Raw genomic sequence first — 225,357 nt, forward strand, 5'->3', positions numbered from 1 at the left:
ATGGTATGAATTTATTTGCAATCCATCATGACTTTTAGAAGTATCATCCGCTTCCCCTACCTCTAATTCCACGCCTCTGGTCCATTTCCTGTCCAGATGAAAAATCCTGGACAAGCATCCCTATATCAACATACCTGTTAAATATTGATTAAACCCATTAAAGGGTTTGGAGGAGTCGAAAATTTGCTCTGACAAGGTGTTGTTTCACCAAAACTATGGCACCGAGCAATTGCATTCGAGAAGTAACATTCATGCCAATAATAGTTATCAAAACTCTCCAATTACTTTCGGATAAACTCTTATCTTTATCATCTTAGAGTGATCCTTACCACATTTCAGAAAAAATCTATTCAATCATTCTGAAAAAAAAATGCAGATTTTGTATAAATTATCTTCTATTTTATTCTTAAATGTGTTGGGACTTCGGTGCTTGTGCCCTTTTAAAAGACTCTAAATGCCATAATTCCGATGCTCACACCATATTATTAGAAAACAACTATTCGGTGACTTGGACGGATAAAGCGTGTAGTATGTCAGATAGCAATATTTTTATGCAAACAGTCAAAAGAGCTAACTAACTATCAACCCGACATTTTTCTGCCTCTTTGGAATGGCTGGAAAGTAGTGAATAGGAAGTGTTTGTCTATATGATACACACGCAATGCTCTATGTCTTAAGTGTTTAAAGGGCCAATCTCGATTATATTTTGGATAATAAAACTGCATATACTTCAAGGCCCAGCAACTAACTCAATATACGTTATACGTTTTCAAACAACTTAAATCCGTCAGTCTTCATCTGGAAATGGAGACCGGTGTCCCAAGCTGCATTATACAGTGTCTTCATAATACTAGACTTTTATTTCATAAAAATAATATGTAGCTGAAATTTATTATATATTGCACTATAATGTATTATGATAGCTGAAATATATCAGGATAAGATTCATGGATGTCTGGAACAATTTTTGGTTGTTATTATTACACGCTTTGGTCGGTAGTCGCGAAAATGCTTAATTCTATCAGCTTGGAAATGATATAATCGTGTTTCCCGTCCCCAACAACGACATATTACACATGTATGTTGCTATTAGATCAATCGTTTGTGAATTGAGTTGAAAACTGTCCAAAATGAGTCGGATGACCAACAAAGCCTATAAAATGATATATTACACGTGTCATTTCGCCAACAATGTTTGTAAAGATCAATTTCAGACCATTTTTTGTCGCCATCTTGGATTTGCGGGTCCCCTGGAGTTAGCCCGTAGATTTCAGAGGTAGCAAACTACAAATATGTTCACTAAGGATCCCTTCTGTCAGAAACCATCGCCAAATCTTGTTCCCCGAGAAATGGTCACGGATCTGGGGGTGACCCGACTAGCAGTCATTTTTTGAAAAACACGTAATCTCCATATTTAAATTATATAGAAATTTTGTGACATACACAAACATTTTTCAAAAATTTTATGTGTAGTTAAAATGGTTTAGTGGGGATCATTCAGCTGGTGGGTTTAGCATTTTCTACGTGACTTCTGTTCCTGAAATCCAACTTTACTCCCTCTTGTTATTAATATGGATGGGTGCCGTGTTAGAGGCGGGGTATGCTTATGCGTAACATAGCTATGAATCTATGTTGTGTCTGTATTTGTTCAGAAGAATTTACAGCAGGTTAATCTTTTAAATTAAATTAAAGCAAAAAGTATTTGTGTTTTACATACAATAGGGATATAACTACATGTATACTACTAGTCATAAGCCAGTTAACATATACTAAGTATAAATAAATATTAGTTATCGGCCTCTTTTCACAGCACTGTAACGTAACGTCGAAAATCAACATAGCTTTTGGAAAGTACCACTAATACATGATTTTTAAAATGAGTATAATGCTTTGCCTCGAGCACGGCAATGCGATTACGGTTCAGATACACATGTAATTAATATATATTTCTTCAGATAATAAACCGTTGACAATATTTGAATTGGGATATTTCACATAGTCACATTATTGCACAGTGTCGTTCACCCAATTCTGTTCATTTTGCACACAGTTTTGAGGGCTCGCATATTTTTCCCCAGATTCATCAATGTTTTGTGGAATCAGAATCATTTAAAGCAAAAACAATATGATGTCATCTCAAGAATTTGGTTGAACCTGAACTCATCGATTAAACGACCATTGAGAAGTAAAAAATCGTTTCAAATCAACAATGATGCCGAATGGTGTCGCCAATGCTACAGCTGACGTTTATACAGCTTCTAACGCCAAGACAAATAAATCCACAATAAATCAATGTACTATGGAATGCCAAACTCTCAAAAATAACGTAGACTACGCAAAAGGAATCGAGGAACTTGTTTTTGTGTCACATGGGCATTCAGTGGACAACACGACTAGTATTAATGCTAGCCATGAAAAACCTTTATCCGAAGGACAAGATAACTTGGGTTATATCGATGATACTTCAAATGGTGATATTTCACAAAGTACTGAAAGGTATGGATCCAATTCCGTAATCTTGTCAGAGGAAGCTCAAGTGAATATAGAAGTCGGAACGTAAGTATACATTTATAGTATCATATTATTTCTGTAAAGATAGATATGACCAAACGGTTACTAAAATGTCTATCGAAAGGCAAGTGACGCATTCCGATGAGGTTTTGGTGATCTGTGGAGAAGGGGGTGGCTAATCCACACAACATTTTCACCCATTCCACACGACAAATTTTATGTACCCCTTTTCATCCACCCACCGCAACATCCATTCACAATAATAAATAAAATACTGGAACCGCGCATAAATATATAGTAATTAGTGCGATATCCGAAGTCGTGCTGTCGTTTTCTGCAGAAACACCTGACCCCGCTTCTGCTATTTTTTGGAAGGTTCACATTTAGCAATTTTGGTTTTATTTGTGTAATTGATGTTCATGTTGAAGTACTAGTATCACTAACGAAAAATATATTTATTTAATTCAGTAGTAAAGTACCGGATATTGGAAGGGGTTTGACGGTCATAGTAACAATCTGCAACTGTATACTAATCGCTATGGCTACTGGTTATGTATTTGCATTAGGAGTCCTGTTGGTTGGCATTATAGATGAATTCCAAGCCACTAGAACAGAAGCTTCGCCTATTTTATCGGTTTTTGGTGCAATTATTTTTGGAGGAGGTAGGTATTTAAGTTTTAACAAAACTTTCTAAAACACACCTGTCACATCTCCTGGTAGGAGTTAGTGAAGACGGGAAACAGATTAGGGTTGCTTTTGTTACGGGTAACAGTAAAATATGAATTTTGGTTCTGAATCCTAATAATCCAGTGTCGATAGTTTAACCGATTGTTTATTGTTTTATTCTTTGCCTTACAGGAGGTGTGATTGGACCTTTGATGAACAGATTTAATGGAGGGACCTTATGTGTTATCGGTTCTGTATTAGCATCTATTGGTTTAATCATCACTTTTTTCGCACCCTCACTATATGTTCTCGTATTTAGCATCGGCGTAATGGCAGGTAACTATTAAAAGCCCATTACATTACTTCTTAATGCACCTAGAAATCTCTTATGTGGAATATAGCAAAAGACATAATGAAATGAAATGAGGTTTAACGTCCGACTAATGAAGACGGGCATACGCCATACATTGTGCTATGAGGGAAATTTTGCCCGGACAGCGGCACTACTCTTATATCGAATTCCAACTGCCAAGGGATCTTTTACGTGCACGTCAATGTATACACGGATCCTCGGTTTTCCGTCCCATCCGAAAGCCTAGACAGCTGTCTTTGTCAGGCCCAGTTCTGCACCACTGACAAGGGAAAACCACTTCGGAAAATCCCGATGAACTTTCTCGGTCATTGCAGGGATCGAACACGCGACCTCCGAGCCAGCGTCCAACCCACTTAGCCACGATGGCTCCGTAAGATGTTAAAATGCACACCTTTTTACTTTGGATTTTTCATACGATATTCAAGTGTAAACAGCCTTAATCATTAATTATAATCATGGTTTTATGTGACAGTCATAATATACTTTCGATCAGTAACAGAAACATCATAACATTCTTGGGTGGTTTGGTTAATCGTTGGAGCCAGCCACGACCAGAATATAATAATAATGACGAGCACATTGTGCAGTGACGATTCTTTTTAGTTTATACCCGGACACAACACATACGTGTGTGACATACATCATGTATAAGTTAGATTTTGTGTATTTGTAGGCGCGGGGCTAGCTGTTCCATTGATTCTAGCATTCACAACAACAGGGGATCTATATGATAAACATAAGGACACTATGGTAACCGTTGTCAGCATCTGTCCAGCTGTAGGAGCTCTAATCTTCCCCTATATGACCTCCAAGCTTGTAGATATATACGACTGGAGGGGCGTGATGCTTATTTACGGGGCTTTGGTACTAAACTTTGTTCCTATCGGATATATCAATGCTATTGTTAAACGCAGAATGAACGGAACACTTGGGCCGAGTGTAAAGACGAATTGGAAGGACATACTGGATTGCACTATTTTCAAAAATCCTCTGTACCTTGTTATTGTATACTGTGTGCTCTTTGTTAATACCCTCTTGCCAATTTTGAATCTTTTCTTTGTTGATATGATGAGGGGGAAGGGTTTTGATGTAGATACCGGGTCCTTTATGTTGTCTGTTAACGGTTTTGCCAATATGGCAGGGCGAATACTTATAACGTTTCTAACACCCTTTTTAAAATGCGCACGAGTGGGTCAATGGTGCGTGTACTTGGCCCTGGTGGGATTGCTTTTATGCCTGTATGTCTTTGTTTCTACCCATACACAATTATTAGTCGTTAGTATCATGTATGGTTTATTCTGGGGGATGGCCATAGTTTCGTATCCCGCCATGTTATTAGAGCTGTCAGGACCAAAGAGATACACAACGGCCATGGGATATTGTAATCTGATTGGCGGGGCGGGTGGACTGATAGGCGGTCCAGTTGCAGGTTAGTGTAACTAAATTAATTTTAATCGTAACGCCAATTATCCTACTCAGTCACAAAATTTCTAGCTTTCTTAGAAACGCAATTCCGCTGCAAGGTCCTCAATACTATAACAAACAATACACTTTTGGAAATCTTATAACACCAAGAACACAAATTCAGAGAGTTCCAAGCAAAATGTTTGCAATAACTCGATTTAGGGTCAGATGAAAATTGTGATAATTGTCAAGTAAATGCAATATTAAATATTAATTGTGAAGTTGAAATAAAATTAAATATTGGCGAAATACATTTTCCTTGGAACTCTCTGGATTTGTGTTCGTAAAGTGTTATAAGCTTTCCAAAAATGTATAGATTGTTTAGTAGGGAGCTCCTTGTAGCAACACTTCACGCTAGATATTTTGGCTGCAGGCCTAATACATTCCTTTGACGCAATGCGTGAAGGTGCTATGTTCTCTCAGCGTAATTAGATGATCTGCTCTATCATCTGATTTGTATCTGAAAATATTTTTCTAATCACTAGCAAAATCAATACTTTTGTTGTGTAGTATGGAATTATTTTTTCAGCATAATCTTCTTATGATTAGAAGTAAAGCTTATTTATCACGTCTCCAAATCTGTCTACCGCATTCTCTCAATTACCGGATAGAATCAGCACATGAATCTGTATAATGATGAACCTTGAAACACTGCATGGTCCGACATATTACACGTACCGAGCAAACGAAGCGCGATTCGTCTTTCTTACCGCTAATATATCTTTATTGTTTTGTTTATATATATATATATATATATATATATATTTCAGGTCTCATAAAAGATATAACGGGAAATTATGATTTGTTATTTTTTGGGGGAGCATGTGTTGCTGGAGCAGGTAGTTTCATGCTGGGTTTTATGTATATAAAGATACATTGCCTGTCAAAAGACTAGAAGACAGTCCATAACACAGCCTGTCCGGACGAATTCACCTGCACACAATCATAAAGTGGCGGAATTCCTTTTGATTTTAAATTTGAAAAAGAGTCGATTTGTTGATTTAATTAAACGTTATGTGTCACTTCGCTTGTGTTAGTATCTTTATTATTTTGTAATAAACAAAAGTACCATGGAATGAAATGAAATGGGGTCTAACATACTTTCTTTCTGCTCTGATTGGGCTAATGGAGATGGCCTGTGAGTACGCATTGAGTCGGTATGGATTGAAGAGATCCTGGCAATATTTTGTTTCACAGTTAGTGAAAAGTAGTGATAATTGCTACATTATGCATTCAATAACAATGCCGTGGTGGTTTATAATCATCATTTATTCACTACTATTGGGATAAAACGAATTTCATATATTATGACAAAAAGATAAAACGCCAACCTTAAAGTTCCGTGCGTGCGAAACTTAAGCTGTCTGTTTACAGTCAGCTTATCTTGAGAACATTCACGATTGGTATCATGTCGTGATGTCGTGGTGTCGCCCTCCATAAGGAGACAACCCGAAAACCCGACAACCCGACATCACGAAATTTTAACCCAACACCACGACAAACCGTCAACTCGACAATACGACATGACGACATTTTAATCCGACAATCCATTTTCACCCGACACCACGACATTGTCTTTCCTACACTAGGATCTGGAAGAGTTGTTATATTACTTCTAAGTTCGAGAATTATGACGCGTAATTATTTCGATTCCATTTTTCATATAATGGAATTGAAATGTTTATTTTGTCTTTGTGTGTATGAAAGACATACAATGGATTAGAGTCGTATAATATAAGAAGACCTAGACAATTTGCTCAATATGGCGGCCATTCAGTGTAGAGATCTATTCTCCAAGTAGATAGTTCTAGGTGTGCAGAATGATTTCCAAGGATGAATGTACAAGGCCCCGTCTAACAAATGGGCAAATGGAAATGAAATGGGGTTTAACGTCCTGCTGTTATGCTCCGAACTGGGCTAATAAAAACGGGCATACGCCATACAGTGTGCTATGAGGGAAATTTTGCCCGGACAGTGGCACTACTCTTATATCGAATTCCAACTGTCAAGGGATCTTTTACGTGCACGCAAATGTGTACACGTACACGAGACCTCGGTTTTTCGTCCCATCCGAACGACCTGCACAATTGACAAAGGGGAACCAAGCCGGAAAATCTAGATGAACTTTCTCGGCCAATGCACGGATCGAACACCCAACCTCCAGGCTAGCGAGCCAACATCTTACCCACTTATCCACTGTGACACCCCCCTCCCCCTCCCGCATGGGCAAATGCTAACAGCCATTTAGGAAACTATGGGATGTCATCAGCTAACGAAAAGTACGATCTAGTGGCTACATACCAAAAACTAGGCACTTTCATACTAGCCCATAGGACGACAGTCACAATTGCTTCACTAAACAGGGACCCCAAGTACAGTTTGTGCATCAAATCTAAATATTCATAACTTTTAGAAAAATTAAAACTAAGATTTTATAAAAAAAAAGGATTAAAAATAAGATTTCATAATAAACAGAAACAAATAAAACTAAAATTTCATAACACAAAAAAATGAATTAAATCTGGTGTTCACATTCTTTATTACTGGATATAGAAATGCTATTCGAGATAAAGCATAGCATAATTTAGGAAAGAAGTGTGTAGGAATAAATTTCAGAAATTAAAAATTATTTATTTCATTTGCTGATGCAAGATATAATCATATGTGACGATCACCCGAGCTGTGAGACGTTCATTTAATTGAGAAAATTAAATGTATGAAAATAGGCTGTATAACCACACGTGTTATTGAGACGACAAATATCGCAGAAATCCATTGGTAGATGTTGAACACCGTAAGTCTTTCATGATCATTTTCTTTACCTTTTCTCTTATAAAAGAAAATATCCATTACATAAATTTGGTGCAAAAATATATTCACCGTAGCTTCATTTTTTTTTCAATTTGCAGACGTGTGCAGTATAATTTATAAAAAGACGTTCATTGTTTCACTTACTTTCTTTTGTTCTTTAAGATTCTTCAAAGATTATAAATACGATTTTCAAAGATCACAATCACTATGCCTATACAATTACCAGATACAAGAAACAATGTTGAGACTAATCAAGGTATAGTTGGCAACTCAGACAGGGCTATTAATAGTGGTGGAATTGTAAACGATTTTTGTAGATTGTATAGTTATTGAATCAGATGAAGACATGTATCAAACATCGCTTACCAGTTCCTCTACCCAAATCCCGAATGGTGCGCCAGCCCGCCCTTGTGAGGAGATTAAGCATGCTGAATCAGCTGAAAAGGTCTCTTGGTTGTGTAACAGAGACGTTGCTAATGGTGGCAACACTAATAAACAGACTGACTCTGTATTTACGGACAATGAAACCGGTATTATAAATGATAATGATCATTCGTATCCACTGGGAAACATTCTTGGTGCAACAACAAGTTCACAAGAAGAATCGACTTCCCTTTCATCTGATAAAGATTGTCTTCCCAGCACTCCTGATGTCAATGCTTTATACAAAGTTGATACCTCAGACCATCTGAACAGAGGCAATGGCCATTCACTAATCCTTTATGACAATGATGCAACGAATAAGGAACCCGACACACCACCAGACAAAGTAACAACATATTCAGCCAAAAACGACACTGCAAAGGAACCTACCTCTAATTACATTTCAAAGGAAGTTCACGACAATTTAGGATATCTTCCAGATTCTGCCAACGGCAAATATATTCCAGGCCGACACAAAAGAGAAAAAGATACGGAGAATGGCATGGAGGATGAAATGGAACCGAGACCAGGTGAAGTCATAGAAGATAGCAACAGACATAAAAATGTAGAGATTGACACCGAAGAGTAAGTAACCTTTATGGAAGGCTTTAGTAATATTAGTAAGATAAGCACAGTCGATACCAAATCCAATTGATCAGTAAGTTCAACGAAATTAAGCAAACAGAAACAGTAGTAATTGTATAGTTGTTTAGATGGGACGAAAAAAGGGGGTCACGTATACATATTGACGTGCCCGTAAAAGTTCCCTTGGCAATAGGCATTATATATAAGAGTAGCCGTAATGCCGCTGTCCGGGCGAACTTTCCTCATAGCACACTATATGGCGGAAGCCCGTTTTCATTACTTCAGTCGGAGTAGAAAAGTAAATATTGAATGGAATTTTGGACTGATATTCCTATTAGAGATTCAACTTTCACAAATGATTCTTTTTGCTTAAAATGCGCCTCTGGACTTTAATCAATTTAACGTTATTATATTTTCAGTAGTGGACCAAAGATAGGAAAGACCCTAAAAATTGTATTAAGCATCTGCAACTGTTTAATGATCACGATAGCGATAGGTTTATTGTATGCATTGCCTGTCCTGCTTATTGGTATCTTAGATGAGTTCCAGGCCTCCAGATCAGAGGCTTCACCAATATTTTCTGTGTTTACAGCCATTCTATTTGGTGGAGGTAGGTTTGGGGTAATAATTACATCTTTATAATAGTATTTTAACACCAACAAGCGGTTGTCATGCAAGGTGCGCTCACATTTTGTAAGAGATGGACAGAGAACAACCTTAAATAAAACAGATTTTTCATACACTGTTAGAAAAAATCTGGTAAATTTACCTGAAATAACTGGTAACAAAAGTTGCCAGTAAATTTCCTGTAAATAAACAGTCAACTGTAATATACTATTCAAAAAAAGTAGGGGATATTTGATTTTGGGGGCATAATACTAAAATATGCAAATGACTACGAAAAAAGTCACTATAGAACCTAACAGAAGAAACATTTCCAGTTACATGTGACGCCCAAACGCACCAATAGCTACCGCATGGAATGCAGGTGATGCTTGGGATCATCATGGGGGTCCAACCCAAGATTTGCACGACTCTGACTTTGAATGTTACAGTCATTGTGGCATTGAATTCCAGGGTGGAAACATCAGTTTAATTGTTTTAGTGACCAGTAAACAAATTTTGATATGCGTCGGCTTACCCAAAATGAAAGGTTACGTGCCCTTGGCATGCTACAGATCGGCAAAACACAGGCGGTTGTGGCGCGGACGATGAATGTTTCTCAGTCTGTCATAAGCAGGCTATGGTCCAGATACCGTGATACACAATCTGTACAGGACAGACCACGCTCAGGTCGACCAAGGGCGACAACTCAAGCCCAGGATCGATTTATCCGTACCTTGGCCTTGAGAAATCGTGTCATCACAGCAAATCAGATCAGCGCTCGTCTTCAAACAGACACTGGTGTGAGAGTGAGTGGCCAGACGATTCGGAATCGACTGCATAGGGGTCACCTTCGCGCCCGACGTCCTCGCGTGATCCCTTGTTTGAGAGATCATCACATTCAGGCAAGACGTCGTTGGTGTAGGGATCGTCAACACTGGGATAATCGACGCTGGAGCAATGTGATGTTTTCAGATGAGTCAAGGTTCACTGTTGATTTTTTGGACAGACGTAGGAGGGTGTGGCGTCGTCGAAACGAGCGCTTCCAAGACGTTAACGTCATCAGACATGATCGATTTGGGGGTGGTTCTGTTATGGTGTGGGGAGGCATCACTGTTGCTGGAAGAACGGCTTTACATGTTGTTGCAGGGCGTGTTACAGGCCAGTACTACCGGGACAACATCTTGGCAGTCCATGTTGTGCCGTTCGCACGACGTCATGGCCGCCGTTTCATCTTCCAGGATGACAACGCAAGATGTCACAGGGCCAGGATCGTTACAGGTTACCTCCAACAACAGAACACCACCACATTACCTTGGCCAGCACTGAGTCCCGACCTCTCCCCCATCGAGCATGTCTGGGACATGCTTGGACAGAGGTTACGTCAACGTCAACAACGTCCTGCCAATGTCCAAGAACTTGCTGCTGCGTTGCAACAGAAATGGGACAATCTGGACCAAAATGACCTTAGACGTCTCATTAGGAGTATGCCACGTCGGATCAATGCTTGTTTGGCAAACAGAGGAGGATTTACCCGTTACTGACTTGGTTGTGATGCTGTGGTAACTTTGCTGTTTGACCCCGGGTATCATTTTACCCTTATAATGGTCAGTCTGTGCCTTACTTAGTCTAACGATCATTTGGAATAAATCGATGAATGTGAACATCATTTCATTTTGTCATTTGTTTCTTCGTCAGTTTCATTAGGTGACTTTAATAACACTTAAAAATCAAATATCCCCTACTTTTTTTGAATAGTATATTACAGAGTTTCTTGAATATGACTTTGTGTGTAACTTTACCTGAAAACAGTAAATGGAAAATAACTATGAGTTTGTTTGTTTTAACTTCGGTTTGTAAATTCATCGCATCACAGTAAATGGATGATTACAGTAAGTCTGTCTTTTGACTTCCAAATGTAAATTTAACTAAAAGCGGTAAATGAAAAATAACAGACAAATTTTAAAAAAAACCCACAATGACTGTAACTTGCGTTTTTTTTTTTTTAGTTAAACATGCATTATGCAAGAGCAAAATCGGATTATTGCAAGTCTTAATTTAGGCTTCAGTTGTTATAGAAATTATAAATTAGATCTTTATTTAAACAACAAGCCCAAAATCAACTCTGTAAGCCCACGGATGGCTCGGCTACAGCTCGGATTTAAATAGGATTTCACTTATTAATTAATTCAAATATGGCGCATTCTGATCAGAATACGTCAGTTAGATCGAGGCTAAATGATAGAGTGTACTTAGCGAGGCCGCTGTAGAGCGTTTCCGCATGCCATTGAAAACTTTACTTGATAATCGAGATATGTAGGTGGAGTTAACGCCTGTCAATCAAACGATCGGCCTAGGTGAAGGCACATTTCACTACCATTTCTAGTCAAATATTACAACGATGATAACTATGTTCAGAATAAAGTAATTTAACTGAAATTTTCAATATATTCTTCTTTCATCATCTACTTTTGAACTGTTACAGCAAGAATGGCCAATTATCTATAAAAATCTCCCATAATGTATCTTTAAACAACAATTTCACCGTAATCATATTATTTTAAACAGAAAGAGAAATAAAACCTGAACTTGATAAGAGGCATTTAACATTCCGCATGTTGTAGCGTACCGAAAACATAAGACGAGAGCAAATTGTCACACAGGTATACTCTCTACTTGCAGGCATTGAAGCTCTGCTATACTGACAGTTCAGCTAACAGTGTAACAATAGCCAATCGCTTTAATTAACCGTCTTCAAACGAGCTTGATTACGAGATTTATATGTTTATGAACATACTTAAAATCTGATTAACGTACGATGAATAACAATACACGTTATAGATCGTATAAATAATGGAAATTATATATACATGACATGCAATATACAAAATTTCACAAAATATGATTGTCCATATTATGGTTAACGAATTGAAATGAATACTATAAGAAGAAAATTATTAGGAATGGTTCGTTGCTAGGGAATACTAAAATAAAATAAGAGACAATAGATTTACCGATTACGCTAACTACCCATAAGTAAATTTTACAAAATAATATGAATAAACGTAAATCTGTAAAATTACCGTCTCGCTTTGCTATTTTCAGTTCAATATTGAAATATTGCATATGTAAGCATGTATTTTTCCGGATTTTAAAGTGCCTTTGATTTCATCAAAGTTTATTGTAAAAAAGAATGAAATTTCCTTTTGGTAAATATTCCGAACATTTTATGGTAAAAACAATAATTTAACTGCTGTAATTTTACTTATATTATAAGTTCTATTTCTAACCTGAAAGTAAATTTACAAAATAATGTGATTAAACGTAAAATCTGTGAAATTACATGCTAAGAGACAATAAATTTATCGAATACGATAACTACCAATAAGTTAATTTACAAAATACTGTGACTAATCGTAAATCTGTAAAAATTTTACCGCATTTTGAATGTGCCTTTGATTTCATCAAAGTTTATTGTAAAAAAGAATGAAACTTGGTAAATATACACCATTTTGGTAAATATTCCGAACATTTTAAGGTAAAAAGAAATACTTTAACTGCTGTCATTTTACGTATATTTCGAACCTAAAAGTAAATTTACAAAATAATGTGAATAAACGTAAGATCTGTAAAATTACATGCTTGCTTATTTATTTTCAGTTCAATTTGGAAATATTATATGTAAGAATGTATTTTTACGGATTTTGAATGTGTCTTTGATTTTATCACCGTTTATTGTAAAAAAAAGCCACGAAACGCGGTAAACATACACGAAGCTCCGTAAAAATACACCAGACTTGGTAAAAGTACAATATTGTGGAAAATATACCGACAATTAAGATACAAAGACTCTTGTACTACTGTAATTTTACATAAATTTCAAACAGTGTACAATTGGGGACCATAATCCAGAAAGCTACATTCAGATATGCGTGAATACCGACAGGAACCGAGATCTTTGGCATATAAACATATATTTTAAGTTTCATCAAAATCGGATCAAAATTGTTAGAGGATCCACAACCCTGCTATTACATATTTTTACAATATGTGCGTCTACGTAGAGCGGCTATTTTGTCCGACAGTATCGCTTCGATGTTCACGAAATTAGAACTCAACCATCACCATGGTTTAACGATGATATAATTAAACGTTTTTTTAAATCGTATAAAAATTGTTAGCTGTAGATGGTCCACAAATGATTTTTCATACAATCAGGGGTTATATATCCAGGACATTATACGGTCCTATATGCGCAAATATTGAAAGGAAAGCAGATCTTTAGGATATAAACATGTGTCTTAACTTTCATGCACGATCGGATCAAAATTGTGACCTCTAGAGGTCAAACAACCGCGATATTCCATATTTTAAAACTTTTTGCGTATAATGAGCAGCCATTTTGTCGGGCAGTTTCGGTCCGATTTTCAAGAAATTCGAACGCTACTTTGATTATGGTGTAACGGTGATATAATCTATGTAGGTACGGTCCGATACATGCCAGTGTCGAAAGGAACCGAGAGCTTTGTGAGATAAACCTATTTTTCAAGTTTCTTCAAAATCGGATAAAAATTGTAACCTGTAGACTGGACTTCCGGACAGAGGCCTGGGGCGTGGTGACCCGTGATTTTGCATGAGGAACAAGATCCCGTCCGGGCCCTCACAAAACAATATTTACATGTGTGTGCTGTGGAGGGCGAAAGGAAGGGAGGGGGAGGTTCCCTCCCTTGCCGCCGAGTAATATTGAGCTATGAGGAACATGTTAAGAGTCGATTTGTATCATATCTGACCCACGGTATATGTTTGACACTGGTTGAGCATTATGCTTATGATTATAAAAATTTATATTTGGCCAATTAGGTGATCTCCGTTGTATACCTTACCCTTTGTTTTCTATGTAGAATGGGGGCCACGGTGGCTCAGTGAGTAGGATGTTGACTTACTAACCTGGAGGTCCCGTGTTCGATCCCTGCATTGGCCGAGAAAATTCTTCGGGATTTTCCAGCGTGGTTCCCCCTTGTCAGTGATGGGACGATACACCGAGGTCCCGCGTACACATGGCGTGCACGTAAAACAAAACCCCTTGACAATTGTAATTCGAAATAAGAATAGGCCAAAGCGCCGCTGTCCGGATAAATTTTGCGTCAAAGAACACTGCATGGCGTATACCCGTCCTCATTAGCCCAGTAGGAGCAAAACAGTGGGACGTTCAACAGCATTTCATTTCATTTCATTTCATTTCACTGTACATGTACATGTAAATGAATATTTTTCAATTTCAGGAGGTGGTGTTGGCCCATTAATGAACCGATTTAATGGGGGAGCCTTATGTATGTTTGGGGCCATTTTAGCCTCTGCTGGTTGTGTTATCAGTTTCTTCGTACAATCAGTACTGGTTTTAATATTAAGTGTTGGGGTCATGGCAGGTAGAGTATTTTATCAATTGCTTTGAGTCATTTTCGTTCAATCTGATCGTGCCATTTTGATTTTGCGATATCGGTCAAAATTATAGTCTCGATCCACCATAACCTCCTAGTCTTCAACGTATTATTCCTCTGAATGTTAGAGATTAAAACAGTTAAAGATTATTTTAAAGAAGATGGTCCATCAAGTTCAAGTCCTTTTCCTTGATGCCTCCGCCAAGAAGATGCACTAAGTTAAATATTACGTCCATTCCGTCATTGGCGGAATAAGAACTAGATGTCAAAAATATTTACTAAACGCATCGCTATTTAAGGCCTAATTGTATTGAGGACTTCACTATCGCTTTCTTGACAGGGACACCTATAGTATTTTACCCCTAAAAATGGGTCAAGGTATCTGTCACCATTATCTTCCTTTTGTAAGAATACACAAACGGGTGGACTCACAACTCTAAATCCGACTGTGCATGTAGGCTTGCAGGTAGAACCTGTTTGGCTGGTTCTAAACAAAGCCATGTGACGGACTAGGAAAACATGTCTTTAATTAATCCACAAAGGTTTCGTTATGGGCTTTTCAGGTATTGGGCTTACCGTACCATTTTTTCTACCTTTTACATCTGCAGGAGGTAATATGTTCGGTAAACTAACCTGTTTGGCTGGTTCTAAACAAGGCCATGTGACGGACTAGGAAAACATGTCTTTAATTAATCCACAAAGGTTTCGTTTTGGGCTTTTCAGGTATTGGGCTTACTGTACCATTTCTTCTACCTTTTACATCTGCAGGAGGTAATATGTACGGTAAACATCGACTTACCATGATAACTGTAACATCTATTTGTCCTGGTATAGGAGGAGTTATTTTTCCCATCATGACAAGTAAGCTAGTTGACATATACAGCTGGAGGGGCGTGATTCTCATCTACGGTGGTTTGTTGCTGAACTGTTTTCCAGTAGGATATCTTAATTACATTGTTAAGCGTCGATTTTGTAACAAACTAGAACAAACGGCTAATTTAAAGGAGATGTTTAACTGTTCTCTGTTTCGGAAACCATTGTACCTTGTGCTAGTATTCTGCGTGTTTCTGATGAATACTCTTCTACCGACTGTTAATGTTTTCTTTGTGGATATGGTGAGAGGAAAGGGTTTTGATGTAGAAACGGGCTCTTTTCTGCTGTCCATTAATGGTTTCTCGAACGTCGCCGGAAGAATCATCATTATGTTCCTTACGCCATTTTTAAAATGTGCTCGAGTTGGACAGTGGTCTCTGTATTTAAGTATAGTATCGGCAACAGTGTCAGTCTTCGTTATCGCTTCGACCTATTCGGAACTAATGGTGACAACTATTGTGTATGGTTTATTCTGGGGTATGGCCATAGTTTCGTATCCTGTCATGTTATTAGAACTCTCTGGACCAAAGAGATACACGAATGCTATTGGTTATTGTAATTTGATTGGTGGGATTGGTGGAATAATAGGTGGTCCTACAGCAGGCTGGGTTTTTTTTCATTTGAAACCCGTTCGCGTAATCTATTTTGACGGCTATGTTTATGTTTTATTCCGGCGAGAGGGCCAGAAGGGTAACAATCTGTTTTTGCCCGTTTTTATAAGGTTGTGGGGATTTTTTCAGAATTTTCATACCGACTTTTCTACACTGAATATGTCGAATTGCGTGCCCAAAAAATGCCCCAACATTCCACAGTTATCGCATGGCGACGAGAAAAAGGTAGGAGTCGGGAAGATAAACGATCAAGTTTTAAGTATTCTGAACCACTGTTGCATGCTTATCTAAGCCCACTCGTAAAATGCTCATCATCGCACTACCTAGCCAAAACATGCATCTAAAGAACAACTAACAACAAGTTTGAACATTCTACCTCAATTGGAAGCAGACTTACTACTGTATTCCAAATGGTCGGACGGACAGACAGACAAAAGAACAGACAGATTGGCGAACCCTTTTTAATAGTTCCCTTATTTCTACAAAAGACGGGTGGACAAAACCCATTGTTTTAAAGTACACATGTACACTCATTCCGATAGTATTTCATATATTTCAAGTACATGCACTTAAAATTGTTTTTAATTCGTGTATATTTACATGTTGAATCGTCGGACTCCATAGTTCATTGTCGTGTTTGTTAATCATTTATTGCAGGTCTCATCAAAGATATCACAGGAACCTATGACGCGGTATTTTTGGGTACAACTGGACTTGGTATAACCGGAAGTGCTATGTTGGGTGCCATGTACGTCAGAGGAGTTTGTAAGAAGAGAGAAAAACGGCGATAATCCTGAACAATCTGTTTTTTAGCATAAAATTACCGTTTAAAGATACATTAGTTAAGAGTTCAATAGAGAGTTGGCCATTATTGCTATAATAATTCACAAATAGATGACGAAAAAAGAAAATATTGAAAATTTCAGTCAAAATACTTTTATTCTGAACGAAAATGTCACTCTTGGAAGTTTGGATTAGAAATAGGCATCAACTGTCTCCGCACCGTCTCCAAGAATTGCCGATCGTTTGATTGACAGACGGTAACTCCACCCACAAATTCTCGATTATCAAGTAACATTGTCAATGGCTACGGTACGCTCGATTGGCAGGCCTTTCATCGAGTCCCCAGTAGTGACGCCAGTAATTAACGGTATACGTAAGCTTGGTCATCCATTTATTGATTTAATTATTAAATGGACGACTGTTTAAATCCAAGCTGTATCTAAGACATCTGAGAGTCTACATAGTTGATTTTGAGCTTGCCATGTAAATAAAGGTCTAATTAATAATTTCTATAACATCTGAAACCTAAAGAAATACTTGCAATGGGCAGAGATTTGGCTCTTAACTAATGTATCTTTAAATGTATAATTATTAATTAATAATATCGCAATTAGAAAAGTCAAATATATAATCATTAACAAATAAATTATTTATTATTTAGATGTAGACAAATTCTGTTAACAACACAGATCCAGAACACAGTTTCCATGGGTCTATTTCTTGTAGAACACAATATTACTTGGACATCGGCCCTACTACAGCTCACATTGTTTCAAATTTCAACAACCAGTGATGCGTTCCCCAACACTTGAAAGGAATGTACACTGACATGCTTTTTAGGAGGTCTATGGTTTGTGAGTGAGGGTAATGTTAATCTAGTCAGGAGATCTTCATCGCAAAGTATACCAGTCACAGCTATGCCTGAGGATAACCCTTTAAATAATCAACATTTATTCTGAAACGTATACTACACGGGATATATACAAATATCACAACAGCTAATTTATTTATTGTTTTATTTAAAAATGACGACAATGAACATTCATATTAATTAATGTGGGCGTAAACAAATTTAACAGGAAAATAAAAGAATTTAGCCTGTATCGCGTTTCAACAAAGAACCCCCAAAACATAAATAAATAGACAACTACTCTTTATACTCTAATGTTTAATCCCTCTTCAGTTCTATTCCACAGAGAATACCGTGCTGTAAAACATTTACGATGTTTTTTGAATTTGCAATAAAATTGGGTGATATCATCGGTATTTGAGACCGATTCTGAATTTCCATATGGAAAGCTGATCTGTAAAGTGGTCACAAGAAACCATGAACGGATGGGGTGACGAGTAAGTACAACTAGATTGGAATGTAAAACGATATCTCGATGATTATCGGCAAAAAAAGAAAAGGTAAACAATCCAACAGCGAGGCTGATATCCGCCGCCGAAATCCCGAAATAAACAGATGACAGATATTAATTAACTGCACATTTATCTTTTTCAAACGTATCGTGCAATCAAACTGAATATCAACTATACACGAAGTTTCACCACTCTCCATCAGTTAAAATCAAAGTTATCTTGTCCCAAAGCATCGACCTATTGAAATTGCTTAGCTCTGCGTAGCTTTAGCGGTAAATGTAATCACTGAAATCAGTCAAAACATTCACCAAATGAACATATACGTCCAGCTTAAACATTCTACCTCAAAGCAGAGTTGTTATGTTCTAAAGTCTTGATCAATCACATTGCTTACCGCTCCTTTGCCTAATGAGAGAATTTTCATCATCGAACTTAGTCAAGATAATGATAAAATGAATCTATACTGTGAGTTTCATCGCTCTCATGCAATTAGACCCGGAGTTATACGTGTTCCAAAGTCTCAACCACTCAAATTGCTTATCTCTGCTTAGAATTAGTGGTAAATTGCCTGATCAAACTCTGTCGAGGCGTTCAGCTAATAGAAATGAAATGGGTTTAACGTCCTACTGTTCTGCTCCGAACTAGGCTAATGAAGACGGTTCACCTAATATACAAGTTGAACATTCTATGAGAGTTCTTGTGTTCAAAAGTCTTGGCCAATCAGATCGAAGTCTCTGGTTTGTCTAAGCAGAAAATGCTTAGCATCGAACTATCACTCAATTAGAATCAAAGTTGCCGAGCCTCAAAACTCGATCAATCAAATTGCTTATTGCCATGCTTACCCAGAGCCGAAAATGCCCATTATCGAACTTAGTCAAGGTATTGATTTGATAGAACTATACATGAAGTTTCATCACTCTCACTTAATTATAACCAAAGTTATCGTGTCCTAAAGCATCAACCAATGAAATTCTTTTCTCTGATTACCGTAAGCAGACAATGCTCATCTTTAAACTCCTTCACGACATTCACCTAATAAACGCCCACACTACGTGTGAACATTCTAGCACAATTAGAAGGAGAGTTATTGTGTTCCAAAGTCTCGACCAAGCAAATTGCTTATCGCCCTGCTTACCCTAAGCAGAAAATGATCATTATCGAACTAGGTCATGGTATTTATGTAATGAAACTATACACCAAGTTTCATCACTCACTTAATTAGAACTAAAGTTATCGTGTTCCAAAGCATCAATCAATCAAATTGCTTATCTCTGCTTACCCTAAGCAGAAAATACTCATCTTCGAACTTCATCAAGGCAGTGGCCTATTAAACACCTACACCAAGTTTGAACATTCTAGCTTAATTAGAAGGAGAGTTATTGTGTCGCAAAAAGTGTGACGGACAGACAGTCAGACAGACAGGCAGACAAACAGACCCATTTTAGTAGTCCCCTGCTTTCTTCGAAAGGTGGGGTACAAAAACATATTTTCAAGGAAATGACATATTGTCAATTACTATAGAATTAGACTATATATACAAATTGGCAAAATGAAACAAGAAATGTAATCGGTTTATTTTAAGTCATACTTAAAGGACAATATTGGTGCCAGTCATTATCACATGTGATAGAGCTGGTTAAACACCTTCCAAATATAATTTTAACACAGAGGTCATTGCTACGATAGCTAAGTAATACAGGTTTCCTTAATCGGAAGTGACGAACGCCAAAGGAAAACACGAGTCATCCCTCTATATAACTGACTGATGTGACAGATACACGGCAATTTCTGCTCAATAATAATTCCTTCGAAGATCAAAAGTTGTTATATGGGACTGTAACAGGATACCTGACAATTCAATAAAGTAATTGAATGTCATTAGATAAGAGAACACGAGAAAAATAGAAATAGTCCGTACATTCCCTTGTTTTTATTCATTCTATACCTTATAAAAACACGGTAATGCACGGACTTTTTCTTTCGTGTTCTTTTATCTAGTGGCAGTCAATTATTTTTGTGAATTGTCAGATATTCTCTCACAGTCTCACACAACAACTTTTGATCTTGGAAGTTATTATTATTGAGCAGCAATTCGCCCATGTATCTGTTATCACTCGTCACTTCAATCAGTTATATAGAGGGATGACTCGTATTTTCCTTTGGCGTTCGTCACTTCCGATTCAGGAAACTTGTATTACTCAGCTATCGTAGCAATTATCTCTGTGTTAGTATATTTTGTTCAGAGTTTGCTAGAGAACGATTTTCTGGACTAGAAAACGCGTTTGCGGTCGTCCAATTTCCAAAATTTTCCGGGGAAAGACCCCTGGACCACCACCCTAAAAAGTTCACTGCCCCTCCGCAGCCAGCTAGCAGGCTACGGGATTGTTATGTTGGTATCTAATTTAATACGTTATCCTACCATCTTTAGCATGTTTATTTTCGTTCTAATTGTTCAATTCGTTCTTTTAGTTTCCTGTTCTCTTCTTCCAATCTCTGGGCATCTGCTAGTTGTGCCCGCAACTTCTTATTCTCTTCTTTGAAGCGTCTAAGTTTTTCTATTTCCTCTTTCAATTCATGATTTTCTGTCTTAGTATGATTAAGATCGACCTTAAGTCGGATATTTTCTGCTTCAAGTTTGCCGATTTCCCTCTCCAGGTCATCCATAGTCTGTTTCTTTTGACTCGTCAATCCCATCTCCGTCAGTTCATCTGTTAAGTGAAGAAATTAAGCATTCAAAAATCATTGCAAGCAAAGAAAATATATATTACCAGTAAAATCATCGACTACACAAATTAAAGACCCTTCGTTTAGAAACCTTCTTAAAACATTTAGAAAATAAAGATCAGTCCCGAAGATTGATCCTTTCAACCCTCGTCGACGCAGCTGAAGATTAAAGATAAAATTTTCCTGAATAAACAAACCAAAGGGCCCATGTATATATACAAATATTCTAATCTTGTTTGGATTAATGCTTAAAAGAGTACCTGATGAAATCTTTTGGAACGAAAACCCCTCAGGTGAAACGGCATCATCACCGATTTTACCAGATTTTATAGCATCTTCCAAGACACGCCTCAGTTCCTCTTCATTTGATTTACCACCTAATGATATCACATGAAATGATACCTCAACACACCCTTTGCTGTAAACAAATGGAACATACCTTTACTTTGGGAACAAAATGAATGAAACAAAAAAAAAACCCCTCTTACAATCTGTGGTCTGATTTAGAGACAAGCTCATTCTTTATTTAAAAAGATGGGATGGACCACAGACCATATTCGACAGCATGTCTGTTTCCATGAAAAACTTGAATTGCATAATATTTTCATTTTACTACATTTTGAATAATGCTTTAATTTAATAATGCTTTTATGGTTGGGATGAACGTGGGCGCAAATTATTATTTCTGTCCGAATCGTACTTAAAATCCTGTAAATTTATTGTTCAAGCTTCTGCGTCACACTCCCTTGAAATAATTGGATACTGATTGGCAGGCGGTCGTTGTTTAGTGATAACATAAAATCACACACGATAGATATACATGAAAGTTTGATTTAGCGTCAATTACAAATATTTCATCACCTGTCACTGCTTCCGGGCTCTTTAAGATCATTAACCAATGACGTCAATGCCATTAACGATGGATAAATTGCCATACTGGCTCATGCAAATCAAACGACCAACAATCAACAATGGGTACGATAACGAAATGAGTTACTCACGTCAAGTCCCTGACACCGACAATTTGTTCGCCTGGAATTGTTTGGTATAACTTCTCTATGTTCTCTTCAAAGCGTTTAACACACTCTTTATACTCCGGACTCTTCTGATTTTTAATAAAATGGTGTTTCTGATTAGAAAACTTAATCTTTCCTTCATAGAACTCTGGAAATTAAAAGTACAGAAAATGTTTAAGTTTAGGGGTTTATCATTTCATAAAAAAATTGACTAACGATCTATATATTATATCTTTATGAATATACCAGAGACTTTTCATTTTAGGAACCGGTTAGCCGAGTATAGCTGGGCCCAAATAACATTTAGAGTGTTTTTTTTCATCTTCAATTAATGGACTTGTAACATTAAATATCAAGTTCCTTAGAGGACGCGAGGAATATTTTATATCAGCCTAATTTATTTAATGGAATGAAACATTCTTTAGACACTGGCGTCCTGACAACATGTCTTAATGGTAGAACTCAACAATAAAAAAAATCAATACATAAATGTGCTCAATCGCTAAATGCCACTCAAGGATTATACATCAATGTGATAATATATCTTTAAGAATACTGATGAAACCTACCGCACCCAGGTTCTAATTTCTTCATGGCAGAAAAATAGCCATTTTCTTCTAAGCAAATCAAAAACTGCTTATAAACAGATAATGTGCATCTTAAGATAACAAATATCAAAACTTCAGCACAGGCCCTTCTTCCACGGCTGTGTAGGGCAGATTTGAGTGTGCCTACGTCATCTTTGCTAATGACGTGTCTCAAAAGCAGGGATTTCAATAAGTGCTTGGGATCTAGATCCTCCCTAAGGAAATCCAAATGTTGTTGAATTCTATTGTAACACTCTTTAGGCATAACTCCAGTGTGTGGCTGAGAGCCGAATTGGTCCACAACAGCTTCGATTTCCTCTTCATCGTCAAAGCCTAAAATGGAAAATATGAACAGGTACAGACACATTTTGGGGGTGTAACAAAGCACTGCAAAGTGTCCTGTTAGCATGGCATATGTGACCACGTTATTTCTGATCTATGTGATTTATTAAACATAGACAATTCAACAAATATTTACATTAAAGAGAGAGATCCGATCAGTTCTAAATCATAGCTTACTCTGCATTTGACATAAAGTTCTACAAAATATATAATATTGCTTCTAAGTTGAAATCTAAAACAATAATTAGTTTTTATAGAGTTTGGTCAGTGACCAGTTGTTAACCCCTCCATTGTTTAACTTCAATGAATAGTCTATAGCTGACGTAATAGCTATTGGCTGTTATGATTTAAATCTTGAATATTTAACATAAAATATTATTAACTTTAAAATTGAAATCCTTCAAACTGAATTCATTTAAACTCTCGGGACAATAACTATTATATTTCTTCAAAAAATTATGTGTGTGCTATTAAAAGGCGACTAGCCAAGGATGAAATGTTATATGATGCTAATGACATGTTAATTTATTATAAACCCTTATTGTTTATAAAACATTTATATATAGAAAGTAGCTGCCAATATGGCCTGTCTCGTGAACATGCCGATTCTATGATTAATCTATTAATTGTTTTATTTACCATTGTTTTATTCATTAGTCTTTTAGGTTTATCCGATTAGTAGGTACTAGTCGGTTATCCGCGGTCCTGTAAGTGTTTGTACATAATAATTGTTATAAGTTTCCAGTATTAAAGATTTGAAGAACCATTCCACACTCTTGTAATATCCGATGGACCTCTCGGTCACACATGCAATGTTTGTTTCTTTTTAATGTCCAGTCCGTTGAGATGAAGTGGAGAAAACAACCAGCAAATAAAACTGAACGGAATGTCGATATGCCAAATTGTGAAAACAATGGCTCAATTATCTCGTCTGAAAGTTTGAAATCTCAATATTGAGCGACTCGAAAATGATCACCAGATTTGCTTGCGCTACTAAAATGTTCAAAAGTAAGAATAACTTGATAATCGTGACGATCGCTTACTCTCAAAAAATGCCATAGATTATAATGAGATGTGTATCAAGGCATTTGTTATGCGTGAATAAAAACTAAAAGTTTGTATTTCTTTGGGAAAAATTCTAATTGCCTTTCAGGTAGTTCCATAGAACTGGGGAAAAGCTTCTATTATATAAGAGACTGTCACACAGAATTTACCTGCGACGACTACTTTATATCTATTGTATTGATTTTTTACTTCAGTTTAAAAACTTTATTAACGATAGCGAATAAGATAATGGCACATTACCTTGTTGGTGAATACTAGTATATATCCGTCTTTCCACTTTTCTGATCTCCTCTTGCAGATTAGATATTTTTTGTTTTAAAGTGAGATTTTCAGACTTTAACCTTTTATTTTCATCATTTTCTTTATTCAATTCAATCGAACGTTTCTTGATAGGTTCTGTCGGTTTAGGAACGACTTGCTCCGTATTCGCAGCATTCACTTCTTCCCTGATCGGCATCTCGAAAATCTTTGATTTTACTTCCTTTCTGCCGTCGTTCGTGCCTAATTTTGGTGGATTGCTCTCAACTTTAGATTCATGCTTTGATTCAAACGGCCCCTGACTTGCCTTGTCTTGCAATATCTTTATTGACGGGCTTAAACCTCCTTGGTTTAGGTTGTAACCAGGTGTTAAATCAGACATGGTTACAGCTTCTTGCTGCATTTTTAAAATGTTCTGCTGTATAACGTCACTCTTTGAAATTTCTTAATCAGTGATCTAAACGTAAAGAAAATAAGTAAAAAAAAAGCCAAAAAAAACAAAAAAACCCCCAAAAAACAAGCCAACAGTGAGGCTGATGTCCCCCGACGAAATCCCAAAATAAATAGATGAAACATTAATTAATCGCGCATTGATTTTTTTTTCAAAAGTATCGAGCAATCAAACTATACACTCTCTATCCTATAGAATCAAGATTATCTTGTCCCAAAGCATCGACCAATGAAATTGATTAGCTCTGCTTAGCTTCAGCTTGAAATGTTAATCATTGAACTCGGTCAAGACATTCACCTAATGAACATCTACATCAAGTTTAAACATTGTACCTCAATTAAAAGCAGAGTTGTGTTCCAAAGTCTTGATCTATCAAATTGCTTATCGCTCCTTAGCCTAAGCAGAAAATTCTCACCATCGAACTTAGTCAAGGTAATGATATAATGAATCTATATTCGGGGTTTCATGGCTCTCACTTCAAAGTTATCGTGCCCCAAAGCATCAACCAATCAGATTGCTTATCTCTGCTTACTGTAAGCAGACAATGTTCATCATCGAACTCCATCAAGGCATTATTCACCCAATGAACGCCTACACCAAGTTTGAACATTCTACCCCAAAAAGAAGGAGCGTTACTGTGTTCCAAAGTCTCGACCAATCAAATTGATTATCGCTCTGCTTACCCTGCTCATTGTCGAACTTAGTCAAGGTATTGATATAATGAAACTATACATCAAGTTTCATCACTCTCACTTAATTAGAACTAAAGTTATCATGTGCCAAAGCATCAACCAATCAAATTGCTTATCTCTACTTACCCTAAGCTGAGAATGCTCATCTTCGAACTTAGTCAAGGTATTGATGTAATGAAACTATACACCACGTTTCATCACTCTCACTTAATTAGAACTAAAGTTATCGTGTCCCAAAGCATTAACCAATCGCTTATCGCTGCTTACCCTAAGCAGAAAATGGTTATCTTCGTCCTCCATCAAGGCATTGACCTAATAAACACCTAATTGAACATTCTAGCTCAATTAGAAGGAGAGTTATTGTGACGGACAGACAGACAGACAGACGGACGAACCCATTTTAATAGTCCCCTGCTTTCTTCGATAGGCGGGGGACACAAAAAAAACAAACCAAAAAAAAAACAACCCAACAAAGGCCCTGAACATTCTATCAAACTACCCGAATTACGTCAGTAAAGTATCTGGGTCACATCTGCAGTTAATCAGAAGATGCTTAGGCCGCGGTTAATTAATTGTCAGTTTCTCATGACCTGAGTTTGTGAAATATACATGCTACATGCGGTAATTATTAATTATTGAGATGATTTTTTTTTAGTTTAAAGTAGCTTAGTCTCTAACTCAATATCATCCAAAGTCATACACGTTGAAAATACGAATTATTTGTCAATTCAAATCAACATTGATGTTGTGATCTTATCAGGAAAAGACAGGCTTCTGATATCCAATATTTAAGACAAAATAAACATTTTACCATTGGTACACGAATCGTCTACCATAGTGCGTTTTAGCGTCATTTGCAACAAGTGACCAGAAAGAACGAGGCTAGACATATTCAACTGGAGAACCTGCTCAATAGACTCGAATAACCAGACGCTAGAAATTGCTATAGGGTTGAGACACAGGCCGTATTTCGCTGCACATAACTGATTTGAAATTAAGAGTCAAAACGGAAACAATTGAATGTAAATCAGTTTATATACAATCAGATTACATTATTATATGCGTTGCGACCCATTTGGGACAATTCCTAGGTCCCAAATATTAGCGATTTAGCTCCTTTAATGCTGTTTCTATTTCAGCAATAACTAATGTCAGTTACTTGGTCGTTGGAAACCCAACCCAACGGTAACCAGTGTCCGCGATTTCTTCACATTTATTAAATATTTATAGATTAAAATATCCGTTGCACAGTTTCCGGGCACATCGGAAGACTTGATCATAATAAATCAGTTTAAAATATTAGTGATATGCTTCTACCTTCCCAACTTTGACAGGTTACGAAATGACCTGTTCCAAACTGATTAATGATTTGTTCTGACATAAATAATTAAAAGCATACACTTGGAATTTTAAATACAAAATAAGTTAGATTATTTAACAAGTCAGTCAAAGAATTTACTACACACGTGGTCGTTTCTCTAGAGCCGTGAGCGAAGATAGTACCAATGTCATGGAAATAGCCCGTATGTTAATTATCGTCAACTTTGAACACATCTTCAGCAAGAGGCATCATGATAATATAAATACTTTTATTATTTTGTCTATCTTAATCAAACTGTTTACATTTATTTGTATCTCTGTGTCCTTTTGAGACTGTTTATATAGTGTTGTTAATAAAATACCGTGAAGGGCGTGAAGCAGTGTCAACCGGTCGGTATCTCATGATCGAGGCTATCGCATGGCGCCAGTTCTAGGACCGTTGCTAGTCAGTAAATGAAATAATTTAGCAGGAATCAAAAGACATTTATATCTTTCTGTGAATTTTATTACCAATGACAAGTGCCTTATAGAGTATATATGTGGTCTTTGGTGAATGTTGTAGCTAGCATTCCTTGGTATGGATGACAGATATGATACGGCTTTATCACTTCCGTTTTGCGGATGGACTCACATTCACATTCTAGCCTACTTTTAAGTACTTTACTTATCACCTACGGTGTGATGTTCAGCGATAAATAGTGGATTTTAATGCGTCAATTCATTGTTCATATTTAAAGGCAAACAAATATAGTTTTAAAGGACAAATTTTGGACCTCACTAAATTTGACCAAATAATTATGGAAGTGCGTAATTATTACGGAGGAAAACAGACATGCGGGTGGGTCATGAGAAACAAACAATTAATTAACCGCGGCCCCACCGACCTTATAATACATACGCTTGCTTTGTGAACGCTAGAATTATCTAAAGATAGCCACACAAATCCTGGAAATACGCACAAACAGCAGCTAGCAGCCTATCCGAAAGTAAAACTTGGATGTTGATCTTTTATACCTCCAAGAAATCTGATTGACACGGTGAAAAATAGGCTAGCATGCGCCATTGCAGTAACGGATAGAGAGCGAAGCGATATAAATATCCGTTACTAAAGTAACTAGTTGAAGCCTAGGTGACAATCCGCTGTGCGATACGGGTTTTTACACGCACGGGTCGTAGGGTTTCGTATGCAGACCTTCCGCAAAAAAAACGAGATTAAACATCCGTCGCCGAAGGTGGAGGATGGGGGTGTGAGGGGATCATAAGTGCAGATGTCTAGCACTAGAGCCATTCTTCATCTAAATCCGACAATGACGAGAAAGTATTTTCATAATATCATTGTAATCCAATCAAAATGCTCTAGCTACAACTAATATTTCGTGGTTAAGCTACGCCCGCTTCCACATTGTGTGATGTCGCCAACAAGACGCCTTTGCAATAATTTAAACTATATATAAAAGGGACAGACACCAAAGGCTCAACATTTATCTCTGGAAATATTTCCCCATACTACTCCTATCACAGAAATTATCTGCGCGATAAATATGATGTTTGTTTGATCATGCTTATTATGATCATGCAAATATCTAACCTTATAGCAAAGACCTATGATTTGTCTACCCAGATGGGTTCACTTTTCTACATATAAAATCTTAAAATCAAACAAACATATACTTGCCACATTCAACGGTGGTTCTGACACCAGCATAGATCTATTAATCGCAAAACGACCGATATAACTATCAAAATATTTAATATCGTGACCAGGAAAAAGATGGCGTTTACTGAAAAGGGTATTTCCCTTCCTATTTTAAGCGTGTCGAGGCAGCCAATAGGACAGCTTTTAGCCTTCACCTTGAAAATTTTCAAGGGAAATAATTTAAACAACTGGATACAGACCACAAATGCGCTTTGACTACGAAATGAAATGCCTGAAAATATTTATAAATGCCAAGGGGGTGTACTAACCTTAAATTTTCCGCTCCGCCCACCACATACACCCTAATTGACGAAATAAATAATTATGTGGTAAACAACGTGAAAAGGTGTATACTGGATGTGGGCGTGGCCTGCCTATATTTTCGTACGTCGTACAATCGCCATGCTTGTTTTAAAAATTGAAAACAAGTATGGCGATTATGTACGGCGGTAATTTTTTTTTATTTAATTATTTCTGTAGTTTTGTAATCGGAGTTCAGCTTTAATTTAGTAACAGTGCTGATTTATCTACTCGTTCACTACATTTGGCGTCATTCATGGTAAATTGTTTTATATATAATTTACTGTGATATTTTGCTGATCATAATATATTGTTTATCAGCGTTTATGAGAGATAGTGTTAAATAGAGGATATAGTTCTCTTTCGTTTGCTATTTGTCGTGGTCGAAATTTGTATTAAATTATTTATTTCATATATAAAAACCACACAGTTTGCTTGCAATACCAGCGGTTGCCAGGCAGGATACGCCCACATTTTGCAAGAGATGGATAGAGAACAAGCTAAAAACAAACGTGATTTTTTGTACATTCAGGGGCAATTATCCAGAAAGTTATTTCCTGAAATGTGCAAATATCAAAAGGGACAGAGATCTTTGGGATATAAAGATATGTTTTAAGTTTCATCAAAATCTGATAAAAATTGTGACCTCTAGAGGGTCCACAACCATCGTATTACACACTTCTACACAATTTGCGTACAAAGAGCGGCCATTTTGTCGGGCAGTTTCATTTCGATTTTTCCGAAATACTAATTCAACCTTCATTATAGTGGAATGGTGATGTATTTAAAACGGTTTTAAAAATCGGACCTCTAGAGAATCCGCAAGCAAAAAATGCAATTTTTTGAACAATCATGGGCCATAATGCAGGAAGTTAAAGGGACAATAACACTCTTGCTGCCTTGACAGCCCCAGAAAATAAATAATAGTCTTATTCTAAGTATTAGATGTTTAAGTGTCCTACCTGTTGTGTAAATTATCCATTACATCCTATTTTACTTGTCCAGAGGGTTCGAAAATATTTTTAAATCCAAGTCACATTTGAAAAGGTTTACGTTAGGCTTTTCAAATCATTTAGTTGAATTTTTCCAATTTTTTAAATTATGTGTGTTAAGATGAAATTTGTATCATCAATTAATTGGAATATTGTAAAATAGTACAATTTGTTGACCAGAATAAAGATTGGGACATATTATTCAGTTACAACAAGAGTGATATTGAGCCTTTAAGTTCGGGTATCAGCGATTTTCAAAAGGAACCAAGATCTTAGTGTGTAATGGTGATATATTCACACGTTTTTTTTTTAAATCGGATAAAAATTGTGACCTCTACAGGGACTACAAGCTAAAAACGTGATTTTTTTGTTCAATCAAGGGTCATAATTCAGGAAGTTACGATCCGATATGCACGAAAATCGAAATTAACCAATATCTTTGGGTTATAAACATGTTTTTCAAGTTCCATCGAACTCGGATCAAATGTGTGCCCTCTAGAGGGTGCACAACACTGATTTACCAGATGTTTACACTAAGAGGGGCGGTCATTTTGTCCGGCAGTTTTGGCCCGATTTTCACGAAATTCAAACTCAACAAACATTACGGTGTAACGGTGATACATTCGAACGGTTTTTTTTTAAAATCGAATAATAATTGTGACCTCTAGAGGGACCACAAGCTAAAAACGCGATTTTGCATACAATCAGAGGCCATAATTCAGGAAGTTACGATCCGATATGCGCGAATATTGAAAGGGACCGAGATCGTTGGGTTATAAACATGCATTTCAAGTTTCATCAAAATCAGAAGAAAATTGTGACCTCCAGAGAGTCCACAGCCCTGTAACACAATATTTTGACACTATTTGCGAACAAGGGGCGGCCATTTTGTCCGTCAGTTTCGGTCCGATTTTTACGAAATTCGAACTCAACCATCCTTAGGGTTGTAACGATTTTTTAAATCGGATAAAAATTGTGACCTCTATGGGGTCCACAAGCTAAACGAGATTTTTCGTACAATCAGGGGTCATAATTCAGGAAGTTATGGTCCGATATGCGCGACTATCGAAAGGAACCGAGGTTTGTGGGTTATAAACATACGTTTCAAGTTTAAACCAAATTGGATAAAAAATGTGACCTCTACAGTGTTCACAAGCTAAAAACGCGATTTTTCGTACAATCAGGGGCCATAATCCAATAAGTTACAGTCCGATACATGCCAATATCAAAAGGAATCGAGATCTTAGCGTGATAAACCTATATTTCAAGTTTCATTGAAATCGGATAAAAAATGTGATCTATAAAATGTGGGCGTATAATAAAACAGGGTATTATTTATTGATATTCTGAATATATTGAGAGCGCACATCGCTAGGTCCTTAGAATTGTATTACTACGCCAACCCTATGTATATGTTCGGTAGCGTTCAACGTCATTGAGATTTTACGCTTTTTGATTGTCTGAATGTTCACATCGAGTGTAGCATAGTGGAAACTAGTAATACATTTCTTTAATTCTGATTTATATAAAACTATTTTTGTCATCGGTGTTGAATTGACGGTTAATAAATATCAAAGGAACTTTGATCCGTCAATTAATTGATTCAATTAAATTGTTTCAATTAATTCGCGGTCAATGTCCTCCATACACGTTCAGTTTCTTCGTCAATTAATTGATATCAATTACTTGAATTAATTGACCAAAAAATTGAACGTGTATGGGCCGCTTAAGGAACATTAGCAGTGGGAGGTTGGACAGGCGATCCTATACTCCTCGTTAAGCTGGGAATCGAAATCATGCCACTCAAGGCCCCACCCATCCCACATCTGCAGGCATCTAATCTTGGAAATTAGGTTTTACGTCAAACTTTTCTGCACGAAAACGGCTAAAGAAGGCATACGTCATTCAGTGTGCCTTGAAGGAATTTTTCCCTGATAGCGGTGCTACGTTTTACTCGAGGGAAGTGGGGTGGGGTGACTGTCCACCTCTCGTAAACAGATTTTTAATGTTGATTAAATAAATCATTTGACGAATACACTCAAACAGGTAATCTGGCGTGTCTCGTAAAAAAGTCACTCCGGCGGCCATACACGTTAATATTGAACACACTGGTGATTAGCATATGGTCTGTTAATTCATAAATTCGATGTTATATGTGCCACGGTAGATAACAACAAGCGGTTGCCATGCAAGATACACCCACACTTTACAATAGATGGACTGAGAACTGGGGAATTGGGGCCCGCCGCTCAATTTCAAATGTTTCTTGAGGCTCCACAAAACTTTGTACATATCTCGCTTTTTTTCGCAAAAGCATGGGGGCATAACAGAAGGTCCGAAGCGCACCTAACTCAAACTCATAAGATATTTTAGCATCTTAGAGTGATGGGGAGATAACGTTTTGAAAAACTGACTATTAATGGCGCTTTCTAGAGATGACCCTAAGCACCAAACCTCTAGAGAATGAATGCTTCGCTTACTAAATTCTAGACTGAACAAGCGGTTGCCCTGCAAGATATGTCCACATTTTGGATGAGATGGGCAGAGATCAAGCTAATAATATCGATTTTTCATACAATCATGGGCCATAATCCAGGATACTACGGTCCGACATGCGTCAATATCGCAAGGAACCGAGATCTTTGGGATATAAACATATTTCAATCGTCGTCTAAATTGTGACCTGTAGAATGTCCACGAACATACGTCCAGATAGACAGGGACGACGGCGTAATACGTCCAGATAAAAATGTAGGCGTATAAATAGCCCCCAATACCACGTGATTATATTTAATTTCTTTATGGGCCCCGAGCCTGCCATGCCCACAGATTCCTTCTCAGCTCATCCATGCAATGTTATGATAATATATCGAGTTTGTAATACCATAAAAGGTCAATGCTATTGGATTCCTGCGGCAAGATGAGGATGGTTTCAGCGGTCGCAGTGAACCGAAAATTTATATCCATTTGCATCGACCCACATAGTATTCAAAATAATTACTAGTTGACATTTTATTCGAAAGATATCAAACGAATATTTGACTACAATTTCGAATATATCTTTTTATATTCTTTTGATAACCATTGAGTAAAATTCAGAATAATACCTTCGTTAATTGTCTTTTTAGCCCACATTTCTCTGATCTATTTTACTATAACTAAAGCATTGACGCATTTATTCAAAATAGATTTTCTCTTGTGAAACATAAATGTTTATGTTTTAACTGGTTTTTAGTAATTATAATTCCGTCACTAACAATAAATACGAAAGGGCTACGCATTTTTCATGCAAATTAAAAATAATTTTCAATCATTGAGCGAATATGATAGTTACGTGGGCAAGCTTCTAGCAAATAGCAATATCATAGAGAAAACAAAAATAAACGACACGCATAATTAGTCTCTAAAATGTATAATTACACAATCCAATCAGGGTTGCTAGTGTTCACTTTACATGAAAAATGTGCTAAATATCTATTGTAAACCTACACGCCTCTGACGAGGACTGGAACTGCCTTTGCGTGGTTCATAGAATGCTTAGCTAAGCTTCTATTTATAGTTATTGAGGGTATTGGTGTTGCGCACACCACACATCGATATCTATTGTAAACCTACACGCCTCTGACGAGGACTGGAACTGCCTTTGCGTGGTTCATAGAATGCTTAGCTAAGCTTCTATTTATAGTTATTGAGGGTATTGGTGTTGCGCACACCACACATCGATGCATAAGCCATAGAGGATATTTGTCGTTTTAGAGTGAATAACATATTTTATTTCATCGAGAAGCAAGAAAACTAAAACGTTTTCTTGCTTAGATATGAAATAAAATATGTTATTCACGACAAAACGACAAATGTTCTATTTATTTTATGATTTTACAATCATTTTCGGTAAAAACAACATGGACTACTGCTAGCCAGTGGAATAACACTTTTATTTCACTGATAAAACGCGGTATTCCACTACTGATCATAAAATAAAATTGTATATACTGCTTCTTTAATAAAGGATTGCACTATTTTGATATATAGCTATAACACTATCAAACACTGTCTGTATGTTGCTGGTATCTGTAGCCGTAGTAAAATGGCTGTACATCTCTTTGTTATCTGTAATGCTTTGCTTAAACTTCCATTGTACAAATATCGAGGCTTCTTTATACTCATTTGTGCCTAAAAAATAAACCATGTGGTATTTATTATATGTATTCTTTATTTTTAGTTAATGGTACACTATCCCAAACTAAGACTAAAAGGAAAGAAAGAAATCAGCCTCAACAACATAATATTTCGGAGGTTTTCGGACTAACATACAGTAGTTTCATACGCCTACATTTCAGTGTCGGCGAGAAAGGGTTTAACGTCCACTCAACACAAACTAGGTCATTTCAGGACTAACACATGGTTCAATCTTAATTTCAATAATTCGCTTGAGCGTATGGCTCTTAAGCAGTGGGAGGAAACCGGAGAAAACCCACGAGGTTGGGCAGGCGACCCTACTCCTTATCACGTACAGCTGCTGGGGAATGGAAACCACGCCAGTTGAGCCAATGACAGACCTTATGATACAACGCATACGCGCTAACCATTCGGCTATAAACCCCCTCCCCACCCTGGCTCGTAAACGCGACGTTCTTTTCCGGAGATATTGGCTACAGTTTTTATCTATGGATATTCAACATTCCGCGACAATCCGTTAAGGAGTTATGTCACCTTTGCTGAAAACATTGTAAACTCGAAGGAGGATTTTTTTTTTCAAATTTGATGTGAAGTATTTGGAACATGAGAGGACATACCATATCGATATTCAAGATTCTGAGACGTTCCGTTAAAGAGTTAACTCCCATTTTATGTATAAGAGGCTACATATTTTAATCGTTTTTTAAAATTTAATTTGGTAACAAGGAGAACGCTACCATTATATTATATAGCCTTCCGCAATCCTACGTTCCGGAACAGAAAACATTTGACAATGCGATACTCCGATAGAGAGAGAAAGAGAGAAATGGGGTTTTACGTCTACTCGACACAAACTAGGTCATTTCGGGACTAACATGTGGTTTAATTTTATTTCAATAATTTGCTTGTGCGTAGGATATATTGAGCTATGTGGAACATGTTAAAGAGTCGATTTGGATCATATCTGACCCACGGTATATGTTTGACACTGGTTGAGCATTATAATAAAATCTATAAAATCTATAAAAATCTATATTCGGGCAATTAGGTGATCTCCGTTGTATACCTTACCCTTTACTTTCTATAATGAGTATGGCTCAGTGAGTAGGATGTTGACTTACTAACCTGGAGGTCCCGTGTTCGATCCCTGCATTGGCCGAGAAAATTCATCGAGATTTTCCAGCGTGGTTCCCCCTTGTCAGTGATGTAGGGCGAATGGGACGATACACCGAGGTCCCGCGTACACATTGGCGTGTACGTAAAAAAAAACCCCTTGACAGCTGGAATTTGAAATAAGAATAGGCCAAAGCGCCGCTGTCCGGGTAAATTTTGCGTCAAAGGACACTGCATGGCGTATACCCGTCTTCATTAGCCCAGTAGGAGCAAAACAGTGGGACGTTAAACACCATTTCATTTAATTTCATTTCACTGTACATGTACAATAAATGAATATTTTTCAATTTCAGGAGGCGTTGTTGGCCCATTAATGAACCGATTTAATGGGGGAGCTTTATGTATGTTTGGGGCCATTTTAGCCTCTGCTGGTTGTGTTATCAGTTTCTTCGCACAATCAGTACTGGTTTTAATATTAAGTGTTGGGGTCATGGCAGGTAGAGTATTTTATCAATTGCTTTGAGTCATTTTCGTTCAATCTGATCGTGCCATTTTGATTTTGCGATCCACCATAACCTCCTAGTCTTCAACGTATTATTCCTCTGAATGTTAGAGATTAAAACAGTTAAAGATTATTTTAAAGAAGATGGTCCATCAAGTTCAAGTCCTTTTCCTTAATGCCTCCGCCAAGAAGATGCACTAAGTTAAATATTACGTCCATTCCGTCATTGGCGGAATAAGAACTAGATGTCAAACATATTTACTAAACGCATCGCTATTTAAGGCCTAATTGTATTGAGGACTTCACTATCGCTTTCTTGTCCGGGACACCTAGTAGTTAGGGAGGCTGTACAGCCATTTTTTTTGCCTGTGCGTGGGCGCATGCGCGTGCATGGATGTGCGTGCACGTGACCTTGCACGTGCATGACCCCGTGACCTTGCAGGTGCGTGACCTTGCACTGAATGACCCCGTGACCTAATTCGTCATGACCTTGCACTGAGTGACCCCTTGCACGTGCAGTGACCTAGTTTGAGAAAGAGAGGGCGCGCGCGCGCGGGAAGAGAGAGAGAGAGAGAGAGAGAGAGCAGAAGGGAGAAGAGAGAAGGAGAAGAAGAAGGAGGGGAAGGAAGACCAAAAGAAGGGGAGACAACTCTTTTACATTGATTAAGTTGGCCCTGAAAAGGGCCGTTGGCCTCACTAGAACGTGAGGGTGCGACGCACTTTATGTCGGTTGCGTCTGATGGTCTCCACTAATTCGGGAGGGGGTCTTTTCCTGGGAGGTGTTTTTAATACCTCGTCAGGTAAGACAAAGATATCGTCAGGGGTAATCACGGCCAGAGTATTCCCTCTGAGATACAAGAGCGTATCTACGTTGAGGTTTTCCTCGAGGCGAATGATGGGATCGCCGTCAGCCATTCTGATACTGAGAGAGGGATGGTCCGTCGTTTTATTACCGTTAGGACGAATCCATTTGAGGGTATGACGTCACAGACGAGTCCATGCATGGAGCGACGTCACAGCGCTTAGCATAACGTGATGCAACGTGATACATCGTAGATTGTACGTTGGAGACTAAATATAGACGTGATGTAACGTTATACAACGCATGTGCAACGTTATATCACGTGGGGTGTATGATATCGAACGTTTGATGACGTCACGGCATATGGGGGATAAAAGGGAGAGACGCGATAGGTTTGAACACTTTCACGCTATCATCGAGCCGCGCAAGATGAGTTTTTCATTACGACCCGTCGATAGAAGATACAGTAGATTGTTCCGAACCGAATCGTTATGTGTGGACATAGACTTTTTGGAGAATTGGTCCCACGTTCCGACCATAGATGTACCACAGCAATTACACGACACCTTTGAGGCCATCATTGAGGAAATTCGTCGAACCTTGGACGCTAGAGAAAGTGACTATGTTAGAATCGCCATCAGTCACCCAGGACTCAAATCACCTATCTGGTTACCGTTTCGTGAGCATCGTTTGTTAAAAGCCGAAGACCTTTTACAGAAAGTGGCTGCCGTATTACAGAGTAATGAAGAATTTCGACTGGATCAGCGCATGTCTATGAATATATGTCACGTGACCCTTCCGGATGGCAGAGGTAGCGGAACAAACGTGAAGAAGAGACACAGTGCTAATTTCGACGAGTATTTGAAGAAAAAGAGATGCCTCGTCACCATCAAGAATGCCGACGAATTATGTTTTCAGCGAGCTATTGTCGTCGCTCGTCACTATGCCAACAAACAGGACACGCCTGAATGGGAAAGAGAAAGGAAGAGATTAGTCAACAACACAGGACCCCGAACATGGCAGACGAAGAAAACGGAAGCTCTCATCGAGGCCGTGGGTGGAACCAGGGAAGCTTGTACGGGGATGGAAACGTGGGAACTGTATGCCAAGTATTTGGGCCAACAAGGATACCAACTCAACGTTTTCTCTCAAGTCATCTTTGGTAAGGCGATCTATCGCGGAACAAAATACGTCAACGGAACACCAAAACATCTGAACCTGTATTTACACAGCAGACATTATGACGTCATTACCTCCATGCCCGCCTTTGTGGAAAGGTCGTATTTTTGTGAGACCTGTCAGGTGGGATACAGTAGTGCCGAGAAACATTCGTGTCACGTCATGTGCCAAGGTTGTAAGAAAGTGGGTCCACCCTGTCCACCCGATCCCAATACAAAGGCGTGTTACCGATGTCATCGTGTGTTTATGAGCCGGCAGTGTTTCGACAACCATCTCGCTACCCGTTCCAGAGCCAAGTGCAGTATATGTCACCGGTGGAAGAAATGTGAAAAATGTCAAAAGGAGTGGGACGTCATCAAAGCCAAGCGAAATTTGGAAGAACATCGATGCGGAGAATACCAGTGCTCCATCTGCCGAGAGTGGCACACGGCCGCAAAACAGTTTTGCTACATTCAACCGCTGAAATCACCCATCGACATGAATGAAGACAGAAAGACCCAAATCGACAAACAGCAGAAAGCAACGCTGACCCGCTTTGTCTTCTTTGACTTTGAATGCCAGCAAGATTCCGGTGAGCACATACCCAACTTATGTGTCCTGCAAACCTGTTGTCACTTTTGCCTCGATAATCAAGAACCCTGCGAGCACTGCGACATGTACTGGAATCACCAACGAGAAATTGTGTTTAAAGGTCAAGACACGCTGGACGATGTGGGAAAATGGTTTTTGCAACTCGCTGCTCACGGTACGGTGTTAGATGGTCGGAAACATGACAGTCACGAATCGAGTCCCGTGATCGCCGTGGCGCACAATTTCAAAGGTTACGACGGACTGCTGATTTTACAGACGCTGCACAAACATTCCGTGGCGCAACCCGAAGTAATTATGAACGGGGGTAAAGCGATGACGATCACTGTCGGTACGGTAAAATTCATCGATTCCCTCAACTTTTTACCGATGGCTTTACGGGACATGCCCAAGACTTTTGGCCTGCAAGAACTCAAGAAAGGTTACTTCCCTCACCACTTTAACAGACCGGAGAATGAAGATTACGTGGGCGCCTATCCTCCCGACACCGATTACGATCCAGATGGTATGAGTGTATCGGAACGAGAGAAGTTTCACGAGTGGTACGAACAACACAGTCACGACGTCTTTGATTTTCGTCAGGAAATTTTGGCTTACTGCCGCAGCGATGTAGATGTCTTGCGCCGATGTTGTGGTGTATTTCGCGAGATATTCCTCATGGACACGGGCATCGATCCCTTCGAAAAAAGCCTGACCCTGGCCTCTGCCTGCAGTCGCGTACTACGCACACACTACCTGAAGAAAGACACCCTCGTCGTCATTCCTCGAGCCCTGATGCAAGAACCGAAACCGGGTCAAGACTGGCATCGCTTCCAGCCTCGACAACAGTCCAACAAAGCCCTTCGTTGGTTGGAATGGGAACAACATCGACAGACCATGGCCGCTTTCCGAAACCAGACCCCACTACCCAACATTCGACACGCCCGCAACGGTAGTGAATGCCGAGTCGGCCCTTACAGTTTGGATGGTATGGACACGACCACCGGTACAGTGTACGAATTTCACGGGTGTGCCTTTCACGGTTGTCCCAAATGTTTTCCGGGCCCCGTCCAAGACGTTCAACACAAACATCCCTACGACCCCTCTCGTAGTATGAGAGACTTGTACCAGAAGACCCAAGAACGTCACCGCCGACTCCAGGAACAGTACGGTATGCAGACCATCCGTGTCATGTGGGAGTGTGGGATGGAGGAAGAACGACGCCAAGATCCCGAGATGAACGAATTTCTGAGCGGATTGGAAGATCAGCAATGGCCGGCCCCCGAACCTTTGTTGCCTCGTAACGCTTTCTTCGGCGGGAGAACCAATGCCATTCAACTGATGGTCAACGAGTCGGCCGAAGACATGCGCTACATCGACGTGGTGTCTCTCTACCCCTACATTTGCAAGTACGGTACGTTTCCCATCAAGGAACCCACGATCGTCACACAACCCGATCAAGACCAGTGGCAGCAGTACGAAGGGTTGATCCAGTGTTCGGTTTTGCCGCCTCGTGGCCTGTACCACCCGGTGCTTCCTTTTCGACGCAAACAGAAATTGGTGTTTGCCTTGTGTCGAAGCTGCGTCGACGAACACATGCAACAAGGAGAGATTGCCGAATACCAATCTTGTGATCACACCGAGGAACAGCGAGCCTGGGTGGGTACGTTTGTCACCCTAGAACTGAAGAAAGCGGTGGCCCTGGGATACCAAGTATTGAAAGTGTACGAAGTCTGGCACTGGAATGAATTCAGCACCTACGATCCCGAGGCCAAGACAGGAGGTTTATTTACTGGGTACATCAATCACTACCTAAAGAAGAAGATGGAAAGTAGCGGTTATCCCGACACTTGTCACACCGAAGAAGATAAGACCCGCTTCGTGAACGACGTGTACGACACCGAAGGTATTCGCCTGGATCCCGCCTCCATAAAACCCAACAAAGGTATGCGGGCGTTTAGTAAGCTCCAATTGAACACAGCGTGGGGGAAATTCGGACAGAGAGACAACTTTCCCAAGACCGAATACATCACGGAGCCCAGCGACTATTTCGAGAAAATGTTGGACGTGACCCAGACCGTGCGAGATGTCCAGTTGGTCAACGACAATATGGTATTGGTGGAAACACTGAAAAAAGATGAACACGTCGCACCCTGTCCCATCACCAACGTAGTGATCGCGGCCTTTGTCACCGCCCAGGCCCGCTTGAAACTCTATTCCGTCTTGGAAAAGTTGGGAGAACGTGTTTGTTATTTTGACACGGACAGCGTCATCTACCAATATCACTCCACCTCATGGAATCCCCCGGAAGGTTCGAGTTTGGGTCAATGGAAGAACGAGTTGCCCGAGAATGTTACCATTCGGGAATTTGTCAGCGGAGGGCCAAAGAATTACGCGTACAGGCAAAGTGATGGAAAAACTGTCTGCAAAGTCCGGGGATTCACCCTGAATTATCGTGCCTCCCAACAACTCAATTACAACATCATGAAAGAGAATGTACGGCACGTCAATCAAAACGAACCGCTTGTCATCGCCAATCCGTTCAAGATTTTCAGATCACGTGACCGACGTCTCTGGACACGCCCCGAGAACAAAAGATATAAAATCGTGTACGACAAACGTTTTGTTCAATTTAACGACGATGGCCAACCGATCAACACTTACCCCTATGGATACTGACTTTCGTGTGTCAGGGCGATGGCGACCAAACAGGGAAGATGACGAACCGGCGGAAAATACAGATTTGATCGAGAAACTAAGACGACGATGGCTCAACTTTCGGGTCTGCAACTGTTACTTACCCATCATAGAGGAAAAGCAACGCGAGGAGTGTATCGGCTGCAAGTACGAGCATCCCAGTCAGAGATACCATTCGTGTCTGGGATTGGGCGTGTGTTCCATAACGGGCGTACCCTCACATCCCGTCGACGATTACAATCACTACCTCTGGGTGGACGAGCCGAAACCAGAAGACATCGATAGCGTGCTCGGCAGTATGATGGACGATCCACGGGACCGAGTCAAGAAGTGGGAGGATGAACAACGATGGCGAGAAGACGTCGACGAAGCCTTGAAAAAGTTTTGGCGTGTGGTTCCGGGATTTAAGACGGTGTTGATCAAACGCAAAGACGAGTTTCTCGAACCCAAAGACAAAGAGAATCCCATACGACGGTGGATAGACGAGTTACCGGAGAAAAAGAAACGATGGTCCCTGGATCAAATGGATATCAACGTCATGTCCGGCAAGCTGGGAGAAGGTTGGGAATGTATTGGCAGACATCTAGGAATCAGAGAAGCGCGGATCAGTCAAGCCAAGATGAGTCATCCTAACAACGCGCGCATGCAGATTTTCACCGTCTTTAATCAGTGGCGACAAAAACACGGTAATCGAGCCGACCTGGTGACGTTGTTGGAGGCCTGTCACGTGAGTGAAGCCGTCATCGATTGGGAAGAAGTGCAAAAGTACGTGGAAAGCCTGGAAATCATAGACTAGACACGAACCAATAGAAACAAAGGAAAAGAAAGAACCAATCAAAAGAGAGTGACGTCACGGCCAAGACTATAAGAAGCGAAGTGTCAGAATCAAATTTCATTCTGCTCTCGATGGCTAGTCAAACTTGTTTCTCTTGTAACAATGTCGGACACTGGTATAGAGACTGCCCTACTCGTTCCCAACAACAGCAACGAAAACCAAGACAAGACAGACCAACTTATGGCTCCTATGGAAGTTGTTACCTCTGTGGAGAACCAGGACACTGGGCACCCCAGTGTGGAAAACGAGCCGAAGCCCAAAAAGCGAAGAGTGACGAAGAAAGAAAAGACACTGTCAAAAGAAAGTGTTACGGAGTCAAGAGACCCACCGACGACAATCACAAGTGCCTCAACTGTGGACAGCTCGGCCACGGCCTGCTCGAGTGCCAAGAAGAAATCCAAACAGAAAACAACTTCGAAGCCGTCACCAGTCGCATGTTCGACAACAACATCGATGTGCCCAGAGACAACACCCGCAGTCAGCGATACTGGTACTGGTGTGGAGAAGCGTTCGAACTCTACAGACGCTACAAAGAGAAAAAGAAAACAGCCGACGAAGCTTTCCAGTCCACCAGTTATTTCCCCGACTACCAGTGAAACCAGTGAAACCAGTGAAACCCCGAAGCCGACCGTTCTCTTGTTGGCGGAGAAGGAAACAGACAGTTTTTCCCGAGCACTTATCCAATATGCGGGTCCGAGAGATATGACCGAAGTCTTGTCCTATCCCCCCTGTTTCGATATGAGCGAATGGGTACCCGTCGTCGTCACGTTTGCCGAATTGGAAGACTGGCACCCACACGATTCGATGCAGAAGTTTTTGGGACATGTGTATTGGATTCCTCGCGTCCTTCGAAACGTACCCTGGCTGCGACAAGAGATCCTGAAGAGACAACGTGATAACTAACATTTTTTCTTTTCCTTTGTACTATAGGCCATGTTTTTTGTATTTGTATTGAATGCCATGCTATGTTTGTATTTTTTGTAAAATAAATTCTGTTCTTGTTTCACTCCATGTCTGTTGTTCTGTGGTGGGCGCGAAGGTATAAAAGGCAGGGGAAAAAGGTAGGGGGGAAACAGTGCAAGATGGATGTGGCGTTCAAACACCCCTTTACCATGTTAGTCAGCGGTCCAACGGGTGTTGGAAAGACGGTCTTTGTACAGAAATTTCTCCAAGCGTCCCTGTTCGACATCCCTCCCCAGCGCATCGTGTGGGCCTATGGGGAATGGCAAGGGAGTTACGATCGCTTTCCTTACACTTACGTCAAAGGTTTGACAGACATTGACGACGTGATGGAGCAAGTCAAGGGTCCACAAGTCTTGGTCGTGGACGATTTGATGGGAGAAGACACGGAGATATTGCAAAAGTGGTTCACGAAAAAGAGTCATCACCACGACACGAGTGTCATTTACATTGTGCAAAACTTGTTCGACAAGCAACAGCGTACCATCAGCCTGAATGCCCATTATTTGGTCTTGTTCAAGAATCCCCGAGACGCCTCACAAATTGGCGTGTTGGCCCGTCAGATGTACCCCTCCCACTCCAAGTATATGCAGGAAGCTTATGCCGATGCGACGAGTACCCCTCGCAGTTACTTACTCATTGATTTGAAACCCGATACGCCCGAAGCTTTGCGTTTGAGATCCAACATTTTACCCCAAGAGGAACCACCCATCGCCTACGTTCAAAAGGTATAAAAGGGGGACCTGTCACTCGACTTGATTCTGTTAGTCACGATGGCTCGTACGAAGAATACGCAGCGGAAACATCCGCCTCCGACCCTTCCCAGAGCGACGTTCCCGACCCTGGCACCGGACCTTCGTGATCCCACGGTACGAAGGCAGACTCGTCCGAGAATGAGGGCACCCACAAGACAATGGCTGCCCTCGTTGACACCACCTGGGAGCCCCATGTCTCCCTTACCGGCCACGCCACCACGTCTCACCTTACCGGTCACACCTCCACGCCACACAAGATCCCCTTCTCGGTCTCCCTCGCCGATCATTCGTCGACCCCGAAGAGAAAAGAAGAGTTCTATGAAAGGATTGAAGTCCTTTATTCGCAAGTTACAACATCTGACTCCCGATATGGCTTATGGACAGTTGGTCAAGAATACGGGTAGGGCACGTCTTGGATTGTTGCAGTGGTTCAAGTTGGCGGCCAACCATTTGTTGAATGGTAACATTCAACCACTGCATGCCCAGCACAAGAAATGGGTGGAACGAAATCGACAAGTGTTGAGCCAACTGACCGAGAGAAACATGCCGACGACCGAAAAACTCTCTCTGATCATGAAACCTGGAGGACGTGGGTTCTTCGGGGGTGTGTTGATTCGTATCTTGCTGCGATGGAAGGAAAGACTGCAAGAGGAAAGAAACAAGAAACGAAATAAATTCGTTCGACGGAACGTTCAGCGCGGAAGGGGTCTGAGTCCCGAGGAGTTGAAACAATATCAAGCATTGCTTCGCAAATTGACTAATCCACGAACATCACCCGTCGTCAAACAGCGACTTCTCAATCAACAAGGTGGTGCCATCGGTGCATTGCTCGCTATGGCCCTCCCAGCTTTAGCCCCTTTGGTATCTAAACTATTGGGATGACAACATGGTGGTAAACATCCCTTCATAAGAAGGGGCGAAAGAGCGAACGCTATGTTTGCCGAGTTATCTAGATTATTTGGGGGATAAGGGAAAAGGTATAAAAAGGGAACCGGTGAACGGCCCCGAGCTCAGTCATGGACACACTGCGGTACCTGTTGAACACTGCACCCAAAGACCGACCACTTCTGCTCGAGGCTCAACCCATCGTCGACGGTGTGTGTGAGTGTATTGGAAACCTGATTCGCGGCAACGTTCCTGTGACCAAGAACGTGGCCAAACGTTTGAAAAAGGACGCCCCCTTGTTACGACGTTTGGGCACGTCTAAAACACCTTGGAAGACCCGTCGGCGACTTCTGAAGCAACAAAAAGGGGGATTTTTCAAGCGGTTGGCCCGGTCCTTTCCGAAAGATGAAATTCGCCAAGAAAATGAAACTGGTGCCCTTCGACGGTCCCACCGACGTCAAACCCATCGAAGTCAGACAAGTGGAACCCGCATACGATCGAGATCCACTGGAACAGGTCGTCGAAAATGTTTACCAAGACATGCAACACGTGCTAAACGATCCCACACTAACCGACGAAAATAAAATGCAACGATACGGACAATTGTTACAACGTTTTCAAACGATGCAAAGGAAAAGAAAGCAGGTCATTCCCTTGTCGGACGAGAACATACCCGAACAAAACGAAGAAGAAGCAACCGTGGTCTCGGAGGCCCCCATCCTGGAGTCGGTCCCCCGGGTCTTTCAACATCGAGCTCGCCTTTTGTTGAAACACCTGAAGGAGAAAACACCTTGGTCGTGGAACGAGAACTTGGAATTGGTTCGGAATGGCGTACCCGTACCCGGCACCAATGCCATCGACATCGTGAACGATTTGGTTCGTCGGCGAAAGAATACTCAGGCTCCACTGGGATGGTTTGGCGTGATGCAAAGTTTGAAAGTCACGAACGTACCGCGCGAAGCCATTGGCAATCAAGAACGATGGAACGTGTTGTCCACGCCACCCACACGGACTCCCGTTCCGCCGCGACGCCCGAGAAAGAAGAAAATCTCCAGTACCGATACCCCGACTACGAGTACACCTACTGGGCGAGTCAGATCTACATCTACCAAGCGAGCCCGATGGCTCCCCTTGCAAAAACTATAAATAGCCTGATCACATGGAACCCGACAGAAACATGGAACGAAAGCTGAAGAAAGTCTATTACGACCCGAAACACCCGGCCGCTTTTGGTGGAGCCCTGGGTCTCCACAAAGCTACCGGTGTGCCCTTGGACAAAGTCAAAACATGGTTGAAACAACAAAGGCCGTACACCTTGCACAAACCACTGAAAAAGAAATTTTCTCGGACTCCCACCGTGGTGGCCGGCATAGATCATCAGTGGCAAGCCGATTTGAGCGATATGTCGGCCTTGGCCAAACAGAATGAGGGATACAGGTACTTGTTGTGTGTCATCGACGTGTTTTCCAAGTACGCTTGGGTGTTGCCCCTCAAAAACAAGACGGGAGATAGTTTGGTGGACGCCTTTCGTCGCATCTTTCAAAGTCGACAACCCCAGCGACTTCAGACGGACAAAGGCACCGAATTCCTCAATCGAAAAATGCAAGCTTACCTGAAAAAGAAAAAAATTCATTTTTTCGTGACACACAACGTCGAAACCAAGGCCAGTGTGGTGGAACGATTTCAGCGGACACTGAAAGAGCGCATGTGGCGATACTTTACTCATCGACAAACACAACGGTACATTGACGTGTTAGATGAATTGGTTCGGGCTTACAACGCCAGACGACATCGGACCATCGGTATGGCACCCCAAGACGTTCGTCCCGAACACGAATGGATGTTGACAACACCTCCACGCCCCCGCAAAAAGAAAAAGAGAGCCATGGACGTCGGTACGACCGTACGTTTGGCTTTACCGAAACACGGTGCCTTCGACAAAGGTTACTGGCCGAACTGGACTCTGGAAACGTTTAACGTCGCACCCAACGTTGGTCCCGGTTACAAGCTGTTGGACGAAAGAGGCGAACCCATACAAGGTACCTTCTATCCCGAAGAATTGCAAGCGGTTCAAGTCAACGACGACGAGATCTTTCCCATCGAAAGAGTACTCGAAAGAAAAAAAGACAAAGTGTTGGTGAAATGGTTGGGTTATCCGGCGAGTTTTAATTCGTGGATCGACAGGACCAGTCTCCAAAACGTATAAATAGGAGTGAGAGACGCTCACTTCAGTCAACATGCAAGACGAAATCACGTCCACATCCGCGACCTCCCACAATTGGTCACTCTTGGGAAAACGTGTGCCCCAAGCGGAAATCGTCTTTTTCTGTCAAGTGATTTTAGTGTACGTCGTGGCAGGTGTTTCCTTGTCCCAATTGGCTTTCAAACCCGACGGATCACAGACCACGTTGTGGACGGCCTTGCTCTCCAGTACCCTGGGTTACCTGTTACCTTCTCCGACCTTGAAAACCAAACACAATGAACAACGATCGACCCTTTTACCTCACGCTCCCTAGTGACAGTTCCATGTCGTGGTATCCCGACAACACCGTGTCCACGTATCAAACACACCTGGATCCGCCCCTTCTCGTCGATCATCGGGAATGGGAAGTGGGACTGTCCATGATCACGTTACCTGACCAATGGAACAACATCGATCACCGACACAATACGATCGGCTTACGCGTTCATTCTTGGTCGCCCTTGAGCGAAGAACCCGAAGTAAAGGTATGCCGGGAACACCACAGCATCGATCCCTCGTATTGTTTCAAGGGTGTCCAGGGTGGCGAGGCCAAGGGATCGATCGAAATGGAAACACACATCAAGAGTGACAACTACGAGTCGCTCAAACATATCCTGGATGTCCTGAACACTAGACTGGATGATTTGTGGAATCTGGCTCCCATCTACAATCATTTGGCCAATCAACCCGTCCGCTTGGATCCCAACAACAAGGAAATGACCGACCACGAGAAGAAACAGCAGAGCGATTACGAAACTCGAGAGATAATGCGTCAAGGGGCCGTGCAAAGAGGTTCCTTCGTTTCTTTCAAGAAAGACCACACCAACGATAAAGTGTATCTGAAAATCAATCACGTGCAGACGCTTTTCTACTTGGACGTATTGCCGAGAATCGAAGTTCGTCTGCGGGGACCCATCGTGTCCATGTTGGGATGGTCGGGAAACGAAATGGTGATTCCCCTGCAGTCCATAATAATGACCGGCGACGATGGCCAAAGTCTCCTGCCTTACTACGCTCACCACACCCCAAATCTTCAAATCCATTACGATCTGTTTTACGTGTACACGGACATTATTGCACCTCAGATTGTGGGCAACATGCAGGCTCCCCTGTTGGACGTGATTCCCAGTCGACGATTGTATCATCGTCCCGCCAGGATTCAATACTTACCACTGAAGTACAGTCGACTAAACTCCATTGGTCTCTATATAAGGAACGGAACGGGAAACGCCGTGCCATTTCTCGACGGTAAGGTGGTGGTCCAACTTCATTTCCGTCGCCGACGATGATTCAAGTGTACAAAAGTGGAGTGCTCAGACAGCGAGGGGCCGGACTGGTAGTGTACAGAGGGGGAATTCTGCGACAACGGGGTGCCGGGCGATGGTCGGGATTGTTGAATGCCGTCAAATCCGTGGGAAAGACTCTGTGGTCGGCCGGCAAAGCGGCCGTGAAAAAGAATGTGGCCCAAGTGTTACCCAAAGTGGGACAGAGCGTGCTCGACGCCGTCAGCGGTCGGGAAAAATGGAACTGGAAGAAAGTCGCTCAGGACACGCTTCGGCCCGCGGTGTCCAACACGATGTCCGACACACTCAAGAACGTGGTCGCCCACCTGGAACCTATAAAAGACCCCTCGCCATCCCCGTCCACTTCACATCGTCCAAAGAGGAAGAAGAAGACACAGGTCACTTCTCACAAACGACGCAAATTAGATATCTTCGATCATGGCTACGCAGGTAATGCGCAATGATTCCTGTCCCTGTGCGCGAGACGAATTGCAGAATTTGTTCAGCGTACCCGACACGCAGACGGCCATACACAAAGTGACCAATATCAGAAAGTATCCGTTGACACCCGACTTGAACCACGACGGACCCATCGAATTTCATATTTCCAATCACACCAAAGATTACATGGATTTGGCCAACATGACGCTGCACCTGGCCCTGAAGGTGACCAAGAACGACGGGAGTGACCTGGATGCGGACAGTCAAGTCGCACCCGTTAACAACCTGTTTCATTCGTTGTTCAAAGACGTCAAATTACGCTTGGGAACAGCTGCCGAAACCTTGGTCACCACTTCTCTGCCAAACTATGCCTACCGGGCTTACTTGGAGAATTTGTTGAGTTTCGGTAAGGGAGCCAAGAACGATCACCTGTCGAAACAAGTCATGTGGGAAAAAGACACAGCCGGTCAGTTCGATTCCACGAGATCCGTCGCCACCACGGTGGACGGTGTACGACAGGCGCCGAGTAACAAAGGATTGGAACAACGTCAGAAAGCCATCGCTGGCAGTCGCACCTTTGAACTGCAGTCACGTCTACACTTGGACATGTGTCTACAAGATCGGTATCTGCTTAGCGGTGTGGACGTGCGATTGAAATTGGAAAAACAATCCCCGAAATTTTTTCTGATGTACGGCGAAGGCAACGATGCAGAAGACTACAAAGTCGAATTCACCAAAGCCTACCTGAATATCCCGTTCGTCACACTGAATCCCAGTACCCGGACACGCATCGAACAGCAACTTCTATCGTCCAATGCCAAGTATCCGGTGAATCGCGTGGTGGTCCGAGACATGGTCATTCCCGACAACCGCACTCATCACATCCTAGGTAATCTGTTCGACAAGGAAATCTTGCCGAAGAGACTGATCGTGGGGTTGGTGCGCAATACGGCCTATGACGGAAGAAAAAACAGAAATCCGTTCCATTTCGAACACAATCAATTGGAAAATATCAAGCTGACCAAGCACGGGGAAATCGTGAGCGAATACGACGTGAACTTTCCCCAGCGACAAGCCATCGCACCCTACCTGGATTTGATGAAAAGGGTGGCCGTCTTAAACACCAGAGAAGACCTGGACCTCCCTTTCCACGACTATATTAATGGGTACAACCTGTATTGTTTTGATTTGACCAACGACCACGGAGCCGACGGTAACTACTTTCATGTGAAAGAGACAGGTGCACTGAATTTGGAACTCAAGTTCGGTGCGGCCCCGACAAATCACCTCAGTCTTGTTCTGTTTGCCGAATACGACAATGTCTTGGAAATCGACCACTTACGGAAAATCATCACCGATTGGTGAGGCTCTCTCCAACCGACAACTGACACGAGCTTTAAAAAAACATCTCCCCGCTCCCATTTTCGGAGGCGTGTGGGCTCGTAATCACCTGGATATACTGCACCCGACCTCGTACCCCAAAGCCTACGTCATCAACACGGACGACGAAGACCAACCGGGCAAACATTGGACCGTGTTTGTGTGTGAAGGGCCAAATCACGTCACCTTCTTTGATTCCTATGGTAGCCCCCCTGATATCTATGGAGACGCCTTTCGACGTTTCGTTCAAGATCAACGACTCGACTACCAACCCAGATGGATTCAAGGACTCGACAGTGTCGTGTGCGGACATTATTGCTTGTATTTTCTGTGTCATCGATTTCACGTTCCTTCCCCATATCCCCTTTCCGTTTTCGGTCGCGTGTATCGTGTAAACGATATACTCGTCGAACAATGGGCTAGGGATCATTTTCCCAACTTGCAACAGGAACAGAAGAAGGGTCAACGATGTCGATGCTTTTTTGCTCTGTAAATATGTTTTTTTGTAAGTTTGATTTGTCATGATAAAAAGTTTTGTTCAATAAAATGTCGACAACATATCACGTGTCTGTTTTTTTCGTGACGTCATGGTTTTTTGTGACGTCATGCTATTCTGATTGGTGAAAAATGGTATCGTCCCAACACCTTAGACTCGTCCCCTCCCGAGCTATAAATAGGAGTGTCAAAGCCAGAGATGTCATTAGCAAAATGGATCGAATTTCAAACGATCATCGCTTTTGTAAGACTTGTGGGGGGTATTACCCCATGTTTAGGGGTAATCGGCCGGATGTCGATTACCTTGTCTGCTACTGGTGTGGCGTAGATGTTTCCAATACCTATCATAAGAGGTCGAAACATCATCTCAAATGCCAGAAGCGGCCAAGGTATTTGGCGGAAAAGCCGAAGTGTTCCTGTTAAGGAACCCTCACGTTCTAGTGAGGCCAACGGCCCTTTTCAGGGCCAACTTAATCAATGTAAAAGAGTTGTCTCCCCTTCTTTTGGTCTTCCTTCCCCTCCTTCTTCTTCTCCTTCTCTCTTCTTCTTCTCCCTTCTGCTCTCTCTCTCTCTCTCTCTCTCTCTCTCTTCCCGCGCGCGCGCGCCCTCTCTTTCTCAAACTAGGTCACTGCACGTGCAAGGGGTCACTCAGTGCAAGGTCATGACGAATTAGGTCACGGGGTCATTCAGTGCAAGGTCACGCACCTGCAAGGTCACGTGCACGCACATCCATGCACGCGCATGCGCCCACGCACGCGCAAAAAAAATGGCTGTACAGCCTCCCTAACTACTCACCTAGTATTTTACCCCTAAAAATGGGTCAAGGTATCTGTCGTCATTATCTTCCTTTTGTAAGAATACACAAACGGGTGGACTCACAACTCTAAATCCGACTGTGCATGTAGGCTTGCGGGTAGAACCTGTTTGGCTGGTTCTAAACAAAGCCATGTGACGGACTAGGAAAACATGTCTTTAATTAATCCACAAAGGTTTCGTTTTGGGCTTTTCAGGTATTGGGCTTACCGTACCATTTTTTCTACCTTTTACATCTGCAGGAGGTAATATGTTCGGTAAACTAACCTGTTTGGCTGGTTCTAAACAAGGCCATGTGACGGACTAGGAAAACATGTCTTTAATTAATCCACAAAGGTTTCGTTTTGGGCTTTTCAGGTATTGGGCTTACTGTACCATTTCTTCTACCTTTTACATCTGCAGGAGGTAATATGTACGGTAAACATCGACTTACCATGATAACTGTAACATCTATTTGTCCTGGTATAGGAGGAGTTATTTTTCCCATCATGACAAGTAAGCTAGTTGACATATACAGCTGGAGGGGCGTGATTCTCATCTACGGTGGTTTGTTGCTGAACTGTTTTCCAGTAGGATATCTTAATTACATTGTTAAGCGTCGATTTTGTAACAAACTAGAACAAACGGCTAATTTGAAGGAGATGTTTAACTGTTCTCTGTTTCGGAAGCCATTGTACCTTGTGCTAGTATTCTGCGTGTTTCTGATGAATACTCTTCTACCGACTGTAAATGTTTTCTTTGTGGATATGGTGAGAGGAAAGGGTTTTGATGTAGAAACGGGCTCTTTTCTGCTGTCCATTAATGGTTTCTCGAACGTCGCCGGAAGAATCATCATTATGTTCCTTACGCCATTTTTAAAATGTGCTCGAGTTGGACAGTGGTCTCTGTATTTAAGTATAGTATCGGCAACAGTGTCAGTCTTCGTTATCGCTTCGACCTATTCGGAACTAATGGTGACAACTATTGTGTATGGTTTATTCTGGGGTATGGCCATAGTTTCGTATCCTGTCATGTTATTAGAACTCTCTGGACCAAAGAGATACACGAATGCTATTGGTTATTGTAATTTGATTGGTAGGATTGGTGGATTAATAGGTGGTCCTACAGCAGGCTGGGTTTTTTTTCATTTGAAACCCGTTCGCGTAATCTATTTTGACGGCTATGTTTATGTTTTATTCTGCGAGAGGGCCAGAAGGGTAACAATCTGTTTTTGCCCGTTTTTATAAGGTTGTGGGGATTTTTTCAGAATTTTCATACCTACTTTTCTACACTGAATATGTCGAATTGCGTGCCCAAAAAATGCCCCAACATTCTACAGTTATCGCATGGCGACGAGAAAAAGGTAGGAGTCGGGAAGATAAACGATCAAGTTTTAAGTATTCTGAACCACTGTTGCATGCTTATCTAAGCCCACTCGTAAAATGCTCATCATCGCACTACCTAGCCAAAACATGCATCTAAAGAACAACTAACAACAAGTTTGAACATTCTACCTCAATTGGAAGCAGACTTACTGTATTCCAAATGGTCGGACGGACAGACAGACAAAAGAACAGACAGATTGGCGAACCCTTTTTAATAGTTCCCTTATTTCTACAAAAGACGGGTGGACAAAACCTATTGTTTTAAAGTACACATGTACACTCATTCCGACAGTATTTCATATATTTCAAGTACATGCACTTAAAATTGTTTTTAATTCGTGTATATTTACATGTTGAATCGTCGGACTCCATAGTTCATTGTCGTGTTTGTTAATCATTTATTGCAGGTCTCATCAAAGATATCACAGGAACCTATGACGCGGTATTTTTGGGTACAACTGGACTTGGTATAACCGGAAGTGCTATGTTGGGTGCCATGTACGTCAGATGAGTTTGTAAGAAAAGAAGAGAGAAAAACGGCGATAATCCTGAACAATCTGTTTTTTAGCATAAAATCACCGTTTAAAGATACATTAGTTAAGAGTTCAATAGAGAGTTGGCCATTATTGCTATAATAATTCACAAATAGATGACGAAAAAAGAAAATATTGAAAATTTCAGTCAAAATACTTTTATTCTGAACGAAATTGTCACTCTTGGAAGTTTGGATTAGAAATAGGCATCAACTGTCTCCGCACCGTCTCCAAGAATTGACGATCGTTTGATTGACAGACGGTAACTCCACCCACAAATTCTCGATTACCAAGTAACATTCTCAATGGCTACGGTACGCTCGATTGGCAGACCTTTCATCGAGTCTCCAGTAGTGACGCCAGTAATTAACGGTATACGTAAGCTTGGTCATCCATTTATTGATTTAATTATTAAATGGACAACTGTTTAAATCCAAGCTGTATCTAAGTCATCTGAGGGTCTACATAGTTGATTTTGAGCTTGCCATGTAAATAAAGGTCTAATTAATAATTTCTATAACATCTGAAACCTAAAGAAATACTTGCAATGGGCAGAGATTTAGCTCTTAACTAATATATCTTTAAATGTATATATCGCAATTAGAAAAGTCAAATATATAATGATTAACAAATAAATTATTTATTATTTAGATGTAGACAAATTCTGTTGACAACACAGATCCAGAACACAGTTTCCATGGGTCTATTTCTTGTAGAACACAATATTACTTGGACATCGGCCCTACTACAGCTCACATTGTTTCAAATTTCAACAACCAGTGATGCGTTCCCCAACACTTGAAAGGAATGTACACTGACATGCTTTTTAGGAGGACTATGGTTTGTGAGTGAGGGTAATGTTAATCTAGTCAGGAGATCTTCATCGCAAAGTATACCAGTCACAGCTATGCCTGAGGATAACCCTTTAAATAATCAACATTTATTCTGAAACGTATACTACACGGGATATATACAAATATCACAACAGCTAATTTATTTATTGTTTTATTTAAAAATGACGACAATGAACATTCATATTAATTAATGTGGGCGTAAACAAATTTAACAGGAAAATAAAAGAATTTGGCCTGTATCGCGTTTAAACAAAGAACCCCCAAAACATAAATAAATAGACAACTACTCTTTATACTCTAATGTTTAATCCCTCTTCAGTTCTATTCCACAGAGAATACCGTGCTGTAAAACATTTACGATGTTTATTGAATTTGCAATAAAATTGGGTGATATCATCGGTATTTGAGACCGATTCTGAATTTCCCTAATATCATCCAATGAACAAACTCTGTAAATCTGAAAAAAAATCATTAGGAAAGCTGACCTGTAAAGTGGTCACAAGAAACCATGAACGGATGGGGTGACGAGTATGTACAACTAGATTGGAATGAGAAACGATATCTCGATGATTATCGGCAAAAAAAGAAAAGGTAAACAATCCAACAGCGAGGCTGATATCCGCCGCCGAAATCCCGAAATAAACAGATGACAGATATTAATTAACTGCACGTTTATCTTTTTCAAAAGTATCGTGCAATCAAACTGAATATCAACTATACACGAAGTTTCACCACTCTCTATCAGTTAAAATCAAAGTTATCTTGTCCCAAAGCATCGACCTATTGAAATTGCTTAGCTCTGCTTAGCTTTAGCGGTAAATGTAATCACTGAAATCAGTCAAAACATTCACCAAATGAACATATACGTCCAGCTTAAACATTCTACCTCAAAGCAGAGTTGTTATGTTCTAAAGTCTTGATCAATCACATTGCTTACCGCTCCTTTGCCTAAGGAGAGAATTTTCATCATCGAACTTAGTCAAGATAATGATAAAATGAATCTATACTCTGAGTTTCATCCCTCTCATGCAATTAGACCCGGAGTTATACGTGTTCCAAAGTCTCAACCACTCAAATTGCTTATCTCTGCTTAGAATTAGTGGTAAATTGCCTGATCGAACTCTGTCGAGGTGTTCAGCTAATAGAAATGAAATGGGTTTAACGTCCTACTGTTCTGCTCCGAACTAGGCTAATGAAGACGGTTCACCTAATATTACAAGTTGAACATTCTATGAGAGTTCTTGTGTTCGAAAGTCTTGGCCAATCAGATCAAAACTCGATCAATCAAATTGCTTATTGCCATGCTTATTGCCGAAAATGCCCATTATCGAACTTAGTCAAGGTATTGATTTGATAGAACTATACATGAAGTTTCATCACTCTCACTTAATTATAACCAAAGTTATCGTGTCCTAAAGCATCAACCAATGAAATTCTTTTCTCTGATTCTCGTAAGCAGACAATGCTCATCTTTAAACTCCTTCACGACATTCACCTAATAAACGCCCACACTACGTGTGAACATTCTAGCACAATTAGAAGGAGAGTTATTGTGTTCCAAAGTCTCGACCAAGCCAATTGCTTATCGCCCTGCTTACCCTAAGCAGAAAATGATCATTATCGAACTAGGTCATGGTATTGATGTAATGAAACTATACACCAAGTTTCATCACTCACTTAATTAGAACTAAAGTTATCGTGTTCCAAAGCATCAATCAATCAAATTGCTTATCTCTGCTTACCCTAAGCAGAAAATACTCATCTTCGAACTTCATCAAGGCAGTGGCCTATTAAACACCTACACAGAGTTTGAACATTCTAGCTTAATTAGAAGGAGAGTTATTGTGTCGCAAAAAGTGTGACGGACAGACAGTCAGGCAGACAAACAGACCCATTTTAGTAGTCCCCTGCTTTCTTCGAAAGGTGGGGTACAAAAACATATTTTCATGGAAATGACATATTGTCAATTACTATAGAATTAGACTATATATACAAATTGGCAAAGTGAAACAAGAAATGTAATCGGTTTATTTTAAGACATACTTCAAGGACAATATTGGTGCCAGTCATTATCACATGTGATAGAGCTGGTTAAACACCTTCCAAATATAATTTTAACACAGAGGTCATTGCTACGATAGCTAAGTAATACAGGTTTCCTTAATCGGAAGTGACGAACGCCAAAGGAAAACACGAGTCATCCCTCTATATAACTGACTGATGTGACAGATACACGGCAATTTCTGCTCACTAATAATTCCTTCGAAGATCAAAAGTTGTTATATGGGACTGTAACAGGATACCTGACAATTCAATAAAGTAATTGAATGCCATTAGATAAGAGAACACGAGAAAAATAGAAATAGTCCGTACATTCCCTTGTTTATATTCATTCTATACCTTATAAAAACACGGTAATGCACGGACTTTTTATTTCGTGTTCTCTTATCTAGTGGCAGTCAATTATTTTTGTGAATTGTCAGATATCCTCTCAGTCTCACACAACAACTTTTGATCTTGGAAGGAATTATTATTGAGCAGCAATTCGCCCATGTATCTGTTATCACTCGTCACTTCAATCAGTTATATAGAGGGATGACTCGTATTTTCCTTTGGCGTTCGTCACTTCCGATTCAGGAAACCTGTATTACTCAGCTATAGTAGCAATGATCTCTGTGTTAGTATATTTTGTTCAGAGTTTGCTAGAGAACGATTTTCTGGACTAGAAAACGCGTTTGCGGTCGTCCAATTTCCAAAATTTTCCGGGGGAAGACCCCTGGACCACCACTCTAAAAAGTTCACTGCCCCTCCGCAGCCAGCTAGCAGGCTACGGGATTGTTATGTTGGTATCTAATTTAATACGTTATCCTATCATCTTTAGCATGTTTATTTTCGTTCTAATTGTTCAATTCGTTCTTTTAGTTTCCTGTTCTCTTCTTCCAATCTCTGGGCATCTGCTAGTTGTGCCCGCAACTTCTTATTCTCTTCTTTGAAGCGTCTAAGTTTTTCTATTTCCTCTTTCAAATCATGATTTTCTGTCTTGGTATGATTAAGATCGACCTTAAGTCGGATATTTTCTGCTTCAAGTTTGCCGATTTCCCTCTCCAGGTCATCCATAGTCTGTTTCTTTTGACTCGTCAATCCCATCTCCGTCAGTTCATCTGTTAAGTGAAGAAATTAAGCATTTAAAAATCATTGCAAGCAAAGAAAATATATATTACCAGTAAAATCATCGACTATACAAATTAAAGACTCTTCGTCTAGAAACCTTGTTAAAACATTTAGAAAATAAAGATCAGTCCCGAAGATTGATCCTTTCAACCATCGTCGACGCAGCTGAAGATTAAAGATAAAATTTTCCCGAATAAACAAACCAAAGGGCACATGTATATATACAAATATTCTAATCTTGTTTGGATTAATGCTTAAAAGAGTACCTGATGAAATCTTTTGGAACGAAAACCCCTCAGGTGAAACGGCATTATCACCGATTTTACCAGATTTTATAGCATCTTCCAAGACACGCCTCAGTTCCTCTTCATTTGATTTACCACCTAATGATATCAAATGAAATGATACCTCAACACACCCTTTGCTGTAAACAAATGGAACATACCTTTACTTTGGGAACAAAATGAATGAAACAAAAAAAAACCTCTTACAATCTGTGGTCTGATTTAGAGACAAGCTCATTCTTTATTTAAAAAGATGGGATGGACCACAGACCATATTCGACAGCATGTCTGTTTCCATGAAAAACTTGAATTGCATAATATTTTCATTTTACTACATTTTGAATAATGCTTTAATTTAATAATGCTTTTATGGTTGGGATGAACGTGGGCGCAAATTATTATTTCTGTCCGAATCGTACTTAAAATCCTGTAAATTTATTGTTCAAGCTTCTGCGTCACACTCCCTTGAAATAATTGGATACTGATTGGCAGGCGGTCGTTGTTTAGTGATAACATTTGATTTACCACCTAATGATATCACATGAAATGATACCTCAACACACCCTTTGCTGTAAACAAATGGAACATACCTTTACTTTGGGAACAAAATGAATGAAAAAAAAAAAAACCTCTTACAATCTGTGGTCTGACTTAGAGACAAGCTCATTCTTTATTTAAAAAGATGGGATGGACCACAGACCATATTCGACAGCATGTCTGTTTCCATGAAAAACTTGAATTGCATAATATTTTCATTTTACTACATTTTGAATAATGCTTTAATTTAATAATGCTTTTATGGTTGGGATGAACGTGGGCGCAAATTATTATTTCTGTCCGAATCGTACTTAAAATCCTGTAAATTTATTGTTCAAGCTTCTGCGTCACACTCCCTTGAAATAATTGGATACTGATTGGCAGGCGGTCGTTGTTTAGTGATAACATAAAATCACACACGATAGATATACATGAAAGTTTGATTTAGCGTCAATTACAAATATTTCATCACCTGTCACTGCTTCCGGGCTCTTTAAGATCATTAACCAATGACGTCAATGCCATTAACGATGGATAAATTGCCATACTGGCTCATGCAAATCAAACGACCAACAATCAACAATGGGTACGATAACGAAATGAGTTACTCACGTCAAGTCCCTGACACCGACAATTTGTTCGCCTGGAATTGTTTGGTATAACTTCTCTATATTCTCTTCAAAGCGTTTAACACACTCTTTATACTCCGGACTCTTCTGATTTTTAATAAAATGGTGTTTCTGATTAGAAAACTTAATCTTTCCTTCATAGAACTCTGGAAATTAAAAGTACAGAAAATGTTTAAGTTTAGGGGTTTATCATTTCAATAAAAAAATTGACTAACGATCAATATATTATATCTTTATGAATATACCAGAGACTTTTCATTTTAGGAACCGGTTAGCCGAGTATAGCTGGGCCCAAATAACATTTAGAGTGTTTTTTTCATCTTCAATTAATGGATTTGTAACATTAAATATCAAGTTTCTTAGAGGACGCGAGGAATATTTTATATCAGCCTAATTTATTTAATGGAATGAAACATTCTTTAGACACTGGCGTAGTGACAACATGTCTTAATGGTAGAACTCAACAATAAAAAAAATCAATACATAAATGTGCTCAATCGCTAAATGCCACTCAAGGATTATACATCAATGTGATAATATATCTTTAAGAATACTGAAGAAACCTACCGCATCCAGGTTCTAATTTCTTCATGGCAGAAAAATAGCCATTTTCTTCTAAGCAAATCAAAAACTGCTTATAAACAGATAATGTGCATCTTAAGATAACAAATATCAAAACTTCAGCACAGGCCCTTCTTCCACGGCTGTGTAGGGCAGATTTGAGTGTGCCTACGTCATCTTTGCTAATGACGTGTCTCAAAAGCAGGGATTTCAATAAGTGCTTGGGATCTAGATCCTCCCTAAGGAAATCCAAATGTTGTTGAATTCTATTGTAACACTCTTTAGGCATGATTCCAGTGTGTGGCTGAGAGCCGAATTGGTCCACAACAGCTTCGATTTCCTCTTCATCGTCAAAGCCTAAAATGGAAAATATGAACAGGTACTATATAAAATACTTATCTGAAATTAAACCTGAAATCTGAAATGTAACATCCGACAGACACATTTTGGGGGTGTAACAAAGCACTGCAAAGTGTCCTGTTAGCATGGCATATGTGACCACGTTATTTCTGATCTATGTGATTTATTAAACATAGACAATTCAACAAATATTTACATTAAAGAGAGAGATCCGATCAGTTCTAAATCATAGCTTACTCTGCATTTGACATAAAGTTCTACAAAATATATAATATTGCTTCTAAGTTGAAATCTAAAACAATAATTAGTTTTTATAGAGTTTGGTCAGTGACCAGTTGTTAGTCCCCTCCATTGTTTAACTTCAATGAATAGTCTATAGCTGACGTAATAGCTATTGGCTGTTATGATTTAAATCTTGAATATTTAACATAAAATATTATTAACTTTAAAATTGAAATCCTTCAAACTGAATTCATTTAAACTCTCGGGACAATAACTATAATATTTCTTCAAAAAATTATGTGTGTGCTATTAAAAGGCGACTAGCCAAGGATGAAATGTTATATGATGCTAATGACATGTTAATTTATTATAAACCCTTACTGTTTATAAAACATTTATATATAGAAAGTAGCTGCCAATATGGCCTGTCTCGTGAACATGCCGATTCTATGATTAATCTATTAATTGTTTTATTTACCATTGTTTTATTCATTAGTCTTTTAGGTTTATCCGATTAGTAGGTACTAGTCGGTTATACGCGGTCCTGTAAGTGTTTGTACATAATAATTGTTATAAGTTTCCAGTATTAAAGATTTGAAGAACCATTCCACACTCTTGTTTTTTTTAATGTCTAGTCCGTTGAGATGAAGTGGAGAAAACAACCAGCAAATAAAACTGAACGGAATGTCGATATGCCAAATTGTGAAGACAATGGCTCAATTATCTTGTCTGAAAGTTTGAAATCTCAATATTGAGCGACTCGAAAATGATCACCAGATTTGCTTGCGCTACTAAAATGTTCAAAAGTAAGAATAACTTGATAATCGTGACGATCGCTTACTCTCAAAAAATGCCATAGATTATAATGAGATGTGTATCAAGGCATTTGTTATGCGTGAATAAAAACTAAAAGTTTGTATTTCTTTGGGAAAAATTCTAATTGCCTTTCAGGTAGTTCCATAGAACTGGGGAAAAGCTTCTATTATATAAGAGACTGTCACACAGAATTTACCTGCGACGACTACTTTATATCTATTGTATTGATTTTTTACTTCAGTTTAAAAACTTTATTAACGATAGCGAATAAGATAATGGCACATTACCTTGTTGGTGAATACTATTATATATCCGCCTTTCCACTTTTCTGATCTCCTCTTGCAGATTAGATATTTCTTGTTTTAAAATGAGATTTTCAGACTTTAACCTTTTATATTCATCATTTTCTTTATTCAAATCAATCGAACGTTCCTTGATAGGTTCTGTCGGTTTAGGAACGACTTGCTCCGTATTCGTAGCATTCACTTCTTCCCTGATCGGCATCTCGAAAATCTTTGATTTTACTTCCTTTCTGCCGTCGTTCGTGCCTAATTTTGGTGGATTGCTCTCAACTTTAGATTCATGCTTTGATTCAAACGGCCCCTGACTTGCCTTGTCTTGCAATATCTTTATTGACGGGCTTAAACCTCCTTGGTTTAGGTTGTAACCAGGTGTTAAATCAGACATGGTTACAGCTTCTTGCTGCATTTTCAAAATGTTCTGCTGTATAACGTCACTCTTTGAAATTTCTTAATCAGTGATCTAAACGTAAAGAAAATAAGTAAAAAAAAGCCAAAAAAAACAAAAAAGCCCCAAAAAACAAGCCAACAGTGAGGCTGATGTCCCCCGACGAAATCCCAAAATAAATAGATGAAACATTAATTAATCGCACATTGATTTTTTTTCAAAAGTATCGAGCAATCAAACTATACACTCTCTATCCTATAGAATCAAGATTATCTTGTCCCAAAGCATTGACCGATGAAATTGATTAGCTCTGCTTAGCTTCAGCTTGAAATGTTAATCATTGAACTCAGTCAAGACATTCACCTAATGAACATCTACATCAAGTTTAAACATTGTACCTCAATTAAAAGCAGAGTTGTGTTCCAAAGTCTTGATCTACCAAATTGCTTATCGCTCCTTAGCCTAATCAGAAAATTCTCACCATCGAACTTAGTCAAGGTAATGATATGATGAATCTATATTCGGAGTTTCATGGCTCTCACTTCAAAGTTATCGTGCCCCAAAGCATCAACCAATCAGATTGCTTATCTCTGCTTACTGTAAGCAGACAATGTTCATCATCGAACTCCATCAAGGCATTCACCCAATGAACGCCTACACCAAGTTTGAACATTCTACCCCAAAAAGAAGGAGCGTTACTGTGTTCCAAAGTCTCGACCAATCAAATTGATTATCGCTCTGCTTACCCTGATCAGAAAATGCTCATTGTCGAACTTAGTCAAGGTATTGATATAATGAAACTATACATCAAGTTTCATCACTCTCACTTAATTAGAACTAAAGTTATCATGTCCCAAAGCATCAACCAATCAAATTGCTTATCTCTACTTACCCTAAGCCGAGAATGCTCATCTTCGAACTTAGTCAAGGTATTGATGTAATGAAACTATACACCACGTTTCATCACTCTCACTTAATTAGAACTAAAGTTATCGTGTCCCAAAGCATAAACCAATCGCTTATCGCTGCTAATAAACACCTAATTGAACATTCTAGCTCAATTAGAAGGAGACTTATTGTGACGGACAGACAGACAGACAGACAGACGGACGAACCCATTTTAATAGTCCCCTGCTTTCTTCGATAGGCGGGGGACACAAAAAAAACAAACCAAAAAAAACCAACTCAACAAAGGCCCTGAACATTCTATCAAACTACCCGAATTACGTCAGTAAAGTATCTGGGTCACATCTGCAGTTAATCAGAAGATGCTTAGGCCGCGGTTAATTAATTGTCAGTTTCTCATGACCTGAGTTTGTGAAATATACATGCTACATGCGGTAATTATTAATTATTGAGATGATTTTTTTTTTTAGTTTAAAGTAGCTAAGTCTCTAACTCAATATCATCCAAAGTCATACACGTTGAAAATACGAATTATTTGTCAATTCAAATCAACATTGATGTGGTGATCTTATCAGGAAAAGACAGGCTTCTGATATCCAATATTTAAGACAAAATAAACATTTTACCATTGGTACACGAATCGTCTACCATAGTGCGTTTTAGCGTCATTTGCAACAAGTGACCAGAAAGAACGAGGCTAGACATATTCAACTGGAAAACCTGCTCAATAGACTCGAATAACCAGACGCTAGAAATTGCTATAGGGTTGAGACACAGGCCGTATTTCGCTGCACATAACTGATTTGAAATTAAGAGTCAAAACGGAAACAATTGAATGTAAATCAGTTTATATACAATCAGATTACATTATTATATGCGTTGCGACCCATTTGGGACAATTCCTAGGTCCCAAATATTAGCGATTTAGCTCCTTTAATGCTGTTTCTATTTCAGCAATAACTAATGTCAGTTACTTGGTCGTTGGAAACCCAACCCAACGGTAACCAGTGTCCGCGATTTCTTCACATTTATTAAATATTTATAGATTAAAATATCCGTTGCACAGTATCCGGGCACATCGGAAGACTTGATCATAATAAATCAGTTTAAAATATTAGTGATATGCTTCTACCTTCCCAACTTTGACAGGTTACGAAATGACCTGTTCCAAACTGGTTAATGATTTGTTCTGACATAAATAATTAAAAGCATACACTTGGAATTTTAAATACAAAATAAGTTAGATTATTTAACAAGTCAGTCAAAGAATTTACTACACACGTGGTCGTTTCTCTATAGCTGTGAGCGAAGATAGTACCAATGCCATGGAAATAGCCCGTATGTTAATTATCGTCAACTTTGAACACATCTTCAGCAAGAGGCATCATGATAATATAAATACTTTTATTATTTTGTCTATCTTAATCAAACTGTTTACATTTATTTGTATCTCTGTGTCCTTTTGAGACTGTTTATATAGTGTTTTTAATAAAATACCGTGAAGGGCGTGAAGCAGTGTCAACCAGTCGGTATCTCATGATCGAGGCTATCGCATGGCGCCAGTTCTAGGACCGTTGCTAGTCAGTAAATGAATCAAAAGACATTTATATCTTTCTGTGAATTTGATTACCAATGACAAGTGACTTATAGAGTATATATGTGGTCTTTGGTGAATGTTGTAGCTGGCATTCCTTGGTATGGATGACAGATATGATACGGCTTTATCACTTCCGTTTTGCGGATGGACTCATTCACATTCTAGCCTACTTTTAAGTACTTTACTTATCACCTACGGTGTGATGTTCAGCGATAAATAGTGGATTTTAATGCGTCAATTCATTGTTCATATTTAAAGGCAAACAAATATAGTTTTAAAGGACAAATTTTGGACCTCACTAAATTTGACCAAATAATTATGGAAGTGCGTAATTATTACGGAGGAAAACAGACATGCGGTTGGGTCATGAGAAACAAACAATTAATTAACCGCGGCCCCACCGACCTTATAATACATACGCTTGCTTTGTGAACGCTAGAATTATCTAAAGATAGCCACACAAATCCTGGAAATACGCACAAACAGCAGCTAGCAGCCTATCCGAAAGTAAAACTTGGATGTTGATCTTTTATACCTCCAAGAAATCTGATTGACACGGTGAAAAATAGGCTAGCATGCGCCATTGCAGTAACGGATAGAGAGCGAAGCGATATAAATATCCGTTACTAAAGTAACTAGTTGAAGCCTAGGTGACAATCCGCTGTGCGGTACGGGTTTTTACACGCACGGGTCGTAGGGTTTCGTATGCAGACCTTCCGCAAAAAAAACGAGATTAAACATCCGTCGCCGAAGGTGGAGGATGGGGGTGTGAGGGGATCATAAGTGCAGATGTCTAGCACTAGGGCCATTCTTCATCTAAATCCGACAATGACGAGAAAGTATTTTCATAATATCATTGTAATCCAATCAAAATGCTCTAGCTACTACTAATATTTCGTGGTTAAGCTACGCCCGCTTCCACATTGTGTGATGTCGCCAACAAGACGCCTTTGCAATAATTTAAACTATATATAAAAGGGACAGACACCAAAGGCTCAACATTTATCTCTGGAAATATTTCCCCATACTACTCCTATCACAGAAATTATCTGCGCGATAAATATGATGTTTGTTTGATCATGCTTATTATTATGATCATGCAAATATCTAACCATATATAGCATAGACCTATGATTTGTCTACCCAGATGGGTTCACTTTTCTACATATACAATCTTAAAATCAAACAAACATATACTTGCCACATTCAACGGTGGTTCTGACACCAGCATAGATCTATTAATCGCAAAACGACCGATATAACTATCAAAATATTTAATATCGTGACCAGGAAAAAGATGGCGTTTACTGAAAAGGGTATTTCCCTTCCTATTTTTAGCGTTTCGAGGTAGCCAATAGGACAGCTTTACGTATTCATGATTGACAGCTTTTAGCCTTCACCTTGAAAATTTTCAAGGGAAATAATTTAAACAACTGGATACAGACCACAAATGCGCTTTGACTACGAAATGAAATGCCTGAAAATATTTATAAATGTCAAGGGGGTGTACCAACCTTAAATTTTCCGCCCCGCCCACCACATACACCCTAATTGACGAAATAAATAATTATGTGGTAAACCACGTGAAAAGGTGTATACTGGATGTGGGCGTGGCCTGCCTATATTTTCGTACGTCGTACAATCGCCATGCTTGTTTTAAAAATTGAAAACAAGTATGGCGATTATGTACGGCGGTAATTTTTTTTTATTTAATTATTTCTGTAGTTTTGTAATCGGAGTTCAGCTTTAATTTAGTAACAGTGCTGATTTATCTACTCGTTCACTACATTTGGCGTCATTCATGGTAAATTGTTTTATATAAAATTTACTGTGATATTTTGCTGATCATAATATATTGTTTATCAGCGTTTATGAGAGATAGTGTTAAATAGAGGATATAGTTCTCTTTCGTTTGCTATTTGTCGTGGTCGAAATTCGTATTAAATTATTTATTTCATATATAAAAACCACACAGTTTGCTTGCAATACCAGCGGTTGCCAGGCAGGATACGCCCACATTTTGCAAGAGATGGATAGAGAACAATCTAAAAACAAACGTGATTTTTTGTACTTTCAGGGGCAATAATCCAGAAAGTTATTTCCTGAAATGTGCAAATATCAAAAGGGACAGAGATCTTTGGGATATAAAGGTATGTTTTAAGTTTCATCAAAATCTGATAAAAATTGTGACCTCTAGAGGGTCCACAACCATCGTATTACACACTTCTACACAATTTGCGTACAAAGAGCGGCCATTTTGTCGGGCAGTTTCATTTTGGTTTTTTCCGAAATACTAATTCAACCTTCATTATAGTGGAATGGTGATGTATTTAAAACGGTTTTAAAAATCGGACCTCTAGAGAATCCGCAAGCTAAAAATGCAATTTTTTGAACAATCATGGGCCATAATGCAGGAAGTTAAAGGGACAATAACACTCTTGCTGCCTTGACAGTATTAGATGTTTAAGTGTCCTACCTGTTGTGTAAATTATCCATTACATCCTATTTTACTTGTCCAGAGGGTTCGAAAATATTTTTAAATCCAAGTCACATTTGAAAAGGTTTACGTTAGGCTTTTCAAATCATTTAGTGTTAAGATGAAATTTGTTGACCAGAATAAAGATTGGGACATATTATTCAGTTACAACAAGAGTGATATTGAGCCTTTAAGTTCGGGTATCAGCGATTTTCGAAAGGAACCAAGATCCTAATGTGTAATGGTGATATATTCACACGTTTTTTTTAAATCGGATAAAAATTGTGACCTCTACAGGGACTACAAGCTAAAAACGTGATTTTTTTGTTCAATCAAGGGTCATAATTCAGGAAGTTACGATCCGATATGCACGAAAATCGAAATTAACCAATATCTTTGGGTTATAAACATGTTTTTCAAGTTTCATCGAAATCGGATCAAATGTGTGCCCTCTAGAGGGTGCACAACACTGATTTACCAGATGTTTACACTAAGAGGGGCGGTCATTTTGTCCGGCAGTTTTGGCCCGATTTTCACGAAATTCAAACTCAACAAACATTACGGTGTAACGGTGATACATTCGAACGTTTTTTTTTTAAATCGAATAATAATTGTGACCTCTAGAGGGACCACAAGCTAAAAACGCGATTTTGCGTACAATCAGAGGCCATAATTCAGGAAGTTACGATCCGATATGCGCGAATATTGAAAGGGACCGAGATCGTTGGGTTATAAACATGCATTTCAAGTTTCATCAAAATCAGAAGAAAATTGTGACCTCCAGAGAGTCCACAGCCCTGTAACACAATATTTTGACACTATTTGCGAACAAGGGGCGGCCATTTTGTCCGTCAGTTTCGGTCCGATTTTTACGAAATTCGAACTCAACCATCCTTAGGGTTGTAACGATTTTTTAAATCGGATAAAAAATTGTGACCTCTATGGGGTCCACAAGCTAAACGAGATTTTTCGTACAATCAGGGGTCATAATTCAGGAAGTTATGGTCCGATATGCGCGACTATCGAAAGGAACCGAGGTTTGTGGGTTATAAACATACGTTTCAAGTTTAAACCAAATTGGATAAAAAATGTGACCTCTACAGTGTTCACAAGCTAAAAACGCGATTTTTCGTACAATCAGGGGCCATAATCCAATAAGTTACAGTCCGATACATGCCAATATCAAAAGGAATCGAGATCTTAGCGTGATAAACCTATATTTCAAGTTTCATTGAAATCGGATAAAAAATGTGATCTATAAAATGTGGGCGTATAATAAAACAGGGTATTATTTATTGATATTCTGAATATACTGAGAGCGCACATCGCTAGGTCCTTAGAATTGTATTACTACGCCAACCCTATGTATATGTTCGGCAGTGTTCAACGTCATTGAGATTTTACGCTTTTTGATTGTCTGAATGTTCACATCGAGTGTAGCATAGTGGAAACTAGTAATACATTTCTTTAATTCTGATTTATATTGAAGTTCAAGATAGTTTATTTTGTCTATAAAAACTATTTTTGTCATCGGTGTTGAATTGACGGTTAATAAATATCAAAGGAACTTTGATCCGTCAATTAATTGATTCAATTAAATTGTTTCAATTAATTCGCGGTCAATGTCCTCCATACACGTTCAGTTTCTTCGTCAATTAATTGATATCAATTACTTGAATTAATTGACCAAAAAATTGAACGTGTATGGGCCGCTTAAGGAACATTAGCAGTGGGAGGTTGGACAGGCGATCCTATACTCCTCGTTAAGCTGGGAATCGAAATCATGCCACTCAAGGCCCCACCCATCCCACATCTGCAGGCATCTAATCTTGGAAATTAGGTTTTACGTCAAACTTTTCTGCACGAAAACGGCTAATGAAGGCATACGTCATTCAGTGTGCCTTGAAGGAATTTTTCCCTGATAGCGGTGCTACGTTTTACTCGAGGGAAGTGGGGTGGGGTGACTGTCCACCTCTCGTAAACAGATTTTTAATGTTGATTAAATAAATCATTTGACGAATAAACTCAAACAGGTAATCTGGCGTGTCTCGTAAAAAAGTCACTCCGGCGGCCATACACGTTAATATTGAACACACTGGTGATTAGCATATGGTCTGTTAATTCATAAATTCGATGTTATATGTGCCACGGTTGATAACAACAAGCGGTTGCCATGCAAGATACACCCACACTTTACAATAGATGGACTGAGAACTGGGGAATTGGGGCCCGCCGCTCAATTTCAAATGTTTCTTGAGGCTCCACAAAACTTTGTACATATCTCGCTTTTTTTTCGCAAAAGCATGGGGGCATAACAGAAGGTCCGAAGCGCACCTAACTCAAACTCATAAGATATTTTAGCATCTTAGAGTGATGGGGAGATAACGTTTTGAAAAACTGACTATTAATGGCGCTTTCTAGAGATGACCCTAAGCACCAAACCTCTAGAGAATGAATGCTTCGCTTACTACATTCTAGACTGAACAAGCGGTTGCCCTGCAAGATATGTCCACATTTTGGATGAGATGGGCAGAGATCAAGCTAATAATATCGATTTTTCATACAATCATGGGCCATAATCCAGGATACTACGGTCCGACATGCGTCAATATCGCAAGGAACCGAGATCTTTGGGATATAAACATATTTCAATCGTCGTCTAAATTGTGACCTGTAGAATGTCCACGAACATACGTCCAGATAGACAGGGACGACGGCGTAATACGTCCAGATAAAAATGTAGGCGTATAAATAGCCCCCAATACCACGTGATTATATTTAATTTCTTTATGGGCCCCGAGCCTGCCATGTCCACAGATTCCTTCTCAGCTCATCCATGCAATGTTATGATAATATATCGAGTTTGTAATACCATAAAAGGTCAATGCTATTGGATTCCTGCGGCAAGATGAGGATGGTTTCAGCGGTCGCAGTGAACCGAAAATTTATATCCATTTGCATCGACCCACATAGTATTCAAAATAATTACTAGTTGACATTTTATTCGAAAGATATCAAACGAATATTTGACTACAATTTCGAATATATCTTTTTATATTCTTTTGATAACCATTGAGTAAAATTCAGAATAATACCTTCGTTAATTGTCTTTTTAGCCCACATTTCTCTGATCTATTTTACTATAACTAAAGCATTGACGCATTTATTCAAAATAGATTTTCTCTTGTGAAACATAAATGTTTATGTTTTAACTGGTTTTTAGTAATTATAATTCCGTCACTAACAATAAATACGAAAGGGCCACGCATTTTTCATGCAAATTAAAAATAATTTTCAATCATTGAGCGAATATGATAGTTACGTGGGCAAGCTTCTAGCAAATAGCAATATCATAGAGAAAACAAAAATAAACGACACGCATAATTGGTCTCTAAAATGTATAATTACACAATCCAATCAGGGTTGCTACTGTCTGAGTCTTGGTAAATTTTAAACGGATTTCTTCGTTTATGAACAAACTACTTAACTTTGGTTATTATAAACTTACCTGTGTGTTTGTAATGAACTCCCGTTCGATAAAATCCATTGCACAACTAATTATCACAACGATGAAAACAAGTTCTCTCTTGAAAAATTGAAATATCACAAACTTTTCCCAGAGAAAAATACCAATATGGAAGATGGTTTCGTATTAGGGGTGACAACATAGGAAATTCAAGTACAATTACGACAAGAATCCATGACCACTCGGACCAAAGACCACTCGGTTCAAGACCAGTCGGACCAACTGATAGACCACTCAGCCCAAACAAATAGACTACTCGGACCATACAAAAAGACTATTCGGACCCAACAGAAAGACGACTCGGACCAATAATAAAATGTTGTTTTAATAAATTGATAATTGCGTTTGTTTTAATATAATTACGCGAACCAATAATAAAGTGTTATTTTAATAAATTGATAATTGTGTTTATTTTAATATGACTACTCGAACCAATAATAAAGTGTTATTTGAATAAATTGATAATTGTGTGTGTTTTAATATGACTACTCGAACTAATAATAACGTGTTGTTTGAATAAATTGATAATTGTATTCCAAATCGCAAAATATCGAGAACCACACTTGTAGTCACGTTTAAAAAGGGGCATATAAACGTCCGGTCTTCGTATTATTATGTGCTGTTTATATTAACGCATCAAGGGCGGATAACTTGAAAACGTGTCTCCACCCCCCCCCCCCATATATAGTAACCCAGGGGTTAGTGGGGTAGAACGGAATGAAACCACTGGGGATACCGCGAATGTGGAAAAAGTAAAATTAGGCTATCAGACAAGAACAGTATACCCGTATATGTAGAAACTGTCAAAAGTCTGGACATACCGAGTCTCATTGCAAGAGTAAAAAAAAATTAGATTGATATTTTTTTTTGGCACCATTATTAATTAATTTTAAAACTAATCGTTGATTTATTTTCCGTACACAAAATTGAACCAAACAACTCTAAATATAAGAATTCCGTATAAGAATTATTTGCTTCTTTGTATTGTGATTTAATAATAAATAAATAGCATATTGTCTAGCCTTATAATATAATTTAATTGGTCCGACTGGTCTTGTTTTGGTCCGACTGGTCTTAGTCCGAGTAGTCTTTGGTCCGAGTGGTCTGGATACCTACGACAATTGGCATTGAGTTTGAGCGTTCGCACACATAACTACCCGCATTCCTGTATTTAGTTACCGTCTTTTACATTCTAGTAAAATCTCTGCAAATTTTATAGCTTTACTTTTTGAAATATTTTGTTTTAATTATTTGATTAGCGACTCGGATGGGATTATTTACTTTTGAACACGCATGCCGCACAAACACAACTATACATTCGTTTTACGGGCTTTATCACACTTCGGTCAAAACTGTCGAATCGAGAATTAATGTTCCGCTTCTTACGGGGTCATACGGGCTTAGTAGCATTATATACCCACCCGGGCACCCAATACGGCAATAGACACGCTGAGGGCTGCCGCAACACGCTTAAAGATGTTACTGAAGCGGTTATTATTCGATCGAAAGAATGCGTATAAAATTAAAAATACACTCAGAGAATTCGGAGGTAAGCTTCATGATCCTTGTTAAATTATTTATAACATAAAGAAGATAGGATATTTATAGTTTATTCATGACTTTATTTTTACGAGTATCCGTGCAATCAGTGATATTTTAATTGTGAAGAAAATTTGATAGACTGGCGATCAATGGTTTCCATATAAATCTCCTATGTAATTGCCTTCAATTGATATTTTTCGTCGCCCAAACCCATATACGATCAAAATGATCGCGCTGTCAAACTATCTTTCAATGTTAACCAACCCCCGCAACAGGTATATTGGATTCGACCAATACGTCACGAAGACATTGTTGACATCGACTCTGTCGAAATTACAAGTAAATTTTCAAATTTTTCAAGAGAGAAATTGTTCTCATCGTTGTGATAATTAGTTGTGCAATGGATTTTATCGAACGGGAGTTCATTACAAACACACAGGTAAGTTTATAATAACCAAAGTTAAGTAGTTTGTTCATAATCGAAGAAATCCGTTTAAAATTTACGATGGTTCACACAGTAGTGTTCACTTTACATGAAAAATGTGCTAGATATCTATTGTAAACCTACACGCCTCTGACGAAGACTGGAACTGCCTTTGCGTGGTTCATAGAATGCTTCGTTCGTTCGTTTGTTTCTGGAGTTTTACGTCCACTTCCACCTAAGGTGATATCGTAGACAATATAGAATGCTTAGCTAAGCTTCTATTTATAGTTATTGAGGGTATTGGTCTTGCGCACACCACACATCGATGCATAACCCAATTGTATATACTGCTTCTTTAATAAAGGATTGCACTGTTTTGGCTACACTTAAGTATAATAGCTATAACACTATCAAACACTGTCTGTATGTTGCTGGTATCTGTAGCCGTAGTAAAATGGCTGTACATCTCTTTGTTATCTGTAATGCTTTGCTTAAACTTCCATTGAACAAATATCGAGGCTTCTTTATACTCATTTGTGCCTAAAAAATAAACCATGTGGTATTTATTATATGTATTCTTTATTTTTAGTTAATGGTACACTATCCCAAACTAAGTCTAAAAGGAAAGAAAGAAATCAGCCTCAACAACATAATATTTCGGAGGTTTTCGGACTAACATGCAGTAGTTTCATACGCCTACATTTCAGTGTCGGCGAGAAAGGGTTTAACGTCCACTCAACACAAACTAGGTCATTTCAGGACTAACACATGGTTCAATCTTAATTTCAATAATTCGCTTGAGCGTATGGGTCTTAAGCAGTGGGAGAAAACCGGAGAAAACCCACGAGGTTGGGCAGGCGACCCTACTCCTTATCACGTACAGCTGCTGGGGAATGGAAACCACGCCAGTTGAACCAATGACAGACCTTATGATACAACGCATACGCGCTAATCATTCGGCTATTAACCCCCTCCCCACCCTGGCTCGTAAACGCGACGTTCTTTTCCGGAGATATTGGCTACAGTTTTTATCTGTGGATATTCAACATTCCGCGACAATCCGTTAAGGAGTTATGTCCCCTTTGCTGAAAACATTGTAAACTCGAAGGAGGATTTTTTTTTTCAAATTTGATGTGAAGTATTTGGAACATGAGAGGACATACCATATGGATATTCAAGATTCTGAGCCGTTCCGTTAAAGAGTTAACTCCCATTTTATGTATAGAGACTACATATTTTAATCGTTTTTTAAAAATTAATTTGGTAACAAGAAGAGCCTACCATTATATAGCCTTCAACAATCCTACGTTCCGGAACAGAAAACAATGCGATACTCCGATAGAGAGAGAAAGAGAGAAATGGGGTTTAACGTCTACTCGACACAAACTAGGTCATTTCGGGACTAACATATGGTTTAATTTTATTTCAATAATTTGCTTGTGTGTAGGGGTCTTTAGCAGTGGGGGGAAACCGGAGGACCCGGAGAAAACCCACGAGGAAGGACAGGCGACCCTTCTCCTTGTCACGTACAACCGGGGATTCGAAACCACCCCAGTTGACTCAATGACAGGCCTTATGATACAGCGCGCACGTGCTAACCATTCGGCCACCCAACCCCCCTACTCCGATAGAGGCTACTTGAATGGATTTTTTCTTCTATTTTGGCGAGAAGCATTGGGATCATGACAGTATGAACCCCGTCGATGGTCAGCATTTCTCAACCTTCTGTTTTTACTAAACCTCCCTTTTCCGAGAACCTTGGCAGCACGATACAGTCTACAGTTTAAATGGATTTCGTTTAAAATTTGGCAAAAGCTCAAAAGTGCAAGATGATTAATCTGTAGTGTCCGTAACCATGGGTTGTATCTTACGGTAAATTTACAATACAAATGTGATCTTAAGTAACATTATACTTTCCAATGTGCAATTTTAAAATCTAAAAGCTTCTTTATCCATGATTCGAATTTGAAGTTGATTTTTTTCACTTTTTAAAGGTTACGACAATACATTTATTGTTATTCTGTTGTAGTGTCCGTAACCATACAGTGATTAAAAAGCTTCACGAAAGTGTATTTGAAACAGGCAAAAAGCTGCTGAAGCTAAAAAAAAGTATCAATTTTAATGACCAAAATATAGAACTATTGGTACTTAGAATTGCAAGGCACTGCAAGAAAATTTATTTTTTCACCCCCTGAGTGATGAGACACTTTGGTCACGAATACTGTGTTTTAGTTAAAATCAAGTGAGTGGATTCCGTTACGGTTCGATATGAGCGAATATCTTTGGGATATAAACATGCATATCAAATTTCATCAAAATTGGATAAAAACTGGGGCATCTGGAGTGTCCACAAGCTAGGGGCCATAATCCATGACGTTACTGTCCGAAAGGAACCGCGATCTTTTCGGGATAAACCTATTATTTCAAGTTTCGTCAAAATCGGATAAAATGTGTGACCTGGAGAGTGTCCTCAAATAAGTTGTAGACTGACGTCCGGACAAGCAGGGGCGAGGACAATATACGTCCAAATGAAAATGTGGGCGTATAAAGATCACAATATTAGAATATTGAAAAAAATAATTTAGATCTATTCAATTTGCAGAAGTGGGACAATCCATAATGCAAAGCCCATAGTGATAGGCTTAAATGATTCGTGGGTGAAACAGACGAAAGAAAGCAAACCAAGAATTGCACAATTTACCCTTGTATTCGGGAAAACAGCATCTTAACGGCACGTGTTGTATTTTCTGCTTGAAAAGATCAGTTTTATTTAAGAAGAGGATTGATGTTGTATTACTGAACACTCGATGACTGACAACCTTCTTAAACAGGGCCAGGGATTCCAAGAGTTCATTCTGAAAACAGATTAATTAAATCGACGTCATTTCATATTACTATTATTATTTCATGCATATTTATAGTGCGCCCTTTCATATAACGTGTTCAGTTGTTTCTGGAAAGCGTGACCATCTTGAAAATGACCTCGATTTTGGATTATCGAATGGCGAATGGACTTTTCTAAAAGACTAGTTTCTAAAGAGAATTTGTGCAAATTTTGTTACTTGTATTCACCTTTGAAACATTTGACAGATACTGTTATCTGCTGCACGAAATTTGGATTGTTATTCAATTTACCTTCTTGAAATAACATGTTATTTAGAACATGCCTCTAAATGCGTATTTTTACGTTCGCATTGTTTTCAATATTCCTCATTGGTGATAACAACAATTCTACTGATCATAGAGGTTCAATTGGTCATAGTTTAGATTACATTTTAGCAATTACGTACTATAGAAATGTAGCTAAAAGCCTTTACCTGTTCGCCAATTATACCATCATCGTCCCGTTGTTGATCATAACGACTTATATCTACTGTATAGATCAGAGCTGATACGTTATCGAAATAGTGAATCCATTTTCTGGGATCTGATCTTTGACCCCCGACATCTACCATTCTGCAAATCAGACAATGAATAAGGTCATAGCGTGAGAGCTTATAGGAGTCTTTGTCTTTTTTAGTCATTTGAAGAACATATGATTAAGTTAAAAAAAAAAAAAAATTCAAATTTACATGTACATGATCTTGATTAGAAAAAATTTAAATATACCTAAAAACAGAAACGGAGTTTAAAATCCACCCAACATAAAGCTGTAATTTCCGATTTGATATATCTTGCTTTTCAAAGTCCCAAAATAAGTAGACGACACAATTTAATTAATTTTACATTTATTTTTTTTGAAAAAGTATCGAACAATCTAACCGAGTATCTATACTTAGTCCCCGATAAAAAAGCTCTACACTAAGTTTCAACACTCTCCGTTAGAAATGAAAGCATTGTTCCAAAGCATCGACCAATGAATTTGCTTAGCTCTGCTTAGCTTTAGCAGCAGCTGTTAATCATTCACATATTATAGGCCAAGACATTCACCTAATGAACATCTGCAACAAGTTTTAAGATTCTACCTCAATTAAAAACAGGGTTGTTATATTCCAAAGTTTTCGCCAACCAAATTGTTTATCGCTCCTTAGTCTAAGCAGAAAGTTCTCAACCAATCAAATTACTTATCTACGTCACCTAATAGATCCCTACACCAAGTTTGACCATTTTACCTCAATTAGATAGAGAATTATTGTGTTCCAAAGCCTATACACTAAGATTCCCTTCTCTCACTCAATTAGAATCAAAGTTATCTTTTTTTAAACAATGTTTTTATTCGGGTTATCTGAATGGGATTAGGGAACAGACTTGGCCTATGTAAAACCCTTCTCCCTAAAGTTATCGAGCTCCAAAGTCTCGACCAATCAAATTGCTTTTCGCTCTGCTTACCTTGAGCAGAAAATGCTCATTATCGAAATTAGTCTATGGTATTGAAATTAAATGAAACTATACACCAAATTTCATTGCTCTCGCATAATTGGAGCCAAAGTTAATCTCCGCTTAGCCTAAGCAGAAGATGCTCATCTTCGAACTCCATCAAGGTATTCACCTTATAAACACCTGCACGTTCTAGCTCAATTAGGAGAGTTGGTGTGTCAAAAAAGGTGTGACGGGCGGCCTTAAAAAAATGTTCTGGTTAAATTGCAACAAGTAGTAGTATTTCAAGGAATTGGATGGATGAAGAAACATAAATACAAACTAGAGATCAGTGAAAGCTTTATAGTAAAATATGTCTGAACTAAACAAAACAAGAGATAAAAAAGTCAATGATGAATATGACGATTATTATTTTCATACAAAAAAAAAGAAAGAAACACAGATAAGCGAATATTTAATGAATTAAGTGAATAGAAGACATTTCTATAAACGACATTTAAAATAGATCCCTTCTTGTATTGTCAGCACATAACATATCTTCGTTTCGTTGCGAATTTTCCAGAAGTTCTAATTTTTGTAACAGAATAAAAAATACGCGGGAAATAAACGAATCCCGATCATTAAGTCGCATTATCCCTATTTTTGGGAGTTCGCTCTTTTTGGAGAATCACCGGGGCTGTGGTCTTCAACAGCGTAAAGACAGGAAAGTACATGTTAGACAGACAATCCTTCTCAAAATCCTTAAAGAGCACAATACACCCCCCCCCCCTCTCCCACCTTCTCTCCCTCCCCCATAGATAAGCACTTGAAATGTGTAGATAACTTAAATATTCATATGTACCTGAATTCCAAACCTTTAAATTTGAAGGACGTTTCGTGTAAACCACTGTTATCAATCCTTGCTCTGAGTATGTCTTGAGTAGATGGTACATACCCGGGATCTAATAATCTATCTACCCCATCTAGCAAACTGAAAGTAGAGATAACATAGCCTGATTGGTAATACCCTATCTACTAATGTAACAAACTGAACTACCATGCATAATATCGAAAGTAGGGGTTGTGCGCTGACCCGAACATATTATTATTTTAGTGTCCATAAACAATCCCACCAAAACGTGTGCCAACAATATTATAAGCCCAGGTCAATCTGATTCAAATTAGATTACAACTTCGTTTGGTTTTATTGTCTTTTATCACCCAATAATACATTCTACAGTAGATATCGCGTGTGTGAAAAATTTCCTTAGGAGATATCGCTTTACATGAATTTGATTGGTAAGTTAAAAAGGAGCTCCTTTTTTTATTTTTTTTATTAAAAGTTAAATCTATAGCAAAGAATTATATTTATTTATCTGTACATGTAAGACAGGATTGGGTGATAAATAAAATCTCCTACTCGTAGGAGATTCTCTATATATCAGGGAAATAAAAACTGTAAATATCAGGGAAATAAAAAATGTAATTCATTCTGTTTACTCACTACTTAGCTGAACTCTGTAAATTATATTCCCATCGCCGTACCATACATTGATGGAAAGCCGCAGATGCAAGGAACTGTTTGATAGTATGTCGCCTTGCTACCAAGTATTCACCAGTACCTGATGGTATTTCTGACAACTCCTCGTAAAGATTCTACAATAGATATATGAAATAAGCTTTTTATTATCCACTATACATCGATCTCGTAACTGCCAAGGGTTCTTTTACTTTTACGTCAATGTGTACACGGGACCCCGGGTTTTTTTTGCCGGAAAATCGCGATGAACTTCCTCGGCCAAGACACATGGCGTATAAATGTGGGCATATAAAAATAGTTAGGTGGATTAACAGTTGACAGAATTAATAATGCTAGAGAATCCATCATTAAAACTTACATGATACTCAGCTCCTGTTTGTATATTTAGTTGGTCTATAGTTTGTAACAATGTCTTTAATATATCGATCAGATTCTGTCTTAATACACTTCTATACGCTAGTCTTTCTGTCTCCATAAAATCCCGATCATGGATAAGTCTGAAAAAAATAAATAGTAGCCTTACCTTTTTTTATTGTGTGCTTACATATCATAAAATTACCATGTGTGCAAGAGTCGTGGATCTGGACCCAAGCTTGTATGTACAAGGAGTAGTATAGTTGATCAAACCCCAAGGTGTGGATCAAAATGTGCGGCACATTATGTAGTGTAAAATGTACAAAGTAAGTGGGTAAAAAACCCCCACCGGGGTTAAAGTACAACAGTCGAATACAAGACTAGAATAAATATTTATTTGTTGTTCTCCTCCCCTGGGTCGGTTTTAAATAGTAAGCATGCCCTGCCAAATATACTACAGGTCTACAGCCCCACTTTAACCAAGATCTTAGAAACTGAAGCCATTGGATAGATCTACTCTTCAATGTCTGCTTCACTATCTGTTACTGTTAGAATCCACAGCATTTGGTTGATTTGAGACCCGGCACCGCGACACACACTCCCATACGAATTTTTGGGAAATTTACTGTCATTATTACTGACCTTATTTGTCTAGCTAATGTGCTTTTACCAGATTCCGGTCGACCTGCAATGAGAAAATGTAGGCTATGCATATGGGTGTGGTGTTTGAAGATAGATAATAAATCACCTTCTTTAATGAATTCGAGGTATCATGAACAAACATCTGTTTGTATGAGATAACAAAGAGATCTTAGCACATAGATCAAAGGAAACGAGTAGCATTTAACGTTAACGACTCGTCAACACGTTGATTGCAAACATTTTACTTTGGCCTTTTATGATCACGTGTGAAATGCGTTTGAGAAGAATTAGTCCGGATAACGGTTTTCCGCCTCCTTTAAATTCCACCCGCTAAATATAAGATTCTATTATTTTTGTTCGGATTCTTCTTCTTCATCCTCCTCTTCTACTTATTATTAGTCTACTTCTTCTTATTATTATTATTCCACTATTGTTGCTATGACCTTGCCTTTACTAGTGGTTTTATTGATTATACAATAACAAGTTGTCTTATGGTATAATTATTATGATTAATGACCACCGTCAGTATATAGACGTCTATGGTGGCCCATGGTCGCAATAGCGTTTTTGGGGTTATTTTTTGTATTTCATTTAAAATCATAAAAAATAAAAGTAAAAAAAGAGAAACATTTTTTTTTCTTTTGTTTTACAAAATAAAAAAAAAATCTTTTTAAAATTTAAGAAAAAAAAAAAATCTTTTTAAATTAAAAAGAAAAAAAAAATCTTTTTGAATTAAAAAAAAAAAAAAATCTTTTTAAATTAGAAAGAAAAAAAAATCTTTTTAAAATAAAAAAAATCTATATAAAAAAAATTGATAAAATATTTAAGATTAAAAAAATCTATAAAAAAAATAACATTTTAATTAAAAAAAAAAATAAGTGAAATAGAAAAAATCAAAAAAAGAATTCTGCACGTGGTCCATCGTCGTAATAGTGTCTTGATTATCCAGACTCAGTATAAAATCGGCCTACGACAGCTATCATTCGACTCGAGTGACCAGAAATACCTCGTGGCCCATTGTTGCTATAGTGTCTCGATTATCCTATGTGGCATAACTCGAGCGACAAGAAACGAGTTTGTAGTTATCTCCCCTTCCGAAAGGAAAAGGGTAAACTGACATCAACACGTGAAACACAATTTTTCCACCCATGACGTCTATGGACTTGGATATATGTATTTATACATATGCAAGTCAATAGAAATGTATAATTAATAGACTATAGAAGCCTAGCGTCATTTAGACTAGTTTATCCAGACTAACTAGAACTAGGCCTACATACATAATGACGTTTGAAGTCATTGACTTTAATGACACCATTCGGCCTACTACTAGTGCGCAAGGCCTATTCTCCCCTCAAAAGGCTTATGTAATGTTTTTAAAACACTTGGTCTCCCTGAGGTCGAATTTCAAAAGTAGTTAACAACTTTGAAACTAATCCTCGAAGTATAGGCCTACTACTACTAAGTAGCCGGGGGGGGGGGCGAATGGTTAGCACGTGCGCGCTGTATCATAAAGCCTGTCATATCATAAAGCCAGTCATTGAGTCAACTGGCGTGATTTCGAATCCTCGGTTGTACGTGACAAGGAGTAGGGTGACCTGTCAAACATCGTGGGTCTGTCGTTCAGATTATCCTGTGTGGGATCTATGAAGAACGTATGGTATAGACTCGAGCGACAAGAAACCAGTCTCTATAGTTACCTCACATCAAGGCACAAGTATTTTAACTAAAATCTATTAAAATTAAATTTTAAGTTACAATCGATCTTCGTGAAACGCATAAATTTAAAATTTCACTTTGATTTTAAAATCTATGTTAGTGATTTTAGCTTCAGTTTTTGTGAAACCCCTGCTCTCCCTGAGGTCATCGCTGGTCCCCCGCTACGACCACAGGAACGGGTAAGAGGTGCGAAAGTGCGATGGCGGACAACATCAATTTCTAAGACAAAATAGAGCATGATAGCCCACGTGGACTTCGTCTGGGGCCTGTTTTACTAAGATAAAATTCAAATTTTAGTATTTGATTGGATAATAGATAATATTAGATTTATTTTAGTGCTTAGCTAATCAAAATTGAAGTATCTACAATTATGTTGACGTGAGATAACTACAGACTCGTTTCTTGTCGTTCGAGTTTATACGTTCTTCACAGATCCCACACATAATAATCGAGATACTACTGCAACAATGGGCCACAAAATGTTTCTGGTCGCTCTAGTCTAATGATAGCTGTATACTGGGTCTGGATACTCAAGACACTATTGCGACGATGGGCCACGTCGGGAATTATTTTTTATCTTTTCTTTTTCAATTTGTTTTTTTTTTCATTTAATTTTTTTTTTAATATTATTTCTTTTTTATTTTTTTTAAAATATATTTTATTATTTTTTTTTATATATATAGATTTTTTTTTCATTTTAAAAAGATTTTTTTTTAAAAATTTTTTAAAAAGATTTTTTTTTTTTAAATTTTTTAGAAAGAGTTTTTTTTTAAATTTTAAAAGATTATTTTTTTTTTATTTTGTAAAAAAAAGAAAAATGTTTCTTTTTTTTTTTTTGTACTAATATTTTTATTATTTTAAATGAAATACCAAAAATAACCCAAAAAACGCTATTGCGACCATGGGCCACCATAGACGTCACCAGTGTAGGCCTAATATATAATTGTCACTTTGTCAACCATCGATTTTCTAACATATATTAAATATGATCATGAATATATTGATTAACCAGACCACCATATGCATAACTTGAACTTCTTACACAGGCACATAAGAATTTTACATTTAACCTCACTTTGGATGACCCGTCTTCATTAGCCCAGGTTAGAAGCAGAACAGTAGGACGTTAAACTCCATTTCATTTCATTTCTCTTTGGATGACATAGGCGCGTGATGCCTACTAGAAGGCGCATGCAGCTAGAGAAACAACTTAAAATCAAAAACTGATTCAGCAATGAATATTTACGTACGTTTCTGCATTGTTCTACACTCGTGGGGCTTACTATATGATTCATGTGACAAGCAGCTAAAACTTTATTTTTTTACTTATTTATTTACTCAACACTTACTCGCCGTTTTGACCTCAACCAAGTTTGTAACATTCTCTTAGCTTTTAATTTATCAAATGAAGTGAACCTAACACCAATGTCACTCCAGTCTCTCCTCAATCTCAGCTCATGGAAGTTTTCTCATTTTCTAACAACGGCTACAGTACCTTTATCACCTAGGGGTGGTTATTTTATCGCCTAATATCATTATTCAAGATTAAAGGAGCCAAATTTCTTTTCTTTGGCACCTAGAAATGGACCCAAATGGGTCGCAAAGCATATAATAATGTAATATACATGTATATAAGCTGATTTACGTTCAATCAGTTATGTTCGGCAAAATACGAGAAGAGTCCAAATTAAATGACGGTCTTTGGCGTCTGGTTATTCCAGTCTACACCGGTAGTATTCTCATATGGGATATATTTAGCCTCATTCATTGAGTCCCTTCATAACAAATGGGCCCGAAAGCATTCTGGCACCCGATTCGTGTGCTAATTTTAAAATTTTCATTTTGTCTAATATAATGGATATCAGAAACCCATCTTTCACGGTAAGATAACAACATCAATGTTGATTTAAACTGACCAATAACTGCTATTTGCAATGTCGAGGAGTGTGGATAATATTTAGTTAGAGACTTGGGGTTTAACGTCCACTCGATACAAACTAGGTGATTTCGGAACTAACATATGGTTCAATTTTATTACACCAACTCGCTTGCGCGTAGGGGTCTTTAACAGTGGGGGAAACCGGAGAGCCCGGAGAAAACCCACGAGGTTGGATAGGCGCCCCTACTGCTTGCCGGCCACCCAACCCCCCTTCAAGAGTTATACCAAACACACAAAATATGAGATTTCATGGGGTCAATTCTTCAAAAACAAGTCAAAATATTATCGAAGCAGGATAAGAGGAAGTCATGTTTGAATTTGTTTCGGGTAACACTAATGATGTCTACAGACCGTTTCTTGTAATCTTATCCACAGTTGGAGGCAGACCACCATTTTTTTTTTTTCTTGAAAAATGTTTATTCACAAATTTTAAATACAATATCATATACAATACATATATGCTTTAGAATGTATTCATATATACATTAATATACACCATTATGAAATTGTTAAAATGGATTGAAAAGTGCGTATGTACATTTGAAATAAAAACTTGTTTAATAAGAAAGGATGGCTTAATGAACTTGGAAATAACTTCAATGTTAATTCTGGGCTCTTTGCCCAGCTCCAACTTTCCCAAATTTTTTGTTGGGCTGAATGCTTTTCACTACAGAAACAAATGGTCATGCCTTTGCACCAAAATTTGTATGAGGTTGACCACCAAAATTTTGAGATACACAAACTTGAAGAAGCATACTAAAAACACGTAACTATTTGCCGTACATATCACCGTAACCAACCTGATAACCCTGTGATCCGTCCGCCTCTAAATCATGAATATTTACCAAAACCTGGCAGAAAATGTTAATTCAACCCCTCTTCGTTCATTTTAGATTAAAAAATCAACAAAAATAGGCATGCAAAAGAAGAGAAAAGAGACAGGAGAGAGAATTGCTACAAATAGACGAAATAGTGGTCTGCATCCAGTTGAATGAAAATCAAGCTGTAATTGTCTCCCCTTTTGCATAACACTTCCGGGATGCTCGATTGTCAGTTTCCGGAATGTTCCGAATTAACAGAACTACAATTGAGTGCTGCGGAATTCAGTCCTGTCACAGTTCTGTCAGTCCCGACAACGAAGGTGGTGTGTGAGTAAAATCGTGACGTAATTAAACACAACGAACACCTTTCAAATGTCATGGTTGGTTGAGATATTATCTTATGCATTCGACGCATGTGCGCGAAATCCCCCTTCCACCCGATTGCAACTATTTTGGGGATTGAGAGAATTCAATTCCGGAACGTTCAATCGAATATCCCATTTATTTGATGTCAAAAGTTCGAAAAAGAGTTACACAAGTGATACATTACGTCATAAATATTTACCCCAACACTACTTTTGATCTCACCCAATGGCAGATTTAAAGTAGCGTAACGCTTCAACTCGCAAGATGAACCCTGAATAATGACAATTTTATTTAAAGGCAGGCATTCACTATGGAATCTGTAGGGTAAAGTGTGAAATTAACACTGATGGTTTAATTTACGAATCCACGTCTTCTCACTGGATCATATTGCGTGTTATGCTAGATTAATTGCCGTTTCCACATGTGCATACATAGTGTGAAACACTAATGCTAGGATTCTGCGAGTGTATATATCCGTCAGGCGTATACACTGCTCCCATGCGTACGTCACGAAGTTTAGCGTGAGTATCAAGTTTAATACAATAAAATATATCCGGGAAAGTCCCTTTAATTTAACTTACCAAGGAGTAATAACTTCACGCTTTTAGTTTCCTTAAGTTTTTCGTGAAGGAGAAATTGATCTATTGATTCGGATTTCTTCTTATTGATTACTGGAATGTTTACCACTGAATTAGCACTGGCACCCGCCCCCATTCTTACACCAAACAGGGTACTTAATCTTCGATTAATTAAATAATGTTATCTGAAATCAAAATAGAATAATAACGAACAAAGATTGAGACAAGTTCTGTGGGCTAGTAATTGATATACATTCACTCTGGATCTATTATGTAGAGAGTATGACAAACATAATCTTCATCCACGATTGACCAACGGGGAAATGCTGGATTACAAAACAGACCTGTTGGGCAGTCCGGTCATGATCTTCACCGTGTGATGAGCGAAAGGATTTCGAAAAGGAACCATTCTTGATATCGAAAAACATAGGCACAACGGGATAACACCAATAAACGTTTTACACCCATACGTACGCACACGGCGGTTAAGTGGAGGCTATATTGTATTTCTTGCAGTCAGTTAAGGCTTGAAATGGGACTACTGCTTTCGTCAATCCTTTCTGCATTTCTTCCAATCACCGACCTGTTTGGGTCACATTTATCAAGCGACGATTGTTACCCACTCCGAAGTCCATGATAATGTTTCGATTGTGGGACAGCTTCCTTATAAGTCCTAATAGTATTATCAACACATCAATGTCTAGGGAACCTTACGCTTGTTTTTTCATTCATGTGATAACAGTGATTCCAAATCAAAGTATCTAGGCCCTCCCCAGGGCCAAGCGGCCAGGACACGGATTGGCAGCAGTCCCGTTTCAGGGTATCCAAACCTTTTCCCTCTCTTCGTGTTCCTGACGCCCGTTGCAGAGTTGCCTCCGCGGTAATTTGTAATATAGTGTTAATTGATGTCAATCGCCAAGCAACTCGTTTATTGCTATAATCGAAAAATTGAAAGGTGTCTTATATTACAAAAATGTATCGAATGCTTTCAATCGGATGTGTGTGAAATTGTATAAAGTAACTCTGGCTTCATATACATGCTAGTTCACAATCGTCATTTCATGCGTTCTTTAAATAATCAAAGAATAAGGCGCTGGCCCACAAGCTTTGAGACGGGTTCTTACAGATGAACCCCTCTGGCCGTTTCTGTTCGTTCCTATTTATAAGCTGCACTATCAAATATACCGCTCTACCCAACCTTTGTTCTAAGGCTATTTTGGCATATTCACCATCTATTTTCACCGTAATAATCAATTAAACACAACCCCAATTTTAAACAGGGAGTATTTAGCCCCTTATTGTACTTAAAGTCTAAAATGTTCTTGAGGTTTACTCCCGTAATGCCCCCCCCCACCCTAATCAAACGGTGTTAGGGCGGAGAGGTGTGAAAACTTCAGTAAAGAAAGGATTAAGACCTATCATTATTATTACTTTTCAACATTAACACCAAATATAAGATCTTACCCTCTGTTAATTGTTATTAGGTTTTTTTTTTATGTTTCTGTTTTTTTTAATCAAAATAATTAAGGATACCCAATTATTTAATACAAAATACTACTAACCTTTTAGACTTTTTATTTCAAACAAATATATTCTGGATACACTATTTTAGTGGTAATCAATGTTTCTCTGTGACATCCTACAATTGTTTGAATCGTTCATAAAACATGTTCACAACAATCTAAATTTTAAAATAAATCATTTTCTTTTTTCTTGCGTGTGATTAAAAGCATACGGGTATATTCCTCAGTTCATAATTGGAAAATACAACAGTTATTGGTAACGGTATCCCAATAAAGGCTGCAGCATTACACCGAAACATCAACTGGAAAACCCTGTGCTAGGATAGAGTAATAATCGGCTACAGATTAAAACTATTGTTTATCCAATGAATGGTACTTCCATTACCGGGATTCCAAATCACAGAAAAAGGTTTTACGTTGTTATTTTCGAAGGTGTGTCTGCTTCGTGCTTCTTCAACATCCGTTGATCCCTTGGAGTTACTTCACAATAAGGATGGTCTCATTAGCAACACACAATGGTTGTACTTCTCGCATTCTATATCCGGTTGTCGATATCTTTACAGTAAATATAAGCTATTTATGATTAAGAAACGATCTGAAAGATTATAAATTCTCAGTCCGCTGATATTCCAACAAAAGTATATTTTAACCCGAAAATCTCTTTCCAAAAGGATTTCTGAAGTGAAAAGAAACAATAACAACATCCACTGGCATAATAGATTCGTGAAATTATTCTGTCATTTTTTTTACTTTATTTGCTCATTAGGTGTCTTGCTGTGTGGATGTAATCGATAATGTCGCTATTATCTATGGACATGGAAATAAACGGAAAGCTTAGTCTATAGAGTATTGACAGGATAATAATAGAAAGAGAAGTCAGATAATTATTATGATTTTCCCCTATATTTGTGCTAGTTGATTAATACGTTATAATAAAAAGTCAACCATTGACGTCTTTTTTTTTATATAAGTCATCTTTACATTGGTAGTGCAAAACTAATTGGATTGTTGGTAACCGCTCTATATTCGGATCATTGAGGTGTTATAGTTTATCTTGTAGAAGTTTTAATTATTATTTTATTTTGGTTATATATATTTGGAGTAGAAATTGACTAATTTCCGAAGTGATATCTCACTAATCTTTCAGTTCTTTTAACTGTCATGTGCTAAAACGTTAACCAAGGAGATGGCAAATACTTAGGTAGTAACAACGCGGATATAGGTGTTCACAGAATGTGCTTGGCTTTCTCCCCAATATTGTCTGAACAAATATCCCTTTTATAAGTTTTGAAGTTACTCCTGTTCTAGCCTGTGAGTGTGAATACAACAAATAATTAAAAGCGGTCCAACCGAAATCACACTCTATGGCCAACTTGAATTCCATACAGACGGCAACCAGTCATTTAGAGTGTCGCAGGTGCATTCACCGGACAGTCAGGCAGCATCCGAAATCCCGAGCCGAGGTCGATTTTTTATTGCGATTTATTTCGTGACGGTCTCAGTGCGACAGAATAATTCAGGCAGCGACGATAATCCCAACATGAAGTCAACTAGGGCTCAACTTCCAAAAAAATCGGGCTACTAACAGGAAAGAAATTACTAATGCCGAAAATTTTGCGGAGGGCCAGACTCTCTTTTTTTCGTGCAATTCAGTTTGCCCGATTATTTTTCACGATGCCCGAAAAAAAATATTTTTGGGGGAAGCCAGTCTTCTACGCCTGTTTATGAAGTTATCGAAAACAATAAAACCCTAAAAATTGAAAGAATTTCACTGAAATATTACGTTAATAGAATTTTTTGATATTGATTGGTATGGTATCCCAATCCGGCAAGGTTTTACTGTTGATTTCAATTTTGCAATAATACGAAGTTTTATATAAACAAGTCGATATACAGCTAATTTCAGAGGAATTCTATTGCAGTGGCCCAATTGTGTGTTTTCTTCAACTAAACTTGCAATTATGGTAACGTAAATACTTCTGATGAGTTCAGTGGGTGCTAAAATATAGATTTCGACACTTATATCAGTCTTCTACCGTGAAGCTGAAATAGCTCAAATCACAGAGGTGGCCATTTTGAATCCAAAATGATGGCCGAAAATAATGGCAGATCACGTGTGTCCCACTGTTATTCGAAAGAAAACATAAACATCTATACCAATGTGCCAATGTTTATGCTTTTGAAAAAAAAAAGAGATTGATTCTGTGTAAATATCGAGCTAATTGACCTGACTATATACCTATCGTTATTGTGACCTTTAGTTAGTTTTTGACACTCGATTGTTTAAGTTCTATTTATCGGATGTTTCGTCGCTACAGATAACGCTGTAGAAATCTGTAGTTTCACTATAATCGCGGTACCGAAATAATATATTGGTTGGTTAGATTTACTGAGCCAGGATATAAACGTATAATATAGATGTTCATTGTAAATGCTCATTAAAAAGCTCTGGGTAAATCTGGTAACAGACGGAAAAACTGTAAAAACCGACAAACCCACGCCTCAAAAGTCTGACAGTCAGCTAGAACCGCAGATTTTTGTGTCGGTTTATGCATAATTATTATGTAATATACAGTCGGTCACTTTTTTCAATACTTTGGGCGCTATTGACAACAAATCGTTCTTGTCGGTGATTAGTAGGACGAACTGATTCGAACTGATATTTGTCATCAACAAAGAATAGTACGGCTTGTGTTCTTTCGTCAAAATTTATTCAAACTCTATGCGGTGGTAGGGACTGTTCGTTGAAGACTAGTTGTTTCTTTCTTTTCATTTGTTTTCAAGTAGATATTGCTGACATAGTCCCATTTTCAATGGATTGCTAGTTTTCTGTGTAATTATATATTGACCATGATTCGAACATACTGTGTCTCGTTCGAAGATTATTTTGTTATTGTTTCTCTTTTATCTAAATTATCACTGGAGGAAATGAGGATATTGGTATTAGATTTATTATCATCTAATTAGATTACTGTACTTCATAAAAACACAATAGTTTATAAGCCTACTTATATAGCTTTGAGTTATTAACTCCCACTGGCACTAAGATTATACGTTCGATTTCATGCGAGATAAGTGGAATATTGACTGGATAATCTACCCTCCAGCTATAACAGAAAGATCAAAAAGTCATTAAGGTCGGGATTTATTTACAGGGAATAATTATAGTGACGTCATTGGAGTTTAATTTGATTGTGCATTTTATGGCACCTGACCACAAATTAATAATGACAAACAATAAACATTTTTTTTCACGAGGATCCATATAAAATGATGGTGGTTAGGAGAAATTAAAATGAATAAACAGATAAGGCTGATACTAGTAAATGCTGTCATAGCCTTCCTTCAATAGTTGGTCGACATCAAACTTATTTCAAACAAGTCCTAAAGTTATAAAGAAAATTAACGACATCTCATTGAGCTATACCATACAAGTTTAGTTTAATAATTTGCCGTAGATTTGACCGCACCACACGAGGCTTATCCAATACTTAATCTTATTGAGGAATAATCTAACCTACTGTTTGGTAACCCTTCCTCATGCATGATGTCCATATATAAATTCAAATTCGCCGGAAATTACTGGGTTATTTTTCAGGAATTTCGATTTCTGTTCATTTCTGGTAGCATGATGCCTCTTTTTTCCACAATATTACCTTCATCACTGAACTTCTATTTGACTTTCTTTTGAAAACGAAAACAAATTATTGTTTCGCCTATCTAAATTAAGACAGTCCAATATGTACTAGAAAAGCAGGTGTATCTATTTTAAATGGTTCCGTCAAAATTTGTTACCAAACTTACTGAGATTGCTCAAATGAAGCTTAAATCTCCAAGCCATTAGCAGTATCGCATTGATCGATGGCTTGCTGTCTCCAAACTTTCTGTGCTGAATTGTTTTCACATTTGTGCGAAACAGTATACGGATTCGGATACCAATTCAAAAGCATAGCTAACATAGTTGTACTTCTGTATTTCCAATGATAATCCATCAATTTAACCCTTGTACAATATCAAGATTGCATTAAATGGATATAAATTATTCAAAGTTTCGTGGTTGGATGGGGTGCGCCTGCCCCCCCCCCACACACACACATAGCAAATTCTATCTAAGCGATTGACGAGATGGAATAAGTTATTCAACTGAGCATCTTCATAAATACTATAGCCTATATTGCGATCGAAAGGTTTTCGCCAAAGATATTAACTGTGAAACAAAAAGTCGCGGAAGGCTGAGTATCAAGAGGGCCCGTTTTCGCATGACCCTAATGCCCCCCCCCCTCCAAATTTTAATAAGATCTGTTAAAAACGATAGTTTCTATCGCGTACACAAGGTTTTCGGAAAGGGGCGGGTAACTCTGGAACGGAAGGTCTCCGACTCTTGAATATTGATAGAGTTCGTCCTCTAATGACCCCAAGGCTTTCCACTACATTTGAAAAAGATCCGTCAAAAACTGTAACCTCTAACGCTTTCACAAGCAAATTGTTGACGGATGGACAGGCAGGGTCGACGACTATGCCTAAACTATGCGTGCGCGTATAAAAATGATACTCTTATGATGTATATCTTTTTAAGTACGAAATGCATTTAAAATCATAATTACTGTTCCCGCGGCATATATATGGAAATCATTATCTGTTTGTAAAATTGGCTAGCACGTGCGCATAAAAACTAATCAGTTCTTTGATTGATATGTATATAAAACGTTGCCTTGGCGACGTACAGATTAATGGTGTTAACACTGTTAATAGGCTATTCTGTTCCGCGGCGTTAGTTTGCTTCAATCAGGTCTCGGCTAATTAAATCCTTGTAGAACACCTGGTACCTCAGTTTGTAGAACTATCACCATTTTCACAGTAGCAGAAATCTTCGGCATTGTGCTCATTTCATTTTTAGAAAAAGAGCAGAACGAGACGACACATAAATGGCTGATGTCGGTTTTCAATCCAAATTCTCCTCGGTGAATAGATGAAGCGTTTTCTAAGTACAAACAAATATGAGTCTCTACCAGAAACCCTTTGAAAGATTGTCATTGCTACACATTTTCTGCAACCTCAACTTTATGAACACATACAAAAAGATAGCCACACAGCAGCTTCTCCGAATGGAAAACTTGGATGTTGGCCAAATGCCTTGAAGAAGTCTGACCGCTATCGTGTTCACAACAGGGGCGGATCCAGGAATTTCTGCAGGAGGGGGGGGGGGTGCTTGGTTCCCGAGACAATGTATCTTTGGGGGCCTCCGCGGCCTTGAAATATTTTGAAAAATACATGGTTTCTATCGTCATTTTAGCGTATATACAAGTAATACGATGACATTATGATGTAAAGCATTAATTGTGATATCGCATATGTCTATATCACTTTGAATGCCCACCCCATCCCACCATCTGATGATAAAGGATAAAGCACAGTACACACGACTATGACATTTTTCTCACAAAAAAACGCTCACAGTTTGAAAGAAACAGTCAGAGAACAACTAAAAAAGTTTCATCAAAATCGGATAAAAATTATGACCTCTAGAGGGTCCACAACCTTGGTATTACACACTTTTTTACTATTTGCGTACATTTTCTTAGAACAGATAAAAATTGTGGGCGTATAAAGATTTTTCAAAGTGATCAATGGCCATCACTCTGGCAGTAATTATCGGAAATCATTGAAAATGGCTGGGCTTCTTCGTCTCACATCATTAAACATTGTGTATAAATCTAAAGGCAATTGGATATTAACTTTAACCTCTAGAACGTCCACAGGACATTTCAAAGTGATCAAGGGACATAACTTTGGCAGTAATAATCGGGTATCGTTGAAAATCAATAGGATTCTTCGTCTCATGACCTTAAACAATGTGCATAAATTTAAAGTCAATCGGATATTAACTTTAGCCTCTAGAACTTCCACCCGGACGGACGGACGGGGGCGACGACAATATACAACCACATTTCAATGTGGGCGTATAAAAAAGATACGTTAAAAACTATAACCTCTATCGCGTTCACAAGGTTTTCGGCAAGAAAGGGGGAGGGGGTAACTCCGGAATGTGAAGAAGTACCCTATATAACAGAAGCTTCGAGTCAAAACATTTCCTTGTCTGCGATATCACCTCGGTGGAAGCGGGCGTAAAGTACAACTAACTCACACACTCAAAACATTTAGTCCTTTGGAAATGATCCCCAAAGCAGCTTACGGGGGTTACGTAACTCTTTTGGTGTGCTCGCTCCCAGTTCTTCATTCATGCACCTGATAAATGCAATTATTTGACACCGTTTGTAAACGTTTTCCCGAGGTGATTACAACGTCCCAATAACTTGCAAGATTATATCACTCGCCGGAAAACAACCGAAAAATCGAAACGTTTAGCTCGAAGTCACTGCTCACACGTCTGGGGTATAGACAGACAGATCTATCCGGATACAAAGTGATTGACAGACAAGACGCTCATCTCAAACTAGACGTCGATATTTCTTTGAAAACGTACCACAGAGCTTCAGGCAATTGATTGGGACTCGGAAATAATTAACAGTTTTCTTCCCTAAAATATATCTTGGATTTTTCCTTTAATGAATTACGTATCGATTGTGTTTAAAAAGGTATGGCCCAATGAAAATATATTTATTTTAATCAAATGTATGTGGATGACACCATGGCGATGCAACGGAATGCAAGAGAGGGGTGCATTTGACTATATTTAAAGATACATTGTCCCGAAAGTATTTATCGGGTGGTTATTTGTATAGACACTCAATCTTACTTAAAAATACTGGATTACCCGAAAAACACCCATGGGGCAAGCACTGGGCAAAACTGTTGGGGTATCACCCGACTGTTGTCTGCCACCTTATTGTGTGCTGCCTTGACTGAGGGAGCGGCTGTTATTTCTTGATCAAATGGTTAGGCGGTTTTGGGAACATTGAGGGGTGTCAAGTACCGAAAACTCTGCAATTAAACGGCGGAAAAAGAAGTTGACAGAAAATAATTAAGAATTTACTTAGGCCTCAATATGTATGGTAAATGTACAGTAAGTAATGATATATACATTTTGAAAAATGGACCCTCCCACAATGAAGCTAGGGTGATAGACGTTTATAGCTATAGGTATCTTCGGTGAATACAAAGTTTTCAGAGGGAATTGAAGCAAATTTCTGATACATTGATTAGTTTGAATATGTTTTTAGTCCAAATATATCATCAAATCGCACAGTTTGTACGCTTGGGAGGTATCTTTAAAAACATATTCCAATATTATAAGTCACTCGATAAATGCTGCTCAAGGATTATATTATTATAAAGACATCTATTATATCAAAATTATATATAGCAACCCTCGTTCATTACGCTTTTACTTAGATAGAGTTTCCTGTAAAAGTTTAACAAAGGCGTTAATGCCTTTAACAATCTTTTCTTCTGGTTCGGCACTAATGGACAGACGTACATAATTACTGAACGACCGGGTAGGAGAAGTGCTGAAAAATAGAAAAAAAAATTGTAAAGAGGCTCTACCGCCGACTACTTTCGATCTGGTTTAATTTTAATTGAATTGATGTTCTTTTATCGTTCATATTAAAGTATGTACATTTGACGTCAATCCAACGACTCATTACTATGGTATACCAACTATGGTATATCAAAATCGGATCAAAATTGTGACCTCTAGGAGGTCCACAATCTTGATATACCAGATGTTTACACTATTTGCGTACAAGGGGCGGCCATTTTGTCCAAAGTTTTAGTCCGATTTTCACGACATTCGAACTCAACCATCATCAGGGTGTAACGGTGATATACTAAAACGGTTGTTTAAATCGGATAAAAATTGTGGCCTCTAGAGGGACCACAAGCTAAAAACGCGATTTTTCGTACCGTCAGGGGCCATAATTCAGGACGTCATGATCCGATATGCGCGAATATCAACAGCGAACAAGATATCTAGGTTATAAACATGCATTTCAAGTTTCATCAAAATCGGATCAAAATTGTGACCTCTAGAGTGTCCACAAGCTAAAAACGTGATTTTTCGTACACTCAGGGGCCATAATCCATGAAGTTATGGTCCGATACATGCCAATATCGACAGGAACCGCGATAGACCTATATTTCAAGTTTCGTCAAAATCGGATAAAAATTGTGGACGGACGGTGGGACAGGGGCGACGACAATATGTTCACCTGAAAATGTGGGCGTATAAAAATAGATAACGTAAATAGAATATGTTGACAATTTCAGTCAAATTGCTCCACTCTGAACCGAGATATTGGCTTTTAAATTTTAAGCCTAGCCTCGATCATAGTCGATAAAAACATAGTCTGGATTATCCATTTTTGGATTTAATCACCAGTGAGCGTTGAGAAGCAGATCGGATTCAAATACAGTGACAATCCGACACATTTATAAGATGGCATCGAGAGTTGATTATCGTTTGTATAAATTAATTAATGTCTAATTAATAGTTTATATAACATTTCGGGCCTAAAGAAAGACCTGCAGTGCAATAGGCATATTTAGCTCTTGCATAATGTACGTTTAATATAAGAGTCTAATTTAAAATTGATACAGATCAAAGTGCTTTCTATGTGTAATAAATATTCTTGGATAATAAATGTAGATATGTCAACTGCCCTGACATATAATCCAGTCCAGATATATGGCGATGGGAATCGACCATTACTTTTTTGGGAATTTTATGATCAAAAGAATGCCCATAAAGATTTCGTACTTCAGTATCGCAGTTTATAATATTTAAGGTGTCAATTGGTAATTGAGGAAATCGTGTTGGTTAAAATAAACAACTATGCAAGGCATTGACACTTTCACCTCTACGGGTAGTTGTGTGTTTTAATAAGACATAATAACCTCTCATACATTTTTACTGACAATTTTAAAAATTACATGTTATTGTATTTATCTATTAATCATGTAGACGCGTATTTAACGGATTACTTTAGATAGATCAGTTTCCGAATTCACTCGAAAGGCACCCCCACCCCACCCCAAGTTGCTATAACAATTGCCATATAAATCGATAAGCTGTAAAATTTGTTTATGTTTAATTAGTTTCGATAGCATATTCTAACTCCCTGGGAACGATTCGAAATTATAGAAACAAATTGTGGATTTTATCGCGTGCTTACATTTATTCTGGTAAATTTGAATTAGATAGTCAACTCCACCAAAATGAACATTCAAACGCCAATGCCTTTCTGTGAAGTGAGATTCGCTTTATTTAATGGTGTTTTATAAGATTGCTACCTTCTGGAATTAGAGAAAGAAATAGAGAGGGGGGGGGGGGAACCCACAAGGTTAGGCAGGCAACCATGCTCTATGTCAATTGTCAATGTCACATACAAGCTTGGATTTGAAATTACCAGTCAATCGATGACGTGTAAGACCGATTAGATTTAAAGAGTCACTTACCATGCACCTGGTATGAAATAGACACCGTAATTGTTAACTGCGTCTTCCATTAAATCAGAACTATCAATTTCACTTGGTAATTCAATCCAAATAAAGAATCCGCCCTGGAAATTAATTTCTGAAGTTAAAATGTCTGTGAGAGAAAACCGGACAACTAAATATCATTTGGAAATTCATTTGAATAAATCAAATACATTGTATGTTATAGCGGAAATAAGTGATCCTGTAAGAAAACATGTTTCGGTAGCATAATAATATTCGGGCATGCATCAAACATCGCAACATTGGAAGATATATGAAAATAAATCATTGAATTATTTTACGGGATTCCACTCTCAGGGTCGATTATACAGTCCTACATCTTAACAAAGCCCAGCTTAACCGGAGCGGGGGCGGGGACCTGGGCCTGACTAGAATCGGAGGGTCCCTAAAGTGACGAAAAGATCATTTCATATCCTTTGAATGGCACGCATGCGTCACACAGTTAAACGGTCTGTAATACCAGAATAATCACAGAGAAGGTTGAGGGATTGCAGACTCACCCAGTCTCCGCCCATCGCGCCGCTAGAAGCCTAGACCGATCACCGAATGGAACTCACAGAGAAGTTTGTGGGATAGCTCAGTCTCCGTCCTCGCGCCGCTAGATCGATTACCGTAAAATTTTCATCTGGAATTTGAATTTTTTCTCTTTTTGCCATGAACCACGGGGGATCCCTAAACCGCGGGGCTTGGCCTGGACCACTCAGTCCCATGCCTCAACTGGGCTTTGCATGTTAACTGGAAATAACCACTATCAGACTTATCCCGTTCCGCCTGTAGCATGGGTTACGAAAACGTGCACAAACGGTCCGGAAATTGCCGGAATATATTGGTGACTGTCCACTTAAGTTTCGAGTGTCAGGTCTTGGGATCCTGGTCGAGTGAAGAAATTCATGCAGTGTAAACTGGCTCAGCAAGACCATTAATTATAATCGAGACACACAGGGTAAATCTTACACTAAGTATTGGAATCAAAAGTAACATGTTAAACAAATAACTAGCTGTGTTACCCGGCATTGCAGAGGTAGAGTTTATCCCCACTTTGTAACGCAATAATCATTTAAAATTACCAATTCCATCATTAGAAACTGCACCAAATACAACATAATAGCACCGGTCATTATGAAGTTATTTTAAACTCGCTGTCTTTCTGTTGATAACTTCCGGACAAAATTGTCAATAATCATAAATTGTCAATTTCATACTTAAATACTTCACCAAATTCAAAATACATAGCATCACTGAATTCCTTGTAATAAACTGATTATTATGCAGTCATCTAATTTTGGTTTCCTATAGCGAAGTTAGTTTAACGAGGTTATCGGTAAAAGAGTTAACATGTGAATGATCACAAATCCACCCATAATCCCAAATAAACAAAGTCTATTACTTCAGAAGGGGACAATTTAATGTTTGGGATTTTCTTCAACGTGTCACAAACTATCTTCATTCTCCTCTGAAAAAAAAAGGTCAAAATATTAATAACCCGAGAAAATTGTTTTTCTCTGCGTGCCAGGTTAATACGGAGTATAAACAAAATCTTACGGTATGTGCAATGCTATACAGAAAGTTTACAGATGGTTTTGTAAGCACAAGCTTCTAAGCAAAAACCATTGGATGAGGGTTGGCAATGATAGTTTGCCTTGTCCATGGAGTACACCAGTACAAACGATACAAGTGTAAGGTATATAATGAGTAACGTTTCGGCTTGGCTTCCGTAGTCTTTATCAAGCAATTGCAAAATATATAAAATGCGATACAATTAATCAAAACGATGGATGCTACTTAAACATGAATTTTTGCAAGGGCTAAATCTGCATATTGTAAGTCTTTCTTTAGGCCTGAAATGTTATCTAATTTATTAGACATTAATTAACTTATCCAGACCATAATCAGCTCTCGATCCCATCGACAATTTAACGTAAAAGTGGATAATGGAGACTTGTTTTATTATCAAACCTAAAGTTTATAATGACGTTTGAGACTTGCCTAATATTGAATCGCTAATATCTTGGCTCAGAGTGAAGCAATTTGACTGAAATTTTCAGCATATTCTGTCTTCATTATCTATTTTTTAATTATTGCAATTTATAGCGAGAATTGTCAGCTCTTTATCTAATTTTACCTAATGCCCCTTTAAGGCATCTATTAGACTAAAACGTGAGCGTTTTAATAATAAAGGGATATTACCCCGTATATCTTCTTGAGAGATTCTATGTGAGGTTGAAGTAGGTTAAGTTTCAATATTGAACTAGCTATTAATGAACCGAAATGATTAAAACTTCCTCCGCTGTATGCTACAAAACTGAAAACAAAAGTAGAAAGTATGACACACTAGTATTCATATTATAACTATGCAGATGTTATCCCAAGTGGTGAAATTCACCAAACTTAAATGTTTACATTGAATTGCGTTGTGTGATATAGTGTGTAAACTTCGATAGCCATAGATTACTTTTAGGATCCACTACCACTACATTTAAACCCCTAAAAGTAAACCCTGGTCCCCTTACCTTCCTATATACGTCGGGAAATAGGCCTACAAATATTATCTATGCTTAAAGATACCTTCCCGTGTACAAACTGGGTGATTTGAGAAAATATTTTGACTATAAACATATAAACATATTCTATCACAATTTTGCTTCAAATCCTTCTCCGAATATTGTATTCGCAAGGGAATACACCTGCTTTAAAAATCTATTAAAATAAGTCATGTTTGTGTCACGTGACTTGGCTGACGCAGTACCTAACAACGGGTGCGAAGCCGGGAGAGAATTCATTGCATATACAAGACGATGTTGTCTTTAGTCGCTGTTCATTTATCATAAATATCGAAGCCTAATTAAATTCTCGGATTATCCACTGCCCACGTCTTTTTCCGCTGTTTTTTTAATCCCAGAAACTGTTGTACGTTTAAGCTCACCATCAAGTTTATCAATATAGGCCTATACATCAAGCACGCACAAAGCCTAAGAGATCAGACAATCTTCGCCTGCAACCTTCGACGTCACTCGACGTTGCGGGTCGCCGGTTAGGGAAACCCTTACATTTTTCGCCTGTATGCACTCCAAGTGCGTTTTTCGGGGAATCCAGTATTTTTCTAGTAATATTGGATGTTTCTACATTCCATTTTTTACCAAAATTGACATACTTTTATTGGAAATAACCACCCGATAAACATTTTCTTGTGGGAGAGTATCTTTAAAGATGCACTACGTTAGGGCCAAATCTGTCTATTGCAGATCTTTTTTCTGACATCATTATTGAGACAGTTATTCACATAACAAGCCAAGAATCAACCCTCTAAAACATCGGATGGCCAAGATTTAAATAGATTTGAACTGCAGCGAGATTTAAAAATTTAACGATAAAATGGATAATCGAGGCTTATTCTCGGTTGTTAAGTAAAATTGCTACGTTAAAGATACATTATGGGAGATTTTTATAGAGAGTTGGCCATTCTTGCTATAACAGTTCAAAAGTAGATGATGAAAGAAGAATATATTGAAAAATTCAGTCAAATTACTTTATTCTGAACATAGTTATCATCGTTGTAATATTTGCCTAGAAATGGTAGCGAATTGTGTCTTCACCTTCGCTGATCGTTTGACTGACAGGCGTTAACTCCACCTACATATCTCGATTATCAAGTAAAGTTTTCTTCTAAGTTTTCGATCTAACTGACGTATTTTCATCAGGTTAACCCTTATTTGATTTAATCAATTAGTGAAATCCTATTTAAATCCGAGCTGTAGCCGAGCCATCCATGGGTCTACAGAGTTGATTTTGGTCTTGTTGTTTAAATAAAGATCTAATTTATAATTTCTATAACATCTGAAGCCTAAATTAAGACTTGCAATAATCAGATTTAGCTCTTGCATAATGCATGTTTAATAAACAATTTATGCTACATCTTCAAACAGTAATTACAAATAAAATTTTCAATATATTCATTATCTATTTTTGAACTATTATCTAAATCTTACATAATGCATCTTTAAGAAAATAATTCGTTTGTTTTTCATGATAAAGAATGGGGGTTGAAATTTGCAAGTTTTGTCATTAAAATGGTAATAATTCGACGTGACCTACTGAGTTGAATTTAAAAAATATGTACGACCTCTCTCTGCGTGACCCTTTAATATCGTGGCCACATAATGTTATCAGTCATACCTTTTAACCAGTCTTTGCACTATAACATCAGGACCTTCTATCCACCCGAGTCTAAAACAGGGCGCTAATATTTTAGAAAATGTACCATTCGAGACTACACTACCACAATAATTATGATCTGACCTAGAAAATACAAACATTTGTAAATTGGCATAGAGGAACCTGTACAGGACAATGCTGTTGTTTTTTTGTCGTAGTATATCTACTATAAATATCTGTATATTAAGTGAACCCTTTTTAAAATAAACACGCCAACAATGAGGCTGATGTCACCCGCCGAAATCCCAAAAAAAATAGATGACACATATTAATTAATAGCACATCTATTTTTTTCAAAAGTATCAAACAATCAAACTATACACCAAGTTTCATCACTCTCTATCAAATAGAATCAAGATTATCTTGTCCCAAAGCATCGACCAATGAAATCGATTGGCTCTGCTTAGGTTCAGCTCGAAACGTTGATCATCGAACTCAATCAAGACATTCACCTAATGAACATCTACATCAAGTTGAAACATTCTACCTCAATTAAAAGCAGAGTTATGTTCCAAAGTCTTGGCCAATCAAATTGCTTATCGCTCCTTAGCCTAAGCAGAAACTTCTCACCATCGAACTTAGTCAAGGTAATGATATAATGAATCTATATTCGGAGTTTCATCGCTCTCACGTCATTTTAACTAAAGTTATCGTGCCCCAAAGAATCAACCAATCAGATTGTTTATCTCTGCTTACCGTAAGCATACAATGTTCATCATCGAACTCCATCAAGAATCAACCAATCAGATTGCTTATCGCTGCTTACCGTAAGCAGACAATGTTCATCATCGAACAGCCATCAAGGCATTCACCTAATGAAGGCCTACACCAAGTTTGAACATTCTACATCAATTAGAATGAGAGTTATTGTGTTCCAACGTCTCGACCAAACGAACTCTACCAAGGTATTGACCTAATAAACACCTACACCAAGTTTGAACATTCTAGTTCAATTATAAGGAGAGTTATTTTGTTCCAAAGTCTCGGCCAATCAAATTGCTTATCGCTCTACTTAGCCCGAGCAGAAATTCTCATTATCGAACTTAGTCAAGGTATTGATGTAATGAAATTATACACCAAGTTTCATCACTCTCACTTAATTAGAACTAAAGTTATCGTGTCCCAAAGCATCAACCAATCAAATTGCTTATCTCTACTTACTCTAAGCAGAAAATGCTCATCTTCGAACTCCATCAAGGCATTGACCTAATAAACACCTACACCAAGTTTGAACATTCTAGAGAGTTATTGTGTCCCAAAAAGTGTGACGGACAGACAGACGAACGGACAGTCAGGCGGGGGGCAATAAAATTAAAGTACGTCTTATTTGATTGAGCATTCACTTATCAAATAACTTGTCATTGGGGTGGTGGGGTAGTGTGGGCATTGATTTTTAAACAATCGGAAAACACATTTTTAGGTAACGTCCTTCATATAGTTAATAGACTGAAACCGACTTGCGACATTCGTAATTTTAGGATATTTTGTAATGTGAACTGAATAGACGTAATTAAGATAGTTCTCTCACCAGATCAATATTAGGTCACCACAGACTCATATTGCGAAGAATGGTCGCCAATCCCCATCTCTAAACACGTAGGTTAATGATAGTAATGATGCACTGCATATCCTGCGGATCCGTGTATTTAGACCAAACCTCATTTAAACAGGCTCGTAGCTAGCGGAGTGGGTGGGGTGGGGCGTTCCACTGCACGCAGTACGAAGCCAATGACCAAAGTGCCCAGGGGCCGGTTGCTCAAAACTAAGTTATTTTAACGATCCGTTAGAGTTTAACGGATCGTTATCTTGGTAACTTGTCGTTTGTTAACGGTCCGTTAAATTTCTGTTGCTGGAAAGTCAATTTCATTATCCGTTAGCTAACGGATTCATTAAAGTTAATCCAAGAGAATACTGTTTGTTCATTGGCTGAATTTTAAATTTTTGAATTCAATGTACATGTATTACAATTTCATAGAAGTTAGTATTAACAAGAAACTGAAGACAGTGAGACAACTAACTGTGCAGTCTGTTCACAAAACTTGATTAAAGACAAAAAGATAACTAGAATTTACTACAGAAAACACCATAGAATACTTTATTTTTTCCTTTAGAAATTTTAGCATAAATCTGTAGGAAAAATTATGGGATTTGCACTACAGAATTATGGGGCTATTATTTCCTACAGGCCACCAAAATTCTGTAAAATAGTATAGAATTTCATCCTATAGAAAATGGAATAGGCCCGCATCGCCCAACCCTCTAGAATGTTCTATAGAAAATTACATAGGCACAATGTAATCTATGACTTTTTGCTACAGCCAACTAATGCCATCATTAAACAGATAACGGAGACCAACACCTCCGTTAAATATAACGCCAAGTTAACTACACGTTAAAGTTAACGGGACTTCCAGCAACAACCTTTCTCTCCGTTAAAGTTAATGATCCGTTAACTCCATGTTAACGGATCGTTAAAAGATAACAGAGCTTTGAGCAACCGGCCCCATATCAGTATGGACGCCCCATAAAGTCGAGTGTCACTTGGTTTTATGGGCGCCTCGCCAATCATGTTGTTATAGGCGCCTCATAATGAATCACACGATTAACACAATAACTTGATTCATGTGGCGCCCTTAACGGCGTCATCTGTGTGGTACCTTTTCCCGAAGGGGCGCCCGTAAGGAACATGTCATGATTGGTGGGGCGCCTTATGATGACAATTGTCGGGCCGCACATAAAGCATAATGCCGAGTGAGATTGGTTGGGCGCCCACGACTCGATCAATGGGGTACCCAAAATGGCATGATTGGTGGGGTGCCCCATCCCGGAGGGGCGCCAATAATGCCGAGATCGCTGGGCCGCCCACGACGAAATCTACCATAAGAAAGCCATCTGGTGCCGTTCGCCATGGACGGTCAAGTATAGGTACATGGGCGCCCCATAAGCTCATGGGGACCCCAACTTTTTGGGCTAGCTACGGGTTTGTTTAAATGGACCCGAAGTTTTGAAATTTGGCGCTGTGTTGAGATTGTGAAACTTCACATTAATACTTTACTATGATAAATTAAGAACAGCATGATTAATTTCTCTAGAGAGATGATTGGAACCACGGTGGGCTTAGAATGTAAATCGACATTAATAAGCTGGATAATCAGTGCCAAGAATCCCACCTGATATATTGTGATTTTTAAAAATAAGTATGACCGTGATACTATGAACCAGGAACACGCGTCGATTTTAGATGAATATTTTTACATTTGTTTTCCATTTTACACTTTCTTTTCCCCGAAGAATCATAAATAGGGCTAGATGTAGAAAACTTCATTGTACAGGTGGCAAGAGTATCGTCTACCCCTTCCCCACTCTCCAAATTCCCCCCAAATATACCAAGGTCAACAGTTATTGTTAAACTTACGGGTTATCATAAGCTATCAATCTTTTAGGTGGATGTGGTGTATTATAGCATAGTAAATTATAAACATCTTCAGCTATGATCAACACTTTATGTTTTCTAGCACACTCTACTAAAGCACGACATCTTTCTATACATACAAAAAAAAATAAACACCTAACATTGGTCATGTGTAACTATGGAGGTTCAGAACAAAAGATACTACGATTGGGTAAACATTTTAACAAATACATATTATAACAATTAGATGGAAATTAGCGTTAACCAAAAATATACCAACCATCCGCTTTGTTTTCTGCAGCATCCGAGAAATGGATATTAAGGGTTATATATAACTTAGCAAAATAATAAATTAGTACATTATGGTGAATATGATAATTAAATAAATATGATATATTACCTTATAATCATGATATATAAATGGTACCAGGTGAATATGATAGGTATGAATTTATATGACATAAGTTTGGTATATTACCTACATTGTTAAAGTAACTAAGTCTCTAATTCAATATATCATTCAAATTCTTCGACATTGAAAACACGAATTATTTATCAATTTAAATCAACCCTGATGTTGTGATCTTACCGGGAAAAGATGAGCTTCTGATATCCAATATTAAGGCAAAATAAACATTTTAGCATTGGTACACGAATCGTGTATCATAATGCGTTTCAGCGCCATTTGTAACAAGTGACTCGAAGAACGAGGCTAGACATATAGTATTCCTCCACAAGTCACGTCAAACGGTGACCCTATATTCTTATCTGGAGAGCATGCGCAATAGATACTATCGTTGTAGACAGGAATAACCAGGCGCTAGATTGCCATTCGATTGAGATTTGTGGCGTATTTCGCCGAACATAACTGATTAGAAATTACAGTAAAACAGAACCGATTAAATGTAAATCAGTTTATATTCATTCATATTATTATATGCGTTGCGACCCATTTGTGTCAATTTGTAGGTCCCAAATATTAGCGATTTTGCTCCTATAAGCCAATTACATAGATTTATATTAAAAACCATTGCACGGATACTCGTGAAAATAAAGTCATATATAAACTAAAAGATTCCTAAGCATTTTACTATCTGAACTATCGTAAGATTTAAACGGATTTCTTCGATTATGAACAAACTACTTAACTTTAGTTACTGTAAACTTACTTAGGCCTTTTACTGGTTGAACCATGGTGAATTTTAAACGGATTTCTTCGATTATGAACAAACTACTTAACTTTGGTTATTGTAAACTTACCTGTGTGTTTGAAATTACCCCCCCCCCCCCCCGTTAAATAAGATCCATTGCAGAATTATATATTTCAACGAATAAAAAAGTTTTCTCTTGAAAAATTTGACGTATTTTTGACCGAGTTCAAGACGACATGACTTTGGTCACGTGTTGGACGAAACTACTGGATCTGTTGCAGGGGTGGTTTTACTTTGAAAGAGATTTTGACAACTACGTGTTCCAATCAAAACAATACGCGATCATTTCGATCGTTTGTTCTTGGACAACGAGGACTATCAACTGAAGACAATTACTAGTTTCCGAGTGCATAGTCAATTTGATACAATTCTTTCAATCCAATAATAACCGTTCAATAACATCTATAAGTGTGTTGCGGAAGCCCTGAAAGTGCCTTTTTGGGTAGGGTTATAATGCTAAAGAAAGCTGTAAGATCTCGTAAGAAGCGCACCACCATTTCTAGACAAATCGGCCCCGTTTGTCGCGACGCAGGAGCGCCATCACGTAGTGATCTCTAAAACTATTATGGCCACTTCCGCCTTCATTTCTATCGGGTTTGGGGCTCAACTTGACTGAATGAAAAATCTAACATACCTTTCGACTTTGTGGAAGAACAATCTATAATTCTACTGATCTTTTTTTTGAAAATCTTATCGGATTCCTGAGAACAGATGTAGGCCTATTTTCTTCATGATCATCATCAAAACATTGAAGAATCCATTATGTCGTAAATTTTATGTTAATTAGATTGCCATTACTTAGATTTTCCCTTTTCTCACTGTTTTATTGTCGATTTGGGATGATACGAATATTTAGTATATATTAAAGACGTCTCTATTCATTTGACCTCATTTGACGTTTAAACCTATATAATGTACATGAATTTTAGGTACTATTTTTTTTGCGGATGAATACAGCTGTTCTGTAATGCTTAATATTGATCTGTAACATTAAGAGTTAAGTGGAATTATCTCCCTTTCATGATTAATAATAATGTTCTCATGAGCCGTTTTTTTTTCGGCATGAAGCCTTAGTGCATAAGGTACTTATATGTGTATCTCCCCTGTTGGGAGCTATGTATACTATTATATTTTCTTACTTGACTGTCATTTGGGTTTTCTCTCTTTGTTTTTGCTCTGTACCATGTCCCCTGTGGACCCTTGATTGGTAATAAAGCTATTATTATTATTATTTATTATTATTGTATTCTTTTGTAGACTGTGAAAATTTTGGATCCATGTGTCGACGCTTTAAATCACATGGATCCATTAAACCTTCTAACTGTTTAATTTCATTTTTTTCATTGAAGATTCTTATATTACAAATCTTTCCTTACCCTAGAAACGTAATCACTGGATTCGACATGGTGCAATAATTGATTGTTCATAATGTAAATATATTCTTTATCATCAACTATCTTCTAATGTGTTGTAAATAATACTTAAATCACATCATAACCCAATAATTGTAAATACCCGGTACTATAGTTAAATTTTATCATGTTATATCATATTAAAGATATTCATGGGTAAAATATAAGGCCCGTAAAACGAATGTCATTCATTATGTGACGCATTTGTATTCAAAAGAAAATTCATCCATCTCTAATCAAAAATATGATTAAAACAAAATATTTCAAAAGGTAAAGCTATAAACTTTGCAGAGATTTTACTAGAATGTAAAGGATGATAACAAAATATGTAGCACCATGGATCGACTGTCAGCCGTGGGGAGCGGACGACGCACTAAAAGCGGTGGCCACATCCGGCATTTAACCCATGCATGGTTTCTTACTACATACTTTGGAACTATGGGCGGGACTTATCGACTGGCCTACTGCATTGTACACCTGAAGCACGTGGTTTATGTAAACGAATGTAAAGTTTGCGAAATGTCGACTTCTTCCACTCCGGTAAAAGCTAGCGATATATAATATGTGCTAGTGGGTAATATTGCATACAGTCTTTGCCATTGTAAACTGTCTTTACAGTTTCAATCTGTTTATCTATTAAAACAAGAATAGATACTCCTAAATTTGTCTTCGCGAACAAAACCCCTTCTGTGAAATTATCTTTCATGGGCGCCGCCGTATTGAATAATTAGTGGACTATTTCGTGATTCCGCTCTGATCGGTTTGACATCTTTCATACACACAACGGCAAAATAAACATATTTAATTTCATTCAATATGAAAATAGAAGAGAAATAAATACATCTAAAAACTTCTAAAAGCATACTCAGTGTTTTCGACTAACATAGTCGATGTAGGAATTGGTTTAGGGCCTGTTCTCAGCAGGCGGAGCTAGCTATAGACAGGCAGCCTAAGTTTGGGATGCCATAATGCCTGTCATTGAGTCAACTGGCGTGGTTTCGAATCCCCGGTTGTACGTGACAAGGAGTAGGGTCGCCTGTCCAACCTCGTGGGTTTTCTCCGGGACCTTCGGTTTTCTCCCACTGCTAAAGACCCCTACACGCAAGCGAATTATTTAAATACAATTAAACCATATGTTGGTCCCGAAATGACCTAGTTTGTGTTGAGGGGACGTTAAACCCATCTTTCTTTTATTTATTTGTGTTATATGCTTGATAACGACTTGTGAAATCTTGTTGAAACGTTGCAGTAAATAAACCATAGTGATTGTTATCCATAAATAGTGTGTTATTTGATTATGTTCCAATTAATAAATGCCATTTAAAGAATATGGTAATACCTATTAAATGTGACATAAAAGTACTGTATAAAGCCTGGTATAAAATATAGTACATTACCTGGTGAATATGATATACCAGTAGGGTTGTGATATACAGGTATGGTATATATAAATGACCAGAAGAGTTGATCTTCCGGTATAACAGCGGGTTTATGTTGAGTTAATAATCTATCTAATTCTTCTACGTCCATACCCTCACTATCTAGTTTTACTATAATTAAAGGTAGGTTATCAGGCAACGAAACATACGCCAACAGCAGCCAAATCGTCCGTGCAGTCGTCAAGGGTTGTCGCATATTCTTTTGTAGCTAATGGGTGCATTTACAAGACACTGATATCAATTTCAAACAGATCAGACGCTAACTATTGTCGTCGGAGCGTTCACAAGGTTCAAAAGTGATACAAGGGTCATAACTTTAGAAGTTATATACGGAAATTGTTGAATTTTTATAGGCTTCTTCGTTTTACTAATCAAAATCATGCATATAAATTTCATATAGATCGAATAATAACTTTAGTCGTTAGAGCGTTCACAGGGGGTTCAACAAAGTGAAGCAAGGGCTATAACTCTAGAATTAATAAACGGAAATTGCTGAAATTCAATAGGTTTCTTCGTTTTACTAATTTAAATAATGCACAAAATTTAAAACATATCAGATGATAACTTTAGTCGTTATAGAGTGTTTAAATGGTTCAACGAAGTCAAAAAAGGGCCAGAAATCTAGAAGCAATAAACGCAAATTCGTGACATTCAATATGCTTCTTTGTTTTACTAATTCAAATAAGGCCTATAAATTTCATACAGATCCGATGATAATTTTAGTCGTTAGAGCGTTTACAAGGTTAAACAAGGTGTAACAAGGGCCATAACTACGAAAATGTTGAAATGCTATAGGCTTCTTCGTTTTATAATTTAAATAATGCAGATGAATTTAATACAGATCGAATGATAACTCTTGTTGATAGAGGGTTTACAGGGTTCAACAAAGTGAAACATAGGCCATAACTCAAAAAGATATTTACAGAAATTGCTGAAATTCAATAGCGTTTTACTAATTCAAATAAAGCATATGAATTTAATACAACAAGTGAACCTAGGACAGGGGTGTACATAACGATTTTGTTTGGGGGGTGTTTAGCGCAAATGCGACCGACTGATGCCCATACCCCTAGTACGAGTGACACAGTCAGGAACCGAGCACCACAGGTGCGAGTTTTGTAGGGGCCATGTGAAGTAGCGGATCTAGATAGCGGTAGGGGGGGGGGGGGTCCAAATCTAGGGCGCGACCTCAGCCACAATCCCACCCCACAATGAATGTCAACAAAATACTGGCTATAACATTAAGCGTCCCGGTAGAACATAGATGGTATTGTATAATTATATAGTTGTTTGCCGATCGTTGTCTCGCTGGAAAGCAGTTTTATTTAAGTTGACATAAAGTTTATGTCATATATGATTGTGCTTATAACACTGAGCAACCTGAGAAAATTTTGAAAAATTGAGTCAATATCTTAGCATTTGAGGTCATTGCTGGGAGAAATTCTTGTGGACGAGGGGGTCAGAAATGTGAGTTAATTAGACAAAATCTCGAGATCTACCCCCTGTCAATTCCGCCTGTTTTGCAAGAGTTGAGAGAACTTTTGTATAGTCTGACGCCCCACGACCCACACACCAGTGCCAGTGGTACTACTAACAAAACTAGGCAGTTCAGTATAACCGTGAATATGATAGTGCTGAGACAGTATAAGACAACAGAGGAGTGGAAGAATGATGTTATAATGGAATCGAGCGCCGCAGGTTCGAAAAAATTTGAGATGTGTAACCGAGCTTTTAATTTTTGGGACTGGGCTTGACAATTTTAGTCAATGTCATGGCAAATGGATCCAAATTCTCGTTAACGAGAGGATAAGAAATGGGACAGAATCTTGAGGCCTATCTGTCAATGTCGCCTGTTTTGTGAGAGTAGAACTAACAATTCTACAGTCTTTTGACCCACGCACTAGTGGTACTACTAACTGGGCGATTCACTGTAACTGTGAATATGATAGTGATGAGATAGTAAAAGCCAGAGAAGGAGTTGAAGAATGATGGCATAATGGAATTGAGCGCCGATATGTAACTGAGCTTTTAATTTTTGAGGACTGGGCCTGAGGGCACTTTACCTCAATGGGGCGCTTACTTGGTCTCTGAAATGCCCTGGACTTTGGGGAGAGATTTTGCAGAATTCTGATGGTCAGAAAACACCCCATTAATTCATTTAGTCTGCGACCGACTGCGGTGAGCACTTTTTTTTGAGACCGACTATTTTTTTGCCATGGGGTGAAAAACATTTTTTTTTCAAACATGATAAGTCGACAAGGTTATTTTATACTAAAGTTTTGCGTGAGTAGAGTGACGTGTGCAGTGAGCATTTATTTTGATACCGACTGCTCATATCTTACGACCGACTGCACTGATTTTGCGACCGACTAGTATTTGGGATCTATTCTGGTATTATTTGTTTACCTCATTAATTTATTAAGACGGCGATGCATAATTTTGAGACCGACTGCAGTGACTGCACTTATTTTGAGATCGACTATTTTTCTCCCTGGGGGAAATTTTGTTCTTAGACCTACATACTCACAACAGAATAAGAGTGAAACACATTAAGTTGACAAGGTTATTTTATACTAAAGTTTTGCGTGAGTAGCGAGACGTGTGCAGTCAGCACTTATTTTGATACCGACTGCTCTTATTTTGCGACCGACTGCACTGATTTTGCGACCGACTGCACTGATTTTGCGACCGACTATTTTTTTTCCTGGGGTGGTGGTACACCCCCCACCCCACCCCACATTTACGCCCCTGACCTAGGACCATAACTCTTGAAGTTATTTACGGAAATTACCGAAATTCAATAGGTTTCTGTGCTTTACTAATTAAAATAATGCATATAAATTTCATACATATCGGACGATAAATGTTGTCTATAGAGCGTTCACAATGTTCTACAAAGTAAAACAAGAAAACAAGGACGATAACTCTAGAGGTAGTTAGCGGAGATTAAATAGGATTCTTCGTCTCATTAATATAAACAACATTATATAAATTTAAAATGATCAGATAATAAATGTAGTCTGATCACAGGAAATTGTTGACGACGAACGGATGGACCGACAAGCGGACGGAGGCGACGGCAATATACGACCACATTTCAACGTGGGCGTATAAAAATAAACAGAATTTCTTAATGTTAATTGACGTTTTAATTGGCACAACCACCGTCAAGACTGGTCACCTTATTTCTATATCATATATCTTGTAAAGCATGCATTGTTTTGTTTTGGGAGACAAGCGTCATGACATAATCTGAATTTGGTCAACTTTGACTTGTAACTTTCATTTAGGCAAGATTATTCACTAGAAATAAAGTTATTGGTCTTCAAACAGTGTGATGGGAGGGACGGGAGGGGGGCATGGTGGAAGGACGGAGGGGACCAATTTAATAGGCGCCCACTTTCGCAAAACACAGGGGGATAATAATTCAAATACCCAATTATACATTTAAATATACCTGGTATTAAATTCATCTTCAGATCCTGTGATAACATTTTATGCATGATAAAATAGGTAGGATCTTCTATAAAACATGTGGTTCCATGACCAAATAGTAGTGTCGCCATAAGATGCGCTCCCTGTGTAGCTCCTGCTGTTAAGATTATTTTATCCCTAAAACAAATATATTCATTGATAAATGCTTTATTATTTTATAGTAAAATAAAACATAAAATTGCTTACCACAGTTCCCTACATAAAGCATAAAATTCTACCCTAATCACCTTTCTGGGTAGTAAGCAATGGATCTTAATCATCTGATTATAGCCTGCTGCTACTGTTTGATGTTTGAAATAGCCGATTGAAAAAGAAACGAATCCGCCATTATGACATAAATCAATTTTTATTTTTGGCTAAATTAGTACTAAATTATGGGATACAATCACTGGTTTTATTCTAAAAGCACGACGTTTCGACAAGTATCCTCTTATCGTTATCAAGCACAATGACATTTAGTAAACTTGAGGTCAATATATATACATAAAACTAGTGATTGTATCCCATAAGAACTGTGTTCTGTTAATGTGTTTACCGTTCGCTAAATTAGTACTAGTGCATGACTACTCTGTGTGGCTGACAAGAAAGGTGTGTCTAGTCTTTTGGGAGGGAGTCAAAACCGAGGTCTATTCGTGCAAATATTGCCGTGAACGTATAAGTTGTTTATATCAATGAGACCAAGAATCCTATTTAATCTCCGTTAACTACTTCTAGAGTTATCGTCCTTGTTTCACTTTGTAGGACATTGTGAACCCTTTATAAACATTTATCGTCTGATATGTATAAAATTTATATGCATTATTTTAATTAGTTAAACACAGAATGTTAGAAATTGAACAAGACTAGGAGAAAACGCCACTGTCTAGTCCAAATTCTCCTACTCACGCGGCCCACATTCAAGTATTGTGTTGAAGAGACGTTAAGCCCATTCTGTAACATTATTCAAGATAAGTGTACCCAGTTCAGTCACACGGCCACCACGGTGACGCGATTTAATTCAGTACCCGGTTTGGCTTAATTCTATTAAGTAACATTTTGTATATTATATTTCTACCACTTAGATGTCAAATGCTAAGGTCGCTTTAATGAAACTGAAAAGAGATAAGGTACCGAGCGGAAAGCGGGCCCCAAGAATAATCGAGAACCTATTCCGGTTCCAGTCAAATTTGCGGCATCCTGTACTATATGATACGAGGGCTATCTGTGAAAGACCTGTATAAAGTCGATGGTTTCCATTTATTTTTTTCTACATAGTTCCCTTCCAGGTGTACACACTTTTGCCGACGATGTTGCAAGGCCTTGATGCCATTCAGGAAGAACTTTTCTTCAGCCACCCTAAAAAAACAGTTCACAGCTGACATGACCATTTCATTACTAGGAAAATGACGACCGGCTATTTTCCCTTTTCATTTTTGGAAAATAAGTCTCACTCATGGTTACAAATCTGTCCAAAAACTTATCAGGATCTGCTTCCAAATGGCTTTAATGGTCATGTGGCGTCAGGAATCTGACACGTTTCTGATCCACAGTAAAGAGCTTTTGGCACCTATCGTACAGAAACTTTTGTCATTCCTAACTCTGTGGCGATAATGTGCTCAACCCTCTCATGAGATATGCCTACAACATTGTTAAACATACATCATGCAAAAGCTAAATCTGCCTATTGCAGGTCTTTCTTTGGACTTGAAATGTTATAATATAGACATTTATTAACATGAAAAGACCTTATTCAACTCTCGATGCCATCTTATGTGTCGGATTTTCACTGGATTTGAATCCGATTTGCTGCTCAACGCTCATTAATGATTTAATCCAAAAATGGATAATCGAAACTATGTTTTTTTATCCTACCGACTTTAGTAATTATGATTGAGACTAGGCCTGAAATTCAAACCTAACTTAATAACGTTTGAGACTAGACTAATATTGAATCCCTTATATCTTGGTTCAGAGTGGAGCAATTTGACTGAAATTTTTAGCATATTCCCTTTACATTATCTAGTTTTTAACTGTTATAGCTCGTCATGTCATGCACCCGGGTAGTGTTTTCTTGAATTGTTGCTGCTGATGGCTTTCCATGACGCGTGTCATCGTCAAGGCTCTCTCTGCCATGCTTAAATTCCGCAGCCCACTTCTTTAATGTGGAAAAGGAAGGGGCACCATCCCCTAAAGTGGAGACAGTGTTGGCATTTATCTGTGTTGGGGTAGTTCTTTCAGTTGCAGGTACTTGCTGACTGCCCTATAGCCAGTTTTTGTCCATTTCTTGTGATTTCAATGGGAAGGTTTACAAGATGGTCTGGTACGAAGACAATAATAACACTACAGTTGCAGTTCTTATGCCTATGATTCATTCAATGATTGTACTTGTTGGTGACAAAAGTTTGTTTCAACCAAATTGATCTATCCTTTTCAGGCTTAGAACTTTTCAGTCAGGCCTTGTACTACAGTAGTCAAAAAGTTAAAGGGTAACCCAGGCTGAATTTTCGCCCCAAAGCACTGGAAACTTACGCATCGACGGGGTCCTCGTGGCCATATTGTTCCGTTAAGAAGCTGGCTAGTACGCGTCTTACTTCTTCGTCACCCTGTTCGGGTCCATAGGCAAATGTTCGTGATGTATTTAGCTCAGACTCCTATAAAAAATAATTACAGAAATAAATAAGGCAATGCAGAGGATAAGTACCCATTAAAACATAGAGGCTTTCTAAAAGATCGAGAAACCCGCACCTAATTAAATACCCTTGATAGTTTTGTATATGCTCGACCACCACACCACCATCAATGAAAGCAATTATACATTTACCAGACCACCGGTATAAATCTGTCATACGAATAAAAGATAACAAAACAGAATACAGAACTAAAATTGCCGATGGGGTGGGCTTTGATACGGGTTTTATCTATCAGTTTACGAAACAGTACGTTTAACGATTAAGTATTATTGGCGTCCGCCTGTCAACATAAATTGAGAACTTACTAACAAGTGTGTTGTAGCTTTTTTTAGAATCTCTTGACAAGGTTTTAAAGTATCGACACCAGGAATGCCCTCCATTAAGGAAATACAGCCACTGGCTAGCCCCTTATCACGATTTACTTTAAATCTCTCTACGACATCCATGTTGGTTCCTGCTGATAACATGAAAAAAATATTTAATACAACCTGACCACCGGTTAATTTTCTATCTTTACCTAATTTCTGGTCAGTTAGAACCGCTACCATGCATATTAGTTTTAAAAAATTTGTATGCTGAAGTGAAAAAAAAAGGATCTGGGGCGGATTTTCGAGCCAAAAACAAACACGCTACAAGTTTTGAAGTAGACATAAATTGTCATATATCCAACATTTACAGATACGAAAATTCAGGTCATTTCTTAAGTAGCTGAACAATATACTATTTATAGCTTAGATAATACACTTGTACAACTAACCTACCCATTTCTTGACACGTATAATTGTAATAAACACTGGTAAAGTATACGTTTTATCATGATGACTTGCAAAACTTAATGCATATATCTTATCATAATGATGAATTGGATGCATCAAATGCAAATTTCAACATATTCAAATATGTAACGAACCTCATTCAATAATTTCTTGTGACATGCCCTCCCTTGGCCTTAAAACCTATAAGTTGGTATGTAACATGACTGCAGCCCAGTTCAAATGATAAACTAATTCGCCCCTCGGGCCATATCCTTGATATATACTTAAATCATTCATTATATTTTAGGCCAATAAGGTTATGTACATGAAAACCTAGTCTAGCATGGAGTGGGAAAGGGAGAACTAGAAAGGAAATTCGTCGGCTCATTCCATTTGTTAAGGCGCCTTTTGATAAAGCTACTTGATCACCTCTGGGATGGTGGCAATCAGGTGCCGACTGATACGCGTTGCCATCCTCGTTCCAATCTAGATAAGAAACCTTATCTCTCAGCCCTTCGTGTTTCGAGATAAGAGATGATACTATAGTATAGTTTACATGGCAAAATCCCGAAGCGAATCAGATCGAACATCAAACAACAAAACTGTCAATTTGTTCTTCAAAACAACGATTGAATATTGCCATTTATTACATTTCTGCCACATTCAACTACAATTAAGCACATAATCTAACCTGACACAGGCACAAATCATCTGTTTTGAATCGATGCGATAATTCCTGGCTTTTCTAGTAAGATTGGTAGAATTTTTGCTCTTTAAATTAGTAGCATTTTATCAATAATATTTATATCTTTGGCTAATTATCAGATTCACACATTGTATAGAAGTCATATTATCGCATATGCACTTAAATAAAAATGAGTGAATGCTTGACATAATATAAAAAGATTTATAAAAACTAAACATAGCTGATTCCGTGGAAACCAGAATCTCATGTTTAACGCGTGATTGGAAATTTACTAATTGCATCACTGTAACCATCCAATCAAATTCATTATTTGCAGAATTTTAAGCCATGACGTAAGCAAATCTGTTAAAAAGCCCAAACCGGCCAATTAAGATTAGATATCATTGGGTTAGACTTTTACAGGAGTTGGGGTTGAGAGAAAGATGTTAATTTTAAGTATGCCAATGTCATCTATTATGCATTGTAACCGTATGTATCCAGCTTGACATAAAAATGTAGAATTGAACTGTTGCATTGTATTGAAGTATACTGTCTGTTCCATGAGATACTACGACTCTAAAATTCCTCGTCATGTCTCCAGTTTTTATTTCAAACTGCCAAAACTTGGTGACATACCAGCAATTATCACCTCGTTGCTCTTCGTCAAGCCTTAACGCCTAGAAGTTTGATAAAATTCCACTACTCTTGTAAATTTCACATATTTCGACATCGTTTCATTTTCAGAAAATAAACATTACGAGTGCGTCTGCGTAAATTGGGAGACTTGCATTTCGCGTAAAGGGTAGACAGGGATCTCTAAATCGGGTACATTCGGTTAGAAATAGGAAAATTCGCCCGTTTGTTTTGCGGCAGTAATACTTATTAAGAAGCTTGCGTTAAATACTATTGTTTTTTGATTGGATTAATATTATGTTCTGTTTCCACTTGCTTATTCCGCAGAAACTGCTCATTAAGCCACTTGGGTTTTGAGAGCTAAGTCTGGAAATGTGGCATTTTTTATAAACACTTTATTAGTTTTCCAAAGTACAATGGTTCTGAAGTGATCAGCTGTAAATAAATATTAAAAATATATTTATCTAAATTATCTCCATTTGGAGATACAGTTTGTAGCGTATAAACTAAATAATAATTATCCGATTGGCACAGAATCAACGGCATAGTATACACAATAATTATTGATACAAAATATTATTTTATCTCAATTTAGCTGATAGCCCACGTAAATAAGCAAAGCAAGGGGCGGGAACCGATTTGAAGGCTTCGTGATAAATTAGGTTACATATACAATTAGTTTGTCATCACTCCAGCCTAAATTCAAGTTTAAAATTTTCGAGAGTTCTCAAGGCAAAGTCTTATGCAAAGGAATAACTATGCAACCCGCGATGACTTGCGCATATTCTGGATCAAGTTATTTCCATCACGTGCCAGTTCGGGATAAAATCTGTATGTAGTTTATATCAATAACTTGCGTTCTGGATGGTGTGAGGAATTAGTCAATGAAACAGTCTGTCAACGGCAGGTTTTTGGCGTGAGGTGCACGGAACTGCGGGTAACCCACTAGAAACATCAACGCTGATTGTTCAGATTAATTATTTAAACTTTAGATATTCCGGCTTGGATTCAATCAGATAATAGTAATGTGAGATAAATTTCAATATATTCATTTTGCATTATCTATTTTTGAGGTTTTATAGCAGGAACGGACAGCTCTTTATCTAAATCTTACATAATGTACATGACATGTACTTACAACAAATTTCAGTGGGGTGAAAGCTTAATCTGTTTCATTTAAATCTTTTATAACAGTCAGTAATTTTTAGAATAATAATTTATACATGTATTATTTTTGTGAATGATAGTTATGTTTAAGTTATATAACATTTTTGAAAATTTTTCACAAGTTGATTTCCTTTATTTTGTTAATGTAGAATGGTAATGAACTGCTTTTTTCATTTTCTTTGTTTTATTTGTTTCGTTTGAATTTGATTTATCTGTTTAGTTTTTGATTGTTTAATTTTTGTTAATGAAGTTGATTCTTTTAAACTTCGTTTTTATTTTTGAACTCTACTTGGTGTAGGTGTTCATCAGGTAATACCTCGACTGAGTTCAATATAGAGATTAGCCGGTTGATTTGTTGGATATAAACCTTTGAATAATAGCGCCTAACAGGCAGCTGTGTTTAATTATGTTCTCCTGATTTTGATTGTTTCTGTGTGTTTGAAGTATATGTTTGTGATATGCGCTTAGAAACACTTCACGTGTAATGAAGCGCTATATAAATCGAACAATAATAATATCAAAACGCTGCAGCCCTCGGGTCCAATTAAATATTCAAGTCAGTTGGACAAACAACTGTGGTCTTGGACCCCTTAAAAAATAAAATTCATATTCTACTGGGCCGAAACAACTTCCTTAACATCCAAGTTGGCCTAAACGACTTAAAGCCAAAACAACGCCTCCATCCGTCTTCGACTATTCCAGTTACATGTAACGAGGTCAAACATGGCTGATGTTCAGTAGCGCGATGTAAACAAACTACGATTTCTCAAGAGAGAGATGTTATATAGCTTGATTTGAAATTGGTTCCCTTGTGTAAGAACGTAATGGGATGCAATTCCAGGTATGCCACTAAGTTTTAGCCGTTTTAATTAAAAAGCTTGATTTGAAATTGGTTCCCTTGTGTAAGAAAGTAATGGAAGGCAATTCCAGGCAAATACCTATCCAGGTTGTGATATGATAAATATTCATGGACACGTGACATGCTTTGAGAGTATATTCACAGATGAAGAACTTATCGCCCCAACAGAACCACTGAGCTGCATGTGCAACACGCAATAGCGCCATACACGTGGGAGAGGTTCATTGTCAAATTTGACACTTCAAAGAAGGGTTGATGGAAACTGCCGCGTGCTCGTTTACAATATCCATGTTTGCTTTCCTATCGTTTCTTGCATAAGATTTACTGTTTAGCGTATCTTTGCTTTAGTGTGTTACGTTTAATTTGCAATGAGACGTCTTCAACATGATGAACGTCTACGTGCTATCGGCATGCTTCAAATGGGTTCTACACGGCGAGCAGTAGCCAACGTGCTTAATGTGTTGTGCCTCCATTAACTCCCCAGCACGTGGCAAACAGGCGTCAATGGTGTAGGCAGCGTAGAAATTGGGGTAATCGTCGATGGGCGCGTGCGATGTTCTCAGATGAGTCCAGATTTACTCTGGATTTCACCGAGGCGTGTAAAATTTAATGAGCGTCATGCTAACGTTAACGTCAGACAGCATGACAGATTCGGGCGTGGGTCTGTTATGGTGTGGGGAGGAATCACTATGACTGGCAGAACGGACTTGCATATTGTACAAGGAAGGATCACTGGTGTGTACTACCGTGACCACATCCTGGCACCGATATTTCTTCCCTTTGCTCAACGTGCATGTCGACGTTTCATCTTTCAAGATGATAATGCGTCAACCGACAACACTGCAAGAATTGGCCGTGGCACTGCAAGAGGAGTGGGTCAGATTGCCCCAAATCGTGATTGGACGGTTGATTAGGAGCATGCCACGACGAATTGCTGAATGTCTGAGGATGGGTGGAGCAATTTCATTATTAACAAAAATCAAAAACGTCCATTTTCACTTTTGACACTGTACTTTGCGAGTGAAATGGGGCCGTCAGATAAGCAGCCCATATGAACTGTTTATGTTCATGTGTACGCAATTGACCTGTTATTAACATACACTGGTTACCTCTAATAAAACAGCAGTACATTTCCGCAGTTTTGTATTGTTTCTGAATATCCCCTACTTTTTTTGAAGAGTATATAATATGAAGGCAGGGCTAAATATACTATGTCCTGAACTAAAGCCAATCAAGATACGGGATATAAAACCACAAGTAGGATGTTGTGCATGGCTAATGCACTATAATTATGAATGTCCGTATCAATTTTAATAAAAACACCGTCGTAATGTCGCGTAAAAATGTCGTATTTTCGGGATTTTGCAGCGTGGCTTCTCCCTGTCGGTAGTGCAAGACAAAGGGCCTGGCAAAGAACAGTGTCTAGATGTCTATAGATGGTACAAAAAAAACAAAACAAGCTCCTGTGAAACCATTGGCGTGCACATAACAGAAACCTTCATAGTTGAAATTCGATGAAGAAATGCCATGCACGGACCATTGAAAATTTTGGTCATATCACAGTGCATAGCGTATGCGCCTGTCTTCAATAGTTCGATCAGTGCAGAAAAGTAGGGAAATGAAATGAAATGGGGTTTAACGTCCCACTGTTCTGCTCCGGGAGCCACGGTGGCTAAGTGAGTAAGACGCTGGCTTGCTAGCCTCTTGGTCGTGGGTTCTCTCCCGGGGCTCGCCGAGAAAGTTCATCGAGATTATTTAGCAGGGGTACAGGAAGGAGGGCCTGACAAGGACAGCTGTCTAGTCGTTCGGATGGGACGAAAAACCGAGGTACCGTGTATACATGGGCATGCACGTAAAAGATCCATTGGCAGTTAGAATTCGATATAAGAGTAGGCCGTGGCGCCGCTATCCAGGCAAAATTTCCCTCATACTGTATGGCGTAAGCCCGTCTTCATTAGCCCAGTCGGAGCAGAACAGTTCAACTCCATTTCGCTTCAATTTGTTCAGCTCCGACTGGGCTAATGAAGACGGACATACCCTATACATGAGTGTACTATGAGGGAAACCTTTACGTGCAATTAGAGCGGGTGCCCAGGGGGTTAACCTAGCTGAAAAGTGTACCAATGTTCTCCTATAAGGTATCAATGTATGTATATCTGGTATCATCAGAATGTAAGTCTGCCGGGTTTCTGGTGGTGGGTGTGGGATTCCCCGCCCAAAATGACATGCCCCCAACTAGTCTAGATTAGTTCAAAAGTGTACCACATGAACATCGTGGTGTCTGGGGGGTTGGGATGGCCTAGTGGTCTAGAGTGTCACGCTTCGACCTCTAGCTGGCCGGTCACCTCTGGCTTGCGGTTGTGGTTTCGATCCCTGGTGTGAGCGTATGTGGCTTGGAGATAGGGGCGCCTTCTCAACCTCGTGGGTTTACTCCGGTTTCCTCCCACAGGAAAGACCCCTGCGCGTGCGCTAAGATAATGAAAATAAAAAAAAAAGACAACTTGTCTGCGATATCACCTTCGGTGGAAGCGGACGTTAAAAACTAACAACAACAACAACATCGTGGTGTCGAGTTAAAATGTCAGGTTGTCGCCTTATGAAGGGCGACACCACGACATCACATACCATCACATACCATCAGTCACCATGATATATAGCTGCTACCTTGACATGGTGAAGCTGGTCACCAGGATGAAGATATAATTTGCCTCTCAAAATATGGAATAAGTGAAATTTAAAAAAAAAAGGAAGAAAATATCAAGCTACAGAAACTGCGATATATGTATATAACTGGCGGTAGTTTTTTCTTTGATGTGCATACAAGTTATATCTCATATCAACCTGTCATGACGTCACCATAGATTGATATATTCGGTTCATATCAACCTCTAAATCAGCCTCTGGTGACATTGATGAAATATTACAAAGAACACAGAAATCACTTTTTTTATTTTTATTCTCTTGACAATTACAAATGTTTATGGTACATTCAGTACCGAAGCAGGTGTACTTATCGGTATATTTGGATCGGACACTTAATTTCGTATTTTTTGCATCAGTTGCATTGCTGGAACTCAACCCTCTTTCATGTAGCAAATCACTTTTGTTCTTGTGTATACTCTGACACCTGAAAGATATGCACACAGAAATTATGGGTTACAAAAGCTCATAAAAAATACCAGAAGAAAAATTCAACTTACCCTCGATAATTCGATATGTACAAAATAACTATAGTCAGATAACTGAAAGTTCAGCGCTATAGAAAACGATTATTATTTATTTAATTTATAGGCTTATAAAAATATCTTAAGGAAACTTTCAACTTACCCTCAACACTTCGATTATCCATGTCTAAAATATCTTTCAGAATTTTCTTTTCGCCCACATGTAGAATTATTTCTCCACACACTCCAAACAAGGCTTGAAAGTATTTATAGCCCAACACTCCCTTCGTTAAGAATTTTTGGGGACGGTCCCCTTAACACAGCCCGTCAAATTCTAAGAACATACTAAAAACCTTTCAGGTTCACAGTCAGAAAAATCGCAACACATTGCCTTCTGATCCAAACTTTCTTCAGCTTTTTGACTAGCAACTATAGTAGATCCTCGTCGGAATTTGCATTTATCTATTTCACATTCAATCTGTTGGCTAAAAGGGGTCTTCGTCTGATAGTGATAATATATTACTATCCATTTTATTTTTGCTTTCAATTCATATGAAGCTTTTCTCCAAAATGGCGAGAAGGTATAGTTTAAAAAAAAAAACTGCACGAACATTCGGTAATTTTCATTATTTAGCGAAAGTTATCAAAACATTATCGAATCATCGTTGACTTCAAATGGAAGAATTCTTTTAGTTTAATGACGCGATTAAAACTATGACGTTATAATATGTCGGATATAAACCTTTCCCCCTTCGGAATGATATGATTGAGGACATTTAATGGGTTTCACCCGCGTCTTCTCTATCATATCAACCTCGGATAGGTTAATATCCTATACATATCAGACGTGTTAAAGCATAATTCAGCGGAGATGGCAACAAATCTGCGAATAAATCATGCGTGATCGACTTGGTAAGTAGTTCTGAATTGTCAAAAATGATAAATGCATATTTTGGACATAAATAAGACAAAAAATAAAATATTTTTAAAACAAATTCGATGGCCTACACAAATTGTATTCTCGGTATATTTATAAATAAAACTCAGGATTAAACAATGAGGACCAGGTGTCGATTCAATATATTGCGCGATTCTTAAACAGCGCAAAAGATAAATGCTATTTTTGCAAATGCAATGAGCTTTACTGATTTTCAGGTGAGCGGGTGCTCCCATTGTTTTGCTACATTTGCATAATTTTTCATCGAGTAATCATCACATATCAACAATGCCAGGCGTCCAAAATGTAAAATATTTACCGTTAAATTGGTACAGTTTCCAGCTCTCGTGTGATGTCTAGCACACTGAACACTACGCTGTGAAACAGATTGGTAATGTAGGTCAATAACAAGAGTTATCACCCGTTGACCAAAATGGCGATGCCCTTGGTAAACGTGTTGAGAAGAAATTTTAAAACATTTTGCACATTTGGTAATTCATTGTATCTTTGTACATGTCCGTCAGTGTGGTAACTGGCATAGCGATGAATAGAAGCGGACAATTTTGCAGTGTTCAGCTCCGTGATTATGATTGATTGAGTGATTGTCTGCCTATTATTGGTTAGAGATCCGCCAATTTCCATAATAATAGGCTAATATTCGAAATTAAAAACACGAAAAAGAATTCAATATTGGTCCATTTCAATCAATATTGATGTTGCTATCTTGTCGTGAAAATATGGGATTCTAATATCCAAATTTAAGACATAATGAACATTTTAAAATCAGTGGTAGGAAGGCTAGCCAACACGAGTTGTGTATAGGGTGACCACCTTGCTTGATCATATTGCGGGACATTTCAGAAAAAATATATGTTATGTTACTCAAAAACCCTCTTATTTTCTGCGACTCCATGGGCGACGGAACAGCTCACCCCGAACGTCGTGAGCGTGAGATAGCGATGTGTGTGGGGGGGGGGGGGGGAAATTTGAAAACTAGAAGCCCAGAAACGCCATTCCAAGCAATCTGAGAACAAGAAATATGGTACTGAAATACTCTGATTTTTTAGTGATTACTTGTGATTTTCTCCTGAATGCATAACATCAAAAGATAGTTTAATGAGTTTATGAGGGTAGGGTACTTCTTGTTCGACTTCATGCCTTCTAATAATCTGCGATTTCTTAATTAATTTTGTGAAACGCCTGGCACAAATATTTAAAGTTTGATTTAATTTGAATTTCACATATCTAATAATTTTTAATGATGCCTGGTTTAGTTCTGTCATCTCTGCAATGATTTTTCTTCAGTGAAAATATGCGCTCAACATAAGCATTGCAAACTGGCATGGAAAGACCAAAGGGAAGTATAATTTGATTAAATTTGCTGGTGTAGCGGACGACACATTAATTGAAGAATTAATCACCTTTATCATGGACCTGTCCATGCTTTCATCCATTTCTCGTCCACGTTTAAGAGATCAGAAGCAATGTCATTCCTAAATCAAGTCTGTTTCTGTAAACTGGTTTTCGGGACGCGGGACTTGGAAGCATTCTGCAGGACGGGTGGTCACCCTGAACTCAGAATGTGTAGCCCAATAATAGTAAATACTGTAGGCTACTGTAGAATGGACTAAGAAGGAGGCACAAAAATCTTTTTTAATAACTTGAATAAAAATCACTTTATATACATTCATATTACATAGTTCAATTTTTATACTCCCACAATGAAATGTGGTCGAATATTGTCATTGCCCCCGTCCGTCTATCCGTCCTGTTGGTCTGGCATCCACATTGCTTGTGTCTTGTGGACGCTCTAGAGGCTAAAGTTAATATCTGATTGACTTTAAACTTATACACAGTGTTTAATGTCATGAGACGAAGATGCCTATTGGTTTTCAGCGATTTCGGATAATAACTGCCAGACTTTAAATTTATACGCAGTGGTTGAGGTCATGAGACGAAGAATCCTATTGATTTTCAATGATTTCCAATAATTACTGCCAAAGTTATGGCTCTTGATCACTTTGAAAAATCTTGTGAAGCTCTAGAGGCTTATGTTATCATCCGATTGACTTCAGATTGATACACAAAGCTTAAGGTCATGAAACGAACAAATAATGAAGGATATTGAACAGCTAAATCCATGATATTAAATATTTCATATACTAAACGTTAGCATGGGGCAGAAATTTATAAAAACCAAACAAATTCTAATGATTTTAGTGTATTATAAATGTTTCATTACTGAAAAAGTAAAAATATGCGACAACTCTTGTTGACTGCCCAGACGATTTAGCTGCTGTGGGCATATATGTTTCGTTGCCTGGCAACCTATCTTTGTTTATTTTAAGGTTCCAAAATTTATGTTTTATGCATTTCAGAATTCAGAAGACAATCGTCACAGTTTGTTAAGGCAGCAGGCAATTCGCGTCTATATTCATCTACGTCATCTCAACCCACACAAACAGGTAAATGAACAGTGTGTAATTCTAAGCAAACTCTCTGCCTGGTATGGAATTACACAAAGCACATATAAAATGAAGTGGGGTTTAACTATAAGATCATATTCCTGAAGCAATGGTCTGAGAAATCCCTCTCTGCCCATTGCTGGATTGTGTGTATTAAATCTATCCCAAGTACAGCAACATGACAGCCCTTCGCTTAATCTGGGGTCTTCCCTAAAACTTTGGTCAGTGATTTAAGGTATTAAAAACAGTGAAAGTATTCTTTGTCTCCATACAGTATTGTTTACATTGTATTCAGGTTGATAGCCTCTGGAGACATGTAAACATATTTGGTCCAATTTGGAGCCTAGTTTAAAATGTAACGATATTATTACGCAGTTAGCTATTGGTTGTTAATCGGACTATTGACCAGTCATAATTTGGAACAGATATTTGCTTCCAAAAAAGCAGTGTTTAGTGGGATTAGCTCTAATCAAATGAAACACTGCGAGGAGTATGCTATAAGATAGCCTACCTCTTCTCTCTACCTGCGTGTCTCCAGGGCGACAAGCATGTGTAATACATTGTAATTTAAAATTTAATGTCGAAATTGGCAAAAAACAACAATTGATTAATTTAAATGATAATTTTTGTAGTGATGCTAAAGTTGTGTCGCTACACTGGCTGGTTTTATTTAATTAATCATAATAGTAAAACATTTGTAGGCCTACATGTAATTATCTTTAAAACGTTACAGGCATTAATAGACAAAATGAGTTTGCAGTGTCAAACTATAACATCAAATCATAGCTAAAAAAACAAGCTAATCAGATTTATCTCAACATATTTAACTATGTTTATATACATTACTTTTCTGCCCTGACCAGACTAATGAAGATGGACATATGCCATGCAGTGGTACCAGGTGACAATTTTACCCGGTCAGTGGTGTTTCTGACCAATCTTCATCAAATTACAGGGCTCTTTTACATGCACACCAACGTCACAAGTAGCCTACATAGTGAATTTTGTTTTTTTCATTCCATCTGATTAACTACTTTTCCTCGCCTGCACCATTGACAAGGGGAAGCCAGGCTGGAAAATCCTGAGGGATTAAATCTGGGACCTCTCGAGCCAGAGCAAGACTCAATGAGGCACTCTGGCTCTAAGTCTGTGTAAAATGATGTAATGTACATTGTACAAGTGTTTAATGCGGCAAGGCTCGGCGCCTTGATTGTTATTAATGATAGTTTTGTGTCTTAGAGATAAAGTGTAATGCTCTTTTCCCTAAAATTTTGACATAATGGCATCAATCTATCTTAAGATGATTTTCAGTAGAAATATAGTCTAGTTATTTGGGTGGCTGGATGGTTAAACGCGTGCATGTTACATCATAAGGTCTCAGGTGTGGTTTCGATTCACTGCTTGTACGTGACAAGGAGCAGTGGTCGCCTGTCTAACCACCTCATGGGTTTTCGTCGATTTCCTCCCATGGCAAAAGATCTATACGTGAAAGAGAATTATTGAAATCAATTGGATCATATGTTAGCCCCAAAATAAAGTGGACATTAAACCCCATTTCTCTCTCCATTAATATAGGATTACAAATAACAAAAGCGATTATTTTTTCCCTGTGTATACGAGGTACAATTTTCAATTTTTGGACAGACAAATCACTTTTCGATAATGTTTGTCGACTTTGCCAAGAGTTCAACTCTGCAATAACCTACAAATGCTATTGCTTGCTGAACGGCCCTTTGTACCTCAACCATCCTCCCCCAAAAACCTGAAAGTATATTGTAACAGCACTGCACATTTTTATCCAGGCAGAATAGAAGGTGATTGTTTGTCAACGATATATATTCACTGGAATATATTTATGATTTTTCCTTTAACTGTACTTGATTTGTTTTGTGTAATTTCAGTTAATGAAACAGACTTGGATGATTCGGTTCAGAATGTCAAGGTTTTACGACATGATGATTACTTTAATATAAAACATTTAGTGACAATTAAAGAGTTGTTTTCTGCTAATGTGCACCTGGGACATAAGTCTGGATGTCGCAATCCGTTTATGGCTCCATACATTTATGGTAATAGATTAGGACTGGATATCATCGACTTGGAACAAACAAAGACATTACTACAAGATGCCTTGAATTTTACAGCACACATAGCCTATCGTGGTGGCATAATTCTGTTTATTAGTCGTAATCGTCAAACACTTCCTCTGGTGGAAGAAACTGCAAGGGAATGCGGAGAATATGCCCACTGTCGGTATTGGAAGGGAGGAACTTTTACAAATGTCACTTCCCAATTTACACGATTACCTGAATTGTGTATTTTTATAAATTGTTTGAATAGTGTATTTGACACTCATATAGCTGTGATTGATTCAGCCAAGTTAATGATACCTTCGGTAGGAGTTGTCGATACAAACTGTGACCCCAGGTTAATTAGTTATCCTGTACCCGGCAATGATGACACACCAGTTGCTGTGGACTATTATTGTAGACTGTTCAAGGCAGCCATTATGGCTGGTAAACAAAAACGTTTTGAAGATGGACATGCATAATACTGTATAATATTTATAAATGTTCTTTTGTGTATTTCTTGAATAAAACGTAGGAGTAAAAGATTTTGAAGTTGCAGTCCAAGTTTTTACAGGGTCTCTGAATTTGTTGAAGTCTGCAAATCAAATATCAAGATGTAAATAATTAGATCATTTTACATAATTATGTAGAGTTCCTGTTTGGAAATGATCGCCAAAATAGTTTCTAGAGGTTACATTATGTTGAATTCTTAATCAACAACTATACATATCCATTAACTTTTAGTAATTAGTAATTGAATTATGATACTATTGTGGCTGGTTCAGAGTTATATTTATCAGAATTTTCAAACATCAAACCATATCAAAGTAAAATTAAGTACAAAATTGTTTGTATACTATCACACAAGTTATCTAGTTGAGTCCACATTTAGTTCTGTTCTTCAGATGAAATAGAAGCATGTGAACAGGCTAAGGGTGTGCTCCCCTCTTTTCTATTGACAATATCTTTTTATATGCCCACATTTTCATATATATTGTCGTGGACACACTACAGGTCACAATTTTTATCCGATTTTGGCGAAACTTGAAATATAGGTCTATCTCCCAAAGATCTCAGTTCCTTTCGAAATTGGCATGTATTGGACTGTAACTACATGGATTACGGCCCCTGATTGTAAGAAAAAATCACATTTTTAGCTTGTGGACACTCTAGGACACAATATTCATCCAATTTTGATTAAACTTGAAATGTATGCTTATACCAAAAGATCTTGATTCTTTTCAATAATCGTGCATCTTCCTGGATTGTGGCCCCTGATAATACGAAAAATCACGTTTTTAGCTTGTGGTCCCACTAGAGGACACAATTTTTATGCGATTTAAAAAAAACATTTGAATATATCACCGTAACACCATTATTTCGTGAAAATCAGACCGAAACTGTCAGACAAAATGGGCGCTCCTCATACACAAATAGTGTAAAGGTATGGTATATCAAGGTTGTGGACCCTCTAGCAGTCACAATTTTGATCTGATTTTGATGAAACTTTATATTTACATCACAAAGGTCTTGGCTCCTTTCGATAATCGCGCATGTCGAAACGTGACTTCCAGGATTATGTCCACTGATTGTTAAAAAAAATCATGTTGTATTCAATTTTAAAAAAACATTTAAATATATCACCGTTACACCTCAATAAAGGTTGAGTTTGAATTTCGTAAAAATCCGATCGTAACTGATGGACAAAATGGCCGCTCCTTGTATGCAAATAGTCTAAAAGTATGTAATACCAAGGTTGTAGACTCTCTAGAAGTCACAGTTTTTATTCGGTTTTGATGAAACGTGAAATGTATGTTTATAACCCAAAGATCTTGGTTCCTTTCTATATTTGTGCATATAAAACTGTAACTTCCTGGATTATGGCCCCTGATGGTACGAAATATCATATTTTTTTAGCTTGTGGAATGTTGATCCTCTAGACGTCACAATTTTATCCGATTTTAAAAAAAAGTTTAAATATATCACCATTCCACCATCGGGAAAATCGAAAGGAAACTGCCCAACAAAATGGTTGCTCCTTGTACTCAAATTGTGTAAAACTTTGTTATACAAAGGTCGTGAATCCTCAGGTAGTCACAATTTTTATCTTATTTTGACAAAACTTTTTATATCCCAAAGATCTCAGTCCCTTTCGATATTTGAGCATTTCAGACCATAACTTCCTAGATTATAGCCCTTGATTGTACAAAAAAATCGCTTTTTATTTTTTGGCTTATTCTATTTATCTGCCTTTATGGGCCTTGTAATACACTTTCTCTAACTGTAGTGGAATTCATGGGGTTTGGGAGATTTTAAAGAAGACTCAAAAAGACTCGGAAGGTGAACTGATCATTTGTAATATTGAAATGATGCAATTATTTTAAGAAATATTTAGGACGGAGGCCCTGACAAGGACAGCTGTCTAGTCCTTCGGCTGATACGAAAAACCGAGGTCCTGTGTATACATTGGAATGCACGTAAAAGATCCCTTAGCAGTTGGAATTCGATATAAGAGTAGGCGATAGTGCCGCTGCCCGGGCAAAATTTGTCTCATAGCACACTATATGGCGTATGCCCGTCTTCATTAGCCCAGCATGGGAGCAGAACAGTAGGAAGTTAAACCCCATTTCATTAAGAAATATTTTTCGCAACCCTCTACTGGGTGGGTCATTTTCAAATACAAATGGGAATCCATATCATGTTTCAAGGAAATTTGTCTTTTATTTATATACTTGTTTTATTTATGTACTTTTTGTAAAAAACCAGTGCCAATATATTAATACAATAAGCATACCCTTTATTATATAAAAACTTGAAAAGTATATTTGTATTTATCATGAGTCAAAGCGCTAGAATAAATTTATTGAACCTACTCAGCTTGACTATCTTGCTACTCACAGAAATAAGAATATCACAAACTGTTTGTTGTGGACTTAGTCACTGTGGTCTGGAAATTAGATAACTCTTGTCAGGGAAACTCCACCACTACAAATGTCTGGCAATTACATAGCTCTGGCAGGGGTACCCCACCACTAGAAATGTTTTGTCAGTGTCTTGTGATGCCTGAAGATGTACAGTACACTGCTGTACGATTTTCATGTGGTACACTTTTGAGCTAATCTAGCCTAGTTGGGGGCATGGCATTTTGGGCGTGGAATACCATACCTACTACCAGATAGCCGGCAGACTTATATTCTAATGATACCAGATATACATGCATTGATACCATATAGGAGAAAATTGGTACTCTTTTCAGCTAGGTTGACTCCCGCTCCACCAAAACCGATGAAGATTATGACAATCATATATAAATGCTGACTGTAAATAATTTCATTAATTAATATTTAGATATGTATTTTCAAAAGAAAAAATCAAACTCAAAAACACATAACCCACATCTTTTGGGTAACATAACTTTATCAATTAATCATATCCATGATACTGAACCTTAGAGAATTAATATACAGTGACAATGAAAACGCACCCCTTTTATATAGATATTCAAAAATCCCTCAACAGCTGTACAAAAACTGACAAAGTTGAAATCAGATAGGTTGCCAGACAACGAAACATACGCCCGCAGCAGCTAAGTCATCCGAGCAGTCAACAAGAGTTGTCAATATTTTTTCTATTGTCGGTAATGAAACATTTATAATACACTAAAATCTAATTAACAACTCATTAAGTAATTATCAGAAAATCATTAGAATTTCTTTGGCTTTTAGTTCTGCCCCATGCTAATGTTTAGTATACAAAACATTTAATATCATGGATTTAGCTGTTCCAGTACTTGTTGGTCACAAGACCTTAAACTCTGTGTATCAATCCAAAGTCAATCAGATGATAACTTTGGTCTCTAGAGCATCCACAAGATTTTTCAAAGTGATAAAAGGCCATAACCCTGGCAGTGATTATCGGAAATTGTTGAAAATCAATAGAGCTCTTCGTCTCATGACCTTAAACACTGTGTATAAATATTAACTTTAGCCTCTAGAGTGTCCACAAGATTTTTCAAAGTGATCAAGGGCCATAACTATGGCGGTAATTATCAGAAATCACAGAAAATCAATAGGTTTCTTCATCTCATGACCCTCAACACTGTGTATAAATTTAAAATCAATCGGATATAAACTTTAGCCTCTAGAGCGTCCACAGACCGACAAACCGCCCGATGGATGGGGGCGTATAAAACGCTGTTTTTTCCATCATCATTCAGGTTCAAAGATGATTGTAAATCTTGTTTGAAAGCTACACTTTAATCTTGCAATTCAGAATGTAACATCATTAGACCACGATGACAGCATGTGAGAAAGAGGTTTTAATGTTTGCATTAACATTCCAAAATCGTCTGTGTAGATGTCACCACTCTCTAATTCAATCAGTAACAATAACTGATTTGTTTTATTTGTGCCACTTTCAGATTCTTCAAATTGCTGTTATAGATCAACCTTAGTAAAGATCTGTGTTAAAATTACATTTGGAATGTGGTTACCCAATTATATCACATACCAACATTGTCCTTTATGTCTTGTCAGAACTTTCAGTCAAATCAGTGGTGCATTTTCATAGCGTGGCAGTTATCATGTCTTTTGTTCAATGTCTATATTAGTTGCGGAAGCCTATTGTATAAACCTATTTACATTACAAATTTTAAGCGTGAAGTGTCAAATATAAGCATGCCATACAGAGTACATGTACATGCCAATTTGGCACACTGAAGTGCACGGTTCCAGACACGGCATGGTTAAATTTTCGTAGTGTATTGTAAACGCTATCTAGTCTAAGCATGGTTTCAGTACAGATTACTGCACATGCGGCAAATGAACCCTGACTTTTTTCCCAAGCGAACTTTGACAGTCATGTCAAAATGGCTGCTCAAACTAAATCAACCGCCATAATTGTTTTCATGCAGGTAATCTGCATAGGGACTGAAATTAACTTTTCTGTGAAGAGTTCCACATTTGGCGTACCTGGCACGGTGCCGAGACTGGTTATTTTAAGAGTAATATAAACGGGTCAATTTCGTCAAATATATCGCAGCCTGGTACTGTGCTGAGAATGACATGCTTATTGTGGCCAAGTGTCAACGGGCCTTATGCGTCACAGTTTGGCTTGTTACTTTGGTTCAGTTCCATGAATATGTGTAACTCTCATCTTTTACAGTATGTATCTATTTGGTTCCATGTTTTCATGTGGAACCAATTTTATAACAGCCATATTGTATTCTATATATCATATACCTACCATTTTACCATATTATGTCTACCATGAAGAGGCTTTTGTGACACTAAACAAAAACAAGGTATCCACTGTAGGGTATGCTATCATAATTTAAGTAAGATAATCATGGTGTTATTGTCAGATGTTGGCAAAACTAACACTTTGCATAATTGACAATAACTTAAGAAATACATCTGAAAAATTACACTGCCTTTCTCTTATTGCAACGCACAAATGAAAAAGATTTTGGGAGACATAAAATCTATATTCTTTGATTTGGAATAATAGAGTGGTTTCAATTATTGTTTTAAAACCAGATTTCCTTCCATTTAAAGGGAACAATTTGGGGGAGAGGGTCAGAAAATTACATCCCCTAGTGCCAAATTGTGATTTACTCAATTTGACATTAATGTAGTTGTGGTGTATGGGGATGAAGGTTAGTCTTTTAAGTTTATTTAAAATGTTCAAGTCTTGGAGGAATAAGGACATACTTGGTGGTTTCTCCACCTTTACTTCTAACATATGCAAACAGTTCTTCAGCACTTCGTGGACGACTGATAACAAGATACCGTTCTTCACCAGTTCCATAACTTTTGCTTTTAAGCTGAAATTTCCGACAAGCATTGTGAATAACTTTTCGTTCATCATTAGAAAAGTCAGACGCAAAAGCCATATCGGTATCTTCATATGAAAAATAGTAATCCTTCACAATTTTATACATCACTGATTCAAATTTTTTCATAGAAGAATTTGAATCAAGTGCACCTAGTCCTGATCGATGAATAACTTGTTTCACTAATACTGGATCCTCGCGACCTTGTTCATTTTTACCAATTCCTTTACCAGTCCACCCCATTTTACGCATTAGTTTGCTACCAATGTTTGAATCAGTGAGCTTTTTACCGTGTTCAGATTCCTCTATAATGTCATCTTTATTTTCACCCATGAGAGAATCTTTCGACATCCGGTCATTACCACAATCCGTCTGACCTTTGAATCGTATTGTCCAAGAAATGTCACGGAGTTTCTCAAGGGCTTGCCGAGAAGCTTCCTGTTCAGCTTGCTTTGATAAATTGGCCACACCTTCGGCAACAGGAAAGTATTTAATTGACAATGTACACCTTATGTTCCCCTCTTCCGTGATTCTGTTCTCGTAGACAAGGGGAAACTTTTGAAAATCACACGTTTGACGCAAACAAGAGGCAGGAAAGTCAAAGCTGTCTGGTCCAAGTTCCCTTAAATAAAATGGCTTAAGATTTCGAAAGATTTTTTTCAAATGGCCAAAATCCCTTTGCACTGGTACTAAATTTATAGGACAGATTTCTTTAGAATTTTTCGGCGAGGCAGGTACATGAAGTGAATTATTACTGGCAGGTTTTGTTCCGGTAACTTCAGGTTTGCCACTTCCTGATGCTATAGAATCATCGGAAGAAACAAAGGTTAATCCATCTGGATGAGTTCCAGATAGTTTTATATTAGGTTTTAAAAGTTTTTCATGTGCATCTGCATGTGCATTTGTTCGTGCCAATTTTTTGTTTTTACCATGACCCTTTCCTACCAAAATGTTGTCCAAATAAACACAGCTTTCGAATCCATCAGAACAAACCTCTGTTTCTGATTTTACAACAAATTTACATTTTTGGGCTGCCTCATAAATTTGACTGATTACATTCATGTCTGGTTTATTCAATAGTTTTCTTAAATTATCTGGTATATTTGTAAACTTTTTTTCTAATTCATCTTTGGCTATACGACCCTCCATTTTATCATACAGAGAATGATATTCATCCCCATCTTTTCCAAACTTTTCTGCCACTTCATTGTTACCTTCCTCACTCTTTTTGGAATAATCTAAACTCTGATAGTTCTCTCCAGCTTTTACAAAGTTTATCATACCTTTATTAACATTTTTCTCCGACTTGCCAGCCCCTGATCCAGTTTGTTTTATCTTTGATTCAGGTCCTCCTGTCTCTGAAGATTTAACAAATGGTATTTCGTACTTGGACTTTAATCGATCTTTTTGGTCTGTGATAACCCCTGATAAGGGTAATCTTAAAGTTTTTAAGAGTACCATAACTTCATCAGGATAACGACAGCCATAAATTTCATTGTTTATGAAGCAGCGAGACAAGCAAATTAAACGGTCTAATGTATAGGAATTAACATGCGCTGCCAGGAAACTTCGGCGGATATTCCACTCTGCCCCACTTTCATATTCATCACGTAGATAATCAATGTCAACAGTTTCTGATGTTTTAATCTCAACTTGATTGATGTTGTCGATTTTTTTCTTCTTAACAGGTGGCGCTTCATCAGTAGTGTCGGTCTCTGTTTTTTTCTTCTTTTTAGAACTTTGTCCTTCATTGCTCACTTTAGAAGAAGGTGGTTCTGGATCAACTTTAATTTCTTTTATTTCATCAGGATGCAGCCACATACCCTCTGGGACAGATGCTATAACTTTCTCTGTTGAATTAGGACCAGCAGCCCAATAACCAAAATCGTCATTCGTTATCGCATCTGTTTTATTTGTCTTTGTCTTCGGCATATTGATATTTAACTCAATAATCAAAGATAGTTGTCAGCTTGTTATAAAAGGGTCCTGTTGATTTTGTATCGTAGATAAAGTTATTTTAATACATAAAACTGTTTGGCCTTGTTCTTGCCGGTAGTGTATGAAAGTACAAGTACAAGTTCAGAAGTTGTGTGGAGAAAGTTTATTGCCGTTGGCACACAATCGTCTGGACACATGAAGTTCGTTGTTGCCAGTCTCTCATCACAGCTCAGTTCTGTTGACGATTTAATGCCAGCCAAATCCATGCATAATGAAATAAATATTCGCAAAAACCAACTACACAAAGTTTTTTGTTGAGACAGCTACTCGAATGAGTTTGTGGCGTTTTTGGGTTGTTTTTTTTTTTGCGACTTATCAAAATTCAGCTCCTCGATAGGGTCTTTAGAATTCGATATTTTAACTCCAGAAGACTGCAACCGTTCTATTATTAGGAAAACACACCCATATTCCGATGGGAATTATATCATATGTGTAATCACTTCAAAACGTGTTCATAATTTATCATTGAAAGCATTCAGCGGCTGAAAAACAAGAGTTCTGGAAAAGACGTCCATGCTGGTTTTCAAAATTTTGCACCGTAACGGGGCGATGAAACGAAATAGTGAAATAAGGATCGCTTATGAAACGAAACGATAATACACAGATTGGGAATTCAAATCACACCAGAAATACAACTACCGCCAATCGCCATGGTATTCCAATCGTTTGGGCATATGGGACCGATGGGCCACCCCTTGCCATGGTATTCCAATCGTTTGGGCATATGGGACCGATGGGCCACCCCTTGCCCTTGTATCAGACATGTGAATGGCAAAATCGAATCTACAGGCCTTCATTAATCATTCATTTAACCTTGACGGCTTGACCAACCTGGCCTAGAATACATTGCCCCAAGTGCTATCAACACATTGTCTCACAGCCTCACAGTAGCCTACACATTTAACCATATTAAAAGGTTTTTTTTAAAAATATTTTGCAATATTTTTCATGTCCCAAAGTAATTAAGTGTCATCAGAGAGAGATAAGAGAAATTGGTTTAAGTCCACTTGACACAATTAAACTTGGTCATTTCGAAACTAACACATGGCTCAATTTTATTTCAACAATTCGCTTGTGCGTAGGGGCCTTTAACAGTGGGAGGAAACCAGAGGACCCGGAGAAAACCCATGAGGTTGGACAGGCGACCCTACTCCTTGTCACTTATGAAAAAGTCCTATAGAAAAAGTACAGGTTTCTATAGAATTAGAAGTTTGTGTGATTCTATAGAATGCTATTTTTTTTAGGTGACTATAGATTCAAAATCATGTACTATAGTTTTGTGTAGGATTGGTAGATGAATATTTTCCAAGTGTAATTTCCTATAGAAATCTATAGAATACTGTAAGAAACTATTGGAAAAAAAAATAAACCTACAGATTCATTGGTGCTGCTATAGTTTTCTATAGAACTAACTTGTATCCTCGAGTCAGTTGAGTAATCCTTCAGTCTTCTATAGCCTTTGTGCTAAAAACTATAGTTTGCTATAGAACTAACTTGTCAGCTGTGATTCCTATAGATTTGGTGGTAAAAACTATAGTTTTCTATAGAACTATTATTGTCTCAAGTCAGTAGTATATTCCTATAGTTGTCTATGACATTCTGTTGAAAACTAAGAATTTATATGTATACTGTACTTAAACCATTTTAACAAATAGCCTACTATAGTTTCCTACATAATATTGTAGAAACAATGTTCTATACTACAGATTTCATAAATTGGCGATGTCTTTTATTCATACTATAGTTTACAATAGAATTTAGTGATGCACTTGTGTAAATTATGTAAACGTTTCCAACATAATTTTCCTGGATGCAGTTTTCCTTAATTTATTGTGATACCAAATGACAAACTAAAATAACCTTACCACGAAAAATAAAATATAAAGTATAAAATAGTGTATAATATGAATGAAATAGTGATACATGTTGACACTCAAAGGAATTCCCCACCCCACCCTCCAAAAAATGCCAGTAAATGTAGATGTTCACAACAAAAATATCAGATAATAAATTATTCTTCAGATAAGTCAATGAAATAAAGACACAGTTTATTTGAACACAGTCTGACTGTTAGGTGATCCTGCTAGTTAGATTTTAATGACTACAGCAGATTCTGTACTCAGATTCTGTCAACCGTGCATACCTGTCGACAAACTATAATTAACAGCCAATGTACTCTCTTGAAATCTGTTTGGCCATTGGCTGAATTTAAAATTCAAAAATTCAGTGTATAACAACTTAATATGTTAGTATTAACAAGAAACTGAAGAGAATGGTGGTCTTTTTTCACAGATTCGATTAAAGATAGAAAGATAAGTATACTTTATTACTTTCTTAACAATAATATTAAATTACTTTAATTAGATAAGATTTATGTGATTTTGTTATTTATTTAACTTTATTACCTATTCTTTTCCCTATATTTCAGTTTTACCAAGAAAAGAACTTTTCATGGTTCCGGCTGGTGAATCATCAACATAATTCAGATTAATCCATGAGAGAAAAAATAAGCTTATCACTTTAGAATAATCCACGAGAGAAAAATAAGCTTATCAATTTAGAAGAAGTCATGGGCCAACTATATTTATTCCCAAAATAAGATTTAATAAAAAAAAAAGTTTATAGAATTCTATAGTACCCATTCCTACATAAAACTATGGCCCAATTTCCAAACTACAGAATACTACTTACTACAGTATTCATTCCTATACATAACTGTAGAATTTCCTACAGAAAGTGCAATAAAAAAACCTATAGAATACTACAGTATTTTCCTATAGAAATTTTTCCATAAATCAGTAGGAAAAAATATAGGATGTGCACTACAGAAACTGTAGAATATTTGGAGCCGTTATTTCCTACAGGCCCCCAAAATTCTGTAGAATACTATAGAATTTTATCCTATAGAAAATGGGACACGCCCCCCAAAAAACTCTATAGATTTTCTATAGAATCCTACACTGGTATTCTGTAGGACTTTTTGCTAAGGGATGTACAACCGAGGAATCGAAACCACGCCAGTTGATTCAATGACAGACCTTATGATACAGTGCGCATGTGCTAAGCATTCGGCCATCCATCCTCCCCTAAGTGTCATCAAGATGTGCTTCATATCAATTCACCAGTAGTAGTTATCTAGGCTTTACACTAAAAATCAAATGCCACAGTTCGACTGACTGTACTATATACTGTTAATAAAGCTAAATATATATTTAAATGCTGTGCAGGGAACCGATGGACCACCTGCAGGTCAGTTCCTATTGGCATGGTCCATATATATAGGTCCTGGTCATATTTTTTATGAAAATTGTCAAATTTGTAATCTGGAGTTCTATAATACTAAGAAATAGAAAGAGAACAACAGACAGGGGAATGTTTGCCGAAATAATGCGATAGGCTGTGTAGTTTTTATGAACAAATTGGTACATAGGACCCACAAAGTTTGACAGGCGACCCTACTTGTCACGTATAAGTGGGGAATCGAAACACGCTACTTCACTCAATGACAGATCTTATAGATCTAACGTGCATGTTTGAACCATTTGCACACCTCTCCCCCTTAGCCTCCCTGCCCCTGACTGCATTGATATTATCAAGAATGGTGATAAAAATTGTGGCTTTGAAGTAAATTTGTTCATAAGCGCCAAAAAGCACACATCTGTGCATTCATCGAGACAATAGTTGAAGATACCGACACTGTAACACGCTCAAATATAGTAGCCATGCTTCCCGAACCAATAAAAATAAATACCACAAAAAGACAAGGAAATATTCTTCCATTGATGACTATGATACTGAATAGGCTGGATATTATAATCTTACTTCAACGAAAATGTGCCAAATTTATATTTTTTATTTATTCTTTTAAACATACATTATGCAAGAGCTAAATCTGTCTATTGCAGGTCTTTCTTTAGGCCTGAAATGTTATCTAAATTATTAATTAGACATTAATTAACCTATCCAGACCATAATCAACTCTAGATGGCATCGCTAGGCTGCGATCTTTAGTGGATTGTGAGCCCATTTACTGCATAACTTTCCTTCACAATTTAACAATTAAATGGATAATCGAGACTATGCTGTTTATCGTACTGACTTTAGTAATGATGATCAAAGCTAGGCGGAAATTCAATCGCTTTGTTCTCGGTTCATAGTAGATCAATTTGAATTTAATTTTCAGCAAATTGCCTTTACATTATCTAGTTTTTAACTATTATAGTGAGAACTGCCAACTCGTTATCGAATCTCCCATAATGTATCTTTTAATTAAATTAAGTGAAAGCTCTTGAATGTTTGTATATCTTATTGTAACCACAGAATGGTCAATTGGTCCTCATGAGGTGGTCCGACCAAGAAACCGACTGCATTGCGACGTCCGAAGAAATCTACCATAAGAAAGCCAACTGGAGATTGTAGGAAATCTTCCAGTTCAAATTCATGATGGGGATTGATTCACGCCCGTATTAGGCGTAATAATCTTCAAAATTCAAACAAGTCGCACTCTAACCTGATTCCGAACTTTCTGTTTTTCTCATAAATTATTATAGGTACCCGAAAGTCGTATTTCTTCCTTCAAATTTTTATAATGTTCAGATCAAAATATCATAATACGCCACGCCAATATCGCAAATTCAGCCTCAAAATTGAAATTTTCCGTCATTTTATTCCTCTGATGCAAACCCTATTTTCCAAAATTTCCTGGGGAGGGGGAGCACCCTTGAACCTTCTCCAAAGGGAGGCACATCGACAGTGCCGTTTGCTGTGAACCATCAAGTGTAGGCAAGCACTTGCCCCCCCCCCCAACATTTTTGGGCTAGCTACAGGCTTGTACAGGTGATGTCACATCACAGAGCATCCATCATTGGCTCTACAGCACATGCATTGTTTACATAAGACATTGTTGCATTAACTGGTCCGGGCAGAATGGTGCCTTTTACTCTTATATACACATTGACACTAAATAAGAAATATTTTTTATCTATATATTCAAACACCTTTATTTTTCTTAAACTTCCAAAAAAATGTTTTAGAATTTAATTTGCAGATGGAAAAAAGTTAATATCATGAGCTCATTAAACCGCACTGTTGTCATCCCTCTCAAATATTTACTGCTGATCAGTGTGCTGTAGGCTATGGCATATTCCTGTCTTATTAGCCTGTTTGTGCAGAAAAGTAGGAAGCCGCAGTGACTTAGGGAGTAAGACACTGGCTCGCTAACCAGGAGGTCTCAGGTTCGCTCCCGGTGTTTGTTGAGACAGTTCCTCAGGATTATCTGCAGGCGTGGTTTCCCCTTGTCAGTGTCTAGTCATTTAGATGGGACAAAACCCAAGGTCCTATACAATGGCATGCATGTAAAAGAACCCTTGACAGTTGGAATTCAAAATAAAAGTAGGCCGTAGTGCATATTTCTGTCCAGGCAAAATTTGCCTTTTAGTCTTCATTATGGCTCAGTTCGTGCAGATGAGTTTGCTTTTGTGCATATTACACAGCAACTTCTTGGGTCCCTCCCTGTCTGTTAAGGAAAATGTGAAATATGTACAAAGTTTGTGGACTCTCCAAAGGCCACAATTTTTGACTGATTCACATGTTGAGGATCAAAAGAATTGGATGAGCTTGATTTTGATTTGAAACACTTGCAATACATATACCAAACTTAAAATATATGTCGAGTATCAAAAGTTTGTGGACTCTCCAAAAAGATCTTAGATGATTTCACTTTTATGCGTATCACACAGCAACATCTTGGGTCCTTGCCTTTTTACGGAAAATGTGAAATTATGGTCAAAGTTTGTGGACCCTCCAAAGGCCACAATTTTTGTCGGATTCAGATGTTGAGGATCAAAAGATCTTGGAAATGAAATGAAATGGGGTTTAACGTCCTACTGTTCTGCTCCTAACCTGGGCTAATGAAGACGGGCATACGCCATACAGTGTGCTATGAGGGAAATTCTGCCCGGGCAGCAGCGCTACGGCCTACTCTTACATCGAATTCCAACTGCCAAGGGATCTTTTACGTGCACGCCAATGTGTACATGGGACCTCGGTTTTTTGTCCCATCCGAACGACTAGACAGCTGTCCTTGTCAGGCCCTCCATCCTGCATCACTGACTAGGGGAAACCACGCCGGAACAAAAGATCTTGGATGAGCTCGATTTTGGTGCAAATCATACCACAACATTTTGGGTTATGGCCCATGCCTTTTATGCAAAATGTGCAACAAAGTTTATGGGCTTTCTAGTGTGATGAATTAGAAAAATGAGAACATAGAACCAATTGATTCTTATGATTGTCTATAGGATTAACTCTCTTTATGCAAAACTTTGTGAATGTGATAGAGATGTATTTGTATATTGTCATTGCCTCCATCATCCATAATTTCTTGTGAATACTCTAGCTAGACTACATTTATGATCTGATCGTTTTGAAATTTATATATGTTGTTTACATTGGTGAGACAAATTATTTTAAGAATTTGTGTTATGGCCCTTGTTTCACTTTGTAGAACCTTGTGAATGCTCAAATGACAAAAGTTATCACCCGATCATTTATAAATTTATATGCATTATTTGAATTAGTACAACAGAGAAGCCTATCAAATTTCAACAATTTCTGATAATTACTTCTGAAGTTATGGCTCGTTTGTTTCACCTTGTGAATGACAAAATTTATCATCCGATCTGTATGAAATTTAAAAGCATTATTCAAATATATACAAGAGCATCGCTAACGCTGCAATATACGTCCACAATCCAGCTTTGATTGATATGGTACTTTTTAAAATGAAGAGAATGAAATATGAAATGGCTGTAATATGATCAGAGGCAAAGAAGGCTAGGTGTCGGGTTTGTTTTGCCAAATTTACAGACAAAATACTAACAATAAAGTGGGTGCGACACTGCCCCAGGAGGTCGGGGCAAGCATCAAAATAAATAGTTGCTGTCTTTATGGTATAAGGAATAAATATGTAGGCAAAACACAGACACACAAATTGAAAATGGGCGTGGCTCTGCCCCTGGGGGTTGGGCATGCACCCCAAACGATAGGGATGTTCCTTAGGGTACAAAGAATAAGTATGCAAAGTTTCAATATGATATGTTAAGGAATGCGGCCTGTAGATGACAAACAAAGAAATTCAAAGAATGGGCGTGGCTCTGCCCCTGGGGGTAGGGCATGCACCAAAAACAATAGGGATCATCCTTGGGGTATAATGAATAAGTATGTAAAGTTTGCAGATGATCACTTAAGAATTGTGGCCTGTAGGCGACACACAAGACACACACACAAGGACAGGGGCGACGGCAATCTACGTCCACATTATGAATGTGGACGTATAAAAATTAGATATCCTGGGTAAAACGGGTTGGTAACATTGACCACATCAAATTCCTTTGGAAATTAATCCCTAATATTGTACAACTATTTGCCTTGTACAGTTTTTGACCTGTTGATTGTAGCATCTAATAACTAGAAATGGGCGTGGCTCTGCCCCTGGGGGTCGGGCATGCACCAAAAACAATAGGGATCTTCCTTGGGGTATAAGGAATAAGTATACCAAGTTTGAAGAAAATCCAGTAAGAATTGCGCCCTGTAGGCGACACAAAGACACACGAAAAGAAAATGGGAAATGGGCGTGGCTCTGCCCCTGGGGGTTGGGCATGTACCCCAAACGATAGGGATGTTCCTTAGGGTACAAAGAATGTGTATGCAAGATTATAAGTTAAGAAATGTGGCCTGTAGACGACAAACAAACAAATACTAGAAATGGGCGTGGCTCTGCCCCTGGGGGTCGGGCATGCACCAAAAACAATAGGGATCTTCCTTGGGGTATAAGGAATAAGTATACCAAGTTTGAAGAAAATCCAGTAAGAATTGCGCCCTGTAGGCGACACAAAGACACACGAAAAGAAAATGGGCGTGGCTCTGCCCCTGGGGGTTGGGCATGCACCCCAAACGATAGGGATGTTCCTTAGGGTACAAAGAATGTGTATGCAAAGTTTCAAGATTATTAGTTAAGAAATGTGGCCTGTAGACGACAAACAAACAAATACTAGAAATGGGCGTGGCTCTGCCCCGGGGGGTCGGGCATGCACCAAAAACAATAGGGATCTTCCTTGGGGTATAAGGAATAAGTATACCAAGTTTGAAGAAAATCCATGAAGAATTGCGCCCTGTAGGCGAACCACAGACACACACACACACACACACACACATACATACATACACACACACACACACACAGACAGGGGCGACGGCATAATACGTTCACATTATGAATGTGGACGTATAAAAATGAAGAATCCTATTGAATTTCAACACTTTCTGTCAATCATTTCTAGAGTTATGGCCCTTGCGAACAATCTGCAATATTTAAATATCTTTTATCTAATCTGTTGTGAACCATTGGTAACATGCGACGTGGAGCCCCTATTGATATCCAGTGTTTCACAGCCTTCCATTCCATTCATCCATTTCAGACTTTCCTACCAGCAATAATGTTCCAGGTGTGCTATCTTTTTTTTTTTACAAATCGTTGCTTTTGACAACAAAGATAGGTTGCCAGGCAACGAAACATACGCCCACAGCAGCTAAGTCGTCCGGGGAGTCAACAAGTGTTGTTGTATATTTTTACTTTCTTCGGTAATGAAACATTTATAATACACTAAAATCTGATTACGAGTAACAACTCATGAAGTAATTATCAGAAAACCATTAGAATTTGTTTGGTTTTTATCAAGTTCTGCGCCATGCTAACTTTTAGTATACGAAACTTTTAATATCATGGATTTAGCTGTTCAAGTCATAAAAATTCATTAAAATCAACATACTTGTTCGTCTCAAGATCTTAAACTCTGTGTATCAATCAGATAATAACTTTAGCCTCTAGAGCGTCACAAGATTTTCAAAGTGATCAAGGGCCATAACTTTGGCAGTAATTATCGGAAATCGTTGAAAATCAATAAGATTCTTCATCTCATGACCTTAAACACTGTGTATGAATTTAAAGTCAATCGGATATTAACTTTAGCCTCTAGAGCATTCACAATATTTTTTTAAGTGATCAAGGGCCATAACTCTGGCAGTAATTATCAAAAATCACTGAAAAGAATAGACTTCTTTGTCTCATGACCTTAAACACTGTATATAAATTTGAAGTCAATCGGATATTAACTTTAGCCTCTAAAGCGTCCACAAGATTTTTTGAAGTGATCAAGGGCCATAACTCTTGCAGTAATTATCGGAAATTGCTGAAAATCAATAGCCTTCTTCGTCTCATGACCTTAAACACTGTGTATAAATTTAAAGTCAATCAGATATTAACTTTAGCTTCTAGAGCGTCCACAAGATTTTTTGAAGTGATCAAGGGTCATAACTCTGGCAGTAATTATCGGAAATCACTGAAAATCAATAGGCTTCTTCGTCTCATGACCTTAAACACTGTACATAATATTTTTGAAGTGATCAAGGGCCATAACTCTGGCAGTAATTATCGGAAATCACTGAAAATCAATAGGCTTCTTCGTCTCATGGCCTTAAACACTGTACATAAATTTAAAGTCAATCGGATATTAACTTTAGCCTCTAGAGCGTCCACAAGCAATTCCGGACGGACGGATGCGACGACAATATACGACCACATTTCAATGTGGGCGTATAAAAAAGGAACAAATACAGATGCATTTTAAAATTATCCAAATTTATTTGAGTATTTAATAGTGAATTATTTGAATTTCATGTTGAAATATGTACCAGTATTTAGCATACATAGCTAGGCTTTGTTTATAACACACGTAAACATGGCTACTTTCTATTTTTTTGAATTTTAATACATTTTCAAATCATTTAAAAACGACATCACATTTCTGCTTTATCAAAATTCTTAACTTCATCATTAAATATATTACATACATTAACAAAATCATCAACAATCAATGGAACAAATACAGATGCATTTTAAAATTACCCAAATTTATTTGAGTATTTAATAGTGAATTATATGAATTTCATGTTGAAATATGTACCAGTATTTAGCATATGTAGCTAGGCTTTCTTTATAACACACGTAAACATGGTTAATTTCTAGTTTTTTTAATTTTAATACATTTTCAAATCATTTAAAAACTACATCACATTTCTGCTTTATCAAAATTCTTAACTTCATCATCAAGTATATCACATACATTAACAAAATCATCAACAATCAAAACAAGTTAATTTATTACACATAATAATAATAAATTACATAATATTTAAATCACATAACACAACAAAATAAATAATATATATCTTTAAAAAAACAGCAGTTACCATGCAAGATACGCCCAAATTTGGCAAGAGAAACTCTGAGAAGGACAGAGAACAAGCTAAAAAACAGAAGAGATTTTTCGTACTATCAGGGCCATAATCCAGGAAGTTACAGTCCGATATGTGTGAATATTTACAGGAACCAAGATCTTCGGGATATACAAATATATATTAAGTTTCATTAAAATCGGAAAAAATTGTTACCTCTAGATTTTTATGAAATTTAAACTCAACCGTTTTTATGATTTAACGGTGATATATATTTAAACGGTTTTTTAAATCAGATAAAAATTGTGACCTCTGGAGGATCCACAAGCTAAAAACGCGATTTTACGTACAATCAGGGGCCACAATCCAGGAAGTTATGGGCTGATATGCACAAATAGTGAAATTAACCAAGATCTTTGGGACATAAACATATATTTTAAGGGTGATATATTTAAACGTTTTTTAAAACCGGATAAAAATTATGAGGTCCAGAAGCTAAGAACATGATTTTTCGTACATTCAGTGCCATAAACCAGGAAGTTACAGTCCTATGCACGAATATCGAAAGTAACCAAGATCTTTGGGATATAAACATATTTTAGTTTCATCAAAATCGGATAAAAATTGTGACCTCTACAGGGTTTACCCTTGGTATTACATACTTTAACACCATTTGTGTACAAGGAGTGGTCATTGGGTCCAAAATTTGAACTCAATTATCATTATGAGGTAAGAGTGATATATTAGAACGTTTTTTTAAATCGGATAAAAACTGTGACCTCTAGAGTGTCCCCAAGCTAAAAATGTGAATTTTTGTACAATCAGGGGAAATAATCCATGAAGTTTTGATCTAATACATACCAATATTGAAAGGAACAGAGATCTCTTGGAGATAAACCTTTATTTCAAGTTTCGTCAAAATCGGCTAAGAATTCTGACTTGTAGAGTGTCTACAAACAAATGTGGGTGTATAAAAATTACTAATAAACTTAACTTAGCAGATAAACACTTCCTGTTTCGTATTTAGAGGGGGTTATTCATTTAACAATGCTTGAATTATTAGAACACAAGACGCGACAGATCATGCTAGTCAGAATTTGATCAAAGCGTGATTTAAAAATACCATCTAAACATTGGTGAGTCTACCAAAAAAGAAAACAAAATTGCCCATACTGTCGCTGCCTAGTTACGAATATGTAATTTAGGATACCTGAAAAGGGTTTTAATTAATTTATAACTGATTTTCTACTGTTTTATGTATTTCAGGAATGTGTTTTCATAAAAGATGAAGTTTGAAATTGGTGTGATAGTCATGTGTGCAGAATTTCTTGAAGATATTGGTAAAAAAATTACACTGTTATATTTATACCAGTAATTCGCCTTGATAATTTAGAGGGGGTTTATTGTCCAATCAACCAAATTTTCGACCAATCAGAATCAAGGAAATTTCTGATTTGTGCTACAATTTATCTTTAATTGCTTTGTGTGTAAGAAGCCAGACAATATTTGTGATAGGTAGTGCTGGCCATTTCATCATAATCTCTAAATGAGTTTTTCACAATTTGTAAAATACAACAATGAACATGTACCAGATGGTTTTCTGTTTCCAGTGTTAAGTGAAATTTACCCTGTGGGAACAGCATTTTAAAATATTTGTTGTAGAATAATTAAGTTTTTTAAGTTACCATTGTTGGGTGACGACCTATTCGACCAGCAGATGACAAAGCTCCTGCCTCCCATCTGCTTAAACCAACTGGAGCTGTGCTGACACCTTTTGGAACAGTAGAAGGAGGGAGTGGATAAAAAGCTTGAATAGAATCTCGCTTTGCTTTAAGATGACCAACTCGCTGCTGTGCTTGGAACAATCTTTCGTTAGCTTCCTGAAGAAGCTGTGAATTTAGAGTATCTTTCATCATAGAGGTTTCTCCTTGACGCATCAATTGACGATGTTCAAGATATTTTTTTACTGTTTCTTGTTGTTCTAGTTCCTCAGTTCTGTGACCTTGAACAAACTCAAATTTGTTTACTGATTTATCATCTTGTCGAGTTTGGCGATCATGTTTCATCAAAGCATTCGAAACAGATGTGTGCTGGTTGTTGAACTCAGTAATAAATTCCAGAGCTTGTCTACGATTTCTTGACATGTCAGATGTTTTACTCATGAGATCTTGTCTTTTATCAATATAATTTAAACGATCAATTTCTCTATTCTCCATGGTTTCTAATATTCTAGCTTGATCTTGATCTTTGTGTTTTAACGCTCGATTTCTTTTCTCTTGATGATAGAGATGGATTCTCTCCTTTGCTCGAATTTTCTCATCACGAACGTTTAAAATATGTTCCATCTTAGCCGCTGCCTTTTCAGCTTTTTCCCTCTCTTTATATGCCTTCTGTACAGCAAACAAACAAGACATAGCCATTGATCCATGAACACGATTGAAAATTCTTTGGTCATTATTTGGTAATTTCTTTAAATGAATTTTTGGTTTGGGCGTGTCCATCATGTTTCTGTGATGTTGAGCTTCTGCATCTCTGACAAGATTCCCAGCTTCCTTACGAGCTAAAATCATTTCTGTTGTGGCATCAATCATGGCTATTCTAGGCTTAAACCCACAAATACGATATCGTGTAATGGGAGCATCATCGTCGATATCTGGTGGTAGAAATGCATATTCTGGGACAGGACTAGATGTTGTGGTGACGACTGGACCAAAAAAATGCTTAATGCTCTTGATTGGTTTCCGTGATTTGTTTCTCTCCCTTTTATCTCTTCTGCTCCTACGCAATTCTATTTGAGTCATTCTCTCCTCCATTTCTGACTGTCGTTGTAACTCCAGGGCTGAGATTTCATGTTGTAAAATCTGCGATGTTTCTTGGTGTAATTTAGCAAGATTAATAAAGATGTTTTTGGTTTGTCTAGGTGAGGAATCGTTTGTCGCTGTACCTGGCATCGTTTGAACCATAGGTAGATATCCCATCTCCTCAGATCTCTGTTTGTTCATTGGAATTAGATTTGAGTCAGTATCACCAATCTGTAATTAGATATTTTTAAAATCAAATATTTGACAGCATAGTGTTCTGTTTTGTTAATTTATGAAAAATATATCTACAAGTACAAACTCAAATTACTTAATGAGCCCACAATAAAGTTAATGACAAAGTGTCAACCACTGACTCTGCCATTGTTATTCTAGCTTGTGTGTTACTTGGACAAGCGAACAGTGAGGCTGATGTCTCCCGCCGAAATCCCAAAATAAATAGATAAACATATTAATTGATTGCACATTTATCTTTTTCAAAAGTATCGACCAATCAAACTGATTATCAACTATTCACTAAATTTCATCACTCTCTTTCAGATAGAATCAAAGTCAAAGAAATTGCTTAGCATTGTGTAGCTTTAGCGGGAAATGTTAATAATTGAACTTTGTCAAGACATTCACCTAATGAACATCAACATCAAGTTTAAACATTCTACCTCAATTAAAAGCAGAGTTGTTATGTTCCAAAGTCTTGACCAATCAAATTGCTTATCGCTCCTTAGCCTAAGCAAAAAATTCTCATCAAACTTAGTCATGGTAATGATATAATGAATCTATACTCCGAGTTTCATAGCTCTCAGTTAATTAAAACCAAAGTTATCATGCCCAAAGTTATCATGCCCAAAAGCATCAACCAATCACATTGCTTATCTCTGCTAAGCCTTAGTGGAAAATGTGCATGATAGAATTCTGTCAAGACATTCACCTAAGTAATAATAGACACCTACACAAATTTGAACATTCTACCTTAATTAGGAAAGTTATTGTGTTCCAAAATCTCACCCAATCAAATTGCTTATCGCTCTGCTTACCCTGAGCAGAAAATGTTCATTATTGAATTTAGTCAAGGTACTGATGTAACGAAAGTATACACTCCATCAAGGCATCGACCTAATAAAAACCTACTTCTACTGAAAAATATATAGTAATTTTGGAGGAATTTGAAACAGGTACGGGTCGGCAAGCTATTCATTCTATCGTAGTACGACATCATTTTGTAGGAATATTAATGACAAAAATTGGAATACCGTACAGGAATTAAATATGAAAAATAACTAGGTGCACCTATTTTTTTATTGCATACGAATTTAAATATTTTGTTGACACATGATTTTTGTGTGTGGTCTAAAGCTGCCTCCTTAAAAAACGATAAGAGTTATGTCCAATTATTTTCGGTAAAAATATTCAACAAGAAAAATTTTGAAATCCCATCACTGCTGCACATGTATATTTCATCAATGGATTGATAGTTTTGTGCATATGTGCATTAATTCATCATCTAGCAATTAAACTACATAATGGTGGTTAAGTTAAAATTTTTAGATTATCAAAAAACAGTTTCTCAAAATAATTTATTGGGGTTTTTTTGGTGGTGGGGGGGGGGGGGGGGGCTGAGAAGAAATGTACATCTTGTGGAACTCTTGTGGTAACAAACACCACAAACCAAAAGTTGAAAACCTTGTGGAATGTGGGGTAGTAGTGGTACATACCATTGAAGCGATAAGGGTGTGGTGATAAGATATTTTTGTAAATTGATTTTTTAAAATCCTAAAGTCCAATATCTTTTGGAACTCTTAATTGTGATGAAAAACACAACAGAATAAAATCTTGTAGAATGTACTTTCTTCATATCTTCATAAATGTTTCATAAATTTCAATTTTTCCAAACACCGACAAACCTTACCATAAATGTAAAAACCTTGCCAAATGTAAAACCCTTGCCATAAACAGTATGGACTGGTAATCTTTTTTTGTGCATTAGACTTGGTTTGGTTATACAAATGGTATTGTGTGTGCAAACTTTGCAACAAAACTGCCAATCCATTGATGAAATATACATTTAAGTGATAATTCCTCTTTAAATCAAGATAAACATAATCCAGTATTGTGGGTACACTAACTCTTCACCACAGTGTGTGAAATGTAATTGAAAAATAGCTGTAACTTTGATATGGTTTAAGGGTGTTGAGTACTCTAAATAAAATGCACATCTTAAAGCTTGGCCCAAAAGCATGATAATAAAGGGTGCTGATGAAAACAAAAGTCTGATTTTCTCAGGCCTGCATGGATTTTCATGAAATTTGGTGTGAACAATGCTAAATGCTATAGACCATGGTTTGTCTGGTATCCATGGAAACACAAAAAAATGATGAGTTTTCTTGGAAATTCATTAAGTTCCTGGTAAAAAGATTATCGATAATCCCAATTGTAGATTGAAAGTAGAGGTTATAAGCGACGTTTCGACACCAAAAACATTAAAAAATATCAAGTTAAAGTTTTTTAAATCTTTGTTTATTATTTACCTTCGAATGAAATTTTAGGTATTCTTTGAATACGCCCACAACAAGTTTTAAAATAAAACAATTCGGATCCAAAAAGTAAATATTTACTTCAGTGCACTACTCGACAGTAGAATATTTACATATAAAGAATGTTAGTGCGCATCTTAAGACTACTCAATGTCTTTAATTGAAATGTTATAATGCTCAATTGCTCATAGACACCTACCTCTTGATTCTTTGGTACTCTTGGAGTAGCTTCTAGTTGTGATTCCGACTCGAGCTGTGGTAGTTTTATGAGTGAGTTAAAATGTGGCATACTTTCATGTGCACTGGCCGCATGAGGAACTGTGATCGCACAACTAGGTGGATGAGGAATTCCATCCACAGTATGTGAAGTTGTGTGTTTCAAACCATGATACTTAGATATCTGTCCCAATCTGAAAATAGAAAGATACAAAATTATTAGTACAGAATAATATTAAGTAAACTTAAATGAAATTAATATCTAGCTATGCATGCATAGAGGAGATGTACTTTGTGGCACTCAAAATTCTGATGTGTTCATTATAAACTAACAAAACAGTTAAACCAAAACACATTATCTAAACTTTATTTGTGGATCAACTAGAAACAAGAATAAACGAGGCAAATTCTTTCCATTTTTAAATTAAAAATTATCTGATTAATATGTTACTTAAAAATGATTCTCTCATGAAATTAATTAAACAAATCAGTAAATGTGGTCTAATTAAAATAAGACTTTATTTTTTGGTTGTAAATTTTATGCTGTTCAACTATAGTACAGTCAAATAACACGTTTAAGAAATTGGCTGGACTTGACTTCTCATTTCGCTAAGGGAGCCACGGTGGCTCAGTTGGTGAGGCACTGGCTTGCTAACCTGAAGGTCTAGGGTTTGATTACAGTGTTTGGCGAGAAAGTCTCTCTGGATTTCCCAGCTGTGGTTGTCCCTTGTCACACTTATCAGTGGTCATAAAAACATATTGGCGACTTGGCATGCACATAAAAGAACTCTTGACAGTTTGAATTCATTTGCTGTCAGGGCAAAATTTTCTGCATAGCACACTGTGTGGCATATATGCCCATATTCATTAGCCGGGTAGACCTGTGCCGAAAAGTAGGAAGTTAAACCCTATTTTATTAATTCACTCATTTCGCCATGTATTATTATGAATGACTTTTGCCAATTACGGTTAAATCATAATCCAAAAAGAACATAGAGAAAATATATGCAAGTAGTAGTTAAATATTTAACAAACAATTAACAAGAGCATTGCTACTGCTGCAATATTCGTCCACATTCCTGCTTTGATTGATATGGTACTTTTAAGAATGAAGAGCATGAAATATGAAATGGCTGCAATGACTGTAATATAACAAGAAGCAAAGAAGGCTACGTGTTGAGTTTGTTTTGCCAAATTTACAGACTAAATATTAACAAAAAATAACCTGAGTATTTACAGACAAAGAATTAACAAAAAGTGGGTGTAGTACTACACCCCTGGGGATCGGGACATGCACCAAATTAAATAATTGATATCCTTATGGTATAAGGAATAAATATGCCAAGTTTCAAGATGATCTGTTCAGAATTCCAGTCTGTAGACAAAAAACACAAAAATTGGACATGGCTGTCCCGGCAGTTGGACATGGACCAATATAAATAGGTAAAACCCTATGATGGACCATACTGAATTGGATCCAAATCTGCTTATAATTGCAACCTGTAGATTATTTACAGACAAAATATTAATAAAAAGTGGGTGTGGCACCACCCAAGGGGAGCAGATCATGCACCAAAATCAATAGTTGCCGTCCTTAGGGTATAAGGAATTAGTATACCAAGTTCCATTCAGAAATGTAGCCTTCAAACAGTAAACACAAAATTTGGGCATGGCTCTGCCCCTGGGGTCAGGACATGCACCAAAATCAATAGTTGTCACCCTTAGGCTATAAGGATTACATGAAGTTTTAAGATGATCCATTCAGAATTGCGGCCAGTATATGATAAATTTAAAATACAAAAATGTGGACGTATAAAAATGGAATAAATTCAAGAACTAATTATAATTAGACAGCAGAAATACTCAAAAGCAGCACATACATGTACAATCATAAGCGATTCTAGAGCTGGGTGATATCCCTGGAAACAAATATTGCAATATTATCAGTATATCGCATTATTTTATAAAATGTCAGTAATTTGTTTATCACCCTTTAACTGTAAATAAACATGCATAAAAAGGTTGGACATAACTTCTGAGTATTCACTTGAACTTTTGTAGTCAATATTATTTGAAATTTTATTAAACATGCATTATGCAAGAGCAAAATCTGCTTATTACAAGTCTTTCTTTAGGCCTGAAATGTTATCTAAATTATCAATTAGACATTAATTAACTTATCCAGACCATAATAAACTCTCGATGTCAAGGCTAGCCTTCAATGTTGGCTGGATTAGATTCCTATATGCCGCTAACGGCTATTGATAATTAAATCAGAAAAAGTGGATAATTGAGACTATGCTGTTTATATTAATGATTTTAGTAATGATGACCGAGACTATGCAAAAATTTCACCTGCTTCTTTCTCAGCTCATAGTGGATCAATTTGACTGAAATTTCCAGCAAATTACCTTTACATTGTCTAGTTTTTAACTATTATAGCGAGAACTGCCATCTCTTTATCTTATCTCCCATAATGTATCTTTACGCATAAATATATAGTATTTACAAACAAGGATCTAGCCACGAAGACTTCCTAAAAATGTTAGTCTATAGGCCTATTGTTGTTGTTTATTACAATTTTAACTTCCAATACATTAATTATGATATTATGGACAAGTTGATTTAATTATTATGGAGAAGTTGATTTAATAAGATTATTTACATATGAAGGGGGCATAAAATGGGTATTCTTTTACCCATGCAGACTTGTTAATTTTAATTCAAGCGTATGTCTTTTTGGAAATTAATTTTACATTTATAACACAATAACACCCAATTAAACTATAAAATGTCAGTGTTTAAAAAAAAAGTGTCCATAAACTAAGTCAAATGGCGATTTATCGGATCACAGACAGCAATGACACACTGACAGTCTACCGATATACTCGACATAGTTGGCATTATTTATATTTCGGCTTTATTAAAATTCATTTCGGTAAGAAAATCAATGATTCCTTTGAAAAATCAAAGCATCAGTATACACAATTCATCTAGATACATAGAAAATTGAACAGTAGCAGAAATGATTCTAATGGTCAGGGAAAAAAAGCAAGTGAGAAGTCACGTGGCGTAGGCCTAAACAAAGCTCTAACAGTGTTTGCTAACTTCATGGAATGAACACTTGGGAGATTTTCACGTTATTTATTACTATTTATTCATCATTAAACAATAAAATATGGTAAATAACATGAAAAGAAAAACATTTTTTCAATATTTATTTCTGTCAAAATTTTATATCGAATAACCAAATTAACACCCAGCTCTAGGCAATTCTAATGAATGCAGAAGATATAAATCATGAGAGATAAATTACCTTAGTCTTGTGATGAATCCTCTTATATATCTTTGTATGATTAAAACTGGCGAAAAATGAGAAAGCAGAAAATTCATCTTGGCTTCTGTAATAAATAAGGCTTCTAATTCATCTTTGTATGTACTGTTCTGAAAATAACATTCAATATATGGAAAATATTATTCAAGCTTGTAATGAAGTCCTAATAATTATCGTTCTTCAAATCAAGGGTGTAATAAAAATCCTTAAAATGGATTATCAAATTTCAGTGTTCAATAATAATATTGAAGATGTTAGTATTGGAAGCTTTTACTTGAGTCTGTGTGTATTCACAGACTAAATTAGTAAGAAACAATAAATTAATCTATGTGTATTGATGGTGTTAACTAGTAACAAACAATACATGTGCAATATTGGTGGTGTTAACTAGTAGTAATAATAATAATCAATAATTGAGTCCTGTGTATTGATAGAGTTATCTAAAGTACTGGTAATAAACAGTAAATGGGTCTTTGCGTATTGGGGTGGACCTGTTTTCCATTTTTTTCTCATCAATTAGAACATAAATTGAGGGTAGCTCCTAAACTTTTCGTTCGTTCATTCCTGGAGTTTTACGTCCACTTCCACCAAGGGTAATATCGTAGACAAGTTAACTTTTCAAAATTTTGCAAAATAAGGACCACCCCTAATGTGTATTGATACTGTTAACTAGTAATATACAATTAATGAGTCTATGAATATTGATAGAATTAACTAGTAATATACAATAAATGAGTCTATGTGTATTGATAGTGTTAACTACTAATAAACAATAAATGAGTATGGTATGTGTATTGATGGTTTTAACTAGTGATAAACAAGAAATTAATCTATGTGTATTCACAATCTAAATGGCATTATGTACTGGTTATGTTAACTAGTAATAAACAATGTGTGTTGATAATGTAAACTTGTACTAAACAATCAATCTAAAGTTTATTTTGAAAAAAAACCATTTTAAAGTTAGTAATGGCCTCTTTTTTTTATTTTTTATCAAAATCAGTCGAGTTATAGATCATAATGGAAGCCAATCATGCATAAATTACAACTGCTGGCCCATTTTTACCTTTTTTAATCGTGGACATAAATTTAATCTAAACTGTGGAGCCATGGCAGCAAATCTTGGTCCGAAAACGGCATCCTCAATTATTTCTTCATCTGAGATAATGTAATTATCAAGAGCTTTTAGGGTCCAGATACTGTTTACGACATGGTGACGATAATTTTTTTTCAGATATAGTGGTGAATCATAGAGAGTGAGAATGGTTAATTTTGGACAAACACTCAGATCATGAAGTATATCAAATCTGGCTAATGGATTATCATGTAGAATTAAACTTCTTAGCTTTCTTAATCCAGACCAAAATGGCATCCCAGGCAGATAAGCCAGCTGAAATAAATTGAAAGAATTATTTTAAGCGGAATTTATATGTACTGGTAAGAAAAAGCATTTGAGCTGAGAGTAAAAAACATTTTCATGTTATAAATAAGTTATATTTATAGCACAGCTTTCATGAGTTAACAGGTTTAACCAGAGGCCGAAGGCTGAGGGATTTAAACCTGTTAACGAATGAAGCGCGCTATAAATGACTTGTAACATTAACAACTGCTCAAATGCATATTGTTATTGCAGGAAAAACCTACCCCACTTCTCTATATGATTTCTACTAAAACTAGTGTAAACCAGCAAAAGTGTGCAATAACATTGAACATGTCTAGTTATTGCACGGTTAAGCTCCACCCAATCTACTAGAGGGAAAACAATCTAAGATTTCCAGTCCATGTTACAATGTCTAATGATACATTAAAGAGCAAACAGATTTCGCAGTGTACCTGTTGATAATGTGGGTTTACCAAATGTATGCAAGTCGAATACCAATGAATTAATACTACAGCTGGGTATTGCCACTGCACAGAAGGCAGAACCAATCGATAGTGCTGGGTACTGCTACTGCACTGACGATACGATACGTATTGCAATTCATGTGCTACGATACGATTCATATCATGATTCATAAACAAGTCATTATTTACCCAGAAAACAACAGGATAAATGAATAATAGATATTCTTATTCCTGCCGATGTCAAAGAAATAAAACTGTATTATATCACAATATTGATGTGGATCAAAATAGGGACCAAAACAATTTAAGAGTGTTTGTGTACCTATGGATAATATTGTGTGACGTGGATAGGTTATTATAGGTTACTCACTAAAGTGATAAAAAAAAAAACAACACTAATACATCAATTCATCATCTCACGATACATCGATTTAACGATATATCGAGCCAGCATTTAGCCTACTAATTATCTTCAAATCCAAACATTGAACTCATTGGAAATGATTTCTAGATTTGCTAAATGGGATCACATAACTTGTTTGCTAATTACGAAGGTCATTTGCCACGCACTATAACTTCATCAACTATATTCATCTCTATCCAGCCACGTACATCGTCCATAGCGCGAAATTTGGGGACTTATCACCAACTTGGGCGCAGGAAAACAGCTTAATATTAATACAGTTGCAAAGTACTGGGCTGAAGTCTTTCAAGAGTTTGTCTCAATGTCAAATAATTTATTTTAAAGGAACCATTGTAGCACTATGGCCCTTGAGACAATTTTGGCTCTTTATAAAATTGTCTCTTCAATTTTGTCTATAAAGTCAAATCATAAGTACTAAATGAACGTGGTTATAGTTGTTCGTAAAAAACAGTGATGTTTTAGTTAAATTATAATCATATTGTCAAAATAGTCATCAAATTCTAGCTGTTTATTGACCTATGGTCGGTTGACCAAAAATAGGTAATGTTTCCTATCTTATTAGTGGGAAATAAAGAGTTTTATTCCTTATATGGCGTGGAAATTCACGACAAGGTTATTGAAGACCTGGAAAAAGTAGGGGGTATAAATTAGGGTGTAGAGGAGAGCTAGATTAGAGCTCACCCAGAAATTCTTACCAGTCATTACCATTGAGAACGAGGAATCTGAAAAGCCAGTACAACTTAGTAATAAAGTTGGGAAATCAGTATTACTGTAGTGTTATTTACGATCACAAACACAACAAATAAAGAAGTCCGGTAGTACTACACCGTTCCGTTTTTAACAGAGTGTAAGGAATAAAAGGCTGTGTACGTATGAAATTTAAAGGAATGGAGTATTTATATTACCGTGTCTCAAAATTTCAGCTCAAAATATTGAGTCATTTGGACGTGACTGTCAAAACCGCTGATTTAAGGTCCATTTTTGCTTTTGGTGACCTGATAATCTATTGCCGTTCCTTTAGAGGTCTATTGCATAACCCATGTACTGTACTTCAAAACGAAAGGTAAATTTCAGCTACATGTTATTAACAGGTTCAAGTTGTTTAAAAATGTATCAGGTATATTGAGTTAGTTGCTCGGATTTTAAGAGCTTTTAACACAAAATTCAGCAGTTTTATTCTCAAAAATATAATCGAGATTGGCCGTTTAATATAAAAAAAATTCTGAGACTGCTCCTTTAATGGAATATAACTTTAAACAAAACTATTAATATTTCAAAGACGAGAATACCAGAGGTTGCCAGGCAAGATACGCCCACATTTTGAAAGAGATGGATAGAGAACTAAAAAAAAAAGCAAAAAAAAAAACATTTTTCGCACAATCAGGAGCCATAATCCAGGAAGTTATGGTCTGAAATACGCGAATATCGAAATGGACTGAGGTATTTGGAATATAAAGATATATTTTAAGTTCCATCAAAATCGGATAAACATGGTGACTTCTTCTACTAGTTCTACAAGGAGCGGCCATTTTGTAAGGCAGTTTCAGTCCAATTTTCAAACTCAACCGTCATTAGGGTGTAACAGTGATGCATTTAAACGCTTTTTAAAATTGGATAAATATTTTGACCTCTAGAGGGGCCACAAGCTAAAAACGTGATTTTTCGTACAATCAGGGACCATAATCCAGGAAGTTACGGTTCGATATGCGTAAATATCGAAAGGAACCAAGATCTTTGGTTATATAAACATATATTTCAAGTTTCATTGAATTCGGATCAAAATTGTGTCCTCTAGAGGGTCGACAACCTTCACCATATATTTACACTATTTGTGTACAATGGGCGGCCATTCTGTCCGGCAGTTTTGGTCTGATTTTCAGGAAATTTGAACTCAACCATCATTAGGATGTAACAGTGAATATATTAAAACTTTTTTTTTAAATCGGATAAAAATTGTGATCTCTAGAGGGACCATAAGCTAAAAATGTGATTTTTCGTACAATCAATCAAGGGCCATAATTCAGGAAGTTACGATCCGATATGTGCGAATATCGAAAGGAAGGAACCAAGATCTTTGGGTTATAAATACCAGTATCAAGTTTCATCAAAATCGGATCAAAATTGTGGCCTCTAGAGGGTCCACAACCTTGATATATATATACATATATTTATTTACCTCTAGAGGGGACCACAAGCTAAAAAAAACCACAATTTTCGTACAATCAAGGGGCATAATTCAGGAAGTTACAATCTGATATGCACGATTATGGAAGAGAACCAAGATCTTTGGGTTATAAACATGTATTTCAAGTTTCATCAAAATCAGATCAAAATTGTGACCTCTAGTGGGTCCACAACCTTGATATTCCATATATTTACGAGGGGCGGCCATTTTGTCGAACTCAGCCTTCATTAGGGTGTAACGTTAATATATTTGAACATTTTTTAAAATCAGATAATAATTGTGACCTCTAGAGAGACCACAAGCTAAAAAAACGTGATTTTGCTCAGAATCATGTTATAAGGTTAAAATGTGATTTTTTGTACAATCAGGGGCCATAATCCATAAAGAAAGGAACTGAGATCTTTCGGAGATAAACCTATATTTCAAGTTTCGTCAAAATCAGACAGAATTGTGACCTCTACAGTGTCCACAAACAAATTGTGGACGGACAGGGGCGACGACAATAAATGTCCACCATGAAAATGTGGGCGTATAAAATTAACAATTTGGCTATATTAGAAAAACTATCATGGCCAACATTGTACTCTACAGCAGATGATACAATAAAATTAATTTACAAATGTTAATGTCTTACCTGATTTCCATGAAGATCTAATTTAATGAGATGTCGACATGCACCTAACCCATCAATTTTAGTCAGGAAATTATTGTGAAGAATACAGATGGTAACATTCACACAATAACTAAGATCTCCAGGTTTACGTAAATGTAACCCTGTTAGATTTATAAACTGTAATTTATTTAAGTCTTTACATTTTCTTTCTGTTTTACTATTATTAAGTATGAATTCTTTAGAAGGTATGACAAAGTAGCCTTGTTTTTCTGCCTGTCGTATAATTTCTTCATCTCTTTGCCTGTAATATCTCTCAAGTGAACTGATATTTTTCTGTCTACTGGCCTCCTGAAAGCCAGTTATCTTGTTCCAATCTGGTATGCTAACCATTTTTGTAAATTTATCTGAAATTGCAATAGTTTTAAAATTAAAAAAAATAATAAGCTGATCAATCTCATAATCCTGGTAGATAATAATAAGGAATATGTCATTATACCACTTTGGTATTGTTACAGTTAGTATGATGCATCTTTCTCTATAGTGGTGGTTGATGACAATTGTTCACAGGTGTTACAAAAAATGTACACATATTCAGCCATACTTTGGGCACAACTTCCAAATTTTGGAAATGTAAATAATTCAACTGTGAGATCATCTATATAGAAAGTGATGCAACCCTCAAAGTTCAGAAAACTTGCAAACTCCAGTACTGATTGGCATAAAAAAGCCTAATGCTGGCCGCTGGGGAAAGATGTATCAAAATTCACCTTCCCAAGATTCACGTATTGTAACGCGAGACGCTGTCAAATTGATTTTTCACGATTTTACTTCACGTTTTTTTGTTGCTTCAGTAAGTAACCTGTCACTCTTAATTATCCATGTCACATAATATTATCCATAGGTACAAACACTCTTAAATTGGTTTGGTCTTTATTTTGATCCCTATCAACATCAATATCGTGATATAAAACAGTTTTATATCTACAACAGTGGCATGACTAAAAATGATCGCTTCCCCTTTTATTTTCTTGGTAAATATTGACCTGGTTATGAATCAGGATACAAATCGTATCGTAGCACCTGAATCGCAGTATGTATAGTATCGTGACTGCAGTAGCAACACCCAGCATTATCGATTGGTACTGCCTTTTATTGCATGCTTGTCGAGGAATGCATCTCAAAGTGCAGGCGGATGGATTGTTTGATTAGATGATTTGGCTTATTGCATATAAATTCATCGGCTATTTTTTTATTTTTATATCAAATATATAATTCAAAAATAGTAGGATACAGATACAATGAATCATATTAAGCTTATAAAACATTCAATACGTTACTGAAATATTAAAATCGTGTTTGGCTTATCATAAACTGATTTGACTGTTCTGTTGTGTTCAAACTTTCTTTTCAAATTATTCCCGAGTCCGAAATGTCACCTTCCCGAGTTCGAAATGTCGTGGATATTTTTTTCAATTTTGTGTCCGAGGTCACCGAGGTGAAAAGCTGGCAGTTCGAAATGTCGTGGGACCCAAATGTCATATAATCCATTAATCGACTGAGCTATGTAAGCTTACTTCATTAAAAAGTCTAATATAATATTATATAGCCTACATATAGGCTAATTACTATTAGAAATGACAAAATTTTTAAAGTCTAGTCTCATTTCCCAATGACAGTAATTTTACAGAGAAAAGAACATAGTATAAAAATGATGATTTGCCGTATAAGTATTGCTCAAGAAATTATTCAAACCTATCAATTACCAAAAACAAAATAAAAATTAATTAATGTGTTATTCACCTTTACAAATTGCACAATTCGTTTCTCAGGAGGCCATTTTGTAAACGTTACTATGGAAACAGAAGCGGAAGTTCTTGAAGGGGGGTAACTCTGTCTGTACAGCGCTCTGGAAAAATAAACAAATTTGCACATGATTGCATGATTGTGTGAAAATGTCAGGAAAGCTGCCAGGTTCTGCATGGAAATCATTTCCAGTCTGTATAAAAGAGCTGAGAATTGACACCACACTGGCTTGTGGACAGTCCTTCAGGTCTGGCGACAATGATTATGGACAGTTCCTACGGTCCATGCCATGATTAATAAAAGGGTGTGGCGTGAAGCTCTATATAGTATATCAATTTCCTATCCCGTCTTCGACTTTCCAATCACCATTTATTGGATCATTCGAACCAATATTGATGCTGTTATCTTACCTTGAAAATATGGGATCCCAATATTACTCAATTATTACCCCCATATTGGGAGAAGATATTTATAAGTCGGGGGCCGCAGAACCGTGTTGGTGGGGGGGGGGGGGCGTTTCCAAGTCACAGCTGGTCTAAGAAGGGTATCGCTGCCAATATTAAATAAAATGCTCTGCTAAAATGTCTTGTCGATTGATTATATGTAAAAAGTACAATGTTAAAATACAGATCTTCATACAATTCATGCGAAATTTCAAATATCATGTTAAATATAACTGAAAAGCACGTTCATTGCCCTTTTCAAATATGTAAATAATTTTCTGGCACATTCATATTTGCATACCTTGAAAAACATCAGGTGGTAAGAAACTCTATTAAATGACAGGGGTGGGGGTATTTAAAGTAAACATACAGGTCTTAATACGAAATTCCAGATATCATGTTGCGTATCAATACTGAAAGGCACCTTTATTGCTCTTTTCAAATATGCAAATACGGCGAGTATTTAAAATGTCAAAATACATGTCCTAATACAAAATTCCAGTTGTTGTGTTATACATCACTGGAAAGTATGATGTTTCTGTGGTTCTTCGAATCTATCAGTTATTCCCTGGCACATTCATGATTACATACTTTGCATACACCATCCTATTCCTATGGTTGACTCATGTGTATTGCATCATAAGGTCTGTCATTGAATCAAGTGGTATAGTTTTGATTCCCTGCTTTTACGTGACAAGGAGTAGGGTGGCCTGTCCAACCTCGTGGGTTTTTCTGTGTCCTTAAGTTTCCTTCCACTGCTATAGACCCCTACATGCAATCGAATTAATGAAATAAAATTGAACCATGTTCGTCCGGGAATGTGTTGGGTGGATGTTAAACCCCATTTCTCTCTCTCTCTCTCCTACCGAAACCCTGTTAAAGGGATGACGTATTTTATTCAATGACACAAGGACCAGCAAACCGTGTGATCACAGATCTTACTTTCTTGCCAATCCCTTGAGTCTATATTCACAAAATCTTTGCAAAATATTTGTTCATACCCTACTAGTACCACTTTCATATAGTACATGTTAACATAATAATAACAGATTTTTAGAGCTTAACCATCACCGTCATGAAGCATAAATATGATGTGCACCACACACAAATAACAAGTTATGCAGGGGGAAAGTTTATTCACATGGTTGAAACCTCAGCATGATGAAGAATTCATTGAAGAGGTTGGAAAAATACTATAAAGTTACGATGTGTGATTTGATTTTTTTAGGAAATATCAATTAAACCAATTTTAGAGTATTATTCCGTTTAGAGGTTCAACTTTCATAATATTGTAGTTTGCAAGGGATTTTATAGTGCTGAAATCATTTATAGAATCCTTAATGAATATATGTGCATAGTGGGATTATTTGATTGTACTTTCATTTATTCTTTTACAGATGGAAAGAATTAAAACCTGGTGAATGGACTGGAGTTATTAAAGATGAAGTATGGAAATTAAAACAGACTTCTACAGAATTATTTTATCAAGTTTTTAGGCGTGGTACATCAGACATAAAACCAGTAATTAAGAAAGAAATTTTACCTGTTGCAACAGAAAAGCTTAAAGATTCTTCAAAAAAAAGAAAAAATACCACCACTTGTCCTCAACCACCCAAAAAACTCTTACTGGAATTAAAAACAGAACCTTTTATAGAAGACCTGGATATTAAAACAATACAAGATTATTTTCAGCTGAATATCAATTTAACACAACTTTATAAACAATGGTCAGAAGCTGATTCAAATTTTGAAGAAATTTCTACAAGTTTTCCTGGAATTAGAATGTTACACCAAGACCCAGTTGAAAATTTATTTTCTTTCATCTGCTCATCAAATAATCACATTTCGCGTATTACATCAATGGTCAATCTTCTTTGTGTGAATTTTGGAGAGGAAATCTGTGAAGTAGATGGACAGATGTATTATCAGTTTCCTGCTATTTATAAGTTAGCTGCTGACGATATAGAGCAGAAATTACGTGATTTGGGATTTGGTTATCGCGCTAAATATATTAATCAAACTTCTAAATATATAGTAAATAATCATACCAATGAATGGCTGTATTCGTTAAGAGGTTTACCTTATAAAGATGTCAAGAAAGCATTGATGAAGCTGTGTGGAGTAGGGGCAAAGGTGACATATAAAATAAATCAGGCTTGAGTATTATTGATTTGATCAAATCTAAAGTGTTAATTTATCAAAGTCTTAGGATTGTGAATATGAAGCAGTATTACTTTAGCTAAAATTGTACTTCAGCGATTTTAATGCTTCAAGTTTGCTTATTAATATTTCAGAACAAAACTGATTTACAATCACCAATTATCAATTAGGTATTTATAATCAATCTGATTTTGGCTTACCATTATATTATGTATAAAAAGTATGACTTTAGCGAAAGACAATTTGTTGTGACAGGGTACACAGCCTTAGTTTTATTCTATATACTTGCTAATCAGAGACCTTTTTATACGCCCACATTTTCATGTGGATGTATATTGTCGTCGCCCCTGTCTGTCTGTCCGTCCACAATTTGTTTGTGGACACTCTACAGGTCACAATTTTTATACGCCCACATTTTCATGTGGACGTATATTGCCGTCGACCCTCTCCGCCTGTCTACAATTGTTTGTGGACACTCTACAGGTCACAATTCTTATCCGATTTTGATGAAACTTGAAATATAGGTTTATCTCCAAAAGATCTCGGTTCCTTTCGATATTGGCATGTATTGGACCAAAACTTCATGGATTATGGCCCCTGATTGTACGAAAAATCACGTTTTTAGCTTGTGGACCCTATAGAGGTCACAATTTTTATCTGGTTTTGTTGAAACTTGCAATATAAGTTTATAACCCAAAGATCTCAGTTCCTTTCGATATTCGCGCTTATCGGATCATAACTTCCTGAATTATAGCCCCTGATTGTACGAAAAATCACGTTTTTAGCTTGTGGCCCCTATAGCAGTCATGATTTTTATGCAATTTAAAAAAACGTTTGAATATAAGGATGGTTGAGTTCGAATTTCGTGAAAATCGGACCAAAACTGACAGACAAAATGGCTACCCCTCGTACTCAAATAGCGTAAAAATATGATATATCAAGGTTGTGGACTCTCTAGAGGTCACAATTTTCTTCTGATTTTGATGAAACTTGAAATGTAAGTTTATAACCTAAAGATCTCGGTTCCTTTCCATATTCGCACATATTGGACCATAACTTCCGGAATTATGGCCCCTGATTGTACGAGAAATCACATTTTTAGCTTGTGGACCCTATAGAGGTAATATTTTTTATCCGATTTAAAAAAACGTTTGAATATATCACCGTTACACCCTAAGGATGGTTGAGTTCGAATTTTGTAAAAATAGGACCAAATCTGACAGACAAAATGGCCGGCCCTCGTACTCAAATAGCGTAAAAATATGATATATCAAGGTTGTGGACTCTCTAGAGGTCACAATTTTCTTCTAATTTTGATGAAACTTGAAATGTAAGTTTATGACCCAAAGATCTCGGTTCCTTTCGATATTTGCACATATCGGACCGTAACTTCCTGAATTATGGCCCCTGATTGTACGGAAAATCACGTTTTTACCTGTGGACCCTAAAGAGGTTAAAATTTTTATCTGATTTCCAAAACCGTTTGAATATATCACATTTACACCCTAAGGATGGTTGAGTTCGAACTTTAGTTCCAAGTGGCAAACTCAGTTTCTTTATTAATGCATGTAGTGTGACAACTATCGCCTAACTCCAAATATTCGTGTTTCAATTTAATTAATGATGCATTGTTTTTATTCGACATACACTTGTCATACATCTCCCGTTTAAAAATGGCGTTCCTAATAATGGCTTAACGCCTCGTTTTTAAATATGATGATTTATACCCGTTTCAGGTAGGATTATATGCTTAATTGTAGTTGGATGTGGCAGAAATATTTTTTATAACAATAATCAATCGTCGTTTTGATGAAAAATATTGTCAATTTTGCTTACTGAGGCCGATGTGATTTGCGCTGGGCTTTGCTATGTGGAACTATATAGCACCATCTCTAATCTCGAAACACAGAGGGTTGAGAGATGAGGTTTGTTATCTAGCTTATCAGATGCTGTCCTTTGAATCAGAACAAATGCTATAATGTGAAAGTTAAAGTTTCAAACACCTACCAGTTTTTTTACAATGTTTTTATGTTTCAGGTAGCTGATTGTGTATGTTTGATGTCAATGGACCAGCCAGGTTCTATCCCAGTAGATACACACGTTTGGCAGATAGCAGCTCGCCATTATATACCCAAGTTAAATGTTTCTAAATCTCTTACTGATAAACTTTATGATGAAATAGGTATGGTAATTTCGTACTTTACCTCAACCTAATTTTTTGTGTTTATTAAGTTTTAAAACACTGTTTTAATTTTGTTTATTAATAATTCATACCGCACAAGGCTTTGTCATGATAATGATAAACAAAACCATGTGGTAATGCTAATTACATTAACATGTGTATTGTTAAAATTAGAATGATGACCAGCACACTAAGGGGTTGGCCGGTTGGATGACCGAATGGTTTAACACGTGTACTTTAAATTGATCATAGAGTCAATTCCAAGCTTGTATGTGACAAGGAGTAGGGTCCTATGGGGCCCTGGCTGAAAACGTCTCTCGGATCCTTCCCTTGCATCAACAGTGAAAATGGGGCATATTCTGACCATTGTCCATCACACTCAGACGAATGTAATTTGTTTGTCATTGTGGGAGATGGATAGATTTATTTAGCACAAACATATACAACATAATAAATAAAATCATAAAATTATTGCAATATTGGGTGTCCTGGCTGCAGCAGTCAGAACAAATTGAACCATATTTTTATGTTAGTCCCAAAATGTCCTAGTTTGTGTCGAGTGTACATTAAATCCTATTAAAAGTAAAGGTCCACTGCATACATTGGCGAACTAATTTTGGGCCTTGGCATCGACATCATCTTACTGAATATATCTACCATTATAATCTACTTGTATGTGCATTGTACTTTCTTTCCAAGGGATCTTTACCTGCACCCTGTAAAATATGTAAATCAAATATATCTAGTCGTCTAACTTCTGAATGATCATTGTTTATGGAAGCTATTTTACATAAGCAGTTATGCTTGTTATTGTATCCATATGTACGGATGTTAAATATATCTGCGACTCACTAAGAAATAAAATATTGTTTAAACCATATATAAATATATCATACAGAACTATGTTGTTTTAAGATATTAATATATATATATTTATTATCAATTAATTTAGGTGATTATTTTAGAGGATTATGGGGAGAATATGCTGGTTGGGCTCACTCTGTAAGTTTTTTCTTGCTCTTATTTTAAATAAGTAACTCTTATTTAATCATTGCTAATTTATCATATTATTGATCCATTCTTTTATCATTTACATAACTCTATCTTGTAATCTGTCACAAATCCACCATGATCTTTGCAGTTTTAATGCATACACTTCAATCAGCACTACTGCAAATGTGTGCAGCAAATTTCTTTTTTATACGCCCACATTGAAATGTGGTTGTATATTGTCGTCGCCCCCGTCCGTCGGTCCAGCGTCCACAATTGCTTGTGGACGCTCTAGAGGCTAAAGTTAATATCCGATTGACTTTAAATTTATATACAGTGTTTAAGGCCATGAGACGAAGAAGCCTATTGATTTTCAGCGATTTCCGATAATTACTGCCAGAGTTATGGCCCTTGATCACTTCAAAAAATCTTGTGGACACTCTAGAGGCCTAAGTTAATATCCAATTGACTTTAAATTTATACACAGTGTTTAAGGTCATGAGACGAAGAAACCTATTGATTTTCAGCGATTTCCGATAATTACTGCCAGAGTTATGACCCTTGACCACTTCAAAAAATCTTGTGGACGCTCTAGAGGCCAAAGTTAATATCCGATTGACTTTAAATTTATACACAGTGTTTAAGGTCATGAGACGAAGAAGCCTATTGATTTTCAGCGATTTCTGATAATTACTGCCAGAGTTATGGCCCTTGACCACTTCAAAAAATCTTGTGGACGCTCTAGAGACGAAAATTAATATCCGATTGACTTTAAATTTATACCTTGTTTAAGGTCATGAGACGAAGAAGTCTATTCATTTTCAGTGATTTTCGATAATTACTGCCAGAGTTATGGCCCTTGATCACTTCAAAAAACCTTGTGGATGCTCTAAAGGCTAAAGTCAATATCTGATTGACTTTAAATTTATACACAGTGTTTGAGGTCACGAGGTGAAGAATCCTATTGATTTTCAAAGATTTCTGATAATTACTGCCAAAGTTATGGCCCTTGATCACTTTGAAAAATCTTATGGACGCTCTAGAGGCCAAAGTTAATATCCGATTGACTGCAGATTGATACACAGAGTTTAAGATCTTGAGACGAACAAGTATATTGATTTTCAATGAATTTTTATGACTTGGAACAGCTAAATTCATGATACAGTATTAAAAGTTTTGTATACAAAACGTTAGCATGGGGCAGAACTTTATAAAAACCAAACAAATTCTAATGGTTTTCTGAGTTGTTGCCCTTAATCAGATTTTAGTGTATTATAAATGTTTCATTACCGAAAAAAGTAAAAATATGCGATAACTCTTGTTGACTGCCCGGACAATTTAGCTGCTGTGGGCGTATGTTTCGTTGCCTGGCAACCTATCTTTAATATTTACTGTGTTGTCCCTTGACTATAAATAATATTTTTGAATAATTTAGGTTTTATTTACTGCTGATCTGAAGAAGTTTCAGGACAAATTTGATTCTAAAAAGAAGGTATGCCTCTAAAAATGTTATACACTTGGTAATCATGTCTCTAGTGTGGAAATACATGTACAGTATGCAAACAAATTAAAACCTTTACTTTTTAGAGTGTTATAGAAGATTGTCATTCTTCAATGAAATCATAGCTGAGTTTTATTGATTATTTCTGAGTGTGACAACAAAAGAGAAAAATCTGTGTGGGGAGGGGAGCTCTCAATTTTTCTAAAATTTTCTTATGATATATTTGATATATGATATCTTGATTAAATACAATATTATTCTAATCACCGACAAGAGTGAATCTTTTGGCAATAGCACCCAATAACAAAAAAAGGATAGATATGTTATAATTATGCACATTCTAAACATCATATTCAAAATTTAAATGATTTCCAAAAAATTGAGGGTAATTCAAATATTGACAAAAACAGTCATGCTAATCAGCCACAAGGGTTTTATTGTTTTATTCATTTCAGGTTAAAAAGTCAAAAAGTAAAACCAAGGTGAAATGAGTTTTCATTGTAGATATAAGTTTGTAGTTGCAAGTTTACTTTAGTTACATTGTAGAGAAGTTTTTCTTGTGATTTGTGTCTGCAGCAGGTTTTCTGTTTCAAAGTTTTACCCGTTTGACATTTCTGTTGGTGTTAACTTAGGCCAGAATTGGGTCACAAGAAGTCATTGCCACTTTCAGGAAATAGGGTCAAAAAGCTTCCATTCCCTATTAAAGGACAATATTGGTGTCAGTCATTACCACATATGTGATAGAACTGGTTAAACACGTTCTAAATATAATTTTAACACAGAGATCATTGTTACGATAAATGCGTAATGAAGGTTTCAACAATCAGAAGGAAAACACCAGCTATCCCTCTATATAACTAACTGAAGTGACGAGTGATAACAGATACACGGGCGAATTTCTGCTCACATGTGTGATAATGACTGACAACAATATTGTCCTTTAACAGACTTCATCAGAAATATTTCTTGATAATATTACATTATGTAGCACACTATCATATTCTGAATAATATTTATGATTATGCAAAAAAATAACTAAGAAAGGTACGTCTGCTCAATATTTTCCATATTTAATTTACCTAGTGCTTCATGTCAACTTTATATTCCTCAATAATTACTTGTCTCCATTTATTGGATATAAACTGATGGGAATAGTTGATAATCTCTGTCCATAATATATGTTTCACCACATTTGATTTCCTCCCACTGTTGAAAAGTCCTGCATAATTTACCATACTGTCTGTGTAGGAATGATCTGCGAGGGCTGGCTGAAAAGTTGTAAGCCTGAAAAGTATAGATCAGTTGGGTTGAAACAAACTTTTTCCACCAACAAGTACAATCATAGAATGAACCATAGACATAAGAACTGTAACTGTAGTGTTATTATTGTCTTCGTACCATCCAGACCATCTTCTGAACCTACGCATTAAAATCACCAGAAATGGACAAAACTGGCTATAGGGTAGTCATCAAGTACCTGAAAGGGCCCACCGCATCACAGATAAATGCCGACATGGTTTACTCTTCAGAGATGATGCCCCTTCCTTTCCACAGTAAAAAAGTAAGTTGCGGAATTTAAGAGTTGCAAAGAGAGCCTTGGGAATGACCAGCATACTGAAACAGCAACAATTCAAGACAACATTACCCATGTGCATGACACTGATGGCTGATCAACCATTGACCACTCAACATATTGCCTGTGTTTTGGGCACATTGTCGCCAACAAGTTAGGAATGACAAAAGTTTCTGCAAGATGAGCGCCAAAGCTCTTGACTGCAGATCAGAAACATGTCAGATTCCTGACGTCTCATGACAATCTGCACCGTTTTGAAGCAGATTCTGGTAATCTTTTGCTAAATTTGTAACCATGAATGAGACCTGTTTCCAAAAATGAAAACGGAATGAGCCGGTTTTCATTTTCCTAGTAATGATGACGTCACATCAGGTTTTTTTAGGGTGGCCTAAGAAAATTTCTTCCTGACGGACATCCAGGCCTTGCAACATTGTTGGCAATTTGTACATCTGGAAGGGGATTATGTAGAAATATAAATGGATGCCATCGACTTTGTACAGGTCTTTCACAGATAGGCTTAGAACTTTTCAGCCGCCCTCTAGCTATGAAATTAGGTAACAAAAAGAGATATAAATATGGGGATGCCTAAGTTTAGATTTCGTCACCATTTTCTTGGGGTTTAATGTTTTTTTACTTGGACCTTAGAATATATTATAAGGTCCATGGTTTTTATATGGCCACATTTTCAAGTGGACGTATATTGTTGTCGCCCCTAGTCTGGACCATCCAGACGTCTGTTCACTCTACAGGTCACAATTTTGATCCGATTTTGATGAAACTTGAAATAAGATAGGTTTATCTCCCAAAGATCTTGGTTACTTTCGATATTGGCATTTATCAGACCATAACTTCATGGGTTATGACCCCTGATTGTAAGAAAAATCACGTTTTTAGCTTGCGGTTATCCGATTTTGATGAAACTTTAAATGTATGTTTACAACCCAACGATCTTGGTTCCTTCTTTCGCACATATCAGACCTTAATTTCCAGGATTATGGCCCCTGGTTGTCCAAAAAAAATCTTATTATTTTTTTAGGTCGTTCTCTGTCCATCTCTTGCAAAATGTGGCCGTAACTTGCATGGCAAATGCTTGTTTGGTACCTTGTCAGGAACATTTATAGTGCGTCAAATAAACGACAAGCGTTTATATATTATTTTGTTTACTGCTTCCCCCCAAACCAGTCTTTAAACTACCTGCTATCATTAAATTATTTCAGATACAAAGGCAGGTCTCAACATAATTCTATTTACCTTTAAAGGGCCAATCCCGATTATATTTTGGAGAATAAAACTGCCTAATTTTGTGTTAAAAGCCCATAAAATCCCTTACCTTAGGGTCAAGCAACTAACTCAGTATAGGTGATACATTTTCGACCAAATTAAACCTGTCAGTCTTCATCTGGAAATGGAGACCGGTGCTCTAAGCCGTATTATACAGTGTCTGGATAAACCCAGACTTTCATTTTATAAAAAAATATGTGTAGGTGAAATTTACCTTTCACCTTTCGTTATTAAGTACAGCACATGGGCCATGCACTGTATAGACTTCTAAAGGAATGGCAATAGATTATCAGGTCACCCAATGAAAAAATGGACCTGACATCTTAAAAGGATTATGTGTCCGGATAAGCGGTTTTGACGTTCACGTCTAAACGACTCAATATTTTGAGCTGAAATTTTGAGACAAGGTAAAAACATCATTCCTCTATATTTTGGCGATTAAATTGTATATGTACATAGACTTTTATTTCTGGGACTCTGTTAAAATCGGGACTGTCCCTTTAAAATTAACATGACAAGCATCTAATCCGTTTGGGGCTGGGTTATCAGGTTGTTTGGAGTTTGTTTTGTTTTTTTTTTTGCTTTATAAATAAGATAATATTTCTTGCGTGTCCATTAAATTAGTAGTGAAATTTCAATTCCAACAGTAGTAAATATAATTAAATTAAATGAAATTTTAACAGTGTTTTGTTTTGAGCTTTATTTATGAACAATCACCAGTCTAATATTCATCTCCACCTTCCTCTTCTAATTCAACAGAATTAAGGCCAACTTCTTCATAATCTTTCTCTAGAGCAGCCAAATCCTCACGAGCCCCTGAAAATTCACCTTCCTCCATTCCTTCTCCAACATACCAATGGACGAAAGCTCTCTTGGCATACATTAAATCAAATTTATGATCAAGACGCGCCCAGGCCTCAGCAATGGCAGTGGTATTACTCAACATACAAACGGCTCGTTGTACCTTAGCTAAATCACCACCTGGTACAACAGTCGGTGGTTGGTAGTTGATGCCAACTTTGAAACCGGCTGGACACCAGTCAACGAATTGGATGGTTCTCTTGGTCTTGATAGTAGCAAAGGCGGCATTGACATCCTTTGGTACAACATCTCCACGGTACAACATGCAACAGGCCATGTACTTTCCATGACGAGGATCACATTTTACCATCTGGTTGGCAGGTTCAAAGCAGGCGTTGGTGATCTCTGCAACAGACAGCTGTTCGTAATGGGCCTTCTCAACAGAGATGACAGGAGAGTAAGTAGCCAAAGGGAAATGGATACGTGGGCAAGGTACCAAATTTGTCTCGAACTCAGTTAAATTCACATTCAAAGCATCATCAAATCGGAGAGAAGCAGTAATAGCGCCAATAATCTGACCAATCAACCTATTTAAGTTGGTGTATGTTGGACGTTCAATGTCAAGATTTCTTCGACATATGTCATAAATGGCCCCATTGTCAACCATGAAAGCACAATCAGAGTGCTCCAATGTAGTATGTGTTGTCAAGATAGAGTTGTAAGGCTCAACCACAGCAGCTGAAACCTTAAAAGTGACAAATTGAAAGTTAAATAAATGAAATGATCAAGATAGATTGGCAGCTTTTGTTCCCTGGCAAGGCGGAAGGTATATGCAAGAGAAATTCACCACACACAAACAGAAGACAAACCCGCAGACAGGACACATCACACAGCAAGTAACAAAATAATATGAATATGAAAGTACTAATTATCAGTGAATGGATCCGACTATAAGCGCCCCCCCCCCCTAAAAAAATAAAATAAATAAATTACAGACTACATATTATAAATGGAGAAAAGCACAGTTTTGAAACATTTTTGGTCAACTCTGAATATTATCTACCCTACATCCCTTAGCGTACGGTAGACGGTAGTGTATGTTAACAATATTAATTTTATCGTACCTGCGGGGCAGGGTAGATGGCAAATTCCAATTTGGATTTCTTGCCATAATCAAAAGACAACCTTTTCATCAGAAGTGACGCAAATCCAGAGCCAGTTCCACCACCCAAACTGTGGAAAATTAAGAAACCTTGAAGATCAGTACATTGATCAGCCTTAAATATATGAATATATAAATGTTAAAACTAAAAAAAAAAAAAAAAAAAAAAAAACGGAACAAAAAAAAATAACCAATATATGAAAATGTGCTTGGTTACTGATTTAGGGTTTTGTTTTTAGTGTTGTTACTGTTAAACACCGAAACTATTGACTCCCGTTTAGCCCACCAACATTAGAGACATTTGAAATGAAATTGGGTCAAACGGTCAGTACCGCCCCAATCTTCACGAAATTCGAACACAACCGCCATTAAGTGTAACGGTGATATATTTTGAACGATTTTTAAAATCGGATAAAAATTGTGACCTAATTGGGTCCACAAGCTAATACGCGAATATCGAAAGGAACCGAGATCTTGGGGATATAATGATGTATTTTAAAGATACATTCCCGGTACTATGGGTGATTTGATGATATATTTGGACTAAAAACATATTCAATCTAATTAATTTATCATAAATTTGCTTCAAATCCTTTTCAAAACATTACAATTGTCGGGGAATACCCTGGCTATAAAAAATCGATCAAAAGAGGTCATGTTTGTGTCACGTGACTTACCTCTCTCGTACCTAGCAACAGAAGCGAAGTCGGAGGAGAATTCATTGCATACACAAGACGATGTTGTTTTTAATTGCTGTCTATTTATTACAAATATCTCAGAAAGTGTTGTACGTCTAATTCTTCATAAAGTTTATCAACATGTATATCAAGCGCTCAATCTCCGCGTGCAACCTTCGACGTCACGCGTGCAGACACTCCTAATCGTCGGGCTGTCTATCAGGGAAACCCTTACATTTTTGTCCTGTATGCGCTCTATGGGTGTTTTTCAGGGAAACCAGTATTTTTCTAGTAAGATTGGATATTTCTTCTTTCCATATATACCAAAATTGCCATACTTTTATTGGAAATAACCACCCGATAAATACTTTTCTGAAAACGCAGCTTTCAGTTTCATTAAAATCGGATAAAATTGTGACGTATAGAGGGTCCACAACCTTGATACTATTTGCGTATGAAGAGCGGCCATTTGTTCGAGCAATTTCGGTCTGATTTTCACGAAATTCGAACTCAATCGTCATTAAGGTGTAACAGTGATACATTAGAACGGCTTTTGAAATCGGGGAAAAAAATCGTGCAATCTAGGAGGTTTCGCTCCAATATGCGCGAATATCAGAAGGAACCGAGAACTTTGGGGTTTTAACCTATAATTCAAGTTTCGTCCAAATCGGATAAACATTGTGACTTCTAGAGGGTCCACAACCTTAGTATTACTAAAATTTTGACGAGTAATTGCGCTCCGCTTTTCTCGAAATTCGGACTTAACCGTCATTAAGGTGTACTGGTGATATATTTGAGCGATTTTGGAAATCGGATAAAAATTGTAACCTCCAGATTGTCCAAAAGTTAAAAACAAGATTTTTCGTACAATCAGGGGCCATAATCCATGAAGGTACCGTCCGATACATGCCAATATCTAAAGAAACCGAGGTCTTCGGGATATATACCTATATTTCAAGTTTCGTCAAAATCGAATCAACATTGTGACCTATAGAGTGTCCACAAAGAAATTGTGGACGGACGGACAGAGACGACGACAATATACGTCCACATAAAAATGCAGCGAGAATCAGAAGAGTGGGACGGAATGGGCGTATAGAAAGCATAGCCTTTATTCATTTTTATACGCTCACATTGAAATGTGGTCGAATATGGTCGTCGCCCCCGCCCGTCCGTCCGTCCGGCGTCCACATTGTGTTTAGGCTTGTCATCTATATGGCATCAAAGTTACCAGTTTCCTGATTCTATCCAAGACAATATCAACTATTTCCATTCCAATGGTGTAATGACCACGAGCATAGTTGTTAGCAGCATCTTCCTTGCCAGTAATAAGTTGTTCCGGATGGAACAGTTGGCGATAGGTACCCGTTCGAATCTCATCTAAATAAATTAAATGGAAGATTTTTTAATGTCTTTCATTTGGTTGGCTAAACATTTCAGTGTCGTATCAACTATATATAGATTCAGTACAAATACAACATCAACATCAACCATTTTTCGGTTAAATATCTTATGATTTTTTTTTGAGTTTTTTTTTTTTTTAGATTTGTCTATACTTGATCTAGGCCTATTTTTCGGTAATTAATTCCAAATATTATATTTATGAGTGAATCCTCACCTACAACAGTGGGTTCTAAATCAACAAATACAGCTCTTGGTACGTGTTTACCAGCCCCAGTCTCACTGAAGAAAGTGTTGAAAGAATCATTTCCACCTCCAATAGTTTTATCTGATGGCATCTGACCATCAGGCTTGATACCATGTTCCAGACAGTACAATTCCCAGCAGGCATTACCTATCTGAACACCGGCTTGTCCCACATGGATAGAAATACACTCACGCTATAAAGTAAAAACATTCTATATTTTATATAAATTTAAGGTAAAAATTTTGTACACGTTGAACAGTCCATATGCTGATTATACACTATTTTGCTTTATTACACTATTTTGCCTATACCGTTTTTTTAGGACTTCGAATTTTGTCTAATGGTTTGGATTGTTCGTACTTGGTTTTATTTTATTATTACAACACACATTAAATTATTTTTAAAGGGTTATTCAAACATTGGCAGGCAACAAAGTCATTCGGAGTGACTTCCTGAGCTAATTAAGCGATGCCCACCACGGCTAAGCCTATTCAATTTTCTGACGGTTGTTTTTTTATTACCTGGTATGGTAAGGCATGGCAGTATGACTATGAGGATAAGAAAAGCTTTGGGGAAAAAACCCTTTTGCAGTCGGTAAATGAAAACAACTTGCTCGAAATACAATGATTTTTGGTCTAGAGCCACACCGCATTGTACGACAGTTTTCTTTAAATTGGCTAATTGATAAAAATTTGAAAAATTTAAAATGAGTGTAATAAAGAGTGTCCGCGCCACTCTAGAAGCGCGACATTTTTTCCCGGCATAATCATTATTTGTTTCATCACTAGGCTATGATTTTTATCGAGAACTACGGCAATTGAGTTGAATTTCGGTAGCAAAGCCATTTATATTGAACTACCTTCGAGTTGTTGTATTCAAGGGCGGATATATAGACTATTATATAGGCTGGCAGGAAAATGCGTGTGGCCTAATATTTATAATTTTATTGTCTGTCTGGGGGAGCCCCCCTCCCCCTTAATAGGCCTACCCCACAGTGTCCGCGCCACTCTAGAAGCGCGATATTTTTTCCTTTTGCCGGCATAATCACTTGTTTCATCACTAGTCACTAGACTATGAGTTTTTCCGAGAACTCTGCAAATGAGTTTAGATGGGCAATTCTTGGGTGGAATTTCGGTTGCAAAGCCATTCATATTGGACCACTTTCAAGTTGCTATAGGCTATCTACGGGCTGATATAATGCGTTGATGATTAACCGTAAATTGGATAATCGTAACAACTGGAATAATGACAATCGAGGAATACAGTGTTATTAAAGTGAGGTTTGCTCGGTTCAGACTCTGAGTCAGAGTGAAGTAATTTGACTGAAATTTTCAGGAAATCAACATTAATAAGTCATTATATATTTTTAAAAACTTAGATCTAACCTAAATGTTAACAGACCTTGTGATCTAAAGCGCACACGTTAGACCAATCGACAACCCAACCTCCTTAGATATAAACAGAATATTAGCCTATATAAAAAAAACCCCGCAAAATTCAACTTTGATCGTCTTTCCAGAGTTTTCGGTAAAACATCGAGTCAAAACCTAAAACTCGGAAAATCTTTTTCCGCGATTTCGGTATGGCCCCCATCAAGATATCAAAAATTATATCATTACCATCTTTAACTTGGCTGCTTCTGATCTTTCTTAAGACGGACGGACTGGAACAGTTGTTATGATGACAGTTGATTAACACACAAACCAATTTATAGCGTTATTATGACGTATTGTGTTAATTTATGGCGCGAAACGTCACGTTTATTCCAGTATATCAAATTCTGGGAAAAACAGTCGGTCTCAAAATAACTGCAGTCGGTCTCAAAATTATGCATCGGCGACTGACAAAATGAATTAATGGGGTAAACATACAATGCCAGAATAGAAGGAAAAAATCTCAAATACTTAATATGTTTCAGATACCTATTCACATTGTAAATCTTCATTCCAGCCTTGTATCGCAGGGTCATCTTGTTCGATCATTGGTTTTGCAGCCTGTCTCAATATTGTTTAAACATAATTGTTGCGTTTAATGTGCAGCAAAAGACTAATCAGGCATGATGGTAATAAAGAAAGAAAGGTTTGTTTTTTTTCATCACAATTAAAATTCCCCCTGAAAATCTTTTTTCCAGTGTCATCTACTGATGTAAGTCGCCTTTCACCGTACATGGTACAAACAATTTTTTCTAAACCAGTAATTACGTCATCAAAAACATCATTTGTCTGTCCCAGCTCTTTAAAAATTGTTAGAAAGTTGGAAAAAGAAAGACAGACTGTCATTGCCACTGAAAGCATGTAGGCCGACTGACAACAAACCACGAGAACATCAAAATAGCTTACCTACTCTTCTTGGCATTGCAAATTAATGGAAGCGCTGCAACAAATTGCTCGGGCGAAATAGACATCCCAATCATTCTCCTCACAATGAGATGGACACATGTTATCCCCCCCCCCTCGCCCTCCTGCTCCCACTATAACCCGCCCACCCCCGCGGGCACCCACCACGGCGCCCATTCCCACACAATGGGAATATTATAAACATATTTAGAGATGTTTCATCAAGCTCTACGAATATCATCATATAAATCGACGTGAACTCATTTCCCGCCTATCCCCCCCCCTCCATACACACACGCACACCTGCAACCACCCACCCCACGTCGCCACAAATCAATACAGTTGTTCAGGGGCATCATAAACACTTATTTAGAGATGGGCAGTCCGGGCCACTTATCTGTGTGACAGATTCCGCCCAGTGACTCGAACAGGTGCAGCAGTCGTCGGAAGACAAGGACCAGTAAGTGCCAACACCGTAAGACGTCGTCTAAGAGAAGTAGGACTCCGTGCACGACGACCTTATGTTGGAGCTATCCTCAGGGATCATCACCGTCATCGGCGTTTGATATGGGCTCAAGGACACCAGGCATGGAGAAGAGTAGACTGGTAAAGTGTGCTCTTCAGTGATGAGAGTCGCTTTCATCTTTATCACGCGGATGGCCGTCAACGTGTGTGGAGACGTCTTGGGGAACGTCTTGCAGACTGCTGCGTCTTCGAAACAAATCGATGGGGTGGGGGAAGTGTAATGGTGTGGGTAGGCTTCACATTTCATCACCGGACCGCCCTACACATTTGCAGGGGTCGCGTTAATGCTGTAGCCTACCGTGATGATGGCCCGCGGAGGACACACGCGCTACTGACATCTGTGTCGTACTTTTGGTTTTGACCCCTCTGACTTTGTACCCTTGATTACAGATTAAACATCCACAAGTGTACAAATGTGTTGTTATTGATGTGTTCCCATTTGAATATTGTTCACAATAAGAAGCAAAATAAATAAGATATGTTTACAGGATCATTTTGTTATACGAAAAACTAAGTGATGCGTTTTCCATGGCGCTCAGTATAATTATATAACATGATCATCATTTATGTCAACATAACCACATTTTCCCCCAATTGTAGACATTGGACCCCCCATATCTCGATTACTAATCTGGGTGGTGATCAGGCGTTTGAGGGGTCGTTTTCGAGATATGGGGGAATTTTAATTGTGATGAAAAAAAAAAACCTTTCTTTCTTTATTACCATCATGCCTGATTAGTCTTTTGCTGCACATTAAACGCAACATTTATGTTTAAACAATATGGAGACAGGCTGCAAAACCAATGATCGAACAAGATGACCCTGCGATACAAGGCTGGAATGAAGATTAACAATGTGAATGGGTATCTGAAGCATATCGAAAGGATATATGCGAGCTGTTGATTAGCCATCAAGAAGGTATCTATCCCACTCATATTATGAACTTTGATTTTGAATCTTCTGATGAAGACTAAGAATAAACTTATATCCAAACATGTCTCTAATTATGTACATTTCCAGATCTCTTGAAAAGTGCCATTATAATTTAATATTATTATTTGGAATGACGAAATTGGTACTGAACGAAAAAGCAATCTGATTAAAAATACAGATGTATATTTCGTTTCGTGTTTTTATAATTTCGATGGCCTACACTACATGAAGATCTGACTAGTTGTACTGGGGGAGAACGTCATGGGTTATACGAGCGGCTTTTGACCCTATGATGTCAGACTTTCATTAATTAAATTAGCGTTGACGTTTCTAGGGGTTTACCCACAGTTCCATGCAGAGCACGCCAAGAACTCGCCGTAACAGACAGTTTCATTGGCTAATTGCTCACATCAACTAGACCGCCTGTTATATAACAACTCTTCCAGAGTGTGAAATAGCTTTATTTAACGTCCGGTGGAAGCGGACGTTAAATAAAGCTATTTCACACTCTTAATGTTGTGAAGACAAGTAAAACGAAATTTTCAACTTTAAAAAACGAAACGAAATAGCATCTGTGTGTTTTAATCAGATTGAACGAAAAAGCTAACGAGAAAACACTTTTCAGGTCAATTTTGAACCGAATGGTTTCTGTCCCCAAAATAACATTGTGTCCCCCCCCCCCCCTGTCCCATACAATGGGAATTAAAAAGTAATGTTTTTTTCCAAGCTCAAAGAAAATCATCATTTAAATCAACGTGAACTCATTTCCCGCCAATTTAACCCCCCCCCCCCCAATGCACGCACACCTGCTAACCCCACTCCACCTCCCCACAAATCAAAACAGTTGTCCAGGGGCATCATATACACTTCTTTAGAGATGGGCTGTCCTAGAAATTTATATTTTAGTAATATATAACATGATCATCAGTTATATCAACATAATGACATTTCCCCCAATTATAGACATTGGACACCCCATATCTCGAAAACGCCCCCTCAAACGCCCGATCACCACCCAGATACGTAATCTACGCAAAAAACTGTTCGTGGGGCGTCAGACTGTACAAATAAATGTTCTGACAACTCTTGCAAAACAGGCGGAATTGACAGGGGCAGATTTCGAGATTATGTCCCATTCTTCACAAGAATTTGCTCCCAGCAATGGCCTCAAGTGCCAGGATATTGGTTCTAGTTTTCAAAATTTTCTCAGGTTGCTCAGTGTTATAGCCACTGCCCTTAAGGTTCACATACATTTAATTACAAAATCAATAACAATCATCATATTATATGACATAAACTTTATGTCAACTTGAATAAAACTGCTTTCCGACGAGATAACGATCGACGAACAACTATATAGGCGATACGATTGTTCTACCAGGACGCCCAGTGTTTAGCCAGTATTTTGTTGACGTTCATTGTGGATGGCGCCCTAGATTTGGAACCGCCACACCCCCTATTCCCAGTTTCCACATCAGCTACTGGCCCCTAGAAAACTATCATCTGTGGTGCTCGGCACCTGACTGCGTCACTCGTATATTAAGGACGTGCATCAGTCGGTCGCATTTTTGCTACTCCCCCCCCCCCCCCACAAACTAAATCTTTATGTACGCCCCGGACAATTGCACTCTACGTTTCGCTGGTTCGCTCCTGGTGTTCATCGGGATTGTCCGGCGTGGTTTCCCCTTGTGAGTGGTGCAGGAAGGAGGGAATCGGGTTAGGGTAGGCTCACTGCGCACACAATATTCTAACTAGCTTTAGTGGGTCGACACTGTCATGTTCCTTTGACAGTTAAGCACATTTTGATTGAGTGCAAGCATTTCAAGGATATTAGATCAAATTTTTACCGTTGTCAGTCATTACATCATATGTTTGCCCAACCGGGTTTATATGGTAAAGTGTTAGACTTTTTAAAGGAGACAGGATTTTATCATAAATTTTAATTGTATATATATATATATATATCATTTCATTTTTGTATTTAATATTTATATGCATAAAAGTTGTATTTTATTTTTAATTTTACTAACTGTGATATTGTTTTTATTTATGCATATAATGTTTTTCTGTGATATAATTTAGCCTGTCTTGTAATATTCACCATATGTTTGGCGCAATATAGCCCGGTTGGAGCTGACGTACCATAAAACCACATTTCATTTCATTTCATTTCATTTTAGTGGGTCGAAGATCCTTACCTTAATTTTTGTGTAGTGTAAACGGGTCAAACCGAGTACCACGCCGATTTGGTCCACTGAGGTGGTCTCGGCACGGTGCCAGGCAGGACACGGTTAACTTTTCGTAGTGTGAACGCTATCCGGTCTGAAAACGGTACTCAGTACGGATTACTGAGCATGCGCCAAATGAACCTTGACCTTTTTCTCGCGAACTTTGACAGTTCTGTCATGTTCTGTCAAAATGGCTGTCCAAACTAAATCAATCACAGCAGTAATTGTTTTCAAACCTGTAATTTGCATAAGAAATGAACTTTTCTGTGAAGAGTTCCACATTTGGCATGCCTGGCACGGTTCCGACGGAGGGTTGACAAGGACAGCTGTCTAATCGTTCGGGTGGGACGAAAAACTGAGGTCCCGTATATACATTGGCATGCACGTAAAAGATCCCTTGGCAGTTGGAATTCGATATAAGAGTAGGCCATAGTGCCGCTGCCCGGACACAATTTCCCTCATAGCATACTGTATGGCGTATGCCCGTCTAACATATTTATAAAGCCTCTTTCATTGAATTTGTTCATCACTCTGTGTAATCTACGCAAAAAGTCTCATTGAGGAGGCGTGCTGGGCAGGTAGTCAGTCGCCTACCCTGCCCTCTTAAATGCGAAAACAAAAGCAACTGGAAATGGTAAATAAAGCTCGAATCCGGTGAGATTTCCTACCAGTACATAGGCGAGGGAGCGGGGTGGCTATGTGTCCTCCCTTTCGAAAATGTGCCCTCGAATTTCGACAGCCAGTTTGCCTTAATACTCAAGGAAATGCCCACCCTAGGACTTAATCAAGTGTCAATTATAGTATGTCATGGCTCACATAGACGTCAAATTGATTGAATTGATTCTACAGAACTCAAATTTTCCTGATCCTGCCCCCCCCCCTTTCTCAGGTGCCCTAACTTTGGTTTGCCTCCTTATTCGGAGGCATTTGCACGCCTTTGGCTCATTGTCGAACTTAATAGTCACGACTTTACTCCATGTTTTCGGCCACTGAAATTGTTATCTCCGTTCATTATTGAACTTGAGCCAGGGATCTTAATCGGTTCATTATTGACGGCCTCCAATACACGTTATCTTGCCGTCATTTTCGGAATGACAGTGGGCAGTTCATTATCAAATGGTTCACTAGCTGCATATCTGGTTCCATCTGTGTCTCATCGTTTGAAACATTTTGTGAAACAAATTCGCTGTGTGCTTCAATAGGTTTGGCCATCTTGGCTCGAGGTTGGTGATCGTGATCGGAAACGCCCAAGACGCTGCGTCCATAGTGAGCTGAGAGTGGACCCCTTCGCCATGTCTGCTACGCTGCTTCTGTCGATGAACAGTGGTCGGCCAGAGATTCTAAATGAAATTTAGTTGATGCTTTATGAATGAAATAGTATTGTATTAGATCTAAGGCAGACTTGACTACTCTTAATTCCCAAATCACCACTGGGATTTCCACATATTTTGACCCAGGGGAACCAGCTAATTGCCAAAATGAGAAAATGTGTCGAAAAGGAATTAAGCTGTCTCCGAAACGTATATTTTGACACCAAATGTGGTCATTTTGTAAAATTCGAATTTTCCCGCCAAAACTGACCGCCATCTGGAATTATTTCCCAATATTGACTCCGCGGTATAACAAATCACCAAAATGTGTATGGGAATGAATCAAGCTACCCCGAAAGGATATTTTTGATACAAAACTCGATCATATTATGATAATTGGATAACAATGGGGATTTTCCTGTCAAAACTGGCGGCCATTTTGTATTTTTGCCAAACTGACCCATTTGGGCACGGATTTCGAACTGGGACTGTTATTTTGGTTCTAATAATGCTAGACCGACCATAAACCGTGCATTTCTATTGCAGCAACTTCCCGGAATGGTGCGAAATTTAGTTAATTTGTTTGCTAACTTCATTTCGAATCCGGGTGCTTTGTAGGACTACAGGTGAGATATTCCGCTCGGTCTACTTAAAAATGAACTAGGCCTATTTTAAATTTTAGAGGGCCCAGGTTCGCTCCTAGCTGGTGTTATCAGAGAGAGTTCCTTAAAAATTGGGATTTTCCGGTGCGGTAGTGCATGACTGCATGACAATTGACGGAGGTTTTGACAAGGCTAGTCTTGAGTCAGTGTCTAGTCATTCGGATGGGTGAAAACCGAAGTCTTGTGACGTGCAGTGTACACCTTTTGGAATACGAAATAAGAGTAAGCCCGGGCAAAATTTCCCTCATTGCACACTGTAAGGTTGTCTTCAATAGCACAGTCCGTGTAGAAAAGTAGGGCGTTAAATTCCACTTCATTTCTTTACATTTATTTTTTTATAACCGCATTTCAAAATATACTCTACTGGATAATCGTATAAGCGAGTCTGGTTATTCAAGATATAAGTGACGTAATGTCACAGCGCCATCTATCTGTTTTCAGCCATGTGCAATGTTTTGGTTTTATGACAGATAAAAATAACGTTGTTTTGACGGCGTTTCCTGCATAATGAGCCATTTCATAATAGTAAGGTATAAAATTTTAAAGATACATCGTATTAAACCTGCTAAATTTTCCTGTGAGAAGGTTATTTAGGATCTGTTTATTACAGAAAGTATGTTAATCAATGACAATTGTTTTCCATACAATATTATTCCTGTGTCGTCGTACGTAGTACGTACACAGCAGACTCCGTCATGATTGACAAATTCATCAATCATAAATTGACTTTGTAGTTAAATTATGATGTTATCTGTATCTTATTCTAAATTTCACACAAGGAAATAATAATGTTTCCTTAGGTTGTTTTTTTTACACAGTTTTTTAAATATAGAATAAATTTGTTCGCCTGTTTATTGGCTGGTGCAGCTTGGTGGTACTGCCACTGGTAGGCTACAGTTACTGCAAGTGGTGATCTTAATAATAATTATGATCTATTTGAAACTAAAACTATTTAATGGGCTAAATCGCTATTCTTGGCACCTATAAATGGGTCGCAACGCATATAATAATGTAATGTGAAATTGTGAATATAGGCCTAATAATAATAATATAATAATAATAATGATTTATTACACAACTGCACGAGTATGGTAAAGCATACAATTTTAATACGACAATAAACATCAAAGAACATAGAATAAGGTTTACAGAGGTTTCTAAAAGTAAAAGTATATTAAATTATATTAATAATGCTTGTAAGGTGGGGGGGGGTTGGATGGCTGAATGGTTAGCGTGCGCGCGCTGTATCCTAAAGTCTGTCATTGAGTCGACTGGCGTGGTTTCGAATCCCCGGTTGTATGTGACAAGGAGTAGGGTCGTCTGTCCAACCTCGTGGGTTTTCTCAGGGTCCTCTGGTTTCCTCCCACTGCTAAAGACCCCTACGCGCAAGCGAATTATTGAAATAAAATTAAACCATATGTTAGTCCCGAAATGACCTAGTTTGTGTCAAGTGGACGTTGAACCCCATTTCTCTCTCTCTCGCTTGTAAGGTATATATTAGGCCTTACATAGCTTTTGGTATTTTAAATTAATGTCTCCTTTAAAACATTTCATATACAAACGTTGCAACATCTTGTATACATTTATCATCGTTCATTATATGCATTATTGAATCATTCAAACTAGTTTTAATGTGATGACTTAAAAACTTTTTCCGAAGATTTTTGTGGGCGGAGCAATGGAGAAGAAAGTGCGTTTCATCTTCTACCCCTCCACTTGTACAATTTTAACAGGTCCTCTTATAACTGTGGACAATAGTTTTTTATGCCTTCCTGTCTCTATTTCAAGCCTGGCGTTTTTGTTCATCTGGTAGACCCAGGTATTTCTCAGTATCATAATTTGTCTTAATTTTATAATAAAAATCATTTTTTGTGTTAGTTTATTTTAAGGCAATTATTTAAATTCTTAAAAGTTTGTCCTTTTTCAATATATTTCCAAGTCTGAACATAAATATCCCTCAATCTTTGTTTGAACATCTGTAGAAAAGCATCTGTATTGAAAGACTGAGGGATAGATTGTTCATACAAACCACCCAGTCCAGTCTCGTCTAGGACATATCTAATTTGATTACTCCATCGACTTACAGTAAGTTATAGATGAAGATAAAAAAAAAATTACAACTAATCAAAAATTATCACACTCATAGTTGTACAATAAAGTCAAACTTTTGCTATTGTCTAGAACTACTTACGGTATTCCAATACAAATACTTGTTGACATTTCTAAATATATATATAGCTGTTATAACTTGTGTTTAGAAAACACTAGAAAATTCCATCAAAATAAATTTTTCTTTCAACATTATTCATTTGTAAATTTTGTTTATGCCATCTCTCGTATCTTTTGGCGTCTCGCGAGAGTTCTTCTTTAGTTTTCACTTAAATTACCAATGATACACAGGCACCATCTATTTTTATACGCCCACATTGAAATGTGGTCGTATATTGTAGTCACACCCGTCCGTCGGTCCATCCCTCGCTCTGGCGTCCACAAGCTAAAGTTAATATCCAATTGACTTTAAATTTATACACAGTGTTTAAGGCCATGAAACGAAGAAGCCTATTGATATGTGATAATTACATGTACTGCAAGAGTTATGGTCCTGGATCACTTTGAAATATCTTGTGGACGCTCTGGAGGCTAAAGTTACATGTAATATCTGATTCACTTTAGATTTATACACAGTGTTTTCAACGATTTACGATGATTACTGCCCTTGATCTCTTTGCAGCTCTAATGGCTAAAGTTAACATCCGATTGACTTTCAATATTTAAACACAGTGTTTAGGAAATGAAATGGGGTTTAACGTCCTACTGTTCTGCTCCTAAACTGGGCTAATGAAGACGGGCATATGCCATACTTTGTGCTATGAGGGAAATTTTGCCCGGGCAGCGGCACTACGGCCTACTCTTATATCGAATTCCAACTGCCAAGGGATCTTTAATGTGCACGCCCATGTGTACACGGGACCTCGTTTTTTGTCCCATCCGAACGACTAGACAGCTGTCCTTGTCAGGCCCTCCGTCCTGCATCACTGACAAGGGGAAACCACAGTGTTTAAGGTCATGAGACGAAGAAGCTTATTGATTTTGAACAATTTCTGATAATTACTACCAGAGTTATTGCCCTTGATCACTTTTAAATATCTTGTTGACACTCTACAAAATGGCGCTCCTTGTATGCAAATAGTGTAAAAGTTTGTAATACCAAGGTTGTGGACCCTCCAGAAGTCACAACTTATAAATATCTTTATATCCCAAATATCTCAGTCCATTTCAATATTCGCACATTTCAGACCATAACTTCCTGGATTATGGCCCCTGATTGTACAAAAAATTTTTTTTTTGGGTTTCTTTTAGCTTATTCTCTATTCATCTCTTTCAAAATGTGGGCGTATCTTGCCAGGCAACCGCTGGTTTATGATTAAAAAGTACTGTCTGAGTGATATATAATTGCGACTAAATACATCACTGGAATTTCAATGCATAATTGCACATACATGAACACATTCAAAATTACAATATCTTATGCACTTGTACTAGTATGCTGTCTTTTTGTTGAGGGTAAAAGTATGAGTGATAATTGCGACTAAATATATCACAGGAATTTCAAGAACAGAAAGTAGGAAAAACTAACACAAATTAAAAGATTTGATTGGTTAGTAGTAGTAGACAACAGGTGTACCAGTTAGTGCCTTGAGAACTTGAGAATAGATATTTATGAAACAAAAAACTGCAATAGGGGCAGCTAGCACTTTCTTAGGCCCTCCCAAAAGTGTGCTACTTCATGACTAAATTCAAGAGGTGAGAAATTTACTTTGGGCCAATATCCCCCCCCCCCCTTCATCTGATCAAATATATGCTAATTATATTTTACATTTTGTAGGTTAGAATAAGATGAGGATAATTTGTGATGATTAAATTATGATGGATGATTCAGTTAGTAGAGAATCTGTTGACTCCTCTTCTACTTCTGATGAATTTGTTGTGGTAAATGCTGATCCCAAGTTCAAACTAACTGGCGACATGAGTGATATTCATAAGGAGATAACCGACCCTGCTGCAACCAATGGTAACACAAAGATGGCCACTAGTATCACTGATAACAATTTAGGTCATGTGATACCAAATAGCCAATCCGCTGATGTGTTATTGCCCGAAGGAAGTGTTGAAAATAAAAGTTATCTAGAGAATGATATTATTCAACAAGGTCAAAGTTCATCAGAATTACAACAAAGTAAGTAGCGCAACCAATGCCCTTTACATATACCCCCAAGTCAGGTAACTCACCAACATCCCTCTCTATTCGGATAAATGCTAGGGATTTGGTGCCAAACAGTATCTGGTCAGCTCTATTTATCTCGACGACCAGTACATGTATCTAAAATACTGTCAGGCTGCATTTCCCAAAGCTTGCCCCAACCACCGGCGGCATCAGTCGCCATTGTCTAACATGTGTACACTAACACTTCTGGAATTTTGTTATAACAGAAGTTAAAATATGACTATCGTAGGCACCCAAGAATAATGCACACTTTTTACCTCTGGGCAGGCCACTCTGAACTAGGGGTATCAAAATTCGAAGATTCAGTGAATAATAAGACAATTTTTGTATTACATGTACATATTTTGTACAAATATTTTCACTTAAAGTTACTGAACAATACTGTTTCTTCTTAAAATGCAAAATTAAGTTCCTGTATGACCAAAATAAGGGTTCATAACAAGCTTATAGGATTTTCTCCATCCTTTCAAAATAAAAATACATCATACATTAATACAACAAAAAATTAAACTGAATAAAATAATATTATTGTCACTTTAAAAAATTTTTTGTGACTTTGTTTTCTTTGGAATCCAATATTTGCTTTTTTAGTTTAAACATACATTATGCAAGAGCTAAATCTGATTATTGCAAGTCTTTATTTAGGCTTCAGATGTCATAGAAATTATAAATTAGATCTTTATTTACACAACAAGCACAAAATCAAATCTGTAAGCCCACGGATGGCTTGGATTTAAATGGGATTTCGTTGACTGATTTAATTTTAAATGGCGTCATGAGTGGAGATCAACCGTTACGTTGACGTCATACTCCCGGAATGAGGCTAAATGATAGAGTGTACAAAGCAAGCCGCTGTTGTTGTGTTGAGCGATGCCTTAACAAATGATATCTAAACTATTTAAAGTGCAATAAACTAAACACAGATAATGACAAATTATACAATTCCTAGAGACTGTGTGATGACTAATACAGACGTACAGGTCTTCTGTCATAATAATAATAATAAAAATATTTTTATTTCCCCAATAGGCATGACGCCACTGGTGTATACCTAACCTATAGATTTATCATAATTGTATTATAATATTATGTCCTATATTCAATTGATTTAATGCATGCCCAAAATACAAGTAAGAATGAAAAGTTACCCTCTCACTCATTTTGTCCAATTGTTATAAAAATCCAAAAAGGTAAAACACAAATTCGGATATGATGACAGCAGACAAAAGACAGCAGAGATTATGTAGGTGGAGTTAACACCTCTCAATCAAACGATCGGCCATACTATAAAGAATCGGTGAAGATGGAATTCAATCCCATTTCTAGTCAAAAATTACACTGTGATACATGTCACTATGTTCAGAATAAAGTAATTTGACTGAAATTTTCAATATATTCTTCTTTCATTATCTAGTTTTGAACTGTTACAGCAAGAATGGCTAACTCCTTATAAAAATCTCCCATAATGTATCTTTAAGATCAACTAGTTTTAATTGTGCATGTGGTCGTATATTGCCGTCGCCTCCGTCTTTCAGTCTACTGTCCACAATTTCTTGTGCCACAATCTACAGACTAAATTTATTATCTGATCATAATGAAGTTTATATTGTTTACAACGCCAAAAGTTATCATCCGATCTTTGTGAAATTTATAATGCATTATTTGAATTAGTTAAACGAAGAAGCCAAGAAGCCTATTAAATTTAAGCAATTTCCGTTAATTACTTCTAGAGTTATAGCCCTTGATTAACTTTGTTGCACCTTGTAAACGCTCTTATCTGCCAATCTGTATGAAATTTACATGCGTCATTTAAATTAGTAAAAAAAAGAAGAAGCCTATTGAATTTCAGCATTTTCCGTTTATTACGTCTAGAGTTTTGGCCCTTGTTTCAATTTGTTGAACCTTGTGAACCTTTTGATGCCAAAAGTTATCATCCGATCTTTGTGAAATTTATATGCATTATCTAAATTAGTGAAATGAACAATCCTATTGAATTTCTGCAATTTCCGTTTATTGTCCCCCGCCTTTCAAAGAAAGCAGGGGACTATTAAAATGGGTTCGTCTGTCTGTCTGTCACACTTTTTTGGGACACAATAACTCTCTTTCTAATTGAGCTACAATGTTCAAACATGGTGTTGGTGTTTATTAGGTCAATGCCTTGATGGAGTTCGAAGATGAGCATTTTCGGCTAAGGGGAAGCAGAGACAAGCAACTTGATTGGTTGATGATTTGGGACATGATAACTTTAGTTCTAATTAAGTGAGAGTGATGAAACTTGGTGTATAGTTTCATTACATCAATACCTTGACTAAGTTCGATAATGAGCATTTTCTGCTCAGGGTAAGCAGAGCGATAAGCAATTTGATTGGCCGAGACCTTGAAACACAATAACTCTCCTTCTAATTGAGCTAGAATCTTCAAACTTGGTGGGGGGGTCACGGTGGCTAAGTGGGTAAAACGCTGGCTCGCTAGCCTGGAGGTCGGGTGTTCAATCCCTGCATTGGCCGAGAAAGTTCATCCAGATTTCCCGGCGTGGTTCCCCCTTGTCAGTAATGCAGGACGGGGGGCCTGACAAGAACAGCTGTCTAGTCGTTCGGATGGGATGAAAAACCGAGGTCCCGTGTACACATTGGCGTGCACGTAAAAGATCCCTTGGCAGTTGGAATTCGATATAAGAGTAGGCCATAGTGCCGCTGCCCAGGCAAAATTTCCCTCATAGCACACTGCATGGCATTTGCCCGTCTTCATTAGCCCAGTTTAGGAGCAGAACAGTAGGATGTTAAACCCCATTTCATTTCATTTCATTTCAAACTTTGTGTATGTGTTTATTAGGTCAATACCTTGATGGGGTTCGAAGATGAGCATTTTCTGCTTAGAGTAAGCAGAGGTAAGCAATTTGATTGGTTGATGCCTTTGGACATGATAACTTTAGTTCTGAATGAAATGAAATGGGGTTTAACCTCCTACGGTTTTGCTCCAAACTGGTCTAATGAAGACGGGCATACGCCATACAGTGTGCTATGAGGGAAATTTTGATCGGGCAGCGGCACTATCGCCTACTCTTATATCGAATTCCAACTGCCAGGAGATCTTTTACGTGCATTCCAATATATACACGGGACCTCGGTTTTTCGTCTCATCCGAAGGACAAGACAACTGTCCTTGTCAGGCCCTCCGTTCTGCACCACTGACAAGGGGAAACCACGTCGGAAAAACTTTAGTTCTAATTAAGTGAGAGTGATGAAACTTGGTGTATAGTTTCATTACATCAATACCTTGACTAAGTTTGATAATGATCATTTTCTGCTCAGGGTAAACAGAGCGATAAGCAATTTGATTGGTCGAGACTTTGGAACACAATAATTCTCATTCTAATTGAGTTAGAATGTTCACACTTGGCATACATGTAGGTGTCTATTAGGTGAATGCCTTGATGGAGTTCGAAGATGAGAACTTTCAGCTTAGGGTAAGCAGAGATAAGCAATTTGATTGGTTGATATACATGAGACACAATAACTTTAGTTCTAATTAAGTGAGAGTGAGGACACTTGGTGTATAGCTTTATTACATCAATATCTTGACTAAGTTCGATTATGAATATTTTCTGCTGAGGGTAAGCAGAGCGATAAGCAATTTGATTGGTCGAGACTTTGGAACACAATAACTCTCCTTCTAATTGAGGTAGAATGTTTAAACTTGGTGTAGCCGTTCATTAGGTGAATGCCTTGATGGAGTTCTATGATGAACATTGTCTGCTTACGTAAGCAGAAATAAGCAATCTGATTGGTTGATGCTTTGAGGCACGATAACTTTGGTTATAATAAAGTCAGAGCGATGGAACTCCGAATATAGATTCATTATATCATTAACATAACTAAATTCGATGGTGAGAATTTTCTGCTTAGGCTAATGAGTGATAAGCAATTTGATTGGTCAAGACTTTGGAACATAACAACTCTGCTTTTAATTGAGGCAGAATGTTTAGACTTGATGTAGATGTTCATTAGGTAAATGTCTTGACTGAGTTCAATGATTAACATTTCGAGCTGAAGCTAAGCAGAGCTAATCAATTTCATTGGTCAATGCTTTGGGACAAGATAATCTTGATTCTATCTGATAGTGATGAAACTTAGTGTATAGTTTGATTGCTTGATACATTTGAAAAAAAATAAATGAGCGTTTAAATAATGTGTGTCATCTATTTATTTTGGGATTTCGACGGGGGACATCAGCCTCACTGTTGGCTTGTTACTTCCAGAGTTATGGTCCTTGTTTCACTTTGTTGAACCTTGTGGATGCTCTAACGTCAAAAGTTATTATCCGATCTGTGTTGAATTTACATGTAATTTCTGTTAATGACTTCTAGATTTATGGCTCTTGGTTCACTTTGTTGAAATGTGTGAGCGCTTAATTGACAAAAGTTATCATCCGATATGTACGAAATCTATGCACATTATTTAGATCACTAAAACAAAGACACCTATTGAGTTTCAACAATTTCTGTTAATGGACAATATTGGTGCCAGTCATTATATATCACATATGTGAAAGAACTGGTTAAACACGTTCCAAATCTTATTTTATCACAGTGATCATTGTTATGATAGATGCGTAAGCAATGTTTCAACAATCAGAAGTGAGGAACGCAAAAGGAAAACTCGAGTTATCTCTCTATATAACTGACTTAATTGACGGGTGATAACAGATACATGTACATGGGTGAAGACCAAAAGTTGTTGTGTGAGACTTTGAAAGGTTATCTGACAATTCATAAAAAAAATTGACTGTCACTAGATAAGAGAATATGAAAGAAAAATAGAAAAAGTCCATGTGTTACCATGTTTTTATAAGTATAGAATAAATGAACATGTGAATGTACGGACTGTTTCTATTTTTCTCGTGTTCTCTTATCTAATGACATTCAATTACTTTTTTGAATTGTCAGATATACTCTTACAGTCTCATATAACAACTTTTGGTCTTCGAAAGAATTATTAGTGAGCAGAAATTCGCCCATGTATCTGTTATCACTTGTCACTTCAGTCAGTTATATAGAGGGATAACTTGTGTTTTTCTTTTGCGTTCGTCACTTCCGATTGTTCAAGCATTGATTACACATCTATTGTAGCATTGATCACTGTGATAAAATGATATTTGGAACGTGTTTAACCAGTTCTATCACACATGTGATAATGACTGGCACCAATATTGTCCTTTAATTACCTCGAGAATTACATGTATGGTCCTCGCTTCACTTTGTTGAACCTTGTAAACGCTCTATTGACAACAGTTATCATCCAATCTGTACGAAATTTATAAGCATTATTTAATCAGTAAATCACTAGAACGAATAATCCTATTGAATTTCAACAATTTCCGTTAATTACTTCTAGAATTATGGTCCTTGTTTCACTTTGTTTGACCCCTTGTGATCGCTCTAATGACAAAAGTTATCATCTGAACCGTATTAGATTTAAATGCATTATTAAGATTAGTAAAATGAAGATGCCTTTTGAATTTAAGTAATTTCTGTTAATAACTTCTACAGTTATGACCCTTGTTTCACTTTGTTAAACCTCGTGAACATTCGATATCAAAATGAAATTGATGTCAGTGTCTTGTAAATACTCCTATTAGTAGGCTATTACCTACAAAAGCATATATGTGACAACCCTTGTCGACTGCTCAGGCGATTTAGCTACTGTGGGCATATGTTTTGTTGCCTGGCAGCCTGTCTTTAAATGAAATTCTCTCCCTGAGTATCAGCAATATTTCTGTTACCTTGATAATATTTAATTTGATGTTCAAAGATGATCACGATACAGGGGCGCCGGAACGGCGCGAGGGCCAGGGTACCAAAAGATAAGGTTCTCTTCCCCAAACCTCTAGAAAATTTTGAGGTTTGGCAATTCCGAAAACGCTGTTTAGAGCGCCTCTAGCATTCCAAATTCCAACATAAAACCCTTTAAAATACATGATAATGAAAGAGACAAAAGCCTGATTATTCACAAATTTTCGTATCATGAGCAATTTATCTCATAAAAAATTATGTAATTGAAAAGGCTAATAACTATAATGAAACTACAGTGGACTCTGTCACATCCGATCTCTGATCACTCCGGATTGCTGTGACATCCGGTATGATTTTCATGTCCCGATTTATTTCCTTATTACTTCAGCCAAAAAATCGCTGGTAAATCCAAATTCTGTATGTTCCGGATTCCGAAATCAATCAGCCGTCCCATCACATAATTTCCATTGAATCGACACCGTATAATCCGTACTTCAAACGGTGGGTGTGAAGCATCCAATTATCGGTGAGATTAAAACTCAATGGGTGTGAAGCCAGAAAAGATTAACAAGTAATCACCAATCAGTTATCGGTGAGATTAAAACTGTGTTGATTACTTTGATCGGTAAAGCAGTGAACCCGAGTTGTTTTAAGGGAGTGGACAAGATCTACCTGCCAGTCAATTGGTCGGCCAATCGCAAAGCTTGGATGACAGGTGCCGTTTACTTTGATTGGCTTGAAAAACTGGACATAGAACGACAGATTATAAATGACAATTGACTGAAGACGGGGACGATGAAAAATATACATTAACGACAGACTTGACCTATTCAAAATTCCTACGCATGCTCAACGACATTAAACACTTCGCACAGATTAAGGACGAAAATGAATAGATTAGAAAAAAGGTCGAAAACTTTCATCATTAGGGCATGGGTATACATGTATACCCCAGAAAAGGGCAGGGTACCATTTGTATACCCTGGTACCCGGGTTCCGGCGCCCCTTTCTAAATAATACGTACAGTATATGAATTTACATTTGTGATTGATTTCTTTTCAGAGTGCAACAGATCAACTTCCTTACCAAGTTTTCCGTCTGGTGATTGTACTGTGTTTAATGGAGTTACCTACCTTGGATGTGCGATTGTTAATGCTCCCCGGAGTGAAGTAGAGATATATCGTAATATGGCTATTATGAATGATCAAACTCAGCTCGCCATACCAATCATATTGTCTGTACCTAGTACATCAGAGGGTGTCATTAGGTAGGTATTCAGATTTATTATCAACATTCAAATATAAGAGACTTACAAGAAATTACAACAAGCAAATAGTGAGTATAAAACTTAAATGGGACCTGCTCCAAGTTGCTTTGAATTCAATGCACATGAAAATGGCAATCCCTCTTTCAAAAATGAAATTGACGATTTCATTGTTTTTTATATATTGATTTGTATTGCTGGATGAGAATCTGTCTCCATTATCCCAGTAGATAAAACTAATGTTTATATTTTATCCAATTTTGTGTTCCAATGTCAACATAGTAATGGTAAGAAGTCCAACAACTGTTTAATCTTTTCAAACAAAACTTTATACGTGTAGATACTGTCCCATAACTAATCAAAATAACACATTAGATCAACCAATTAAGCACAGTTGAACTAGGAATCAGTGTTATTATCAAACATTTCAAATCAATAAATTGATCATCAATGATATGAATGTTCTTGAATACAACAATAATGCAATTTTCTGATAGTGATCTGCTGCTTATGCTACATTATTTTCATTAAAAATATATATGACCCGCTTAAGGTCATATTATTTCCATTACATATAAATTTTCTGTACTGTTCAGTGTTCAGATTACATGCATTATTTGCACAACCCTTTTTGCTCTAAACTAAAATTTGACACAAACACATTGAATTAGCAGTTTGAATATTTTCTACCATAGTGACATAATGCTGTTTGTTGACTACAATAGTGGTCACATCAAATGCTGATTTTACTATTTGAATGTTCTAAGTCCTTTGAATGATATTCGAACATTGTATCCAATTAAAATGATCTCTTTTTTTATCATCATTCATGCATTTTTAAATTTCTTATAATGGAGAATCTTTCAAAATTTCCCATTATCTGTTGATTTATTTTTAGAATAATTATAATCAGTTGATTTCATTGAATTGTATTAGTATTGATTATTATTGATTCCTAAGGCGATAAAAAATTATCAAATTTTAGTAGTTTTAAATCTCGACTGACCACAAAATCAGTTTGAATAGTCTTGAAAAAGTATTTAAAATTTTGAATACCAATATTTGTGTGAGCAGTAGGATTCAATTAATAGAACCCCTTTCTTGCTGTACATAAGCATTTTGTGTAGCATATGACTAAAATAGGAGCTGTTGCTATTATTAAATTATTGGCGTATTTAGGAAAGAAATAAAGTTACTAAACCAGATAACTGCAATACATGTTTTGCCATATATATGAATGAAAAACAAAATTATGTCTTTCATAAAAGCATTTCTCTTCTTTTAAAACTATATTTCTTTTTTTTTTTAGTCATTTATTGCATGAGTAGGTTCGGGAGATAATGAGTTACTGCATGAGAGTTCTTGTATTAACTATGGTCTGTAACATGTCATCACTACCCTAGGCTCAGACTTTTAGCCTGACCTTTTTCCTACTCGATTAGATGGTTATTGTGATTGTTGACAGCCACTTTTTGTTTTGGACACACCTTTCATCAATCTCGATCCCTTCCTTTATCTCTGGTAAAACTCGCCGACAATTTGATCAGCGTGAAATCGATTCCTAAGCTCTGTCCCCAGTAGCTACTGATTGGAAGGATTTGTTAGAATGAAATGTTACTGATTTCTCGACAGTTACATGTAGACATCGATTCGTTGCATGAATTACATATTAATGATCCTTGGAACATTTTCCAGCTCTTGACATCAAAAGTTCATTCGAAAACAGCCAATTTGATGAATTACTCGGAACTTTTTTTAGCGCACAATGTGAATAATTCAGGTAAATATGTGAAATTTCTGAACAAACTCTAGTTTTAAGCAGCCATCTTAGATCTTTGTGAAGCGACCAACGGAAGGATACATCACGTGACATTCGAAATGGCCTGGCAAGTTTTACCAAAGATAATCATCTGCAGAAGTTGACGAATTTTACACATTTTGCAATGTATTATGTAAATACTTTATGGAACTGAACCATGTTTGGACTGGTATTGCTTTTAGAGATTCAACTTGCACAATATTATAGTTCACAAGGGATTAAAATCCCTTTGATCACTGTCTAAAAAGCAAGTCTTAGGAAAGAGGTTTAGGACATATTAAAAATGATTTGTATGATCTTTCTGACAGATGAGATAACCAATTATATTAAAAAGTAGTGATGAGCCAGGAATAATGATATGTTACACTCTGTGATTGGAAGCATGCATAGCTGACCGTGAAGTTTGGATTTTTTTTGATTTTTTTTGATTTTTATTCCCTTTTCGAACACTAAATTGAATGTCTTTTTATATGATTGCTTTGAATTGAAACTACATGCACATGTACTTCGTAGCATTTTAGAATTGATAATTGAGTTCCTCCAGGAAGTTGGAATGTAGGAAGTAGAAGCTCTTTCATAATTGTTCTAAGTATCTCGGGGTTAGAAAATCTCATCTTCCTTTTTGTATCTCCAAATGATATACATGTATATCTTAAAGTCAGTCACTTCAAAAAAATGTAGATTAGCATGATATAAAAATTAATTTCCCCCCCCCCCCCCCTCCCCTCCCCGAAGACAAACCTCACACCAAAACAATTTCCTTACTTTAAAATTGGATGTCTTAAGGCAAATGTGGATATACACAAATTAATTGTATATGTAGCATGCCAATTATCTTTTAAATTATATCAGTTGGGTCATTTTATAATGATAAACATTTTTTTGAATTGGTTTACATTCCAATTAAGGACCAAAAATTGGTATGAAACAGTCTTTAAAGGCCAACGAGGCATTCAAATTATAATCAGAGCTACTCCCTTCATTTATTTCCCAGGTTCTGTTTATTACAAAATGTTATTTTTGGTTTTTATTAATGAATTTTATCTACTGTGTGTGTTTATTTCCTACTTTCAGTCCTACTGATGCCAGTGTGGTTAGGTAGTGTATTTAAAATAATTTAGTCATTTTTAGTTTGTTCCATATTTTTTTTTTTTTTTTTTATTTCATACTCTCTATTTCCTTCATACTTTATGATTTTTATTCACAATTTCTTATTCATATGTACATGTACTTATATTGTAGTTATGTCCACTGCTCCATGTCATCTTTTCTGGCATGAATTATCTAACTTAACAAGTCAGTTTTTATGAGAGACAACATGAACACTTCATCATTTTCATAATTATCTTAGTTCTTACACATGTACAGTGTAATCTACACTACTTGACCTAAGCGCGGGTCATTTATAGACCAATACTGTAGTTATTTATGCAGGTTGTATGAATTTTCTGACTAGTTCATCTGAAAATGAGGAAGTAACATTACCATCTTATATATATATATATCTACACTACTTGACCTAAAGTGTACCAGGCTACATGGTTGTCTGTGATATCACCTCGGTGGAAGCGGACGTTAAATACAACAAACTACTACTACATGGTTGTGAGGATAACAAAATTGTATGACCAATGGATATGCAACATACAAACTATGTGCATGTATTGAGTTACATGTCTTGTCAAGCATAGATTACAATTTTCAAAGTCAAAAAAATTACCATTGTTGACAACTTGTACTTTTTGTCTGGATAATTTTCAATCTCTATTTGGTAAAGCTAATAATTGTCATAGAAAAATTAGATCTCATGATTTGTTTGTGTAAATTTGTAAACTTTCCTTTATATTTAAGGTAGTCCCAAAATGACCTGGTTTGTGTCGAGTGGACATCAAACCCCTTTTCTGTCTCTGTCTTAATATACATGTTCACTAGCGTATCCCTGTAGTATAACTCTGTTGATTTGTTCCATGAATATACATGTAACCTGCATTATATAGGGAATTAGTGTTCAGTATGTATTAGGCTGAAGGGCTTCATAATAATACTGTTTTTGTTCTCTAAATTTATACACAAGAATTTTATATACTAACACTCGAGTCAAAATAGACTATACCAAGAAAATATATTTCTTGAAAGTTAAATCCTATTTGGAAACAGTAATAAGATTATGTAGCCTTAATTATAAAACCAATGTATGCAGTCATTGATTTAAAGCCAATTTCAATTTGGATTTCTATACCTTTTCAATATGTAACATGTTTTTTTGTTATTCAATGTTTATGTTGTGAGTGGTTTTAATGATTGTGTGTGGATTTTTTTAGTTTTTACATGCTGGTTGTGGTCTTAATTTGCTTGTTCTTTCTATGTTTTGTATAAGGCTTGTATGCAAAAGTGCTTTTATTTAGATTGTTGATTTCAACAGAAAGCTTTATGCTTTATGCAAATATATATTATTACACATAATGTACTCCGAATATAAATGAAGTGAGTTGAGGCTCTGATTAGAATTTTAATGTCTTGTTTTCCTTACAAAGCCATTTCATACCGTCTTTTTGGTCTCCAAATATTACATCTTTAAACCAATTCAAGGAAATGTTCATCATTATTGTCATTGTGAGAAAGATAATACCAATCATTTGAAAATATATCCATATTATATTAATTTTTAAAATATTGAATATGAAAGACGAAAATTTTTGAGTTTTTTAGCAGATATACAGGATTTAAGATGGTGGGTGGATGATGAGCTGGCATGGTATTTGAGCATAAATTGCAACATTGAAATTTACATTATGTTAATTTGCATGTTTATAACCATTCTAAAAATACCAAATACATGTCATTTTGTACACATTTCCTTGATTGGTTTAAATATGAGATAATTCGAAGGATTATAAAGCAGCTACAACTCCCTTCATTCTAGCCTGCTTCCTTGTTAATTTGATTTCATCAGACTTCAAGAATTAGAAGGTTGTTTTGGTTTTTTTCAAATACATACTAATATTTTCACTTGACAGTGTTTCTTTGTTACAAAAGTTTCCTTTACATGAATTATGTTTATGTTTTTTTATTATCGGTACATTACATCGTAACTACATGTATTCATAATAATTATTCATAATAAACAAGGAAAAATCTTCATTTGTAAAATGTATGATTATGTTTTATAGAACATGACATAAATGAATTGTTAAGATTACCTGTAAGACCCAATTTGAATAATGGAAGTTTTATACATGTACAATACAAATTGTCTACTGACTACAGCTACTCAATAAAATATATCAAATGGCTTATTCTTAAGTCTATGGCAAAACATGTATTATTATCATCAGAGCCTTAGTTTTAAGCAGAGAATAGACCTCACAAATACACATGAACTGTCTGCATCTAAAGATCTAGGTTTTTGTTTCTTAGATATAAATCAATTTATAATTGGAATTTTTGTTTTTAATATTACAACCTTGTATATAATTAATTGTAATTTGCTATATTCTGTGTAGGTGTTAGTGATCTTCAACTAACAAATTATATGCTTACCAGAATAGAAATAGAATATTTGCATATTTGGCTATGGGTTGCTAATTTGGAGAATATTGTATATTTCAGACTAATAGATCCAAGTAGTGATAGTGAAATAGCAAGTTATCGAATACATCGCATATTATTCTGTGCCCGCGGCCCGGCTGATAGCAACGAAAAGAAGTGTTTTGCGTTTACATTTAGTTATGGAGATACAGCAGAATCAGCAATATTTCAATGTCATGTGTTTAGATGTGATTTGGCAGAAGCTGTAAGTATAATGTCTTTTCAGTAATGTTGAAAATAGCCCCAAAATTCAAAGGGTTTAACCAAACCCTTCATGCTATAGTATGGCAGCCATATACTCTATCAGTCTGTTGACTATTTTTCAGGTACCAAAGATTCTGTATTGCTTTGCAACAACATTTCGACGAGTGCCACGTAGTACGAGAACCATTTCCACCAGTAGTCTACAAGAAGCAGAACAAAATCATGTTTTTACCGTGGGAATAGAATTTAAAGAGGATGATGGGAAGGGAAGTTATACCGCCTGTCCGAAGGATAAAAATATATTTAAATTTAAGTGTAATATAGAGAAACGTATTGTTATATCAGTTCAACAAACAGGTCTGTCAGATCTTAAAATAGAAAGGTAAGTTCACCATTTTATCCTATATGCACCACTCATCCAACTTTTCATATCTGATGGCTATATGTTGACAGATGTTGGTCTTGTTAGATATATATAACTATGTGATCTTGGTGAGTAGCTTGGATGTCTCCCAACATGCAATTTGTGGTACTGAGTGAATAGACGTATAGAGTATGTGTCATGTGAGTTTTACAGTGTGTTGTATGTAATATGATCATGTGTAATAAAGAATTTGAAAATGGTTATCTGACTGATTAACAGGCCTGGGCAAGAAAACTAGTTTCTGTATTGGGATAATCAGGGGATTTGTGGTCTCTTCTTGTCATGGAATATTAGCCGTGGAGGGGGTCTCAGTCTCACTGTTAGCTTGTTAAGTCTTTTTGTCTTTGGGTAAACTGCAAAAATCAACCTTGTCAGAATAAGTGTAATTAACACATAACACATTAAGAGACAATTCCTCAAATGTTTTAGTCAACTTGTAAAAAAATGTCTAACCCTCAGAAATGTAGATAATTTTGCGAAAAAACTGTGACATCACTGCTGCCGGAACAATTGGAAAGTTAATTAGATTGAAAATAAATTATATTTTCAGGAAAAAAAAAATTATGATTTATTTGTTTGAATATCTTTCAGATGTTTTGGTTTGTTGATATCACCGGGTAGAAATGTTAAACACAGTGACATGCAGCTCATAGAATTGGTAATATCAAAATTGAATAGATTTTTGCATTTGTACAGAAATAAACCAAGGGCAAATTTTTCCGAAATTCTGCCTGACTTTGAATTGATTTTAAAAACAGAAACCCTGTTAATTTCACAGAGGGCTAAAATGAACAAATTGTATCCTGTTAAATGTTCTTAATGATTGAAAACAAGAAAATGTCTGTTCAAATTCTCCATTTTAAAAGTTATTACTCTTAAAGATTCTGCGCAGAAATTTCTCCAAATGTTTAAAATCCCGTAACTGATGGGTGAGAATAAGGTCTAAAAGACACACTGTAGATCATAAACCCTGTTATCTTTGCAAGTCATTTATACATGACAAAGTGTATTGTCGCTTGCCTAACCTTGTGAGTTATCTGTGGTGGCTGCAATTTCCTCCCATAATTTAGAATATTTAACATATAATTTGTAATTATAGGTATCTATGGGTTATCAGTCAGATGGTAGATCCTATACTATATCTGGACATTGGGATCCAACTGAACAATGTTTTGCTGTTCTTAATACAGAAACACCTAAAGGTATGGCTGAATTTAGTATGAACAAATGGCAGATATGTAGACTAACATATTCAAGAAATTAATTCCATCAGGAAATACTGGAATGCATAGTTTCATGACCATCAACTGGAAAACTCATCGTAATTAGTCTCTGACAAGAATTCATGGGTTTAAAGGCTAAGGTTAACCGAGTGTCACAATTATTTTCTGAGATTCATGTAACAAAATTGTGTCAAGAATTTAATGCTTCCTTGATCCTTAACTTAAACATAACTTAGATTTGTCACTGTATACAATATTCTAACCAGTAGGTCATGCCTCCATGGGTGTTTGTGATATGATATAAACCAACTACAAAAAATAATTAACCTATAAAACTGTGACCATTAAATGCACAAAACGTCTTTATGAGCCATGCGCCTTTCGAAGAAAATAAACTATTAAAATGTGTTCGTCAGTCTGTTCCTATGTTAACTGACTACAAAAAAAGAATTAACCTATAGATAAAGCTGTGACCAATAAATGCAGTATTGTCTTCTTTTTGTCCTTTGCCTTTTGAAGTCTGCCCATCCCTATGTCCTCTCACTTTTTAGGACACAATAATTGTGCTTCTACTTGTTGTAGATATTCATTAGGTGAATATTTTGACTGAGATCAATGATGAGTATTTTTCTGCTTTGGCCAAGCAGCTCTGTCTGCCAGTCCGTCACACAATAATTCTGCTTCCAATTAAGGTAGAAAGTTAAATTTGGTGTAGAAACTGTAGATGTTGGAAGGAAATTTTCTTTGTATATAAGTCTTTGTAAAAGTATCAATTTATTTCAGATACGCGAGTTTTTCTCACAGTTGCTGTAGATCTAGTCATATTTGGTATTCAGGAGCCAGTCAGGTTTGCCATAGAATCAAAAGCCAAAATATTTTCTCAGACAGAAAGATTTTGGTATTTTTCTACAAAACCACATTATGAACAATTTTATGTTAGACTCAAACAGGTAGGCATATTTTTGTTATTAAGGGCTATTACATTAGGTGGAAATGTGATTTTTTAAATTTTGGATATGATGTGTAGAAATAAAATGTGCATAAAATAACAAATCTTTCCTTGTCAGTCGCTTTTTGTACGCCCACATTGAAATGTGGTCGTATATTGTGAACACCCTAACGATCTTTATGAAATTGTCTTGTAAATGCTCCCATTACCTACAAAAGAATAAATATGCAACAACCTTTGTTGACTGCTCGACTAATTTAGCTGCTGTGGGAGTATGTTTCGTTGCTTGGGAGCCTATCTTTGTACTTCTTTGGGTGCTAACAACTACAAAAAACACCTCTTCTCGGTAATATTTTGTTTTGCTTATTACATTTTATTATTAATTGCTATTAGATTGACGGTAATGAGAGTGAAGATGGCTTATTTGAAGTATTAAGTGTTGATAGTCAGACAGAGTTAGAGAGAAGATCTGGTTTAACACTTAGTTTAAATCCTAATCGAGCCATACCTGACCCAGTTCAAACACCACAAGATATTGATGAAGAGTCAGGTATGTTATGATTGAATGGTACTCCATCCTGTTCTTAAGAGCCATTCCACGAAGATTTTAGAGGGGGAAGGAGGGTCCTATTGAGTTCATATTTACAGGAGGTTAGTCGACCCATCGAGTCTACTCCCCAGCCAAAATCGGCGATTTTAGAAATCAACCGTTTCTGAGATACAGGCCGATTACGTTGATTTTTGTCTTTTTCGGGTCAAATTTCGACCATTTCTGTAGCATTGCTACAGCAGTTAATCGACCAATGGCGAACTAGGTTTTGGTTGGCGATTATAGTTTGGGTCTCACCCTACAATATTATAATGGTCACCCAGTGCAACCTCTTTTTCCATAGGTGTCATGAGACTACACAAAATATGTGTCTCTGCAGATACCTGAATTATACACTTTCTCCAAATTGCGATACCTCCACTGGAGCTGGGTTTGCGATAAAAATGAAAATCATTTTATATGCAGCTTGACCTGTTCTAACAACATGAAAAATAGAATCGTTGTCAACTAACCTCCAACATTATGAGAATTTGTGACGAAAGTAACAAAATTATTCACTTTTTGCGTCGATTTTTTTGTTTCTTAACTCCTCTAAGTGTTGGGATTTCGCCCGTACATTCAGAACATGTCCTACGCTTTTTTCCAAATAGTTGAATAATATTCAAAATTTCAAAATTAATATAGTGTACTGAGTATAACTACCACTTATCCCGATTATCGTTGATAATAGGCTGGTTTGATTAGACAATTAAGTGATCAGCATATTTATCATGTTATCCTGTCTATACACCTACCTTGTTTACCTGCTTAATCTGCCTTGCTTGACTGACTTATTCCTTTGTCGAGAAATTCAGATGATCTCACGATTGACGGTCAAATAGGCGGTTTTCATGGAAATTGGGTTTGTTTTGCATAATTGCCGACTTTTATCCGCTCTAACTCGACTGTTTTTCAAAATTTTGGATTGAAATTTTGCATAGAAAAAAAATGTTCAAATAATCAGGATCGAGAATTCGCAAAAATCCATATTCACTGGAAGATGTCATCTTGGATTTGTAGACTGGATACCAAACGACACCGAGACTAAATATTTTGACAAAGCAGGTTGAAAGGGAGTCGGAGTTGATATATTGACACTTTGAGTATCAATTTAGGCGATTGGGTACCCGAATAATCTGCCGATGTATCCCAATCAAAACTGAAGTTTTTGGTAACTTTCGACATGAATTTTCATACTGTTGCAGGTTAACTGACAACGATTTTATTTCTTCTGTTGTTAGAACTGGTCAAACTGCAAATAAATTGATTTTGATTTTTATCACAAACCCTGCACCAGTAGAGTTATCGCGATCTGAAGATAGGGTACATTTTAGGTATCTCATAACACGTATCTTGTGTAGTATCCTGACACCTACAGAAAAGGAACTTGAACCGGGTGACCACGATAATGTGATAGGGTATTACCCCGACTCGTGAACAACAAAAAACGAGTTTTCCAGTGGTAGTAGTGCGACAAATATAGCTAAAATTTGGCCTGCAAATGGCAAAAATCAGCCGAAAGACATAATCAGTCTGTATTTCGGAAACAGTTGATTTCTTAAATCAGCGATTTTGGCTGGGGAGGTAGGGTCGAACAAAACTCTGCGAATATGAACTCAATCGGCCGACCTGCACCTTCGAACATCTGCATGATATTGCATGGTTTTCTCATGGAATGACTCTTAAAGGCTTCATACTGCTCTGATATAGCATTTAAGTGGTTGCACAACTCTGTTAGACTGCAGGACTTGATATCCTATTTGGTTGGCAAGGCAAGAACCAACCAATTTTAAATTGATAGCTCTGTTTTGAGTTCTTTAAACATACGGTAACATTAGCTAGTCTACAGTATGTCATTGTGAACCAGAGTTTAGTAAACTGTAATATTAGAAGCTACACCATGCTTAAACTTGGCTTGCAGATAGTCTGCTGATAGTGATAGTAGGGCTTCTAGAAGTCATTCCGTGGTCTAAGGGGAGATAATTAGGATGTAAAGAACTTGTTTTCTCCTTTTGTCTACTATTTTCCATACGAAAAAATCGGTTTTAGAAAATATTAAAAGTATTTTTTTGATTTTGCAATAAACACAATATCAGCTGAAGCATTTTTCATTGCAATAAATTAATATTTACATATGTTTCTTCTGTAATGTAAATTTGAAATTGACATAACAAGCATAAATTAAGTACATTTTTGCATGATATCCCTGAAGTGCAATAATTATTCTATATAGGTACAAAATTTGAATCAATGAGTATTAACTTAAATAAAAGCCACTTGATGATGGATTAGTTACAGAAATCTTTATTCTTCTGAAATGTTGCAAATATGAACCCAGATAAATTTTTTAATAGATGGTGACGAGCCATTATTAAGTGGTTCAGGTGTAGTTAGCAAAGAAATTACAGATGAAAACCTCTTGGATGCTTGGCATGATGTTCTTACCAAGTGGCATCAAAATCTGTCACAACGACCAAAACAAGTTCACCATCTGGTTAGAAAGGGAGTACCGGAAGCTCTACGAGGGGAGGTTTGGCAGCTTTTAGCTGGTGTTCATGAAGGGAATGATTCTTATGAAACATACAGAATATTAATCAGCAAGGTATGTAGTGTTATTATAGTAAATTTGATAAGGCTTAATCCACCCAAAAGAGTTATCTACATAATAATTGATATCTTTAATTCATCATTTCATGATTCATAGTGAAACATTACGTAAGGGGGATGGGGGCTACTTGTATTAGATATTTTCTTCTTAACTGACCCAACAATTCTGAAAAAAAATATTAGACATGGGATTGATTATAAAGTGTCTATTTTAAATGTCAGATATTTACAGATTCAACATCAGTCGCTCAACTTAAAAGTTATACAGAGCTGTAACTCAATAAATAATTATAGATGACCTGTAACAATATGGTGTTAGTAGGCCTACTGAAAATAAACCATGGTGACTGAAGATTTAGTTACCTTATAACTATCAGTTGTCTTATGTAGTTTCTTACTTCTACATATGTGATTTTATTTTCTAGGAATCAGATCATGAATCTGTGATACAGAGAGATATTAACCGAACATTCCCTGCTCATGATTTCTTTAAAGATGCTGGAGGATCTGGACAAGATTCTCTGTATAAAATCAGTAAGGTATGAAAAACTGGATTCTTGCAATGTGGGGAAAAAAATATTAAACAATAATCTCTTTAGAAGAAATAATTTGTAGCTTATTCTAGGGTGCCCCAGCATAAATATCTCCAAATATTTGGACTATTATACCACAATATTTATATAACAAGCCTCAACTTAGTTTTTCACTCTTATAGTCACTAAAACCATTTAAACATCAATAAATATCTGGTCATTTTTGAATGCAAATTAGGTTACATCATGTAACTTACATGCCCATGATTTAAAATTAGTCACGCTAAACCTGTCTACCGCCTGTTCTCCGTTTGATTGACAGACCTGGATAATAAAGACTATTTTCTATGAAACAGTACAGGAAACTAGATCAAAAAATCTAATTTATTAACTTGCAAGTTATGCAACTCAACATTTGTTTTAAGAACCTTGAAAAAGCAAAAGGAAAATATTACTAGTATTCTGTTTTTGCACAACCTGCAAGCATCGGAGATATTTAATTATACTAAACCAAAAGATGCAGCTCCTAAGGGTATAGTTAATAATAAAGCAAATTAAAAAACAAAATGAATATAATCTTCTAAAGCTGCTGGGGGGTTGGATGGCTGAATGGTTAGCGTGCGCGCGCTGTATCATAAAGTCTGTCATTGAGTCGACTGGTGTGGTTTCGAATCCCCGGTTGTACGTGACAAGGAGTAGGGTCGCCTGTCCAACCTCGTGGGTTTTCTCCGGGTCCTCCGGTTTCCTCCCACTGCTAAAGACCCCTACGCGCAAGCGATTTATTGAAATAAAATTAAACCATATGTTAGTCCCGAAATGACCTAGTTTGTGTCGAGTGGACGTTAAACCCCATTTCTCTCTCTCTCTCTCTAAAGCTGCTGTAATAACCAAAAAAGCTAAATTTTACTGTTATTCAGAATCTTTAACAGTAGAGTTTTTACTGCTTTAATAGTTTATAGATATTACTTGTCAATTATGATTGAATCCACAGTGCCACTTTCCATCTTTAATTACAAAGTAACCAGTGTAGTCCCAAAGGTTTTTATGTACATGGTATTAAGACATTTATTGTATTTTGTCTAATATTTCAGGCTTATGCTGTCTATGATGAAGAGATTAGTTATGTTCAAGGTTTATCCTTTCTAGCTGCAGCTCTTCTTCTACATGTAGGTTTAGACAGAAAATATCTTTTCTTCTTCTTTACTATTCTTTATTTTTTTACAACCTATTAAACCTGTGTTTGTTAATGAATTCAATGTCCTAATATTTATATGAGATGCAGATCTGATAATGGGTCGTGTGTTAGTGTATGATAATGGGTGTGACTTTGTTGTAGTAAGTGAGTGGACCCCAGAATTAGTATTATAGTGAAAGTATAGTACTTGAGTGGATGCTACATTTATAACAAGAAGATAAATGCAATTGAGTCTATATAATATCATTATGAAAAATAATGTCAGAGCCACCTAAATATCAAAATCCTAACACCATTCTGTTTTTGCTTGAATGTCCCCTGATTTCCTTAATGGTTAAGTGAGAGTGTTTCTTTAAAACTTGACATTTTTTATTTCAACCATATGTTTTGTAAATAAATGATGCGGCAATGTTACTCACTATAATATAGACCTCAGTAAATTCAGTAATTTGACAAGCTTAAATCCTTACAACTTGGCAAGTCTTCTGTTCACAAAGATGAAAGAATCCATCAATTGTAGGTGAAGTAGTAGTTTATATTTAACAATCTTATTATGTATTTACTAGATGCCCGAAGAACAAGCATTCAGTGTTTTAGTGAAGATCATGTATGATTATGGTTTACGAAGTTTGTTTAAACCAGGATTTGAAGAACTTCATCTAAAATTTTACCAGTTGGAACGACTTATACAGGTGCAGTCAATAAATTATCTAGAATTTTGTAGAAAAAAATATATATTGATCATTGATTTTAAATTTGCTAATCAAATTTGGCAAAATGGGACTTTTTGATTAGCAGTCAAGTGAAAAATCACCGACAGCCCTGTTTCTGACTGATTACCTGTAATGCAGTCTTTGCGAAATATTTTATAGAAACATATTTAAAGGAGCTAAATCACTAATATTTGGGACCTAGAAATGACACAAATGGGTCGCAACGCTTATAATAATGTAATGTGAATGTATATAAACTGATTTACATTAAATCGTTTCCGTTTTTACTCTAATTTCAAATCAGCTATTTTCGGCGAAATACGCCGGAAGTCTCAATCAAATGGCAGTCTCTAGCGTCTGGTTATTCCAGTCTACAGCGAAAGTATTTATTGCGCATGCTCTCCAGATAAGAATATGGTGTCACTGTCACCGTTTGACATGACTTATGGAATATATCTAGCCTCGTTCTTTGAGTCCCTTGTTACAAATAGCGCTGAAATGCTATTTTGTCTTAAATATTGAATATCAGAAGCCCATCTTTTCCTTGTAAGACCACAACATCAATGTTGATTTAAATTGACAAATAATTTGTGTTTTCAATGTCGAAGACTTTGGGTGATATTCGGTTAGAGACTTAGCTACTTTAAATACATTGAGATTTTTGATTTAACACTTGGACATTTAGTATAACATTTAAGTTTATTTAATTTTTCCTTATTTAGTAACACACTTGTAATTGAAATATTCTATATTTTGTAGGACCAGATACCTGACCTGTTTTGTCATTTTGCTGAGATGTGTTTAGAAGTTCATATGTTTGCTTCTCAATGGTTCCTCACTCTTTTTACAGCAAAATTTCCTCTTAATGTTGTATTTCACATACTAGATCTATATCTTAGTGAGGTAAATATCATTTATATTGTATTTTGATTTGTGTGGCAGTAGATCCGGTCGTGTTAAAAATAAACTATTAGAAAGGATATGAAACTGTTGAATTTATGTGGGAGTGGGCTTTGTCTATGCCTTGAGGTTGTTACCATGTTAATACGTGTCAAGGATTGTATTCTTCTTAGGTACTGTGGTTGCCTACAACTTCTCAAGACCTCTGTGCAGAGGCTAAATAGGGAAATAAAGGTATACCACATGTAAATGACTTGGATAGTGTCAGTGGATGTTGGAAGGCACTGTGGCTTAGTGAGTGGGTGCTAACTTGCTATCCTGGAAGTCCGTGTTTGATCCTGGAGTTGGCCGACAAAGTTCCTCTGGATTTTCCGGGATGGTTTCCGCTTGTCAGTGGTGTGGCCTGGAGGTGAACAGCATCTAGTCGTTCGGATGGGATGTAAACTGAGATCCTGTGTACACTGCTTTGTGTTTGCCCATCTTCGTTTGCCTGGATTTTAAGCTCTCTATGGCACACCTGGTATTTTACGTAGGATATGGTGGGTTACATTGATTCCATTGGCCCTGCTTGATTTATCCATACCGGCACATACCGGCTGACCACAGTTCGGCAGTTTCCCCGGTGAGGTCACTTGATTTAACCGGAAGTCGACAAAAATTTGGCCGCGGCGTACGCCGAATGCGCCGCTTTGTCGGCAGCGGCGATCACCGGCGCAAGATGGTGAACATGTCAACGAGATAAAATTCACGTTAGTTAGGAATGTCATTAAACACGAATATTAAAGCGTTAAAATTAAACCAAATGCTTTAAAGTTGAATTAAGGCTTCGTAAAACCAGATGTTCATATGTCATTTATTTATTTTTTTTTTTCAGTAATACTACAAATCATTTTCTGTATTATTTTGCGGTCACTTACTTATAGTAATGCTTTCATGAATACTGATTTACACACCCACATTGAAATGTGGTCGTATATTGTCGTCCGTCCATCCATCGGTCCGACGTCTAGAGGCCAAAGCTAACATCCGATTGACTTTAAATTTATACACAGTGTTTAAGGTCATGAGACAAAGAAGCCTATTGATTTTCAGCGATAATTACTGCCAGCGTTATGGCCAAATTTATCATCCGATTGACTTCAGATTGATACACAGAATTTAAGATCTTGAGACGAACAAGTATATTTTTCAATGAATTTTGATAACTGAACAGCTAAATCCATGATATTAAATGTTTCGTATTCTAAACGTTAGCATGTGACAGAACTTGATAATTACTTAATTATGTTGTTACTTTTAATCAGATTTTATTGTATTATAAATGTTTCATTACCGAAAAAAGTAAAAATATGCGACAACTCTTGTTGACTGCACGGACGCTTTAGCTGCTGTGGGCGTATGTTTCGTTGCCTGGCAAACTATCGTTATTAAAACATGTCATGTTACCAGTTTAATATTATAATATTATCCGACGCCAAATTTATTATCAGCCGGGTCACTTGATTTGCTCTGATACGGTAACCTGACCGGCGTACGCCTTGTACAAACCGGCTCGCCTATCGGCGGACAAATCAAGCAGGCCCAGTATGTGTTTATGGCGTAAAAATCATAATCAGTGTAAAGTTATCCATGTTTTTATTCTGCAATTTTTGTTTTCAAACATCATTTTACGATTTTAATATCAAAGGGATACCTATCAAAATTTGAAGTGATAAAAAGAATGGATATGCACCTAAAATGATATATATGCTTATTAGTTGGAATATGATATATTATGATAACAGCTAAGTGTGTGAATGAAATAAAGTAATAGTGATATATACCACATGTGTGTATATTGATATTTAGTAGAAGTTATATTTATATAGAATGATAGTAGTAACACTCCACCATCTGTTCAAATTAAATCAATATATATAACCAGTATTTATATTTTATTCATATATTCATCACACTATTTGTTACCATAGTAAACTACCTTTATCTGTTGTTGAGGTTTGGATGAATATGAGTTTTTCTGTTTGTTTCGAGAAATTTTATTCACTTTTATGAAAGTGTGATTAGGAATAACTTACTGTGTATCACATGTTTATTCCAATTTGTGTGTAACAGAATATGAAGTACAATGAAAATATCGGACAAACAAGCTTTCCAAATAATTAAGAAGTGATATCAGGTGTTTCCCTTGACAATTTCTGGTGTTCCTTCGGTTGAACACAGAAGTAAGTGGTATTGGGTGTTCTAGAAAGAGTAAACATACCCTGCTTCATAGGATAGGAGATTTAATCATCATTTTTGAAGTCATAGGAAGTTTGTATTTTATATATAATATTTATTACAGGGTAAAGACGTGATATTTAATGTTGCCCTCGCTCTACTAAAGTGTTCTCGCAAACATTTACTAGCTCTGGATTTTGAGGGTGTTCTCAAATATTTCCGTGTTCAGCTACCTAAAAGATTCCGATCTGAAGAGGCAGAGACGGAATTGATACAGACAGCCATTTTAACTAAGGTAAATTTTGCTTTTGTTACGCCCACATGGAAATGTGGTCTTATATTGTTTGCCGCCCATTGGTCCGTCATCCACAAGCAATTGTGGCCGCTCTAGAGTTAATAACCAATTAACTTTCAACTATTTCCGATAATTACTGCTAGAGTTGTGGCCCTTGATCACTCTAAAAAAAACTTGTGGATGCTTGGAGGCTAAAGTTAATATCTGATTGACTTTGAATTTATGCACAGTGTTTAAGGTCATGAGACACAGAAGCCTATTGATTTTCTACGATTTCAGACAATTACTAACAAAGTTATGGCCCTTGATCACTTTGAAATTTCTTGTGGATGCTGTAGAGGCTAAAGTTAATATCTGATTGACTTATACACAGTGTTGACGGTCATGAGACAAAGAAGCCTGTTGATTTTCAACGATTTCCGATAATTCCTGCCAAAGTTATGACCATTGATCACTGAAAAAACTTGTGGACGCTTTAGAGGCTAAAGTTAATACCCGATGGGCAATCTTGACTAAAAAAAAAATTGGCACCCCTGGCCTCCGGTCCTTGTTGTCTGATACATGACACAAAATTTCACGCAAACGATACCAATCGGTTACGTGCGGTCACGCCTGCTCAAAAACACACAACCGATTTCCTGGTTATGCAAATTGAAATATTGGTTACGTTAACAAATTTCATTAACAAATTTATTCACATTTAATAAAGTTCTATACAGGAAGATGGTGTGACACAGGCCTAAATTAGTAGTATAATAGCTTTTAAAGATGGGTTCCCGCGTACAAACTGGGTGATTCAATGGTATATATGGACTAAAAACATATTCAAACTAATTAATTAGTCATAACTTTGCTTCAAATCCTTCTCAAACATTGTAATTGCGAAGGAATGTCCTGCTATAAAAATTCGATCAAACCAGGTCATGTTTACGTCACATGACCTACCTCTCTTGGAAGTCAGGAGAATTCATTGCATACATAAGACGATGTTGTCTTTAATCGCTTACTGTTTATTACAAATATCAAATCCTAATTAAATCCCGGATTATCCACTACCCGCCTCTTTTTTCGTCATTTTTATCTCAGAAAGTGTTGTATGTCTAACTCTTCATAAAGTTCATCATCTTGTACATCAAGCGCTCAATGTTCGCATGTGACCTTTGACATCATGCATGCAGAAATTCCTAATCGTCGGGCTGTTGATTAGGGAGAACCCTTACATTTTTGTTCTGTATACGCTCCATGAGTGTTTTTCTGGGAATCCAGTATTTTTCTAGTAAGATTGGATATCTCTATCTACTTTCTATATATACCAAAATTACCATACTTTTATTGGAAATAACCACCCGATAAATACTGATTGGATATCTCTATCTACTTTCTATATATACCAAAATTACCATACTTTTATTGGAAATAACCACCCGATAAATACTTTTCTGGGAACCCATCTTTAATCAGATTTTAATGTATTATAAATGTTTCATTACCGAAAAAAGTAAAACTCTTGTTGACTGCCCAGATGATTTAGCTGTTGTTGGCGTATGTTTCGTTGCCTGGCAACCTATCTTAATATTATTTCATCACATCAGACTATTCCTTTTGAAACTTTGTTTAAGGTGGCAAGGTTGATAAATATTTAATGTTTGAAAAAGCCGATTGATAAACCGGCCCCTGTGGTATTACAAATCCATAATATTAAAGTATAATATTAAATATAAAAGAACATAAATTAGTCATGTTATTTCCTTAAAAAATACATTCACTGCAAGTTGAAATGAATAATAGCCCCATTTAAATCTGGATAAAACATGAAAATAGCATTTTATATACCCTTAACCAACTGCTTGTCCATCTTATATATGGTCCATGGTTTTTGGCAAGTGCTGTTTTGCCAAAGAATGCAATTGTTGAATAGAAAATTTAACCATTAATTCATTTTACCAGGTTACTGCTCGTAAATTAAAGAAATATGAGAAAGAATATATAACCATGAAAGAACAAGAAGAAGACCCCACAGAAAGATATGAGGTAAGCAATCCAGAATATCCCTCTAATAAATGGCTTTTCATATAGATATTTTGATTAGTCTATTTCTGTTCTTGAATTATACATTTCATTTGTGTCATAATCAGTGAAATGGGCATCTATTAAGCTCCAAAATGTATAATTCATTTTAATCCTGCATGTAGTACTGTAATAGAGAAATTAAGAATTGAAATCTTATGGTGAGTAGTGCTATCAGATCAAAATAACATTAACACAAGGTACAATTTTATGGATACACAATTACTGAGTTTAATACTAAGCGACATTTCGACGAGGATACTTTCGTCTTTATCAAGCAAATGATAAAGCATTTGATTGATAAAGACGAGAGTATCCTCTTTGAAACGTTGCTTAGTAATTGTGTATCCATAAAATTGTACCTGGTGTTAATATGTTCAATTACTAAATGCCAATCAAAGAACAAAATAACATTGGCTTGGTTCCTGGAGAACTTTTGTTAACAAAGGAACTTTAAAGATAATTAATCAGATGCTCACCTTCAAATAAAATCTTGTGAGAGTGGTACATTGCTCTTCTCTTATTTTGTTATGGTAAGGTCTGGTTAAAAAACTGATCAGGTAGTGATAGCAATAGCTTTGTAGAAATGTAGAAAGTCTTGATTGTGGTCTTTGCAGCTTGAAGACTCTTTTAAGACCTGGATTAGATTGATTTCTTTTCGAATGAAATCATTTAAATAGATGTAAATAAATGAATTCTTGATAAATGATTTATTTTACTAATTACAGAGAGAGAATAAAAGATTATTAGAGGCTAACATGAGACTAGAACAGGAGAATGATGATTTAGCTCATGAATTAGTCGAAAGTAAACTGGCTTTACGCAGTGAATTAGATAGTGTAAGTAAATTGTACTGTTTTTGGTGTACAATGAAATAGATTACCTATCCAACCTCTGTTCGATAAGAAATATAGCATAAAAGAATTACAATATGAATAAATAGAATCAAGTTACAAAAAATTATCATGAAAACTATATTCATATAGAGAATGCTCAGTTGTCAGTCTGGAATGTTCCGAATTGATGAAATTGCAATCGTGTGATGTGAATTCAGTCCTGTCACAATTCTGTTAGTCCCGACAACTGAGGTGGTGTGAGTAGAATCATAATGTAATTAAACAGAGCAAATATGTTTGCTGTTATGGTTGATTGAGCCCAAATTCCCATTTTCACTTGATTGTCACTATTATTGGGTTTGATAGAATTCAGTCCCGGAACGTTCAATCGAGCATCCCCATATACAACTATTACAACCTACACGCTTCTCATCTGCTATTATGTAAATTTCTAAACTAATTTGTTAATATTAACTGATCTAGAATAGAATCTTCTGCTAACTTGACTTGAAATTGATGTTTCAGAGTCGGATAAAAAGTATTTCTCTGTCTTAAATTATAATAAAGAGAACATGATCTGCTTGAAAATACAGGATACCTTTCTGGCAGAGCACAAACAATCACTACCAAAATATATAGCTGTCACATCGAGAGAATTTTACAGTAATCTACAAATAAAAAGATTTAATGAAAACATTGTGGTAGTGTTTAATTCTGGTTATTAATTTAACAGGTTGAAGATACAAATGAAATATTAACACAAGATCTAATGGTTACTAAAAAAGCTTTAAAAGAGACAGAGGAAGAAAAACGAAGATTAGAATATGAATCATCACAGGTAGTAAAACAATTTCTTTGGAAATTTGAAAGTTAAAGGAAGTAAATCTGTTCAGTAGTTACTAAGATAAATATGCATTTATGTAGGGGGGTTCTGGGTGGCATGGTTTCGATTCTCCACCGGTTTCCTCCAACTGCTAAAGACCCCCCCCGTGCAAGCTAATTTTTCCCGATATGTTAGTCCCCAAATGACATAGTTTGTGTCGAGTGGACGTTAAAACCCCCTCACAATTATATAGAAAGGTATTTCACAATATGCTATACTATTTAAAAGGTTGACATATTCGACGATTCAGTTTAAGTTTGACTTTTATAATTAATAATTTCTCGATTGAAATTAATTTTTGGGACCTAATCAGTCGTTAAATTCTGTCATTATTTACTTTTCCTTCATCTTTCAAAAAAAGCAATGGACTATAAATACAAAACTTGTATAGAATCAGTGTCAAACAGGAATATGAAAAAAATGGATTGGAGGATCTGATATGAAAGTGTCCTTCACTGTTTTTATGGTCAGATATTGAACCAACGTTTCTAAGAGGTACTCTCTTCTTTTTCAAGTTAATATAAATAAAACAACATTTAAAAATAATCTCTAAGGGAACAGAAATGACACCATAGAGAACTATCACTTAGAGTGCTGGAACCAAAAGCATGTGAAAAAGTGAATGAGTTATGGCATTATGGATCTGGTCAAAGGCTGTGACTTGGAGATGGTTTATATTGTGGTTAGGGGAGTTGAAATGTCTGGCAATCCGCTCTTTGAGTTTTTGTTCAGTTTCTTCGACGTATTGTTGATTGCATTTGGTACAAGTAATCAAATAAATAATATTACATGAATTGCAATCGAGATGCTAGTGGAAATATGGACATAGATCAGATATTAACAACCATACAGACTCCCCGATCGCCAGACATTTCAACTCCTCTAACCACAGTAGAGACCATCTCTGAGTCACAGCCTTTGACCAGATCCATAATGCCACCATTCATTGATTTTTAAAAAGGAAACATTTTGGATTAGAACTCTTAAAACTCTTGAACCTACTGGTATTAATAATAATCCTCAAACCATCTTTCCCATCAGTACTTTTAAGACATATTTTGAGCATTTTTTGGTACTTTCCCCTTTCCACAAGCTTTTGGTTCCAGCACTCTATGTGATAGTTTTCTATGACGTCATTTCTGTTCCCTTAGAGATTATTTTTAAATGTTTTATTTATATTACCTTGAAGAAGAAGAGAGTACCTCTTCGAAACGTTGGTACAATAATATCTGACCATGAAAAGAGTGTTAGTGACTATTAATATGTCTGTCTGTTCATGTAGCTGAGGGAGAGTGATGAACAGATTCATCATGGGTCCATGTTGGCCGTATATGCTGGTTAAGACCGAGGGCTACAGAAAATGACTGAAACTAGATTTGACCCATCGGGCATTTTGCATGCCGGAAAAATAGTGTATTTTGCAAAAACCCAATTTTCAAACATGGCTACGATAGACCTCCTCCATGTAACTATAAAATTGTACAACCTGTACAGAATATTGCACACATATAGAAGCCACATAATCTCTTGATTGGTGTTATAGAGGTGTATAAATAGTTGTCAACAGATTATACAGTGTTGTGTAGATAATTACTGATGAATGTCTTGTAGTAAAATAATAAAAGTTAATTGTTAAACTGGAATCTTATCAATGGCATGAATGAAGCAGTCCAATGTTAGTCATTCTCTATTTGAACACCCACATATTGTCCAAGTGTCATAAGAATTTTCTAGAACAAAGCTGCTTTACCTCTATTACGGTCACAACGGTGTAAGATTATTATGATCCTCGAAAAAAGAGCAATCAGATTTAAAGTACTGCTCTTCGAATCCAACCAACTGTGGTATTATATAAAAACAGTATATAGAAATTACGTAATTCTCAATGTGTTGGGGAAAAAAATGCATTAGAATTTTTTTTACAGTGGTATTGTGACCTTGTGGGCACATCCCCTCAACTCACCGGGGATGTGTGGGAATTGTAGAAATAAAAGTTAGAGATTAGCAAACTTGCCTACCTAAAAATTAAGAAAATTACGTATTCCAGTTATAGCAATATTGATAATTCATGTGTCGCAAAAATGTAGTGCATATGTTTACTCTTATTATGCACATCAATATTCTTGAGGGAACTATATATAGCTAGTTTTGCTAGCTGTGAAGTTAGTCTGTCGTTAGTTCATTAGTTATTGATTATTAGGATTTACGTCACAATTCTGCTATCCGTAATGCCGTAAGAGATGGTCTAAAACCGATAAATGTGAGAAATATGCCGTGGATGATTAACGGTATATATTTACCTTCATTTTTGGAGTTAGTATGTTACAACTCAAAATTATCAAGCTCAGCGTGTTTTCTATTGAGCACGTAATGCGTGTGAGCTACTGGAATGATTTTTCTACAGCCAATTCAGCTCTTTATTTGTCTTTAACCAAGTGAGAAATTTCGATAATAAAAGCTATTTAAATAGCCAAAAAAGGAATATGTCATTAATAAATAATTATTATAAGCCCTACTAATATTTTATTTCTTAGTCCAATATATAATTTTTTGTGTATTCCATGCTGACAAAGGTGTATAGAGATATACATGTAAATTCTACTCATGTCTAATGTTTTAAATGTATTTTGCATATTGTCTAGTTAAAAGAGATGTGTAGAAGAGAATTAGACAGAGCAGAAGCTGAAGGAAGTAGAAATACTTTAATAATAGCAGATTATAAACAGGTATGTATGTATGTGATTTATAAAGATATTGCATAATTTATCCCTGGTTAGACTAAGCAAGTTGGTTTGTTGAGGCTTTAGAACACGATAATTTTGATTCCGAGTGAGAGAGAGTCTAGTTTCAGTACAACAATACCATGAGTTAAACAGGCATTATGCATTATCTATTTTTGAACTAATATAGAAAGAATGGCTAGCTCTTTATCTAAATCTTACATAATTCATCTTAAAGTTTGGTAATGAGAAATTTTGCTACGATTAAGCAGCAATTTCATTGCTTGATGCTTCTAAAAAGATAAATATGCAATAGGTTAATGAGTATGATTTATTTATTTCACTATTGACTTGTTAATCTTAAGAAGCATATGATTTTTGACATCTTACTCTTAGCTCTTGAAGTGATCTTTTTGTTACTGATCTGTGCTTGTCAAGTCACGAATACGCGCGCTGTATCATAAAGTCTGTCATTGAGTCGACTGGCGTGGTTTCAAATCCCCGGTTGTACGTGGCAAGGAGTAGGGTCGCCTGTCCAACCTCGTGGGTTTTCTCCGGGTCCTCCGGTTTCCTCCCACTGCTAAAGACCCCTACGCGCAAGCGAATTATGTAAATAAAATTAAACCATATGTTAGTCCCGAAATGACCTAGTTTGTGTCGAGTGGACGTTAAATCCCATTTCTCTCTCTCAAGTCACGAATATCGCTCTCTGATTATGCATATTAGATGTGTTTAATTTTGTATAATTTTTTTTATCAGATTTGTTCTCAGTTGAGTGAAAGATTAGAGAAACAGCAAACAGCAGCAAAAGAAGAATTACAAAGAATCAGGGTAAATAGAATAATGTATTTCCAACATGATTTCTGTCAATCCGTTCCACAGTGGAATGCAAAAGCCTTCTTTTAACTCTGTATGGTCTCAGCATGTGCATTGTTTACATCCGACATTGAAGATGTAAAATTTCATTTAGATTCCACAGATGATGTTAATGACACAAATTATCAATAGCAGAATCAACCATGCTTGATCTGCAATAGGTTCTGACCATAATCCACTAAAGCATGTTTGGGACATCTTGGGGCGTCGAGTACAGGCATGTACACACTTTGACAAAATTGTAGGCATTTCTTCATCGAAATGGCAGCAGTTCTCCATTAGCAGATCAGGCGATTTACTGGAGGGATGAGACGGCGGATGGAATCTGTCATCCGGGCATGTGGCAGGTTTACCCACTATTGATGATTTGTTTCATCAATGTCATACTTATTGTGACTCCTTTTTTGGCTCAAATACAGCATCTTGGAATTATTTTCAAAATCATGATTAAAATCTCAAAACTGGATAAGCTCTATATCTTTTCTTATCGTCAAAGATCTGTTCTTGCAAACCACCAAACCTTGTAGGACAAGTCATTGTGAAAAATACATAGAGTGCTTAACTCTTTTCTTTGTGTATATAATAAAAAGCCTCACAAAATTAAATTGGATTGAAAGCGACCTGATGTACCATGGGAACCCTTGATTAACGTTGCAGAATTAAATGGTTGCCCGAAATATTTGTTTACTCGATTGACACCTTATGAGGGATTAAGAGAATTCAGTTCCGGGAACATTCAGTCAAGTATTCCCTAGTTATTGTTCAGAGTTAACCACATACGATTTCTTTACCCATTATAATTCTAAATATTATAAAAATATCAATAATTTCAGGTGACAGTAAAAGCTTGTGATGATTGTTCTAAGTTGATTGATAAAGATGGTAAAGTGAAGCTACCTGATCCCATTATAAACCCTGCCGATCAAAACCCCATCATCATTGATTTAAAACGACAGGTCCGAGAATTAGAACTGGAGCTGGCACAGACGAAATTAGCGCTGGTCGAGTCTGAGTGCAAAACACAGGATCTTACGCATCAACTCAACTCAGCCATCACAGAAATCCAAGCCTCCAAAAATACATGGTTTAATAAAACAATAAATTCAATACGAGAAGTTGCTCAGACAAAAAAGGACCTAAAAGATGTTAAGGAGGGTTAGATAACTCTTGTTGTGTATCCTAAACTTTCTGTTAAACACATGTGACATGATAAATTCCACAACCCACTGTAACGAATTTTGAATGTATTCTTGTTAAAATTCTGTATAAGCTTTTTACTATAGACTGCAAGCTAGATATTGTTCTTTGGTGAAAAGCATGTCACGAATGGATTCTGATAAAGAACGCACGCACTAAAACAGACTAATTGGATATTTTACAGCATAATATTGTTCTGACAAGAGAGACCAATTATTGGTCAATCATCTAGTGGTATTACCCGTTATCAGTTCAGTTTTTGATCACTTTTTTTTTTAACCAATATCAGTTATAATCATTTAACCTGATGATATTTAACCTGTTAACCTATTGCAAGTGAAAACGTTGTTATGCATATTTATCTGAACAGTTGCTGGTGTTTAAAGCACATTATTATAATCACAACATAATCAAAAAGATCTCAAAACATTTCTGTTGTATTGGTATGCAGTCGAGAAGAAAAAACACATTACAGTAAGTTGTACGTGATTAGCAATCATCTAGTACAACATGTCAATAAGAACTTAGATTTCAGTGGTTGAATAAGCATAATCAGCAGGCAACGCTTACCATACACAATGTAATCAAGTAGTACCAATTGTATATTAGAATGTGATGTATGTACTTGATGTGTCTATGTGTTGTTTTATGCATATTAACTGATGTTATGAGAATTTTTTTTTTAGTGTAAATAATTTGATAGTAGGGTGAAGTTTGCATAGTCTTTTAATAGAACACCAGAAACACTCCTCTCCAATCCGAATTTATAATCCACGGATGATGTAAATTTGTTGTGGATAAAAGGTGAACATGAATAATGTGACACGCGATTTATCTGGGTGGTCCATCTAGCCAGTAGTTGTAGTTATATTATAGTTGTAGTTATATAAGTATCCTTATATAAGGGGGTAACATACTGGAATAAGAGTCATAAAGCAATACTTATCACAAGTACCAGTACTTGAACTAAAGACATTAGTTCAAAATATATTTTGCTATGGCCATTATTTTACTTTTATCACCTCATTGTCCTCAACTGAAAAAGTACATCTTTTAATTTTTCAAAATAGGCTTTTTGTGTACTACCTGGTGTGTTACCCCTTTTATGAATTTTCCAGGGTTTTTATCTCAGTTATTTTAGTTCAATTGGAAATGAGACATTTGGTAATTGAGCTTGATGTACACAGGACACGATTAGGACAATCCTATAAAAACCAATAATTGATATTATTGATTGATTGATGTTTCTGCTAGGATGGTACAGTCTTTATGAAGTAAATGATGCAAAACACCAGAGAATGTATCAAATATTTAGATTAGTCTTTTGATAATGTTACCATTGCTTCAAAATTATGGTAAAATTGTAAAACAAGAACCCTGGTATAGGTTTATAGGGCTGTAAGACGACACTCAGGTTACCAATAACTTACACCATATTGTATATTTTATACAAGGTTAAATTATTTAGTCCATCTTGATTATATTTTGATGGCATAAGCTTAACTTCCATGTCTTTTATGTAGTGACCCCAATATCACTGAAAAGTTATGCCACCCAGTATACAAGGAAATGTATTTGCCACTGAGCTGCAGTCAAGGAACAGCAATTGTCAGAAAAATTCAGTGATGTGACATCACCCAATATCCAGAATCATTTTTCTAGGATTTTGCTATTTGGATTATATGTTTGTATATACTGAAAACCTCTCTTGGTATTGCTGGTTTTAAATCAAAAAATACATATAATGTTGTAATTTTATATAATACTTATATCTATTAATATTATAACCCCACCTCTCACATTTAATATGATTAAGCATGTTCTGAAGAGTCATTTGACAACTGTTGAAAAAATTATGATGTGTTGCTTGAATAAAATAAAACATGGTTCTAGCAATCCTGAAGAACATTCAGATTTAAAGCCCATAATTAAAAATGGACAAAGTAGTGTAATAGTATTTGGACTTTGCCAGAAAAAAGTCCCAAAATAATTGAGTATACATGACACATAGTAAGAGTAATGTTACTCTGTCTCTTAAACTCAGCACTGACATTACAAGACTCTTATGCAATCAGTAGATAGTATACAATTAAAGAGCTTTGTGGTCTTTTCAAAAGTGAAGCAGTATGGGCCCGTTTTGGTATCAAGCTAAAATAGAATGTTACTTGGAAGACTATGTTGTAACAGGGTTGGTTTAAAAATATATAAAAGGTCAGGATATATCCATTCAGGTGTTTTGTAAATATATGTTTTTTAACCCCAAATGTAATCTATCTCTTATTAGAAAGTTATTGAATTGTATGAGTTAGTGTTTATGTTTATACTTGTATATTATATATATATATATATTATAATGTGCTATAAATATCTGTAGTAAACTTATTTAATATTATTCACTGCATAATCTATTATAAATGTACCGACCGGCAAAATAGAAAACAAGGGAGATAATTCATTAAGTTATAGAAAAAATGAAATATTGTAGATAGTGTGTGTATAGCTATAATGTGCACTTGTTTGATAACTACCCACTTGTTGTTACAAAACTAATTGTTGTTGATCGATTCTTTTTTTCATACATGTATGTTATTGTTATGAGGCTTGTCTCTCTCTCTATTCAAAATTCCTTTTGTTTCAAGAAATTATAACCTGCTAACCAGTCGTTTATGTTAATAATTCCAAAAGCCAACATTTCTGAAGAAATTATGATATTTATATTGAAATATAATAAATTTAATATGCAAAGGGATAGTTACATATTTATTACACATTATTTAACTTGGAGCTTATATATATTCATAATATAATTTCATATTAATTAACACTAACATATTTACATTTAAATGAATGTGTAATGTTTGAAAATGTATAAAGAAAGTATAGGTAAATATCTGATAAAAACTGTGTACAGATTGAATTCATGTTTATATAGATTGGATTGTGTCTCTAAATGGGATATTGGTGGATTGATTTATATTTGAAGCAGGGCTGTTGTTTCAGTTACATTTGCCAGTCTTAGCTTACTGCCAGTGAAATTGATCAGCTGGAGAATTAACCTGTCAGTGAATTTACATGATATGAGGTATTTCGAAGAATTTAATCATGAACACAATAATTGCATTTTTATTTATTATTTGTTAAACATATGATTTATAAACAGCAATGATGCTAAAAAATAGTCATTCAAAGGTTGCTGTGTTCTTTGCAAAACAGTTCCTGGCTAATGAACAAATTCCACAAAAAATTGACTGGCTAGTAATATTTTGAAATAAGAGGTCTTGTATCAACATTCTACATAACACGTTTGTTTATTACTACATGTTTATTTTAATTAATAACTAATAATAATAATATGCCATTCCATAATCTCATGATATTCAATTATTTATTTATCATATCTACATAACCAACATCACCCGTTTTGTAGTAGAATATAATAATCTTATTGAGATACAAAATCAAAATTTCAGGGTTATTTTATACTTTCAATGGCCTTCACTCCATGTAGATCTGAACAGTTTGCAAGTCGGTCAAATTGATCAACTTTAACTCGGTATTAGCCAGAGTCTTCTACATGAATTTGATGCTCTTGAGCACCATTTGTGATGAGGTGCCTTGAAGAACGAGGCAAAATCCAGTAGTCTTGACTAACCAGGCATTAGCAACTGCCATTCAATTTGAACTGCTCACATATTTCGCAAAAAAAAGCTGATTATGATCTTGCACATGAATCGTATAAATTTTCTAAAAAAAAATGTTAGAATGAAATAATTGGAATAAATGAAAAGGTTTTGGTTTTACACCAAACTATTCCAAAAGTGTTCCTGGAATTTAAACAAAGAGACTAAAAATGCACTTTGATAAAATACAAAATATTACCCAAGTTTCATATATTGCAATATATATGATTGGATCAGAAGCTGTTATTGTTTAGGTTTAAATGAAAGTAGTTGGTTGTTTTAATGATACCTGTTTATTTTGACTTTATGAGGGTTATAAGTATTAAATTCACCTGGTTTCGGGCGATGACTTTCTTAAATGTTTGTATTGTGATCAGATTTCTAGTTCCTTGTGAACAAAGTGTTGTTTATTTCTCATTCAAGGTTACATTTGTAAAAATGATATGTTATTACTGATTATTCGTAATGATTAATAATATAAAAATATATATAATATGTGTTTTGTGATATAAGAATTAGGATGTAGGGAACTTTTTATCATAATATTTATGGAGAGTGAAGATGTAAAAGAATACCTTTTATGACATGTTGGATGTTATATAGCTGTAAAATTTCATGTTGAAGGAATAGTGAAATGTATTATTGATACATGTGTACTGGCTTTAAGTAATGTTTTGTATGGTTTGTTATGTCTGTAATGGTCCAGTCAATGTAAATAAATAATAAAATATAAAATATCACCATTCAATAAGAAATTTTCTTATATATACCGATTGCTGTGATTTTGGTGAAATTAATAATTACTACACAATATGACCAGTGTGCACTGCTGTCAGATGTTAATAATCCAGGGTAGGTTTAAAAAGCCAACATGCCCTCCAGGTCAGTTACATTAAATCACTAACCTTAACCTTGGAATTTCATTAGTTCACAGGGGTTGGGTGGTCGAGTGGTCTAACGAATGTGCCTTAGATCATAACTTTAAATTCTGTTGGCTGGTGATCATCACTTTTTTCCAATTTATAATTGCAATAAACACAATCAAAAGGCTATATTAAAATCCTATTAAAGGGTCAATACCACTCTTGTTGTAACTGAATAATATGTCCCAATCTTTATTCTGGTCAACAAATTGTACTATTTTACAATATTCCAATTAATTGATGATACAAATTTTATCTATCACACCTAATTTAAAAAATTGGAAAAATTCAACTAAATGATTTGAAAAGCCTGACGTAAAGCTTTTCAAATGCGGCTTGGATTTAAAAATATTTTTGAACCCTCTGGACAAGTAAAATAGGATTTAATGGATTATTTACACAACAGGTAGGACATATCTGTCAAGCCAGCAAGAGTGTTATTGTCCCTTTAATCCAATTAATTTTATTAATATATTCTAATAACTTTTTAGTTTTTCAGTATGTATAATAAATGTACAAGATATGAAATTAACAAGATACCTTATCTTTATTATAAAAACATTAGTGTTATCTTAAAAATATAATCTCAAGAAATAAACTCTCTCATAATTGATTGCACCAGTATATAATATTTACATAAACAAGTAAAATTAGATATAACTACAATTTAATTCAAAAGTCCAAATAATCATAACTAATAGAAAAAATATCCAGCTCTAGGTTTAATTAAATTCAAAATTCAACACATAATACAACATGTATAGTATGAACCTGTGAATAATTAACCTATTACTCTAGTGAATTTGTCAATTTTAAATCCATTAATTTAACAATTTTCTCCAGTAAAACATTAAAGTTCTATTATAAATTCATATATTAATCATTTCCTTCAGATGCCAGAGTTATGGCCTATGATCACTTTGTGAAATATCTTGTGGACACTATAAATGCTAAAGTTAATATCTGATTGACTTTAAATTGATCAACTATTTTCGATAATTACTGCAATCTGATTATAGTTCAAAATTTTGTTTTATTTGTCTGTCTGTACTACACAAGGATCTGGAAGAGTTGTTATATAACCTGCGTTCTGGATAGCGTAAGGGATAAGCCAATGAAACCATCTGTCATGGCGACTTCTTGGCGTATGATGCACGGAACTGTGGGTAAACCACTAGAAATGCCAATGCTGATTGATTAATCAATCATAGGGTCAAAAGCCACTCGTATGACCCCTGACATGACCTTACTCGCAGTACGATATTCTTTACAAGTCTTTGTTAAACTCCTTGTAAGGACCCCATAGAATATTTGTAAATTAAAAAATGTATAGCTATGGCTTTACAAATTTGTCTAAAATTTTCCATACCATCTAATTTGAACACTGACCGTCCAATTGTTGAAAGAGCCAATGCCTCTGCAATATAAACTATATTCAGTACATTTACCGCATATTCTGAATGGTTAGCGTGCGCGCGCTGTATCGTAAAGTCTGTCATTGAGTCGACTGGCGTGGTTTCGAATTCCCGGTTGTACGTGACAAGGAGTAGGGTCGCCTGTCCAACCTCATGGGTTTTCTCCGGGTCCTCCGGTTTCCTCCCACTGCTAAAGACCCCTACGCGTAAGCGAATTATTGAAATAAAATTAAAACCATGTTAGTCCCGAAATGACCTAGTTTGTGTCGAGTGGACGTTAAACCCCATTTCTCTCTCTCTCTCTCTCTTACCGCATATTAAAATAATTATTAATGTAGAAAATGTTATTACATTGATAAATCAACTTCTTTTTATGTTTGTAACTGTCAGATTGGATAGTTATATCTAATAGTGGACAGAGACTTCAATTCTAACCCTGATATAAATAAATGTTAACATACAGTGGTTACTTTT

General features: G+C 36.8%; 10 protein-coding genes across 17 annotated transcripts; 4 read left to right on the forward strand and 6 right to left on the reverse strand.

Annotated features, from left to right (window-relative positions):
* Window positions 1-2,025: 2,025 nt before the first annotated feature.
* LOC126808822 (monocarboxylate transporter 13) lies at window positions 2,026-6,039 on the forward strand. Of its 2 annotated transcripts, none has more exons than XM_050533807.2 (5): window positions 2,026-2,556; window positions 2,980-3,173; window positions 3,370-3,513; window positions 4,224-4,979; window positions 5,785-6,039. In XM_050533807.2, the coding sequence occupies exons 1-5, from the start codon at window positions 2,210-2,212 to the stop codon at window positions 5,907-5,909; spliced, it is 1,566 nt and encodes a 521-aa protein (XP_050389764.1). In that variant the 5' UTR covers window positions 2,026-2,209; the 3' UTR covers window positions 5,910-6,039. The 2 variants fall into 2 exon arrangements, with proteins under 2 accessions (XP_050389764.1, XP_050389765.1); XM_050533808.2 differs by having other exon boundaries at window positions 2,983-3,173.
* A 14,652-nt stretch (window positions 6,040-20,691) lies between these two features.
* On the reverse strand, window positions 20,692-28,783 carry LOC126808824 (uncharacterized). The gene is made up of 6 exons (XM_050533810.2): window positions 28,634-28,783; window positions 24,478-24,952; window positions 22,813-23,163; window positions 22,229-22,391; window positions 21,488-21,645; window positions 20,692-21,211 (listed from the first exon to the last, which is right to left on the reverse strand). Exons 2-6 carry the CDS (start codon window positions 24,896-24,898, stop codon window positions 20,937-20,939), a joined length of 1,368 nt encoding a protein of 455 aa, XP_050389767.1. The 5' UTR covers window positions 24,899-24,952; window positions 28,634-28,783; the 3' UTR covers window positions 20,692-20,936.
* Window positions 28,784-33,904: 5,121 nt separating this feature from the next.
* On the reverse strand, window positions 33,905-83,989 carry LOC126808829 (guanine nucleotide-binding protein G(i) subunit alpha). 3 transcript variants are annotated; one of them, XM_050533818.2, is made up of 8 exons: window positions 83,822-83,989; window positions 78,396-78,438; window positions 77,758-77,896; window positions 77,364-77,515; window positions 76,722-76,850; window positions 74,881-75,019; window positions 74,265-74,418; window positions 33,905-34,119 (listed from the first exon to the last, which is right to left on the reverse strand). In XM_050533818.2, the coding sequence occupies exons 1-8, from the start codon at window positions 83,952-83,954 to the stop codon at window positions 33,947-33,949; spliced, it is 1,062 nt and encodes a 353-aa protein (XP_050389775.1). In that variant the 5' UTR covers window positions 83,955-83,989; the 3' UTR covers window positions 33,905-33,946. The 3 variants fall into 3 exon arrangements, with proteins under 3 accessions (XP_050389775.1, XP_050389774.1, XP_050389776.1); XM_050533817.2 differs by lacking the exon at window positions 33,905-34,119 and adding an exon at window positions 69,616-72,103 and having other exon boundaries at window positions 83,822-83,986; XM_050533819.2 differs by lacking the exons at window positions 33,905-34,119; window positions 83,822-83,989 and adding an exon at window positions 69,616-72,103 and having other exon boundaries at window positions 78,396-78,790.
* On the reverse strand, window positions 53,961-64,947 carry LOC126808823 (uncharacterized). Of its 2 annotated transcripts, XM_050533809.2 has the most exons (6): window positions 64,797-64,947; window positions 60,693-61,167; window positions 59,014-59,364; window positions 58,430-58,592; window positions 57,263-57,420; window positions 53,961-56,986 (listed from the first exon to the last, which is right to left on the reverse strand). In XM_050533809.2, the coding sequence occupies exons 2-6, from the start codon at window positions 61,111-61,113 to the stop codon at window positions 56,712-56,714; spliced, it is 1,368 nt and encodes a 455-aa protein (XP_050389766.1). In that variant the 5' UTR covers window positions 61,114-61,167; window positions 64,797-64,947; the 3' UTR covers window positions 53,961-56,711. The 2 variants fall into 2 exon arrangements, with proteins under 2 accessions (XP_050389766.1, XP_055958442.1); XM_056102467.1 differs by lacking the exons at window positions 53,961-56,986; window positions 57,263-57,420 and adding an exon at window positions 57,708-57,849.
* Window positions 83,990-92,318: 8,329 nt separating the features above from the next.
* LOC126808825 (uncharacterized) lies at window positions 92,319-121,257 on the reverse strand. 2 transcript variants are annotated; one of them, XM_050533811.1, is made up of 11 exons: window positions 121,170-121,257; window positions 112,956-113,107; window positions 112,490-112,611; window positions 109,944-110,098; window positions 106,445-106,597; window positions 102,428-102,554; window positions 98,974-99,096; window positions 96,988-97,102; window positions 96,188-96,253; window positions 94,759-94,862; window positions 92,319-92,810 (listed from the first exon to the last, which is right to left on the reverse strand). In XM_050533811.1, exons 2-11 carry the CDS (start codon window positions 113,094-113,096, stop codon window positions 92,687-92,689), a joined length of 1,230 nt encoding a protein of 409 aa, XP_050389768.1. In that variant the 5' UTR covers window positions 113,097-113,107; window positions 121,170-121,257; the 3' UTR covers window positions 92,319-92,686. The 2 variants fall into 2 exon arrangements, with proteins under 2 accessions (XP_050389768.1, XP_050389769.1); XM_050533812.1 differs by having other exon boundaries at window positions 112,956-113,104; window positions 121,170-121,242.
* A 7-nt stretch (window positions 121,258-121,264) lies between these two features.
* On the forward strand, window positions 121,265-125,936 carry LOC126808833 (28S ribosomal protein S2, mitochondrial). The gene is made up of 3 exons (XM_050533823.2): window positions 121,265-121,341; window positions 123,229-123,315; window positions 125,217-125,936. Exons 1-3 carry the CDS (start codon window positions 121,284-121,286, stop codon window positions 125,864-125,866), a joined length of 795 nt encoding a protein of 264 aa, XP_050389780.1. The 5' UTR covers window positions 121,265-121,283; the 3' UTR covers window positions 125,867-125,936.
* A 2,776-nt stretch (window positions 125,937-128,712) lies between these two features.
* On the reverse strand, window positions 128,713-133,742 carry LOC126808819 (uncharacterized). The gene has a single exon (XM_050533794.2). It carries the CDS (start codon window positions 133,147-133,149, stop codon window positions 131,056-131,058), a length of 2,094 nt encoding a protein of 697 aa, XP_050389751.1. The 5' UTR covers window positions 133,150-133,742; the 3' UTR covers window positions 128,713-131,055.
* Window positions 133,743-142,893: 9,151 nt separating this feature from the next.
* LOC126808815 (uncharacterized) lies at window positions 142,894-159,324 on the reverse strand. Its single transcript, XM_050533790.1, has 6 exons — window positions 159,276-159,324; window positions 157,497-157,879; window positions 153,475-153,798; window positions 152,391-152,518; window positions 149,058-149,268; window positions 142,894-146,540 (listed from the first exon to the last, which is right to left on the reverse strand). Exons 2-6 carry the CDS (start codon window positions 157,863-157,865, stop codon window positions 145,185-145,187), a joined length of 2,388 nt encoding a protein of 795 aa, XP_050389747.1. The 5' UTR covers window positions 157,866-157,879; window positions 159,276-159,324; the 3' UTR covers window positions 142,894-145,184.
* Window positions 159,325-159,363: 39 nt separating this feature from the next.
* LOC126808828 (N-glycosylase/DNA lyase) lies at window positions 159,364-169,442 on the forward strand. The gene is made up of 6 exons (XM_050533815.1): window positions 159,364-159,525; window positions 161,119-161,854; window positions 163,919-164,063; window positions 165,016-165,065; window positions 166,489-166,545; window positions 167,010-169,442. Exons 1-6 carry the CDS (start codon window positions 159,428-159,430, stop codon window positions 167,043-167,045), a joined length of 1,122 nt encoding a protein of 373 aa, XP_050389772.1. The 5' UTR covers window positions 159,364-159,427; the 3' UTR covers window positions 167,046-169,442.
* Window positions 169,443-182,096: 12,654 nt separating this feature from the next.
* On the forward strand, window positions 182,097-223,285 carry LOC126808814 (rab GTPase-activating protein 1). 3 transcript variants are annotated; one of them, XM_050533788.1, is made up of 22 exons: window positions 182,097-182,220; window positions 185,577-185,927; window positions 192,829-193,033; window positions 195,924-195,947; window positions 198,459-198,642; window positions 198,764-199,023; window positions 199,657-199,723; window positions 200,165-200,267; window positions 201,072-201,238; window positions 201,631-201,787; window positions 204,181-204,428; window positions 204,859-204,972; window positions 206,058-206,132; window positions 206,728-206,853; window positions 207,634-207,777; window positions 210,116-210,286; window positions 212,234-212,317; window positions 213,082-213,192; window positions 213,923-214,027; window positions 216,715-216,798; window positions 217,552-217,623; window positions 218,502-223,285. In XM_050533788.1, exons 2-22 carry the CDS (start codon window positions 185,615-185,617, stop codon window positions 218,826-218,828), a joined length of 3,141 nt encoding a protein of 1,046 aa, XP_050389745.1. In that variant the 5' UTR covers window positions 182,097-182,220; window positions 185,577-185,614; the 3' UTR covers window positions 218,829-223,285. The 3 variants fall into 3 exon arrangements, with proteins under 3 accessions (XP_050389745.1, XP_050389744.1, XP_050389746.1); XM_050533787.1 differs by having other exon boundaries at window positions 182,124-182,215; XM_050533789.1 differs by lacking the exon at window positions 195,924-195,947 and having other exon boundaries at window positions 182,124-182,215.
* Window positions 223,286-225,357: the final 2,072 nt, after the last annotated feature.

This window comes from Patella vulgata, chromosome 1, assembly GCF_932274485.2.
Source record: "Patella vulgata chromosome 1, xgPatVulg1.2, whole genome shotgun sequence".
In the NCBI taxonomy this organism is placed as follows: Eukaryota; Metazoa; Mollusca; class Gastropoda; family Patellidae; genus Patella; species Patella vulgata.

What these genes read in the sequence shown, in the direction of transcription:
- LOC126808819 (XM_050533794.2), bottom strand. Translation starts at nt 133,149, where the DNA reads ATGCCGAAGACAAAGACAAATAAAACAGATGCGATAACGAATGACGAT.
- LOC126808824 (XM_050533810.2), bottom strand. Translation starts at nt 24,898, where the DNA reads ATGCAGCAAGAAGCTGTAACCATGTCTGATTTAACACCTGGTTACAAC. An exon ending in TACTAGTATTCACCAACAAG is followed by an intron (nt 23,164 to 24,477) that starts GTAATGTGCCAT and finishes TTTCCATTTTAG; the next exon opens with GCTTTGACGATGAAGAGGAA. An exon ending in GAAATTAGAACCTGGGTGCG is followed by an intron (nt 22,392 to 22,812) that starts GTAGGTTTCATC and finishes TTTAATTTCCAG; the next exon opens with AGTTCTATGAAGGAAAGATT.
- LOC126808828 (XM_050533815.1), top strand. Translation starts at nt 159,428, where the DNA reads ATGTCAGGAAAGCTGCCAGGTTCTGCATGGAAATCATTTCCAGTCTGT. An exon ending in GCTTGTGGACAGTCCTTCAG is followed by an intron (nt 159,526 to 161,118) that starts GTCTGGCGACAA and finishes ATTCTTTTACAG; the next exon opens with ATGGAAAGAATTAAAACCTG. An exon ending in TGTGTGGAGTAGGGGCAAAG is followed by an intron (nt 161,855 to 163,918) that starts GTGACATATAAA and finishes TTTATGTTTCAG; the next exon opens with GTAGCTGATTGTGTATGTTT.
- LOC126808823 (XM_050533809.2), bottom strand. Translation starts at nt 61,113, where the DNA reads ATGCAGCAAGAAGCTGTAACCATGTCTGATTTAACACCTGGTTACAAC. An exon ending in GTCGGTGTCAGGGACTTGAC is followed by an intron (nt 57,421 to 58,429) that starts GTGAGTAACTCA and finishes ATTTGTTTACAG; the next exon opens with CAAAGGGTGTGTTGAGGTAT. An exon ending in GTTCCAAAAGATTTCATCAG is followed by an intron (nt 56,987 to 57,262) that starts GTACTCTTTTAA and finishes TTCACTTAACAG; the next exon opens with ATGAACTGACGGAGATGGGA.
- LOC126808825 (XM_050533811.1), bottom strand. Translation starts at nt 113,096, where the DNA reads ATGGATGTCGTAGAGAGATTTAAAGTAAATCGTGATAAGGGGCTAGCC. An exon ending in TTAAATTGTCCCCTTCTGAA is followed by an intron (nt 94,863 to 96,187) that starts GTAATAGACTTT and finishes ATTAATTTCCAG; the next exon opens with GGCGGATTCTTTATTTGGAT. An exon ending in TATTTCATACCAGGTGCATG is followed by an intron (nt 92,811 to 94,758) that starts GTAAGTGACTCT and finishes TCTATTTTTCAG; the next exon opens with CACTTCTCCTACCCGGTCGT.
- LOC126808822 (XM_050533807.2), top strand. Translation starts at nt 2,210, where the DNA reads ATGATGCCGAATGGTGTCGCCAATGCTACAGCTGACGTTTATACAGCT. An exon ending in GTGAATATAGAAGTCGGAAC is followed by an intron (nt 2,557 to 2,979) that starts GTAAGTATACAT and finishes TATTTAATTCAG; the next exon opens with TAGTAAAGTACCGGATATTG. An exon ending in GATAGGCGGTCCAGTTGCAG is followed by an intron (nt 4,980 to 5,784) that starts GTTAGTGTAACT and finishes TATATATTTCAG; the next exon opens with GTCTCATAAAAGATATAACG.
- LOC126808815 (XM_050533790.1), bottom strand. Translation starts at nt 157,865, where the DNA reads ATGGTTAGCATACCAGATTGGAACAAGATAACTGGCTTTCAGGAGGCC. An exon ending in TAGATCTTCATGGAAATCAG is followed by an intron (nt 153,799 to 157,496) that starts GTAAGACATTAA and finishes AATTTATTTCAG; the next exon opens with CTGGCTTATCTGCCTGGGAT. An exon ending in GAGTACCAAAGAATCAAGAG is followed by an intron (nt 146,541 to 149,057) that starts GTAGGTGTCTAT and finishes ATCTAATTACAG; the next exon opens with ATTGGTGATACTGACTCAAA.
- LOC126808829 (XM_050533817.2), bottom strand. Translation starts at nt 83,954, where the DNA reads ATGGGGGCGGGTGCCAGTGCTAATTCAGTGGTAAACATTCCAGTAATC. An exon ending in ACATTAGCTAGACAAATAAG is followed by an intron (nt 77,897 to 78,395) that starts GTCAGTAATAAT and finishes TATTTTTTTCAG; the next exon opens with ACTTATCCATGATCGGGATT. An exon ending in TTACAGAGTTCAGCTAAGTA is followed by an intron (nt 76,851 to 77,363) that starts GTGAGTAAACAG and finishes CTCTACTTTCAG; the next exon opens with TTTGCTAGATGGGGTAGATA.
- LOC126808833 (XM_050533823.2), top strand. Translation starts at nt 121,284, where the DNA reads ATGGCGATGCCCTTGGTAAACGTGTTGAGAAGAAATTTTAAAACATTT. An exon ending in TAAAACATTTTGCACATTTG is followed by an intron (nt 121,342 to 123,228) that starts GTAATTCATTGT and finishes TATGCATTTCAG; the next exon opens with AATTCAGAAGACAATCGTCA. An exon ending in ATCTCAACCCACACAAACAG is followed by an intron (nt 123,316 to 125,216) that starts GTAAATGAACAG and finishes GTGTAATTTCAG; the next exon opens with TTAATGAAACAGACTTGGAT.
- LOC126808814 (XM_050533788.1), top strand. Translation starts at nt 185,615, where the DNA reads ATGATGGATGATTCAGTTAGTAGAGAATCTGTTGACTCCTCTTCTACT. An exon ending in TAATACAGAAACACCTAAAG is followed by an intron (nt 200,268 to 201,071) that starts GTATGGCTGAAT and finishes AATTTATTTCAG; the next exon opens with ATACGCGAGTTTTTCTCACA. An exon ending in AAGAATTACAAAGAATCAGG is followed by an intron (nt 217,624 to 218,501) that starts GTAAATAGAATA and finishes CAATAATTTCAG; the next exon opens with GTGACAGTAAAAGCTTGTGA.